This window comes from Spermophilus citellus, assembly GCF_964194105.1.
Source record: "Spermophilus citellus genome assembly, chromosome: 11".
NCBI classification, from domain to species: Eukaryota; Metazoa; Chordata; class Mammalia; order Rodentia; family Sciuridae; genus Spermophilus; species Spermophilus citellus.
In genome coordinates this window covers 81,987,418-82,208,257 of record NC_138192.1, presented here as the reverse complement: position 1 = coordinate 82,208,257, position 220,840 = coordinate 81,987,418, and the positions used below count along the sequence as shown (strand labels likewise).

General features: G+C 37.2%; 1 protein-coding gene across 9 annotated transcripts; it reads left to right on the top strand.

Annotated features, from left to right (window-relative positions):
- The first annotated feature begins 93,331 nt into the window (after positions 1–93,331).
- SESTD1 (SEC14 and spectrin domain containing 1) lies at positions 93,332–220,408 on the top strand. Of its 9 annotated transcripts, none has more exons than XM_081261928.1 (20): positions 111,643–111,659; positions 113,389–113,645; positions 115,002–115,180; positions 133,420–133,499; positions 136,187–136,295; positions 144,937–145,027; positions 146,418–146,531; positions 169,985–170,098; positions 171,341–171,438; positions 176,137–176,192; positions 187,388–187,599; positions 195,658–195,780; positions 203,540–203,734; positions 204,258–204,372; positions 205,759–205,918; positions 210,244–210,325; positions 211,023–211,145; positions 211,886–212,077; positions 214,112–214,233; positions 217,908–220,408. In XM_081261928.1, exons 4-20 carry the CDS (start codon positions 133,445–133,447, stop codon positions 218,035–218,037), a joined length of 2,091 nt encoding a protein of 696 aa, XP_081118054.1. In that variant the 5' UTR covers positions 111,643–111,659; positions 113,389–113,645; positions 115,002–115,180; positions 133,420–133,444; the 3' UTR covers positions 218,038–220,408. The 9 variants fall into 9 exon arrangements, with proteins under 9 accessions (XP_081118052.1, XP_081118055.1, XP_081118059.1 ...); XM_081261927.1 differs by lacking the exon at positions 111,643–111,659 and adding an exon at positions 111,777–112,093; XM_081261929.1 differs by lacking the exons at positions 111,643–111,659; positions 113,389–113,645 and adding an exon at positions 93,724–93,745.
- Positions 220,409–220,840: the final 432 nt, after the last annotated feature.

The window sequence follows — 220,840 nt, the reverse complement described above, 5'->3', positions numbered from 1 at the left end:
TAATTATTGTGTTGTGGTCTATTTGATTCTTGAACTTGAGGAGAGTTTGTTTTATGAATGTCGCAGCACCATTGTTTGGTGCATAAATATTGATAATTGTTATGTCTTGTTGGTGAATGGTTCCTTTTAACAGTATATAATGACCTTCTTGGGGCTGGGGATGTGGCTCAAGCGGTGGCGCGCTCGCCTGGCATGCGTGCGGCCCGGGTTCGATCCTCAGCACCACATACCAACAAAGATGTTGTGTCCGCCGAGAACTAAAAAATAAATATTAAAAATTCTCTCTCTCTCTCTCTCTCTCCTCTCTCACTCTCTCTTTAAAAAAAAAAAAAAATAATGACCTTCTTTATCCCTTTTGATTAACTTAGTCTTGAAGTCGATTTTATTCGATATGAGGATGGCCACTCCTGCTTGCTTACGAGAACTGTGTGCGTGGTATATTTTTTCCCATCCTTTCACCTTCAGCCTGTGTATGTCTCTTCCAATCAGATGTGTCTCCTGGAGGCAGCATATTGTTGGATTTGTTTTTTTAATCCATGATACCAGCCTATGTCGCTTTATTGGAGAGTTTAGGCCGTTAACATTCAGAGTTACTATTGATATATGGTTTGAACTTCCATCCATGTTTGAATGTTTATCCTTTTTTTTTTTTTAAAATATTTAGTTTGTTTCTCCGTGATTATCTTTCCCCTTGCCCTCTGTCTTTACTGAGGCACTTCCCACTGATGGTTTTGGTTATTGTTTTTCATCTCTTCCTCGTGTAGTGTTTTGCTCAAAATGCTTTGCAATGCAGGTTTTCTGGCTGCAAATTCTTTTAGCTTTTGTTTATCATGAAAGATTTTTATTTCGTTGTCGTATCTGAAGCTTAATTTTGCTGGATACAGAATTCTTGGTTGGCATCCATTGTCTTTCAGTGTTTGAAATACGTTGTTCCAGGATCTTCTCGCTTTCAGCGTCTGTGATGAAAAATCCGTTGTCAACCTTATTGGTTTACCCCTAAATGTAATCTGTCTCTTTTCTCTTGTAGCTTTTAATATTTTCTCCTTGTTCTGTATATTGGATAGCTTCATAACAATGTGTCTTGGCGTTGGTCTACTGTGATTTTGTGTGCTCGGTGTCCTGTATGCATCTACAATTTGTATATCTGTTTCCTTTTTTATTTCTGGAAAGTTTTCTGTAATTATCTCATTCAGCAGGTTATTCATTCCCTTGGCATGAATCTCTGTGCCTTCCTCTATCCCGATGACTTGTAAGTTTGGTTTTTTTAAGTTATCCAAAATCTCTTGGATGTTTTTCTCGTGATTTTTAACCAGCCTATCTGAGTTGGCTAGACTCTTTTCAAGTTGATATATTTTGTCTTCATTATCTGACGTTCTGGCTTCTACTTGCTCCACTCTGTTAGTGATACTCTCGATTGAGTTTTTAATTTGGTTTATCGTTTCCTTCATTTCTAGAATTACTGTTTGATTATTTTTTATAATCTCTATCTCCTTATAAAGATGTTTAACTTCTTCTTTTAGCTGTTTATGTAACTCATTCTCAATGTGTTCTTTCGCTGCTTGAATTTGCTGTCTCGTATCCTCTTTGAGGTTCCATTCCATGTGTCTAAGGTGTTCCTTGAGGTCTTTATATGACCATTTTTCTGATGACTCTAGGTCCTCCTGAATATTTAGGCTGTCCTGCATTGCTTGTACTCCTCTTCTTCCTTGCTTCTTGAAGCTGCTCATGTTGCTTCTTGTTCTGGTTGACTGCTGGGTTACTGTTATTTTCCTATAAATTTATTTGATGCTAGGGAGGAAAGGTATTAGAAGGGAAGGGAAGAAGTCACTAAGGAGAATGAGAGTAGGCAGGTAGAATTCAAGGAAGGGGGGGATAAGAAAAATGAAAAGACAAAAGAAGAAAGAAATAGGAACTAAAAAAGAACAAAAATTTAAAAAAATATTAATAATAATTAAAAAAAATAATAAAATTGAGATTAGAAGAGAAAGAAGGAGAAAAAAAAGAGAAAAGAAAGAAAAAACAAGATTGAAAAATGAAGATGAAAGAAAAACCCCAATCAATCAAAAAAAAAAAAACAATAAAAAAGACTAATAAATGCCGTCTTAGAGTTTGATTAACTTCTCTTCCACTAGGTGGCGCTGTGCCCCCCAGGTCAAGTCTTTCCAGTCAGTACGCGGTAACCAATCACTGTGCAGCAGCTCCTCCCAGACTGGGCGAGTCTCCAATCCTGAGTGCCTAGGGCCTCCTCTTGTGTCCAAACACTTCCACTTTTCCTCTAGCCAGGCCCCTCTCACCACAATACTGGCTACAGGCCAGGTCTGCTGCTCCCGGGAGCCCTGTTTTCATGAACGACTGGGCTCACTCCTCCAGATTGCCATTCCCTCAGACCCTAAGCTTGTAGAGCTTGGTGCTGAGAATCCTCAGCGAATTTTGCTTGCCCTCCTGTAGCCACACCCCCGTAGCTGGTGCAAGAGACCTCAACAGCCAGCCCTGGAGGGAGCGGCAGTCCCGCAGCACCTCTGACTCCCTTGGGCTGGCTGTAGCACTCTCGGGAGAGCTGGGAGGGGCTCTTAAGGTTTCCCTGATGCGTGGAGAAGGAGAACCAGGAGACCACACACCTGTTGCAGCAGGCTTCAATGAATTTATCTCCTCCGCCGCAGTCCTGCCACGCCAGCCCTCTGCCACAGTGGTGTCCTCAGCAAACGGCTGCAGTTCGCCTCCCCCTGCCGGGCGACCAACGCCTCGGGCGGGTCCCCACTGTCTCCCAAGCCCCGCCTGGACCCTGCGGCCACTACCCACGAAGGCCCGGCAGGCATCCACCTCCGGGGAATGAGAAGCGCTGACCAGCCGCCTCAGCCGGATAGCTTAATGCTGAGTCGCAGCTGTCTGTCTTAGCTTTTCAGACGCGGTGGTGCGGGGCACGGAACAGGAGGGGCTTACTCACTTCCCGCCGCCATCTTTCTCCTCTCGCTATTTCGGGATGATGGCGGGGTGCTGGCTCACTCTCTCCGGTGTGTCTCTGCCTCGAGCTCCCGCGCCTCTCTCCACCGCGGTTTCTACAGCCGGCGCTGCCCTATTCGCTCTTTCCGCCCCCCGGCGTTCCCGGCCGCACCGCGGCCCGGTCCGTGTCTTTATGGCTCGTGGCGCCCGGGGCCGGGGAGGCGACGGCCTGACTCCGGCAAGTATCACAGTCCCCAGGCCCCGAGTCCCGGCGGCCACACACCGACACTTCTAATAGACCTACCAGATCCCTGCAGGACCCCTCTTCATGGAATTCTGCTAGAAGTTCCTCAGTGTGAAGTCTGCCGCTGTTCCAAAGGGTCTTTTTGATCCCGTTAGTGCAGAGACATCAGAGTCGCTGCTTCCTCCTCGGCGGCCATGTTCCCTCCCCCTAAGTAAATATTCTAAAAACAACAAAATCAAAGAAACAAAGGTAGTGATAATTTGATAATTTGTTAAACTTTTAATAGTCATTTCACTCACCTGGGCTATATATTAAAGCTCTGAAGACAAGCCATGTTGACAGATTCCTTTGGTTTATGTCTATGCAGGCAAAAATTTAAATATTTAAAGATAAAATTCTTTTGTTGATTCTATCCACATAATTTAATTGAGTATGTATATCTAACATCTCACTTAATGTCATCGGGTCCTTTACTATGTTTCTATGATAAAATTTTAAGGTAAGATTTGCACAGCTGTTGGCTCTGTGAGCAAAGCACTTGGGCACCCCACAGTTAAGAGTGAGTATCCTGTGAATTTTTCAGCTCTCTTGAAATCTTGTGGAATTTTAGACACATAAATTCTAAACTTAAGAAATTGTCAAAGTAATCCTTAATAGGCCAGGAATTCATCTTTAAAAAAAAATTCCAAATCCCTCAGACAGGAAAATCTGCAAATCCTTTAGGTTTCTTTGGAGAGTCTGAAGACAGGGGATGTGTTTCAGTCTATGAATTACATGGCAGAATTAAATTAGCTTGGCAAAGTTATGCCATGATGCTGCACTTCTGGAATGTTTTAGTCAGTTTTGTTTTTGTTTTTGTTTTTTTGCCATTTTGACCAAAAGACCCGTCAAGAACAATTTTAGAAGAGAAAAAGTTTATTTGATGCTCATGATTTCAGAGGTCTCAGTCCATATAAGCCAGCTCCATTACTCTGGGCCCAAGGAGAAGCCCATGATGGAAGGGTATAGAAGGTGAGGCCCATGGAGGAAGGGCATGGACGAAGAGAGCTGCTCAGGATGGGGCAATCAAGAAATGGAGATAAAGAGCTCCAATCACCAAGGACACAATCTACCCACTTCCTCCAGCCAGTCTTACTGCCTATGGTTACCACTCAGTTAATTCATTCAAGTGGATTAATGCACTAACTAGAATAAGGCTCTTATAACCCAATCATTTCACCTGTAAATTTTCTTGCATTGTCTCACCCAGGAGTCTTATGGAGACACCTCATATCTGAACCATAACACAGAGGGAGCATGTCTGCAGGGGCTGCACTATGACACTGGGAACACAAAAATCAATGATTCCTTCTACTACTGTCCCCTTCAACCTCCTGAGCCACAGAAGCCTCTGAAACCATCTATCTCCTGGATAGAATGACCAGACCAAAAGGATTTGAGCAAACATTTTGAAATCAGAAAAATCAAAGTTTTGAAACCCAAACTTTTCATTGTTTTACCCCAACTCTTTGGCATTTTCGAAGTAGCCCAACCCAGTTGTTCTCAAAAAGAAACTTTTCTTTCATCCAGATGGATTTTACCTTAGTGTGTGTATGTGTGTGTGTGTGTGTGTGTGTGTGTGTGTGTGTGTGTATATGACCACTACACACACACACACACACACACACATACACATACACACATACATGAGTATGTATTTTTCATTCAATTTAATTGACTCCTTATTTGATTAAGGCAACTGAACCAACTGGTTGATTTGGTTGCTTGCTTGCCTAATCCCTGCAATAAGTAAATCAGACTTTTATTTAATTTTAATTTAATCATCCATTTAATAAGCTTTACCAGAGTCTAAGTTTGGGCTTAAATTTCCTGTAATGGCTATATTGAAAAGATTACTGCATTCCACTGACTTTCCAGGTCATGTTTGCAAATAAATTATTAGTTTTGAGTATTTTGAGATTTGAATTTCCCCATTTTCAGAAACGCAGAATAAAGTTTTTAAAATTCTGTACCTTTGTATATAAATTTTACTTGGCATAAAATAACTACTATTAAAAATTGACAGCACTGAAAACAGACTTGTCCACATTGTATTCACTCAAAATTTGGAGTAGATGGACTGTTGAAGGAAAGGCACATTTTTAATGCAAACTCTCTCAGATCCTTCAAATGTTTACTCTCAATAATATTTTTTTTTCCTATTTTTCACCCTGACCAGTCAAATTTTAAGTTATTCTCTTAGGGGGGAACTAACCCAGGTTCTGAAAAATAGTCAACATACAAATGAGAAATCTATATGCTATATTCTGCCTAGTTATCTATCTGGAAAACTCACGTTTATCCTTCAAATCTCAGCTTGATTGCTGCCTTTGTTTTGAAACCTCTACCAATACCTGGTACATTTCATGGGAAGCAAAGGACAGATATGAATTTTAGTTAAGGAGTGGAAATAAAGGGTTGATAGAAGAATCCTGGATGCCTTCCATAAATCTGAGGAAGAGCTGAACAACTCAGCCTTAGGGAAGACTGAAACTAGGACAGCTCCAGGTACATCTGCAGCAGGAGTTTATAGATCTTCTCTCCAGAGTTCTATCCCACTCTCTCCAGAGTCCAATCCCAAGATGGTTTATGACCACTAGCTTTTCAACCATGTTCAAATTTCAAGTTCCAGCAAAAATAATAGAGCTAAATAAGATGGCACACAGACCAAGCCCATCCACTATGGGAACTAGGAACCAAAGTCAACCCAATTTATGTCTCCCATCATGTTTGACTTGGATATGGTTTTTCCTACATCCTAAATCCATTTTTAATTTTTTTTTTTTTTAGTTTTCGGTGGACATAACACCTTTATTTTATTTTTATGTGATACTGAGGATTGAACCCAGCGCCCTGCGCCTGCCAGGCGAGCAAGCTACCGCTTGAGCCACATCCCCAGCCCCCTAATCCATTTTTCATCAACTCTGTGAGACCAATGATACAATTAAATCAAGATAAGGGGGTTCAATCCCCAGTACCACATAAATAAATAAATAAATATTTAAAGATTAAATTCTTAGCTCTAAAAAAAACTACAGAGTGAGAACCTTTCTCATTGAAGTCTTGTATAATACACAGTGAATGATATATAATAAGTACTGAAAATTTGTATGAGTATAATTTATTGATATTGGTAAAAATTCTAAAGTTATATAAAATAATACCTTTATTCTTAATAAGTACACTCTGACATATGTGAAGGTAAAGGACCATGACATAAGCATTTTACTCTTGAATGGTTCCAGGAAAAAATAATCTCCATACACACAGAGAGAGAGTTCTGCCAACTATATAGTATCTTAACAACATCTCACAATTTTTATCATCATTATTATATAATAGTTATTACCAACATGTCAAATGTTACTTAACATAACATCAGAGAGGAAATTCTCTTTGAAGAATTGGTGTTTAAATTAAGACTCAAATAAAGCAATAAAAGAAATAGTGTGACAGCTTGGCATACAAGAGAGAGGAGACACATTTCAAGCAAAAAGACTAGCAAATGCAAAACCTTGAGAGGGGATAGAGCTCTGTGTAACTAGGTGTGGAGAAAAGGTGAGTGCAGCTGGTAACCATAGAGAGGAGAAGAGTGATATAGGATCAAGTCTGAGAGCTAGGAGGAACCTGGCCATGTAGGCCTTAGTGACCATAGCAAGACAATTAGAATTTATTATCATTTTAATAGGAAGCAAGCAAAGAGTTTTTGCTATTAAATTTAATAATCAAATTTATGTTTTAAAAAGACAACACTAGCTGCTGTATAGGGTGAGGGAGTATCGAAGTGAGATACGATAGATGTTTTGAACAGAATGATAGTGGAATTAATGAGAAGTGATTATGTTTGGAACATACTGGAAGATTGATCTGGCAGTACCTGATAAAGGATGGATTGTGGGGTTTCAGGGAATGCAAGGAATCAAAGATGTTTGTAGCCTGAGATGTTGGCACGGTTGATATAGCATTTTCTAAGAGCAGAAAATCTAGTAGATGAGAAAACTTCGAAGTTGTCTGATGCCACAGTGTGGCAGTCAGAGACACAAATCTGGTGATAGAGATTTATGACTAAGCAATACATTATGAGATCACCTAGTGAGAGATTATAAAAAGAGAAGAGAACTGTAGACAGGATTTGGTCATTCACCTTAAGAAACCAAGAAGAGAAGAGGCTGGACCAGCAAAAGATACTCAGAAATAGTTAAAAGAGGGTTGGAAATGTGGCTCAGTGATAGAGCACTTGCCTAGCATTTACAAGGACCCAGGTTCAATCCCAGCACTGCAAAAAAAATGAAAGAAATAGAAGACATTTTTGAAAACTGTGTGTTTCCAGAAAGATGTGTCTATCTAGGATAAAAGCTGCTGAAAGCCAGACATAGTGATGAAGGCCTGCAATCACAGTAACTCAGGATCCCAAGTTTGAGACCAACATGGGCAACATAGTGAGAAACTGTCTCAAAATAAAATTTTAAAAGGGTTGGGGATGTAGCTCAATTATAGAGTGCTTGCCTAGCACCTAGAAAGGTCCTGGGTTCAATCCCCAGTACCACAGTGAGGGAAAAAAGAAGAAGGTGGGTAAAGGGAGGCTGCTGAGAGGTCAAATACAAGGAGAAAAGAATAAGGCATATATATATATATATATATATATGCCTTATTCTTTTTCAATTCTTATTCAATTCATATATATATATATATATATATATGAATTGAACCTTGTGCTATACCCCTAGTTTTTAAAAAACTAACCACTGGACTTGGCAATATGGAAATAATTTGTGATTTTGATATGAACTACTCAGTAGTAATAGTAAGGAATCAAGTCCAAGAAGACAGAATTTCAGGATGATGAGAAACTAGAAATAGTAAATGTAGAAATCTTTTGCTTGTAGTTCCTATATTCCTACACACGCAGATATGGGCATATGTACATTTTAAATTATGTTCAAAGAAAGAGTGAGAATGTGTTAACCAAGATCTCTCCCATGATACCCTGTGCAACCTCTTCAATATGTGTGAAACTAGAGAAGAATCTAATTCAGATACAGATTTATTGGGTTTAGGAATACAGTTGAATCACTTGCTTTTCTGAATGTCCTTTATTCAAGGTGCTAGAATATTTTTAAAGGAATGTATTTCATTATTATTTAATATTTTATTCTGTAATATTTAATGCATTCCAAATTTATATACTATATTATGAACACTTATGAACATTGTACCTCACTTAAAAACTATATGAGTTTTAGTATTACTACATCTAATCTGGGGTCCTCTCTTCCATCCTCCTCCTCACTTAATCTGTGCCTAAAAGTAACCAATATCCTAAATTCCATGATTTTTTTTTAAAAAGAATGCATAATATTACATATCCCTAAACAATATATTGTTTCATCACTGGTCAATCTTTGTAGCATATGTGTGTGTTAAAAAAGCATTTCTCCAGCTGGGCGCGGTGGCACACTCCTGCAATCCCAACAGCTTGGGAGGCTGAGGCAAGAGGATGACAAGTTCAAAGCCAGCCTCAGCAACAGTGAGGCACTAAGCAACTCAGTAAGACCTGTCTACATAAAATGCAAATTATGGCTAGGGGTGTGTCTCAGTGGTCAAGTGTCCCCGAGTTCAATCCCCAGTATGAAAAAAAAAGCATTTTTCCTTTGTAAAAATAAAATCTCAGGTGACTCTAAACAATTTACCCATGGCCATGAAACCAGAGCCAGCTGTAGTTACTCCTTCTGGTTTAGATCATAAGTCTTACAAATGCTCATAAGAGCTAACCTGGAATACAGTCACTCTTTCCAGCTCAGTCCAAATACAAACCTGAATAACAATAAATCAGGCAGCTAGAACTTTTAAAGCCACAAACTGGATTTGAACAAAAATCCCACTGTTGAATAACATGAACAACATGGTATACCCTTAGTAATCTCACTGCTATCTTTCCACAAAAAAATAACAAGATTTCTCTCTCATTTCAATAGTAAAAATTATTTTTAATAATCCATACAATTCATTGATAAACTTTTATTGAAATAATATAAGAGTGATATTTTTCTCCAATTTACAATCAATAGCAACATTTCACCTATGTTTTTGTACCAGGAGTTTAGGCAACCGGAGTGTTAAACTAATAAAAGCACTATTTCTGTATTATATTGCAATAGAATTGTAAAATCTCACTACTACAGGTGCAAATGTATTAGCTCTGATATTATCGATATTCTTTGACCACTGTGTCCTTTTTGAAGATTTAGGCCTTCATTCAGTGGATCAGCAGACACTTTCACCTTGAAGTAAATCCTTTATTTTGGGTATCAAATATGGTACTGGATTTCTGTATTATTCCTGAAACTAAGCGTCTGCCTTGTACCTCAAGTATAATATGAATAGCCCTGTCCTGCCTAGGGACTCATCTCCTCCTCCTGATAATAGCACCCACTTTCCTATGGATAACCCATTCCATAGGACTCAGGTTGAACATATGGCCACTGTTGGGCCATGGAAGAGCTTCTCACCCCAAGCCAGAGTGAATGGGTCTAAAAGGCCATGTAAACCAAGTCTGGCCAATCTGACATGGAGGACTCTTCCACAGGGGCTATTGTTTTAGTCAGAGTTTTCTAGTAGAACAGAATCAACAGGAAGTAAAATTATAAAAAGGGGACTTATTAGGTTGGCTTAGTGACCAGAAGCTGAATAATTCACAATGGTAGTCTGCAGGCTGGAGAGCTGGAAGAACTAGTAAATGCACAGTCCAAGAGGCTGAAATCCCAGAACAGGAGGGATCTACAGTGCTACCCTAATCCAAAACTGAAGGCTTCTGAGGAATTACTGGAAAAGCCCACTTTGGAAGAGTGAAAAAGCAGGAGTCCAATATCTTCAGAGGATCACAGCAGTAATCAAGAACATGTTCAAGAAGAATCATGCTTGCATCTGCTGCTGCTTCCTTCTTCTTCCAAATTTTATTCCATCTAAGCCATCATCCTATTGGACAGTGCTGCCCATACTGAGGGAGGGTCTCTATTTCAGTTGGCTATCACATGTGCCAATCATTCCTAGACATACCCTCTGGACACACCCATAAGCCCTTGTCAGTCCCTGGCATCTCTTAATCCAATCAAGTTGAAGATTCAAATTAACCATTACAGCTATACAAAAACATATCTTCTTTCTTTCATGGTAGTGATAGTGTTTAAACTCATGATATTTATGTCTTGAAGTAGAAAACTTCCTGGATATAACTCCTATAGTTCCAATCTTGTCTGCCCTTTGAGAGCTATTATAGAAAATATTTCTAAGAATTAAAAATCCAGAACTTTCATAATGTCATTGGAAACTCCCTCCCATTTTATACAGGTCTAAAACTCACTTTTAGCCAGGTGAGCTAAAAGGACATTTTCCTTTGGCTACTTTGAGTAGAATTTCTAGATTTTCAACTGGAAAATCCATGGCTGGCACATAAATCTGTACATGAAAATCAAGGATGGCAAGTTACAGACCTTAAAATGAGGATCAGGCTAAGTCCAGGTGGAATGTTATGTGGTCATGAAATAGTGGATCAAACTGTGTGTGTTGTATTTAGGGATACAAATCATGGCTTAACCAGGCCACAGTTTTATTAACTTCATAAAAACATACTCAGGAATTTCTGCATGTGACCAAGATGGAAGAAGAGAGACTACAATTGCCCTCCTGCCACAAACAAATGAAAAATAGGGAAAATTATAAAACAATGGTTTTCAGGCATTGAACAGCAGGCATGACAGAACAGTGATTCCTGGAAGAGAAAAATCAAAGTGCTAAGCCCCAAGAGTGCCAAAGCCTACTGCCTAGAGAAAGTTTCCAGGGTTCAAGGTAGAGAGGCAGAACGGTCCTTAGTTGGGAAGGCAGACTGGAAATTTTGCTCAGGCCAAAGAAACTAGAGTTTGTGCGAAGAATCAGAAAGATGAGAGTCTCAAAAAGGAGAGCTGTAAAGATCCTCAGAGATCCTCCCCACCCTCACCTTCATCTGAGTCCTGGCAGTGCACATGTAGAATGGAAAAGAACCCCCAGAAAGGGGCAGGCCCAGCAATCACAGGAGCTCACACAAGAGAGGAATAGTTGCTGTTCCTTCAGTCAGAGTGGAATTATAAAGCACGGGGCATTGAGTGGAATATTTATAAGCGTATGGACTGCCTAGTGGGCAGAATTAGCCCTAGGCTGAAGGTTAACCTGGTCCTGACTGATAAAACCTTTAAACAAGTATCAGGGACGAGGGTAGAACCCAGTTGTAGTGGGCAGAAGTTTAGCCACACACTACGAACAGAAAAATATAAACCCAAAAGAAGTCTCAAAAAGAAAAAAAAACTGTTAAAAGTAATTTATGTCCTAGAACAAAACTTGAAAATAGTTTTTTAAGAACATGAATAGCCAGTAGCCAACAAAGGAAAATTCTCAATGTCTCACATGTAATAAAAAATTAACAGGCATTCAAACAAACAGGCACATGAGATCCTTAATAACTAGAAAAGTCAATCAAAATAGAAACAGATGACAGAACTAGTAAACATAAACATTAAAGTAATTATTATAACTCATTCCATATGCTCAAAAATGTCGAGGAAAACATAAGCGTGATAAGGAAAGACATGAAAATGATCCAAATTGCTTGTCCAGATATGAGTGATTCAATGTCAGAGATTAAAAGACCCTCAAAGAAACTGCAAACCAAGGGGACCTGACAAATGATGCCTTTGGAATCAGTTTCCACTGTAGTATCCAGGTGATCCACTCCAGCTCCATTTCATTTGTAAAATGGAGTTAATAGTACCATTCATATTGGGAAGTTACAAGGATTAAATGAACTGACACAATTCAGAATAGTTTTGGAGGCCAGGGATGTAGCTCAGTGGTTCAAGGCTCCTGAATTCAATCCCTGGCAAAGGAAGGAAGGAAGGAAGGAAGGAAGGAAGGAAGGAGGGAAGGAGGGAAGGAGGGAAGGAGGGAAGGAGGGAAGGAGGGAAGGAGGGAAAGAAGGAAGGAATCCTCATAACAGTACTTGGTACATAAAAATAACTCACTAATGTTAGCTAATAATAATAGCAATATCTCTTATTTACACATGTCATCCACTTGCTCTGTGGGGTTCTATGTTCTGACTCACTCTTGATTTCCAGGCTGCTAATTGCCTCCTAGAATAGCCAATCACCCATCACCTTCTTGTCAGAGCTTACAATTTGATTAAAGTTCCTTTCATCATCTTGAGCTCACTGTGATAGTAATGCCCATCCCTCCCAAAGGCTGGTGTCGTTTCCACTTCTTTTACTGTTTGGTTTAGTCCTACTGTTTATCAAACGCACTGTTCTCTTTCTGACAACAGGAAAACTTGAAAGTCATCTAGTTCAAACACTAAAACTCCATCTGTAAATGTATTATAAAGAACTTATTTTATTTTTCTAGATTAGAGGTTTATTTCAAACAAAGACATAATATACACAAGCCCTGCCCATAAAGTTTTTATTACCAAGCTAATGAGTTTGACTAAATCATACATTATAAACTTTTACATTTTAGTTCATAATCTATAATATGCATAGCATATTATATACTATAATAGTATGTAAAATAAGCATAATATATAACATAATATTGCATAGTATTTTGCCTTGCAGAATATTAATAACAGATAATTTTTTTAGTATTTTGGGTTGTCAAGAAAGGGTGTTTTTTGTTGTTGTTCATTTTGTTTTGTTTTGTTTTGGTACCAGGGACTGAACTTGGGGCATTCAACCACTGAGACACACCCCAGCCCTATTTTGTATTTTATTTAGAGACAGACAGGGTGCCACTGAGTTGCTTAGTGCCTAGCTGTTGCTGAGGCTGGCTTTGAATGTGAAGAAAGGTTTTTATGTGCTATCTAATTTCCTTATTACCACAGTTCTGTAGGGTGTTTACTATTGATATCCTTATTTTATAGCTAAAAAATGGAACCTCAGAAAGGATGACATAAAAATCACATTTTCAGGAAGCTATGAATCTGGGTTCCAATTCATGTCCCTCTGACTCAAAAAAAAAAAAAAAAACCTAAATTCTTGACAGTCTGCAGTATTGAGCTTAAATGAGGTGAATTCCTTGAATAGAACTAGGACTTTTTAATTGCACTTTGAATAGTATGTTACTAATGTGCAAAACATAAAGAACTTTAACGTTAATGTTGAAGTGCTCTGGAAATCTCCAGATAGATATAAATTGAAAGAGAACAATCATACTACACTATACCTTGAATGATCCACAAAGTCAAAATAAGTATGAAGTTCAACTGTAGTTAGAAATCAATTTTCTTTCTGGCTTTTCATAACTTCTCCTTCCCCACTCTTTAAACTATCCTAATCTGCCTTCCTACTGTGACTTATTTTCAGTAATGTATAGTACAAATAACAGCATCCTCACACCTGGTGGGCTATGTGGTGATGCATGCTGGGAATGTGGGACTGTGAGGTCCTTAGGTGGTACAATGCAAGCCATCATCACTTTAAAATAAAGACATGAGCTGTGTTGATGGTAGGAACTGGCCAAGAGCAATAGCATCAAAGCCACAGGAACACACTCACATGCAAAACAAACTCAGTCAGTAGCCAACTAGCAGAGAATTTGATGTGAAATAACATGCTTCGCTCAAGCAACTTCTTCCATTTTAAAATTGTGTTTCTTTAATCATAAAATACAAATTTATTAATGTTTCCCATTAATGTGCTCATTATCTAGTCAGGCACTATGCTTAGTATAGGGAATGCCAGAAACAAGATCTCAAGCTTCACAGTCTGGTAGAAAAATCAAATATGTAAATACTTTGATGCCCACCAGCCAAATACCACCAGGTATATACCTGTATTCAAATAAATCTGGGTTTATTATTTGCTACATCAAGGGAGACCTCAGGCCCCAAGGAACTAAGGGGAGTCTCAGAGGTAGTAAGAAAAGATTTGTTAAGCTGAGTTTGAACTTGTATTAGACATTTTGAGGAAGGCTCAAGGAAGCAGGGTTTTCTGGGATCAGGTGCTTTCAGAACATGGGAACCATTCTATGATCAGATATCTTAATAATTTTTATGTAGGAAAAAGAAAAAAACAAGATGAAGTTAAATCTTTAATTTGCAACATAGCAGCCAGTTCCACTAACTGGGAAAAGGAATTGTGTAGCCACTTTGGGGGTTAGCATAGTGTTTTAGTCTGTACTCAGACGTGAATGTGAAAAGTCTTATTTAGATTCATGAAGCTGATTATCTACAGGGTAACTTCATGTGATCTTAGTATTCTGTGAAAATGTTTTGTTATGCTAGCCTTCTTTTTCTTCCTCAAGTTGGAGTTACTACAGGTTGCATTGGTGTAAACCTGTAATCCCACCTACTTTGGAGGCTAAGGCAGGAGAGTTGCAAGTTTGAGGTCAGCCTGAACAACTTAGTGAGACCCTGTGTCAAAATAAAAACTAAAAAGGACTGGGGAAGTAGCTCAATGGTAGAGCATCACTGAGTTCAATCCCCAACTTCACCCCCCACACACACATACACACATGCATGAGACTAATTTATACACTACCTTGATAATTTCTAGATTGCTGTGTACAAGGTTGAGAGCCTGGTAAATTCTACTTATGAATAGTTGTCTTGAAGTATACATAGGAATTTTTTAGGCAAAGGAGAAGTCAAAGTTCATTTCCAAGCCAAAACCAAGAATTTGTGTACACACCAGAAGATAGGGAACTTTAAATAAATAGTAAAGTACTACTGGAATGAAGAAGGGCAGGGGAGATAGTAAGATTGAGGCTGAGTCAGCAGGCCATGGTCAAGTCATGAAGGAATTTGGACTTCATTCAGCTGGTAATATGAATCTATCAAAAATGATCAGAAAAATTACAATCAAATCTATGTTTTAGAAGCAGACTTTGGAGGTAATATGGAGAACAAGCTAGTTTGAGGATATAACAAGAATAGAAATGAGTTAGAAAATTACTTTGGACAAGAGATGATGAGTGTTTAAACTGAATCATTAGCATTGGGAATTGAGTACAGTAGGATAAAAGGTATTTCTGGTATATAATTGACCAGACTTGGAGATTATATTCTTCAGTAAAATGTAAGCTGCATAAGGGCAGGGGTCAGGGGACTTTGTTCACCACTCTATGCCTGGGGTTTTGTTTTGTTTTGATTGTTTTCCAGTACTGGGAATTGAACTCAAGGGAATTCTACCACTTGAGCTACATCCTCGGCCCATCTTATTTTTTATATTCAGACAGGGTTTCACTGAATTGTCCAGGCTGGCCTCAAACTTGGTATCCTCATGCCTCAGCCTCCTAAGTCACTAGGATTACAGATGTATGCTACTGTGCCCATTATTATTATACGTCTTACAAGTACAGTCTGATGTGAGGCAGTTGATCAATGCATATTTGTTGAATTCATGAGTAAATTGTGAGGAGTGGGTTTGGAGAGAAAGATGTCAATGAAGGAGAAGCAGTAAATGTTTCCAGATTGAGGTGCTGGGTTAATGGTGATTTAATAAACAAAGATAAGGGAGTGTAGTTATGGAGGAAGACAATAGTTTAATCTTTAATGAATCCACAAAACAAAATAGATATCGTTAGAATTACATATTTAGAATTTTTCAAGAAATATTTTTAAAAGGACAATAACCTGAAGTGGTATGATTAACCTAGTAAGAACCCAGGGTCCTAAAACTATTACCTTATGTTAGAAGAAGTTACTAAATTATTTTCATGGTGCTGGGGTGTGGCTCAGTAGTAGACCACTCGCCTAGCACATGTGAGGCACTGGTTACGATCCCCAGCACCGCATAAAAATAAATAAACCAAATAAAGGGATTATGTCCATCTACAACTAAAAACATTTTTAATACCTTTATTTTATTTGTTTATTTTTATGCAGTGCTGAGGGATCAAACCCAGTGCTTCACATGTGCTAGGCAAGCACTCTACCACTGAGCCACAACTCCAGTCCCAAGTAAAAATATTTTTTTTTTAAAGAAAGACTGAGAGAGAGTGAGAAAGAGGGAGAGAGAGAGAGAACTTTAATATTTATTTTTCAGTATTTGGCGGACACAGCATCTTTGTCTGTATGTGGTGCTGAGGATCGAACCCGGGCTGCACGCATGCCAGGTGAGCGCGCTACCACTTGAGCCACATCCCCAGCCCAAAAAATATTTTTTTAAAAAAATCTTTTCATATTGAACACTATCCCACAAGAGATAGAAGTTCTTGACTAGTCACATATTTGGTGACCAGTAAAACAGACCTCAAACTAAAGTTCTGGAAGATATAATTGGCATCAGAACTGAAAACATCTTTATCATAAATTTCAAGCTTTATTGAGATATAATTGATACATAGTAAACTGTACAGCCTCTCAACAGTTTAATTGCAACCTCAAGAAACATCCAGAACCAGACCCACTCAGCTAAGCTGCTCACAAATTCCTGAGCCACAGAAATGTGTATTTAAAAATGTTTATTGTTTTAAGATACTAAATTGTGATTTGGCCAGGTATGGTGACTCACCTGTAATCACAACTACTCAGAAGGCTAAGGCAGGGGATCCCAAATTCAAAATCACCTTGGGCAATTAGCAAGGCCTTGTCTCAAAAAATAAAAAGGCAGAGATGTAGCTCAGTGGCAGGGTGCTTGCCTAACATGCACAAGGCCCTGGATTCAATCTCTTGTACCCCCCCCACCCACCCACATACAAGGTTAATAGAAAAAAAGGTTAATAGAAAAAAGTATTATTCCAGGTTTGTGGTTATTACAAATAAAGTTGTTATGAACATCAGAATACAAGTATTTGTATGGATATATGCTTTAATTCATTTCTATTTACTGTATATTTTATCTCTAACTTTATCTTGCCTTGTGTTGTTTTCTATTAAAGTGTCAAGTTGACTCAACAAGGTTATAAGCTTCAGGTACTTACTTAACATTCCACATAACGCTCAGCCCCAAGCTAATTGCCTAGTAGATGATCAATATTTTGAATTGAGATAAATTGAGAATGATAACAAATACTCAAATGTCTTTCAATAGTCATCTAAAAGGAAAAGGGAGACTGTGATCCAGTGTTCTGGATAAAACACTTATTGACCTTCCCTATCCCTGGCCTATGAAAAATCAGTAAATTTGCTTTGGGTTCATGAGAGCAATGTCCCTTGGAGTCCATAAAGAGGTTTTTACCCCCAGATGATGTGATTTCTATTTAAACACTGTATATATATGGGGAAAATTAATCCAACAAATCCTGGTAAAAATCTTAAGTGATACATTTCTCAAAATAGAAACAAAATATACTTGACCACATTGCCAGACTCTGACTCCCTGTTGGTTGCTTTTCAGTATATTGAAGCCCTGTTAGGGGAACTGGCTATGCATTAATGTGAGGGAGACTCTCAGCTCTCAGCTATGGTTGGAAAAAGCAGGAATGCTGCGCATTTCAATGGGTTGCCACTGGTTCAGCTCCTTTATCTCTCATGGAGGGCACCGAGCCTTTCAGAGATGTAGAACTACCTCAAAGAACCATTCTGAGCAAAGGGGATGCTACCAAACTTACCACAATGGACTGAATTTATGTTAAATATAATTATATCTAGGAGTGGAGATAGAATTCACTCCATAGTAGTTCTTCAGAGCTGAAAATAACATGGACTTCAAAATATTGTTAATGAGGGTGCTATGGATGGAACTCTTTAGAAGACATTTTCTAGCATGCTTGAGGCCCTGGGTTTACTCCCCAGTACTGGGGAAAAAAGAAAGTATTATGTTAAATTTTGTTAATGATATTTTCTATTTTATATCCTGCCAATAAATTTGAGAGGGGAGATTTAGAGTTGTTAAAGCAGGAACACAAAGAGGAAAAATAGTGCTGATAATTGGCTTTTGATGTGCAAAATACCTTGAAGCTATTGGCATGCACCCCTCACTACAAGCCTAGGGAGAGGCCTTAATTCAACCACTTTCCATATAGAAAGGAGCAGTATAATGGAGGAGGAAGCAGAAAGCAGGTAGATATGGGACCTTGACTCCCCATATTGGAAATCCAGAAGATGCTCCATGTCCTGGTGAAGGAGTGGAGAGGCAATGAGTGCTCCACTGAATCAATAGAGAGCTTCCTGCTTGGGACTTCCCATATAGAGCAAATGTCAGAGACTATAGATGCCATTGGGAGGGAAGTACCAAGACTAACAAATGTGAAATCTGTGGAATCCCAACAATTGCCTGATTCAGCAGGAGAGCTGCCCAAAAGGATCACTCTAAAATGATGCAGGAGATACTGTACAGTTCCAAATGCCATTCCACACAATTTCCTATGGCTATATAAGATTCGATGCTTTTCCCATCCTCACTCCACCCCTGAAAGATAGGCAGAAAAGGGTGCAAATATCTGCATTTACCTGATCAATTGTTAAATGGAAAATAAATAACCTAAAGACATGATTTAAATTCTTAAATAAGACTGTCATTATAGAACATGACTAAAATTTCATTGTCTTTTTTATTTCTATTATCTAGTAAGGTAGAATTTGTGATAAAAAACAAATCAATCATTGAAAAATATAGAGGCTGTTGTTTATTTCTGCAGGGAAGTTTTGATGTCAACACATTTGTGAACCTGTTATAGCAGTTTATAGGGGACCAGGTGTCTAAAAGGAAAAAAAAAAATCTTTTCTCACAGTTCTGCAGGTTGGATGTCCAAGAAAAAGGTGAAGGCAGTATTATTTCTTCTGAGGCCTCTCTTTCTCTTTGGCTTATAGATGACTCTCTTTTCTTGTGTCTTCACATGGTTTTTCTCTGTGCATGTCCCTGTGTGCTAATTGCCTGTTCTTATAAGAACAACACTCATATTGGAATAGGGGCACCTCAATGACCTCATTTCACCTTACCTGTTTAAAAGCACTAGATCAAATACATTCATATGATAAGGTCCTGGGGTTAGGGCTTCAACACATGAATTTGGTGGAGGGCAGGAGAATGCAATAATAATAATTTCAGTTTATAGTAATCAGAAATCAGTCTTAGTTATCATTCTTAATTTTTTTCTAATCCATATAGCATGATGTTATGTCAAGAGTACAATTTCTGAGAAGAATTTACACCTCATCCTTTCTATATGGAAAATTATACTCTGCTAAAGAAGTTCCCATTTATTCACAGAAACAAATTTATTCTCCTAGGATTGATTATTATCCCTGGATGGCAAAATTTCCTTGTCCCCCTCCCCTTTGGGATACTGGGGATGGAACCAGGGTGGCTTTACAACTGACCTATATCCCCAGACCATTTTATTAATATTATATGAGGGGGTGGTTACGGGGGACTGAAACCCAAGGTGCTTGACCACTGAGCCACAACCCTATCCCTTTTCATTTTGTTAATTTTGAGACAGGATTTTGCTAAATTGCTGAGGCTGGTTTTGAACTTGCAATCTGGCCTCAGTTTCCAAAGTCACTGGGATTATAAGCATGCACCACCCTGCCTGGCTTAACCTTTTCATTTTTAAATTTTGAGACAAGAGCTTGCTAAATTGCTGAGGGTCTTGCTAAATTGTTGAGGCTGGCCTGGAATTTGCAATCTTCCTGCCTCAGCCTCCTGAGTCATTGAAATTATAGGCCTGCACCACCATATCAGCTCTGGCAAGCCTTTTTAAAAACAAATTTGCAAACATCTTCTCAGTCTGCACTTAGTGTAAGTGGATTCTCTTTCCTGAACTATTCAGGAAAGAAAACTGGCTTGGTGGCTCAGTGATATAGCACTTGCCTAGCATGCATGAGGAAGCCCTTGGTTCAATCCCTAGAACTGTTAAAAAAAAAAAAAAAAAAAAAAAAAAAAAAAAAAAAAAGGATGTTTTCACTGGGAACTATAGGAGACAGATGTTACTTTGTGCTACCCCAATCTCCATTTTCCCAGTGTAACCTTCTCTAACCAAAGTGTAACCAGGGACCAAAGCTGGCCTTTTAGACACACTCTTGCTCTCCCAGGACTTAGAACTTTAAGTGGAAAGAGAATGGTTGGACAGCATCCTGAGAAGACTGATGTGTATGTAGTGGTATCCAGATTCCTGGAGGAGACACATTTCTGATATTTTCCAAGTTGTTTATCCTCCCAGTAGATTCACCTTCTGCTTTTAGCCAAAGTCCATTTCTTTGCTTGGAACTCAAGACTTGCAACTAATATCACTGTTGGGAAGTAAGAAGGATAGTAACCTAACATTATCAAGGAAGTAGGTACAGCCTAGGTTCAAGTATAAATTATATATTGGTAATTAGTATTACTTAAATAGTATTTTTTTATAATTCCTTAGACATGCAATCACTGCTAAGACATGAACTAAAACTTACTAAGAGACTGAGCCCTGTGAACCATATGTGAATTAGCTAATAGCACCTATCTGGACAATACTTTCCTTTCTCTAAATATAGGGGAGCCAAACAAAATCCAGTTACCAGAATTTTGATCATCCCTAATGTTGTGGTTCTCAAAGGCCAACATCTGGGCCTAAGGATTATCTTCAGACTTGAAATGTTAGAGCTTTACCATGGCAGTCTAAAAATCCACAAAAATAAGAAAAGAAGTCTTTGAGAAAGCTGCTACATAGAAGATGATTGGAGATAAAATCAGTGATTACTATCAACCTATAGCCCAAGAGCAAGACATACTAGTTATGGTAGTTACCTTTACATTACTGTAATGTATTAGCTTTTGTCAACATGAAAAAATATATCTGACATAAGTACCTTAAAGGAAATTTTTGCTCATGGCTTCATAGGCTTTAGCCCATGGTTGATCTTGCTGTTTTGGGATTGTGACAGCACAGTACATCTTGGCAGTAGAAAATGGCAGAGGAGGCTTCATACCTTCCTGACAGCCAGGAAATGAAGAGAGAGAAGAGACCATTGTCCTACAATTACCTTCAAGGGCATGCCACCAATTACCTAAAATCTCCCATTTTGTCCCACCTCTTAATGGTTTCCACCACTTCCCATTAGTCCCAAACTGGGGACCAGACTTGCCTTACACATGGGCCTTTGAAGAACATTCCAGATCCAAACTATGGACTGATACCTTTCAAGAAAGATAGAAATCAAATAGATGAGAAAAATCCAAGTTTATACTTTTCCTCTCTCTTCTAAAGGATACTATAGACAAGATCAGCAGTCTAGAATCAATACGTGCAATATTCCCACATTTGTACCCTAACTTGGAGTATTATCTGAGCATCTTATGATGTACAGAGCAGCCTCCCACAGCAAAGAATTATCCCATCCAAATTATCAATAGAGCCAAAGTTGAGATACCCTATTCTACAGTATCAGAGACACCCATATTAGAATAATGAGGTTAGAAACCTTCTCAGGCAAAGTCACAACTTCTTACATTTGAAAAGAATCTTTTGTTGTTCATATATTCTTGTCCACAATAAAATGGACAAGCACATGTAGACTTCATGCATTGGAACATGTGTATTTAAATATAATTTGTAAGGCTATATTTCTTTAAGTATTTATTTGGTATTTTATTTGCCATAGACAATGCATTGGCATCATGGATTTCAAAATAATCTCTGACTTCTATGAGCTACTATCTAATGTAGAGATAGACATACCAACCAACACATTACTATGGATTAATGGCAGTGCTAGAGATTGGAAAACAAAGACAAAATAATACCAAAGGAGGTCTGAAATTTTCAGGAAAGACTTAAAAAGACAGAAGCAGTGAATTGAGACTGTAATAGATAAGCAGATATATTTCAGATGGGGGCTAGAGAAGAACAGTCTTGGTAGCAGGGACACCATGAAAAAGAAGCATCGCTGGTAGGCAAATCTATAGGTTTGAGAAAATTAATTGAGCTTTCCCTTAATGGTATTCAGAGCAATTAGGAGTCAAATTAGAACTAGAATCATTAAAGGCTTCTGAACATTTGGTCGGAAAAAGTACTACAGTTGATCATTTAAATCTCCAAAGGAAAAAAAATCAGGAAAGTTTTTAAAAATCAGAATCTAAATCTCTTCATAATTCAAAAATTTAAAATATAAAATATACAAAACCAATTTTAACCATAACTAAGAAAAGTCTTAAAGAAGATAAAACTTTTCAAGAATCAAGATGAAGGGCTAGGTTTGTGGCTCAATGATGGAGCGTTCACCTAGAATGTGTAAGGCTCTGGGTTCGAGCCTCAGCACTACATAAAAATAAATAAATAAAATAAAGGTATTGCATCTATCTACAACTAAAAAAATTTTTTAAAAAACCTGAGGTCAACATTCAACATAGGGATAAAGAATAAATTGACTTTATCACCAACATGAAGAAAGCATTAGATGTAAAAACACAGGTTAAACTTTGGAAAATAAGTTTTATCTTTACTGACTTTTGAAATCCTTTTCATGTTTGAACAATCATTGTTTGAAATTTCATTTACAACCCAAGAGATTTTTACAATAAACAACCTACAGTCTCTCATGCTATTGCATGCCTTCAATTTTCCTACATTTTTCCCTATAGAAACACCAAAAAATCCCCTGTGGGTTTCAGAATATCTTAAATACCTGAGTTATACAATATTCAATTTGAACTGGTATCACTTGTAAGCTTTTATGATTCAAAAACCATATGGTATGACATTTTAAAATAGCCCCCAAAGAATATCATAGCATTTCTATAATTATTTGACACAATCATGTATTTTAACATCCAAGTTTTGTACCTGATTACAAAAGACACATTTCCCTTGGCAAAACACCTGTTTCAAAGTGGAGCAAAGCTTCATAAAGCTTCTTACTTCACAGAACACTCTGAAAGCACAGAAAACCACTAAGTCAATGCATGTGAACAAAGTGTTATGAATTAGCACTAAACCAATGCAGATTTTCCCTGCACCAGGTTGGCCTGGTTGTGCATAACCATGGAGAGTCCAGGCTTTCCCCCTGGACATCAAGTAAATCTGTTCTCAAAAACTCAGTTAAGTAATTAATTCAAATTAGACAAGTGGGATTTTGTTTGTTTGTTTGTTTTTGGGGGGGGAGTTGTTTGGGGTTGTGTGTGTGTGTGTGTGTGTGTGTATGTGTGTGTGTGTGTTTTAGTTGTAGATGGACACAACACCTTACTTTATTTATTTTTATGCCGTTCTGAGGACAGAACCCAGTGCCTCACATGTGCTAGGCAAGCATTCTACCATTGAGCTACACCCCTAACCCCTAGACAAGTGGTTTTATGCTAGTATTACTAGTATGTGAGTGACCCAAATATAAAGTGTATGATATGATGATTCCAGTGTGAAAAGCAGATTGATTCCATCTGTGCCTAGCAGTTTTCTCAAAAATGTTTCTCAAAATGTGATTCTCATATCACTTACCTCAACCTAATCTGGGATGTTTAACTAAAGAGGTGGTTTCCTTGTGTCCTCTCACACTGGATACGAATCTTTGGTCTGACTCTTAGGCATGCTGAAATTAACAACTATGCTGTTAAGAGTCCAGCAGACTTTTGTATAATAAAATCACTCATTCTGTATTGAATTTACTTGGTATATACATTAGTGCTGAAAATATGAATTTTAATGGCTTTAATGGTAATGAGTGATTTTAGTTTATGTCTGAGTAATGGGATACCAATACTTGGAGAGCGGGAAATTAACTTCCGATTCCTTGCGTAAGTAATGAAATATTTCATCATGACATTTTTCAAAGTCAGTAAGCCATCATGGCAAGTATTAAAACAGGAACTGTTTCCTCAGTTTCCACATTAGAAAGGTTTGGTGGGATTATGTCTTCTTTGAGCCTGACTTTACAGATGGGAGAAAAAAAAAAAAGGCATTTCTTAAATTTTAAAGTCCCCTAGTCCAGAGAAGTAAAGTTGATTTAACTTAAGAGCCAAAACAACCTGAGATAACAATTAGCATTTAAAAGAGTGAAGTATGATATTATAACCATGCAATATGTTTCAATCATATTACATATTATATAAAAAGTCACTCTTAAAATCATGCACACTTCCCTATGTCCTTCTACCCCTATCAAAGTGTTACCGATATTTTGGGAGGAGGGGTTGGGTAAGGGAAGGGATTTGTATATTCATCACTGAGCATATGAAGTATACCAGCCCTCCATCACTGTTCCAGGCTAGCTGCCGCTCAGAGTTCCTGAAGTGGGTTAGCAGAGGAGCCAATCCATTGGATAGGCAGACACCTCTGACTTCATGGAAAAATAGAAGTTGGACCAGATTCCTGTTACTACCACTTTGTGCTTATGAACAAGATGAGTGAGCAGAGAAAATGATGATAAGAAATTATCAGGTGAGCAGAAACAACAAAGAAGCGATCACAAAGCCTCCAAAAGATTGAGGTTGATTTTCCAGTCTAGTTGATGTGAGACCTACCTGAATACCATTAGGTTTCTTTAGTGTAAGACCTCTAAGTACCTACAAGAGCCCACCTCCCCTTTGATTTCAGTGTATTTTAGAGGGCCTCTGTTCTTGAAGCCTGGGAAGGAACAACAGAGTTTCTGAACAAAAGAGTTTCAGAATTCAACAGAATTCTGTGAACTTCCACACCAGATATTGAAGGTGACAATCTGTGGCCTTCCTCACTTGGTTTCATCAAAAGCCTGGCTCTGCTGAAACAGCTTCCATGTCTTTTATGAGCATTTTTTTTTTTTTTTTTGCATAGCATATGGATAAGAATTACACAGAGAAGATGGTATTTGGATTCAATTCATACAGTCTTGACTTAAGCAAACATGATCTTTAATCAGTTGAATTCTTTCCGAGGGATAAAGACAAATATTTATTAAATACTGCATGTGCAAAGATTTTTACCGTTATTAGCCCTTTAATCTTCACAACTTTACAAGATTCAGGCTCAGAGAGGTCAATTAACTTGTTCAATCATCACAGTTACAAAATGGTAATTCTTACACCATAACTCAGGCATCTACTTCCTAGTTCAGAACTCTTTCTACTAGACCAGTATCTGTTATAATATAGTACACATATCAATTAGAGTTCCCAAGACTATTTTAAATAGATTATGAAAAAAAATCTTGAATGTTTAAACATCGTACATTGGAAAAATAATTTTTCATGTTGGAAAAATAAAATCAGATTTGATTTATGAAAACACATGTGTAGAGTAAATAATAGTACATAAAGCAAATAGATATGGTAAAAATCTTGAACAGAAATTATTTTAGTTTGAGAAAACTTTGTCATACAAAGTTCACATGAAATTATTAACATCCTTGAAAATTTGTTCAAAAGTGACACAGTTGTCATATTAGGTTCAAAAGTTGGAGGTAAAGCAAATGTTTTTTTTAGGTAAAAATACATCTTTAGCATTCTATTTCAAGTTATGTTGAAATTATTAGTGTGTAGAAGACATTTTTCCTTTAATCTTATTATTGATAATTTAGATATTAAAATATAAAAATGTGATATATGTTTAACTATAGCCAATGTATGGGCATTATAATTGCTGCCTAACAATATAGATAAACAATGTAAACTATTCTAATGCTTTAACAAAGGTGGAAACGATTTAGGCATACACTCAGCAACTTTGTACATTTAGAGAAAATTTTCCAGGTAGTCAATAAAACAAGACAGGATGATGTTTTAACAAAGGCCAAAGGACTTCAACCTCTGGAGAAATATGATAATGCTTTTGTAATGTACTACCTGAGTGTCATACCCACATAATGAAATGAATCTGGGATACTAAAATGACCAAGAAATCAAAACTATACATGACTAGACACTGTGGACATAAATACAGGAACAAATAGAAAAATCCTCTCATGTTAAGTCTGCGGTTCTTTCAGGGAGATGTAAATGTGCCATGAGGACGATTTCTGGCACTGAATTGTCTTGTTTGTGTACCAGCCAAGGTCTAGCAGTAGTAGGACTCAATTAGGAAGGAGTCTGAAGTTTCCTCCTTCCTGCTCTGCTCTCTGCTAACAAGATTTGGCTCTTGCACCATTCCAAGCCTCAAAATGTGAATTAAAACCCCACCTAACTAGATAGAAAAATTATCATAAAGGTACATTACAAAGTACTATATACCTGCTAAGTGATCTTGTGTTTAGAAAAATAGTTAATAAATAAATGAAGTTTTCTTTTTTTGCTGGCCTTGAACTTGCAATCCTCCTGCCTCAGCCTCAAGTGTAAATAGGATCACAGGCATGCATCACTATGCCTGACTCTGAATTTCTTCATTATGATGAAATATGCTTCTCTTCTATTTGAGATTGCAGCTACAATGCAAAGTTTGGAATGTTTCTCTCTATCTATCTATCTATCTATCTATCTCTTGTTTTTCTTTCTTTCTTTTTTTTTTTTTTTTTTTTTTGTGGTGGTGCTGGGGATTGAACCCAGGGCCTTGTGCATGTGAGGCAAGCACTCTAACTGAGCTATAACTCCAGCCACTGGTATTTTTCTCTTTAAGAAGCACAGTTATTCTGGAATATAGAATAGTATTTAAAGTTTGAAGGTTCAAAGCATGTTTGTAATGGGATGTGGGAGAAATTCTGTATTAAAGAAAGTCTCCCCTGCCACAAACAAACATCACAGATTACGCAGTGCATTGGATGAGGTTATCCAACTTAAACAAACAAACAAAACAGTGTTCTTCTTAGAATTCTAATGAGGAATGTGTTTATTTTTCATGATGTGGACTCCATTAGCTTGGTGAAATATCTGGAGTGAGGAATCCATGCCCTTGGATCTGACTCACACCATCCGGCTGCTGGCTTACAAGTGTGGTTTCCTTTGCTGCCAAGTTGGGTCCTAACTGAGGTTTTGAAAACCTATGACATTGTTCCACTTTCCAAGACCTCAAGGAGTTTGTGGAGTCAAGTCACTCCAGGAGCAGCTTTAAACCACAGGCTTAAGGAAGGAGATGTTTGTACAATTCTACATACCTATAAAAGGCCTCTTTTTTTTTTCTTTTTCCTGTTTAATTAATTTAGAAACGTTTCTGTCTTCACTGATAAGTTCACTTACTCCTACCAAGACACATATTTCCCTTGAAAATCACTTGATACATTTCACTATGGTTAGAGGTCAAATCCAATGGCCATTTCTAAAAGCCATTTCTCTTCCGGATGACCTATTGAGGGTATTTCAAGGGCTGTGATTCTAAATTGCCTTTTATTTCTCTGTAATATTTTTCTGCCCAAATATCTGAGGGGAAAAAAAGGTTGCTTATTGTACCCTCTAGTGGAAATTGTGACATTCTTTTTAAAATCATATTTATTTCATTCTTTGGCCTTTTATTGTAAATTTAGTACACAGTATAAAAGAATTTATATTGCTTTGTCATAGTGTCTATAAATGCATTAAAATAGGGCTGGGATTATGGCTCAGTGGTAGAGCGCTCACCTGGCATGTGTGAGGCCCTGGGTTCAATCCTCAACACCATATAAAGATAAATAAAGGTATTGTGTCCATCTACAACTAAAACTTATTTAAAATTTTTTTTAATGCATTAAAATAGTTTCTTGGGAAATTGTCTTGTTTTCCTCATACTTTATTAACTCATATTTTATTCTGTCTTTTAAAATGTTCTAATTCTTCTGCCTTCCATTTTAAAATATTGTCAATAATCAATTTTCACATGGTGGGAGTGTGGATAGCATTCTACACCTCCCAAATCATCGTTTATATTTCTTCCATTCACATTTAGCTACGAACCCATCTCATTTTCTAAGAATTCACAACATTTGAAATGAAATATAGAAGCTCCAAGTCTGGCATCCCACTTTTCCTCCCTGTTTTTCTCTGCCTTCCCTACTCTCCATTTTTCCCCACCCCAAATGGGCCAGGGCAGATCTTTAAGCCAAGAGAAAGCTCATACATTGGAAGGGCTAGGGCTAAGGCTATCTCTCTGTCTCCTTTCTTCGAAGGTAGAAATTTAGACATTTTTATTCTAAAGTTCTTGCTTCCAAATTCTAATGAGGTATAGTTTGAAGATAGAGGGAGAGAATAAAAACAGTTAAGAAAAACAAAAGAGATAATCAAGCAGAACAGGTGGTTCTCAACAAAAGTTTGAAATTAGGACTTGTCTTCAATTGAGTGTAATCAAGAGATAACCATTCATTAAAAAGACTTTGATAAATAGATAAAAACATCTTGTTCCTGAATACAAAGACTCAGTATTTTAAGATGTCCATTTCCACAAATTAATCTGTAAATTCAATAGCATTATAATAGAATTTTAATAAACTTTCACAAATGTTTCTAAAGTTTATCTGAAAGAATCTGTAAGAATAGCCATGAACAACAAAAATTTTAATAAGGGTCATAAAGGGAAGGACTAGATTTAATATGTTTAAAAGTGATATGAAGCCACAATAAATAGAATAGTATATTACCACTTCAGAGAGGTGTTCCAATGGAACAGGAAAAAAAAAATAGGAACATGTGATATTTTAGTAAAAACTAATATTGACATTTTAAACTGGTGAGGAAAAGGAAATTGGAACAACTAATTAACAATTCAAAGAAAAAAAATACAACATCCTACTTCTCTCTTCATATCAAAATCTATTCCAGATAGATTCATAAATTAAATTTAAAACATAACAAAATAATAAAAACAAATGAGTATTTCAATGAATGTTGAAATGGGAAAATCATTTATGAGCATAATATAAAATCCAGAGGCCATAAAGAAAAATATCTATAGATGTAACACTATACAGATTTAAGTTTTGAAATTACTTATAAAAGTCTTCCATAGTTATGGTCAGAAGGCAAAAACTGCCAATTTATGGATAACCAACTACATGCCTATAATCCCAGGTACTCAGGAGGCTGAGGTAGAAGGATCATAAATTCAAGGCTAGCCTCAGCAATTTAGCAAAACCCCATCTCAAAATAAAACATGAGGGCTGTGGATGTAGCTCAGTGGCAGTGTACTCCTAGGTTCAATCCCCAATACTACAAAAATTAATAAATAAATTTATATACATACACGTACACTCACACACATATTCAAGTAAAAGAGAAATTGTATTATTTTATAAATTTATTTTGTAAAAATTATATCATGCTAAAAAGGGTAAATCAAGATGATGAAAATGTATCACCTGTGTGATTTTCTTCTTGTGGACATAGAGAGCCAGTTCTCACTCTTTTATGTAGGAGGTGGGTTTCCCAGGAAGAGAGAGAGATTTTCCACTGTGAATGATGCTAAGAAGGCATTTTTGAACTCAGGGATGCTTTATCACTAAGCAACATCCCCCAGACCTTTTTATTTTTTATTTTGAAACAGGTTCTCTCTAAGTTGCTTAGAGTCTTGCCAAGTTGCTAAGACTGACCTCAAACTTGTGATCCTCCTGCCTCAGTCTCCCTAGTGTCTGGGAGTATAGGTGTGCACCACCCCCACCTGGCTAGGGGTTGTGCTGTTTAGCACATGGTGGGTACCAAAACCATTAGAAATACCTGAGGTATATTTTGCAAGAGATTTCATCTTAATAAAGAAGAATGGGGAAAGGTCTCACCATCATGGTTTGGATTAGAGTAATTGTAACCTAAATATTATCTAGAGTCTTTCTAGCCCTTAAAATCACAACTGACTCAACATCTACCCCACAAGTCCATGTTCTGTTGACTCTAAAATCTTCCCAAGTGCTCTGTGAATTCTGAGGGATTAGTCAACCGCCTAGGGAGGGATTCACATTCCTGGCCTCCTCTGCCTCTCAGCACCCCAGGGGCTTTCCTACTTCCGGTCTTTCTTCACACTGCCTCAGTACAGTCTAGACACTCAGCCCCTCCCACAGTTCCCACAAGAAAAGCTCACTTCTGACAAGTATGCTGTGAATATAATAGCTGTCTTAGCTTTTCTTCTCTGTGACCAAAATACTTGACAAGAACAACTTACAGGGGAAAGTTTATTTGGATTCAGGATTTTAGTCCCTGGTCAGCTGGCTCTGTAGCTCTAGGCCTGAGGTGAGGCCGAACGTCATGACAGAAGAGGGTGGGTGAGGGACGCTACTGCTCTGCCTCATGGCAGCCAGGAAGCAGGCAGAGAATCCAGGTACCAGGGACAAAATATTAGCCCCAAAGCCATGCCCCCAGTGACCTATGTCCTCCAGCCAAACGCTGATTACAGTTATCACCGGAGTAGTCCTGCCATATTATTAACTCATCACATGAATTAATCAACTGATGAGGTTACAGATCTCTAGTTTAATCATTTCACTTCTGATCATTCCTGTATTGTCTCACACAGGAGCTTTTGAAATATACCTCATATCCAAACCATAAGAATGGTCTTCACTAAATCACTGGAGACTTGGGGGCTGGGGCACCATCCACTGCATAACAAATGCCATCATGTCTTCCATGAGAGTGCTGGACCTTCTTGGGCACCCCAGCAGCATAAACTCTTCTCTCCTCCCCTCCATGCAATGCCCAGTCTCATAGCCTCTTTACCTCCTCTCTCTCCCCTTCTTTATTTCTCCCTGATTATTTATTCTTTATCCTCTGCCCTTTTGTGGAAGAAAAAAAGGAAGAACTCCTCTCCTTGTTCATACAGAACCATTCTGTTTTATTCTCTGAAGTTCAGGCATCAACCAACACCTTGGTCAGTGCTAAGAGCCACAGCCAAGTAATATGATGCATGGCACTTTTGGTTGTAAGGTGATGCCAGCTAGCCATTGAGATGATATGATTATGTTAAGATTTGCATTCATATGGATATTGGACTCCTGCTGTTCACCTCGGCCTGCTACGGGACTCCTGGAGAGTTCCCATTGGTTGGGGAAGTACAGTAGGAGGGAATTCCAGGGCAGGAACTTCTTCTGGGGTTCCGGTAGAACACCACCGCGTGGGTGGACCGGCTTCTTCCCGGATGTGTACAGGGTATTGGCGGCATTTTCAAAAATAAAGTTTTGTTCCTGCTTGAGTGGCTCGTGATGCTGTGCCCAGCCAGACTGCGGCAGGTCAGCACCTTTAAGGTTTCACCTTTTAACTCCTTCATCTTTTAAGTTTCTTTTCCAAACAAAACCTAGTCATCATCCATGACAAATTTTCGGGCTGTCTAATATAAATACAAATAGAAAAATGATAGAAATATAGAACCCATCCCCCTGCACGCGCGTGCGCGCGCGCGCACACACACACACACACACACACACACACACACACACAAGAGCTAGGAGTTGATTGACTTAGCTGTCAACAGTAACTTAAGGGAGTTGATCATATATGCTTTCATTTTCTTCATTGTGTATTTTCAGTGATTTTTGAATTTTTATGATAAGAATATCTCACTTTCCACTGGGACATCAAAAGTGAGACAGACACAATCTCTGCCCTTAGGGCACCCACAGTCCTATGCTGGCAGCCCAGATACCAAGCCCAGTGTGATGTGTATGGTCAGTATGTCCATCTGAAGAACTGAGATATCTAATTGCATTGTCTGTACTTGAGGGGCTCATTTTATAATTGTTGTAAAACATTTTCTAAGTGGCAACAGACCCATTTTCTGTCTCCTAGAACCATTTGTTGCCATCAGTTTCTGGTCGTAATGTGTCTCCCTATTGGGTGCTTTCTAATAAAATCAGCATTTGGTTTTCCCTGCCATTCATACCGTATTTTATCTTTTGTCGGGTTTTATTTGAAATATCCAAATATTTCCATTGCAGCTATAATGGCAGAGAGCCAGACATGATGTTAAGCATAATTTTTTGCTTGTCCTGATAAGAAAACCAGGGAATTCTAATTCTACCAGGTTTTTCCTCCCTTAAGTTTGAAATTTAAATTATTTTAATATATTTATGAAATGAGACAAGTTGATAGCATGAGCAGTACTCAGTAATTGGAAAGTCAGTTACCTTTTATCTCTTGGTTAAAAAGAGGAAGTAGGTCAGTTTCTTGTTAAAATTATTAGCAAATACTATTTATAGCATGGTAGAAATCCCTGGTGAAAGACATCCTAATTTTGACTTTCAAGAAGGAGGCAATATCTAGCTCTTTCTTATATTTAAATATATTAAGAATGCATTTGACCAATTTTTTAGGATGGGAGAGCATGTCCTTACCCACCTTACCCCCCACCACCTTAGCCCACCCAATAAAAACCCCACCTAAATTAAACTAAGTTGCTAAGACATTTTTCACTACTCGTAGTGTGTATCTGCTAGAAGGGTTTGTCACAGATACATATTTCAGCCACATATCATGGGTCTATGTGATAGAGAGAGAAATATAAACTTGAGAATAAAATATTTATGGCCTGGAGTTACTCATGCCCCTTTATTTATAGACCCCTCTGTGTTTTTCTATCTCAAATATAAAACTAAAACTCTGGTGACTCTCTCTGCATTTGAGTCTTCTGGTGAAGTGATCTAAATTACCCAACCACTAAATTGAGGGCTTCTGAAATAAATCATGATATATTTATAAATATCATCATTTCAAAGGCAAAGAAGTGATGTTTACGCATTCAGCTTGTTACTAAACTGAGAAGAAGGTTGTCTCAGAGGCAGCAAGATTACCCAATAGCCTTAATGTTTGCACGCATCAGAATGAATGACAATTTGGATGTAAAATACAAGAGCAAATATTTCTTAGGAAGAACTGTGGTTTGCTGCTGCCTGAGTCCCCTCTAATGCTAGATGAAAACATTCCCAAAAATCTACTTCTCTGCTTTTCTCCTAAATGACTTGGAAGGGTGGTGACATCATCCTTTGATGTTTAGAAGGGAGGAAACCATATTTCAACTAGAAAGGTTGGGAAATATTCAAACTCCTCAAACTGGAAATTTCCACTTCTGACAAAACACCGAAAGCCACTGGGTCAAACGTGCTTTCTTGCACTGCTCCACTTTCAGTTTCCTCTCCCTTCTACAGCTGCTTCAATTCTCACCCCTGCTTTGAATGTTAACCAGAGTTCCAGGATAATTGGTTCCCTAAATAATGTTTCATGTCACACTTGTGCACAAGGCCAGGGAGATCCTAGACTCCACCCTGTGATGAACAGTTGCTTCAAGGAAAGTCAGAAATCCAAGGTGCAGGAGGAGCCTTTGGATCTGTCATGCTCCTAGACTCTATAAGCTCAGTTCTGAGACTTTAGGAATGAAAGCAAGAAGATTAGAGCTTGATGGATCAGGGGAAGGAGGAAAAGAGGGAAAGGCAAGGTGGAGGAAATGAGATTGATCAAATTATATTATGTGCATGTATGCTATGGCATAATGAATCACACTCTTATGCATAATTATAATGCACCAATAAGAAAAGATTAGAGCTTGAGTCCCTATCTTGTATCAGTTACAAAATTTAGAATAATCTCTAAAGGCACTAAGAACTCGGCTCTGAATTATAATTTTGTCATTAGTTCTTTGCTTGCTACTTCCACATTTAATGACTCTTCAAGTTCTGCATTTCTGTAAATCCATGGATGATTTGGTAATTTGAATCATGACTCTATACTTGAAACATAGTACTTGAGATGAATGGCTATGAATAGGCCAGTCCATTCCCCCTCTCAAGGATTCTTGTTCTCAGTTACTACTGACCAATGGGGCTCCCAGTGCCCTGAATCCCAGGCCAACATATATCTGCAATATTTGAGTCCTTTATATATTCTATTCCTAGAATTCTTATTTCCTTCAGCCAATTAAACCTACAGCTATAATTTGCTTATTAAATGTTTTGATTTCTTATTTTAATTATAGATGGACACAATGACTTTATTTTGTTTATTTTCATGCAGTGTTGAGGGTCAAACCCAGTGCCCTACATGTGCTAGCCAAGTGTTGTACCACTGAACCACAACCCCAGCCCAAACATTTTAATTTCAATAAGCAGAAAAAGAAAGCATTTTTGTCTGTGATTTCCCTCTTTTCTCCTGTCTTTTCAAGCCATTGTTAGGTCACATTAAAAGTTCAATTTTGTTCTCTCATTTTTACCAAGGTAGTGAGATTCACCTTCTCATATCGTGTCAGGTTTTATACCACCGTATTTTGCATGTCTTTTAAAATGTTCACATAGTTTGTTCAAGAATGTAATGAACATTTCAGGACTCATTTAAAAAAATGAGAAGAGATTTACAGATACTTTAGCCCCACAGGCTCCTTCCTTATGGTATCTAGTTCTCTCCCCCACTCTATATCCACCCCTTTCACCATCTCCCAGAGCTCTCAGAGAGCTTACCTTGTGCACACATTTTTTTTATGCTATTGTGGGCTATAAAAAAATGTTAGAACAGGTGTAGCTCTTGTCTTTCTTGATGGCGTGATTTTACTCTAATGTGTAAAATAAACTGTTAGGAGTTGAATTGTGTCATCCTCGTGCCACCCCCAAATTCATATGTTGAAGTCCTCATCACCAGTTCCTCAGAATGTGACCTTATTAGGAGATAGAATCTCTACCAAGATAATCAAGTGAAAAATGAAGTCATTGGGATGTACCTTCATCCAGTATGGCCAGTGTCCTCATGAAAGGAGAAATTTGAACACAGAGACACACATAAAGGGAATATGTAAAGAAACAAAGAGGAAAAAAAACAGTCATCTATGAGCCAAGGAGAGAGGCTTGGACTTTTTCTTCCCTGTAGAGCCCCCCAGAATCAGCCCTGCCAATATTTTGACATAATATTAACTAAAATCATAGTATATAGTAGCTGTCGGCATAATAAAAAAATGTAAATAAAAATTAGTGTAATGGTTAATTTAAATTGTCAACTTGATTAGATTAAGAGATGGTGATGGTTATGGGTGTGTCAATGAGGATGTGTCTAGGAATGATTGGCATGTGGGATGGCCAACTGAAATGGAGACCCTTCCTGGACAGCATCGGCCAAGAAGATGATGGCTTGGATGGAATAAAAACTGGAAGAACAAGGAAGCAGTAGCAGATGCAAGTTCAATTCTTCTTGAATGGGTTCTTGATTGCTGCTGTGATTGCCTGAGGATATCAGACTCTCACTTCTCCACTTTTCCAAAGTAAACTCTGCCAGTGATTCTCCAAAAGCCTTCAGTCTCAGATTAGGGTAGCACTCTTCAGCCTCTTGGACCACACAGGTACTGGTTCTTCCAGCTCTCCAGCCTGCTGATGGCCATTGTGAACCATGTAGGCCAACCTATTACATCCCCTTTTTATAATTATACTTCCTGTTGATTTTGTCCTCTAGAGAACCCTAATACAATTAGAAAAGAGTATGTTAATACTGATTATCTCTAATGAGTAGAGAAAGAGTTGTTTTAATTTTATTCTTTATGTTTCTCTTTCCAATTATTTCAGATTTTTGATATCCAAAAATTAAGGAAGAGCAAATTACAATAATTTCCAAAATGAATCTCCCCTAATTTCTAGCATTAGAAACAGAAATGAATCTGTTTTGTTTTGGTTTTCTTCTGTGATAGTCATAGCTACCTCTTTCCAGAGGTGAGCTGGCCTTCCATCCCTGGACTTGTCTGGACTAGAATCCTTAGTTTGCAAAAGAAAACATCAGTTCTACCACCTGCTTAATAGACTCTGATCCATATGTCCTTCATTGGCATCAAAGATTATCTATACTCCAGTTTCTCTCCAGAGAACATAATCTTCAACTCTGCTCTGGGCCAAACATGCAGTGTTCCTCTAGTAAATGACCAGGTGTGTTTGTGGTTTGCTGGTCCTTGATTTTCTTTTGGTCCTGATTTCCTTCCTGTCCTCCCTACCCTACTCCCCTCTACTGAGCCTTGAACTCAGGGCCTCACACATGCTAACTTGCTAGGCAAGTGCTCTATTACTGAGCTACATCCTCAACTCTAACTCACTCTCTCTCTCTCTCTCTCTCTCTCTCTCTCTCTCTCTCTCTCCCCACCCCTTCCTTTCTTACCTGCTTGCTTGCTTGCTTTATTTCTATATGTTCTTTCAAGTCTTCTAGGCCAGGGAGGGGAAGGGGAAATGAAAGCATGAAGAAAGTGAGAAAGAAGGGATGAAAGAAGAGAAAGTCTGTGGTATGAATTTATGGCTGATTTCACTAATACAGGATGGAGGAGAGTTTTCTTGCTCCATTTTTTTTAAAACAATCTACAGTAATTCAAAATGAACTGATATACAGAAAATAACAAATGGAAAATTTTCCCTCACTACTTGGTTTCAAGAAGAATTAAAAGAGTCCAAGTCCCAGGTATGCATACAGCTCCAACAAGTTCCTCTGTGACAGAAGCCACCTCCTAAAATGGACTATTTTCTTAGGGAATAGGCCAGCTGCATTAAGTCCAAATAGACAAGTCAGAGAGGCAGGAAAGAGTGACTTTTTTTTCTGTGTTGTTTTGCAGTTTTATAAGTTCACATTCTCCATTGCATCTTTGCACATACTTCATTTATAGACTCTTAATTTCAGAAAAGTGAAGACAAAGATAAAAATCAGAACAAAGAATGGGCTCTGCCAACCACCAACAGGGAGATATGTGACTGGGACCACTTGGTTGGTGGGCACTGAGAAATTTATACACAGCTGTTCAGAACCTGCCCAATTTGTACCTTTCCCATTTCCTTGTCCTCATTGGATTTCCATTATCTGCTGTTTTTTCCATTCATTATTAAATTTTGGTATCCCAACTTTGCCCAAATGTTTGGTCTCCGCCCCCCACCCCCACACACATATACCCAAACAGCAATGTGCCTTGTCCTAACATTGCCTCCAGAACAATTTTCTCTACAAGATGCTGAGTCACTGAGAGGAGCTACAGACATTCTGTGGGCAGCAACAAATAACTGAGAAAACAGAATCCTTTTCCAGGACTTGAAAGGTTACTTTCAAGAGTGAGTAAATTCAGGAGGATCAGGAAAGTGGGCAAGAAGTTCATGCAGGGTAAAAGGCACAAAGTCCATTTCACAGAGTTTGAGGAAGTTCTTATTTCATAAATGAGAATGGTGTGCATGGAAAATTCCTTTATTTAGCAGGCATTGTAGAGAGTTCTCTTGAGTTCTTGTCCTGGCTCCACCTTCAGGTTTTCCACCAGTTAAATGGAAAGATGACTCTCACTCCTCCTGGAATAGAATGGTACTGAGAGGACAAGTGTATGAAGTTCTCAGCTTTTGGATTCCTTGAATTAGTTATTGATCTTTAGATATCTGCTGCTTCAAACCCAAATTCTGGATATATTTGAACTTTCCATTATGTATTTCCTAAAGATGGTTCAACTAAAAGTCAACTTTTAAAGTAAAAGAATAAGACATAGCAGAATACAGAAAAAGCTTGATGCTGCCTTTAAAAATGGGTCCTGGCTGGGTGTGGTGGTGCAAGCCTGTAATCCCAGTGGCTCAGAAGGCTGAGGCAGGAAGATTACGAGTTCAAAACCTCAGCAAAAGTGAGGCAATAAGCAACTCAGTAAGACCCTGTCTCTAAATAAAATACAAAATAGGGCTGGGGATGTGGCTTAAGCAGTAGCGCGCTCACCTGGCATGTGTGCGGCCTGGGTTCAATCCTCAGCACCACATACAAACAAAGATGTTGTGTCTGCCAAATACTAAAAAAAAAAAAAAAAGAAAGAAAAATATTAAAAAAAATATCTCTCTCTCCCTCTCTCTCACTCTCTCTTTAAAAAAAAAAAAATTAAAAATAAATAAATAAATAAATAGAATACAAAATAGGGCTGGGGATGTAAATCAGTGGTCCAGTGTCCCTGAGTTCAATCCCCAGTACGGCCCCCCACCAAAAAAGGGTCTTGGTGGCCACATGTTGCGAATCAATAATATTGCAAAATAAAAAAGATTGAAAAGGGGTATTGGTCCTACCCAAACCCAGAGAGGCTTTCCATCAAATAGTGTCAATGTAGCATTACAGCAGTACCTTCCTCAAGTCCTTCCTGTGTCCCAATGATCATTCAAGTTATCATTCAAATAATATTTCCTCATTATAAAAATATCATCCTTTTCATCCTTACAAGAACCATATAAGGTAGACGCAACAAACCCATATTTCAAATAAGAAAACCAAGACTCAGAGAAATTAGATAATTTATGTAAAATTATAGTACCATAATAAGCAGATTACTGGTCTATCTGAACACAAAGCTACTCTACTGGGCTGAGGGTGCAGCTGGGTGGTAGAGTACTTGCCTAGCATATACAAGGCTCTGAGTCCAATCCCCAGCATTGCAAACAAAGAAAAAGACCCTCTACTTATGCTGTTCAGCAATATGCTACACTGACTTTCATACAACTTCCTGTTCCCAGATACCCTATGGCATCTACTGTTAGAACATACATGAGATCACGCATGTTAAACCTGGGAACGGTGCCTGGCTTATGCTAGTTGCTTATTGATTATCAAAACTTGACCATACCATTCTTTATACCAAGAACTACTGACATTTACTTTTTTAAATGTGTTATGGTTCCTCCAGTTAGATTCAAAATCCCATAGTTCATACTTCTTTCATATTCTCTTTGTGTCCGTTAGAATGCTATTGATTACAGTTCTGGAAAACAGTCTTAAAGCCAGTTAAACAGGAAGGAAATCAATTGCCTCACCTAGGAAGATGGTCAAGGCAGGCATGTGGGGTCCTGGACTCATCAATGAATAATGTCATTAGGGACCTCGATTCATTGCTCTCTGCTCCCCCCATCTAGAAACTTGCTTTACCCTAAGCCTAACTACCCTCCCTGGAGAAGGAGGGTTGTGAGAACCTATAGTAACCATTGGATCACACTTCATTCCTGTCTGGGAGAGAGGAAGGCTGCCTCCCTGTGGCACCAAGGACTAGAAAATTTATTTCCCACACAGCTGGTCAGTCTCTCCTTGCCTCTCATTGGTCCACACTGACTTAGTTTACCTACCCAAACCATTCACTGGTAAAGGGAGCTAGATTTTTAGAAGTAATTAGATTAATCACCTGAAGGGAAACAGAACTTATCCACTACCCACCTCAAACCTTTATACCTTAAAGCTAAATTTCTAATTTCTCTTGAATGGATGAACAAATGAGAAATGCTTTTTTATGACTATAGGTAGAAAGTCTAGTGGGTAATCTGAAAATAGACAATAAGTCAGCACAGAAATAAACCAAGTCTACCTGATTTCAGAGCCCATAAGGCCACACATTCTGGTTATACAGAAAGGAGAGATAGAGAACCCCACTCATACACAACTTCTTTTGACTTTGACCAATCCTGTGAGACACTAATTCACTGAGATCCTGGTAGACTTCTCAAGTACAGAAGACATGAATGTACAGAAGGAAAATGAGGTCCTTAACACATCCTCTACAGCAGGTTCCTCAGGGATGATTTGAGAGGTGCCTATTCACTGCATTAAATAATACTGAATTACAGAGGAGTTAATCTCTACTCAGTGCCTTTTGATCCTCCTGATACTTTAGAAGTAAAAGCCAGCATACTGCTTTGAGTCTTTAAGACTCTCTAATACATTTTAATCACCATTTAACGAAGTCTTTTGCTTGGAGATGTAAACGGCATCTACCTGGACTTTTAAACGTCGTTTTGTTTTCCTTTCAATTATTTTTACAGTTATGCTATTTTTGAGGTAAGCCATATTTGATTTTCCATTTGAGGCAGTGATACAAAAATCCCCTCTGCAAATAATCTAAGGAAAACAAAGCCAATTAAAATCATAAATTTGGAGATGAGATTATACTGGATATGTTAAAAATGATGATTGTGCTATGTAGCAATATGTGCTTATGGTGAAAGCCTAAAAGCACTTATGAGAGGACTAAGATTTGAAGAGCATTTACCTGGGATAGACAATGACTGCAAATGTCCAACTCAAGAATGAAGAAAATGCTAGTGCAGAGGGCAATTATTCCAGAAGCCACAAGAGGGCACCATGTTAGTAACTATAAAAACCACATGAAGCCCCATGAGGTCTTGGGCCCTGTTCCTCAGAGTGTGGTCCTCAGACAGCAGTATCAGCATCTCCTGGGAGCTGATAAGAATTGCAGAGTCTCTGGCCCCACACCAGTCCCACTGAACTAGAACCTGCATTCTAACAAAGCCCCCTAATTAATTCTTATATACATTAAAATTTAAGAAGCAATAACAGGCCCAAAACTTTGGGGCTCTCTTTGGCAACTATTCCTGGGAAGAGTTGGGAATAGGGTTGACATATTTATAATTTTTAAGAAGTAGATTTGCCCATGAATTCTATGGTCATGCTGCATAGGTTCTTCCTTTAATAGGATGACTTGGGCAAATAACTGAATTTCCATCACTTAGAATATTGCTTTGGATAAACAGATTTTTAATAAATCGTTGGATAAGTGAATCAACTATTCAGGCACACACACACACACACACACACACACACACACACAAATCACATTTCCTGACTCAGTGTTTCTGTTTCTGCCATCCTTTATTTTGTTGGCTTGATAAAAGGTAAGGAGTGTGTGGCCATACCACCCTGAATGCACCCAGTCTTGTCTGATAAAGGGGAAGGGTTTAACTGTGCCTTTTGAGTATCAACTACTTTAAATTTTTTTGGAATAAAATAAAACATAAATATATTCTCACACATAGACATATGAGAATATTCCTGTAATATTCGGTGAACTTTCTAAGGACTGTTCCCCATATTTTGGTGTCAGCTCCTGCTAATATAAGACCCTTGGTTTGCAAAGTCTGTAAAGTAGATATAAATAGTCTGATCAAGAAAGATTTTATATCCTAAGAATTTCACTGGCTTCAGAACACCTAGGACTCATGGAAATCGAAGTAAAAGAACAAAACACACTTGTGTTTCTTGGCCTAAAAATCAATCGTTATTCTAGCCAAATATTAAAAATGACTTGCATACTTCAAGGTGTGGAAGTTAACACCCAAAAGAACATACTAGTATTTTCCCTTTTAACAGGTATAAGAGCACGAGATTGAAAAAGCCCTGGAATGCTCTAAAAAGTCTAAAATACAAGGTCTCCCGTCTTTCTAAGCTTTGTGTATAGCCCCATAATCACCACTTCAAATTGATTTACGGTTGAGTAGTTTCTCCATTAGTTCAGGTGCCAGAATATATGGAGGGGAAAGAGAAGTCTAATTGATGGGGTTATTCAGGCTAAGGTGAGTCTCCCAGTGTCCACCTTGAAACATTACAAGGTAACTGGTCAGTGACTGTAGAAGTAGACACTGGAGGGCAAAAGGAGGATCTTATTACTCAGCCACAAAACCAGTGCAAGCTTTCCCCATTACTCAGGTTTAGGTAGTGCAAAGCCCCTTCCTCCTTTCTAAAGTTATCCTTTTTGTGACTTCCTCATCTTAATTTCATTTTTCCCTCCACTCACTCGATCACTTTCCTCTTCATTTATTCAATATTTTGAGCATCTTCTGGATACTAGAGATAGAAGGACAAACAATGGGAAGTGACTTCTAGAATGTAGGAAAGAAAAAAGACAAATAGTGGCCAAAGATTATTTCAGGTAGTTATAGACAAAGAAAAAGCAAATCAATATGTTTGTGGATGTGGAAAGTGAAGACCCTTAGAGCAAGGTGCCAGGCAAAGGCTCTCTGAGAACTTGACATTTGCTCCAAGACCTGAGGATGTCACATTTGCTCCAAGCCTGGAAGGAAGAAACTTCTAATCAGAGAACAGCCAAGAAAAAAGCCCCAAGGCAAGACTGAGTTTGGCATGTCTGAGGAGCAGAATGAATCTGTGCGCCTGTATCAAATTGATCAAGGTAGAAAGCTATATGTATAAAAATATGTTGGCAAAGATTCCGTGCATGTAAATATTTCTGGTGCAAGATGTAGGTAGGTTGAGACAATGTAAGAGCACAATGTAAAGAGCTCAGAGGACCCAAGCTCTGCTCTGATGCCACCTATACGTACTACTTGGGGTTAATTAATGGCTTTGGGGAAAGAAAGTTGTAATGCATGTTGGAGCTGGATTGACTTGAGAGTTGTATTGATGCTTGGAAATGTACTTGTTTGAATGATCTTTGCTATGAACAGAAATGGTGTCTGATCTTACCCCTTTAAGATGCATGTTTGCACATTCATTGAGTTATTTTGTGCTGCTCGATCATGGTGGCTCTTGAATTTCTACAATGTAGAAATCGAACCCACTCATGGAAAGTCATAGATATTAAAAATTTTAGAGCCATCAGTAACCGTTATAATTACCTTCTGTTGAAAATCTAATTTTTTCAGAGCATCATCACTCTTCATAATTATTTCCATAATTTCCCCATAGAATATAATCTATTTCATCTGAAGTGCTAAAACCAAGCACTAGTAGTTGATCACTGTCTGTAATTTGCATTGCTCTTTATCCAAGAAAATATTAGTTCTTATTAGCCAGATTGAGATCTATTATGAATGTCAATGTAACTTAATTAAATCATACTATTAATCACAGTGCTATCTTCCAGACTCAAAACTTTCCCCAATGATGTTTACTTACCCAGACCTTCACTGATGAAGTGCAAAAATAAATCACATAAAGACATTTTTGATGAGTAGGGAGATTTAACCAAAGCCTCTCTTAATGAAAAAATAATGTAATAGAAAATATGGAAAGAACTGTATCTTCTAAATCATTCCCAGAAAGGGACCTCAATACAATATTTGTTTTACTGACTCAATACCTGAACATTAAATATATTTATTAAATTCCCAAGTATTATTGCACTGCAAACTATAAGTGTTAGTCAACACATTCATACCCTCTACTAGTTTTTGCAAATTCTATTCATTATTATTTGAAATGCACAAGGCAATTTTATCCATTAGAAAAATTTAGCCACAATCATGTTTCTAATCTAGTACTGACATATGTACCGTTAGTAGCATAGAAAACTGCAACTGTCTTCTGCTTTCATGGGGATGATTGCAACTTCTTTGGGGAAATTTTTCCATTTCTGTGGAAAAATGGAAAATTTTTCATGGATTACTGGTTAGGCAAGATGGGGCCCAAAACCAAGGTGGTGTTTGGATGGCAGATGGGAGAGGTGATTGTCTAAGGACTGAGCTGCTAGACCACCCACCATGAAAGGCCATCCTCCCAGATGGAATATAGAGATTGTTATAACTTATTTGGAACTTCCTGGTTGGAGTTGTAATTATTCCAGAAACAGCTGAATTGTCATCCTAGAACTAAGGAAGGAAAGAGAAAGACAATTTGTATCTGTACAAAGGGCCCCAGCCAAAAGAAAAAAAGGTGCCAAGAAAACAAGAGAATAAGCAGTTCTTGGCGATCCTCTGAACACTTGGGAAGCATGTGGTACTTCCAGCTGTCCTGGGATGAGGGCCTGAATTATGGTAGAAAAAGAAAGAGTTGCTACAGAAGGCTGGGGAAATTTGTGGATACTTGGATTTCACCCTAATTTATGTCTGTTGAGATTCTTTTAGAGTCAAGTAACAAAAAGCAACATACACTGGATTAAACAATATATGGGAATTGGGGGCTCAAAAGACTCAAAGTCAAGAGATTTTGTGGGAGTTGAGGTGAGATTCCAACAGGGTGGCAGACACTTGAGGAACAATTCTTTGAGTTTGCTTCCTCTCAGCTCTGAGGGAAGGTTGGCTTTACAAGATGTCTGAGGCATCACCTGAGGCCACCTGCTCCTCATTTGCATCCAAAGGAGAAAAGAGCAGGCCTCTTCCAGTCACTTAATAAGAACAATCCCAAGGGCTGGCTATTAGCCTGAGGTGTTAGACCACTGAAGGTGCAAAGGGTCCTGGACTACTGGACTGGTTAGACATGTCAGTGCAAGGGCCTGGACATGAAAATGGGGCCGAGCATGCTGAGGAAGGAAGATTGTTTGGAAGACAACTTTGATGTCCTATAAAAACCTATCTGCTTCTCTGAACTTTGACTTCAGGAAGAGTCTTAGGAACTAGTTTAATATCCACTAAAATTTCAGTTAGCTACTCAAGAAAAAACACTTTTAATTCTCTTTCCATAGCTGTTACCTAATACAATTATTTAAAATATACAAGGTCATTTTCTCAGAGTGAGACAATATCCATTAATCTACAGTATTTTTTTTTTTTTTTTAGTGAAAGTTACCATACCTAACAGTGGGCATTAGTGCCTTGATCACTATTTGAATGCTTTGCCATTTCAATCAGGAATTCTCCTCGTGACAGCAGAAGCTGGATACTGGAGGCACTTGGAGGTCTTAAGACAACAGAGGGGTTGGTTTCTCCACCCCCACAACCAGAAGCCCAAATACACTGCCAGTTGTGCAACCTGGAATGAGAGCCCAGCTGTGAAGCTCAAAAGGATTTTCCAGGACTCCCTCTGGGCATCCTTGCTCCAGTATGCAGGCTCTCCTCATAAATACCAAAAGTCTGAGTAGGGAATTCCTGCCAGCAGCGCACAGTCAGAGTGATACTTGAAGCAGCAAACAATATTTTCCAGATGTACAGACTCAGTTTGCTGAGAGATCTGTTTGGGGAGAACAGGTTAGAGGTCAATTCCTGCTGGCTGAAGAGAGTGTGTGGCTGGCTGGTGCCCTTGACATGAATGGAAGAATTCTGTTGTATTTGTTTTAACCCAGTGAAGAAAGAACTGAACAAAGAAGGTGAAGGTTTTAGGAACCTGGAGACCCTGAGGCATAGCCACAGGCTGGGTTAGGGTAACTGTCTTCCTGAGCGATTGGCCTTTTGCTAGCTTTCACCCTGCCAGCATGGAGGGTGGGGGTTGGGAACTCGCTGATGAATATTTGTATGGCACTTTTAAGTCTGCAGTACTACGTGAGTCATTTTCCCTTTTTGATCTTCTCTTGACTTACAGTGAAATTTGGCAAATGCTTCCCTTCTAAGAGCTTTCCTGAACTACACCTGGTAGAACTTTATTTATTGTCTATTTAGCAAGGTCTTTAAAGATGAAAAACACGAATATTTGCATTTTAAAGAATGTTAACTCCCTTGATTATGAGAATGGAAAACAGAACAAAGTTGGGTGGCAATGCATTATTTATGTGGGTTTGTTTCTAATTGATTGATCTGAATAATTTCCACCATGTTGGCTTAGATTGACAGATAGTGTATGCTGTTCTGTGGCTGCTGCTGCAGACTGGATTGGCCCTTTGTAAAGAAGGGCAGTTTTTCATCTGAGCACATTGACCTTGGACAGGATCAGAACAGATTGTCTGTGCTGTAAATTCGCCTCAATTATTCTGAAGATTCTGTACTTCAAAAATATCTGCCTTGCAGGTGCTGAAATCCCTGGCCCTATACCTTACAGCTTTGAAGAATTCATTTCCAGGAGCCGCCTCCTAAAATGTAAATTTTACTAGGAAAAGTCATATATTTAGCCAACTCACATCTGGTTTATATAGAATGTCTCCTTGAATTTAATTCTTTGTCCTGCGTGTTCCAATTCCATCCTCTCTAAATTTCTTATATTTGGATTATTCATCATTCCTATAAACTTAATTACAAAAGTATAACACACACACACACACACCTATTTATGTAACCAATGCCTTAAATATGTGCCACAGAACACCATGATGTATTAGCATTATTATGAATATAAATTATAATCTCACTGATAATAGTCATGCATTTCAGCCTTCCTGAGCCCAGTGTTATATCCTATTCTTACTATTCCATTTTGCCATTTTCTAACAAAAAGAAATGCTACCCTGTTGCTAGGTAACCTTGGCAATATTGTACGTAGCCCTCTATTTTCTGTATTTTTCTGGCTTCCTTCTTGTGCTCTAATTATAATTGTTTTGCTTCTGAATTCTCTCTCTCCATTTGTGGCTTCCATTGTCATCGGATAACTGTCACCATTGAATTTAGTGATGAGAAGCCACAATTTGCTCATCCTCGACAGAACAGAAAATTGATGTGCTCTTGTGATGCATCTGCATGCCTTCAGAGGAGTAGTTTCTCCCTCAGAGGTTACACTTCCCACATTTCCAACACTTGGCAACCTCCCTTTCTGATTTGCCTTTCTAACCACCATTATAACCTCTTCCCTTTGAGAAGTTGGTTTGTGTCTGGATTATGGTCATGCTTTTGTGATGATAAAATTCTGACAGAAAGTAAAGTTAGGAACTCTGATCAGCCTATGAGCTAGTAAACATCAACAAAAAGGAAGTAACTATAACTACATTTAGCTGTGGACCTATTGTGTGCCACACGCTGCTCGGTGATTTGCTTACATCATTCACTTAATCTTCATCTACTCATAAGGTATCATCATTCCTGTTTGTAGATATGGAAGCTAATTGGAGATTCAGGAGAGCCCTAGCCATATAGTAGGTAGCAAAACCAAGATTTCTCCATTTAAGATATCATTGATTATAAGAAGCCACATCAATTTAATAATAGCTTTACATATCTACATTTTAGGAGGTGGCTCTTGGAAATGAATTCTCAATGTAAATGTTAATTGTAGGATGAAGCTTGAATTCAGAAATACTAAAATAAGGGAAAATATGAACCTTCAAATTAAAAAAAAAATGTATATATATAACCCAGTATCATTTTCTTACATTTATTTATTTATTTATTTAGGGTGCCAGGAATTGAACTCAGGGGCACTTGACCGCTGAGTAGGTTAGGGTTAGGGTTAGGTTTAGCCAAGTAACATCCCCAGCCCTATTTTGTATTTTATTGAGAGACAGGGTCTCACTGAGTTGCTTAGGGCCTCACTTTTGCTGAGGCTGACTTTGAACTTGTGATCCTCCTGCCTCAGCCTCCCAAGCAGCTGGGATTATAGGCTTGTGGCACTACACCCAGCTCTCTTGCATTTAAATTGGAACTGTACTCTGTTATTCCAAGGAAATAATGTAGCTGGGTATTCTATTGTTTTATCCCTACACATACAAATTCCATCTTCCTACTATCGTTTAATGGGGCTCTTTCCAGTATATTTCTAGCTAGTGAATATTTTCCAAATTGTGAAGAGGTGCCTTTGAAATAAAAACAAAAATTAATAAAAAAAGAGAAACCTGGAATCAAAGCCTATCACTGTCACTTGCTCAAGATATACTGTCTTGAGCAAGATAATTCTCTGATCTCATTTCTCAGGTAATATTTTGTTTACCCTATCACATTTTTTAGGGAGACACAAATTTATAAAAGTGTTGAAGTCCCCACTAGCCTGAACTTCTTCAGTGACAAAGTCTGTCATTTGTTTATCCTGATATTTCTCAAAAATATCTGATATCATCCTGATATTTCTCTATAGTACCAAGTACCTTTCTGCTACTTGGTATTATCATGAAAACAAAAGATAAAGTGGGAAAGAAAACAAACATTAGTTGTTAGTTTACACTTTGGTTTTATATTGTTTTTCATTTGAGACTTTGAATCTCAGATTTAATGGAGCCAATCAGAGTTATTTGGGTGGCACACCTTTGTACAATAAAAATGTGTAGTTTCTGTTTGGATTTGTATATTTCCCATTATTTGTTATCTATTTCTTGTACTGTCCTATTTCAACTATATCAAGTTCATAAACTTCAAATATTAATAAGGTGTGAACTTATTTCAAAAGTTACTAGTTATCTCTTTCCATAACAGAACTTATTTTTTACCTAATCAGTGTTCTTCATATTTTGTAGGGTTTTTAAAATATATATATTTAGTTGTCAATGGACCTTTATTTTATTCATTTATTTTTATGTGGTGCTGAGAATCGAACCCAGTGCCCCATACTAGGCAAGTGCTCTACCACTGAACCACAAACCCAGCCTTATAGGGGTTTTAAGACTGAATTTTCCTTTTCAGAAATTGTGTTTAAATCTTACTCTCCAGACTTTGGGGACATTATAGTAATACTGTTAGACTCAGGTAGACAAATATGCTGTTTGTATCAGTCCCCCATCGTGAACTGGAGGATATCATAGTCAATGAATTAAGCCAATTCCAAAAAAACCAAAGGCCAAATTTTCTCTCTGATTTGTGGATGCTAATCAAAAATAGGGAGTTTGTGCAGGGGAATAATATAAATAGATTGGACTGGACAGGGAGTGACAGAGGGAGGAGAGTGGGGAGGGGAATAGGAAGGACAGTAGAATTAGTTGGTCATAATTTTTCTAGTCTTGTATTGTGTACACCACCAGGGTAACTCTTCATTATATACGAACACAAGAGAGGGAATCTAATAGAATAGGTTGTACTTTTTGTATGCATATTCTGCCAAAAATACATTCTACTGTCATGTATAACTAAAAACAAAAAAATCCCCCATCCCACACCAGGGCAAAAAGCACTCATTGATCTTTCCTCTTTAGCTTGCACTTAAAATCTTCCTCGGTGCCACATACAGACAACCCCTACTTTTGAAATCTCAGGATAAAACCTTTTTGCCAGTCTGAATGAGAGATTAATCTATCCCTTTCATGTTCTTGAATTATTGTAAGTGCTGTATTATTAATTAAATTTTTCCAGGGTTCCTTTTCTACAGAATTGGATGTCCTCCTACTTTTAAGATATTTTCCTCTTGAATTACAAAATGATATTCATTCACAGCAGCAAGAAGCATTGCTTCGTGGAGGAAAAAGCCCTCCCAACAAGATTCCTAGTCTTGAGGTTTATTTTACACCCATCTAACTGAAATAGGCAAAGATTCAATCTAGGAGCTTTCTGAGGGAATTAGAACCACAAGATGAACATGTGATGTTCGATTTCTGTATCTCTTGTGTGCACCTGCCCTATGCATTCCTGGAACATTTTCAAACCAACAAAATCAGAAATGAAGTATTTGTTATCTTTGATGTCCAGAATATATGCTTTTTCTTCTATGTTGGTTAAAATAGACTCGGCCAGTCAGAAGTGATCAGCTTCTAGAGGCAAAATGCAAACTTTGGATTCTTACAAGAGCACAGTGTTGTTCCTTGGATATTGTTTATAATGTGTTCATTTGCCTCAGGTTGGAATGTGGAAACTTCTTCAGAGTTGGCTCAGCAACAATGTAGAACACATCAATTTTCATGCATTAATAAATTCTTAGGGGGAAAAGGAGAAATATTGCCAACATTTAATTAGGAATAATATCCCTCTATGCAATTTTTCTTTAGTTCAATTTCACCAAAGCTCTAAACAGTTTTATTAGTTTTGGTAAAGTCAAGAAGACCTTGCTGGGGTTGTTGGGAGAAGAAAATAAAGGGCTTGGGATAATACCTTGACAGGTTTTTTTTTTTTTTTTTTCCCCAATACTGGGGATTGAACTCATGGTTTCACACATGCTAGGTAAGTGATCTACTACCACTGAGCTACATACCCAGCTCCACTTTTTTTTTCTTTTTGAGACAGAGTCTCACTAAGTTGCCAAGGTTGGCCTTGAACTCATAATCCTCCTTCCTCAACCTTCCCAGAGCTTTTGGTTACTGGTATGTGCCACCATGCCCACCTAGTGCTCAATTTCTCTCTCTCTCTCTCTCTCTCTCTCTCTCTCTCTCTCTCTCTCTTTGGTACTGGGGATTGAATCAAAGGGTGCTTAACCACAGAGCAACATTCCCAGCCCCTTTTTTTTAATATTTTATTTAGAGACCAGGTCTCACTGAGTTGCTTAGGGCCTCACTAAATTGCTGAGGCTTGCTTTGAACTGGAGATCCTCCTGCCTCAGCCTCCCAAACCACTGGGATTGCAGGTGTGCATCACCGCACCCAGCCTAGAGTTTAATTCTTAATAGGTATCTGTTAATAGGTATCTGTTAATTTGTTTGATGGCAATGATTGAAAACTGGTATCTTCAGACAGATCTTGATGAGAATTGTTATCAGGATAGTGCATTGGACACCCATCACTATGTGGTGATCTTTCTTCTAACCATGCCTAGTGAGAAATATAAATATGAACAAAAAATGGAATTTAAAGATACAGCTTCATATTCCTGTTGGAAATATGACCATACCTGTAGATGATAGGCAGAGATATGGAATGGATGAGGTTTCCCAAGGAAAGAGGGTTGAACCTAAAAAAAGCCTAAGGATGAGGCCCAGAGTAAGAACACTTTTAAGCTTTTAAGGGGTAGATTAGCTCAGTGAAGGAATCTGAGAGAAGAAGAAATGGAGAGGCAATGTAATAGAGAATGCAACAGAAAACAGAACTTTGAGTTCCAAGGAAAGAGAGGCCTACTTATCAAAGCTTTGTTGTTTTTTTTGTTTGTTTGTTTGCTCTTGATTTAAAAAAATGCAATTTGAGAATATAGGGAAAGGAAACATCATGAAAATGAAAGGAAGTTTAGCAACAGGATTGTGAGAAATTGAGGGACTGTTTACCAAATCATTTGTTTTTATAAGAAGCTAAAGGTAAATTCATTTAATAAATATAAATGGTTGGAATATGAAAGGTTGAGATGGCTGCTCTGCCAAACAGAAAAGAAAGGCAAATTAAAATAAGCAAAAAAGAAAAAAAATATTTGGAATAGTTATAAGAACCTGAGTGAGGGATTGGGGATGTAGTTCAGGGGTAGAGCTAGCTCTTGCCTAGCATGCACAAGTTCCCAGATTCCATGCTCAGTACCACAAAATAAAGAGATACATAAAAGGCAAGAGCAGAAAATACAAATTGTAGGGATGCTGACTTATATCATTATACAAGTTCCTCTGACCCAGGGGGGTAAAATAGAACGGAAAGATTAGAATAAATCCATCCTTATTTATAATACAATGACTTCAAAAGATGTATCAGAAGCCAATGATAGGGCTGGGGTTGTGGCTCAGTGGTAGAGTGCTTGCCTAGCATGTGTGAGGCACTGGTTTGATTCTCAGCACCGCATACAAATAAGTGAATAAAACAAAGGTCCATCGACATCTAAAAATTTTAAAAAAAGAGAAACCAATGATAGCCAGAATCATATCTGATATCCCACTCAAAAGTATCAAAGTAGTGTAGAATATATTTTAAAGTTTGAACTGAGAATCAAATGACCTGGTCATAAGCACTGGTTCCACCACCAACTTGCTATGTAGCTATATTAAGTGACCAGTTCATCTGTTTTTCACTTTTCTAGAAAGTTTTTCATTCACCTCTTTTAAGGGGTTTCTGAGATGGGGAATCCCAAGAGAGAACAACGCTCCTAGAGTTGGTGGGAGAGGTTAGTCTCCAGCATTTTCTTCAGACATGTTGAGTTTAACACACCTGTTCATACCCAAGGGAAAATAACTGGTGTACAGTGAACACTACAAATCTAGAACTTGAGGGAGATAAGGCCTGGAGATACATTTTTGGAATTCAGCAACAGACAGATGGTTTTAAGGCCATGGGGCAAATAAGATCATCTAGGGACAGAGAATAGTGTAAATAGAGAAGACTACATTCTAACACATTGCAATATTTAGAGAACAAGCAGATGAGGCAGAATTAGAGACAAAACTGCAAAGCTTCAGTAGAAGGCAGGTAGAGGCAGTTAGAAATCAGAAGAGCTGGGTTCTTGCTGAGAGAAATGGGGGACACAGACATAATCTCTGCATTAGGCAATGTGGGGAATACTAATAAAAAAAACGACCATTTTGGTGGAATAAAATGTCAGACACCCAACAGCAAAAAGATCTAGAGCCAGCAAGGAAAGATACCTCTTTACAGTAAATTTTCCATGACTCTGAAGCAAATGGAGTTGAGGCAGGCAAATATGTGGTCAAACGAGTTTTTATTTTAGTAAGAATACAAGTATACAAATTTTTTTCCATAAAGGAACTATTATTATGCCCATTGTTTTACAAAGACTATATGGTTTAATGGGCTAAGCCTTGAATATAAAAAAACTAATTTAAAAAAAATCTATTTCTGAAACTCACTCTGTAGAAGTGACTTCATCTTAAAAATGAAAAATGAGTCCTGTTAAATACTTGATGTATTGGTGAACCTCTCCAAAACCTATCTGCAATGTAATTTCAAATAGAAGATAAGCAAAAAAAATTATATTCCAATTAGAGAAACTATACTTAAGAGGCTATTTTATGTTCTAAGATTAAAAAAAATGTTTCAAGAGGAAAAAATATGCCATTTCTAAGTGTTTTTTTCCTAATGTTCTGCACTGTTTAAAGAGATTTGACTCAACATGAAGAAAATTCCAATTAACTTAAAAATAGCTTAAGGTGGTTTAAAAATCTAAAAGTAACTAAATATGATAAAATATTCAAGTTCAAGTAATGCAGGATTCCCTGACAACTTGTGGAAAAGTCACTTTGTTTGCCTGTGGTACTGTGCCCCATCTATAAAATGGTTTGTCAGTAAGGTCTTTAACAAGGGTAAGACTTACTGTCAGATAAAATTCTTGGTGGGAAATGATGGAATCTGGAATTTAAGATCTAATTTTCCTATAGAAAGTTAATATTGCACTTGAGACCTGGTCAGTTTTGTGTTGGCATAATCTAGTTATCGCTAAGCCAGAAACAAACATAATTTTTTAAAAGGGTCAGACTCAAAAGAGAAAATACAAAATATCTCATTGGAAATGTTTCCAATATGAATATGGAAATTTATGAAGCTCAAGATTTTTTCCATCAGAATAATAAAACCCTTGAGATATGTGGCAGAGTTTGGCTGCAAAAACCACCACATCATACCTACTGGCTCCTCTATCGTGTAGGAACAAGTGAAACTCAGGCCAAAGTCAGACTAGCTCTTTTATGCTCACACTTGGTGGGCACAGGAGTTCCCACATTATGGTTCATGTTAAAACCATAAAGAAGGAGCACAAAGTTTACCACCAGTGAGAAAGCACCTAGTTCCAGCAAGTTCCACATGTGGTATCAAGAGACTGCTCCAAACCTTGGTTTCAAAGGCAACGCAAGCAGATCATCTCTGGCCAGAAGTTTAGTTCCTGGTTTGTCCTTTGAGCCTTACTCAACAAAGTTTGAATTCAACAATGGCTGCCACAGAGTGCAGTGAGTAGAAAAGGCTGGTAGTCAAGAAGGCAGAATTAGGGGCTGGGATTGTGGCTCAGCAGTAGAGCGCTCCCCTAGCACGGGCAGGACCAGGGTTCGATCCTCAACACCACATACAAATAAAGGCATGTGTTGTGTCCATCTCCACCTAAAAAATAAACATTTAAAAATAAAAAAAATAAAAATGGAGGACTATTTTTAAAAAAAAAAAAGAAGGCAGAATTAGCAAGCAGAAAGGATTATTTTGGGGTATTTAGGGATTTTTCAAATGTAAAACGTCAACATTACAAATACACTCTGCTTCATGTGAACATTTGTATGTCAACATACAAATATACAATGGCTTCTGTGAGGTGTGGAGAAAAGTCTTCCCAGGGTGAAAGCAAAAGGCCTTCCAAGGCATCGCTGAGCATTTTGAAATAAGAACCAGATGACACACACTTTTAGACTTTAATTTGTGCTTTTCAGTGTGCATGGTGGAGAGCAGGTGGGTGGAATTTGTATAGATATTCTTGTATCACTTTACAGTTCTTCACTTTTCGTGATAGATATATTGTGGGAAAGCTGTGTGCAAACCAAATTATATTTTAAATGTGCTCATTGAGCTTGCTGAATAAAGGGAGACAAGCGTTTATTGTCTGGTAAAGTTAGCAATCACCCCTCTCGGTCTCCTTTGTATGAATCTAGCCATTTCTCATTGGGTTTGATTAAAGCCAAGTCCACATGCCTTATTAAACTTCACATTTATATAACAATTTTGCTTTTTATATGATGTAAAATCACTAATTACTTCTTTCAATTCTCCTTTGAGGATGAGAGGGAAGCATTATTAATCCAATTTTATTTCTATATATGATTAACTAAACCCACTTTGACTCAAATGAAAGCTAGTTATTATCTCCCTATTTGTCTGATACACAGTATTGGAATATAAAAAGAGGCAAATTCAAAACTGTTGGAAGTTTAACTATGAAACTGGACTTCTCACTACTAGTAATACTGGAATGTTCCTTCTTTACTGTAAAAGTGGATGGAAGTATTGTGTTGAAATGATTTATAGTAAGTATGACTCTAGCATAGTACTGATTGATAGTCTATGGTCATTGGGTCAAATATAGGCTACCATTTGTTTTTGTATGGCCCATGAATGCAGTTTTCACATTTTCAAATGGTTAAAAATGTTCAAAGGAGAAATATCATTTTGCTATACATAAAAATGTACACAGAATTTAAATTTTGATGTCTATTAATAATGTTTTATTAGAAGATAGCCACCTTCATTCATGTGGTCTGTGGTTACTTTCACATTACAAAGGCCAACTTGAAAAGTTTTGACAGAAACTAGCTGGGCATGGTAGCCGATGCTTGTAATCCCAGGTGACTCTGGAGGCTGAGACAGGAGGACTACAAGTTTGAAATCATCCTCAACAACTTAGTGAGACACTGTCTCAAAATAAAAAAAATAGGAAGGGCTGGGGATGTGGCTCAGTGATATAGTACTTCCCTAGTTCACAAGAGAATTTACATTCAATCTTTGGTACTGAAAAAATAAAATAAAATAAATTAACTATTGGTATCACAAAATCTAAAACATATACTGATACCTTATATATACAGTGATGTGCATCCCAGCAATATAATAGCCTAGCAATGAAAAACATGTTCATGTTTGATTTAAATGAAATAGCAAAATATCATAAAGTCATCTAAGATTGAAATGATGTATAAATTATGTGAACATATAAGACCTAATATTCCAAATGAAAAGTTAGTCATTCAATAGCAAATACATAGCTGATTTTTAAATTAAAGTTTCAGTGTCCTTTTAGTAAAAGAAAATAAAAAATAGGTGTGGAAATTAATCTACACATCATTTTCATTTGCCAGCATTTTGGTCAAGGACCCAAAAATTTTTTGGCTAAACTTCAAAAAATCAAGGGACAGAAAAAGATGAATAAAGAAATAACTGGATGCATATTATGAGATAAATGATAATATAATTAGTAACACAATTGTATGAGTTATAATAGAAGAAGCATGTGTGTTGAAGTTGTTTGACTATTCCTAAATTCCATACATCTGCACAATTTTCAGTGGTTGGTCCTATTTTGGAACTGCTGCCGTTTTTCTGATAATGACTATAGACTACAGAAATAATTATGCATTGTACTAGCAAATAGGGTAGTAGGCATTTTACAGGGCTACCTGGGGTATCAGCATGATTCATTAGACTGTTGTAACATAATAGTTCTGACTGACAATAGGCTGAGGCCAGCTCCCAGCTTCTGAGGTGGTATATTATTGTGGTTTATAAATATGTCCCCCAAAAGCTCATGTGTGAGATAATGCAAGAGGGTTTAGAGGTGGAATGCTTGTGTTGTGAGTATATTAATCCCCTGATAGGGATTCACTGGGTGGTGACTGTAGGCAGGCAGGGTAAAGCAGCAGGAGGTGGGTCTCTGGGGGCTTGCCTCGGGGTATAATTTTGTCCTTGTTCAGCAGAGCTTTCTCTCTTCTTCCTGGTTCCATGTTCTCAGCTACTTTTCTACACCACACCCTTCTGCCATAATATTCTGCTTTGTCTTGGGTCCTGATGAATGGAGCCAGCCATCTATGGACTGAGACCTCTAAAACCATGTGCCAAAAAACAAACTTTTTCCTCCTACAATTAATTATTGTTGTCAGATCCTTTAGTCATAACAGCAAAAAGGCTGACTAAAACATACAAGCTTGTGAGATGGTAGAGCCTAGGACTATACCATACTTTATTGTTAATAAAGCTATTCAAGCCGGGCTCAGGGACACACGCCTGTAATCCCAGCAGTTTGGAAGGATGAGACAGGAGGATGGAGAGTTCAAAGCCAGACTCGGCAATGGTGAGGCACTTAGAAACTCAGTGAGACCCTGTCTCTAAATAAAATACAAAATAGGGCTGGGGATGTGGCTCAGTTGTCCTGTGCCTCCTGAGTTAAATTCCTGGTTCTACCCCACCCCCAAAATAAATAAAGCTATCCAATCAGGAGAGGAAATAAAATCTTTTTGTTCATCATTTATACCTACTTGAAAATGAATGCTAATGTTTTTCAATCACACTGTGATTTAGTTCTAAATTTCTTTGCATGTTAGGGTCTTTTGACACACGCAGATTATCTCCAATAATTTACAATGTGGTATTATATGGCAATAAAGAGAACAGGATGCTCCTGGATAAAATAAGAACTGCATCACAGATGGGCCTTAAGGACTCTGTAAAGAGACTCAGGAACTGGAAGGCCCTCAGTAACTCCTAGCATAGGGCAGGATTCCTGCTCCCCTGCAGGACTGACTCCACCTCCCACATGGGTGGCAGCTAATCTCCATCATTGTTTCTCTGACTTTCACTATGACCTGCTAAACTCTCAACAGATATGGTCTTCAGGATTCAGAAACAAGAAATCACAATTCCTAAAAATTCTCAGAAATTCTCCAAATCATAAGTTATCTATACCTTTCAAAGTAATTCACGTGTTGTTAAGTAGTAAGTTATAATAACAAGTAGTGAATAATTCTTCTCTGATATTATACTAAAAATTTCAGGGGTTTTCTATAAAACTGATATAATAATAAGTTTTGGTTGTTCATCATTATGACCCTAATGTATTATTATATATTATCTCAATAACATCCAAAAATAATTGCCATCTGATAATTTTTAAAAGAAACTCTAAAAGAAAGTAAGAATAAGACAAAAATCATATCCAATAGAAACAACTTTAAAATTCAACCTGGTGCAGTGGCATACACTGATAATCCCAGCAAACTGGGAGGCTGAGGCCAGAGGATTCCAAATTCAAGGCCTGTCATAGCAACTTAGTAAATCCAAAGCAGCTTAGTGAGACCCTGCCTCAAAGTAAAAAATAAAAAAGGACTAGGTATGTAGCAAAGCACCCCCGAGTTCAATCCCAGGACTAATAAATAAAAAAACAAACTTACAAATAAATAAAATAAAAATTAAACAAAAATGCCATAAATAATTAATACTTTAATTAACAGTCTTAAATTGAAACTTTAAAATATACCTAAAAGTAATCATCCTATTTGATATAGAAAAATTTCTTTCATTTTGCATTGATATTTGTCAAATTGTTCAGTGTTTCCAAAGCATCCTCAAGTTGAGCATTTTGGATCATGTGACTCATATGACCCAACTTCATATAAGTAGCTTCATGTAAGTTCATTTCTTTGTTTTATAATGAAAATATTTTTTCTATTTGCTCTGATTTAGGTTTTGCTGTTAAAATCAATATTCCTTTGATAATTCAGATTTTGGATTTTTTCTGATTTTGTGTAGCAAACTTTGTATCTTTTTCTCTCTGCATTATTCTATTACAGGACTTCTAAAGATCCATATCCTATAGTGAATACTCAAACACTGAAAATAACATTTAACATTATTGGATAATATTCAAGTAATTTAACATTCAGAGCTACCAGCAAGGCTTATAGTACTTCAACAAATTGCCATTTTAAGGCCTTATTTTGCTTCCAAAACTTATTTCTTAAATCACCACTCATAAGATTTGTATAAAGAGTATTATACATATAAACATTAAATTTTTCATTTGCAAACATACCATGAACAAGAGCTGAGGCCACCAAAACACACTTGTAACACGGCCACAGCTAAAAGCAAGAGTGACTAGATTGTGACCATCACTCTTCCACATGCTTCTATCCAGTTTCCAGAAATGATGACATTAACATTTGACTCCATGTGTCACTATTTCCTGCTCTTGCTTTAAAATTGACATTACTGGTTTCCATAAATACAACCATGTCTCTAAGCTGATAAAATTTCATTTTCACAGGAGAATTATAATACTTTTCCTTGTTTTCTCAGTTTCTCAGATGATTTTTCTGGGGTTTCAGCATTCTGAAAGACATCAATTTCCTGAGCAAGGCTGGGAATAAATTTCCACATGGAAATACTATGATTTATTCCCTTTTTTTCTACTGATACACTTTTACCAGGCCATATAATAATGAAAGTTCTACTTGCCTTCAGAATATGTTCTTTAATTCGTCCAGCTCACCTCTATTTCAACCTCCTTACACTGTACTATTCTCTCCTGGCCATTCTGGACCAGGTGCTTATCTCTACTCCAACCAGATGTCACTTGGAGGACATGGGTACCAAAGACCTATAGGCTGTTCCCTCCATTCTAGGGTAGGAGTAGAACAGCTTTCCCTAAGGAGAGTTTATGGGCAAGAGAGGCATCGGGGTTAATTGGTGTAATATTATCCCATGACTTGCTACAGCTTTCTTTTGGAGAAAATAAGACAAGTAAGCAGAAGTAACAAAATATACTTGCCTCATGAAGATGGATGCTGTTGTGACCCTGTAGGTCTCCTGAACACTTACATATACATAGACCACTAAAACAGGCAGACGACAAGGCACATAGAATTTGGATATTTCAGAAGGGAAACTCAGAAGACAGGAACTAGGGAACATGAGGACAGGGACAAGGAGCTCCTCCAGGTGTAACGGTTAGTTTATTTCCTGTCCATCTTTTTTCTTTGCTTTTTTACCTAGTTGTAAAACAATGTTACAACAGAGACTTTGGGCCGTTCCCTGAAGTCTCTTCTGCCTTCTGGTAATAGAGTTCTTGCCTTTTGGCCACACAGTGGCCATATGGATGGAGGTGATCTTTTGCAACTTTCCTTGCAGCTAAGAGTGGCCACTTGACTAAGTTCAGTCCAGTGGGATCTAAAGGCTTTAGACCAAAGGGTCACATGTCAACTTATGGGCCTCATCCTTCAGAGACAGTACATGTGCCCTGTGTCTTCTTTCCTTTATCCCTGTCTTCATCAGGATGCCTGAAATACAGAAAGGCTTCCATCTTCAGTGTGCGGTTGAGCCCATCCACGATGGACCAGCAAGATTAACATGTGTATTCTATCTCCATCCCAGCCCTGGGGTACCACGTGGAGTTTTATTTACAGAGAAACAAGTTTCTATCTAGATTAACCCACAGTTATTAGAACTTCCTTCACATATATTTACGTATTTGAACTTAATCTTAGGTAATATAAGTACATAAATTTTGCTGTATTCCGCCTTTTTAACTCTATATAATAACTTTTTATTACCAAATAATCTCTGTAACCATAATTTTAATGGTTGTTTACAACTTCATTTCATAAATATGCCACTATTTATGTAAGAAATTCCCTTTTATATAATATTTAAATACTTATTTAGTTAGTTCTTAAAGGTCCCCAGTTTTCATATACTTAACTCTACTAGGAAAACTAGTTCAGGATAACCATTTTTGTGTCTATCCAGTTACAATGATACTATTCAATAACCTTTTGATCCCTTTTCAGTTTGGGCTATTGCCTTCAACTGGTTTTAAATTGTTATACAGTTAATTTCTGATTGTTTATATTGTATTCCATTAATCTTTCTGTTCTTATGCCAGTACTCAATATATTTTTCCTACCTATAAAATTACCTAATTACAAATATGTTAAAATGCCTATAATTCTATTTTTTTAACTTGGATTTTAGAACTGAATCTGTTTTTCAAAAACAATGGCAATAATAATGATACCTTGCTTTCTTTCTAAACAGAATTTATTTCATAGCTCCATCAAATGTATTGTTCCATCTGAGTCCTGAATGGCATTACTATGACATTATTCAGATTAGCTGCATTCAACTACTCATTCTCCAAAAATTCAAAACCAGAGGATTTTTTAAAAAGGTTACAATAAGGCTCACTGAAATTTTTCTGAAATGCTCCTAAGAAGACAGCTGTCAACTCCTTTGGCCATAGCCCCCAGCGTTATGCCTCAGATTATTGATGGAGTTCTGCAGTCGGGTCAGAGCCCGTTAGCCTCTTGCTAACTTTGGTTGCAGCTGTCTGCAGTCCTGCTGAGCACTGAGGTCCAGCAGCACAGACCATAGGAAAACCACCTCTGAGCCTGCTTTTAAAATAAATTCCTCCAAAGTAGAATAAGTGATTGAAGCTTTATAATTTTTCAGCTGGGGGCCTCAACTCTGATCTTAAGTTGATGAAGCATTAGTACATCTGCTTAGAAAAGAGTTGGGAAGCTGTTGTTTGAATAATAAAACACAAGCAAGACATTTTACAAATTTCCATTTTTTCACTGCCGACCACAGGATGATAGCCCATTCTCAGAGTTCAACTGACTTCTCAGAATAACCGATATTTTGTGCAAAGGGATATGGAAAGAAGGTATTCTTCTATACTTAAGTACTTTAACTACCAGTAAGATGTGGTTCAAATGTGAAAGGACAAAAACTCAAGCAATTTCTAAGATAATGTATTTTTTAGAAAAGTTTAAGTGCGAAGTAGATCAGCTATAAATTTTCTATAACTCTATATCTATACAGATGTGTTTTAAGATGTAATAAAAAGAAAGTCATCACCACTTTGGCCACTAGCAAGAAAGTGAAATGCAAGTCTACTAAGGTGGCAAAAGGACACTTCAGAAATTCCATAGAAATTAACCTTGAAGTTCCCAGGTATAATGACACATGCCTGTAATCCCAGTGATTCAGGAGGCTGAGGCAGGAGGATTGCAAGTTCAAAGCCAGCCTCAGTAACTTAGCAAAACTCTAAGCAATATAGTAAGCAACTTTCTCAAAATAAAAAATAAAAAGGGCTCAGGATGTGCCTCAGTGGAAAAGCACCGTTGGGTTCAATCCACAGTACCAAAACCAAACAAATAAATATTAACCTTTACATTGAGGCAATGTTAAAAAACTGAATTTGAGACAATGATTGGATTGGAAAGGAATCATTGGGAGTATTTATCCAACCATGAAAATCCTAGCTTAAGTCAAGCTGCTTATAGAAGAAATTTCATGAAACAAAAGCCTAAAGCAAACAGTAGAAAGGTTGCCAGAACCTATTGCCACAAAAAAAAAAAAAAAAAAAAAAAAATGTGAATACATATGCCTTATGTGTGTCCCAGGGCTGTGTGGGGGGACTAAATGGTAGAGTGCTCACCTGAAACCTGGAGGCCCTGCTAAAATGCTCCTATTGGTTAGGGAAATGCTAGGCCAAGCATACTTTCATACTGCAGGACTTATCTGAGCTTTTAGTAAGCTAAAATAAATTATGCATTTCCAAGAAGAAGAAGTCTCAGAGGACACAATTTCTCAAAGTTACTTACTTTGAGAAATTTCTAATAGGACAATCTATTTCCATATCTCCTAGAACACTGGCTTAGAGAACATCTCTCAAAGGAAACATAAAGTTGTTCAGAATTTTTATAATAAAATCAGCTGCACAAAGAGAGCAAATGAATACTCTTCTCTAGTTTTCTATAGGCAAGAAGTTTAGACCTCTGTGATGGCACTTCCCTTAGGTATTAAACTGGTTGTAGGGAATCATGAAATAGCTTTTAACTTAAGAATAGTAAAAAAAAAAAAATTAAGTCTTGAAACAGAAAAAGGGAACTCATAGTTCCCATATAAAATTGCTAATTTGTTCCATTTGTAAAATAGTAGAATTTTAAACCTGGAAAAGATCTTAAAGAACATGAACTGGAGCCAATTTTCTGATTTTACAGATGGGGAAATTCCAGATCAGTTAAATGGTTTGTCAGGGTTATTCCATTTGTTAGCAGTCTAACATGGGACAAGACCCAGTTCTGATAACTCCTATCAAGCTTTTATAATTCCCATAAAACAGGCCAGTTTTTGTTTGTTTGTTTTCTGGTACTGAGAATTGAATCCAGTGGTGCTTTATCACTGAGCTACATTCTCAGTCCTTTCCCCCCCCCCCCCCTGTGGTGCTGGGACTGAACCCAGGGCCTTGTGCACAAGAGGCAAGCACTCTATCAACTGAGCTATATCCCCAGCCTCCGTTCTATTTTTTATTTTGATACAGGGTCTCCTTAAGTTGCTGAGGGTCTTGCTAAATTGCTGGGGCTGGCCTTGAATGCAGGATCCTCCTTCCTCAGCCTTTCAAATCCTAGGATTATAGGCATGTACCATCCTGCCTATCTCTATTATTATTTTTTTTTAATTAAGCACATACAGAGAAAGTTGAAGGTTTTTCCTTTACTTAGTCTGCTTCATTCACAATCCTCTCCAGAGTTAACAGTTTTATGTTGTTTTTTAAAATTTTGTTTCCAATGTTTGTATTTCTGTAGTTTTATTTAAAACTGTATCATTCATCTACAAGTTTACCAAATAAATATTCAGTAAGCAGTGACTATGATGCCAATCATTAACAGTCTGAGTCTCTGTTCTCAAATTGCTCAGTCTTGTGGGAGAGATAGCATAGTCTCTGATAAGTGACACATTTCGAATAAGGAACCCAAGGGCCACATTTCTTGAATTGTGAGAAGTAATGGGAAATTTTCTAGAAGGGACAAAACCTTAACTTAGTCTCTTAAAGGGCAAAAAGGGAATAAGGTAGATAAATAATGGATTGAGTTCATGAGAGCAGCAAGCAAAATCATAGACTCAGGGAAAGTTTGTAGTGTTATGCGGACATTGATAGCAAAGCAGGGAAGTAGGTTTGGAGATTTAAGAGACATCAAATCAGAAAAGACCGTGCACTCCATGCTAAAGATTCTGAATCTCATGGGTTAAAAATATGACAACAATATGGAGACAGGATTAGAATGAAATCAGATAGGAGACTATGATAGTGCTGTAAGGGAAAAGGGATGAGATGGGAAATGCAAAGAGGGGCTATGGACCCCAGAGCTCACAAGGAGCCAGAATCGAGACAGGAAGCTCTCCTCAGAAGGGAAATAACTGTGACCTAGAATTAGGAGATGAAAGTGAGGGTGGAGAATGGATTGGTTTGAAATATATTTTGGAGTCGGTATCATAGGAATTGCTATTAGACTAGATGATGTTGTAGACAGGGCAAGGAAGGAATTGAGATTGACTTCCAGATTTAAGCCTTTCAGGCTTCAATAGCTGGGCATATGATGTGTCTTGTTATGAATTACAGAGCTAGGAGAGAAATAAAATAAATAGAAAGCATAAACATGGCATTCAAGAGAATATTAAATTGACAATTATGTATACAAGTGTTGAGTGCAGAGGGGAGGTTTGGGATGAAGATATTAATTTTATTTTCTCAGCATATAACAGATCCTGTGTTTAAAGTCATGGGGTGGATTGAATGGGATTCCTTCTGGGAAGCATGCACAGGAAAAAAAAAAGAAGAAGAAGAAGGCTCAAGACACAGGATGTGGAGAGCAGGAAAAGAAGAAGAAGCCAACCAAGGAGACCCAAGCATAGTCCAAGAAATGGGAATTAATTGAAATAAGAGCTGATATGTCTATTCTATTTATTAACTAGGAACTTGGGTTGAGGAATGAATAGGAGACAAAGAAAAATGAGCAATCCCCAGCATCACACACACACACACACACACACACACACACACACACACAAAATGACAGGGAAATTGGGAAAGTTAGAGGTGGGTAGACTTGCAGATAAATTTGACATGGAGGGGCAGGAAATTGAGGACTTCTTTTCCCTGAAAAGTCCCTCTTCTCTCCATAAAATAGGAGCAGGATTGTCTTCTGAGACAAATAGGAAGATAGTATACTGCAAAATGTTTGACAAGATTAAGAATATGTATAAATATGAGGAATGTGTGAGGGAACCGTCAACAGCAGATTCAGAGAGTGAAAAACATCTAAACTGGACTCCAAGATGCTAAGGACACTCTAGTCTGTAAGTGCTTTAAGGCAGACTTGATGTAAATAAAAAACTAATTTTGATAGAGAACTGATCAGCTTCTGGGATAATCTACTGTCATAACACAGTACATAAACTGGTGGATTATGAAAAAAAGATTTATTTCTCACAACTCTGGAGGTTGCAGTTCTTAGATTAGAGTGCCAGTGTGGTTGGATCCTGGTGATGATCCTCTTCTAAGATGTATACTATACTTCATTTAGCAGTATACATTGTATCTCATTGTATCTTCATTTGACAGAAAGAAAAAGAGGTGTACTCTGACCTGTTCTTATGAAGACACTGATCTCATTAATGAGGACTCCACTGTGATGACCTAATTACCTACCAAGAGGCCCCGCACCTCCAAATACTGTCACACTGGGGCTTAGATTTCTTTTTTCTTTTTTTTTTAATATTTATTTTTTAGTTGTAGTTGGACACAATACCTTTATTTTATTTACTTATTTATTTATTATTTTTTTTATGTAGTGCTGAGGATCAAACCCAGGGCCTCGCATGTGCTAGGTGAGCACTACCGCTGAGCCACAACCCCAGCCCCCGGGGCTTAGATATCAACATGTGAGTTTGTAGGATGCATTCAGCCTATAACATCTTCTGCTTCATTGGTTATGAATACCTCAGTTAAACCTCAAATGATGGTTTGATCAAACAACCATAACTCAAAACACCACCATTCTCCTGGTGCTGACACCTGGATTGCAGCCCAGGTGGAAAATAGGAAGTCAATCACCCTAATCCTGTGAACCTAACTATCAAAGTCACCCAAGGATCCTAGTCTAATGATAATACAATTCACTGCTTTGTGACTTTACTGGATTAAATAATTGTTGTTTTTACCTTTTTTATTGAGTACCATAAATCTAAATTTTCTTTTCTGATATTTTCCGTTTGTTCTCTTTTTAGCTAAAATTGCAAAACAAAAAAAAAATTATCAAATGTGACAATGTTATTAAGCATGCCTGGCTTTATTTCTAGGGGGAAAAATGTAATTCAGAGTGAGAAACTCAACTTTGGAGGGGAAAGCTGAGGCCAAATAAAAGGAATTTTCAAATAAGACATTTAATTATATTCCTGTCAAAATCAGAATCTATGTCTTATTATTTATTTAAAGGAATTATATATGCATACATAAGTATATATAATTATATTCCCTACTTTGAGAATATTAAAAGTTAAGATTGGTTGTAAGCAGCATAAAAGATCACGGCAAATGAGTGATCTCATCCTAGCAGACAGTGTATAGTACAGTGATTAGAAGCACACAGACTTTGTGGCCAGATTGCCTGGGTTCAAATTCTGTTCTATCATTAGGGCACAAGAACTGTGAACAAGTTATTTAAGCTCTTTATCATTCTGCTTTCTAATTAGAAGAATGGGAATCATTTTAATAGCATTTAATAGCATTGGGCTACTATGAGAATTAAATGAGGCAATTCATAAAAATGACTCTTTGAAGAGCTCGATAAATGCTAGCATGGATCTTTGATTCCCCTGTACCCCAATATCTAGATTCAGCAATACAGAAATACTTTTGTGAAAAGAGATGTACTTTGAAACAGACTAAATTAGAGAAAATACATGTGTTTATCAAAGAAAATACACTGTTAGCTATGCACAAAATGCAAGTATCCTGTTTCATTCACCCATTCAATATTCAACAAATAGTTGTTGAACAACTACCCTAAACCAAACACTATTCCTGGTATTTGGCACAGAAGATACATCAGAGATCACACAAACAGCCAAGTGCAGTGGTGCATGCCTGTAATCCCAGTGGCTCGGGAGGATGAGACAGGAGGATCCCGAGTTCAAAGCCAGCCTCAGCAACTCAGCGAGGCGCTTAAGCAACTCAGTGAGACTCTGTCTCTAAATAAATACAAAATATAGCTGGGGATGTGGCTCAGTGGCAGAGTGCCCCTGAGTTCAATCCTGGGTACCAAACAAACAATAATATTTGAGAATTAAAGGAGGTTGTAATTTTAAGTAGGGTGATCAGGGTTGGTCTTATGGAGAAGCTAACATTTTTAAAAATGCTTGAAAGAGGTGAGGGAGTGTAACTTGGGGATTGTAGAGCTGCCCCATGTCCCACAGATTGGATGGATTAAACAACAGAAAGATATTTCCTCACAACTATGGAGGTCAGATGTACAGAGTTGGAGTTTCCAGAGGCCTCTCTCTTTTGCTTATAGATGGCCATCTTCCTTCTATGTCTTCATATGATCATTCCTCTGTGAATGTCTGTGTCCAAATTTCCTCCTCCTAATAGGATGCAATCTTATTGGATTGGGGCCTATCCTAATGAGTTCATTTTAACTCAATCACTTCTTTCAAGGCTCTGTCTCCCAATAGTCACATTCCTGGGTACTGGGGTTAGGTCTTCAACATAGGAATTTGAAGGGAATATAATTCCTGCCTGTTATACAACCTGGTTCCAGTGTATGTGAAATGGTCCCAAGGTGCTGTAAGACTAAAGAAAAAGGCAGACAGATATAGGATTGCTCAGAGTGCAATTTATCAAGGGACTTACTAGTCTTGGTGGCAGCAAATCCAAGTGGATCCCCCACAGTTTGAGTCAGAAGGAAGGGAGTATATATTGGTCAAGATAAAAGCAACTTCATCCTAGCCAGGATGTACCTGGTTTATCTTAAGCTAATATCAAAGAGGCAGACACAGGGTTCAGTTATAAAGCTCTACATACCACTCTAATGGTTTTGTATGTTTGTAGTAGAATGGGGAACTATTCAGAAAAAAAGAGACCAGGTTATTATGGGGCAATCATACTGGTTATGTCTCAAGATGGCAGCATTATGTCAAGCAGAACCATGCAACCTACATGGGGATATTCTATGCAAAGGAAAGAGCTAGAACAAAGGCTTTAAAATGGGAATTACTAAAGGTATTTGAGGAAGAGCAGGGACAGGCTTGAGTGGAGTGGGTGAGAATGGGAGGGAAGGCAGATTCTGTAGGGCCTTATAGGCCACTGTAAGAACTTGGTGTGTTATTAAATGAAATGGGAGAATCATGCTCAGGTTTTGGGGAAGTTAGTAGTCACACATTTGTTTTATGTTTCAAAAGAGTCTCTGACTTCTATGTTGGGAATGGACTGTCAGGAGCAAGGGGAATAGGGAGACCAGTAAAGAGCCTCCCCCAAAATCTAGCAAAGGAATCATGAGGTTCAGACCAGAACCACAGCAGTGGGGATGGAGAACAAGGGAAAATGTCAATATGCAGTCTGGTGTTTGTATATTCATTAATCAAGAATTTATTGAGTGCCTATTATTTGCTGAGTTATGATTTCTAAGAAGGGGAAATGGTTAGGAATATGTATCGAAAAAAGTTGTAGCAAAAATGAGAGATAGAAAAAAAGAAATAAGATAATGGTTTTTTTTTCTTTTAAAGAGAAAAAATTAAGACAAGGATGTGTATAAAAGTCATGAAATGTAAACTCATTCAGTGGCTAGGAAAAAAGGATACTTTAACTAGAAGTCTGTTTGAATGTTAAGAAATTTGTAACCAATGCAAGGAAAAAATGCCATCCTAATTCTTTTCAGGAAATTCTGGCACCACCCATTTCCTCTTACCTCTCAGCTAGTCTACTTTGTCTACTTTTTCCATTTAAAATAAAACTTCACATTTTTATTTATTTATTTATTTATTTTTGCCTGCTTCAGACATCTAAGACATCTGCTCACAGAATGTGGAGTGCTTCAAAAGCATTGGAGAGAAAAGACCTGACATTAAAAAAAAAAAAGAAGAAAAGGGTGGGGGGAGGAAGATAGAAGGGGGATGAGGGAGAAGGGAGAAGGAAACAGGGAATGTTTGTTGAGGGAAGTAGCAGGCGAAATTCATCCAGCCCCCAGACAAGGTCCACAAAACAGACACAAAACAACAACAAAAAAAACCTGACCTGCATTATAATCATAAGGGACTAAAAGGAAAGTGGCTCATTTGTTATAATTAGGGTTAATAACCACCACGTTTCAAAGTACTTGCATTAGTTTGCTTGGGCGGCCTAACAAAGTACCGCAGACAGAGGTTTGAACAATTTAATTTCTCTCAGTTCTGGAGGCTGGGAAATCAGAGGTCAGGTATTGCACAGTTGGTTTCTCCTGAGGTCTCTCTCCTTGGCTTGCCAATGGCCACCTGCTTGCTGTGTCCCCAGAGTCTTCCCACTCAGATTGGACTGGGGCCCTCCAATGATCTCAAATGACCTCATTTTAACTTAATCGCCTCTTTAAAGACATATCTTGAATACACAGTCACATTCTGATTCTGAAGTAGTGAGGGTTAGGACTTCAATATATGAATCATAGGAGGGTGGGGGATGGAGAGAGTTCAGCCCATAACAGTATATAATCAATTTCCTTTTTTTTTCTTTTTTCCCTAGCACTGGGGATTGAACCCAGGGGTGATTTACCACTGAGCTATATTCCCAGCCCTTTCTTGTTTTTTTTTTTCTTAAAATTTGAAACGCAATCTCAGCTGGTAAACTTGCCATCATCCTGCCTCAGCCTGCTAACTAGCTAGAATTACAGGTGTGTGCCGCTGCACACAGTTTTTTATTTTTAAAAAAGTCTGCATATGTTCCTTGAGCCCATGTTGGAGTTTAATTTACAATTTTGAAAAGAATACAAATTCACTAATGAGCATAAAAGAAAAATGACCTTTAGTAAAATTGCAACAAAGATGCAATAACCGTTATTTGAACAATGCCTTTTAAATAACAGGGAACAAAGGCATGATTGACACAGTGACCCTTTGGGCCATTTGTCACAACCATAGGCTTTTTCAGGTGAAGTACTTTGGTGGATTAGCACCTGCTATTCTATAAATAGAACAAAGATGCAGTTTGTATTTTAATTCAACCATATTGTGTACAAATCTATGTATAAATCATGGAAAGCTGATGCATAATCCCTATTATGGTGCAATGTGTTCAGATGTATTTCATTCTTCCTCCCTCCCTCCCTTCCTTCCTTCCTTGCTAAGAGCCACAGCCAAGTAATATGATGCATGGCACTTTTGGTTGTAAGGTGATGCCAGCTAGCCATTGAGATGATATGATTATGTTAAGATTTGCATTCATATGGATATTGGACTCCTGCTGTTCACCTAGGCCTACTACGGGACTCCTGGAGAGTTCCCATTGGTTGGGGAAGTACAGTAGGAGGGAATTCCAGGGCAGGAACTTCTTCTGGGGTTCCGGTAGAACACCACCGCGTGGGTGGACCGGCTTCTTCCCGGATGTGTACAGGGTATTGGCGGCATTTTCAAAAATAAAGTTTTGTTCCTGCTTGAGTGGCTCGTGATTCTGTGCCCAGCCAGACTGTGGCAATTGGTGGCCCGTGCGGGGGATGCCTGAAGCTTGGAGGTGAGTAAAATTGCTCGCCCCTGAGGGAAGGCGAAAGAATGGGTGACCATTTCAAAAAACAATGTGTTCTTATTTTGTTTTTATTTCAAGCTCCCTAGCCCTAGAATTTTCTCAGGCAAACTGGGAAAAATGGTTGGCTCAAGGTTTGAAGTTATTCGGCCCTGAGAAAGAGAAAATTGATACAACCATTCTCTGTTCCGTTTTTGTTTCATTCTGTTTTGGCTTTGGGTTGCATTACCTTTATAGTAGATTAGAATCTAGTAAAAAACAAACCGAAAGACTGTTAAGTAAATTGTTAGAGGTCCAGACTATGGTAGAAAACATGTTAGGTCAAGCAAAAGAGAAGGTCTCTCGAGCTAGTCAGACAGAGGAAGATTTGAAGAAAGCAAGCTTAGAGGAAAAACAGCCATCAGGTGGGGAGGCTGCTACTAACTCCGTTCTATCACCAGAGGGCATCATTCAACCAACAGCTCCATCTACAGCTGAGCGGCCCTCAACTCCCATAGTTGATGGACGGAATCCTGAGGCAGAACCCCAAAGATTAACATGCCCTGTACTTGAGCAGGCAGGAGGGCAACGAATTCACCGTGCTTTAGATTTCAAAACAGTGAAGCAATTAAAGGAGGCTGTAACAACCTATGGCCTGCAAGCCCCCTTCACTGTGAGCATGGTCGAATCCATTACCAACTTAGACATGACGCCAGCAGATTGGGCTAACATGTGTCGATCTGTGCTAAATGGAGGACAATATTTGTTATGGAAGGTTGCCAATGAGGAATTTTGCATGGAGACAGCTAGGCGAAATGCACCAGCCGGTTACCCTCAAAGGAATGTTATTAGGAAAGGGACCTTATGAGGGTCAAAGACAACAAATTGAATATGATCCTGGTGTATATGCACAAATTGCTGTAGATGCAGTTAGGGCATGGAAAACTTTACAGGGGCATGGAGATTTACAAGGTCAATTATCTAAGGTAATACAAGGAACTAATGAACCTTATGCTGAATTTGTAGATAGGCTTATTCAGACAGCTTCTAGAATATTTGGAGATACAGAACAGGCAATGCCATTTATAAAACAACTGGCTTATGACCAAGCAAATCATTGCTGCAGAGAGGTCATTAGACCATGGAGACATGAAGATTTAAACACATATATTAAATTATGTAGAGACATTAATGAACAAGGACAAGTCTTAGCAGCAGTACAACAGGCTTTAGATGCCAGGCCAAAAACATGCTATAATTGTAATCAAACAGGACATTTTAAAAGGAGTTGCCGCATAGGAGGAGGGTTTAATAAAGCTAGGTATCAAAGGAATAGAATACTGGGTATTTGCCCACGATGCCATAGAGGGAGACATTGGGCTAATGAATGCCGTTCTCAAACCACCATAGAGGGTATTCCGTTATCAAAAAATGCACAAGGACCAAGTGTTTACCCACGATATCATGGAAAAAGGCATCAGGCTCCATTGCCAAAAAACGTACTGGAGGGCCCAATGCCCCGGGGCCCAAAACCACAAATATACGGGGCAATGGAGGAACCCAGCAGCACCATCAAGGTAGTGCCCAGGACGCATTATCCATTAAATCCCTCATCAGACAAACTAGAGGGAGCGCAGGGTTGGACATCTGCGCCTCTGCCAGAGCAGTACTAACTCCAGAGATGGGAGTTCAAATCATTCCCACAGGAGTAAAAGGACCTCTTCCCCAGGGAACAGTAGGCTTATTATTGGGACGCAGTTCTTCTACACTAAAAGGACTTATGATAAGTCCTGGGGTAATTGATCCCGATTATGAGGGTGAAATAAAAATTATAGCTAGTTCTCCAAGAGGTATATCAGTAATTTCACCAGGAGATAGAATAGCACAGTTATTAGTAATACCCAGCCTGCATGATAAATTTTCCAGTTGTAATGTAGAAAGAGGTTCCAAGGGATTAGGCTCCACAGGTGTAGATTGGGCTATGCTATCTTTAAATTTAGATTCTCGCCCCATGCTAAAATTAAATATTCAAGGGCATGACTTTAATGGGCTACTGGACACAGGTGCTGACCTTAGCATCATATCTCGTCAAGAATGGCCAAAACATTGGCCATTACAACAAGCCACTCAAACACTTAGAGGCCTAGAAGTGGCAACTAATCCCCATAGAAGTGCAATGATATTAGATTGGAAGGATCCTGAAGGATGTGAAGGAACTATACAGCCCTATGTATTGGACCATCTTCCTATAAATTTATGGGGACGAGATGTCCTAGATCAATTAGGATTGACATTAACAAGTAACATCAATCCTAACGCGCCCACTACTAGGGCTAGACAAGGCTTTAGGAAAGAAAAAAGATTAAGAGAACAAGAACAAGGTATGACAGCACCAATTCAAATAGATCAAGAAATAAATAGACATGGATTGGGTTTTCAGAAAGGGCCACTGAGACAATCAAAATTACTTGGAAATCAGAAAGACCAGTGTGGGTTCCTCAGTGGCCCCTGACTAAAGAAAAGATACAAGTAGCCCATGACCTGGTCAAACAACAATTAGCAGAGGGACATATACAACTTTCTATATCTCCCCATAATACTCCCATTTTTTTGTCATTAAAAAGAAATCTGGTAAATGGAGATTATTGCAAGATTTAAGAGCCATTAATAATGAGATGGTTACTATGGAGCCTGCTCAATCAGGGATTCCCCAATTGTCTGCTTTACCAAAAACCTGGTATGTTTTAGCTATAGATATTAAAGATTGTTTCTTTTCAATTCCAATTCATCCCGAGGATAGTCCACATTTTGCATTTACTATCCCTGCACTAAATCATGAAGGTCCTGATCAGAGATATGAATGGAAAGTACTCCCTCAAGGGATGGCTAATAGTCCAACTATGTGTAAAATTTATGTTAATAAAGCAATCCAGCCACTTAGAAATCAAAATCCTGAACTACAAATATTTCACTATATGGATGATGTGTTATTGGCACATAAAGATAAAAACACATTGCTAGAATGTTATGCCACACTTACAAATTTATTAAAAAATTATAATCTAGAGATAGCAATAGATAAAGTACAATTAAATCTTCCAATTAATTATTTAGGAGTTCTATTATCCTCAACCATGTTCCGTCCACCAAAAATTCAAATACGAGTAGATCAACTCAAATCACTTAATGACTTTCAAAAGTTATTAGGAGACATAAATTGGATAAGGCCTTATCTAGGCATACCAACAGGAGAGTTGGGACCTTTATTTGATATTCTAAAAGGTCCATCAGATCCAAATTCACCCCGCATGTTAACGCCTGAAGCAAGAAAAGCATTAAAAATCATTGAGACATATATGGAAAATATGCATTTGGATAGAATTGATATAAGTTTGCCTTTATTATTTATTGTACTACCAACAAAAAATATTCCTACAGGAGTATTTTGGCAAGAAGGTCCATTATTGTGGATACATTTATCTTATTCTCCTAACACTATTCTTACTAGATATCCTGAGGCTGTAGGACGATTAATACTCAAAGGAATAAAAGCAGCAAAGGGAGTATTTGGAATTTCTCCCAATAAAATTATTACTCCATATACTATGGATCAAATTGATGAGTTAGCTAATGAGTTAAATACTTGGGCAATAATCATGTGTAAATCTAGTGTTTCATGTGATAATCACTTACCATCTAATCCTTTGTTGTCTTTTTGGTCTAAGCATCCTGTAGTTTTTCCAAAAATGACAAGAAAAACCCCTATCATGAATGCTCCAAATATATTCACTGATGGGTCAAACAATGGTACAGCAGCAGTAGTTACTCCTGATCAAACTTTTACATTTCTAGTACCCAAACAGTCAGCTCAAAAGGTAGAGCTTAATGCAGTATTACAAGCTTTTATGATGTTTAAAGATTCTGTATTTAATTTATTTTCTGATAGTCAGTATGTAGTTAATGCTATAGTATCCCTTGAAGATGCTGGTAAGATTTCCCCTTCCTCTACTGTTTTCTCTTTGTTTTCCGCTATACAAAGTCTAATCTGGGACAGAAAAGATCCATTCTTTATAGGACATATCAGGGCACATACAGGATTGCCTGGAGTCCTTAGTTTGGGCAATGAACTAGCAGATAAATCTACACATGACATACATATTTTCTCCACAATAGAAGAAGCTATAAATTTTCATAAAAGGTTCCATGTCAATGCTAATACTTTACAAAAGCGTTTTAAAATAACTAAAGAACAAGCCAGACATATAATAAAACAATGTCAAAATTGTGTGACATTTTTACCACAAGTTAATCTTGGAGTCAATCCTAGAGGACTGATACCTAACCATATTTGGCAGATGGACGTCACACACTTGCCAGAATTTGGAAAATTAAAATATTTGCATGTTACAGTTGATACTTCTTCCAGATTTTTGATGGGCTCCCTTCATGCCGGAGAAAAAACTAAAGATGTTATAGCTCATTGCTTACAAAATCTTCCCACTGTGGGCGTTCCAAAACAGTTAAAAACGGATAATGGTCCTGGTTATACTTCTATCTCTTTTAAACTATTTTGCTCATCATTTGGCATTACTCACATAACAGGAATTCCATACAATCCACAAGGACAAGGCATAGTTGAAAGAGCTCATCAAACTATTAAAATGTACTTATTAAAACAAAAGGAGGGAATTGGAAAGGGGTATACATCCCCCAAAGATAAACATAAAATAACCCTTTTTACTCTAAACTTTTTAAATTTGGATTCATCAGGGCTTAGTGCTGCGGAAAGACATTTGTATCCAAAAAATGTACATAAGCCTAAGGTACTTTGGAAGGATATTCTAACAGGACAATGGAAAGGTCCAGACCCAGTGATAGTCTGGAGTCGGGGCTCTGTCTGTGTTTTTCCACAGGAGGAACAGCAGCCGATTTGGATTCCAGAGAGGTTAACCAAAACAATTTCTACAGACCAAAAGGAAGATGATTTGACTCAAATCCATAACAGCTGATATCCAGAACTCCAGCTTGGCTATTCTTACATCTGCAACAGTGATTAACCAGGATGCTTTTTTCAATATCTATTTTATTGTTGCTTTTTCCCCACATCATAAAGTTCCATTTTATTTTTGAGCTCATACAGACCTAGATTAATGTTTTTCTGATCAGTTTTATTTTTTGACTATGGAGTTTTTAAACATTGCAATGGAGATTTACAAGGCCTTTACTATTGTCTTATGTGTTGTACGTTACGTGTGCACATTTCTGTTTTGTGTTGTATGTCTGTATGTGCGTATGTCCATATATCATATATGAGAAGCGCCCATAAATATATGGGCCCAAAATTTTTTTTTATTATTCACGTGATTTTAATGGTTTAATTTAATTTGGGTAAACAGCTGTTGAAGATTGTTTTAATATGTGTACAAATAAGCAGGTTAACAGATCTGTTTGCTTACTTTCACCCTTGCTGCAGTCTGGCTGGGCACAGAATCACGAGCCACTCAAGCAGGAACAATACTTTATTTTTGAAAATGCCGCCAATACCCCGTACACGTCCGGGAAGAAGCCAGTCCACCCACGCGGTGGTGTTCTACCGGAACCCCAGAAGAAGTTCCTGTACCAGAATTCCCTCCTACTGTACTTCCCCAACCAATGGGAACTCTCCAGGAGTCCCTAGCAGGCCTAGGTGAACAGCAGGAGTCCAATATCCATATGAATGCAAATCTTAACATAATCATATCATCTCAATGGCTAGCTGGCATCACCTTACAACCAAAAGTGCCATGCATCATATTACTTGGCTGTGGCTCTTAGCCCTTCCTTCCTTCCTTCCTTCCTTCCTTCCTTCCTTCCTTCCTTCCTTCCTTCCTTCCTTCCTTCTTTCCTTTTTTTCCTTTTTGGTGCTGGAGATTAAACCCAGAGTCTCCTTCACACACATATAGCCAGTTCCACTTATCTTTTATTTTTTTCTTTTTTAAGATAAAATATTTTAGAAATAAAATGAAATAATTTTTTTTCTACAGTTTAGGTTTTAAAAAATCCTCCATGGCTTAAGAATAATTATGTGTTCATATTAAACTTTAACTTTGGAGAGATGTTAATTCTCTACTAAAACCCAAAGCAAAAAGCTCTCTGAAGACACTGTGAGAGACCATTTCATACTTATCAAATTTCATTCTTTGTAGAGGAGGGGGAAATTCAGTTTGGGAAAACTTCTTAGGAATAGGAATCAAAGCAACTATTCCATCTTCTAGAAATGAAAATGTGTGTTTGAGTATCTAATATATTTTCTAAAACCTTTTCTTTCTCCAAATAATCCTTATTCCTTTTCCTCTACCCTTCTTATTGAAGAAAATATGGATCACTGAAGATTAAGCAAAGTCTAGTGCTTTGACTTTATAGCTTCGGGAATTTCAGTCTCTTAGTTTCCCAGTGCTCCTATTTACGCATTTGCTTGGAAGGGTGTGTTTAGAATATGACTGCTATAGTGTATTAAGTTTACAGTGAGCAATGAGGTCAGTCAACAGGATGACCCCATTTTTTTCCAGCCACAAATTCTAAATAAGTAATCTGTTTAAATTATTTCACAGAATTTAAAAATAGCATGTCATTACCATCAACCTCCCAGTAGAATAATTTAAATTTAAATCCTTTATTTGCTTACTGAAGAAACAGTTCTATGATCAATTTGACCTTTTTATAAGCATAATTGCCAAATAATTAACACTGATAAATGAGTATAATTTGAAATATTTTAAACTAATCTTTAAAAGATATCATACATTTTGTGTTAACTAGCAAGTATGTATTTTCTATAAAATATTAGACGTACTTATTTTTTTCACCCACTAACACATAATTATCAAGTGTTTACTATGTACCAAGAATAGTCATCAAGGAATTTTTACTCCTAAATGAAATAAAGCAAATATGTGTCATGGTGTTTTAGAAGTGAGTTCAATCCCTAATATTTAAAAAAATATCAGTTGCCAGTGGCTCACTCCTGTGATCCCAGTGACTTGGAGGCTGAGTCAGTAGGATGGCAAATTTGAGGCCAGCCTGGGAAACTTAGCAAAACCCTGTCTCAAAATAAAAACAAAAATGGGCTGGAGATATATCTCAATGATAAAATGCCACTGAGTTCGCTCCCCAGTACTGAAAAAAAAAAAAAAAAGAAGGCATTTTACATTCTATAGAGAAAAATAAAAGGCGAGAAAGGGAGTCGTAGGTAGATGTGTAATGGTAAGAGGGTGAACTTTTTTTTATTAGCTCATTATGCAGAACAATGAATTTCACTGTGATATATTCATTCATCCATGCCCTCTCCTCCTCCTCCCTTTCTTCAACTTTCATGTTGTCTCTTTTTCCCCCTAGATTCCACATATAGGAGAAAACGTGATATTTCTCTTTTGAGTCTAGCTTATTTGTTTAACATGATGATCTCTTTCATTCTACTCTTATCTGAGCCAAATGATTTAATTCTTCCTTATGGCCAAATAATATCCCACTGTGTATATACAATTTATTTATCCATTTATCCATTCATAGGCTTCTAGGATAATTCCCTAAGTTGGCTATTGTGAATTGAGCTGCAGTAAATATAGTGTGCAGGTATCTCTATAGGATGCTGACTTTAATTCCTTTGGGTATGTACCCAGGAGTGGTATAGCTGGATCATATGGTAGTTTCTTTCTTTCTTTCTTTCTTTCTTTCTTTCTTTCTTTCTTTCTTTCTTTCTTTCTTTCTTTCTTTCTTTCTTTCTTTCCCTCCCTCCCTCCCTCCCTCCCTCCTTCCCTCCCTTCCTTCCTTCCTTCCTTCCTTTCTCTACTAGGGTCTGAACACAGGGCTTCACACATACCAGGAAGTTACTCTACTACTAAGTTGCATCTCAGCCCCATGGTAGTTCTATTTTTAGTTTTTCTGAGGAACCTCCACATTAATTGCAATAGGGATTGTACTAATTCACATTCCCATCCATCAGGTACAAGGGTTCCTCTCCCACAATCCTGGCCAGCATTAATTGTTTCTTTGTATTTTTGATGACAGCTACTGTGATTTGGTTGAGATGAAATCTCCTCATGGTTTTGATTTGCTTCAAGGGAGTACAATTTTAAAAGGGACAGTCCGTGTTTAGACAGTCAGCTAAACAGAGACTTGAAGGAGGTGAGGGAGTAAAACATGGGCATCTGCAGATTTAGGTGACCTACCATCTTGGTTTGTCTGGGCTACTGTAGGGGTTTCACAGGGTGAAAGACTTTTATTGCCAAAACCAGAGTTTTTAATGCCAAACGTTACAGCTCTGACAAACCAGGACAGATGGTCACCGTAGGAGTGTTCCAGATAGAGGAAACAGAAAGAACAAAGGCCGTGGATTGGGAGCATGCCTTAGCAGTTTTGGGAACTATTAAGGATGCCAGTGAAGCTAGAGAGCAGATGAGGTCAGACATATGAAGAGGGTGTCACATCATGCAGACCCTGTAGTGGTTGCAATGGAACTCCACCCAGATCTTGTCAAGGCTGACACAGCCATTCCTAGCTGCTGCCACAAAGTGTCTTTCAATAGTGCTTGCACTTGGCTTCAGGAACTGTCACCTCCAAGGCAGCATCCATTGATAGGAATGGCCCAGGACTAAAAACTGCTAATGTGGAAATACAGCAGCCTTTCCTCCTTCCTTGATTTGCTGCACCTCTAACATACAGCTTCCCTTACAACTGGCTGAGGCCTCATTTGTAACCATCTGCAATTCAGCTTTTTCCTCTGCCTCACTTCTCCACAGGTGTATTTCCTGAGTGCCCTCTCCAACCCAAGTTGCAACCCTCCATCTTGGTAGCTATGTCTAGGGAACTGAGCTAAGACAGGACTCACCAGAGATTTTGAAAGGCACATGAAGTCTGGAGAATTTTGAAGCAACTAAATCCTCAAAAAGTTTCTCTCAGAAAAATACAGGAATCTTATAATTGCCTATTTCAGATTATTCTTCTGAGCTCCATTGCAACTATGGCACTGGATGGGAGAACTAGGCTCTAACCCAGCTGGAAATTTTAGGTCTGCTGAATAGTTGGCATTTCCCCCTGTGTCTGAAAGTGTGGGCAGGTAGATCAACTCTCCAGCTGACACAAGAAAGTTGCTGTGTTCCTAGATGGGTTACATCATACAGCAAATTCCTTTGTGTTACTGGAACTCCAGTTTTAAATAAAGTAGGTACATTAAAAAACCAACAAGCAAAGAGAAGTTCTTGCCTTCAAGGATTTCATTCTATTCTTCTCTGAGCCATTTTATTGAAAATATTCAATATTAAAGGGCTTACTTCAGCATACCTCAGAATCTTCATTTCCTGTGGAACCAGCATTTGTGGGCAATGGTAAGTGGGGTGAGGAAACATCTAATGGGAAAATAACTGTCTCCTTCTTTCTAGTCACACACCAACTTCAATGTCCAGCTGCCCAGAAATACACATTAACTACATTTAATATGTCCAACATTTTCATGCCTCAGGCATCACTGAAAAGTTTCCAGACAGATGGTAGACACTACATTCATATTACTTAGGAAAACAATGAATAGGAAAATATTAAGTAGGTGGCAGCTCCACCCACTCTTATGTGCAAGAAGACACCCTTCATTCCTTACTTCAAAATGTTGCTTTGAACAAACTCTTTCAACTTGGAGGCTGAGGCATGAGGATTCCAAGTTTGCAGTCAGTCTGAGAAACTTAGCAAGACTGTTTCAAATTTTTTTTAAAAAAGCAACAAAGAGATGAGGGATGTTGCTCAGAGGTAGAGTGCCCTGGGTTCAATCTTAGTACCACAAAATAAACAAACTCTTTTAGCATCAAAGTTATCCTAACATGAGATTTTGTTGTTGTTTTTTCCTGTATATAAATTTTTAATTTTTTTAAATATCAGGGATTGAACTCACTTAATCATTGAGCCACATCCTCAGCCTTTTTATTTTTTATTCTGAGACAGAGTCTTGCTAAGTTGCTTAGGGCCTTGATAAATTGCCAATGCTGGTTCTGAACTTGCAATCCTTTTGCCTCAGCCTTCAGAGTCACTGAGATTATAGGCATGCACCACCGTACCTGACTGAAATTTTATGTGGTTAAAAATGACTAGACATTAGGTCAGTTGTTTTATTGTCTGTTAGAAATGGAAAGTAGAAGTCATTCTTATAACATGATGAGGTTCTAAAAGAGATGTAGGTTTTGCATGTTTCTTTTATTCAAAAAATGGACAGTGGTGTGGACCCAACACCTGAGCTTACTAAACAGTTTCACAGTCTCCAATACATACATTAATCTGCAGAGCCTTGGAGTCTTTGTTTATTAGATGGGATTTATACCTATGCTTTCTGTCTCAGAGAACTGATTACATACATGCTTTAATAGACATGAGCAGGTCTTGAGAATTAGATAGAAGAACAGTTACTATTATTTTTCATTTATTTTTAAATAGAAATAAATCACATATTATCTCTCCACAATAAGAGCATGGTTTTGAAATTAGCTAATACAATAAGTATGTGAAGTGCTTTTGCTCTTTATAAAACATTTTATATTCAAATAAATTCAAAAGCGAATACGCACACACCCATAAATATCAGCTAATAGAGTCCTGTAATATGCAGAGTGCAGCACATTTTGGATGCTCAATTTTCATTGAATGAATGAGTGAAGCTAAAGGCAACAGAAGTCTAACTTCTAGTGAAATCAAATCTAAGTTTTTTTTAAAAAACATATTAAAGCCAAAAATGCCCACCAATATTGAATAGATTTTAATTTCTGTACTTATAGTTAAATTTCATAGATCTGTAGCTTTACAAATAGAAATTTGGACTCATCCAGTGATTTCAACTACATGTATCAGATAGCATTTAAATTGGAAATGTAGCTAGGCACGATGGCACAGACCTGTAATCCCAGCAGTTTGGGAGGCTGAGACAGGAGGATTTTGAGTTCAAAGCCAGCCTCAGCAACGCAACGGCAAGGTGCTAAGCAACTCGATGAGACCCTGTCTCTAAATAAAATACAAAATATGATTGGGGATGTGGCTCAGTGGTTGAGTGACCCTGAGCTCAACCCCCAATACCCACCACCCCAATTAGAAATGTAATTCTTTGAAAAAGAATCACAAGAACTACTAAATATTAAAGTTTCACATTAATTACTTTGGCAATACAAATAAATGCCCAATTGAAGAATTTGTCATTTTCCTTCTCTTTCTGAGGTCAAATTGTCCTCTTACCTGTCCAAAACCAGACAGATTTCTACCATGGCCTTCAAAATGTAACAGTTTCCTCTTATACGTAGCCACCATCAGACATGTACCACTGTATATAGATTATAAAGATTCTACTTCAATCAATATTTTTCCATTTCATTGTATGTTCTTTAGGAAATAAAACATTAAATTATATTTGTTTGACATAATCATGGCTGTCAATTAACATAACAGATGATATTACAGACCTTTATATTCATTTTTTAATGCTCATAAAAATCCTATTAGATAAATATGATTACTATTCTTGTTATACAGATTGCAACACAAGACACAAAAAAATTAAAGATCTTATCTGAAGTCACTGTAAATGTACATATGTTACAGAAAAAAATATTTTCAGATTAAAAGCATCAATATTTAAAGACAATGAAGCATTTGGGACAGATTACATCTCTGGGTGTAAGTCACTGACAAAAAGGGTCAAAGGCTTTGATAATATCTCTATTTGAAGGAAGAAGTTTGAGGTAGATACCAGGACAGATTATTTGGACTAAGAATCAGGAAACAGGATAAAACAGTGTCACAGACATTGAAAGAAATAAGTTTTGTTTTTGTTTTTTTTTAAAGAGAGAGTGAGAGAGGAGAGAGAGAATTTTTAATATTTATTTTTTAGTTCTTGGCAGACACAACATCTTTGTTGGTATGTGGTGCTGAGGATTGAACCCGGGCCGCATGCATGCCAGGCGAGCGCGCTACCGCTTGAGCCACATCCCCAGCCCCGAAAGAAATAAGTTTTGAGAAGGAAGTCAAATGTTTCAAAACCTGAGATAAATACATCTATCAATATCTATCAATATCTGTGAAAGAGTATGTATGACAGACAAAAGAAATCAATTTTGTTTTTGTTTTTGCTTATATTTTTTTTAGTTGTTGTAAGGACCTTTATTTTGTTTATTTATGTGGTGCTGAGAGTTGAACCCAGTGCCTCACGTGGCACTTCCACTGAACTACAACCCTAGCCCATGTTTTTGCTTATATTTTTGAGATGAGGTCTCACAATATTGCCCAGGCTGATCTCAAATTTATGGGCTTAAATGATTCTCTTACCTCAGCCTCCCAAGTGCTGGGATTATGGGTGCATACCAGTGTGCCTGGATTTCAGTATTTTTTATATATAACAAACTAATACAAATCAGGGAAAACAGCTTTCCATTAAAAAAAAAAAAAACTATCAATGAACTAAAAAAGGAACAATTTAAGAAACAAGAAAACCCAAATCCAAATTGCCAATAAATATATTAACTTGTAATTCAGGATATGCCTATATATTTATTAAAGGTTTTTAAATGCAATTCTTGGTGCTAATGGGAATATCAATCAGGACAGAAAATTTGGAAAGCAGTTCATTAGTATGCATCAAAAAACTTTATAATTGTTCCTAAATTTAACACTGTAATTTCACTTTCAACAATATCTAACAAGAAAATAGCTGGTACTATTTAATATTATATTACAAGGATGTTCATTATAGCATTATATCTGATAGCAAAGCTTAAGCCAATTTCAACATTCATCAATAGGAAAATATGGAGTTTATTCACAGGATAAAACACTATAATTAAAATATGTGAAATAGTGCTCATGGTACAAATATGTTACAATCAGGATATAATATTCTATTTCGGATATGAAACAGTTTTCTAAACCTGGGCCTATATGCATTGTTCACATTTTTTAAATACTTTAAAATATCTGGGGCAGAAGGATTGTAAGTTTGGGGCAGCCTCAGGAACTTAACAACACCCTGTCTTAAAATAAACAATTAAAGAGGGGGTGGGGGTGGGGTGGGGGTGGCTGGGGCTGGGGCTCAGTGGTAGACCACTTGCCTGGCATGTGTGAGGCCCTGGGTTTGATTCTAATAAATAAATAAATAAATAAATAAATAAATAAATAAATAAATAAATAAAATAAAGATCTATCAACTACTTAAAAAATTTTTAAAAAAACTGGGCTAGAGGTATATCTTAGGGGTGGAGAACCCCTCGATTCAATCCCTAGCACCAGAAAAAATAAAATAAGTAAAAATCTGCATTATGAGATCCCTGATGTTTTTTCTTTTCTTTATATTTTTTAAGATGTTTCAAATCATCTGCAATGAAAAGATATGTGTTTTATAATGAGTAAATTGATAAATATTATATAAAAAAAAAACAAACAAAACCCAAAAAAAAGTGGACTAAAAGGAATGCATGCCTGGTCATCAGTTGGAGGAGACATCTTTTGAATATCCTCAGCCCATGCTCCTCTGAGAGCATCACCCAAGATTTCTCCTCTGCCTTATATCCCCTCTGTCTCCTAATGGGACTGCCATTCACTCAGTTCAGCATCTCTCAGACCTGGATACCCTTTTCTTAGTTCAGATCCTGACCCTCTCTCACTGAAAACCGAGAGTTCCCTAAATGCTCTCCTGCCTCCAGTGTTATAGCCTCTCAGTTCAGCCTCCATCTTCCTGCAGAAGTATTATTTCTAAGTGACAAATGTATTTAGAAGAAGGAGCGAAAGGAGAACAATTTAGCACCATGTTTAGTGCCTATCAGGGAAAGTGTAAACTCCTTTGAATGCGTCACAAGCCTCCCACCATATTTCATTGTCCTTTATTCTAGTTTTAATGCCTTTCTTGGTTCATCCATTTCAGGCTTATTGAATGGTCTGTGGTACTTTTTGTGTATCTGGATGATTTATGTCTTTGTGGCTTTGCCCATGTGTTTCCTCTGCCTCAATAATGCCATAGCCAGTCTCCCATCCACCTGGTCAATGTATAATCTCTTTCCAGAAATCTCTACCATAAGGGTTTTGCCCAAGTAATGACTCCTTCGTTTCTGGTTTTACTTTTTCATTCAGTTCTTTATTTCACTTAATTGTGTACATGTCTCCTTTGATAAATAGGAGGCAAACCATTTGACTTCAGCAAACATATCTTCTCTTACTACAGGGCCTGCTTTAGAGAAGAGTAAAATCCTAATAAATGTTTGTTGATTAAAGGAAAAAAGAAATGAGTGGTTAACAGTATGAAATACTGTAAAAAGGGAAAGAGGAAACAAATTCATTGCATTTGACAATTAAGTAGTCATTGTTAACTTTGAAAGAAATATTTCAAGTGATTTAGTCGAGAAACAGCAAGTAGGGAATGAATAGTGAATAAATAATCATTTCAAGTTCCCTCCCCACAGAGAAATTAGTTATTGAATGGAAGGAGGAAAGCAGATAAAGCTTGAAAGAATTCTTTGAATTTTGGTTTTTATAAATGAAAGAAAATGAAATGTTTGTACAGACATAAAAGAAAACTATCCACTGGACAATTCTGATGTCACATGGTAAGATTAGTTGTATAGGAAGGTGTCAGTCTCATCTTAAAACATACACATTGTAAGAATTCCATGACTTGGGGTTGGGGTTGTGGCTCAGCAGTAGAGCACTCTCCTCATATGTGCAAGGGCCTGGGTTGGATCTTCAGCACCACATAAAAATAAATAAATAAAATAAAGATATTGTGTCCAACTTCAACTAAAAAATAAATATTGAAAAAAAATAAAAAGAGTTCCATGGCTTATGTATTACATGCATTATTGATTGCCGCAGTCTGGCTGGGCACAAATCACGAGCCACTGAAGCAGGAACAAACTTTATTTCTGAACTCCACCAGCACATTCCACACACGCTCCCCTCCCCGGAAACTCTCCCTGGAATGCCATGCGGCTCCTCCAGGAACCATAAATCCCTCCTCCAGCACTTCCCCAACCAGTGAGAACTCTTCAGGAATCCCCGGGAGAGCTCAACCGGAGCTGTCATTTAAAAAAAAAAAAAAAAAAAAAAAAAAAAAAAAAACTGAGAATGTAACTCGGTGCTGAGGTCCTGGGTTCAATCTCCAGCACCACAAACCAAAAAGAGAACCTTGACTAATCACTTGCCCCATTACTGGCATTTCTGAGCCAAGCCAAGCACTGCCTTCTCCTGGACAAATTTCTCTTCTTGGTTTCCAGGACGACACACCCTCTGGGTTTTGTCCAACCTCATTGGCTGTTCCTTCTCAGTCTCCCTTGCTGATCCCTCCTCATCTTCCCACTAAGTGTTGGCATTTCCCAGAACCATGTCTTTAGACCTCTCTCAACACTTGCTCTTGTTAATCTCACTGAGTCCCATGGTTTTAATATTTATATATACACCAAGTCCCAGTGTACATTTCCAGTCCAAATATCTTCCTTAACTCACATGCCTTGCTAACATAATGCTTGTTGTCTGATGGGTATCTCTAAATTCACATTTCTGAAACAAAGTTATTGCAGTCCCTCTCTCCCCAGACTGCTCCCCTCACCGTCTTCTTCCTAGTAAATAGGATGTTATCATTCTAATTACTTAGGCACAAAACCTCAGTTATCCCTGGATTTCCTTTTTAGTGACATCCCACATCCAATCTGTCAAGAAATCCTGGTGCTCTCTCTTTAACATATAACTGGAAGCTAACCACTTCCTGCCACCCTCCTTGCCTAATCACCATCCTGTCTGTCCTTAGTGGTAGCTCTCATCTCTGGGCTGGTTTCTGTGCTTCTATCCTTCCCCCAAGGCATCTATTTCAGCTGTCAACAACAACCAGAGAGAGTGAGTCTTTAAAAATACAGACCCTACCTACCACTCCTGTACCCGCAACTGTTCAGTTTTTAACTTGGAAAGAGCTGAAGCCTCAGTCTTAACAATTCCCTAAGAGACTCCACAGCCTCTTTCCCCTCACCCCATTCCAGTTACCTCCTGCCCCTGCAGGTATGAGCTCACCTTCTGGTCTTTCATTGGTAGTTTCCTCTGCTAGAAACCTCTTCCCCCAGAGGAACTACCCCATCACTCCTTCCCTCCATTTCTCTGGTCCTCCTTTTATGGTTACCTTCTTGGTGAAACCTTTCAGATCACACAAAGTCCAACCTACTTCCTGTGCTCTATTTGTTCAGCCTTCTATATTGTTCTCCATAGCACCTCTCTGACAACTGCACATTTGATCTTTTTATGCATTTTTCTGTCTTCCCTTCACGGAGTTGTAAGTTCCATGAGGTAGGAATTTTTGTTTTATTTACTGTGGTATTCTCGATTCCCAGGACATACTTTACCAAGAGCAGGCACTAAATAAATACTTGTTGAATGAAAAAAAAAAAAAAAGAATACCCATTATTTGAATGAATGTGAGGAAAGAGACAATTTCTCAGACTATGATGGTGGGGGGAGGAATATAATTTGTGTAGTAATTTGAGAGATTGTAAGTCCTCCAGAGAGCAGCTCTGGCTCACAGCAAATGCAATTTTCCCCTAAACCTTCTGGACCTCAATCATTTACATTTTGTGCTTGGCCTAGGCAGGCTGTTGCTTTTCTCATTCCTGCCCCATACTTTTCTCATTCTGATCCTTCTCTTGAAGATACTCTATTTTTGCAGGCATAGCAAGAATACTCGAAATTCTCCTCCAAACAGCACTTACTTCAGTACCTCTCAGCCACTCATTCTTTTGCTTTTTCTCCCTTGTTTAGCCTAGATAATTCTGGCTCTTTCTTCTATACTCAGATCAAGTATCAAATCTTCTGTAAACCCTCCACTAGGCACTCAGCAGTAACTTACCTCTGGGTCCAGGGTAACATTTTGGGTGGAGTTTGATTACAACTCTAGTATGTATCACGTTGTATTCAGTGTTTGTTTAGGTTCCTGTCTCCTAATTAGACCAAGAGCAAACTCCTGACATCTTCATCTTTGTTTCCAGGTCTCTGAGGCAGTCTTGGTACTCTCTTTTTGGTTGCATGAACAAAGAAATCTTTGAATACCTTTTCCTAGTCTTCTCACTCCCATCTTTTCCCCAAATAGTATTTTTTTAAAGTTGGTCATGTGACATTAGTACAGCCCATCTTCCTGGATATACCCAAGCTGATGCCTGAAAAGGGACTCTCCAAACACTTATTTTTTTAAAAAAGTATTTATTTTTAGTTATAACAATATCTTGATTTATATTTTTATGTGGTGCTCTGAATCGAACCCAGTGCCTCATGCATGGTAGGTGAGCACTCTACCTCTGAGCCACAACCCAGCCCCTCCAAACACTTTTAAAGTAGGATCTTCTTCCTCTGCAGCCTCTAGGCACAATTTTCTTTGGATAAAACACCCAGGATCGTTTACTGCAGCACGAACACCTCTTACTTCAAATTTGCTGCTGTACTTTACGTGAAGATGTTTAGATGATTTTTTTCATCATTAGGAAAGATAGTATATATTATTGGTTTATTTGCAAAATTTTTAATGTAAAAAGTTAAGATTCAGAATAAAATGGTCAAGTAGGGCCTACTCAGTGGCTCTCTTTATTCAAATTCCCAAAGAGAAAGACACTTTTCACTCTTTTCTTTTCCTAAATCTAACATAATATCAACAAGGCATGAACCTAGCTCATGTCACATGTTTTGAGTACACTGATCCACAGTGCTGGAATCAAGTAACTCCACACCCTAAGAAGTGGCTCTAACCCAGGATGACACAATCTGTATTTGTCATATTGCCAATTTAAAAAAGAAAGAAATTGTTTAAAGGCCCTTTGTTACATAATAATGTTTTATTCAGAAGGAGAGGAAAAGTTGGATTGATACAAAAGGCAATTCTTTCCATTTTCCACTTTATCCCACAAACAAATCAATTCTTTGCTTCTGTGTTACTAGTGCCTCCTACGACTTTATTCCTCTGGATTTCTCACGAGCTGCCATTCAGCTGCTGGTCTCAGAGTTTCACACACCTCTCCAGTGCAGCTGGAAGGAGTGACGCTGGGGAGGAAGCCTGGCTGATGGGTGGGGATTATTTTTAAATGTGATTTGTCCCTATTTTGTTCAAGAACATAGATTTTTTAAAAAAAAATGTAGACAAACAAGAGATCCCTTCTCACCACCAGAGAATTGAAGTTAGAAGGGTCATGTTAGTCCCTGGACTCAGGTTTTAAGAGCTCAAGGCAGAAAGTGTTGCTTGATTGCTGGAGTAAATATTCTTGACCTTTGTATGCAGGCTGATGACTGGAACACATTAGAAAAACAAAAGGGAACCTTATGACTTGGACCCAGCTTGTTTTTAACATTCTTTTCTGTCTTACTAATATCTAGGATCTAGCCCCATATTGAAATACCATGTAACAGAAACTGAAGAACTCTTTGTAACTAATACCTTTTCAACAAGACCTGAATATTTCACTATGCAGATTGAATTTGATGATCAAGTATTTTACCTTTTTCAGCATTGAATAAAATATGTTTAGATTTAAATTTTTTAGACCTGGAATTCATGTAATAAGTAAAAATGGTCTGATCAAGCAAAATTGTATTTTTCTACCACTGTTATGAATGTAATGAAGAATTTTTCTAGGCTAGTTTTAAAGGAGCATCAACAAGCCAGAAAAAATATTTGGGTATAGATTTTTAATATAAAAGAATAAGATAGGAGTGATTCACATTATAATTTTAGTTTTTGAGTGGGCAATAAATTATTTCACAAAAATCACCCTTCTAGTGTGAAACTTAGAGAAGCACACATCTTGCAGTAAACCCTCTATTAGCTGTTTTATGTGCCTGGTGTACACTTTTCTCTCCTTCTTGTGGCAATGCCCTTATGTCCTTAGGAGTAAATTTCTTTGCACAACTGGAGGTACCCATTAAGCTGCCCATCCCTCTATACTCCAACCAGTCTTGTTCTACTGGCCACAATTTGTGGACTTTCCTGTGATCCAAAATATCAGCTACTCAATATTATTTCTGCATGAACTATCTATAAATTGGAGGATTTACAGCCTTTGCTATCTGGTGCTCTGCTCCTTATAATCTGAAACAGACTGATTTGCTGTTAGATTGAAAACAAATCTGAGAGGAACAGATTTGACAGAAGAAGCAATAAGAAACATGCTGATTTTGCTTGGGTCCTTGGTTCTGGAAGAAATGTAATCCTTCCTTCAGTGCTCTGAGCTACCTCACTATTGTTCCAGAAATACATCATTCCTCCACCCCAGTCCGGTTTGGATTGGCTTTGGCACTTACAAAAGAAGAGCTCTATATCAGGAACATTCATTTGAACACATTGTATTGACATTTGATAGCACCGGCAGAAGTTTTATTGGTGACAACGATAGAAAATTGGCATAACCAGTTTACTGTATTCTATTATGTAATGAATTATGTATTGCCAGAAGCATTTATAAAACAATTGGCCTAAATGTTTTGCTTTTCACTTGGCCTCCTTTGTTAATATCAAGTAAAAAGCTTATGCTAATTAAAAGTGACAGTGAATTGATCATTGAAATTAGGAAATTTACTCTAGTCTAAAATTTTACTTCATTTTCTATTACTTTCAATAATTTAAAAGCACATTGATGTGAAAGAGATATGCTTGTATTATGCCTAAGTTATATACTATATCTATTTATATACATTCAGTTGATACTACAAATATTCACATACTTTTTGTTCATATCAACCAGTAGCCAAGAGGCCTGGATTCTAGTCTTGCATATTTTGTTTATTAACTCTAGAGTTGAGTTTGTTACTTAACTAATTTATCTGAATCCCTGGAAAAAGAGGGTTTTGGAGTAGATGGGGTGTCTTCCAGCTTTAAAGTTCTTTGATTTTACAACTGGATAAAGAAGTTAGGTTTGTTAGAAAAAGACTTTGATTCTTTATTTTTTTCTTTCTTTCCTTCTTTCTTTCTTTCAATCCTCAGCTGAAAATTTCTTTCACTGAGGCAGATATAAAGACCAGAGGATTGAACCCAAGGTCTTGTGTATGCTAGGCAAGAGCTCTACCATTAAGCTATATACCCAGCCCTTTTTTATTTTTATTTTTTGAGATAACCTTTCAATAAATTGTGCAGAGTGGTCTCAAATTTGTGATCCTCCTATCTCAGCCTAACAAGTAGCTGGGATTACAGGTGTGCACCACTACACCTGGCAGCTTTGTTGATTTTCAAACACAGCTTTTTGCTTTTTACCTGTTTATCCAAAATATTTTTTTAAAAATATTCTTTATAGTAGACAGACACAATACCTTTGTTTTATTTTTATGTGGTGCTGAGGATCAAACCCAGTGCCTCACATATGCTAGGCAAGCGCTCTACCAACTGAGCTACAGCTCCAGCCCTACCCAACAGATTTGTGAATGTGGTGGGAGAAAATAAAACTATCCCACAGGAGTGAATGTAAACTATGTTGACCTTTGGTAAAGTATTGCTGTCTAAAGACTTTTGTTTCAGTGATGAACTGTATATGGCCAAAGCAAAAGAACAAAGACCCCCACATTAAAATATATATATATTTTTATATAATTTATATAATTTCAGAATCATGAAAGTACATTTAAAAACAAAGCCAGGTCATTATACCTACCTCAGTGAAATACATTTTCAGCTGGAAATTAAGATGTCAAATGTAAAAACTGATAAATTGGGTACTCAGTAATTTTTAATAAAAGTATTCAATATTTTTAAAAGTTTAATAATGTATTAACTATGGATTATTAAAATTAATGGTGTATCTTTGTATTTTAAAATAATACTTTGACAATTTGCTTTCCTTTTTTGTAGTGCTGAGGATCACATCCAGGCCCTTGCACATGGTAGGTAGGTAAGCCCTCTATCACTGAGCTACAACCAACCCTTTTTATTTTTATGTTTAGAACAGGGGCCGAGGCTGCACTTGAACTTGTGATCCTTCAGTCTCAGCCTCCCAAGGAGCTGGTATTACAAGTATACACTCCCACACTCATCTTCTCAGATTATTTCTTGAATGGATATGACTTGTATGCATAAAGGTCAGTACCCACCCCGAAGCAACTGAGAGTGATTCAGGGATTAGGCACACAACGCAAAAGAGTATAGCCTGGAGCCACTCTTGCAGGAAGAGCTGTAGGGCCATTAGTTTCTCCAAGAAGCTGACTTTGGTGTTGTGTAGATGCTCAGCAGCTACCTAAACCTGCTAAGCTTCAGGAACATAGCATTGGTAAGACCTGTCTGTCTTACCTTGGTGAAGTCCCAAGAGAACAATGTATAGAACACGCTCACAAAAAGTGTTTTCAATATTAATGTATTACAAAAATAAAATCAGATGAATGTGAGAAGTTATAAATTTAAATGGCATGTAAATGTGGTTTAAAAAAAGTTCAAGGGAAATTGTAGGCAAGAAATTAGGAATTTAGAAACTTATTGCTTGAAGTGCCTTTTGTCCCCAGCCTAGAATATTTAAAAATTTTATTGTGATCTCACAGTGATTTCTAGTTGGCAGGGACTTCTAGTGTGTAACTTCCAAAGGGATACTTAAGAGAAATAAATGTAAAGATCTGCCCTCAATTATTAAAAACAAATGCAAATTGGAGGAGATACAATTTTTTCTTTTCTTTCTTTTCTTTTCTTTCTTTTTTTTTTTTTTTTTTTTTTTTTTTTGGTACCCTGGAGTGAACTCAGGAGACTTGACTACTGAGACACATCTCCAGCCTCATTTTGTATTTTATTTAGAGACAGGGTCTCACTGAATTGCTTAGTGTCTCCCCATTGCTGAGGCTGGCTTTGAACTCAGGATTCTCCTGCCTCAGCCTCCCAAGCTTCTAGGATTACAGGCATGCACCACTGCACCTGGCTGAGATAGAGTTTCATAGTTTATATATATATATATATATATATATATATATATATATATATATATATATATATATATTTTAAAGACTTAAAAAGATTTGGGTTTGTTTTTGTTTATGTTTGTTTTATTTTGTTTATGTTTGGTGATAACTTGGTATTTATGAACAACAGAATGGGGTGGTAGAAAAATATTAATGTGATATCAAGTTGAAATTTTGAAATATTATCATTAGGAGTAGAAAATTGTATTCCTCTACTCCTCTTCTCATACTTGGGGTATAGGATTCATTTTTAGGTGACATGGCAAAATGTTAAAAATACATGCTGATCATAGAGGCAAAGAAATGCCTAAAGTGAGGCTTAATGAATTTAAGTGATTGAGCTGAATTTGTTTCAGAAGTTATCAGAAGATGTAGCACCCAAACTTCATTTTCTTTGAATTTACAGTCAATGTTTTTGTTATTGTGGTAGTGGTGGTTGTTTTAGCAGTTGGCCCTCATCTGATAACTGGGTGATGAGATATGGAACCAGAGGGAATGGAAAAAGGAAGGGCAGGGATGTTTTGTGAATTACTAAAATGGATTGTTTGGCAAGCTCTTGCTTTTTTAGGATAAGAAAAGAATGTGAGTCGTAGTGGACAATGTTTAAAATGATAAGCAGAGAATACCACATAGTAGAGAAATGAAGACCAGAACACAGGGAAAGTTACAGAACACAACTGTTATGGATTTCATTGCATTTCTTGTTGAATAGTTGCTTAATATCTACTTGTTGAAATGGATAAAGCTTCAACACTTCAACAAACAGAGAACCTTCTTTGTGATGGGCACTGAGCTATGTTCTGAGGAGCCAAAAATGAACTTGACAAAAATCCCTATCTTTTGGGGAACACACAGTGTAGGAAGAAAAGACCACCAAAGAAAGCATGGGTGTGGGGTGGGAAAGAAAGTGCTAAGGATTATCACTGAGAATAGGTAAAAGGCTTCATAAGAGCAGAGAGGAAAGAATATTTAATTGAGTGTGTGGGCAGAAGATGTGGGCATGGTGAAAGTGTGGGATGTCAGGGAAGATTCCAAAGAGTGATGCACTGTTTTCATTATCTTTAAGAATAGTTAAAAGAGGAATGGGTTTCAGATGGGAGAAACGATGAAGAAAAAGTCTATTCACCTGTGAAAAGTGGATATGGTGGGAGGTAGAGCTTGAGCTGAAGGGTTCAAGGAAATCAGATTATAAATGTCTTGTCTGCCATAGTCATGGGCTTGACCCTGAGTTAGCCTCCGAGATGGAAAGCTTCAGAGGACTTTAGAGAAGTATCAAGCTTGGCTCAGTGTCTTGGGACTATTCTTCGGTAGTTACATGGAAGTGAAGCAGAAGTGAAATTAGAAAGGCTTGGTGCAAACAATGGCAAAGAGGTTAAAGTAGTAGAAACAGATTGTCAGTCACACAATTATGAGGAAGAGTTCATCTGTGAGATTTATTTATTTATTTATTTTGGTACTGGTGATTGAAAACCAGAGGCATTCTACCACTGAGCTACAGTCCCAACCCTTTTTTAATTTTAGATTTTGAGACAAGGATTCCCCAAGTTGCATAGGCTGGACTCAACTTGTGATTCTCCTGCTTCTGCCTGCCTAGTTGCTGGGATTACAGGCATGTGCCACTGCTCCCAGCTGATGCGTGGAATTTTCAAACAGAGAATTTTAAAGGAGAGAAATGTGGTGCTAGTTGTTGGAATGGCAAGACTTTATTAGAACTAGGTGATACTCAAGTGTGAGTTCTGTGAAGGCCTGGGATTGGGACCACATGGCCACTGTGGTTTTGTAGGGATTAGCTGATGACTCGAACTGAAATCAGGAAATGACATAAAAATGATTTGTGCAATAAAATGAAAAGAGTACTTTGAAGTCAGTACATTTGGAGAAAAATAAGTAGGGTTGGTAAAGACAGGGAAGTAATCATCATCAGAAAGCCCCATTTGTGGATTAATTTTGGAGTGTCCAATAGAAAGATTCTCATGGCAAAACAACCATATTGAATAGAGCCCTGCCTCACCGCAACCCTTTTCTTCCAGCTGCCAGAATCCTTCAGCCATACCACACAGCCCCTTTCTGGCGTCTCCCATTAGAGGGTACTAGCTAGCAAGTTAGACTTTTGATAGACTTTGGTCATCTATTGGACTCTACATACTTCAAGATGAGGCCACAGGCAATAAATGACTTGCCAAGCTGTCAAGCACTGGCCCTTCCTAAGCCCACACTTCTGACCCCAGGTCCACGGCTCTTTCCACTAACCCACACTGCCCCGGGCTGGGGAGCTGGAGCTCGGGAGGGTGGGGACTGCAGGGTGCGTCAGAGACCCCTCCTCGCCCAGGCCCCAGCCCCCAGCCCCGAGCCCCCTTGGGACTCCGGGTCTCGCCCTCTTCCCTTGCCGGGCGGGGTAGCTGCGCCGCGGCCACCCGGGCGCACGCCAGGTCGCGCGGACGCGGGTCGGCCCGCGGGTGCCGGGAGGTGGCCAGGCCACCCGCGCCGCCGCCCCCCGCATGACGCACGGAGGGGCCGGGACGCTATTTGCCGCGAGTGACTGGAGCTGCTGCTGCTGCCGCTGCCGCTGCCGCCGCCGCCTGGGCCCGCTCCGCCCCCAGCCCGCCTTCCTCCCGCCTCGCCCTCCGCCTCCGCCCGCGCCTCGCTAGCGTCCCGGTGTCCTCCCCAACGCCCCGGAGCCGCCGGCCGCCAGCGCCAGCGCCAGCCAGGTGAGTGTGGCCGCCGCGAGGCCAGGCGGCAGGAGCGCGCAGGCCCCGCGGCCGGCGGCGAGCGCGGGCGGGTGGCGGTGGCGGGTGGCGGCGGTGGCGGCCAAGCTTTCTTTCACCGCGCGGCCCGCGCCCCCGGCTTCCCCGCCCCCGCGGCCCCCACCTCCCCTGCTGTCCCCGCCGCCGCCGCAGACAAAGCGCCTGAGGTGGGAGCCCCGCGGGCCGCCCCTACCTCCGCGCCGCCTGCCGGGTGCGGTCGCGGCCAGCGGAACCGGGGCCGCGCGCTCCTCCCCCCCGGAGCGCCCTTGTTCATTTCTGGGTGAAAGGGACCCGCATCGTGCAACAGGTTCGGGCGTTAACCCGTATTTTCCGGCGGGTCTCGCCCTCCCGGGGTGCAGGGGGCACAGGGGTCGCCCGGCTGCGGGACGAGCCCCGGTATCCAGCGCCTACGCTGGCTGGCTCCTTTGTGTGACCGGTGACCAGCCCTGACCGGTGGGTGGGGGACACGGCCGGAGGACCCTGGACGCCTCCCGCGCGGCGTGGGGCTTGGCTTCCCAGGGCCTGCGGGAGGTTAACGTCCCTCCAGCCTGTGGTGGGCTCACAAAGGGGAGGGAGAGGGCGAGTTGGTCGGAATGCGTGGTTCTGTCTTTATTTTTTATAATTTAGGCAGACGCATATTGAGAAAAGAGCCGCATTCTGACCAGCTCTTTGGGGGTACTGGCCAGATTTCACCCTGGGATGCCCAGCTTGGACTTGCTGCTGCCGTGACAGCCCCTGTGGTTCCCTTGGTGCTTTGGCATCTTTCTGTCATACACAGACATCATCACCCAGAGAAGTTGGGAGTGCTGTTGAGGGAGCAACTGGATAGCAGTTGTTTGATAAGTCATCCCTTTCTTCACGTGTTTTTCCTGTATCAAGCGTACCTACCATGCATCCCAGCATAGTTTGGCAATTCCTCAAATTAAAATTGCCACTTAAAGTGTGCTCCATGTTGGAAATCTTAACCCATACGGTTTTCTATGGTTTGATAAATGTTGTTGGTGTTATTATTAGTGGTACTGGGAATTGAACCGGAGTGCTGTACCACTGGGCTACATCCCAGCCCTTTTAATTTTATAGTTTGATACAGGGTCTCCTCAACTTGTGATCCTCCTGCCTCAGCCTCCAGAGTCGCTGGTATTACTGGTGCAGGTTAAAGCACCTCACCTGGCAATAAATCTTATGTTCTTAGTGTTGAGACTCCCCCCCAACCCCCAATACATAATAAAGAACAATTTATCTTTATTTACATACCTTGGGGCAGGCCAATACCTAGCTCCTTTCATTGGTATGCTATTTTGGTGCAACAATACTAAATAGAAGGAAAATCTCTTCCTTTTGCTTTGAGCAATAAAATACTTCTTTGTTCTAGAACCAGGAAGCTTTTATGCATAATACTTTTTGAAGACAGAAGTTGGTGACTGTCTTTACCCCATGACTAAATACATGAAAAAAATCCCCAAAGGAGCTAGAAAGCATTACACAACTCTATTGATTGTTTTTATATCCCAAATTCTAGGAAGTTATTTTGCTGAATATTTATTCAAACCTTCTGGGCTAAATTTAACCTTAAAAAATTGGGCCTATTCTAATAAGTTAGCCCTAACATTAAGGGGAAAAAAAGAGAATGTATTACATTTAAAACAAGCATTCTAACACCTGTGAGTAATGATTGGAGGAGTAATTGATGGAAGAGATAGGGGATCTAATAATGGACTGGAATTCTGGCAGCAGAATGAAGAGCATAGAAAATGGTAAATAGATGTTGAAAAGTTTCATCTACTGGGAGTTGAGCTGATTGATGGGCATTTAATGACATTTTGAACAGATAATTTTACTAAGGATATATCAGGAAACTAAATAGACCCTAATGAAAAAAACAGAGTGTCACAATTTTTATCTTTTAGATGTATTCTGTTAGGACTCCTTGAACTATTTCTACTCCCTAAACACAACTCAGTATTAATAAGGGCATTTTGGGGGGAATAAGTGAAATGATTTCATATTAATCTGATTTGTAGAAAGTTTTATTGGCATAATAGTTGTAATTTATTAAAAATACCATTCATTTGCTTGATATGTAACTTCAAATTAGAAGCAACAGGAGCAACCTCTTGAGAATAGCAGGATACTTAAACTAATAAAAAGTAGCAGAAACTTGAATTTCTACAGTAGTTTTTTGAAATATATTTTATATGTCATAGAATTCATTTTTAAATTTTTTTTTAAAGTTGTTGGCGGACTTTTATTTTATTCATTTATTTTACATGTGGTGTTGGGGCAAGCGCTCTACCACTGAGCCACAACCCTAGCCCCATAGAATTCATTGTATATTTCAGTACTTTTATTGTGTTCACAAGATCATATAAACATCACACTAATTCAAGAACATTTGGGGCTGGGGTTGTGGCTCAGTGGTTGAGCGCTTGCCTTGCATGCATGAGCACTGGGTTCGATCCTCAGTACCACATAAAATAAATAAATAAAACAAAGGTATTAAAAAAAAGGAAACCTTTATCACCCTAAAAGGAAACCCTTATCCTGGACCTGTCACTGCCATTTCTCAGCCCTCTCTCGAACCTGGCAAACATTTATGTACTTTTTGTCTTTGTGGATTTGCCAATTCTGGAATTTCATATAAATGGAATCACGCAATGTGTGGCCCATTGTGTCTTTCACTTGACATGTTTTCAGGTTTCACCCATATTATTGATTTTAATGGAGAATTATATTCCATTTTGTGACGGTGCCACATTTTGTTTATCTGTTCATCAGTTAACGGACATTTATATTATTCCCACTTTTGGGCTATTGGGAAGAATGCTTCTGTGAACCCTTATTTATAAATGTTTTTGTGTAGACATATGTTTTCATGTCTATGTATCTCACTGAGGAACTGCTGAGTTTTAGATGTTGATTCTATTTAACTTTTTGAGACTGCTAAACTGTTTTCCATAGCTGCTGTACATCTTACATTCTCACCACCAGTGTAGGAGGGTTCTGTTTTCTCCACTTCTTGCCAATACTTGTTAGTGTTAGACTTTTTGATGGCTGCCATCCCAGTGGCTGTTAAGTGGTGTCTCATTGTGGTTTTTCTTTTGTATTGCATCTTTTCATGTTTTGTTGTACATTTTCTTTGGGGGAAATGTTTGTAATGGTTTCTAAGTTTATGTTTTACACATGTATTTTCTCATTTAATCTTATCAGTAACCCTACAAGGTATTATCTGATCTGCTGCTAAGAAAAGAAAGTGCAAAGAAATTCAGTAGTTAGCTGAATTTTAAGCTTATAACTAGTAAGAGGGTCTGACTATAAACTTCTCACTCTACTTCCTGCATTCTTTTCACTTGATAAGGCATACAGAAGTTACATTGTGCTTGTGAAATCGTTGGCTAATCAGTGACAGAATGGGGGAAAAATAAATAAAAAAATTAAATCAAATGAAAAAGAAGTAGGTGCTATGGCCACACTGCCCCATATTCACCAGATTTTTGTTATGCCTTTTTTCAAATATTTGTTTTCTTCTGTCCTAATAAGGTCGATGTGAATGCCATAGGGTGGAAACAGATCCAAAGTGACTAACTTGGTAAGAGCTTTCTAGTGATGTAGCTGAGAATAGAACCCATTCCTTTTCACTGAAACTCCATTCCTCTGCAACTTCTATGGTCTTTATTTTCCCATTAATTGATTTCCTCTAATGGTAAAGTAGGCATTACCTTTTGTATAAACATTAAGATTTTGGGGGGCTAAACTGAAATTAACTTTTATTTTTGAAGAGGGCAATTTGCCAGTTTGACTCTGAAGTACAGGCTGATAGGTACTTATTTCAGTTTTTATATATAACTCAACATCAGACATGTATGCAAAATTCTTAGCTCCTTAGAAACTAGGTAGGGCCATGTGTTATTCATCTTGGCATACCATTGTCCAGCATTGAATTGAATTACTACAAATTCATTTTTTTAATTAAAAAAATGGAAAAATTATCTGCTACTTAAAATTTTTTTTTTAGAAGAAAAGCATAAATTTCAGAAAATCTAGAATTCTAGAGATGGAATGATCTAAAAGATTGAAGTGATAAAAAGTAGAATTTGAGTTAAAACTCAATGTTATATCTTATGGAAGGAAGTAATTGTTATGAGAGATTCTAATTACCTAATAACTGTCACACTTTTGTTTTCCAGATACCTAGCTCAGTACCCTTGCACAGAAGTTGTACCCTAAGTGTTTAAGGAATAAATAAGCAGATAGTGAGTAAAATAATTAGTTTTTGCTATCATAAGTTAAGGAGATAAAGGAAAAGTATATTTAGAATTTGCTTTTAATTTATATAATTTTAATTGTGAAACAATACATGTTAAATACAAAAATTCAAGTAATGTATGGGTACATAAAAACTGGAAATCTCCCTTTGCTTCCTGTTTCTTTTCTTTCTTCACCACTAAGACCACCTTGTCTTAAATAACAACTATTTCTACAGTTAGTGATTTATATTTCCAAACCTGTATTTTTGACTTTGTGCATGTGCATGATTATGTACAAGTACGCATTTCATATCAAGGTCATATGTACATACAAATGCACATTTCATATCCTGCAATTTGTGTATTCAGAATGGTTTTTCTTTTACACATGGGATTATACCATATGTAGCCCTTCATTTTTGACTACAGTGTGTTGATACTTTTGCACCTGTATTTACACAGGATAAACACATTTATGTTTGCTATTAAGTTGGTTATCCTTGCCTGGTTTTAGTGTCAAGAATAAGCCAGCCCTTATGGATGAATGGGGTACTCCCCCCTTTTTTTAATCAGTTCATTTTTTTTTCATTTCGACTTTTTAGTTATACATGACAGTAGAATGTATGATGACATATCATATATATATGGAGTATAACTTTCCATTTTTATGATTGTACATAATATGGAGTTATGCTGGTTGTGTATTCATATAGGAATATAGGAAAGGTATGTCCAATTAATTCTATTCTTTCCCATTCCCATTCTCCCTCCCTTCCCCCCATTTCCCCTTGTTTAATCAATCCGGAAACCTCTCACCACCCATTGTGAGTCAAGCATCTGCATATTACTTGAAAACCTCCAGTTCCATCCATTCACTGTCAAATGCCATAATTTAATTCTTCTTTATGCCTGAGTATTAGTCTTTTATGTATATGTACCACATTTTCTTTGTCCATTCATCTGTTGAAGGTTGGTTCCGTAGCTTAGCATTTGTGAATTGAACTGCTATGAACATTGATGTGGCCATATAACTATAGTATGCTCATTTTAAGTCCTTTGGGTATTTGCAACAGAGTAGGATAACTGGGTCAATTGGTGGTTCCATTCTAAGTTTGCCAGGGAATCTCTATACTGCTTTCCAGAGTGATTGCACCAATTTGCAGTCCCACCCAGCATTTATGAGTGTACCTTTTCCCCTCCATCCTCACCAACATTTCTTGTTCTTGTATTTTTTTTTTTTTTTTTTGTTGCGGTTGGCAGGGCAGGGGGGGGGGAGCGGGGGGGGGGGTTCCAGGGATTGAACTCAGGGGCACTCAGTAGAGACAGGGTGTCACTGAGTTGCTTAGCGCCTCTGCTGTTGCTGGCTTTGAATTTGAGATTATCCTTCTTCAGCCTCCTGAGCATCTGGGATTACAGGTGTGTGCTACACCCGGTTGTTACTTGTATTTGTATTCTTTTTTTAAAAATATTTTAAATTGATTTTTTAAAAATAAATGACAGCAGAATGCATTACAATTCTTATTACACATATACAGCACAGTTTTTCATATCTCTGGTTGTATATAAAGTATGTTCACACCAATTCGTGTCTTCATACATGGTAAATGATGTTCATCACATTCCACCATCCTTGCTAACCTCCTGCCTGTATTTGTATTCTTGATGATTGCCATTCTGACTGGAGTGAGATGAAATCTCAGTGTAGTTTTAATTTACATTTCTCTGATTGCTAGTGATATTGAACATTTTTTCATGTATTTGTTGACCATTTGTATTTCTTCTTCTGTGAAGTATCTGTTCAGTTCCTTTTCCCATTTACACTTTCTGCTTTTTTCTGTGTTATGGAATAGTTGAAATGTCTGCCCTGTCAATGTTTATTAGAAATCACCTGACAACTGTGGGGGAGGGAAACTATCTAAGATGACCTTTCTAATGTTTCCAGTTTTTATTGTTCTATTAGGTTTCGGCAGGCACTTGTTTTTCTGTTTCATTTTGAGTCAGTTGACGGAGGTAAATGATTAAATAACTCAGTGTAGTAACAGTATATGGGCTTTTCACTTAGACCAGGATAAAGTCCAATGCATCTTTTTACTAGTTGTATAGCCTTAAGCAGGTTACTTTATCCTCTGCAAAGTTCTGTTTTCTCACCTGCAAAGCATTAGTTCCTACCTCACAAGAGTCTTCAAAGTATTAGATGAGATATGAGGTAATGTATGAAAACGCTCAGTATTTACATCTTCTAAAAATGAAAAAGATCTAGCATAAACTATATCATGCTATATGAATGCAAGTTACTGTGGTTTTACATTTACATTTTGGCCTAATAGGAACAAATTTAAGGAAATTGAATGGTGGAGCTAGGAATGTGCTAGCAAATAGGCAGGACCTATAAAAATTCCCACTATATTAGATTTAATTTTTTGGTAGACAGTGATTTCCAAATACTGGCTGTCTTTTAATTTTGTTTTGTTTTTGTGGTGCTGGGGATTGAACCTAGGGCCTCATGCTCTACCACTGGACCACCTCCCTAGATCTCTTGCGCTCTTTGGGATTATTTTACATTATAATTTGTTAGCCTTGTGACTTTGGACAGGTTAATTTCTCCGTAAAATGGGATAACAACACCTACTTTATATGGTAGTTATGAGGAAAAGAGATTAGTATAGTGTTTGGTATTTAATAGGTTTTCAAATAGTCAAACATTGGTTTCATGTGGTGAGTTCCCAAACGGGTCAAACATGAGCCGCTGTGGTCTGCTGTTATAAGGCTGCTAGAACATTAGGTTAAATCCTGGGTCTGTACTGTACTTATGAGCCACGGAGCTTGGATGAATCACCTAACTGCTCAAATCCCTCTTTCCTTCTTTGTAACAAAAGGGTAAGAGAACTAACTCTTTGCAGGCTTGGCCAAGTTCTTTCATTCATTACTACTGTCCCTTCCTGGGGATGAAAGGGCCTGTTCCTGTGTACTGGGAATACCAAATGAGGAGTGTACTGTAAACTGAAATACTAAGTGCATATTCAGCCAAGCCAGTGTTAGGTGAAACTGCTTATTTATTAATGGTTTCCATGAATATTAAATACAGGATTGTTAATGTGCCTTAATGCCTATGGTTAAGAGTGGTAATTTTTAAGTTTTTATACTTATGTTGCTCATATCCCTTTACCTCAATAATTTATTACTTAGTCCTCATTGCATTTCCAGTATGACAAGGTAAAGAAGAGGGGGTAGGTGATAGTCATACAAGGAAATATAAGCTTGCCTGATAGTGGGGTGTGTGTGTGTGTGTGTGTGTGTAGAGCTGGGAAGTACCTTTCTCTGGCAGTTTGATGTTTGAAGTAGAGAAAATCTGCATTATAATTCATTGTCTTCTAGAGTTCTTGCAGAGTTATGTAGAAAATGGACCAATGAACATGCCTTTGTCAGCTGGTTTGTAAAAGAGTTATTGATTATATTCTTGAAAGATAGTAATATTGTCTTTCCTTTAATAGGGCTTGCTAAAGCTTTTGCTTATGAGTTTCAGTTTATTGGATCAGATTCAGTGATATTGATTTGGTACTTCTGCAAGCTTTGTGTTTGGTATATGCAAAACTAAAAATGCAGTTAGGATATTACAAATGAGATTTTTATTTGGTAATCACAAAGAAGGTTTAGAAGTCTATCCATCAAGGCTTCATTTTAGCCTACTTATTTAGTAGGAATGTGGGAATCACCATGTTTAGGTTATGGAGCTTTTATTGGAGTAGGTTGGAATTGCACTATGCAAATTCTTGCTGACACCAGATGCTTGTTTTGTAGAATGCAAAACACCTTGGAACTATATGTAAGAATTAGAAGAGATGATTCTTGTCTTCAAAGTGTTTGTAATCTAATTAGGGAGGCAATGAAGGAGGAAACCAAGTAAAAGCACAGAGGACTGTGAAAGCTTGTGCCTGTTCTTTGTAAAATCAATTTTGTTGAATTGAGCTTTGGTAATGTGCCAAAGGGCTCTCCTGAGGGATGCTATCAGAAACAGCGCAGCCTTTGGCTATGTGTCTTTATGTCTTGGTCATTCTATAGAGCTCTCTCTGTTTTATAAAAATTGCTGTATGGTCTAAGCACCAAGAATAATAACTCTCCTTGTGAGTTTTCTTCTGTTTATCACTTGGTCTGTGGACTGGGCTTTCCTTTTGTGAAGGCTTCTAGCTGCCAAAGCTAGATTTGCCCCCCACTCCTGAATGAGTAGATAGGTTTCGTGCTGTGCATGTGTTAGCCTTTTCCTTAGCACTCTTTTTGATTTTTCACTTTATTCTTATAATTTATTAATTTATCTTACATTCATGTATTGCTATATCTTCAATCCTTTTCAGAACAAAATGGAATATATGTAAATAAATATGCATGAAATCTATCAAGACAATTTGGTCAAAGGTTTTATTCATGGGCCAGCTGTGTCTGTAATAGTGGCTTCCTGGAACACTGCACTGAGGAGAGTTAGAGGCAGCATCTGGATTTAGTGGAAAAAGGGTACTGTGATCACTGAGCAGTGCTTATTGTCGGGGGTAGGAGTCACAATTGCATGAGTGCTAGTGTTTGCTATCCCTGGTATAGATAAACATACAAGATGCTAACTAGCACAATAGGTGGGTGGATTTGAGGAAAAAGCTGATTTGTTGGGATTGGCAGGCAGATTGGTTCAGCTAGAATAAAATGTCTGTATTGCGTTAAAGAGAAGTTGGTGCAGAGAGTGAGGAAGAGTGGTCAGCTTTAAAGGATAGATGCAGGAAATTGGATTTTTTTTTAAAAAAATCTTTGTTTTTCTAACTAATTTCTTACAGTGTTTCTACTGTCTTTGTCTTATTTCAGGTCCTCACTGTCCTTTCCATTTTAAAAGGTGGTTGTTTTTGTATAGGTAACAGATTCATATGTTTCAAAGTTTAAAGGTACAAGGTGACACATTAGAATGGCTTTCCTTTTTTTTTTTTTTTTTTTTTTTTTTGTGGTATTACTGGGGATTGAACCTAAGGGTGTGCTACCCTTGAGCTACATCCCCAGCCCTTTTTGTTTTATTTTGAGACAGGATCTTCTAAAGTTGGCCAGGCTGGTCTTCAATATGTGATTGTTCTGCCTCCACCTCCTGAGTAGCTGGTTCTATAGACTTGGGCCACCATGCCCCACTAGAACTAAAGAGCTTCCTTTTATTCCTGTTCCTTAGCTATTTGGTTTTCTCCTCCATGAAGTTGACTTGTATCATCAGGTTTAATATGTGTTCTTCAGAAATACCCCATGTAGAAATGTGCTTCCCCATCTTTTTTACACAAATGATATTTTTTCTTTCTTTTTGCAGTACTGGGGATTGCACCAGGAGCACTGTTTTATCGCTGAGCAACATCTCCAGCCCTATTTATTTATTTATTTATTTATTTATTTATTTATGTTTGAGACAGGTTCTCCCTAAATTGACCAGGTTGGCTTTGAACTTGTGATCCTTGCTTCACCTTTCTAAGTAGCTGGTTTTGTAGGTGTGTGCTACTTACTGCGTTCTGCTGGATATACCATTTATGTTAAGAAATCACTACCTTATTGATGTATATTTAGGTGTTTCAGTAAATTGCAAAGGGGAAAAGACTTTGGAATTTGACTACTTGGGTTCAATTTCTGGCTCCACACTAGCATTTTGACTTCATATTATTTTAACTTGGCCTCTTTTTTCCCATCTGTAAAATGGGGATATTATTAGCCCCACTTCATAGGGCCCGTGGGAGGATTAAATGAAGAAATATGTCTGGCATGAAACTAAGTGTTGGATAGCGTTTGCTATTATTACAATTTTACTGTTCAGTTTTTTTTCTGTTATAATAATATAGCAAGTGATAATTTGGTGTATGTTATTTCACACATAGTGGTGAGGCAGACTTAGATAATTCCTAGCAGTAGGATCTTGGATCAAAGGTACTTGCTTTTATAATTTTGATAGGTATTACCACATTTACCTTCGTAGATGCACTATTTTGCCAGGAATGTATGAGAAGATCTGTGTTTCTGTGTCCCTTGTGTCATCAAATTGTTTGACCTTTGATCTATAGGTCCATTTCTTTTGTTGTGAATTAATTTGAGCACCTTCTCACTGAGTCATTTAAAAGTTTAGATTTTTTTTTAATGGGGTACTGGGGATTGAGCCAGGGTTGTTTTACCACTGAGCTCCATACCTAACCCTTTTTATTTTGAGATGGGTCTCACTAAGTTGCTTAGGGCCTTGAAAACTTGCTGAGACTGGCTTTGAACTTGGAATCCACCTGCTTTAGTCTCTGGAGTGGCTGGGATTACAGGCATGCACCACCTTGCCTTGAGAGTTTTGATTTTGGTGCTGCATGTTGTGAATTTATTTGTGCTTCATCAATGGGAATTGATAAAATGTTTTGGGGAAATTATTATAGAAACTAGGTGTGAAATAGTTTGAACCTGGAAAAAACTAGAAGAAATAACTGTAATTGCAGGATGGATAATCAGAGAGCTGGGAGTATTAACTTGCTAATTTTTCTTTTAGTATGATAATGTGGTATCTTGGAAATGTTTTTAAGTTTTAAAAGGAATTACTGCTAAAATTTGCACATGACAATGAATGAGACTCAGAGGCAGGAGTCGGAAGGAAAGTTTGTAGTCACATTAAGTGAAACAAAATTAGTTGACATCTTTTATGATATGCATTTTTATTGTTTTGCATAATAGGCAGAAAGTAAAGCTTTTTGCACATATGATTATAATTAATATTAATATCCAATTTTAGAAGCTTTTCTTTCCCATTTTCTTCCTCAGCATGCCTAATCATTGCCAGTCAGTTTTTTTCTGATATCGTGAACTATTTATTGGTGGTTATTATTAAGTTGCCTTCTCCCCCAAACCACTCTCCCTACCCTTCTATCTCTTCCTCCATTAAAAAAAAAAACCACTGAATCATATTTCATATTTTTTTATCAGCTTGCTATAGTTTGTATTTCAAATGCCCCCAAATATCTTTGTGTTAGAGGCTTGGTGCTCTTGGCAGTTGGTGGAGACTTTAAGAGATGGGACCTAGTGAGAGATTTTGGGGTCATGGGAGGTGTGACCTCGAAGGGGATTGTGGGACCTGGGTTCTTTCTTCTTTCTCCCTTTTGCTTTCTTGCCATAAGGTGAGCTTCTGCCTTGTCACAGGCAGGCCTAAAAGCAACAGGGCTAACTGATTATGGATTGGAACCTCCAAATCATGAGCAAAATATGAACCTTTTCTCTTGATAAGCTGATCTCAGGTCATTTGTTATAGTGGTAGGAAGCCGACTCGCCACACAGCTGAATGGGATGGTGGTGGTGGTCCTTTGCTCTCTTCCTTAAATCTGAGTTCCAAGTTGGGGTGTTTATGAGGTCAGTGTAGCCACTGTATATTATTTGCCTCTGATTTACTCCTCACAGGGTGGAGGCTATAAGAACTCTGGGATATAAACACAGATTATTTGTGATTAGAGTGGTAGAGAGGGAGATTAAAAAAAAAAAAAGTGACCGTGCTGAAAAGAGGGAAGGATATCAACCTGGACAAGGAAATAAACACTTTAAAATGGAATCTGTATCCTTGGAATTTGAGATTCTTGGTTACTGAATAATTAAAGTTAAAAGAGGGTCGAGGGCAGAGCAGAGCCCAGGGAACCTGCTAACCTTTTCAACTGAGTTTTTCCAGTGCAGTGTCAGTACTAGAGCCATTTTCCAAGTTAATTTGGCAAAATAAAAAATAATGCCTCCACTCCTTCCATTGGGCCAAGTCAAACCCAGTGGTTAAAGTTTCTCCTAGTTGCCTTGTGTGCATTTAAGTTGTTACAAGACAGTTCACTTCTTGTTGAGGGCTTTTTCTATTCTGATAGGGGAGACTGGAGACTGTGGACTCCTGTGGCGGGAGGTAGGAGGGATACCACCCTAGAGCACTAGAGGACAGGAGGAAGGGGAGCCATGGTTCTTTAGGGTTTGGATTAGCTTCAGTCAGATACAGAAGCTCTATTCCAGATATTTCCTCCCTGTATGACAGGGAGCAGACCACACACAGATCATGAATTGTTATGGGAATGAAAGCTGCTGTTACTACTTTGTAGTTTAGAATTTGTATCTCCTGTACTTACAGAATACCTGGGAACTCCAGAATCAGAAAAAAGGTGAGTGGAAGCTTTAGGTCATCTGCATTAAGCAGATAACGACACTTGAATTAAGTCCTGAATATAAAATTTCTGTTAAGATGTCATTTGACCTGACTGCTTGTATATCTTGTGAGAATATTTAAGCCTATCACTAATTTATACCTTAGTGTGAATCATTTAAGTAAAGTAGATAAATGCTTTTCTTTTTAATAGTTTGCTAAGATCAGATATTATGGAAATAAGAATGTTGATAGAAATTATTTTTATAATTTATATCTGGTCTTGTCTGTGCAGGCTGCTGTAACAGAATACCATATTTCTGGGTGGCTTATAAACAACAAACATTTATTTCTTACATTTCTGAAGGTTGGGAAGTCCAGGATCAAGGCTCTGATAAATTCTGCGTCTGGTAGCACAGGTTCTTGGTTCATAGATGGTCATCTTCTTGCAGTGTCCTCACATGGAGGAGTGACAGAGCTGTCGGAGATCTCTTTCATAATGGTGTTAATCCCATTCATGAGGTCTCTGTGCCCATAACCCAGTCACCTTTCAAAGGCTTCATTCTCTAATTCCCTCACATTGGAGGTTAAGATTTCAACATGATTTTGGGAAGCACCTTTAGTCTGTAGCACATCTCTTATGAAGCTCATGTGGGGCACTGCAGTAGTTGCTTTGGATGACACTTAAGCATTGGGTACAGACTGGTGAAGAGAACCATTAGTGTTGGAGCCAGAATGGTTTTGGCTTAGCACAGAACCTGGCCAGCCTTAATCATTAATCCTTCCACATATGGTAACTTATATTTCTCTATCCAACCCTATACCATCATAATTATTCTAGTACTTTATTTTAGAACACATTATTCAAATATTAGATAGTGCAGAAAAGGACTACTAAGCTACATCACCAGCCCTTCCTATTTTTATTTTGAGACAGGATCTTAGTAACTTGCTGAGACTGGCCTAATATTTGCAGTACTCCTGCCTTAGCATCCTAAGTTGCTGGGTTTACAGATGTGTGCCACTTTGCCCAGCCACATACATGTTTTTCATGAACTTGAATCTTCATTTTTCTGGAATAAATGTTCAAAATGAAATTTCTTTTTTTAAATTAATTTTTAAAATTTATATATGACAGCGGAATGCATTGCAAATCATATTACACATATAGAGCACAAAGTTTTCATATCTCTGGTTGTACACAAAGTATATTCACACCAATTTGTGGCTTCATACATGTACTTTGGATAATGATGTCCATCACATTCCACCATCATTTCTAACCCTGTGCCCCCTCCCTTTCTCTTCCACTCCTCTCTCCTATCTAGAGTTTGTCTATTTCTCTCATGAATTTGGGGAAGCACAAAGCTCTCCCTCCCTACCCCACTATGAGTCGGCCTCCTTATATCAGAGAAAAAATTTAGCATTTGGTTTTTTGGGATTGGCTAACTTCACTTATCTTCTCTAACTCCATCCATTTACCTGCAAATGCCATGATTTTATTCTCTTTTTTTTGCTGAGTAATATACCATTGTGTAAATATGCTACCTTTTTAAAAATTCATTAATCTACTGAAGGGCATCTAGGTTGGCTTCACAGTTTAGCTATTGGGAATTGTGCTGCTATAAACATTGATGAGGTTGTGTCCCTGTAGTATGCTGTATTTAAGCCCTTTGGGTATATACCGAGGAGAGGGATAGCTGGGTCAAATGGTGGTTCCATTCCCAATTTTCCAAGAAATCTCCATACTGCTTTCCATATTGGCTGCACCAATTTGCAGTCCCACCAGCAGTATATGAGTGTACCTTTTTTCTCCCACATCCTCGTCAATACTAATTGTTGTTTGTCTTCATAATAGCTGCCATTCTGACTGGAATGAGATGAAATCTTAGAGTAGTTTTGATTTGCATTTCTCAAATTGCTAGTGATGATGAACATTTTTTCATATATTTGTTGATTGATTGTATATCATCTTCTGAGATGGATCTGTTCAGTTCCTTGGCCCATTTACTGATTGGGTTATTTGCTTTTTTGGTGTTTAGCTTTTTGAGTTCTTTATATACTTTATACCCTAGAGATTAGTGCTCTATCAGATGTGTGAGGGGTAAAAATTTGCTCGTAAGATGTAGGCACTTTATTTACCTCATAGATTGTTTCTTATTGCTGTGAAGAAACTTTTTAGTTTGAATCCATCCCACTTATTGATTCTTGATTTTAATTCTTGCGCCAAAGGAGTCTTATTAAGGAAGTTGGGGCCTAATACCACATGATGGAGATTAGGGCCTACTTTTTCTTCTATTAGACACAGGGTCTCTGGTTTAATTCCTAGGTTCTTGATCCATTTTGAGTTGAGTTTTGTGCATGGTGAGAGAGGGGTTTAATTTCATTTTGTTGCATATGGAATTCCAGTCTTCCCAGCACCATTTGTTGAAGAGGCTATCTTTTCTCCAATGCATGTTTTTGGTGCCTTTGTCTAATATAAGATAATTGTGATTTTATGGGTTAGTCTCTGTGTCCTCTGTTCTGTACCATTGGTCTACCAGTCTATTTTGGTGCCAATGCCATGCTGTTTTTGTTACTATTGCTCTGAAGTATAGTTTAAGGTCTGGTATAGTGATGCCACCTGCTTTACTCTTCCTGCTAAGCGTTGCTTTAGCTAATCTGGGTCTTTTGTTTTTTCAGTTGAATTTTATGACTGCTTTTTCTATTTCTATGAGGAGTGTCATTGGGAATTTGAGCAGAATTGCGTTAAATCTATATAGTGCTTTTGGTGGTATGGTCATTTTGGTAATATTAATTCTACCTATCCAAGAGCAAGGTAGATCTTTCCATCTTCTTGATTTCTTTCTTTAGGGTTCTGTAGTTTTCATTTTATAGATCTTTCACCTCTTTCATTAGGTTGATTCCAAAGTATTTTTTTTTTGAGGCTATTGTAAATGGGGTAGTTTTCCTTGTTTCCCTTTCTGAAGATTTGTCACTGATACACAGAAATGCATTTGATTTATGGGTGTTGATTTTATATCCTGTTACATTGCTGAATTCATTTTTACTAATTCTAGAAGTTTTCTGGTAGAACTTTTTGGGTCTTGTAGGTATAGAATCATATCATCAGCAAACAGTGCTATTTGAGTTCTTCTTTTCCTATGTGTATCTATCTCTTTAATTTTTTTTTGTCTGTCTAATTGCTCTGGCCAGTGTTTCAAGAACTATGTTAAATAGAAGTGGTAAAAGAGGGCATCCCTCTCTTGTTCCAGATTTTAGAGGGAATGCCTTTAATTTCTCTCCATTATAGAATGATGTTGGCCTGGGGCTTTATGATGTTAAGATATGTTCCTGTTTTCCCTAATTTTTCTAGTGTTTGGAACTTGAAGGGGTGCTATATTTTGTCAAATGCTTTTTTTTTGCATCTATTGAGATGATCATATGATTCTTATCTTTAAGTCTATTGATGTGATGAATTACATTTATTGATTTCCATATGTTGAACCAACCTTGCATCTCTGGGATGAATCCCACTTGATTGTGGTGCATTATCTTTTTGATATGTTTTTGTAATTGATTTGGCAGAATTTTATCGAATTTTTGCATCTGTGTTCATTAGACAATTGGTCTGAAGTTTTCTTTTTTTGATGTGTCTTTGCCTGGTTTTGAAATCAGGGTGATATTGGCCTCATAGAATGAGTTTGGAAGTGCTGCTTCTTCAAAAGTGCAATTTCTGGGTTGTGTAGTAGTTACATGTTTAGGTTTTTAAGGAAATTGTCAGAGTGTCTTTCAGAGTGGCTGTAAGATTTTAAACTCTCTTTAGAAATGTTTGAATGTTATGGACTGAGTCATGTCCTCCCAAATACATATGTTGAAACCCTAGCGGCTGTATCTCAGAATGTGACTGCTTGGAGATAGGCCTTATAAGAGGTGATTAAAGTTTGTAGGGTAGCCCTTAATCTATTTGACTGATGTCCTCATAAAAAGCTAAGAGCTTGCTGTTGCTGAGTCTGGCTTTGAACTTGGGATCCTCCTGATCAGCCTCCAGAGCCGCTGGGATTACAGGTGTGTGCCACTGCACCTGGCACCAGATTTTTTTAAAAAAACAACTCTCCATTGCCATTATACTAATACCTAAGTTTCTTTACCTGTCATTGAGACCTTTTCAACCTACAGACAATCTTAGCTGTCTCCCCTCTTCCAGCTTCTCCTGTTTGTCTCTATCACACTATCATACTGAATTCTCTCCTCCATTCTATGAGAATCTGCACTTATACTGTCTATGTCATGGCCTTGATTGATTTATTCTGCCTGAAATTCCTGGTCTTCCATCTCAGGTACACCGTATCCTCTTGTACCTTGCAAGCTGTTAGATGTTTGCATTATCAATTGTTTGGGAGGATTTGAAGCTGGAATTATTATAGAAATCTCACAGTAATATGTTCTGCATTATTAATAATTTCATACTTTTTCTAAAGAAAGGTAATCATTGTAATTTTGATTGTTAAAATATCTGTATAATCTGCATGTGATTATGGGGGATCAGTTGTTGAGTATTGGACTTAAGTATTGGAATACTAGGTAATTTAAAGGTTTACATTCAGTTGAATGACAGTTCTCTAAGAATAAAGTAATATTAGTGCTGATACCTTAATATTTGAGTGTATGCTAAAACCTGGGTGTGGTGGCATACAAACTGTAATCCCAGCAGTTTGGGAGGCTAAGGCAGGAGGATTGCTAGTTCAGAGCCAGTCTCAGCAACTTAGTGAGACCCTGTCTCAAAAAAAAAAAAAAAAAAGTGTATGTTAATAAGTACAAAGACCAGGCCAATGTTTTGAATCCTAGCTGCATGTTAAAGCCAACTGGGAAGCTTTGGAATAATTTTTATGCCCAATAATTTCAGGCCCAAGCCCAGGGATTCTGATTCAGTCTCTTTGGAATGCAATCTTGGCGTTGGCATCTTTGAAAAGCTCCTCAAGTGACTGTGGTGTGATGCTGGGTTAAAATATAAGTGAACACCAGTGGTTTCAGTCACTTTTAAAGTTCTATCCTTGAGCGCTTCCATCTGTGCACCTCTGAACTTTGTCTTTTAAAGTTTCTACCTTGGCAAAATTTTAAAAACCCTGTTATGCATCCTGCAAATGACTCACCCATTTGATTACAGTATAAAGCATTATATGAAATATGATCTGGTTTGCAAAGAGAGGACAACATTTGTGAAAAGAGGTTATTTTTAGGTGACCTAAAATGATAAAATCCAAGATTTATTCTCTCGAAGACATGTTTTAATTCTCTATTAAATTTTAAAAAGGTGGGGACGGTGCACAGAATGCAGCAACCCCTGCAGTTCATTTAAACTACAGAATTATTTATTCAAGTCTTAATCTGATTTTGAGTATGTATTCCCCCCCCCCCCCGGGAAACTCTAAGTTACATAGCTGGTAAGGAATTCCATCTAGTTTTAAACACAGAACTTGCAGCAGGAGTAAAGAAATCAGAAATCAGACATTGGTGCCAGGTCAGTACCCTCTGGAAGGTCTTATGATAAAGCTGGTGCAGGCGTGTGCTCAACTTGAAAGACTGACAGGACTTTTGGTTGCTAATTATAAAAGCAGTTAGGGCTAAGAAAAGAAGGGCAAGGCAGGGGGAGGAAAAAAGAAAGGAGGAAAGAGGTCACTGAATAGAGAACATAGAGAAGAAAATAGGATCAGAGATACAAATTCAATTAACTGGTGAAAAAAAGCCTTTCCTCTGAGGAAGAAGAAATTAGGTGCTCTAGTTTCTTGTTTATTTTGGGGATACATACTCAGTCCAGTTCATAGTATGACCTCTATAATAAGCAAAACACGGAAAGGATTATAAAATGACATTGACTTTTCTTTCTATAATTAGTACTTTACTAAGTTGTTTCTTAGAGAGGCATGACTGAGCCATTACTGCAAAGGAATTATGGTAAGAAAGTTATGGATTATTGTCAAATCACCTGTCAGATTTTCTCTGTTTTTCTAAATATAAATCCTGCTGCTAGTGTAGTGTTTTGCTTGAAGAATTTGTTGATTCTAAGGATTTTGTGAAGGCATTTAATTGATCATAATAGGATGTCTCAGTGAAGATCAGAAGGCATTCATCTTTGTTATGCCACTTTGTTACTGTGGGTTTATTAGTATAACATGAAATATCGATTCAAAATTTGGGTGTCATGGTTCAGTCTGTCCTTGTGACTTGAGACACTGGCTCAAGGACTCTTGTTTCTTGTTAAGTGGGGCAAAGGAGTCTCTGTACTCTGACGTGGAGAGGAGATTTTGAACCTAACCTTTACATTATTGAAAGTAGACCTGTTGCTTGTTTAGCATACATGTCTAATTACCAGTGCTTATGTTGGAAGATAATTACTTTTCTTATTCCTAAAGAAAATAAATTAAATCCTTATAAAAATTGCCCTTAAAAAATCTCCACACCAATTCAACTGTTTGTCTTACATTCATTGAGTTCCTTCTGTGTTCTAGACACTGTACTTGGGATTTATGGGAAAGGGGCAGGCATACAATGGTAAATAAAACTAGCAATCTCTGACCTCCATAGGATGTACTTTGAGTAGATGATAAATTTTATGCATAGAAATATAGGCTATTATAGAAATATTTAGGAAGCAAGGACTAAATCATGATATTCTCTTAAAAAATCTAAGACAAAGTGTTCATCAGAAAAACCAGGAGAGAGGTATCAGAGACTTCCATGCCTGAGCTGATTTCCAGTTATGAATTTGCATATTGTATGTATAATATCTTTTTCACAGAAGGACTCACATGGATTGTTATGCAGGTAAATGGATGGACTTAGAGAATACCATGCTAAGTGAAATAAGCCAGTCCCCCAAAACCAAAGGCCGAATGTTTTCTCTGGTAAGTGGATGCTAATCCATAATGGGGGTGGTAGGGAGCATGGGAGGAATGGAGGAACTTTGGATAGGGCAAAGAGGTGGAAGGGGAAAAGGGGGTAGGAAAGATGGTGGAATGAGATGGACATCATTACCCTAGGTACACGTATGAAGACACGAATGGTGTGATTCTACTTTGTGTACAACCATAGAAATGAAAAATTGTACTCCATTTGTGTTGCAAGCCATCTGTGGGCAGTGCATGTGAGCTATGCACATTTGAGCACATGGAGGACTGACATTGCTGCTCTGATTGAGCTGGGTGACCCATGTGTGCCTTTTCTCTCACTCTGCCTATGATCCCACACAGCACCTGAGATGGGTGTGACTCTCCAAGATGTCAGCAAACTGTTGACCAAGACATCACCAAGCAAGACTCCACCCTTTGAAACCCGACCCCTTGTTCTCTTGTAATATTATCCCTTTGCCTTATTTGGATGGAATGTTCTATGGAACAGCTTTCCCCAATAAAAACCAGGGTTGGGGCATGCTCGCTCTCTTGCCTGCCTCTCTTGCCTCCCTTTTTGGGAGCTGAGGCTGAGGAGCCATCACTGCACCCCCCAAAAGGTATTTTCTGTGTTTGTGTGGTTTTTAGTTGCCACCCCAATTCACACGGAGTGAACCTGATTCATTCGAGTGTCATGACATATTTGTGTATTATGAACTAAAATGCCTTCTGCTGTCATGTATAACAAATCAGAACAAATAAATAAATTTTAAAAAATACAAGGATATTTATTTTATGATTGAAAATAATTTGATTTTCCCCTATGTTGTGATGTAATGGGAAGGAAGACAAGTATAACATTTATAATGTTTTTCTTTAAACTTTTTTCTGATTATATAATCAGCTTAGTTTTAGATCAAGAAACTTAAGATTTACACTGATTGGATTTTTCTTAGAACTGAGTTGAAATCTGATATTACTGCTTTTAAAGCACTTTGACTAAAAAGATGATTCTTTATAAATATAAAGTAAAACTGCTTTCGGTTTTATATTATTATTTTACTCATAAAATTAATTTTGGTTTCAGTTCAAGGCCTATGAACAACTATGTGTTCCTAAGCATAAAACTAGAGAAAATAAAAATTAAACCACATTAGGTTATTTGTTTTCTAAAGACGAGTGCCAAAAAACTAAGGCTAGGACTTGTTCTAACTTGCATTAAATAATAAGCAAAAGATTGTGCCATCTCCTCTGTGAAAATGTGTAGAAATTAGAATTAATTTCTTTTCATTTTCTTAGCTTTTATTTTTAACATAAAGATTGAGGCTTGCTTACTGTTTTCTGCCCTTTACAGTATGCTCAGATAGTGTATGTGTCTGTGTAAGTGTGATTGTTCATATTAAGGAGCACTCTTTGAGGAACTATTTTATTCTAAGCAGTTTGACCAGTGACTGTGATGTGATTCTGTGTCAGTGAACTCACATTAGAGAAGGAGATAGACTGGTTACTCATCCTCACACTGAAGTTGTATCACGCTAGGACACACAAAGAAGGCAAGCTAAGAGAAGGCTTCAGGTTGTGATTTCTTAGACAGGGGCTGTAGAAGAGAATATTTCAGCAGAATTGGCAGCATGGTCCGGGGCACAAATGGCAAAAACAGCATAGCAAATTCAAAGGCCTGCACTTGGCCTCTTGTGATGAACACATGGTAGATGGAGAGAGAGAGAGGCAGGCCCCCATCTAGAGGAGACGGACTTGAAAGAGTTGACTGTGGAGATTTTCACCATTCAAGACTTCCAAGAGGGGCTGGGGATGTGGCTCAAGCGGTAGCGCGCTCACCTGGCATGCGTGCGGCCTGGGTTCGATCCTCAGCACCAAAGAAAGATGTTGTGTCGCGGATAACTAAAAAATAAATATTAAAAACAAATTCTCTCTCTCTCTCTCTCTCTCTCTCTCTCTCTCTCTCTCTCTCTCAGAAAAACAAAAACAAACAAACAAAAAAACTTCCAGGAGGTGAATTTTGCACATATGTGAAGGGAGAACTGAAAAGGGAGAGTCTGGAGGCAGGTAAAGTCTTTCAGGAAATTGAGGCAGTAGTGCTGTTGAGGAGAAGAGGGTGAAGACAACATGTTTTGAGGCCATTTTTATGGAGAAGGTATGGAAAAAGAATAGGTTTTTGTCATGTGTCTGTGGAGTGTGCAAGTGTGCTGGGAAAAAAAACATGAAAAAGCTTGTTACATGACTGTAATTTTACTTAAATTGGTTTTATCTTGCAATAATTTTAGATTTACAGAAAGGTTACAAAAAGTATTCAAAGAATTCCCATATAGCGTTCCATTCACATATTCTAATGTTAACTTTTTCCTACATTTAACTTATCATAAAGCCATTTGAAAGTAATTTATAGATATTGTGTCCTTTACCCCTAGATACTTCTGTGTATTTACCAAAAAGTAAGGACATTATCTCTCTTTTCTCTTTTCTCTGTTCTTTCTTTTGCTGTGCTTGGATTGATCCCAGAGCATCACATATGCTGGGCAAGCTCTTTATTGAACCACCAGGCCCCCGCCAGCCTAGAACCTTTTCTTATATGATCACAGTATAATTGTCAACATCAGAAAATTAATATCGATATAATATTGTAAATATAATACTGTAAAGGCACCTGTTCACATTTTGCTAAATTCCCTAATTTCCTTTTGAGTAAGAGAAACTTTATTTTTTTCCCTGGTGCAGGATCCTGTTCAGGATTATGAGTTCCTTTCAGTTGTCAGGGCTCTCATTGTCCTCTATTGTAGGTCCCTCCCTCAGCCTTCCTTTTTGCTTCATAATAGGACATTTTTAAACAACACAGGCCAGTTGTTTTTTAGAAGCATTCCACAATTTGGGTGATGTTTCCTCATGATAAGACTCAGACTCGCATCTTTGGCTGCATTTCTCCAGCAGTGACCAGTGTGCCCATCAGGAGTCCCTGCTGGGGTTTTGTTTCATTACTGCAAGGTCCACTCCTGGCACTCAGCACTCGGTTATGGTGGCACCCGCCAGGTTTCCCCACTGTAATATTACTATTTTTTCCCTTCATAATTAATAATCACCCTGTGGGGTGATACTTTTGAGACTATCTGATTTCCTGTTCTCATAAAATTTGTACTCACTAGTTTGTTTTTAAAAAAATTGGTTCTTTTTGTTTATATGTGTACTCACTAGTTTTAATGCACAGTTACCAGTACTACCTGAACCGTTCTGCCTTCTGTAAATCCTTGAGTGCTTCCTTATATTCTGGCAACAAGTGTTCCAGAGTTGTTTGCGTTATCCTTACCCAGCCTTGACATCTGCCATGTTTTTCAAGGAATACTCATTCTTTTTATTTGGAATGGCATTTAGAAATCAAGATCCAGGCACCGGGAAGAAGTAAATAATTTTTTACATATTCCGTCATTTGGGTGGGAGGCTGGCAAACATGGTATGGTGGTGTGGGCCAACCAGTGTTCCAGTTCAAAGACCAGTTTCAAAGTGTGAAGGCAGTGGCCTGGAGAAAACTCTCTCTCTGGATTGGTCTTTATTCTATTCAGGACGTCAGTTGATTGAAAGAGGCCCACTTACATTACAGAGGGCATTTTTCTTTACCCTACAAATTAAAATGTTAGCATCACCCCAAAATACCCTTGCAGAGATCTAGATAATGCTTAAGTGTCTGGACTAGTGGCCTAGTCAAGTTGGCATGCAAATTTAATCATCAGGACCCTTTGTGTTAAAAACTATGAGTATGTATTAATTTTTTCTATTCCTGCCATTATTATGGAGCTCCTTCTAGCTTTCCTTCCCCTTTACCATATTTGAAGCTTCCTTTGACAGCCAGGCACCTAGCTCTTGTTATTCAGTCTACTTATTTGCTCAATCCTAGAATACACCAAAGGCAATTCAGAATTGCTTAACACTAGGGAAACCAAACCCATATATTGGAATTTAGTGTTTATTTACAGTTCTCTTGTTTCTAGCATGAGCATATGTAGTAAAAATACCATGCTTGAGGCTGGGGTGTAGCTTGGAGGAACAGTGCCTGCCTTGCGTGTGAGGCATGGGTTCATCCACAGTACCATGACAGACAAAAAACTGCTTAAAAGTTATTGGGTTTAGTTCTCTCCTTCCCCATTTAGTGTAGTTGTGGTAGTCAATTGAAGTAGGATTAGAGATGTTTGTTTCTGTTGGATATCCGCTTTAGAAACCCCAACTCCCATCCTCATTGGCCTCTCTTTTTTTTTTTTTCCCTTCTGAGTATGTGAAACAATATGGTTCTCAACTCAGAACTATTCTGAAATCTAGACTCAAAGAAGTGTTAGTCATCCTTCCCGTGTCTTTACTGCCTTTCCATCCCCACTGTCTTTTCTACCTATTCTCCCTGGCTCTCCAGGAGGCATTTACTCTGATTAGTTTCTTATTTATCTAATTCCTTTGTTTCTCTTTGCAAAGAATGAACAGATAATTGTAAGTCATCTTTCTTCTGTACTACACAAAACGCAGCATACTGCATATACGGAATAGTCCTGTATTCACCTTTTCCCACTGAGCAATGTGTTGTAGATATCCATAGTGTTTCCTGGTGAAGAGATCTTTATTTTCGAGCTGCATGTACTCCACTGTGTGGATTTACTCCTTTATTCAACGACTCTCCTGTCTATGGACAGTTAGGTTATTTCCAGTTGTGTCTTCCAGTTTCAAATCATGCTGTGACATAGTCTTGTGTAATGTGTATTTTTACACTCTTCCCCCTTGTTGCTTCTTATTTTGATATTTGTGCTTTCTCCTTTTGTCTTTTCTAGATTAATCTGGTCCATTTGAAAAAAAAGTCCATGATTTTTATTTAAATATAATGAGTTATTAAATTTCTGCCTCACTAATTTCCTTTATCTGTATTATTTTTATTCTTCTGTTTTTCCTTGGTTTACTTTGTTCTTTTTGATTTAGAGACTTATATATACTATTGATATAGATATTAAAGTCTCCAGATACTCCTTTTTTAAATTTATTAAATGTGTAATTTTCACATCATTTTTTTAGAACATATATAATTTTGAGTTTTTAGTTTTCTGTTTTACTTGATTTGTTTAATAGTAGATTTAAAATTTTGAGGTAAAATGCTCTTTTTGTTCTTGATTTTACTAGTAAGGTTTAGTTTTACTAGAATACCCCAGCCCCATTATTTATGTTTTCAATGTTATATTTATTGTTATATTTTTCTTTATTTCTTGGCATTGCAATGTGCTTTCTTTGCCCTTCATTTCTAACATTTCGTAGTATATTTTAGGCTTTGCTGTTATTATTGTTTGTTATTATAGCAGCTACCTATGTTTATGCCTTTCTGATATGTCCTTGGCTTCCTGTTTTCTTACTTAACATTATATTATCTGTCATGTTTGTTTTTGATGGGGTCATGATTCTTACCTGTTGCTATTTTATGATCAATGAGTTTATTTTTTTTCTCTTTTTCTACTTTTTCAGTTGCATTCTGTTTTGTCTTAAGCCCTTAACTGTAACTTCTTTTTGCTCTGAAGTTTACAGTTAAATATATTGAATCCTTACCATTAGTCGGATGAAGTTTCTGTTAGGTGCATCCTAATATTTTAGTGGGATTGTTATTGGCAGACAGGCCAGAGAACCTGCCTGATTTCAGGGCTGGCTGAACCAGGCTACGTTCCCTCATAAGAAGTAAGCAAACAATGTAAAGAGGAAAAATTAATTTTATGCAGTTTGATTAAACTGAGGAGCAGCAGCTAGTTTGCTTCTCTTTGGGTCCTACAGGAGGGGTTACAATTTATAGAAAGAAAAGCCAGGTGTTATACATATGTAGATTTCACTAGGCTGTACTTAGCCAGAGAATGTCATTCTTAACTTCTTGGCCTCTGCACAAGGAAGTTTTTACTCTCAGCATGAGGAAGTACAGATGCAGGAAAGCAGTTATCAGGAAGTTGCTTTCAATTTCAAAGGGGGCTCCTCTTAAGGATTTCTTAAGAGGAGTTCCTGGGGACACTCTTCCTTGAATTCTTGGTTGTTTTTCCAGAGTTTTAATACTTATAGTATAGATAGGTTGGAAATAAGATCCTTTTCTTGTTTACAATGTGGCCTTGCTTGTTGTTTTTGAGAAATTTGATACCAGCCCAAATTTTCTGCCCTTACAAATTATTTGATTCTTTTGTTTGGAATTCCTGGGAGATTCCCCCCCCCCCCCATCATCATATCATCATCATCATCATCATTATTGTTTGTACTGGGGATCGAACCCACTGCTTAAACACTGAGCCATGTTCCCAGCCTTATTAAAAAAAAAAAAATTAAATTTTGAGACAGGCTCTTGCTAAGCTGCTTAGGGCCTTGCTAAGTGGCTGAGGCTGACTTTGAACTCCTGATCTCCTGTCTCAGCCATCTGGGATTACAGCTGTAAGCCATTATGCCTGACTTCCCCATTTATTTTTAAAGTCTAATAGTTTTACTAGGCTGTGTCTTAGAGATAATTATAATCAGGTCAATTTTCCTTACTATCTTCTTTTAAATGTAGGGTCAGGTATTTGTTTCTAAAAAAAAGTTTTCTTGGATTATACTTAAATGTTTGTTCTGTTCCAGTGTTTCATTTTTCTTCTTCAGGGATTCTACTTATGCATAATTGTACCTCTTTTTCTATTTTCCATTTCAACAGCTTTCTCTTTATTTTTATTTCATGATCTCATTTTTCTTATTTATGTTGTTCTTACAGAATCTCAAATTTCCTTTTTAGTCTCTTTTCCTATCACCCAGTAATTTCCAAACAATACACCTCCCATTTCTTTTTCCTTCTTTTGCCTTTGTATTTGTCCCAGTTCTCCAGAATAGAACCAATAAGATGGAGAGCTGTCTACTTACCCACCTTTTTGTCTCTTTATATCTAGGATGAAATTTAACAGTTTTCCCCAGTACTAGGGATTGAACTCAGGGTGTTGCACGTGCTTGGCAAGTGCTCTATCACTGAGCTACATCTCTAGCCCTAGAATGAGAATTATAATAAGAAATTGGCTTACATGATTATGGAGATTTAGCTCTTTTGTATGCTACCTACAAGCTGGAGATTCAGGAAAACCTATGCTTTAAGATCCATTCCAAGTCCAGAGATTTGAGAAGCAGAAGTCTTAGCAGTATATGTTCTAGTACAAAGGCAGAAGGGGACCAGTGTCTCTGCTCAAGCCTGTCCAGTGGAGAGAATTCCTTCCTCTCCACTTTGGTTCTAGTTGGGCTCTCAACAGATCAGATGAGGCTCATGCACGGAGGGGAGGGCAGTCTAATTAACTAGTCTGCCAATTCAGTGCCAATTTATTCTGAACATGCTATCTTGTCCACATATCTTGGACAGAAATAATGTTTAACCAGCTATCTGGGCATCCTATGGCCTAATCAGGTTGACATATAAAATTTACTTGTATACCTTTGAAGCATTGCGCTTCCAAGACAGTCTCCTTAAGTCCTGTGTGAACTTAAAATCCCTTCTTGGTAGTTTTCTCTCATCTGTCAGTACTCCTCTTCAGGATGTTCTCATTGGGGTGGCTTTCTCTTTCTGTGAGTGACTTTAGGTTAGCTATAGAATTTGTACTCCCCTCTCCTTCCTTCTGTGCATTTTTTCCTTTCTCTAGATCTGCCTTTGCTCTCTTTAAGGTGTTAAGGGAAGAACTTTAGAAATATCTTCCCTAGAAGGATGTTTATATTTTCTACTTTAAAGTTAGTAGTTTGTTTTACAGTTGTGTTGAAGGTATGGGATTTGTGTGGTTTGTGGTTTTATTTGTTCTTCTTGTTAGTCTGTTTAATTTTTGAGAGATACCTTGGAGATTTGGATTTATATGGTCACAATATCTAGATGAAGTTATGAAACTTCATTTCAATGACAAAACCCCCATACCGTGAATAGAGTGGGCATCTTGGACCATAACTCTTCCAGTGCATACTTCCAGTTGGCTGAGTTAGCATTTGAGATGAAGCCTCTGTGCTTTTCTGGTGTAAGTGGGGCCCCTGGGACTACAGTGTTCTCCTTCAGGAAGGGCAGGCTTTATTTCCAACACATTCCTATATCTTCAGGCAGAATCATTGCAACATCTGTTTTTCTGCCACTGTAGTCACAGACCTCCAAATGGAAATCCTCCCGACCCAATACACAATTACACACAAGGGTAGCCTTGTTAAAAAGACAATATGGCACCCCCAATGCCGCCAATGTATAAAATGTGTAATTGAGTTAAAAAATATGATGTTTAGGCCAAAAATAGTGTTGAGACATTTCCCTATGTACACTATCATGCAGAAATACACATAGTAGCATGCCTGATGTCTCTTGTATCACAGAGGCTGTCTGTCAACGTATGAGGTGACCCCACACTTCTCAATTACGAGGGCCTAGGGACTGTGGGTAGGTTGCTGCCTCAGTGGTTGATCTATGCCATAATGAATTCCTGTGAGGAGAGGGATGCTAAGGGGAGGGGCTTCAGCAAGAGTGATTATCTTAGTTCGGTTCCTTTGATTTTTTTTTTTTTTTTTGAGCAGTAAAGGCAATGCAAGTGAGCTAAAAGGAAGACTTAATAGTAAAGCATGTTTCCTTACTGTGAGTGGCACCCTGTTTTGCGAAGGTACTTAAACTGGGGGGAGAAGTAAAGCAACTTGCTTTAGGTTATACAGCTAATAAGGGACAGAGTTAGGATTTACCTCAGGTCAGCCTGGCTCTAGTCAATCATGATACCAGGCTGCCCTGCTCCTTTTCAGGGAACAGAATGTACTGCTAGGGGCATACTAGGTGGTGGAGAAGTCACTACACACAGAAGTACTGCTCTAGTGCCTCTTTTGTATTAGAAGCAGTGACTACTTTTAGAAAGCCCTTTTGCCAGGCCTGGTGGTGCATGCCTATAATCCCCGTGGTTAAGGAGGATTCAAGTTCAAAGTCAGCCCCAGCAACTTAGCAAGGCCCTAAGTAACCTGGAGAGACCTGTCTCTAAATAAAATATAAAAAAGGCTGGGGATGTGGCTCAGTGGTTAATGACCCCTATGTTCAATCCCTTGTACTAAAAAAAAAAAAAAAAAAAAAAAAAAAAAAAAAAAAAAAAGTCATTTAAGAAAATGGAAAAAGATGAAAGCTAAATATGATGTTTTTTTTCCAAGTGTTGAAGTGCTGATTATGAAAACTCTCTTTGGTTATAAGATTAGTGAAGTCAAAGAAGCCATTTCCAAAAGCCTAAGGTTAGAGTCAGCTCCCCATAAAGAAGGCTTTATAAAGGGCCTCTCTTCTTTCCTGATCCCAGGGGCCAGGAACCAAGGTTTTCAGTAAATGTCCCTGAACTATGTAATCTAATATTCTGTTCAAATTTAATATTCTGTAAATACATGATCTGTCATAGCAATTTGAGAAGTTTAAAGTTAGCTTGTTTTTTCCAGAATTTTTATTTTGCTCCCTAATTTTTCTGTTAAATAGCATCTAAATGAGAAAGGCATAGAATCACAAGGAGGGAGGTTATTCAACAAATATTGATTGTACATTGGTCATGTGCCAGGCACTGTCTGAGGCAAACAAATACACACATTCAAGTGACAGAGCCAACACCTATTCTGGATTTCAGAAATAACTTTTTTGGCCTTCTGAGCTACATAGGGTAAAACAGATTGTCACCGAGTTTGGAACAGTCTCTCCAGTATTAAGGTGTGTCATGCAAAAAATCTTTGAAATCTATTTCTTTTCTGGATCAAGCTATATGATATTTAAAATATTTACTGATTCTTCACCTAAGAACCGTGCTTATGCGTCTGGTCAACCACTAGTGATTGCTTGTATGGATGAACATTTTTGCTTTTCTTGGTAATTTAATCACTTAACAAAAATGTATGATGGTGATAGAGATAGGGAGGCTGCTGAGAAAATGACTTCAGTCACAAAGTGAGAAAGGCACAAAGAGGCAGGGACTGAAAGTCTCCAGTGCCTATAGTTGGCAGTGGCCGGGTTTTGCGTTTGTCTGCCCCTGCCTGTTTCTTTTTATCCTGTAGCTACTACATTTATCAGTGTCAGCCAGGGTCCAAAGACTCAGATTTTTCTTTTACAAGACCTTTAGAATATGATGGTGACTATGAGAATATTTTAGGAGTATATGAAATCAAGAAAATATTGCTAAATGCAAAATTTTCTAAAAGAATTATGACTTCCTCTTATACAGTCTCCATATATTTAAAGATTTAGTCTTTTTAAGTTTTATCATGGACATTTTCAAGCGTATAGAAATATAGGGAATGGTAAAAAGGAGCCAATGCTTCCTCATAATGCACTTTCAATAATAATTGACAAATGGTGGGTCCCGTTCCAAGTATATCTTCCTTTCCCAAATCCCATGCTGTGGTCTTAAGTGTTCACCAGAATTCACATGTGGAGACTTAATTGCTTTCATGGTGGAATAAGAAAGTGCAGCTTTGGGGGTGATTGAGTTTTGGGGGTCTGCCCTCATCATTGGGATTAGCGCCCTCCATTAAAGGCTGGCAGTTGAAGGGTGTGCTCTCCAAGAGCAGAATGTGGTACATACATGAGGATGTATTTCTCCCTTGTGCCCTCTTGTCACCTCTGCTGACAAGGATACCTAGAGAGCACCATCTATGAGAAACCAATCTTTATCAGACACTGAATTGCCTGGTGCCTTGATCTTAGACTCTCCAGCACCAGAACTGTGAGAAATAAATTTCTATTACTTATAAATCAACCAGTCTGAGGTATTTTGTTGTAGCAGCATGAGCAAACTAGGACATCCATTAAAGTGTATGTCACTAAAAGATAAAGAACTCTTTTTAAAAAACATAACCTTAATATCATCTAGAATGTACAATGTTGAAAGAAATTTGTCTTCACAGCTGAATTTCTTACATAGCAGTATGTTCTAATTATAGTGGAAGTCGGGGATAAATTGCTAAGCATATGCAATTCATTTTGCAGATTTTCTGGAGCATATTGCTTACATATTTTTAGTTTTTATTTTTTTAATACTTAAAATGCACATCGTTTCATCCAGATTTTTCTGATTTTCAAAATGGGCAATTCTGTTGTTTATTTAAAATTTTTATGACAGCTTTATTGAGGTAATATTTATATACCATAAATTCACCCATTTTAATTAGATAATCAGTGAAATGATGAAAAGGTTAGAGTAGATGGTCTATGGTTCCAACTCCGTTATTTACAAATCTGTTAACTTCCATATGACCTTGGGCAAATTATTTCCCGGTGCCCCCATTTTCTCATCAGACAAAATGGCATAGTAATAGAATTATTTATAAATATTGGTAGAACTATGAGGATGGAATGATATTCTTGTAACAAAAAAGTATTAGAAGAATTGGGTGAGGTGTCTCACATGTGTAATCCCAGCAACTCAAGAGTCTCAGACAGGAGGTTTGCAAGTTCAAGGCCAGCCTAAATTTAGTGAGGCCCTAAGCAACTTAGGGGAGACCTGTCTCAAAAGAAAAAAATATATATATTGAAAAAAAGGCTGGGGATGTAGCCAGTAGTAAAGCACTCCTGGATTCAATCTCCAGTACCACTATTCCCCCCCTCCCCACCAAAAAAAGGGATTAGGAGATGTTATTTATAATAAGGGTGGGGCTGTTTTAGTCTTACTGGACTGAGAAGGCCTTAATGGGAATGTTTTGACTGTGGCCTCAATGGAGAGTCAGTGGCAGTAAACTAGTAAATTAGTAAACCAGTAATTGGTGGAGAAGGGAAAATTTAGCTACTAATAATAGATGGCACTTATTGAGTGTTTACTGTCCTAGAATGTATCAGACACTGTATAAACACATTAGCTTACTTAACCCTCAGTGTTATGAGCTAAGTTTAGTAATTATGCCCACAAAAGACATTAAAGGAATTGCCATAACCACTTAGCTAGTCAGTGGCTGGAGGTGAGTCACCCTGGCTCCCAAGTTGTGACCTTACCACTGCACAAACTGCCTTTCAGAGAGAACAGCTCCTGGGAACCAAATCCCCCGGCAGAGAGGCCTTCCGTGGGGAAGGTAGCCAGTATTGCCAACAGTTCTTTAGAGGGACAAAGGAAGTGATCATTTTATAAATACTTCATTTTCCATATGTGTCTTACTTGTTTCAGGTAAATAATGGCATTTCAGTTATTGAAGAAGTTAAAGTGTTGACAGTATGTTCAATAATATTTGGGTAGGTTTACCACAAAAAATACATTACAATATGTACATTGACTTTTAAAATGAGATTTTTTTGTCTGACAGAAAGGAATTCAGGTATCTTACTGGCTTCTTTCTGCCTAGGTAATACTATAATATCTTCCATTTGGGGGGCAGTATTTTTAGTTACAACTTTTTTTAGACTATTTTTATTTCTTTTTCCAATGTGGTATTTGGTACACACCAAATATTTACCTTATACAAACAAAAAATTTAGTGCCAAAATTTCAATTCATGTCATAGGTATATTATTTTAACAAAAACACTCTTTTGTTTATTTCTGGTATACAATGTATAAGCAATTGGACACCAAAATTTGTGTGCCAGTTATTTGGAATTAGAGACCTTGTAGTACATCTGCAACTCTGTTGAAATGCACCTTAATTATCTGAGATATTGGATTTAGTCTGATTTCAGCTCAGTAGAAGGCAGGTATGGCCTTGCTGAGGAGAGAGGAGAACAGTTCTCTCCAGAAGGAAGATCAATAGAGAAGAGTTTGGTGATGTCCCAGATGAATTCTGAATTGACGAGGACAGGAGATACTGTTGCAGAAGAAGGGGGGTTAGGACATAGAAATGAAATGATGGGATTTCAAGTTATTGGGACTGGACCTGCTTTGTTCTCTGGTATTGGAGGGAGACCCACCCACCCAGGTGGACTCTGTAGAAACATGCATGCCATGCATAGAAAGTGGTCCAGGCTTCTGAAACTCAGAGCAAGGCTCAGATGCAGAAGCCATCCAGGTGGAGAGCTCTTTTGAGAGCTCTGGCAGCAGGTAAGGAAGTTTAGCCATAGGGTTCTCCATAGCTGGGTATGCCAAGGGTATCTTTACCCACATGGTACTCCACCAGCGTGATTTGCCATTCTATAACAATATTCCTTTTTCTGTTGCTGCTCCAATTTTGTTAAATAAGCAGCCAAACTCGGGAGGATTTTTCAGTAAGTTAACATAGACAAGAAGAGCCAAAGATTAAAAAAATCATTTAGTTAAGGAATTTCTGACTCTGGACATTAAAAAATGGAGGATTGCAGCTACTCAGGGTTTAGTAATTGCTAGGCTCCCTCAGGTAGACTTCCCTCTGCTTCTGGATTCTTAGGTTCAGTGGCCATGGCTCTGGAGAAGAGACACGCGGAGGATGGTGGTTTGGGGGTAGTTTGCTTATTTGTAATTTTGGAAAAGGGTTTCTAAGTGGTGGAATGTCACTAGAAAAAGACTTTTTTAATTTTTGAAGTTTAAGTATAATATAGAACTTTTAATGTACTACTGGACTCCTAAATGTAGACTTCTTGTCTCAAGGTAGAATTTTTTTTATTTTCCCAAAAAACTATAAAAATCTGCCCCCTTTCCTTTCTCCCTGTTTTCTTCCTTTGTCCTCCATCACAGGATAAACTAGGTCTGGATCCGTGAGGTAAAAATGCTATTATAGGTGATAATTTTAGCTTTGAAAGTTAGGAAAGGTGTTATATTTTTGGGTAGATATGTATTGTGAAAGTTAGCCATTTTATCATTTCCATTTAAATTCTGTCTACAGGATTGCTGTTCGTTCATTTAGGTTTGTCAGTATTGTTATAAAATCAGATAAATCATCATACCCTGGCACCTGCAATAACAGAAAAGTTACATAAATTTTCCATTGTTATACTGCTTTACTGATACATTATCCTAAAGTGGAGTGATGCTTATTTGTTTCTGCATAACTTTATGTATGGTTCTGTTGAATGATGAACCCTTAAGATAGTGAGTACTGTGTGTACTTGTGGGTGTGTTTGTTTTGATCTCTAAGATTGCCTTTTCTCTGTAACAACAGTTGAGGTATTTTCTAATCTAACTTTAAGGATAGCTGTACTTTCATATTTCTCCTGGCAATACAGGGCGAGGGAGGCTGCATTCTGCTTTTGCTTGTTGCATTAGGTGTCTCCATGATACAGACTTATTAGAGATGATTTAGTTAGCCTTAGGCAATCCTAATGGGTTTTCACTGGTGGTTAAGAAATGCTCTTCGAAGAATCTAACTGAATTTTCTAGACAAACTGGTTGATTTATACTTCATGGGAGAGGAGTTCTAGTGCACCGATTCATATCATGAATTGCAGTCTCTTTTAAAGTATAATTTGCTCAGTCTTGATTAAAAGCCTTGTAATTGGCTTTTCCTGCTGCTCAGCACATCCTCTGCTGCCCTCTAATGGCTGCCCATCAGTAGCACCATTGATGTCCATCTGTCCACCATCCACAGTCTGCCTCTCTCCAGCATTCAGCGAGTTCTTTGACTGCTGGGCCTGGGGGAGGCTATTTTGTAGAGAGATAGCTTCAGGGAGTGACTTTCAGGAAAACCAGGCACAAGGTGTTGGCATTCGGGTAGTTATGATAATGATAAGATCCCTAGAATAAATGTTTTGCCTTATTGTTCTTCATGTGCTTGCTCATTTATCTATCCATTAATTCATCAGATGTTTTTGAATGCCAGGTATGTTTAGTACCTAGCCTTGCCTCAGTCTGTTAGGTTCTTAATATAGATTTGTTGAATGAGTGAATAAATGTAAAGGTAAATAAGACTTTGCTCTTGGAGAGACTTGGTTGTCCTTATTTTCCTTTTTTAATGAAGATATTGGGAAAGATGATTATACTAGAAAATTGTTGCAAATGTTAGTGGAAACCTAATCTCCCTTTATTTATAGTTCTCAGAACATGTCATCTAACTTTATAAGGGCTCTGGTTTTGTTAGGATTTATTTTGCATCTAGGAATGATACTGAAATTAATTAATTAAATTAATTAAGATATTAAGAACCAAATTAAGGTGTTTCTAGATTTTTATTAAATAAACATGCAGCCATGGCTGCATTTTCCTTTATATTCACAGTCTCCAGGACACTTCACCTGCTATAATACACTCTTTGCCTTTTTTGTATTTAATAAATTGTGATTTCAACTTGTTTTAAATGACCATATATGAAATATGCAAAATGCAGTGTATTATATGTTCTTTCATTCTTTTTTGGTACTGGGGATAAAATTCCGGAATTCTTAACTACAGCGGTGTATCCCCATCCCTTTTTATTTTGAGACAGAGTCTCACTGAGTTGCCTGGATTGGCCTTAAGCTTGCAATCCTCCTGCCTCAGCCCCCTGAGTAGCCAGAATCATAGGCATGTACCACATCTTGTGTTTTCTTTGTTAAGCAATGTTGTGATTTCCTTCATTCTTCCATTGCTTAGTCTGCTTTTCTTGGCAATTTTTTTTAAAAGCTGCTCTTTCCTAGCCACTTTTCTTTATTTTATACCAGAAAAATGCCTCTTACTGGCTTTCTTCCAGTTTGAGAGCATAATCCACTCAGATATAGTTAGGGTGAATAAGGCTTTTCTTGTGAAAAATAATAATCTGTATCTTTCCCATAGGAGAAGAACATGAACTGGTATTTATATGTTATTTAGCATGGTATTGTAGAGATGGTGGTAACTGGTTGTATTTTGCAGGATTTTTCCTTTATTTTTGTGTTGTGTCAATTTTAGCTATTTTACAAGTTATTAACATAACCAGAGAAAAGCAAATTCTTCTTTTTAATGATTGTGATGAAGACTTGAAAATTTAAAACAAATAACTTGAAAAACTAAATTTAATTTGAATAGTATAGTAGTCATTATTTTTCATTACCATCTCTTTAGTGACAACATTGAAAGAGATTGATAGAAAGAAGACTCTAGAAAGGAGGAGGATACAAAGAGTAGCTGTATCTGTCTCTTTCTCTTGAGTGCTTCACATTTTTTTTCCATTTATTCTTTTGATTTTGATCAATACATCTCCAAACCTTTATTTCTCATTACTTCTTCATCACTTTCAATATGTTCTAAAAGAAACAATAAAGCTTTTGTATTAATAACAATAGCAGAGTATTTTACCATGTTGAGGTGGTTCTTTAAAGGAGAATTCACAATTACCTGTCTCTTAGGAGACAGTGATGGAAAAATGGGGTAGCTTGAGGATGTCAGTTTCTAAAGTGAATCCAGACTGAGAGGCTGAAGTCATCTCTCTTTTCCAATATGAGTATAGGAAGAATTCAGTGCTGGGAATTAAACTTTGGCATTTCTTGGCATATAATCAATAACCTGACTTGCAAACTCTTAATATCAAGATTTTTACTCCAAGATCACCTGCAGCTATTGTTTCTTATACCTTGTGGGGTATTAGGGATTCTTGGGTGCTATTTAATCGGGTTTTATGGTGGCAAGGGTTAAAACCTCCATGTATTGATATATCTTTTCATTGAAAATGAATGGCATTAGATTTTCCAAAAGAAGCATGAAGTGAGCTGAGACATGGTGTTCTAAGCTCCAGATTGTAGTTTTGCTTTCTATTCCAGATTTCTCCATTGACTTGAAGAGTAAAAAAGAGAAACCTACTCTAGCTAACTAATGCAGAAAAAGATTTGCTGCAACGGTGTTGTACAATTTATAGACCTGATTAGAAGGATAGAGAAATAGGCTCAAAAAATAGCAGGGATTTAAAGGTGGTTGAGAATTTGTGCTCATAGCCAGATAGACATATCCAGTTAGGAAGCCAGTTTGTTGCTGGCTATGTACGGTACTTCCCTAGGCTTAAATTCACTGTGGGAATTTAAGCTGCCTCTTGACAGCTGGATTGGCAGTTTTCTTGTTTCTAGCTTTCAGGGAGTCCATGAGGTCAAAACTGTTTTTCATGATAATTCTTAGGTTATTATTTGTCTTTTTTACTGTGTTGACTTTTGCACTGATGGTATAAAAGCACTGGTGAGCAAAAGTGTTGGCACCTTAGCATGAGTGGAGGCAGTGACATGGCTGTGTGTGTGTGTGTGTGTGTGTGTGTGTGTGTGTGTATATATTTTTTTACTGACAAATTTCTGACAGCAAATATATGGGGTTTTGACTCATATCAGCCAATTTTCCAACTATCTGGGTACCCACTGGGTGTCTTATAATTCAGTTCAGTTCTGGCAGTAAGCACCAGTGCTGTTGTAAAGGCTTAATCTCATAAGATTGCCCTCACTTCAGATGCTAGTCCCAAATATCGGGTTCCCAGGTTGCCACACTTCTGTCTGACTTGGCTGTAGATCAGGGGTTTTCATGATACCCTTTCTCTCCAGGTTTGCTAATTCACTAAAGTGCTCATAGACCTTAGGAAAACTGTGTATTTATCATTGTAAAGGATTCCATACGTGAACAGCCAAATAGTAGAGATCTGTTGGGCAAGGTATTGGAGGAAGGCATAGATCTCCTCTGCCCGCTCCTGTGTGCTACCCTCCATCACCTCCCTGTGTGCACCCACCTGGAAGCTCTCTGAACCCCTGGCTTAGGTGTTTTTATGGAGATTTCATCATGTAGGTATGGTTGATTAAATCACTGATGATTGACTCAGTCTCCAGCTCCTCTCTCCTTGGGGTTAGTAGGTTTGAAAGTTCTAAGCTTTCAATCAAAGTTTGTATTTTAGCAACCAGCCTCATCCTAAGGTTGTAGAGGACCCAGCCTGTCACTTTATTAGTACGAACTCAGGTGTGAGAAGAAGGGCTCATTAGAAATGACAAAAGTCACTTATCACTCAGGAAATTCCAAGGGTTTTAGGGGTCTTGTGCTAGGAGCCAGGGATATTTTTTATTATGCCACATATGCTCTAGGTATATTTATTCTGCACATAGTCTAGAGCCTCATCTTGCTTAATTGGCCAGATGTCAGTGGATATTTTCAGAGCTGTTTTATTGGGAAGCTGACAGTGTGATATGAAAACTATTTTACTGGAACCAGATTGCCTGGGTGTGAATCCCAACATTCTCATTTATTAACCATGTGAAATTGGGGCAACATTTAACTTGTCTGAGCCCCTGTTGACTCTTTTGTGAAATGGCAATAATAATAATATTTATCTCAGAAATATTGTGAACATTAAATAAGTTAATACAAAGTAATCATTTAGATCAGTGCATAGCCTATAGTACACATTTGGAAAATGTTAAGTATCACAATCATTATTTATCATTAGCAGACTTCAAATCAGGTCCCCAACAGGCTGGTCACAGGGGAAGGGAACCAAGAGATGAATTCAAACTTTCTGGATTCTTGTATAGCTCAATAACTCATGGAGTTATAACACTGATCCAGAAATATGAAGTGCTTACTGGGTTTGGATGAAGATGTGAATTGTGAGCTTTTCTTCCTATTTTCTACTGCTTGTCTATTAACTGGGCCAATGTGGAACAGAAATGAATGAACAAAAATTGCAAACAAATATTTAAGGAAGAAAACTTTAAAAGAACCTATCATTTAGTTTGACAGCTTGTTCTCTGTGTAGACAAGTGCAAATAGTGTTTTTTTTTTATTATTAAATATACAAAAGTTGTAGAATAATATACTGGCTTAATTAGTTTTAATTGGCCAGTATCTGACCGTTGTTTAGATGAGATCCTTTTTTTGTTTTTCTTTTACTATGCAGGATTGAAAAAAAACAAAACAAACCTATACTTTTTTTTTTTTTGTAGGGCAGGGCTGGGACTTGAGCATTTAGCTCCATCTGGTAGGTAGCACAGTGCCTGGAATGGGATGGGGTTCCTAGCAGGTGTTTGCTGAATAAATAACATTCTTTTATATAAAGAGTCATTTTCCACTCCACTGGAAAATTGTTTTCAAGAGAGTATACTTTTACTAAATGCAATAAAATTTCATGGAGCACTCCAAGGAACTGCCCTGTGTTGTGATGGCTGGTGGGAGTGAGATGCCGTGGGAGGGAGGGATGGAAAATGTGCTGCAGAGAGCTCTCAGGCATGAGGCTACGTGGAGAAGGGCGATGTAATTGAGCCTCTGATTTTCTTGTTTTTCTTTTCCTTTCCTTCTTCCTTTCCTTCTTCCTTTCCTTCTTCCTTTCCTTCTTCCTTTCCTTCTTCCTTTCCTTCTTCCTTTCCTTCTTCCTTTCCTCCTTCCTTCCTTCCTTCCTTCCTTCCTTCCTTCCTTCCTTCCTTCCTTCCTTCCTTCCTTCCTTCCTTCCTTCCTTCCTCTCTCTCTCTCTCTTTCTTTCTTTCTTTCTTTCTTTCTTTCTTTCTTTCTTTCTTTCTTTCTTTCTTTCTTTCTCTTTCTTTCTTTCTCTTTCTTTCTTTCTCTTTCTTTCTTTCTTTCTTTCTTTCTTTCTTTCTTTCTTTCTTTCTTTCTCTTTCTTTCTTTCTTTCTTTCTTTCTCTTTCTTTCTTTCTTTCTTTCCCTCCCTTCCTCCCTTCCTCCCTTCCTCCCTTCCTCCCTTCCTCCCTTCCTCCCTTCCTCCCTTCCTCCCTTCCTTCCTTCTCTCCTCCAATTCTGTTTTAGGAGTGTGTGGGGCTGTCCAGATCTCTGAATGCCTGCCATGCCAAAGGTCCCATTTAAGGAGCACTCACTGGCCGCGGCCCTTGCCATGTGGGTACTCCTTTTTTGTCCTTAGCATAACTTCTGCCTATGACTAAGTAGACTCCAGAAAACCAGAGGTAGAACAATCCATTGTGATTTGGCACAAAACAGTGATTTTATTAGTTATTTTCCCCCCTCTGTAGAATTTTAAACTGGAAACCATAGAAATATGGAGGCAGTAGTGGGGACAAAAACTAAAGTAGTATATTAGGAAGTATCTTGAGATGGATGTGAAATTAAAATGCATTGTCTGTGTTATAGGGTAGACAAAATTCAAGAAATCAGAAATGCTATTTAATATTGGAAGAGAAGGAATCAGATATTTGAATTAAACTGTATAATTAATAAAGAATGCAATAGAAGATTGACTGCCTGCCTGCCTGATTGATTCATTCATTCAACACATTATTCAACAAATTATTCAACAAATAATTTACTGAGTTACCTCTGTGTACTGGGGACTATGTTAGCCCAGGAGTACTGCTCTGAAAAATCAGTCAGTTGGTTATTCTCACCCAGCTGTGATTTTACCCACCGGAGGACATGTGGCCAAGTCTAGAGATATCTTGACTGTTACAGCTGGGCAGTGTTCTTGGTATTTACTGGGTAGACACCCGGGGCGCTGCTAACTGATCAATCTACAGTGCTTGGGAGCTTATCTGCTTCAAAATATTGGTCGTTCTCAGAAGTCCTGGGATAAACGATCATAAATACATATTTCATAGAATGGTTGTTATTTTGTGGTTGACATTTGACTTTTTGTGTTTTCAGAAGTGAGGACGTTTCCCGGAGTGAAATGGAGGCCTCAGTAATATTACCCATTCTGAAGAAAAAACTAGCCTTCCTTTCAGGTATGTTTTCTTAAAATTGGAAATGTTTGATATGTAAGTTTACATAAACTTCCATTCTTTGATAAGTTTGACAGAAGTCATTTTGTTTTTCTGTGAAAGATTTTAAAATGACTTATGTCAAACTTATCTGCTTCAAATTATTGGTAGTTCTCAGAAGTCCTGGGATAAACCATCATAAATACATATTTCTTAATGAGAGTAAAGAGCTATGTGAGTGGACTGTCAGGGCTGGTTCCTGGCAGGGCAATTTTTATTCTCTTCTGTAATTTGATTAAAATGACCTCTACAAGGTAGATGCCAAATTTCTTACTTCTTAAATAAAAATCTAATAATTAATAACTGAATAGGTGGCATATAAATAATTGTTTCTGAAATCTAGAGTAGTTAGTCCTTGTGAAATCCTGTTCCTTGGCTTTTGTTTCCATGTGTGAGAATGTTGTATTACACTAGAGCCGTTATAGAATTATCAGTTGCGCTGCTTTCTCTCTCTCTCTCTCTCTCTCTCTCTCTCTCTCTCTCTCTCTCTCTCTCTCTATTTTTGGTACTATGGATTGAACTTGACCATTGAGCAACACATCCCCAGCCCTATTTTGTATTTTATTTAGAGACAAGGTTTCACTGAGTTGCTAAGCACTTCACTATTGCTAAGGCTGCCTTTGAACTTGAGGTCCTCCTGCCTCAGCTTCCTGAGCCGCTGGGATTACAGGCATGGGCCACCATGCATGGCTCTGCTTTTACTTTTAACTGTTTGGAATTGGGTTGTACTGGCTTAACTTTATTTTAGTTTATTAACACTAATCCATATCAGCTAAAACAAGTAAAGGAGAAGCTGTGAGATATTTTGCTAGCCTGAGAGCAGCGGTGTGGTGTGTTGAGTGTTGATTTTCTGGAATTTGGATCATTGAGTAAATCATTCCTACTTCAGAACAGGTACTGTGGCCAGGTACAATAATCCCAGCCTGGGGAGGCAGAGGCAAAGGGCTTCAGTAGAGAGACAAGAGACAGAATGCTCCTGGGTTCCGTCTCCAGTGACCCCCAACCTCCATCTCCCCAACCTGCCACACAAATAGAATGGGCACTATGGACCCTATTTGGGGTCATTTGGATGATATTATCTACTTTTCCCTTCTTAATCTCACTAGGTCCTGTTATAATATCTTGATAATACTAATGTCTTTTTTTCAAAATATCTTATAAATTGGCATGTTTTTTACCTAGTATGAATGATGAAAGATGAAATAAGAAATTGAAGTCTATTAGTATTATTGTCTCCTTATTTTTTTTTTAAAGAGAGAGAGAGAGAACAGCATCTTTATTTTATTTTTATGTGGTGCTGAGGATCCAACCCAGCGCCCCGCGCATGCCAGGCGAGCGCGCTACCACTTGAGCCACATCCCCAGCCCTGAAATCTGTATTTTAAATAAAAACAAGCAATTGGTTCACTATTAATAATTCATACTGTCAACCTAATGAAGGACAGAAGACCACTTACAGTAGCATGTCATGTCTCTGATGCAAACTTTTTTTTTTTTTTTTTAACACCTTTCAGTTCTTGGTGATAGATTTCTAAAGCTGATATAGAATTATACTCCTCAGGATTCGCTGGTTTTTAAGCTTTTAACTCCACTATAATTGTCATGGGTGGGGAGATAGGTTCCAGTATGAAAGTCAAGCCTGTGGGGAACTTTCAGAAAAGCTGTGTGTGAATAAAAAGGTTTAAAAGTTACATTTTAATGCATAGGGCACACTAAAGGGATCTTGGACATGCAAGGAGTGTGTGTACCTCATGCCTTGGCCCCCAGGCCTCAGGAGCCCAGGTCCCAACCTCCTTCTCTTCTGGATGGGGCTTTCTCTTCATGGTCTTATCAACAACATAGGCCTCTATGACCTTGGTGAACCAACTCAGATCATTCCTTATCACAGAACGCTCTCTTGACTGAATTTATAAATTCAACTCCTTTTAAAAAAGTCTTAGCATTTTTGTGAAACTTTTCACATATATCACAGCTTTTGTCATTTTCTAAATCCCTTTTTATAATGTTTTAATGTATTTTGTATAACATACCCTAGCAAATAAATGGTCATATTTCATCCAGTTATTTCTTAAAAGTTTCTTAAAACTTTTCTTCCTAGGTGGAAATTTATTTTATTTTACTTGTAAATGCTTATTGTGCTAGGCACACAGTAGGTGTTGGATGATTGATTACATTAAGAAACAGACTAAATGGAAGAAAATTAAGATGATAACTACTATGTTTGGATGAAGAGTTCATGAGTGAATTTTTTCTCTTATTTTTTTTCTAAATTTCTATAATCTTGCTAGATTAGTATAAACTACAAATAGTTATTAGATATTTTTAAAATTATATCTTAACCTTGTAATTGTTTTGATAACATTGGATTTAGATATGTATTAGATGCCTTAATACCTGTCATGTCTTAAATTTATTCTTTTTTGGTACTAGAGATTGAACTCAGGAGTGCTTTTTCACTGAGCTCATCCCCAGCCCTTTTTATTTTTTGAGACACCATGTCACTAAGTTACTTAAGCCTCATTTAAGTTGCTGAGACTGGCCTCAAACTTGGAATCCTCCTACCTCAGCCTCTCAAGTCCCTGGGATTATAGGGGTGTGCCACTGCACCTGGCTTATTATATGTTACATTTGTATCTTTTTTTTTCTTTATAGGAGGAAAGGACCGCCGAAGTGGCCTCATTCTGACAATTCCATTATGCCTTGAACAAACAAATATGGATGAGCTGAGTGTCACTTTGGACTACCTGCTCAGCATTCCAAGGTGACTGTAAAGGTGTCTTTTCTTATATCTCAATATGTTTTTATTCATTTACAATTGGTTCCTGCTATTGTTGAAGTATAATTTGCTATCTTACTTGCTTTAATTAGCAATGAAATTACATTTAAATAGTAGAATCAGTAAGTTATGACCACACAGCAATTAAATACTTACTTTATGCTTTTCATGCACTTACTATATACAGATTTCTAAAATGTATGTACTATCAGTATTTAAACAATTAAGAGTCATTATGCACCTTGGAACATTAGCAGAATTGAAGAAGTTAATTTAGTGGATGTCATCTTTTATTTAGGTCACTGTTTTACTATATGGATATAAATGCAACTATAGGATTATAATATATTGAGTGAAGACTACTAGGAATTTTCAAAATATTTTTGTTTTTAGAAAATAATGTTCAAAAAAGTTCATGTATGAATCCATGGGTCTTTGAACTTTTAAATGTCAATTCTTTAGTGAAGACAAAACTTACACCTTCCTATTTGCTTGAGTATACCCATCACTTCAACAGCAAAAACAAAAACAAACCTTCCCAACTTCCTCTCTGACAGTTGATATTTGGGGGACTAAAGTGTTGACCACATGATAGAATCATTTGGGGATTTTTTTTTTTTTTAAAATTTGATGCCTCAGGTCCACTTCCAGAGATTCTGACCCAATTGCTATTGGAAGGTACGCTCAGTAGAATTTTTCTTTAATCCTTTAAGCTTCCCATATAATTCTAATATGCAGCTAGATTTGCAAGACTCAGCAGTAAAGCATGACAGTGAGCACAGGTTTGTGTGAGTAAAATCTAGAGGCAGAAAAAGAAACCAATCTATATATATGCCCTTAAGCTCTAGATGGTGAATTTAAAATGTTTTAGTCACAGTAGACAATTCTCTTTTTTCTTTTCCTGTATTTGCATTTTATTGACATAATAACTTATTTTATTTAAAACCACCTTTAAGAGTACAGGTTAAAACTATATTTGGAAAAAAATTTCGATAGTTTAGTGATTGTATTGCTGATTATTTTTTTCTGTATTGGAGAAGACTTAAATTAAAAATTTAATTTTTTTTTTCACTTTCTGGAGAGGAAATTATCAGGCCCCAAAGTTGTGTATTCATATTGAATAACCTTATAGTCCTTTGAACTGCTGATGTTTGATTTATATTGTTCACCATTAGGTAACAATTTTTTTTTTTAGCTAACTGAGATTTGCTGGAGTTACAGTCACAGATTATGGTAAAAGTACTCATAGATGGGTTTGTAGAAGGTTAACTGTTTCAGGGAATTTGGAGAATGTCAGAACCACCTTCCTTATTTTATGGTTGAGGGGATTGAAACTTAGAGGTCAGGGTTACTTGTCCAGGATCACACAGCCAGTTAGTAGTAGAGCTGGGTCTAGAATCTATGATTCCTGACACTAATCCAAAACCTCTTTGTACTTCAGATGTTTATTATACAGTATAAATGCCTCTTACATGAAGTGTGGTTTGGAAATTCAGATGAAAATCAAAAACTATTTATAGTTTAGATTACTTTTGAAAAATGCCTGAGGAAGGATTAGAGACCTGCGTACTTGTTTGGACAAACTTGCTGGGTTCTCCTCCAGCATTGAGGCTGAGATTCAGAAGACAACAGGTGACTTGTGATGATAGGTTGATAGGATATGGTGTTGGGGTGCTGTTCAGCCCATAATAGCCAGGAGGCACATGCTGAGGCACATGCTCAGGCACCTGCTCCCTCTTCCTCCAGGTGGTCATTCAGTTGTCATCAACCAATGAGGTCAGAGTCCTCATGCCAAAAGCCCCACCTTTGAATATTGCTGCATTGGTAATCAAGCCTTAACCCTTCAGTCTTTTTTTTTTTGGTCTTTTTGGCTACCAGGAATTGAACTCAGGGGTACTCAACCACTGAGCCACACCCCCAGTTCTGTTTTGTACTTTATTTACAGACAGCGTTTCACTGAGTTGCTCAGCACCTCACTTTTGCTGAGGCTGGCTTTGAACTCATGATCCTCCTGTCTCAGCCTTCCAAGCCACTGGGATTACAAGTGAACCCTTGAGCCTTTGGTGGGGGGGTACTTCATATCCAAACCCTAACACTGAGCAATTCATGTGTGTTGGGATAACCAAACACATAGAAGTTTGAGTTGAGTATTTGTTTGAGTTTGTCTTACCAAATTTTTTTAGAACTAAATTCAGAATAGGCCCCAGAATGGATGATGATTGGAGGCCAGATACAGAAAGATTGTCCCACAATTAAGGAAGTGTAATGGGTAGTATTTCCTCATTTAATTCTTATAACTCCCTGTGAGACAAACACTATCATCTTCATTCCCATACCACATTCAAGGGAACTGAAGCCCAGAGGGACAAGCAGTTTAGGTGGCTCCACCACAAGCATGTGGCCCACTGGGCCAGTGATGGAGTCTGAACCCAGCAGTCCAGCTCCATGGCTGTGCTTCTCAACACCACGCTAGGATCCCACTGCATATCTGTGGCTAACTTCTGGTATGTTTTCATGTAAAACCTGGATCTGTGACAACTCTAATTGACATATGAAAATAACTCTGAATACAGCATTATGAAAGATATATTGAACATCTTTTTAATTCACTTTAATTTTTTATTTCAACAGTATAGTATATTCAGTAATATTTAAAATCATAGTGTCTTTTAGCTCAAAGGGCATTTCTTGACCTTCTAATTAAGAGAATTGTGGAACATCAGGGTTAGAAAATGCTTAGTAATCATGTAGTACTAACCATGTAAATCCTCTCTATAGAAATGTTCCCAAGTTCTTGCCTAGGGTATTTTTGATAGAAATTCATCATCTGTTAAAGCTACCTATTTTTCTCAAGTTTTAATTTTTTAAAAATTCAAGTTTTGATTTTAAATCCTTTTTTTAAACTAATTATAGAAAAAATTGTTATAAAAGAAACATCAGATGAATCTCATGGCTGATTTTTCTATTTCTATGAGGAATGTCATTGGGATTTTGATTGGAATTCCATTAAATATGAATAGTGCTTTTGGTAGTAAGGTCATTTGACAATATTAATTCTGCCTATCCAAGAACAAGGGAGATCTTTCCATCTTCTAAGGTCTTCTTTAATTTCTTTCTTTAGCATTCTGTAATTGTCATTGTAGAGGTCTTTTACCTCTTTCATTAAGTTGATTCCCAAGTATTTTATTTTATTTTTTTTGAGCCTATTGTAAGTGGGAATAATTTTCCTAGTTTATCTTTCAGAGGATTTGTCACTGATGTACAGAAATGCCTTTGATTTATGGGTACTTATGGTTCAGAGTAGAGGACATAGAGACAAACCCACAGAAATACAGTTATCTCATATTAGACAAAGGCGCCAAAAACCTTATTGGAGAAAAGATAGCCTCTTCAACAAATGGTGCTGGGAAAACTGGAAATCCATATGCAACAAAATGAAATTAAGCCCCTATCTCTCACCATGCACAAAACTCAACTCAAAGTGGATCAAGGACCTAGGAATTAAACAGAGCCCGTGTGCCTAATAGAAGAAAAAGTAGGCCCAAATCTTCATCATGTCAGATTAGGCCCCACATTTCTTAATAAGAAGCCCATAGTGCAAGAAGTAAAATCAAGAATCAATAAATGGGATGGATTCAAACTGCAAAGCTTCTTCTCAGCAAAAGAAACAATCAGTGAAGTGAATAGAGAGCCTACAGAATGGGAGCAAATTTTTATCCCTCACACATCAGATAGAACATTAATCTCTAGGATATATAAAGAGCTCCAAAATCTTAACACCAAAAAAAATCAAATAACCAAATCAATAAATGGCATGAGGAACTGAACAGACACTTCTCAGAAGATGATATACAATCAGTCAACAAATGTATGAAAAAAAGTTCAACATCTCTAGCAATTAGAGAAATGCAAATTAAAACTACTCTAAGAATCATCTCATGCCAGTCAGAATGGTAGCTATTAAGAATACAAATGACATTAAATGTTGTCGAGGATGTGGGGAGAAAGGCACACTCATACATTGCTGGTGGAACTGCAAATTGATGCAGCCAATCAGGAAAGTAGTATGGTGATTCCTTGGAAAACTTGGAATGGAACCACCGTTTGACCCAGCTATCCCACTCCTCGGTTTATTCCCAAAGGACTTAAAAACAGCATTCTATAGTGACATAGCCACATCAATGCTTATAGCAGCACAATTCACAATAGCTAAACTGTGGAACCAACCTAGTGCCCTTCAATGGATGAATGGATAAAGAAACTGTGGTATATATACACAATGGAATATTACTCAGCATTAAAAGAGAATAAAATCATGGCATTTACAGGTAAATGGATGGAGTTAGAGAATATCATGCTCAGTGAAGTAAGCTAATCCCCAAAATACAAATGCCCAATATTTTCTCTTTTATGAGGATACTAATACATAGTGGGGACGGGGTGGGGACATGCGAGGAATGGAAGAACTTTAGATAGGGCAAAGGGGAGGGAGTGGAAAGGAGGGGGTAAAGGGATAAAGGGGTAAGAAAGACAGTAGAATGAGATGGATATCATTACCCTAGGTACATTTATGAAAGACATAAATGGTGTGTATAACCAGAGACATGAAAAATTATGCTCTATATGTGTTCTATGAATTGAATTACATTCTGCTGTTGTATATCACAAATTAGAATAAATAAATTAAAAAAGAAACATCAGAATAAAGAGGTTTAATGATGTGCAGAAAATCACAGAGACATTAAGGACATAAATCTTGTCACTCAGTAAATACATGAGAGCCTACCGGGAGCTTTTCCTTGTTCTAGGTGCTGAGGTAGTGGGTGAACAAAGCAGACCCCATAGTCAGCACATCCTGTAGGTCAGACAGACATCATACACACAGGCACAGAGTGTTTGACACTCCTGAGTTATGAAAGCAAAACATAATCAGGAGACTGATGGAGTACAGGGGGTATGTGGTGATAGTTTACAAAGATAACATTTTACTAGAGCTGATTGAAGTGAGGGGCTCTACATGTATCTGATGAAAGACCATTTAAGACTGAGGGAGAAGGCTGGGGGTGGTGGCACACACCTGTAATTCCAGTGACTCAGGAGACTGAGGCAGGAGGATCCCAAGTTTGAGGGCAGCCTCAGCAATTTGTTGAGGACTTCAGCAACTTAGCAAGACCCTGTCTCAAAAAATAAAAAAAGAACTTTACCACTGGGGGTGTAGCCCAGTGGTAAAGTGCTCCTGGGTTTAATCCCTAGCACCAAAAACACAACAAAACAGAGGGAGCAGTGTATGCAAAGGCTCTGAGGCAGGAGGAAGTCTAGTATGTTGTGGAAACAGCCCGGAGGCGAATGTGGCTGGAGTCGTATGAGAGAGAAGCAGAATGCTGGCCTGTGGTCAGAAGGAGAGGCTGGAGTCAGTCTTGGAGGATCATGTGGGCCACAGTCAGAGCTTCAGCTCTGAATGAGAAGGAAGTGGTGGGACTCAGAAGTTGTGTAACACACATCATCTGAAAAAATTCAAAGGCTCTCTAAAGTTAAAGCACCATGTTAGAAGCTGCTCAAGTATTACTAAGACATTATTCTTTTCTCTGGAAGCGTGTTACCTAATGAAGATGAGTTGAAAGCAAGTAATTATAATAAAAGCATAAGTGAAGTTAGTGCTGTTATGTGGGCAGAAGTGGAATTCTGTGAATGTAGGAGAAGGTGCTCTCGTTTGTAGCTGAAGAAATTAGTGGAGTGCAGTGAGATACTGAGCCCAGGGAGTCTCTCAACCATCCCTTTCTTCGTCAGAAGTGAGTGAGCTTATTAAGGAGCCTCACTTCTTTTACAGAGCTGTTTTAAACTTGGTCGTGTCACCTTTGAGAGGCTCCACTGGAGTAGGAATGAGGAGGCAGGGTCCTGGGTGTTTTTTCTTTACTACTGTAAAAGTTATAAACACCCTAGTAGTAGTAATGTAGTAATTTATTAAGGTTCTGCAACATGCCTTTTTTAAAGGCATAACATGCTTCTAAATTAAATATGTTGTTAAACGTTTAAACCATCATTCCCCTTGAAGGAATGAAGTCAGCAACAAACAATTTCCTTTCAAAAATTTGAAAGACGACTTCATCTTGCAATTTTGAAATAATATCTTTGGATTTTGTGTATTTGCATTATCTGTTAACTTAGTAAAATGTGAGAAAATTATGATTAAAGGTATTTATAATATGTTAAAAGATAAATTCATGTGTTTTATTCAAGATCACTACAGATGGTATTTGCAAGCTTCATTACTTAGTCTTAATGTACAGATTAATTTGTAATTTGCTTTCAGGCTTAAAATGTTTTGTAAAACATTTAACAAAATGGTTGTGTAACTTGCTTCTCAGAGATGTAGAGGCTGATGACAAGAAACTGTCAAATTCTGGGACTGGCACACTTTTGGTGGAAAGGCCCTGTGCTGGCCAGCTCTGTGGTAGTGCGTTGGGGGAGGCCCTGAGTTGTTGCTACTTCTCCAGAGACAACTCAGCAGCCAGCCGCCCTGTCTAGGATGATCATTCTGGGGCTTGTATCTCAGCCCAGGCATGGTGGTCTTTCTAGATACCTAGTTGTTGGGGAACACCAGGAATTTCCTCCTTGCCTGAGCCTGAACATAGTAATTTGGTGTGGGGTTCGCTTCCCTCCTCAAGTCATTATATGCTGTTGCTAATCCACTAATCAGTGTGTTGTGTCACCTTTTTTGTCTCCAAGAACACCTGGTAGATCCTTTATTTTGTAATGCCAGTTCGAAAATTGAGTACTTAAATTTTCTTTAAGTTGAGATTTAATTCATATATGAAAATCACCCTTTTCATAAAATATACAATTCAGTGGATTTTAGTATAATAATCACAGGATTGTGCAACCATCACACTAATTCCAGCTTATTTTCCTCTGTCCGGAGAATTTTTTACACATTTGCAATCACTCTCCTCTTTGGCTTCTGTCAGTCACTAATCTACCTTCTATCTCTGTGGATTTGCCTGTTATACACATTTCATTTAAGTGGAATCTCACAACATGTGGCCTTTTTCATCTGGCTTCTTTTACTTGGCATGTTTTCAAGATATATCTATGCTGTAGATAGATTGTCATATCAGTCCTTCTTTCTTATGAATGAATACAATTTTATTGTATTCCTCTCGTTTATCAGTTAGTAGACATTTGGATTGTTTATCAGTTAGTAGACATTTGGATTGTTTTGACTATCATAAATTATGCTACTCTGAGCATTTATGTGCAAATTTTTATGTGAAGGCTTCATTTTGTCTCCTCGAGCACTCCTCTCTACTTTGGAAACTCGGCTTTTCTCTCTACCTACAGAAGAGCCTATTCTCCCTCCCAGTTTTTAGCTGCATTTTTAAGGTCTTACTGTTTCTCAGTACAGCTGGACTTGTTTCTCCAAGGACCCTCTTGGGACTCACGTAAATGCTTAGAGGGAACGGGGAGGACCAGTGAACTCTCTCAGACTGTTGGATTTAAATTCTAGGAAAAGGTCTGCTGTTTACCTTTTCTGCAGTATAGGGGATTGAGAGAACTTTTGGTGGGGACAGCTTTCACTCTCCAGTTCTTCTCTGCTAAGCAAGGTTGCAGGTTCTTTCTCCGTATTGGAGTAAGGGCAATTGATGCTTGCATAAAGTTGATAAGTAAAGTAGTAGTAGTAGTGGTTATGTAATTTTGTCTTTTGGATGGAGTTTTTCCATACAGAAGTTGTGCTATATGAGGGTAGACTACATATTTGAATAATTGGATATAATATATAGCAGTAACATGCCGGGAGCGGTGGCATGTCTATGATTCCAGCAACTTGGGAGGTTAAGGCAGAGAAGGATTGTATGTTTGAGGCCAGCCTTAGCAAATTAGTGAGGCTCTAAGCAACCCAGTAAAACCCTGTCTCAAAATAAAAAGGGCTGGGAATGTGTCTCAGTGGTAGAATGCCCTGGGTTCAATCCCTGGTACAAAAAAAGGAAGAGAGAGAGAGGAGGCACATGTTCAACCTATTTATCCGCACTTAAGTATTTTATTTGTCAGGTAGCTGAATGAGAAAGTGAGAGCAGAGATGGACCAGATTTGGTGTATTCAAGCTTTGAATTATTTTGTATAGCAAATTCTATTTCATCATATTAAATTTCCCCAAAAGAGTACCAACAAGCCAGGTTCCAAGGTTTAATGACATTCTTATTTTCTTCCTGTTTTAAACTATTACTTTGCAAATCTTGCATTTCATTAGGAAGGAGAGACAAGAAGTGCATAAGCACTTGACAATCAGTAGTTGCCTACTTTGCCAGGATCCCATTGTACAAATGAAAAAATTGAGAGCTAGTGAGACTGCTTGAATGTTGCTTTGATTTCATCACTTTTTAAGACATTAACTTTCCAGGATTTTAGAGTAATTTTCTTTCAACATTAACTTGTAAATTAACTTTCCTGGAATTAAAAACAAATTGCTTCTGAAAATTGTGAAGAATTTTATTTATTGATAATGAAGGCCAAATCAAGTAAGGTAAATTCAATCCCCTATATTATTAAAATTTTTACCTTCTTTATTTAGAATTATGAAGAATAAAATCCAGAGCTCATTTTAATATGTTATAATTTTGTTTCATTTCAGTGAAAAATGTAAGGCTAGAGGATTTACTGTGATAGTGGATGGAAGAAAATCACAGTGGAATGTGGTGAAAACAGTTGTCTTAATGCTACAGGTGAGTCATTTTTTTGTTTGTTTACCAGAAAAATCTTTCTATTTTATACGCAACAAATCATGATGAAAATGACAAATTTATTCCATTTATTGGACCATGCTCAGACTTCTTGGCAGTGACCAAACTCTGAAAATGTATATGTCACTATTGGATTGTTGGAATTCAATTTTTATATGTTTGAATTTATGAGTAAAGTAAATCTCAGCCCCATAGTACACATTTGTAAATACGTGAAGATAATATGTTACGTTCAAGTCATTTAAACAAGGCAGTCATGGCTCTCGGGTGTGCAGGTGAGCACCATGAGATTCCCAGGGAGCTTGCAGGTAGGCTGCTGATCTCATCATGCCCCTGCGCTCCCGGCTTGTGCCACAGTTGGAAGCCTGCCTGGGTAAGTTTAGCCTGAAGAGGTCTCTCAGTGACACTGGTATGTATTTCCATTCTGGCCCCCCTTTTCCTCCAAAGCCTTGAGGATTCATGATGATCTTAGTAGTCACTCATAGCCCAGAAGACATTTACTTAACAGATGTGTCCTCAGGGACTTCAACAGGTCAAAATTAACATTCAATAACACTTTAAGTTATGAATTGCTTGAGAATTGACCGTAGTCTTGTGTTTTATATTAACTGTGTTCCTCACAGAATATTTCTGCTAACTCTGGCATGTAGTAGGTATCTTACTATAGTAGATTGAAAATATGGTAATATGAAATGGAAAAATAAAACATCTGAGCGATTGAAGAAGGTAAATTGTTCTCAGGGACCTGGCTTTCCTTAAAAGGGCTCTGGAGATGGTAAACTTTGAGTTAAATAACAGATATTACCTAATTTAAATGAGAGCAAATGGAAAATGATTTCTGGAAGGGATTGTGACTTAGTGATAGTTCAAAAATGAAGCAAATTCAATGAAGGGAGTTGATAACCAGGCCAGTTTGGGGAAAACATAATTTGCCAGTAACCTGGGATAGTGAACATTGAGTTAGGTGAATACCAGTGATATTGAAAGAAAAATCAAGAATTCTAAGTGAAATTCTTCAGGATGGTAGTATTAGAAATGCTTTTTTCGTATAACAGAAAAACCAATTTAAATAATTTCTCAGCTAAAAATTAAGTCTTGCAGTTTAAGCATATTCCTAGTAGAGAGATTGAAGAAGACACACACACACAAATTTACTATCTGTTTAATATTGTTTGAAATCTTTTCTGGCTAACTTGTCTTTCCTGTTTGCATTGCCATTTATGTTTTAAAGTTTGGAGTATTACTTCTACTTTATTATTTTAATTATTTTTCAAAGTCTCTTAGCATATTCATGATTATCTAGTAATTTGAAAGTTTAGTAATTTACTCATTTTACATGTGTAATTTACATTTATTTTTCTTTATTTTACAGAATGTTGTTCCAGCTGAGGTGTCCCTTGTTTGTGTTGTGAAGCCAGATGAATTTTGGGATAAGAAAGTGACACATTTTTGTTTTTGGAAAGAAAAGGATAGACTTGGCTTTGAGGTAAATATACTTAAAAAAAAAAAGTGTATTATATCTCTTAGTTTTAGTTTGTTCCGGTTGGTTACTAAGCAATGCTTAAATAGTACCTAAGTAATACTACAATTAGTGTATAGTTGTTAAATGAATTATGATTCATTGTCAAAGACTTTTGCAAAAGCCTTTTTATTTTTATTTATATTAACTTCTTTGAAAAAGTAGAACCTTTTTATTTAAAAAATTTTCATTGCATTACCCAGACTAAACAACTATGAGAAAATTCTAGGCATTTGGAGTTGAAATTAAAGTGTACTTTCTATGATGTATCTAATTATTTTTTAATATCTTGCTTAGTTTGTTGGGTTTTTTCTTTTTCTTTTTGGATACTGGCAATTGAACCCAGGGCAATTTAGCCCCTTTTATGTTTTATTTTGAGACACGGTCTCCCCTAAGTTTCTTAGTTGCTGAGGCTGTCCTTGAACTTGTGATCCTCCTGCCTCAGCCTCTTGTGTAGTAGGGATTCCAAGTGTGCACCTCTGTGCCCAACTCTTAATTTGTTTTGATAGATGAACACAGTATCCATCTTGTCTTATTGACGCTATTCTCTTTCTCTCTCATTTTTCTTTTATGAAAATACATCTTACTAAAAATAAGAAAGAAGCCCTAAAATGGAATATAAATTTAGACAATTTTGTCATGTTTTTCTTTTACAGCCTGTTGAATTTCCAGTTTTTTAGTAAAGAGTTGATAGATACCAAAGTCTATCTCTGAAAAAACAATGTCTAACCCAAATTCTGTAGAATATAGACACTGAGAATGCTTATAAGAATTTGATAGTAAAGTTTCATTTTGGACTTTGCTGTAATATAATAGTCATTTTTATTTTCATGGAAATCAATATCAGCATATTTTTGGTAGAGAGGAAAGGTAGCCAATTGTATATTAGAAAGATTTAAGAAAGCCTAGTTTATTCTTAAATGAGATAGCTAGAAGAGTCTTGAAAATGTTGATTTTTTTTCCCTTTCACTTAAAAAAATTCAGCTATAGTTAATATGCAATGCAGTATATTCATTTGAGGGTATAAGTCTGAGCATTCTGAACAAACAGAAAATATAATAGTTTCAAAACTACTGCCACAATCAAGAAATCAGGAAATGTCTCAGCATTCCCAGAAGTCCCTGTGTTCTGTAGTCAGCTTCTCCATCTACAGCCCCCATCAGCCATTGATATGCTTTATGTCCCAACAGTCCTGCATTTTCCAGAAGGTCATATAAGAGGAATAATACAGCAGGTAGCATTTTAAATATGGCTTCTTTCACATAGCATTTAAGATTCACTCCTATTGTTTCATGTGTTTCTCTTATTGCTGACCAGTGTTGCATGACATAGATGTGTCAGCTTGTTGATTGGTTCCCAGCTGAGAGACACTTGGGGCTATTTTCAGTTTTTCTTGATTACAAGTAAAGTCATTATGAACATTCATTTGTAGGGTTTTTTTTTTTGTTGTTGTTGTTGTTATTTTTTGGTGAACGTAGATTTTTATTTTTAGGGATAAAATACCCAGAAGTAGGATTATGGGGTCATATATTAAGTATCTGTTTATAAGAAATTGCCAATAGCAGGGTAAGTTGCTATATGATTTTTCACTGCCACCAGCAAAGTGTGAAAGTTCCAGTTGTATCCTTGTCAGTGTTGGGTATTATCAGAGGGTTGTTTTTTCCCCCTTTGTTTTAAATTATAGCTATTTAAATGCACGTGTAGATATTTTTCTTTTGTGGCCTTAATTACATTTTTCTAATGACTAATGGTGTTAGGATCTTTTCAAGTGCTTATTTGCCATCCATGTTCCTTCTTTGGTGATAAAGAAAAGCTGTCTTTACTCATAACACTTCTGACAACAGATGTGTGGCTATTTGTTCATTTATTTATTTTCCACACCAGCCAATTCTCTCTCTCTGGGCATCAACTGGTGTCCTGTTGTTTATTTTCAGTTTTGATACAACCTCAGCTAGCCTCCCCTCCAGCCACCCATCATCTCATTTGCATATAAAAGAACAATCATTCTAGAGATGCCAAGGGTCTTAGAAGCTCTTAGAAGTGTGAGAAATGGAGATACACTGTTTTAAGGTTCTTTCTCTACACTGTATAATATACAGTAACATACTAAAGACTGATTAATTACAGATGTATATTGTAAACTCTAGTACAACCATTAAAAAATTTAAGAGATAAGCTAGTAACGGAGATAAGATGTAATCAGATAACAAATGTCAGGAACTGAGGTTTAAGACCAAATATAATAAAAGATTCTCCTATCACTTGGGAAATTGCAAAGGTTCCAGGAGCTCTGTGCCAAGAACTGAACCAGGATGAAAAGCATATAAATATTTTTTATATCACAATATCATATGATGTCTTTCAAATGTTTTGCCCCCTGCTCCCCAATAAAGCGCTTTGTTTTCTTGTTTCTGAATTTTGAGAGATCTTGATGTAATTTGGGTTGAAATAATTTATCAGTTACATGCTGTACAAATATTACATCCCAGTCTATTGTTAGTCTGTTTATTCTGTAAATAGTCTATTTACCCAGTTTTTGTTTTATGAATCATATCTGATTTTGGTGTCACCGCTGAGAAATCTTTGCCTAACTCAAGGTCACAAAGATTTTTCTCTCATGTTTTTCTCCTAGCTGTTGTTTAGTTTAGAATTTAAATTTAGATCTGTGAGCCATTTTCAGTCAGTGTTTATGTGAGCTGTGACCAGAGAATCTGTGTTATGATTTCAGTCATTTTAAATTTGTTCAGGTTTGTTTTTTCACCCACTGTATGGTCTGTCCTGGTGAGTTTCTGTGTGTTTTCAAGAGTATGTATTCTGATGCTGTTGGGTGGAGTGTGCTGTCAAGGTGACCCATGGTATCATTCAGGTCTTCTGTATCCTTGGTAATTTTCTACCCATCTGTTCTTTCAATTATTGAAATAGGAATGTTGCAGTCTCCAATTATAATTGTGGATTTATTTCTCCTTTCATGTCTGTTACATTTTATTTTGCATATTTCGAAACTTTATTGTTCAGCACATAAAGATTCAGGATCATTTTGTCTTACCTGTTTCTTTATATTTAAAGTTAATTTCTTGTAGATGCCATATAGTTTGGCTTTGCTTTTATATTCAGTTTGACAATCTCTTTCTTTTCATTGGTGTGTATGATTATTTACATATGATTATTTATATAGTTTTTGATATGGATAGTCTGTGTTGCTAAATTTTATATAATTTTCTTAAATGTGATTTTTTTTTGTTTTTATATCCTTTGAATTGAATGCTTTTTTATGGTTATATCTTATTTCCTTAATAATAACTCTTAATTTTTTTAATGGTTCACAATGTCCATCTTTATATATACTAAAATGTAATAAATATATCTTAGGGTTTACAATCTGTCTCTTTAATTAACCATTGTTAACTTACCACATAGTGGAAACACCTTCAGTGTATCTTCCCTCCAGAGTCATCCTACATTTTACTTTTACTGTGGTATAAACACAATACATTGTGACTCTTGATATAGACAGTATTTAATCGTTTTGCAGCATTGAATTCTTTAAGAATGTTTCCTATTAATCTTTATGCTATTTCTGGTATGCTTTATTTCTTTTTGGAGATTTACCTCTTTGTCTGTTGTCACATTCCTTCTGCCTGTAGTGTTTGTAACATATCTTGCAATGTAAGTTGGTTGGGGTTGAATTTTTTTAGCTTTTGTTTGCCCAAAGAAAAAGGTTTATTTGTATTTCAGTTTTGTTGTTGTTGAGATAGGGTCTCATTAAATTGCTCCGCATCCTCCTGCTTCAAGCTCAGAACCCCCTGCCTCGGCCTCTTGGGTAGTGTATTTCGGTTTTGAAAGCTATTTTCAGTGGGGGTAGTAGCATTTTGTCTCATAGGGTCCCCAGCCCCTTCCAGCACTTTAGATATACTTAAAAGTGCTTTCTCACTGTCTTTGCCTTCTTGTGTTCATTGTTTCTGACAAGAAGCCTGCCATTGTGTGTAGCTTTGATCCTCTGTGTTCATGTGTCTTTTTCTCCCTTTGGCTACCCTCAGGATTTTGATTTGATTTTAATTTTTAGCAGTTTTATTTCATTATGTCTAAATGTGTTTTATTTGGTATTCATTCTATTTGGTATTCTCTGTACTTCTTGAATCTCTGGCTTTGATGTCTGCCATTTTGGAAAATTATCAGTTACTTTCTTTTCAAAATATTTTCTTTATCCCATGCTCTTTTTTTGTTTCTTCTGAAATTTCGGAAGACTACTGAAAATTTCCTCAGCATTTTATATTGTCTTTCTATATTATTCCCATGTTTTTCTCTTTGTATTGAATTTGGGTATTTCTGTGGATTCATATTCAAGTTCACTATTGCCTTGATTGTGTTGAGTTTGTTGATGTCAAGTTTCTTCATCTCTGTTACCATGTGTTTGGTTTGTAGCATTTCTGTTTGACTCTTCTTTTACAGCCAGCCCTCCATATACAAGAGTTTGCATTCATAGATTCAACCACACACTGATTGAAGATATTTTTAAAAATTGCTTCTGTACTGATCATAGATTTTTCTATGTCATTAGTTCCCTAAATAATACAGTATTAACAGCTATTTACATAGCATTTACATTTTATCATTTATCATGAGTAATGGAGAGTTGATTTGAAGTACACAAGTGATATAAATAGGTTATATGGAAATGGACTGCCATTGTTTTAAAAGACTAGAGCATCTGTGAATTTCATTATCTGTAGGGAGGTTTCCAGAAACCAATCTTGCATAGATACCAAAGGACTGATCTAGTTTCTATCTCTTTGTTGTTGAAATTTCTCATCTGTTCTTGAATGTTATCTTACACTTTATATCACAGTTATCTTAAATTCTCTACTTGATACTTCTAATATCTGGGTATTTTTACTCTGGTTATGTAATTTACTTTGGTTCTTGACAGTGGGCTTTTTTTTTCCTTATTTTTCATTGAATATTAGACATATTGTCTAAGACAGTGAAGACTCAGGTAATTAGTATTTATATCTGCACATGTGCCCATCTTGTCTTTTGCCAAGCAGTACAGGGAAAATGTTGAGTTATTCTAGCAAAGATTTGAGTTGGCTTTGGGCTTTGTTGTTGCTGTTTTTTCCTCAGTGTACCACAGACTTCAGATTTCTCTAGGATTACTTTGGAGCAATATTCTTTCCAGCTTTCTATTTTCTAAGTAGGAGCCAGATCCCCCCGCCCCGCCACCCAAAACTCCCTGCTTGACTATTATAACTTAGGAAAGAATGTGTGCCAGTAGTTTGAGGGAAGATGGCCTGCGCTGCTGGATTATAGTAGAAAAGGATATTCCCCTGATATTTGAGTGGGAAACTACATCCCAAGGAAAAAAGACAAAGGTATGTAGTGAGGGGAGAAAGCAAAAGCTGAACCCAGAGGCCTGAATTTTGTTTTAAGAGTCAGCTCCATGGAGAGTGAGTATTCCACACAGGCAGTGAGGTCTGCAGTTTGTGGCTAGGCACATGCAGGAAGTACTCTAGAGAAGATGCAGAGTAGTTAAGAAACTAAAGCTGTGAGCCCGGAGTAAGGGATCCTTTCTCATCCTGTCTAAGCCTAGGCATCTGCTCAGAAATGCTGTGTCTAGTTTGATCTTATGGTGTATGAATTAAGAGTGGCTAAATCTTGGAGGATAAATAAAACAGTTTCTATCTATCTGCCTTGGTCTGATATCATAGATTGCATTTTAAAACAGAAGTGTTAAAGCTTCTTGTATCTTAATGTTTTCACTTAGACATTGAAGAGATTCAGCTAGGATATCTTTCCAAGTAAATAAGTACTAAGCACTAATTAAAAGCCTGATGTCCTAAAGAGATGACAGTGATTTTAAAAGCTGGTTAATTTGCCATCAAACATGCCAATTCAGCACTAGCCATTAAATGATACATAGGGGGTGGATCTGGCTCCTACTTAGAAAATAGAAAGCTGGAAAAAACATTGCTCCAAAGTAATTCTAAAGAAATTTGAAGTCTGTGGTACACTGAGAAAAAACCAGCAACAACAAAGCCCAAATTTAATACAGATGTTTGTTTTATTAAAAATTATTTTGCTTGGTGTTGATTTGAATAATTTAGGCTATTGTAGTTCAGCCTATGTTTGTATGTATGGTTTATATACTTTGGAAAGTGTAACTTTGTTTTGAGTGTTGGTATGTTTTACCCTTTAGAATTAAGGATAACAAAGATTTATTACCAGTTGTAATGGTCATAAACACCTAGCCATCATTATATTGAAACCTTTTTTGCCCATCATTGTATTTTTTTCTTCCAGGTGACCTCTCTTTCATCCCTTCTCTAGTGTTTTCCATTGACCATAGGTAGTCATCTCTCATTGCTAACTTTAATATTTCTTCACATATCCTTCTTATCTCTGAAATAGTTACTTACCTGTTCAATTTCCTATAGTAACTCCTATAATATGTGAGTTCTTTCTGTCCTTCTGCAGCATTGTACATGATGACTTTGGCAGATTTTACTGGTTAGATGACAGCATGTATAGTCTATCTAATTATAAGATAAAATTGAGGTAGAATTGATAATAATCTCATTCTTATAAGCAAAACGATCTCTACCTTCCTTTTTTTTTCTGTCATGACAGTAAAAGTGCTATTTATTAGTCATCAATAAATTGTTTTTTTCTCTTATCTCTTCTTATTTCTGCATCTGATCCTTTTAATTTTTTTTAGGCATAATAAATGGTAGGATCCAGGACCAAAGGATACTTGCTTTTTCTTCTGTCAAGAATACCCGTGGCTTCACAAATTTGATTTCTTGCTAGTTTTTGCAGAGACTTATTTTCCTGTAGTGAGAAAAATATTCTCCAAGAGACGATTCCAAGCAGAGGTACACATCAAAATAGTATGTGTATGAAGCATGTACACAAATGAATTTCTGCTAAGTCCACAAAAACCTACAAAGACACATTTTCTTTTTGGAACTTGCACACACATTTTTAACACAAGTAAAAGAAAAAACATCTGAGTCCCTGCATAGTGAACATTTCAGTGTTAGTTTTTTGGGAATGGTTTATTAGGAAAAGATGAATTGCTGAGGGCCATTGCCAAGTAGGAATGACACAATTCTGTTCAGGATAATGTCTCTTTAGCATCATTGCCAGAATTTCCATCTCCATCCCAATTCCGGTGAAGACTGAGATAAAACCAAACTACAGCTTCTATGATAGCCATCACAGTAAACTGTATAAACTGATGCATCAATGAATATAACTCAACAAGTAATGCTCAATCAAGGACTTGATTTACTTTGGGAGGAAATGGACATATTGATAGACTCCTCCGATTTGAACTGCCTGCAGAACTTGCCTGGACTATATATCAGTTGCATGCATTGTGAAATATCGTCTGGTGCAGCGAATTGTGGTACTGCTGGCATATCTTTGCTGATGGTGTCACCAGTGATGCAATTTCCTTGCCAGCGCACCCCATGTTAATTGTGGTAATGCTGGCATATCTTTGCTGATGGTGTCACCAGTGACGCAATTTTTCCAAAGGAGCCGTCAATTGGCTTGGTGTCGTGGCATTTCTGTATCCTCCTCCCTTCTACTAGTGATGGTCTAAAATTTGGGGACCAACAGAGGTGAGGCAAAGAACCTTACCCCCCCCCACTGGCACCAAGGCTAAATTTGGGGGCCAACAGAGGTGAGGCAAGAACCTCACCCCCCCACTGGTGCATAGGCCTATCCACAAGCATGGCTGAATGCTGGACCGGTAGTCAGTGACGGGTTGATCTGATTGCAGTGGATTCAACCTAAGACAGGAAGCTGACGCCTAAATGTCAGTTCTCCCATGACGGGTAAGAACCATATGTTGAATTGGACAACCTACCAGGCACGGTCCTTAAGCCACATTGCTTGTTGTTTAATTAATCAGAAGGGGAGAGATGCTGAGGGCCATTGCCAAGTAGGAATGACGCATTGATATTTCCTTGCCAGCGTACCCCATGTTAAATGGACTTGCCTTGGAAATTTGCTGTGACCTTGCATGTGTGTTTGAGAAAGGTGACCCTGCTCAATGACCAGGGTGGATCCAGGATTAGGGTGTATCCTGCAGTTTGAGGAAGTATCCCGCTCCTTGGGTTAAGGGCGTTCCCAGTTTAAGACCTTGGGTTTTAGGGAAGTTCGATGTTGAGGATTATTGCTGCTGGAAATAGGGCGTTCCTGCTACCTGAGCTCCCTTTGAGTTCTCGTGAGATTCAGAGAGTATTTTGGGAAGAAAGCCTCGTGGAGTAGGTGAATTGGGTGGCAGCAGAACTGGGATTGCCCCAGAATGTGTGTGGAGGCCGGTGTGAGTTCGGGAATAAAGAATTGCTGTTTGAATCTACAAAGCTGTGTGGTGGCTCGTGATTCTGTGCCCAGCCAAGACTGCGGCAATGAATGATTTATTAGGAAAGGATAACTATTCTAGTTGCAGATGGAAAAATGAGAGTAAAGGAAAACAAGTTTTGAGTCTTATTCTATAAGTTACATTCCAGACTAAAGAAAACCTTTTAAAATGTTTTGATTAAAGACCGTATGGTAAATTTCCTTCCCTTCAAACTTCTGGAACCATGCTATGTACTAGCTAATAAAACATTGTAGTTTATTTATTTGTCTTCTCTTGACCTCTCTAATATATATATAAATTATAGGAAAAGGCAATATTTGTGTAGGACTTTACTATTAAAAAATTCTGTGGTTTTTATTTCCTCTGAAAGGAATTTGCACAAGTTTGAACAGTGTGTGCAGGTTAGTGATCTTTTTTCTTCCTTTCTGTAGTTCTGCTGTTTTATTCTGGTTCTATTTTATTCTGGTTTTATTTTGTGCTAGTTACTAGGTTTCAAATTTCTTTGGGTAAAGGGATCTGAAATTTAGATTTCTGCTTAGTAAAATGATAGCTGCTTAGAATGTAATGAGTAAATTTTTCCTTTATAAATTTCATGGTACCTAACATACTAGAATATTTGTGGAAATGGCTATTTGAAAATAACATTTAGAGTTCAGCCAGATGAAAATATGAATAGGATTCTTTCCATATTCCTAAATTGATAAAGCATAGATTAAATATAATTTTCTTAAAGGTAAAATGAATTTCAGGCACACATAAAAAGAGCATAAGTAAAATATATTATTTAATTAATTAATGAGTTTCCCAATAATTTATAAGGTATAGTTCAACAAGCATTTGAGGAATTTAAGATTTTTTTTTATTGTTGGTTGTTCAAATTTTTTTTATTAAGATTTTTAATAGGTGGATAAAGTTACCAAGTTAGAAACAAAATGAATATCCTATGAATCTATAAATTGTAAACTTTGAGGATATCTCTTATTCCATTGGACAGAAGTTTATCACTTGCACCAAATTATTGGCATTTCTTCTGAACTAGATCTGTAAGTTGACCCCTACCCCTACTGAGGTTGATACCTATGAATCAGTCTGTAGAAAGCCAGTAAAAGGTATAAGCCCAGCACTTCATAAAAGAACATCCAGTGCTTTAGTATCTTTTGCCTGTTTCCAGAATTAAGGGCATTTTTCTTACACATGAATTATACCTTTTATTATAAGAGGACATCAATAACATTCACTGCAGAATAGTAGAATCTGCTTTCTGAAATTTGATATGTTAGTTGTCTCTGTTTAAATTTTGTATTCTAAGCTGAGAGAGGTTTTTTTTTTTTTAAATGTTTTCCAAGGATATTTTCCAACCAGAAGATTTAAAGTAGAAATTGTTTTAACAAAAATACCTTTTTAAAAATGAGTAGCTTTTTCATTTAAAATATATTAGTTTGAAGACTTTTTAATAATTGCCTTGACAGAAATCCCTCTATGTATAAATTGCATTCATTTCATAGAAATTGTTATATTGCATAGTATGATGTCTTTAGCACTATAAAGATTATGGTAAAAATTGTATAAAGTGTAGTTCAGTCACATTTGTTTTTTTTCATTTATGGAGAATAAAAACTTTTTGCATATTTACAGAGTTATCTACCAGTGCAGGGTGGCAAACATTTTCTCATATATTGTGGTTTAAAAAGATATATAACAATTATAAAACATAATCTAGATTTTTTTTAAAGAATAGAAGTTAGGATTTCAAATATTAGATTATGAAAATATCCCCTTTCCCCACATACTTGATGACATAATAACATTTTTTCATTGTAATTTACATATAGTCCTTAAAATTTTTTAGAGTTATAGTTATACATAGCAGTTGGATATGTATAGTCTTAATCCAACATGACAATTGATAATTTTATAATCACTATGAATGATCATTCTGTGTCTTACACAACTTTTTTTTTTTTTTTTTTTTGTACCTGGGATTAAACCCAGGAGCGCTTAACCACTGAGCAACATCCCTAACCCTTTTTTAAATATTTTATTTAGAGACAGGGCCTTGCTAAATTGCTTAGGGCCTCACTAAGTTACTGAGACTGGCTTTGAATTCAGATCCTGCTGCCTGAGCATCCTGAGCTATTGGGATTACAGGCATGTACCACTGTGCCCCGTTTACACAATTTTTTAAATTAACTAAAGATCATTAATGTCATTGTTAAGTGGAAAAAAAGAAATTGTTCTGTTTTTATCTTGGTATAAAATGTCACTTAAATAGGTATGAAGTTCACTTTAATATTCAGTGTTTTACAATTAATATAGTAAATCCTTTTTTAAAAAAGTTTAGGACAAGTTCATTGTTTACTACTTCTTTATTATGTTTTGTGAAAAATACTGTGGCATGATAAGGAGTGTGTTCATGAGATTTTCATAACCATTTGGGAAATACTGCTTTAGTGAGTTACCATAGACCTGTCTAAAGAAATACTGGATAGTTTTGGAAAATTTCCTCTTTAAAATACTTCCTCTTTTGTTAGGTTGATTCCCAAGTATTTTATTTTTTTTTTTGAGGATATTGTGAATGGAGTGTTTTTCCTCATTTCCGTTTCAGAAGTTTTGTCGCTGATATACAGAAATGCCTTTGATTTATGTGTGTTGATTTTTATATCCAGTATTTCTTTGAGGCTGGAGCTTAACCAAAACTCTCATTGTGTTTCTTTGGTTCTTTTACTTTTTGGGTGTACAGTGCTGGGGATAAACCTTGGGCTTCAGCTATGCAACAAATGCACTTGACCTCTGAGCTGTATTTCCAACCTCCTCCCCTCCCCTTCTCTCTCTGCCCTTCCCCTTACTTCCCCCTTTCTCTTTTGCTTTTGATTCCCTTTTTGCCAGGTAATAAAACATCACCCATAAGATAGAAATGACCCTCCAATAAATTCTTACACCAGTTTTTTTGTAGTAATGTTTTTTTCATTGACTATAACAGAAAGGAATATAGGAAGTCTTACCACTATTTTGTAATTTAAGAAGCTGTAATGAAACAACTTAGAGAAAATCAGGTAGGTGTTGGATTTCTGATCTTTTACAACATCCACCCCAAAGAGCGTTTTCTTCATGTTGATTATTTGCTTTATAATTTGTTTTTGTGCTTTTCTTTTTTTTTTTTTCATCATAGCATGATCCTTTATTTATTTTTATTTTTTAAGATGATAAATATAATTAATCATTTCCCCTGAAATTATATATTACTGCCTTCTTTCTTCTATACATGCTGGGGGTTCCAGTACAGTTTGATTAAAAGTAAACAAGATTTTCTAACTTCCAGAAATCTTCTCTACCTAGTTTTCTTTGAGCATTCTGGTTTTACTTCAGGCCTACAAACTGCTCTCTCCCCCCACAATGTTTTTTTTTTTTTTTTTCTTCAATAGTGAGTTTGCTCTTTTTGTGAAATTGCATCTCTCTGTGATGGTGGAGTAGAGTTGAATAAATGGTCTATTCAATCAGATGTGGTTTATGGGCTGCCTCATGGCTAGTGGTATCATTTCCCGAGGCTAGAGGACAGTTACTCCCCCTTGTAAACAGAGTACATTGCTGTGGTGCCCTGGAGGAGAGATTCTCTTCCTCCTGATTCTTTTGCAAAGGTGGTTCTTAGGAGTACAGCATCTGCATGGAGTAAGATACTACTTTCCTGCTGTTGCCAAATCTTCACTGTTTTTCCCCCTAAAAGAATATTTCTAATAAAATAGAAACTGTTTTGCCAGCGTCTTCTGCCCCTTTTCCTCACTCTCACCCTGTTAAATAAAGATGAGGTTATTGTTGTGGAAACTGGGGTGTTTCATCACAGTGGAAGTTGTCCAGATTGTTCATCTGCAATGGCTAGAGTTTGAGTCTGTTGTTCAGATTGTCTCCGTTAGTTACAGACGTTCTTTAACTTGAGGTGCTTTTGGTGTTGATTTCAATTCTGTATATTAACATGGCAGGTCTACTGTTCTCACTTAGAATAACCATCTGTGAATTTTATAAGAATATGGATTCTATAAAATATTTAATGATATGGAAAAGATGCACTTTAGCTCTCCATAATTGTGATCTTCACTTAATCAGATGTGCTTTGCATAGGTAAAATATCATAATAGCCATAATTTTATTCAACTATCTCCTTTGAAATATTTTCATTAAAGGATATTATAGTCTTAAATATGTATTATGCCATAAAAGAAAGTGGATCTGTACTGTTTACATTTAAACTGATTTTAGGAAAAGAGATTTTAAGAATAATATTCAGACGGAAATAAACTTTTAATGGCCTATTTTCCCTGTGATCCATTAAACTTGAAACCTACTTATCAAGGGTACAAATGTATTTTGGAACTATAAAGTGTAGGGAAAAAAATATACATATGATGAGGTTAACCAGGGTAGGTGGAAAGGTGCCTCTCCCTGGGTAAGACAGGCAATATGTTAGAGAATGACTCAAATGTTTATAATGACAGCACATTAGAATTATGCCCTCTTGAAATGTGGTATAGATACAGAATGAAATATTATTCAGCATTAAAAGATAATAAAATCATGGCATTTGCAGGTAAATGGATGGAGCTGGAGAATATAATGCTAAGTGAAATGAGCCAATCCCCCAAAGCCAAATGCCAAATGATTTATCTGATTTAAGGATGCTGATCCACAATATGCTGTGGTGGCAGGGGATGGGAAGATTAAATGATCTCTAGATAGGTCAAAGGGGAAAAGGGGAGGGAGGGAGGGAGAAGGCATAGGGGTAGGAAAGACAGTGGAATGTGATGGTCATCATTACCCTAAGTACATGTACGAAGACACGAAGGATGTGACTCTACTTTGTGTACAACAAGAGATATGAAAAATTGTGCTCTATATGTGTAATATGAATTGTAATGCATTCTGTTGTCAAATGACAAATTAAAATTTAATAAAAAGAATTATGCCCTCTTGGAGCTGAAAGACACATAGATCATTTCTTGCAGTTGCCTTCTGTAACAGACTGGGAAATAAACCTACAGTGGTAGATTCCCTTAGGGTCTCTTCTGTAAAAGTAGTGAGTTTGTGGCAGAGCTCAGGTACCAACCTGGAATGATTGGCTTGTAGGTCAATATATTTCCAACTGTAAAATAATGATGATTTACCCAAGAAAGGGATTTGACAATCATTTGTGCTCTTCCAGTAAAGCCATGTGTTGTTATGACCAGAGGAGCAACAACTGTAGTGTATTTTCAACAAAGGCTTTAGAAACAAACCAGAAAACCTGCATCTACTTCTCTTTGTGAATGCATTGGACAGCTATCTCTGGATTATTACAGAGAAGTGAATGAAGAACTCATATCTTTGGTAGAAACGTATCTTATTCATCTTTATGTTTCCAGCACTAAGACACAAAGCTTCTAAAAAATAATGCTTCTGTTGAATCAATTTAGCTTCCACTAAATAATGATCATTGAACAAATGAATTGCACATCATTTAAAGTTATGAGACAGGACAGTAGGAATTTTCAAAAGAGAGACTTTTGTCAGTATTTAAATAGAATATTGTGCCAATTAAGGCAAGCAGAAGAGCATAAAAACCATCTATTATATTTTCACATTTTCTGTTCATTTGTCTTCAAGAGAGAGTGGGAAGGAGGATTATCTTTTCAGATGTGAAATGAAAATTTAGCAAGTAGTTTTTTTCCTTACACATATTTAGCAAGTAGTTTTTTTCCTTAGACATATTTGTTGGTTTCATTATTTGTGTATTTCTAGTTAGTAGAAAGGAAAGGAGGAAAAAAGCTTTTGAAGCTTTTGGAGAAAGGAAAAGCTCCTTCCTGGGATTTGATTGTGTTCAATCTCTGTGGTATGAAAGTCTGTGTGTGGATCCCAGTCTCTTGTCAGATTGAATAGTTCCTGTGGGCTAACTCTACCTGGACTCCAGTGCAAAAGAGGATAAAATAAAGCCCTTTGTGACAAGTTTTCCACTAAGTGAAATTCATTTTCAGTGTCATTTGTATTCTAAGATGTTTATTTTAAATTGGTTCCCTTTAATACATAAATAAGTAGTGAATTGGAGTTATTGCAAACTCCTCATACTAGAGAGAATATTAAATTTCCGTGCAAAATAGGTGTGATATAGTTTGCCGTTATTTAACCAACCAAAATGTAATTTGGTGTTCTTTTTTGTCTTATTTTTTAATGGAAAAAAAGCACACGAGCCCCTCAGCTTTCCTGTCTGTGTCCTCCAGTTTTTCCTTGCTCTTTCTCCAACCTCCTCACCTGCTACCTCAGAAGAGTTGCCATTTCTTCGGCTTAAGGTTGAGATCTCATCCTGTCTTGTTCTGTCAGCTGTTCTCCTTTCATCTTGATTCTTTTATTTTTTAAATTTTGTTTAATTGTTAATGGGCCTTTACTTTATTTATTTATATGTGGTGCTGTGAATCGAACCTAGTGCCTCACACATGCAAGGCAAGTGCTCTACCACTGAGCCACAACCCCAGCCCATTGATTCTTTCTTCTTTTTTTCTAATGTAGTATTTGGTATATTTTTTTAAATGTATGTTTTTTTATATATAATATACAAAATGAAGCTTAATAATGAAGCAGCCCTCCTCAATACCTACCACCCAGCCCAAGAACCCAAATACTTATACCTTGAAACAAATCAGTGAGCCCTCCTGGCCCCATTCACCTACCTTAGCACATGATACAACCTCGAACTCAGGTCTGTTCATCTTTGTATTCTTTTGTGTAGGTTAAAAGACATACCTTTAAAAAACAAAACCTTAGAAGAATGTGGGGTTTCTAATCTTAGTATTTGGTTATATATGTAATTGTGTGAATATTAATTGATGAATATTGTTTATTCCAGGATAATATAGTTAGTAAGATTTATGCATATTTTTGCCAATGTAGCAGGTTAATTTTCACTGCTGGATAATATTCCATTGTGAATGAAAACAATTTACTCCCTCTCCGTTAGTGGAAATTGGTGTTGTTTTCATCCTTGCCATTATTTATGATGTTCCTATGAACATTATTGTATATGTCTCCTAATAAATATGTTCAAGATTTTCTTTTTCCTGAATATCCAGGTTCGATTCTCAGCACCACATATAGGTTATAGAAATGTCCAGCTTTATATGATAATGCCAAATTGTTTCCTAAACAGGCATTCTAATTTATATTTCCACTTGAGTGTATAGGAATTCTTCTTGCTCCATAGTCTTGCTAACACTTATTATTGGAAGCCTTAAAGTTTAACAGATCCCTTGTGGGTTTTTTTTTTATTATTATTATTATATTGTCCTCGGGTATCAGCATTGTTCTAGAATGATAAGACCAGTTGGGAATGTCCCTGGCATTGCTGGGGTCTGGAAACATTTAAGATTAAAATTACCTGTTCTTAACAGCTGAAGGCTGTCTTGTTGGGAAATTCCAGCGAAATTGAGGTGCTCCAGAATGTAGTAGAGTGATTTCCATCGCGCGAGGTTCGGCTGCAGGGGGCTCGGACGCAGGGGGCTCGGACGCGGGCGATTTCTCCGCACGGAGGGTCACATTGCCTGATCGGCAGATAGCCCCGCGGCTGGAGTCTGCGGCTCGCGCTGGGAAGCGGCGAGGTGCCAGAGCGGGGGTGCAGTGATGTGGATTCTGGGGGCTCCTGCCAGCGGCGTAATGGCCGTGCTTAGTGCTGAGTTCTGGCTTTGAGACGGAGGAGAGAAGCGGTCCAGTTCGGTTCTCGACACTGGTCGGACCACGGAGGAGGTCAGCGGCTGCCATCTTGGAGAGCTGATGGAATCATCCCTGTTTTCTACTGATCTCAGCTCATTCAGCTACGGAACAGGTGATTTCAGGCTGGCATTTGCCTGCGTCTCGCAGACAGATCGCTCAGGCTCAGGGCTAGAGAACCTGTGGAGAATACTCCTTGGGGCTTGCTCCTAGCAAAGCGTGCACCGAGCTCTGAGCGGCTGGGTTCTGGTTCCCGCAGCTGCTTTGGCCCAGGGCTGGGGAATCCGCGGAGACTGCGTATTGAAGCCAGCTCCTAGTGGAGCGTGCATCGAGCTCGAAGCAGCTGGGTTCTGACCCCCGGAACAGTTTTGGCCCAGGGCTGGGGAACACGCGGGGTCTGTGTCTTTGAGCCTGCTCCCAGCATGAATTATCTGAAATCACAAACTAAACAATTACCTAACCCTAACTTTTAACTGCAAGATTATGCAATGTTTCAATCTCATTTAGAAACCAGATGTTACAATGAAACATCTTTTAGACACACATTTAGCCTAGATTATCCCCAAGAAATAATCTATAATAACCTTTAAAACAGACCAGTTAAGAAAATATCTCTCCAGGTTTTGAACTTCCATTTAATTATGACTCTTATCAGTGGCACCTTAGATTTCCCCATGAGTGGACCAGATGTTCTCACATAAGGGCAACTATAGGTGTAAAATCAAGGGTCTCAGTGTGACTGACTTTACTGCATTTAGGTGGAGTAATCCTTAAGTGCAGGGAAATTATGAGGAAATTTCCCCAAAGCGAAAATGGCTCTGGCAGCTGCTGGGAATTCCTCAGTTTCCCTTTCACTTGCAAGATTAGCTCCTTTGGATAGATCCAATCCTGGGCAATCTGGCATATCTCCTAACTTTCCAGTAGAGTCAGTTTTTATCTGCCTTAGGTCTTGAAGGGGGTATGTACTTTGATCGGCCCAAATTTTTCTCTTGATTCTTTTTCCTCAGTGAGTTCAAGATTTTCTCTCTTCATGGCAGATATCATAGCTAAGTCTACTTTACGCTGTTGGCATAATTTAGGATTTTCCCTTAGAGCAAAGAAAATCTGAACATACAGCATCTCACACCATTTCCTTTTTTGTAAATTTTATCAAACTGTAAAATTGCATTAAAATTGATATTTTCCTCTGGTGGCCAGGTTTGTATTGAGGCCAGGCCAAGAAAATGAGGCGCTTTTTTCTTGAGCATCTGAGGTTTAAATGTATCCCAATTTTTCAATACACAGGCTAGTGGTCCACCTGGCGTATTGGGGAGAGAGAAGCTCCCGTCTGAGTGAGAAGAAAACAGGATTCAGGTGCCCATGCTGCGCCAGAGAAAACTGTTCTCATTAGGGATGTCTCCCTAAGTTTGAGCTTCCTAAACGGTCCAGAAAACCCGTCTCTCACCTTGCTTTGCCAAGGGGTTTCTGGTCCCCTTTAGCAAAGTGCTAGGGTCTCAGTTTGCCCTGTGCCAGAGACCTTGGGAGGATTCAGACTTAAGGGCCTTACTGCTTTCCTCCCGACCACTAAAAACCCATTGCAAAAGAGAATCGTGTGCTCTTTTGTTGTTGTCTTTGCTCTGTAGACTAAAGGAGCCGCCTAAGTGTTAAGGGATATCTACTGGTTGTAAGGTAGCAGATTACCGGAGGAGTTGATTCTAAAAATGCCTCTCTAGTAGCTTAAAGAACGCAGCTCATTTTAAACATTGGGGCGGTAAAACAGACTAGTAAAAGTTACCTATGTATCTTAGGGAACCTGGGCAGATTTTACTAATTATCTCATGCCTTTCTCAGTCCTGCAACCTGAATTGCTAACATTTCTGACCTGCGAAGGAAGGGAAGCATCCAGGAGGAATGGATGCGGGGTTGGGAGTGTTGCGCGTAGCCCATACGGAGGCAAATGTGATTGGGGCTTTCCCTCAGTGCCATTCATCTACCGATCACCCTAGATACCCCTGAGGGCTGTCGGAAGGGGGCTCAAGAGAAAGGAACCTTAAGAATCCTCTGAGAGTAGCCCAGACCCGAATTCCGCAGTTGTTCCAAACTCCTTCCTCCACCTCCACGCATCCGAGGCAGATCGGGATTAGGGACACTGTGTACTCACGCCAATTGCTCTCCGGGCCCAGACAGAAAAGTTGGAAGCGGCTTTGACAGAACCCAACATGCCTGCTCTGTATTGAACAGGTGATTGAGAGCTGCCTAGGCCGGGAAACCTCTCACCCGAGTCTTGAAGAGTGGCGGCTGCACTAATTGCATTTAAGTAGCCGTCGGGTGCCCACCTTACCTCCAGAAAGAAAGAGAAAAAGATGCACCTCAAACAGACATGGGGTGCATACACTTAGCTCAGTGTAGAATCTGGGTGGGACCTCCAATATGTTACCACTGTTGACCGGTGACGAGTCCTTGCTTCCCCGATGTTGAAGAATAACACCAAAGAAGCACGCCGAGGCAAGGTCAGAGGAGAAATTAGAAGTTTATTAAAGGACAGCAGAAAAGACTTCTCCCGGAGGAAGAAGGGGACCCAAGAGGTGGAATCCGTGGAAGTGCGGTTGTTTCCCCTTCTTATAGTTTTGGGGATGGAATGTAGGTTGAAAGGCCCGAGGGGTGGGACACTTCTTTGTGATGGGCTATCTTTAAGTTTGCTGGGGGCTGTTCATTAACACTTCTTTGAGGTGGACTTTGGCCTAGGGCCTTTTCGGGACTTCATTAACATTCCATGAGTTGTCCTGTGTTTTCCCTGAGTCATTCCCAGCATGGCCTCCATTTTAGATTTCACTCTGTCTTAGACCCGATTTACCTAACTACACTGACTACCTAACTTTAAATCTGGCTTCAATAAGATAACAAATAACCCAATCAACAAATGGGCCAAGGACCTGAACAGACACTTCTCAGAGGAGGACATACAATCAATCAATAAGTACATGAAAAAATGCTCACCATCGCTAGCAGTCAGAGAAATGCAAATCAAAACCACCCTAAGATACCATCTCACTCCAGTAAGATTGGCAGCCATTATGAAGTCCAACAACAACAAGTGCTGGAGAGGATGCGGGGAAAAGGGTACACTTGTTCATCGCGGTGGGACTGCAAATTGGTGCAGCCAATTTGGAATGCAGTATGGAGATTTCTTGGAAAGCTGGGAATGGAACCACCATTTGACCCAGCTATTCCCCTTCTCGGTCTATTCCCTAAAGACCTAATAAGAGCATGCTACAGGGACAGTGCTACATTGATGTTCATAGCAGCACAATTCACGATAGCAAGATTGTGGAACCAACCTAGATGCCCTTCAATAGATGAATGGATAAAAAAAATGTGGCATTTATACACAATGGAGTATTACTCTGCATTAAAAAATGACAAAATCATAGAATTTGGAGGGAAATGGATGGCATTAGAGCAGATTATGCTAAGTGAAGCTAGCCAATCCTTAAAAAACAAATGTCAAATGACTTCTTTGATATAAGGAGAGTAACCAAGGACAGGGTAGGGATGAAGAGCTTGAGAAGAAGATCAACATTAAACAGGGATGAGAGGTGGGAGGGAAAGGGGGAGAGAAGGGAAATTGCATGGAAATGGAAGGTGATCCTCAGGGTTATACAAAATTACATATAAGAGGAAATGAGGGGTAAGAGAAGAATAATACAAGTGGAAGAAATGATTTACAGTAGAGGGGGTAGAGAGAGAAGAGGGGAGGGGAGGGGAGGGGGGATAGTAGAGAATAGGATAGACAGCAGAATACATCAGACACTAGAATGGCAATATGTAAATCAATGGAAGTGTAACTGATGTGATACAGCAATCTGTATACAGGGTAAAAATGGGAGTTCATAACCCACTTGAACCAAACTGTGAAATATGATATATTAAGAACTATGTAATATTTTGAATGACCAACAATTTAAAAAAATAAATTAATTAATTAAAAAAATTACCTGTTCTTTTTTCTTTAAAACTCCCTTGTAAACTGTGCCTGAAATTCTCTTACTGGGAAGTTTTTTTTCTTTTTTAAACAGAGTTTTATGTATTTCTTTTAGTTTCTTTTAATTTTTTATCATGAGGAATTTTGAACACAAAAATGTAAACAGGTAAACAATATTATAGTTAACTCTGAGTATCTCCATATTCAGGTCCAACAACCATCAAGCCATGGTTAGTCCTGCCCCATTTTTAACCTTTATCCCCTTTCTCCAACCCATATTACAGTGAAAAAATTGTAATATATCAATTTATCTGTAAATATTTTAGTGTCTCTAAAACATAAAGACTCTTTACAAAATATAACCTAGTACCATTATCTAACCTTAAAAGAAATTTCTTAATATCAAGAGGCAGCAGGTTTTGAGTTTCTAATTACCTGATAGATGTTATTTGTCACATGTAAGTTAATTATTTGTAATACATTTTAAGTTTTATTTTAAAATTTTTATATAAATTATACATACATAGAGATTGATTGAATTTTTTTTTGTATTATGATCTGAACAATGTCCACACAATGTGGTTGGTTGAGATGCCTAAGTGGGTATGGTTTTAGAATAGTTTAATGATTTCTGATTAGATTATTGAATTCTAGCCTGATTTTGTTGTCATGATATAATGTGTAAATTTCTTTGAAATTTACCAAGGCTTTCTTTATGGACTAATATGCAGACAGGTTTTTTAAATACTTCATGTTTGCTTGAAATGAATGTATATTTCTCCTAATATTGGTTGTGAAATTCTGCATTTGTCATTGGATAAGCCTTTTTAATCTTTGGTTTCTCTCTCTTTTTAATTCATCCTTTTCTGGAACAGTCTGATCTGTCCTGTAGTTTCCCATCCTGTGCATATTGTCATGAGCATCCCTATGGTGTAGTCTGACCTGTTCTTCTGCCTTCTTCAACCTCTGCATTTCCATACATTGAAAGTTGGATTTAGGTAGTGGTTACACTCAGATCTGACTTATTTTTCCAAGGTCATTCACAGGGTGATGATGGGCTCTTGGGCCACAAGATTGGTAGAAGTTGATTTTTTTTTTTTTTTTTTTTTTTTGGTGTATGATGTTAACGGTAGTGATGTTCAGTGTCTTGATCTCTTAGTTCATTAAAAATTGCAAAATTGTGATCTAGTTCTACTATTCCTTCTTTGTTTCCTGACTTGAATACTTGTATTATTTGTTCATCCAGTGGTAAATGTTTATTTCTGTTTATTTGCTGGTTTTTAGTAAGTTTGTTCCATAGTATCATTTCTTTTGTATCAGTATAAGGTCAATGATTTAAACACATTTAATATTTTAATCCATGGCATTGTTATCCTTACTGATGTGTAGATTGTCACATATTTATCTGTGAAGGTCTTTTCAAACTCTTTTGGCACCATTGTAGTGGTCTTTGATTTTTTTTTTTTTTATAATCTGGATGAGAATATGTTCCAGGCTCATGAAGTATATTTCTTCATCTCCAAGGAACCCCAATTCCTTTTAATGAGAAATGGTGTTTGGATACCACATGTTTCTATTGGATTGGACAAGAAAATATCTCATTATCATTTCAGTATATCCAGCTAATTTTAAGATAAAATTTTTTTGCTGATTGCATCATTACATTAAGGAATTAGTTTTTATTACTAAGACATTGTTAATAGTGATTAAATATTTTTAAAAATATTTCAACTAGTGGCTAGTAGCTTTTGTTCTTTAAAATGTTAGTATTATCAAAGGTTTTTGATCCTAAACCTCAAGAAATAAAACCATGATGTTATTGATAACATCAGTAAGTGGGATTTTAACAAATTAAAAAGCATCTGCACAACAAAGGATGTGTTTAAGAGGATGAAGAAAGAACCTGGGGAATGGAAGAAAATCTTTGCCAGCTACTCCTCTGACAGGAGTTAATATCCAGAATATACAAAGACCGTAAAAACTGTAACACAACACCTCTCCCCAACACACACCAGTAACCCAATCAGTAAACAGGCAAAAGAACTAAGTAGACTTTTCTCAAAAGAAGAAACACAAATGGCCAACAAATATATGAAAAAACATTCAACATATCTATCAACAGGGGAATACAAATTGAAACTAAATGAATTTAGTTTAAATGAAATACAAGATTTCATCTCATTTAGTCAGAATGGCAATGATTAAGAATACAAATAATAATAGAGCTGATGAGATGTGGGGGGAAAATATATACTTACACATTGTTGGCAGGAGTGCAGATTAGTACAACTACTTTGGAAAAAAGTGTGGAGATTCCTCAAAAAGCTAGGAATGGAACCACTATATGACCCAGCTGTACTTTTACCAGGAACTAAAGTCAGCATATTAGAGGATACAGCTACTACAATGCTTATAGCAGCACAATTCATAATAGCCAAATTATGGAATCTGCCCAGATGCCTGTTAATAAATGAATGAATTTAGAAAATGTGCTATATATAAATGGAATTTCACTCAACCATATGAATGGAACTGGAGAATATCATGCTATGTGAAATAATCCAGACTCAGAAAATCAAGGGTTGAGGTGGGTGTAGCTCACACCTATGATCCCAGTGGCTTGGGAGGCTGAAGCAGGAGGATCACAAGTTCAAAGCCAGCCTTAGCAATTTAGTGAGGCCCTGTCTCAAAATAAAAAATAAAAAAGGGCTGGGGATGTTGCTCAGTGGGTAAGTGGGTAAGTGCCCTGGGTTTAATCCCTAGCATCAAAAAAGAAAGAAAATCAAGGGTCGAATGTTTTCTGTCATGTGGAAGCTAGTGGAAAATGGGGAAAGAAGGTGAGGGGTGGAGAGCAGGGGATCATATCATAAACATATTGGGAAGATTAGAGTGGAGGAAGGAGATCAAGAGGGAGGGAGGAGGGATTGGAAAGGAAGGAAATGCATAATGAATTTAACAAAATCAGTTTGTGCGTATATAAATATACCACAGGGAATTTCACCTTTGTATGTAGAAAGCACCAATCAAAAATAAGTGAGTGCAAGGAAGATGAATAGAGGAGAGGAAGGAGAATAGAGGGAGAGAAGAGGGAAGGGAGTGGGAACTGAAAGGGAGTAAGTCAAATTCCATGTTTGTATGATTTTGTCAGGTAAACCCAATGACTGTGTATAACTGTGATGCTCTAATAAAAAACTAGTTTTTTGATAGATTTTTAGCAGACATCTATAATATATTGGATTGATTTTAAATGCTGTTGCATTAACTAAATATATGTCATCACATTGAAACAAAATTGCATATAACCTAATTTTACTTATTTTCATAGACTTTAATAGTGGTTTACTAAATGTTTCTTTTTTGTTGTTGTAGGTTATTTTAGTATCTGCCAATAAATTGACCCGTTATATAGAACCATGCCAGTTAACAGAAGATTTTGGTGGGAGTCTCACCTATGATCACATGGACTGGCTAAATAAGAGGCTGGTTGGTATATTATGATGAGATAAAATGTTAACTGCATGTAAATAAGACATTTTTGAAAACTTCATTGCTTTAATCAACCAAAATGTAGATTATTTTCTTTTTTGCAAAAATGGAAAGATACATTGCATTCCATAGTGTTTGTGGACAAATATTCTGGAATAAAGCTCACTTGATTAGAAAAAATCCTTATGGCAGTTGCTGTGTATGTGATTTTCAGCAGTGCATTTCCTCTCTTCATGCCTCAGTTTCACATTTTCAATGTGGTAGATAATAATAGAATTGCTTCGTGAGACTGTGGGTAAGAAAAAATGAATATACCTACACTAAAGCATTTAGAACAGCACCCAGTATGATATAATAACACTATTAGCTATTAGGGTTGCCATTAGTAGCATCAATAAAAGTTATAAATGTTTTAAGTAGAATAACAGTAATACAATATTTTCAGAAGTAATCTAGTCAAAGTACCATTTTCAGAGGATATTGAAACATCAATTTGAGTTGCCAGCTTGAGGAGCAGTTTGACACAATAAACTTTTCATTTCTGAAAAGTGTCTTGTTTATCCTAACTTCTGAAATCTGCTTTTGTGTTTCATATGACTTTGTTTTATTGAGCTATTGAGACAATAGTCTTCAAATTACATTATGTGCTAATTTTACTGGAGAATAATGACCTTTTTGTTATCTTTGGATAATCGTTTCTACTGTATTTGAATAGTGATATCAGACAATATTCATCCACTTTATTACATAGGTTTGAAGATTTGTCCAAAATCTCTTTATTTGAAGAAATCATGTTAGAATTATAATGAATTTATTTTCATGTAAGATGCTTATCTGTAAAACTCTAAACCACTGTGAACTGTTGATAGAACAAGAGGAAGAAATATCCAACTAGAATAAAAGCACTTGAACTGGTTTAAGTAACATTCATATAGTTACGAAATTTGGTGTTACAGATTTTCTCCAAGAAACACAAGGATAAAAATAAACTTGTCTGAATGAGGGATCAGAATAATTTCTTAATGTTCCTTTTTAAAAACCCCTTTTGCATTGAAACTGTTCACTGTTTAGGATGCGGCTTTGTGTTCTGTGCTTTCTTGTGCTCTGGTGATTGAACTGAATTGACTTCCTAGGAAGGAAAGGGAATCCTGGTTAATATTATGGCTCTTAACTGAAAATCCTATTGCATAATAATTTTTAAGACTATTCTTAGTATATTAATAAAATTTCATATTGTAGGTTTTTGAGAAGTTTACAAAGGAATCTACATCATTGTTGGATGAACTTGCTTTGATTAATAATGGAAGTGATAAAGCAAACCAGCAAGAGAAAGAAAGGTAAGTGGTTGGTGGTATGTAATTATATTCTTGTCAAGTTATGATTTGTCAGTTAAAATATACCTGTATTGTTAGTGCAAGTTAAAAGAACTATGATAAACAAATTTCCACTCAGTCAAAATTGACGTACATACATATTTATGAGAGTTTTCTTTATACGTAAAACATACTCATTTGAATCAAAGTTTCTTTACAAAAGCCATTTCTTTTTTTGTGAATAGCAATATACTTCTTTTTCTAACACTGCAGAAAATATTAAGTTGCAAGAATGTATTTTTGAAATAATTTTCTACCTTTTTTAGTTCTAGTCTTTCCCTGTAAAGAATATGAAAACAGTTGCAGCTTGAAATAAAATTGTAATTTTATTTAAATACATTTGTGCTTAAATGCCTAACTTTTAAGAACTTCCTCCAGCCTTATAAAATATGTGATAATCATGAATTTAACTTAGGGAACTTGGTATTTTATGATACTTGTTGAAGTAATAATTAAGGGCTGTTGTTTACAAATAAGTACCTAGATTTATCATTTTAACAGGTTTAACAGATTTAGCATTGAACTTTACAACCTTGCCAGTATTCATTTTTCTTTGATAGGTGAGTTCCTCTCTTCCTAGATAAAAAGCACTTAAGGAAGCAAATATCTGCTTCCAGTCTCTTGATTATTACTGGTCACTGGGATAATAATTTTTCATTAGGAAATTCTTTTTTCTTTTATTCTTTTTAAAAATTTATTGTTTTTAGATATACATCACAATGGAGTGTATTTTGACATATTATGCTTATATGCTTACATGGAGTATAACTGCTCTAATTAGGATCCCATTCTTGTGGTTGTACAGGATGTGGGGTTTCACTCATCGTATATTCATATATTCACATATCTGATTCATTCTGCTGTCTTTACTATTCCCATCTCCTTTCTGTTCCCTTCATTTCCCTTTGTCTAATCCAGTGAACTTCTATTCCCTTCCCTCTTCCAATGAACTTCTACCACTGTCCCTCACTTACTGTGTGTTAGCATCTGGATATCAGAGAGAGATTTGGCCTTTTTTTTGTTTTGTTTTGTTTTGAGATTGGCTTATTTCACTGAGCATGATAGTCTCCAGCTCCATCCATTTGCCAGCAAAAGTCATAAAGTCTTTTTTTATGGATGAGTAATATTCCTGTGTGTGTGTGTGCACGCACACATGCGTGTGTGCTATTGAAGGACACCTAGGAAGGTTCCATAGCTTATTGTGAATTGAGTTACTATAAACATTGATGTGGCTGCATTACTTAGTATGCTGATTTTAAGTCCTTTGGGTATAAACCTAGGAGTGGGATAACTGGGTCAAATGGTGGTTCTATTCCAGGTTTTTCTAAGGAATCTTCCTACTGCTTTCCAGATTGGTCGCACCAATTTGCAGTCCCACCAGCAATGTATAAGTGTACCTTTTCCCCCCACATCCTTACCAGTATTTCCTATTATTTGTTTTCTTGATAATTGCCATTATGACTGGAGTGAGGAAAAATCTCAGTGTAGTTTTAATTTGCATTTCTCGTAATTGCTAGAGACATTGAACATTTTTTTCATATATTTGTTGACCATTCATTTTCTTCTTCTGTGAAATGCCTGTTCAGTTCCTTTGCCCATTTATTGATGGGTTATTTGGTTTTTTGGTGTTAAGTTTTTTGAGTTCTTTATATATCCTGGAGATTAATGCTTTTTCTGAGGTGTAGGAGGCAAAGATATTTTTACCATTCTGTAGTCTCCCTCTTCACATTATTGATCATTTCCTTTACTGAAAAGAAGCTTTTTCGTTTCATACTATCCCATGTATTGATTTTTGGTTGTACTTCTTGCGCTTTAGGAGTCTTGTTGAGAAAGTCCCTTTGTAAGCTGATGTGGTAGAAATTTGGGCCTACATTCTTCTAGCAGGGTCAGGATCTCTGGTTTAATGTCTAGGTCTTTGATCTACTTTGAGTTTTGTGGAGAGAGAGAGAGGTGTTAAATTTCATTCTATTACATATGGGTTTCTAGTTTTCCTAGCACCATTTGTTGAAGAGGCTATCTTTTCTCCAATGTATGTCTATGGTGCCTTTGTCTAGTATGAGATAACTATATTTATGTGGGTTTGTCTCTGTCTTCAATTCTGTACCATTGGCCTTCATGTCTGTTTTGGTGCCAAAACCATGCCATTTTTGTACTATACTTCTGTAGTATAATTTAAGGTCTGGCATTATGATGCCTACTGTTTCACTTTTCTCACTAAGGATTGCTTTGACTATTCTGGGTCTCTTATTTTTTCAAATAAATTTCATGACTCCTTTTTCTATTTCTATGAAGAACATCATTGGAATTTTAATAGGAATTCCATCGAGTCTGTATAGTGCTTTGGGTAGTATGGCCAGTTTGATAGTATTAATTCTGCCTATCCAAGAACATGGGAGATCTTTCCATCTTCTAAGATCTTCATTTTCTTTCTTTAGTGTTCTGCTGTGGTTTTCATTGTTGTACAGGTATTTTGCCTCTTTTGTTAGATTTGTTCCCAAGCATTTTTTTTTTGAGGCTATTGTGAATGGGATAGTTTTCTTAATTTCTCTTTCAGCTGATTCATCATTGGTGTATAGGAATGCACTTAATTTATGGGTGTTAATTTTATATCCTGCTACTTTGCTGAATTCATTTATGAGTTCTAGAAGTTTCTAGAGGATTTTTTTAGTCTTCTAAATATAGGATCATATCATCAGCAAATAGGGATAATTTGAGCTCTTCTTAGTTGTGTCCCTTTAAATTCTTTCGTCTGTTCAGTTGCTCTGGCTGGAGTTGCAATAGAAGTGGTGAAAGTGGGCATCCCTTTTCTGTTCCAGTTTTTAGAGGGAATACTTTCAAATTTTCTCCATTTAGAATGATGTTGGCCTGGGGTTTAGCATATGTAGCTTTTATAACATTGAGGTATGTTCCTGCTATCCCTAATTTTTCTAGAGTTTTGAATATGAACGAATGCTCTATTTTCTCAAATGCTTTTTCTGCATCTATTAAGGTAATCATATGATTTTTATCTTTAATTCTATTGATATGATGAATTACATTTATTTTATTAGGAAATTTGAAGGAATCAGCAGAGATCCTTGGATAGCTCCTTTGCTTGTAACCTTGAATATACAGTGGAACATTAATAAAAGTCTATCATGTTATTCTGTGAATCCAGATGTAGTCAATTACCTGAAATAATAAGGGCAGAGAGAAATAAGAGAATCTTAGTAGCAATACCAAATCTCAATTAAAACAGTCAAAATGTGAATACAAATAGCTTAAATATAAACCTATTTAAAGTTATCATAGGAAGTTATTACCCTGAGATGTCATATAAAAACATAAATATTTAAGTATATGATGGTGTATGTAACTATTACACAGTCACATATAGTTTATGAATTGAAAATGTCACACAAGGTGCTTGATTAAACATTAACCAAGTATTCTTGCTTTTTAATTAGTTGGCCAGAAGAAGTTTAATATGTTTTAGTTATTTTCCCCAGAAAAGACATTTGAAGAGGATGTGTATAAAAAATGAGTCCATGGTCAGGGAGGTTAGTGCTTTCAGTTAATTTTCCCTCCCTGAGAATGACTTTAAACATTTCAGACTAAGCTCTGAGGAAGCACTGAAGCAGAGAACCTTGTTCATTGCTTCCTTAAAACTTTCCATATGGTGATGGGAAGCCTTTTACTTTACCTCATCTTGTTCAGTGTTTTGAGAAACGCTTTGGAAATGCTGGTTTACATGTCTACATGAAGTATTAAATAAAATCTTGTATTTGCCAACCCCTCCTCAGTGCACTCAAGTATTATTGCTGTTTCTTTTATACCCAGATAATAAAGTCCTTCTCTTACAAATTTTCATCAACCTCCTCTATGTTAATCTTCAGGAAGCATCTAGGCTCCACAAGAGGGGAGGGCCTAGATCATTTGGCGGAATACAGGGTTTTAGCTCAAGACTGAACAGTTAGAGCATACAGCAGCATGATCCCTTTCTTTCCTCAAGCATCTCTTTCTCATATGTGTTTAAGAAAATAAAGGCAGAAGTCCAGCTGTATAAGAAACATAATTGGAATAGCAAAGAGAATATAATTGGCAGGACACACACACACACACACACACACACACACACACGCAGTTATCAAAAATATTTGAAGCTATGAAAACTTGTGATAGATAAGTAAACTTTTTTTTGTTTTTCCCAGTACTGGGGATTGAACCCAGCGCCTTGAGCATGCTAGGCAAGTGCTCTACCACTGAGCTACATTTTAGCCCTTAGATAAGAAAGCTTTTGATTGGAGGATAGCTGCATACATTTTTTATGTTACAATTCTGGGTTTCTATATAATTAGAAGCTTCATTTTGAAACTAAAGTTCAGTGGATTAACATGATAATGTATTCCTTTGGTATATTTTAAATAATGCTGTATTGCACAATTAACTATATTTTCCAATTCGTATAATTTTATGATCTTAAAATTTTATGGTTTATCACATTGGTATTTCTCTGGCTGCTAGAATTTTTTTTTTTTCGAATATATTTCCCTGCGTTTAAGAGATAAACATGGTGGAAATGGAATACTTGTGTACCCATTTTGATATTACATGTAAAGGGATCTCTTAAGTTGTATGAAAATACTATAGCTTTAAAAAAGTTGCATTTTTGGTGTTTTCCAGATCTGTGGATTTAAACTTTCTTCCATCAGTTGATCCTGAAACAGTTCTTCAGACAGGTAAGATGAAAACATATGTATTACTGATACTAATTCAATAAACCAATTGTTCATTAAGTAAACATTGTCAGCATCTATGTGGTACATATTGTAGGAATTTGATGGGAAAGTCTTTTTTATTCTAATTTGTTATACATGGCAGCGGAATGCATTTCAATTCATAGTACATAAATGGAGCACAATTTTTCATTTCTCTGGTTGTACACAAAGCATAGTCACAGCATTCATGTCTTTATACATGTACCTAGGGTATTGATGTCAATCTCATTCCACCATTTTTCCTTCCCCCATATCACCTCCCTTCCCTCCCTCCCCTTTACCCTATCTAAAGTTCCTTCATTCCTCCCATGCTCCCCCCACCCCCATTATGGATCAGCATTCACTTATCAGAGAAAACATTCCGCCTTGGGATTTGGGGGATTGGCTTACTTAACTTGGCATGATATCCTCCAATTCTACCCATTTACCTGCAAATGCCGTGATTTTATTCTCTTTTAATGCTGAGTAATATTCCATTGGGTATATATACCACAGTTTCTTTATCCATTTATCTATTGAAGGGCATCTAGGTTGGTTCCACAATTTAGCTATTGTGAATTCAAAATAGCTAAATTGTGCTGCTATAATCATTGATGTGGCTGCATCACTGTAGTATGCTGTTTTTAAGTTCTTTGGGTGTAAACAGAGGAGTGGGATAGCTGGATCAAATGGTGGTTCCATTTCAGGCTTTCTTAGGAATCTCCATACTGCTTTCCAGATTGGTTGCATTAATTTGCAGTCCCACCAGCAATGTAAGAGTTTGCTTTTTTTCCCCACATTCTTGCCAACACTTATTGTTATTTGTGTTCTTGATATTTGCCATTCTGACTAGAGTGAGATGAAATCTCAGTGTAGTTTTAATTTGCATTTTTCTAATTGCTAGAGACGTTGAACATTTTTTTTCATATATTTGTTCATTGATTGTATATCTTCTGAGAAGTATCTGTTCAATTCTTTAGCCTATTTATTGGGTTATTTGAATTTTTGGTGTTAACTTTTTTGATTTCTTTTTATAAATCCTAGAGATTAGTGCTCTATCTCATGTGCATATGATAAAAATTTGCTCCCATTCTGTAGTCTGTTCACCTCACTGATTGTTTCTTTTGCTGAGAAGAAGCTTTTCAGTGTGAATCAATCCCATTTGTTGATTCTTGATTTTATTTCTTGCACTTTAGGAGTCTTGTTAAGGAAGTAGGGGCCTAATCCAACATGATGAAGATTTGGGCCTACCTTTTTCTTCTACTCTAATTCTTAGGTCCTTGATCCACTTTGAGTTGAGTTTTGTGCATGGTGAGAGATACGGGCTTAATTTTATTTTATTGCATATGGATTTCCAGTTTTCCCAGCATCATTTGTTGAAGAGGCTATCTTTTCTCCAATGTATGTTTTTGGCACCTTTGTCTAGTATGAGATAACTGTATTTATGTGGGTTTGCTCTGTGTTCTCTATTCTGTACCATTGGTCTACAAGTCTGTTTTGGTGCGAATACCATGCCATTTTTGTTGGTTGCTTTATAGTATAATTAAAATCTGGTATTGTGATGCCACCTACTGAACTCTTTTTGCTAAGGAAGAAGATTTATGTCATATCATAAAGATTTCTTTGATCGTTTTGGGTCTCTTATTTTTCTAAATGAATTTCATAATTACTTTTTCTATGAGGAATGTCATTGGTATTTTGATTGGAATTGCATTAAATCTGTATAGTGCAGTATGGTCATTGTGACAATATTAATTCTGCCTATCCAAGAACATGGGAGATCTTTTTGTCTTTTCAGGTCTTTTTAAATTTCTTTCTTTAGCATTCTGTAAGTTTTCATTGTAGAGGTCTAAAACTCTTTCATTAATTTGATTCCCAAGTATTTTATGTTTTTTTTTTTTTTTTTTTTTTTGAGGCTACTGTGAATGGGGTCATTTTCCTAATTTCTCTTTCAGAGGATTTGTTACTGATGTACAGAAATGCCTTTGATTTATGGGAGTTTTTGCTGGGACATATTTTTAAACTGCTTTTTGGTGTAACCTAATAATACTATGTTAACATACTGTATAATATTTAAAAAATTGATAATGATAATTTTTCTTCCTCTCAAAATGTTGAGATTTATTTCCTATTTTGCAATACGGAGGTGAAACTTTCTGTTTCATTACATGGCTGTGAGAATTATTGAATATTCACCTTGTACCAGGTACTGTGTTTTCATCTTTCATTCTCCTGACAACCTTCTAAGATAGTTTTATTCTCTCTACTTTGTACTTGATGAAGCCAAGCCTTAGAGATACAAACAAACAAACAGAAAACTTGTACAAGATCAAATAAGCTTGAATTCTCTCCATAGCTCAAAGTTGGGGTATATATGTGTATTGAGAATTGTAATGCAAAAAAAAGAGTACATGTATAATGGCATAATTTGGCATAAACATACTTTATATGCAGAGTTATGAAAAACTGTGCTGTATATGAGTAATAATGAGTGTAATGCATTCCACTATTGTCATGTATTTAAGAAAAAAACAGGTCTAAATGCAGAGGCAATAACCCCTTAGCTGTCTGCAGTGACCTTGCACAGTGAGTGCTCTGTGGAGCTTGCCATGTGTGTTCTACCCATAGATCCATAGTTGTTATGTCACACATTCCAGGAGAAAAAGTTGGAATTCTTCCCATTGGAAATACCACAATTTTATTTCTATCCACTTTTTCCAATAATAGCTCATAATTCTAGTCTGACTGTGGGACAGGCACTCTTCTAAGCACTTTATTTATGTTAACTCATTAATTCTTTACTACAACCCTGTGAAGTCTATACTGTTATCATCCCAATATTAAGAGGAGGAAATGGAAGCACAAGAAGGGTAAGTAATTTTTGCAGGTTATTCACCCAGTAAATGCTAGAGTTGGGATCTTAACCCAGGCAGTGTGCTTTCAGAATATGTTCTTTGAAATAATGATGTCGTGCTGTTTCTCTAATGGAAGTGGTATCTAAAAGGCCAACATTAAGGGTAACAGTTGCCAAAGTAGAAAAAAATAATTGTGTTCTGATATTATGCTTTTGATTTTATATACGGAGATTTGTGCAGAGTTAGATGTGTTTTAAACAGGTGTTTTTCCAGTTTTAAGATGTGATGAGGAGTAATAAATTTTGAATATCTTTGTTGTAACTCTGTTGTCCTAATGTTCAATGTGTCATAGATCTTACTTCCTTAGAGAACAAAGAAATACTTGTACCCTCTGAATTATGCTTTTTTTTGATATTTTTTATTGATTATTTAAAGCATTACATAGCTCATGATATATCATCTTTCATACATTTGACTCAAATTGTGTTTTGAACTCCCATTTTTACCCCAAATACAGATTGCAGAATCACATCTGTTACATATTCACATTTTTACATAATGCCATATTAGTGACTGTTGTATTCTGCTACCTTTCCTATCCCCTACTATCCCCCCTCCCCTCCCCTCCCCTCCCATCTTCCCTTTCTACCTCCCCTGCTGTTGTTCAATTCTCTCCCTTTTTTCCCTCCCCCTTGCCCCTCATGACCTCTTATAATTTTATGTATCATTGAAGGTCTCCTACCATTTCCATATGCTTTCCCTTCTCTCTTCGTTTCTCTCCCCCCATTCGTCTTTGTTTACTGTAGTCTTTTCCTCATGCTCTTCCTTCCAGTTCTGTTCTTAGTTGCTCTCTTTATACCAAAGCAGACATTTGGCATTTGTTTTTTAGGGCTTGGCTAGCTTCGCTTAGCATAATCTGCTCTAATGCCATCCATTTCCCTGCAAATTCTATGATTTTGTCATTTCTTAGTGCTGCAAAATACTCCATTGTGTATAGATGCCACATTTTTTTAATCCATTCATCTATTGAGGGGCATCTAGGTTGGTTCCACAGTCTAGCTATTGTGAATTGTGCCGCTATAATCATTGATGCAGCCTTATCCCTATAGTGCGCTCTTTTAAGGTCCTCAGGGAATAGTCCGAGAAGTGCAATAGCTGGGTCAAATGGTGGATCCATTCCCAGCTTTCCCAGGAATCTCCATACTGCTTTCCAAATTGGCCTCACCATTTTGAAGCCCCACCAGCAGTGTACAAGTGTACCCTTTTCCCCATATCCCCGCCAACACTTATTGTTGTTTGACTTCATAATGGCTGCCAATCTTACTGGAGTGAGATGGTATCTTAGGGTGGTTTTGATTTGCATTTCTCTGACTGCTAGAGATGGTGAGCATTTTTTCATGTACTTGTTGATTGATTGTATGTCCTCCTCTGAGAAGTGTCTGTTCAGGTCCTTGGCCCATTTGTTGATTGGGTTATTTGTTATCTTATTGTTTAATTTTTTAAGTTCTTTGTACATTATGGATATTAGGGCTCTATCTGAGGTGTGGGGGGTAAAAATTTGTTCCCAGGATGTAGGCTCTCTATTTACCTCTTTTATTGTTTCTTTTGCTGAGAAAAAACATTTTAGTTTAAGTAAGTCCCATTTGTTTATTCTTGTTATTAACTCTTGGGCTATGGGTGTCCTATTAAGGAATTTGGAGCCTGACCCCACAATATGTAGATCGTAGCCAACTTTTTCTTCTATCAGAAGCAGTGTCTCTGATTTGATATCTAGCTCCCTGATCCATTTTGAGTTAATTTTTGTGGATGGCGAGAGAAAGGGATTCAATTTCATTTTGTTGCATATGGATTTCCAATTTTCCCAGCACCATTTGTTGAAGATGCTATCCTTCCTCCATTGCATGCTTTTAGCCCCTTTATCAAATATAAGATAGTTGTAACTTTGTGGATTAGTCTCTGTGTCATCTATTCTGTACCATTGGTCCACCTGCCTGTTTTGGTACCAGTACCATGCTGTTTTTGTTACTATTGCTTTGTAGTACAGTTTGACCTCTGGTATCGCTATACCTCCAGATTCACACTTCCTGCTTAGAATTGCTTTTGCTATTCTGGGTCTTTTGTTTTTCCATATGAATTTCATGATTGCTTTGTCTATTTCTACAAGAAATGCCGTTGGGATTTTGATTGGCATCGCATTAAACCTGTAGAGAACTTTGGGTAATATCACCATTTTGATGATGTTAGTTCTGCCTATCCATGAACAGGGTATATTTTTCCATCTTCTGAGATCTTCTTCTACCTCTCTCTTTAGGGTTCAGTTTTCAGTATAAATCTTTCACCTCTTTTGTTAGGTTGATTCCCAAGTATCTTATTTTCTTTGAGGATATTGTGAATGGAGTGGTTTTCCTTATTTCCATTTCAGAGGTTTTGTTGCTGATATACAGCAATGCCTTTGATTTATGCGTGTTGATTTTATAACCTGCCACTTTGCTGAATTCATTTATTAACTCTAGCAGCTTCTTTGTATACTCTTTTGGGTCTGTTAAGTACATTATCATGTCATCCACAAATAGCGATAATTTAATTTCTTCTTTTCCTATTTTTATGCCTTTAATTTCTTTTGTCTGTCTAATTGCTCTGGCTAGTACTTCGAGAACTAAATTGAATAGAAGTGGTGATAGAGGGCATCCCTGTCTTGTTCCAGATTTTAGAGGAAATGCCTTCAGTTTTTCTCCGTTTAGGATGATGCTAGCCTGAGGTTTAGCATATATAGCTTTTACAACGTTGAGGTAACTTTCTGTTATCCCTAGTTTTTCTAGTGTTTTGAACATAAAGGGATGCTGTACTTTGTCAAATGCTTTTTCTGCATCCATCGAGATGATCATATGGTTCTTGTCTTTAAGTCTATTGATGTGGTGAATAGCATTTATTGATTTCCGTATATTGAACCAGCCTTGCATCCCAGAAATGAATCCTACTTGATTATGGTGCACAAGTTTTCTGATATGTTTTTGTATTCGATTCGCCAGAATTTTATTGAGAATTTTTGCATCCAAGTTCATTAGAGATATTGGTCTGTAGTTTTCTTTCTTTGAAGTATCTTTGTCTGGTTTTGGGATCAAAGTGATGTTGGCCTCATAGAATGAATTTGGAAGAGCTCCTTCTTTTTCTATTTCTTGAAATAGCTTGAAAAGTATTGGTATTAATTCTTCTTTGAAGGTTTTGTAGAACTCCGCTGTATACCCATCTGGTCCAGGGCTTTTCTTGGTTGGTAGTCTTTTGATGGCTTCTTCTATTTCTTCCTTTGTTATTGGTCTGTTTAAATTGTGTGTGTCTTCCTGTCTCAATCTGGGCAGATCATATGCCTTAAGAAATTTATCGATATCTTCACTATCTTCTATTTTATTGGAATATAGGGTTTCAAAATACTTTCTAATTATCTTCTGTATTTCTGTAGTGTCTGTTGTGATATTGCCTTTTTCATCCCATATGTTAGTAATTTGAGTTCTTGCTCTTCTTCTTTTCGTTAGCATGGCTAAGGGCTTGTCTATCTTATTTATTTTTTCAAAGAACCAACTTTTAGTTTTATCAATTTTTTCAATGGTTTCTTTTGTTTCAATTTCGTTGATTTCTGCTCTAATTTTAATTATTTCTTGTCTTCTACTACATTTGCTGTTGTTTTGCTCTTCCTTTTCTAGGTTTTTGAGGTGTTGTGTGAGTTCATTTATTTGTTGGTTTTTTCTTTTTTTGAGGTAAGAACTCCAAGAAATGAATTTCCCTCTTAAAACTGCTTTCATTGTGTCCCATAGATTCCGGTATGTTGTGTCTGAATTGTCGTTTATCTCTAAGAATTTTTTGATTTCCTCCTTTATGTCTTCTGTAACCCATTGATCATTCAGTACCATATTGTTTATTTTCCATGTGATACTGTATTTTTCCTTCCTTCCTTTTATCATTGATTTCCAATTTCATTCCATTATGATCAGATATGGTGCATGGTATTATCTCCACACCTTTATATTTACTAAGAGTTGCCCTATGGCATAATATGTGATCTATCTTTGAGTAAGATCCATGTGCTGCTGAGAAGAATGTGTATCCACTTGATGATGGTTGATATATTCTATATATGTCGGTTAAGTCTAGGTTATTGATTGTGTCATTGAGTTCTATAGTTTCTTTATTCAGCTTTTGTCTGGAGGATCTGTCTAATGGTGAGAGAGGTGTGTTGAAGTCACCCATAATTATTGTGTTGTGGTCAATTTGACTCTTGAACTTGAGGAGAGTTTGTTTTATGAACGTTGCTGCACCATTATTTGGTGCATAGAAATTGATAATTGTTATGTCTTGTTGGTGGATAGTTCCTTTTAACAGGATATAGTGTCCTTCTTTATCCTTTTTGATTAACTTAGGTTTGAAGTTGATTTTATTTGATATGAGTATGGCCACTCCTGCTTGCTTCCGAGGGCCATGTGAGTGGTATGATTTTTCCCAACTTTTCACCTTCAGCCTGTGTATGTCTTTTTCTATCATATGGGTCTCCTGAAGGCAGCATATTGTTGGGTTTGTTTTTTTGATCCAGGTTACTAGCCTGTGTCTCTTGATTGGTGAGTTTAGTCCATTAACATTTAAGGTTACAATTGAAATATGATTTGTACTTCCAGTCATGTTTATTTATTTATTTATTTTAGTTTGGCTAGTTTTTACTTTTTGGTTTTTTTCCTCCCCCTTTACTGAGATACCTCCCACTGTTGGTTTTGGGCACTATTTTTCCATTCCTCTTCTTGTAGAATTTTGCCCCAAAATGCTTTGCAGTGCTGGTTTTCTGGCTGCGAATTCTTTTAGCTTTTGTTTATCGTGAAAGATTTTAATTTCATTGTCAAATCTGAAGCTTAATTTTGCTTAATACAGTATTCTTGGTTGGAATCCATTATTTTTCAGCGTTTGAAATACATTGTTCCAGGATCTTCTCGCTTTCAAAGTCTGTGATGAGAAATCGGTCATTAACCTAATTGGTTTACCCCTGAATGTAATCTGCCTCTTTTCTCTCGTAGCTTTTAATATTCTCTCCTTGTTCTGTACGTTGGCTGTCTTTATAATTATATGTCTTGGAGTTGGTCTATTATGGTTTTGAATGTTTGGGGTCCTGTAGGCTTCCAGGATTTAGCAATCCATTCCATCTTTCATCTCTGGGAAGTTTTCTAGAATTATTTCATTTAATATGCTGTCCATTCCTTTGGTTTGAATCTCTATGCCTTCTTCTATCCCTATGACTCTCAGATTTGTTTTTTTTATGACATCCCATATCTCTTGAATAGATTGCTCGTGGGATTTAAGCATCTTTTCTGTGTTGACTATATTCTTTTCAAGTTGATAAACCTTGTCTTCATTATCTGATGTTCTGACTTCTACTTGATCAAGTCTATTTGTAATATTCTCGTTTGAGTTTTTAATTTGGTTTATAGTTTCCTGCAATTCTAGGATTATTGTTTGATTTTTTTAAAGATCTCTATCTCCTGGTAAAGCTCATTCTTTGCCATTTGAATTTGTTTGTTTAATTCATTTTCAAAATATACTTTTATTTCTTGGACTTGCTGTCTCATGTCTTCTCTAATATTCCTTTCCATTCGAGTTAGGTATGCCTTGAGTTCTTTCCCTATCCCTGTTTCTGATGTTTCTATGTCCTCCTGTAGAATTGAGTTGTCTTGCAATGTTTGTAATCCTTTTTCCCTTGTTTTCTCATGTTGTCCACGTTACTTTCCAGCTCTTTTTGATTGTCGTGTTTCTACTCTCTTCTATAGATTTGTTTTGTTTCTGTATTACTCTGATGTCTCTCCTTTGTGTTCTTAAACTATGCCTGCTAACGTGGATTCTGCTGGGAAGGAATTCCGACGTCCGAGCTCCAGTGACGACACTACTCTGCTATGACGGGCCCCAGTTTCCTTGCCGGGGTGTCCTAATGGGGGGGGTGTGACTGGACTGTCTCTGTTTGGTTTCAGCTCCCGGTCGCGGCAGGCGGGCGGTCTCCAGCCGCCCAGTATCACAGGCCGCGGGCAGGTGATCAGTCGCCAGCGGGCGGGCGTTCTCCTACCGCCCAGTTACGCGGGCAGTGGGTGAACTGTTGCCGGCGGGCCTGCAGTTTACAGCCGCCCAGTCGCGAGGGCCTTGCCTCTAGTCCCCTGGTTTCTCCTGCTAGTCTTGGTTTCTCCTGCTAGACCAGATTTCCCCTGAGTGATGGTTCTTGGCAGTTCAAACTGTACTCTGGGCCTGCCGTTTGTTGGGTGTGGAGGGTGGCTATTGGGAGCCCCGGCACTCTATTGTTTTGTTTCCCTTGTGGGGGATAGAACTGTATCGCTTCCTTCCCAGTCTGAAATCCCGAACTCAGCCCGGGGGTCAGTGCGGGCTTGGCTGGCAGGATTCCACAGTGTCGCAGCCACTTATCTCCCTGCTTGCTAGTTAATCCCTTCTCTGCAGCGCCACGCCTTCTATAGCCGCGGGGCAGGCCTCGCGAATCAGACAGCCTGGATCTCCAGGGTCACACAGTTGGCTTTTGGGATCCCCGGCACTCTATGGTTTTGATTTTTTCTGTTTGCCCCTCCCCCAGCGCTGGCTAGACAGGTTTTGTTTTGGCTGCTGATGGGAGGGGGGGTTGAAGGTCAGGTGCCTCTAGTTTCCCCTTAGTCTTTATGCAGGCTCACTCTGATACTCCCTCCCCCGGAAAGTCTAGGAGAGATTTTATGCGAAATCCCCCTATGTATGGGGGCTGAGCTGAGTGACACACACCTGCTTTGTTGTTGCAATCTGTCGGAGAGTGGCGGTGGATACTTCAGCTCTCCAAGATGGTGGCCGCTGATTGCCTTAGTGGAGTGTTCCTTGTGGGGGATGGGACTGTACCGCTTCCTTCCCCGTCTGCAATCCTGAACTCAGCCCGGGGGTCAGTGCGGGCTTGGCTGGCGAGATTCCACCGTGTTGTCACAGCCACTTATCTCCCTGCTTACTAGTTAGTCCCTTCTCTCCTGAATTATGCTTAAATGTTAAAATAGACTACCAGTTCTACTCTATGTTTAAAATTTAATTCCATGTATATGTTTGATATTTTGAAAACTGCTTATTTTAAGACATTGAATTAAGAAACTATTTTTTTATATCAGGGATTGAACCCAGGGGTACTTAACCACTGAAACAGATACCTAGTCCTTTTAATATTTTATTTAGAGACAAGGTCTTGCTGAGTTTCTTAGGGCCTCACTAAATTGCTGAGGCTGGCTTTGAACTTATGATCTCCTGCCTCAGTCTTCTGAGCCGCTGGGATTATAGGTGTGCACCACTGCACCTGGTGAATTAAGAAACTTCTAAAATTTGTATTTTAAAATTAATTTTATATGCCACTAAGTCTTTTTTATGTACTATTAACTCTTAAGATAGAGATTATAAAGTATAATGTGGAGAGGTTTAGGAAATTTTGTTTACTTATTTATTTATTTAGAGATTGGAAATAGCTCTCTTTCTGTATATTGAAAGTCATTTAAAAAGTCATATTTTACTGAATTAAAAGTAAAAGAATTTAAATATCATGTATTGTTTGGTACCAAAATAACAGAATCATTTTATCCTGGAAAAATAATCTTTACTTTTAAAATTGCGCATATATTTACAGCTTTTGTTGTAAATAAGTGGATTTAGTTGTAAATGAGTTGATTTCCTACATGAGCTTGCTATAATTGAATCACATTCAATGCAGTTCTCACACGAGTATGTTTTATGATTCACAGTTAATGTGTTTGGAGATTTTACAGAGATTATTTGTAATGAAAATTTTATTTATGCTAATCATACATCTGTTTCATTGTCAACTTTTAAGTGTTGCGATGAGATATTAATAGGGATCAATACTGAAATCCTATATAGCTTGGGTTAATATCATCATACAGAAATCCCAGAGTATAATTCTGCCCTGTCAGAAAACATGATTGATTGGCATAGTGTTCTAAGTAATAAATCCACCAAAAACAAGAATGTGACAGATAAAACAGACAGAAATTATATATCACCATATATATGCTATACTATATTTTCTGTTACATAGCATATATCTGTAGCATATGTATTTGTGATATATGATAGGGCACTTTAATATTAATTTTGTGTGTGTATATATATATGTATTTATATGCACATATGCAATTTTTCTATTTATTGTGATTATAATTTTCTTCTTGTATTTTACTGCTTATGACCTAGAAGATAGATAGGTGGATAGTTTTTAAAAACAAATTGTATTTCCTTATGGGTATTAATTACAAGTATCTTGTATTTGTAAAGGGCATGAATTATTATCCGAATTACAGCAGCGTCGATTTAATGGCTCTGATGGTGGGGTCTCGTGGTCTCCTATGGATGATGAACTGCTTGCGCAGCCACAGGTTATGAAATTATTAGATTCACTCCGAGAGCAGTACACCCGCTACCAGGAAGTATGTAGACAGCGTAGTAAGCGCACCCAATTAGAAGAGATTCAGCAGAAGGTGATGCAGGTAGGTATCTGATTGAATTATATCTAACTCTTTCATTCTAAATGTTTTTTTCCTGATAATTTCTATTTTGTGACTTTTACTAAGAATTATTTATACTATATAGAGAAATATATAGACATTTCAAACTGGAATTCTAAAAATATTTTATCTTTTTATATATAGTATTTAAATTAAAGTCATATTATTTCTTCAGTGATGATATTGAGCATTCAGCTTACTCTAACACAATGAGTTTTAAAAATAGGTAGTTGGAAACATGATGAGTGCTTTCAGAATTCTTGCAATAAATAACATCTGATTATTGATATTTGATTTATTCTCTTTTTGTGGGGGGGGGGATGTACCAGAGATTGAACCCAGGGATGCTTAACCATCAAGCCACATTCCCAACCTATTTTTTATTTTTTTATTTTGAGACAGGGTCTTGCTAAGTTGCTTAGGGCCTTGCTAAGCTACTGAGGCTGGCTTTGCAATTGCAATCCTGCCCTCACTGTGCCCAGCTGATTTCTTCTTCTTCTTCTTTTTTAAATGAGTATTTGTATACTCATGTTCTCTTAAAAAAAAAAAAAAACATTTTTTTTTCTTTTTCTGTAGTTGTAGATGGATGGACAGAATGCCTTTATTTTGTTTATTTTTATGTGGTACTGAGGATCAAACCCAGTGCCTTACACATGCTATTGTTTTATACAGAAAATATTAAATGTATTTATTTCCTAAGAAATTTTAGTTCCCTTTAAAATTGAGTTGTATAAGAAATGTAGGCAGGAATACTCAAACTCAATACTAAGGAAAGACATTTATGTTATTTTGATTACATTGGATTTTTGTCTGTTTTGTAATTAAGAAAATAAAATCTTTAAATATTTAACTTAAAAATGCAAATTAGAAATGTCCCAGTTTTTTATCTAAATTAATTAGGTAAATATTTATTAAGTGCTTATTAAATAGAGGGGATCGTGCTAGACATTATATAGGACATGAAGGTAGACTTGGTTTTTGCTGTTAATGTTTAAGGGGCAAAAATGTGAAATGTCACAGGACATGGCTGAAGTGCCGTGCCATGGGCATTTATAGAAGGGATTATTTCTCTGGCTCTGGGCAATCTGGGAAGAGTTAGTGGGGAAAAAAAACCTTAAGCTTGTCTCCAAGAATATATAAGATTTTATTCTGCAGTGATGGCTTTGAACAACTGGCATTTTGGGCTGTAGCTCAGTGGTAGAGCACCTGCTTAGCATGTGTGAGGCACTGGGTTCGATTCTCAGCACCACATAAATAAATAAAGGTCCATTGACAACTAAAAAAAAAAAAAAAAAAGACTTGCATTCTGTGGAGGATGAAGAATAGCATGAGTAAACAGCTGCATGAAATCCTAAGCCTTGCTAGGAAAAAGGGAAGCAATTGGCACAGAGGGGATTGATGGCCTTTTCACCATACAGCATGGTCAGAAAGGTAGTCTCCATCCCATACCTAAGACTTGCTCTATCTGTCTACTTTCTTTACCCACTTCTTGTCTTCCTTTTTTCACTAATTGAAATACGGATAATAACAGCTCTTTTAAAAGTCTAGTGTTTGGGGAAGAACCCAGTATTCAACTAATAGTAGCTGTTTTTATTTCTATTGAACTAGTTTCTACTCTCGATATTTACTGCAGTTGTTAGTGGACTTTTTCTGTAAAGGGATTAAGATTTAGGCTTTGTGACCAGACAGTCTTTGCTGTAGTTACAGCCGCTTAGCTCTGCCATCATCCTGCAAGAATAGACATAGTATTGTGTAAATGAAGGTACAGGGCCTTTCCCCAATAAAACTTTATGTACAAAAACAGGTGGTGGGGCAGAATTGGCCTGCAAGCTACAGTTTGCCGACCTCTGAACTAGAGTATCAGGATGTCATAGGAAAAAACAGTTGAAAGGAAGGAAGGATCATGAAAATGTTGAATTCCAGGCAAAAATTAAGGCTTGAGGCCATGGATAACCACATATAAACTTGATTTCTGGGGATACTTTAATTTATGCAACTTTTTCTGTGTTCTCATTTGAAAATTAAAGAATGGTTCCTATTAATTCAAGTAAACTTTGGCTAATTAGTTTGAGATTATCTTTGAAAACTACAAAGAAGAAATAGCATAATGGTATAAAACTCAGATTTTGAACCCATGTTACCTGGGTCTACCCTCTTCTACTTTTAAACACCTTCACCTTGGGAAGAATGTTCCATGCCCTAGTTTTCTCTTTAGTCAACAGAGAATAACAATAATATCATCATTGACTATAATAGCTATTTAATAAGACTGTTGTGGGATTTAAAAAAGATAGTCTTTGTAAAGTGTTTACCGCTGGATATTTATTCTAGACATTGCTATAGGCAGAGAACACAGGTGATAGGACTCATCCAACATTTGTGCTTTGGTAAAGTGGAACAAATGGCCATGACAGAAAGTCAAGGACACAGGAGTTAATGTGTTAGCAAGCACATTTTTGAAATGATGGGCCAGCTTAATTGGATAAAGCAATTGGAGAAGGGAAATAATGATGGTGATATTTATGATAATAGTAATAATGGTAACAAGATTATTATTTAAAAAAATTAAACTTCTGTTAAAGAATGAATTTCTTTTTATTTTTTTAATTTACTTTTTAAATACATGACAACAGTGGAATGCATTACATTTATTATTACTCGTATACAGCACAATTTTTTGTGACTCTGTATATAAAGTATTTCATGCTAAATTATGCCATTATACATGTACTCTCTTTATTTTTGCATTACAATTCTTAATATACATATATACCACAATTTTTCATATCTCTGTATATAAGGTACGTTGACACCAAATTCAAATCTTCATACATGTATTTTGTATAATGATGACCATCACATCCCACCATCCTTGCTATTTCCCCTTCTCCCTCCCTTTCCCTCCCACCCCTCTTCCCTATCTAGAAATAATCTTCCTTCTATGCTCTCCCTCCCTACCCCACTTTGAGTCACCCCCCCTTATATCAGAGAAAACATTCAGCATTTGTTTTTTTGGGATTGGCTAACTTCACTTAGCATAATCTTCTCAACGCCATCCATTTACCTGCAAATGCCATGATTTTGTTCTTTTTTAGTGCTGAGTCATATTCCATTGTGTATAAGTGCCACATTTTTTTTTATCCATTCATCCACTGAAGGACATCTAGGTTGGCTCCATAGTCTAGCTATTGTGAATTGTGCCACTATAAACATTGATGTGGCTGTGTCACTGTAGTATGCTGTTTTTAGGTCCTTTGGGTATAGTCCCAGAAGAGGAATTGCTGGGTCAAATGGTGGTTCCATTCCCAGATTTCCAAGGAATCTCCATACTGCTTTCCAAACTGGCTGCACCAGTCAATCAATTGGAACATTAGTGGTCACTATGCAGTGTTTTCCTATATTCTTGTTTTCATAGATGTCAACTTAAGGAAAGATTTTTTTTCCCCCTCGCCAAAATGGTTACGTAATTTTTTTTTTTTAAGAGAGAGAGAGAGAGAGAATTTTAATATTTATTACTTAGTTTTCGGTGGACACAACATCTTTGTATGTGGTGCTGAGGATCGAACTCTGGCCGCACGCATGCCAGGCGAGCGCACTACCACTTGAGCCACATACCCAGTCCCAAAATTTAACTGTATAATTGATGATATGCTGATCACATGGTATGAGCTATACCATCTCCTGACTTGCAAATTTGGGGAAAATGTAAAAATTTTTTGTTTATATAAAGGTCACCATTAAATTGAATATCTTTGTTTATGTTAAATTCGTAAAAATTGAATTATTTCAGATTTCTTTGTTCAGTAGCTTATCGCTAAAAACATTATTCAAGAGGAATCCATAACTCTGATAAACTAGGTGTTAGGTAGTAATGTGATAGTTATCAGCACTTATTCCCCACAGTTCAAAGTGGCATCATCAGACTTCATGTAGTATGCAAGAGTTTTTCATACTGCTGCTGCTATGGCAGTTAAAAATTATATTTCACATGCTTTTGTCTGGAAGACAATGCCACTTCACTGAAATGTGCTATTGTTATTCCCATTATTTATTATGGCAGTAATTACTACCAGCACTGCAAATGTTATTTCTAGAATCATTCATGTGCTTTTCTTCTGTGTAGAGAGGAACTGTAGATGCAAAATTAGATACACTCTGAGCTGCATAAGTGTGTAGCTAGAGGCTGTATTCTCAGACCCCATGCCCTTTTTGTGGGACAAATCCTTAACATTTGCTTGACACATCCTTTTGGCTGGTTTGACCTTACATACTTCCAGATATTCTCTCATGCACTCTTTAGAAATCAGCCTGGCCATGAAAGAATAGTGGATAGTCACATTTTTGGCCTGTGCAAATATTTGTCATGGTAGATTTTAAGAACACATCTCCAAGGTTATACTCTGCATATAAATGTAACCACTCCAGGGGTCACATTGTTATGGATTGGATACAGAACTGTTTTTTACAGTAAATTAATATTCAGATTGAGCAAGAAGTTGTGTTTGAAATTAAGTTTTATATAATAGTTGTTTGGCAAGCTACCATCATTAATGCATTTAAATAAACTTGTTTACTGGGGCATCCACCTCAATTTGCATTATTTTTATTAGAAATAGTCACCCATTTACTGGGTCTACATTACTGATGATGAATACTAAGGGAAATTATATGGGTACTTGACTATGTAACAGGGTTTTTGTGCCAAGATGTCTTTGTTAAGTATACTTAAGATTTACTTTTAAGTTTGTGTTTCTTCGAACTTTCATTCTGTCTTAAGTCCTTTTTGTGCTGCTATAACAATACCTGAAACTAAATCATTATAAAGGACAGATTTATTTCTCACACTTCTGAAGGCTGGAAAGTCCAAGGTTGAGAGTTGCTTCTGGCAGGGTCTTTTTGATGCATCATCCTACTGTAGGAGGTATAAAGGCAGCAGAGCGTGAGTGTGGGATGAAAAAGAAAAAGAACACATGTGCAGGAGTCAGCCAGCCACACTTGCCTCTGTAACACACCTACTCTCGGGATAATGACATGAATCCATTCATAAGGACAGAACCTTCATGACCTAACCACCCCTTCAAGTTCCTGCCTCTCAACGCCATTTCATTGGGGACTAAGTTTCCAACACATTCAATCCCTAACGTCATTTTTTTCCCTAATATATTTTTTCCCAAGTTATATTAACTTGCTTTTTTAATTTCTAGAGTATTCTAAAATCAAAGTTTACATGTTTGGTGTTAATAATTTATTACTAATGAGTTAAAAAATCTTAAATGCCTTCATTACTTTTAGAATTTAGATATTTCTAGTGAAATAATTATTTAAAATACCTAAATTCACTTCATCTCATTTTATCTCAGTGTGTCCATATCCATGCTCAAACATGTAGTGATAAATGAGAAATAACTTATGATCAAAAGGAAAATGGATTGATTCTAATGTATGAAATATGATATGTCAAGAGCTTTGTAATGTTGTGAACAACCAATAAAAAAAAAGAATAGGATTACTGATTAAAAAAAAAAGGAAAATGGAAAATTGTTTAAAAAAAAAGCTTCCTTAAAGCTTACTCTTTTTTTATTTCCATATTTTAAAGTGTTGGATACCGTAGTTAGTTCAGGGACTTCCTTGAGAACCCAGGGATCTGATTGGAAAATGCAGATGTGAGAAAAACAAGAAGCTAGGCTACAGAAAACCTGGGAAAAGCAGAGGCTGGCAGCTATTAGTGTCTACTGCGCTGAGTGCTGAGTATCTTACATACAATGACTGGTATAACCGTGTAAGGTGGGCAACACTAACATCATTTATAAGGTGAGGAACAAAAGTTTTTGGACTAGTGGGAGCAAAGCCAGAATTCAGCATTTAGATTCATGTGTAGTGCCTCTCTAATACCAAACTGTTCACCTGTCTCTTTTGTGAAAGAGTGATATGACAGGCTAATAGAGAGACACAGGATGTTAGTACCATGCCCTTCTGAAGACAGCACATACGAAAGGTTGAAAAAGAAAAAATGGAGATGTTGAAGGACAAGCCAACATTTGCATTCTAAAGAGCATCTGAGGATAGCTTGCCTATGAATTTGGCACTCTGAAAATATAGTTTAACCAAGAGAAATTTCCACTACTTAGGGCTATTCTAGTGAGTCAACAGTTCTATCCTTTGACTCTTGTTTTTGAGGTTTTTTTTTTATTATTTTGTTGTCATTGAATGCAAGAAGTTCTATATCAGAAACCTGTCATAGGAAAATGATACAGAATTAGAGAAAATACCATATGTAATTGCTATCTATTTTTTTTTAATCACATTGCTTAGAATTGATGTAGAGTGGAAACACTTTAAATGTCCAACAATAAGAATGTAGTAGATATAATGGTTATTTAAGGTACCATATTTCTTAGTGTCTAATATTGGTTGGTTGAGTGGCTGGCTGGCTGGTTGATTAGATGGGAGAGAGGCAGGCAGACAAGCAAATAGGTTGATATTCTTAAAAAAGAGACTCTTGAAATCACTGAAAATTGTAATAACTGTAGCCACTTGGAAACTCATTAGAGTATGATAGTTTAATGATAAGTGAAAAATACAGGATAGAACTTACACTCTGAGAACTGACTGTAGCAACCCAGTCTGGAGTAGTTTATGAAAACTGTGTGGAAAAATTAATGGAAGAAAATACACATGATTGTTTTTTATGATGTCCTTTTATGTAATTATAAAAAATAAAGATGTGTGTACTGTTAGGTTTAAAAACGAGACAATGTAAAGCTGGTGATAGATAGAGTGCACTGTGGGGCTACTGGCTGTGTTGACATAGTTCTAAGGCAAGCCTGTCCATGCAGACCCTCATAGTAAACTGTCTTCACTCCTTGGGAGCTATCATAAGTTTAGATTTAAGGCATAAATCTAAACATTACATATAATTTTGAATTTCTTATTCTAATGTAGCAACAGGTAAATTTCGGCAGTAGTGTTTTCTTTGGTTAAAATTCCTTCATGGGATGATTGTGTGTGAAGACTTAACAAAACTTTCACTCTGTCTGCTGAGTATTTGTTCTTTGCCTAACTGTCTAGCTCTGCTCTCCCGAGAACCTGATAAAAATTGAAATGTCACCTATGTTATCAGGTGGTATTGCTTATAGTAAAAATTACCCCAGTTCTGGAACTGGGAGAACTATACTATTTGATGGAAGGCAGAACTGGGGACATCCATGAATTCAGTTGACACTCATAATGTGTGTGGCCCTGAGGGATATGAACTTTTCATGCTGGAGTGACTCCTGTGTCTCTCCCATGTGGACAGAAAAGGGACTTGGGAGAAGAGGAACTCCTAAAGTGCCACCCAGGATCAACTATAGCTATACGCCTTCCCCTCTATCCTGGGTGGACTGGAGCTGGTGGGATTTCTTATGGGTCTGAATGTTTAGTTGATCCTAAGAAAGCACCTAAAAGGTATTATAATTCTGTAGTTAGTTTTAAATTTTCTTTTCAAAATGAGAAAGTAGTATTTTACCTTTTGTTAGTTCATCCAATTTTTTTTTTTCAGTGCTTAGGGAAGAACATTAGACCAGATCACACAGGTTTTAGTCCTATTTTTTTTTTTTTTTTTCTTAGTAATGGGTTATGTTACCTTGGGGAAGTCATTTAGTCTCCCTGAAACTCAATTTTCTTAAGTGTTAGATAACCTTGACCAATGTCAGTTCTGATTTCCCTTTCAACTCTAAATTCTGTAGTTTTCTGATTGTCTTATCATAAGTTAATTTTTAATCCTCTTTTATAGAACCATTCCAGATTTCTTTTTAGCTAGACACATGATCAGATAACTGAAAGCCTAAGGCTACAGTGTACATCTTTCAAAGTGTAAATTTTGGAAATGTCATATTATAACTGTGTAATTCCGAAAGAAATGTTTATTACTTATGTAGTAGAACTTAAAGAATTTCAGTTTAAAATACTTAAGGAATTTGGGGGAGAGAAAACCAGTTAGACTGAAAATTTGAAAAGCCTTTGATTATTCTAAAATTTCATCTCAACTTTCATTTACAGGTTGTAAACTGGCTGGAAGGACCTGGATCGGAACAACTGAGAGCCCAGTGGGGGATTGGTGACTCTATTAGGGCTTCCCAGGCCCTACAGCAGAAGCATGAAGAGATTGAGAGCCAGCACAGTGTGAGAGGCTTTTTCCTCTGCAATTTACAGTGCAGTTATTCTTGTGCATAATTAGCATAGGTGGTACTAAGTGCTAAGCTGCTGTTAACTTTGTATAGGGGCCTAGAATACAGTTTATTGAATCCTTAGAGGTTATAAGTTTTCATTTTGACCACTTAGTGTATGTTAATTCGAAGGTTGGTTTAGGTTTTACCTGCAATGTAGTTTCATTATATTGTTACTTCTCTAACACAGTGTAGATGAAATTTTAAAAGCTACAGTGATGGAAAAAAAAAAGAGTACAAAAATAGAGCCTTCATCACTAGTCCCTCCAATAGAAAAGTCTGTTCTTAAAATCCTAGAGGAAGGCCCTTCCCTACTTCTTTGAGAGCATGCTGTACAACTAAATGCTGGGAATACCACCAGGACTGCGGCCTTACACACAGCTGATGGAGAGGGAGTACAGAGGAGGCAGAGTATCTTCCATTCTCTGTGCATTTAGGGGTCACATTTGTAATTGTGAAGGGGATAATTAGACAGATCACAGGTATAGATTGGGAAATAAATCAATCCTTATTCAGATTATAGATAAAATTGTTCAAGAGAATTTAAAATGCAACAACTTGCTATGTGGAAGAAACAGATGTTTATTAAGCTCATGCTTGGTTATAGTTAGTTCTCTATGTGGAGAAAGTAGTCATATAGTTTGTAGATTAGGTAGTTCATCCCCCCTCCCTGAAGCCATATTACTTTTTATGGTAATTTTAAATAGACTGAATACAAAATTGGAAATATAAAATTTGATCCATTAAATTCTATCTCCTTGGTCTATCCATCTTCAAAAATCGATCAGTAATAGTGTTAAACTCTGGAACAGGTGAGTTTGAAGGGTCATTGGAACATTATATTTTCACAGTGTATTTCTTTACCCAGCAATTCCTCTACTTGAAGTGGTAATAAAAGTTGAACAGTTAAGAAATATATATTTTAACTAAGTATGGTTAAAGAATAAATAATACTCTTTGCAAATAAATTTGAATAAATCTCATCTTTATAAGAGCTATATTTTAATGATATCTAATAATCATTTTATTTTTAAGGAGATACATTCTGTTTACTTTCCTCATATTGCTTTTTTTTAGTAATCTTTCTCCAATTAGGTTTTTTTTTCCCCCTCTCCCAGTCAGGCTTAACTGTCAGTGGCACTGGCCGATAATCTACATAACGTAGCCTAAAGGAGTTGTAGTCTAGCTGAGACAATAATATGTAGAAAGAGCTATCACAAGATTTGGAAATCATATAAAGATGGTACATAGGTAGTCTAAAATTTCTAATTAGTACTTGTAAGGGACTTGAAAAAATGAAATCCTGGGGCTGGGGTGGTGACTCAGTGGTAGAACACTTGCCTAGCCCATGAGAGGCACTGAGTTTGATCCTCAGCACCACATAAAATAAATAAATAAAATAAAGGTATTGTGTCCATTTATAACTAAAAAAAAAAAAAATCCCATATAGTTTATCCATTTCACAGGTTCCAATATGGTTCTTTGTTTTATAGTAAAAAATTAGAATAATTTATATTTAATTTATAAACCCTGTTCCTGAAGTTATGATCTTTTAATTATCTTATACTTTAAAAAATATTTTTTATTGTATGGACATAATACTTTTATTTATTTATTCTTATGTGGTGCTGAGGATTGAACTCAGTGCCTCACATATACTAGGCAAGTGCTCTGCCACTGAGCTACAGCCCCAGCCCTCTCTTAGGCTTTTAAAATACCATTATACTATTGATATTTTTTACATGGATTATGATTTATTTGATTACATGTTACTGTAGTATAGATGGTTTATTTGATTTGTTTCCCTGTAAATTTTTGAAAGCAGTATTTGCATAGAATATAAGGTTTTATGTAAGAGAATTTAGTCACCAAGTGTTCCGAAAGTCCTCTTAGTAAGGAAACATGATACTTGAGGAGCCCAAAGATAGGGTTTATATATATATTTATTATTTTTAAAAGCTACCAAGAGAGTTATAGTTAGAAATTGGATTCTACATATATCATGTATAAATTCACAAAAAGTATTGGAATTACATTTTATATTGTATGTTGTGTGGGTGAAATTACCATTGACATACATAGAGACCCCTGTGTTTAAATGTTTGTTTATATATACTTTTATATGAATTTTTTAAATCAGCTTAAAAAATAAATTACGTATGGGTATCTCTTTTCATGTGCTTAAGTTTACTTATAATGTGGAAAAGATATACATAACTTTTATATTGGAAAGGACCTTATAAATTAAAATATCCCTTTCTTATTTTATAGATGAAGAAACAGACTATTTTTTTAAATCAATAAGTTGCTAGACTAGGTTAAAAACATAGACATCCTGATATCTAGATAGGATCCCTTCACTCTCTCTCTTAGGGAAAGCTACTAAATTGTATGAATATGCTTAAGATACAATGTATGTATGTATGTATGTATATTCTCTTGCTATTTGAGGACACACATACACATTTTTTAGAATATTTATTTTTTTCGTTGTAGTTGGACACAGTACATTTATTTTATTTGTTTATTTTTATGTGATGCTAAGGGTCGATCCCAGGGCTTCACATTTGCTGGGCGAGAACTCTACCACTGAGCCACAACCCCAGGCCCATGCACATATTTTGACATCTGTATTCATAGATCTGGACCCCAGAGGAAAAAATATACTCTTGATTTATTGTGGATTTTGTTTCCTTAAATCATGTGTGATATTTGGGATATTGGAAAATTGGAGGGTCGGGACATATTGAATGGGAATATAGTTGAAACAGGATTGACCACAAGTGGGTAATTATTGAAGCTAGATTGCACATGGGGCTTCATTATGCTATTCTTTCCACTTTTGAATAGATTAAAAAATTTTTCCATTCTTTAAAAGGTTTAAGAAAAGATAATTGCATTGTGTTAGCCAGTAGGTGGCACTGCATTCATTGTCACCTTAGAATTGTAATGCATTCTACTGTCATATGTAAGTTTAAAAAATTTGAAAAAAAAAAAGACTAGGTTGGTTGGTGCTAGATGAATATGTTAGTATATGATGTTTAAGATATTCTAATACTTCTTTTCTCTATTAGTAAAACAACAGCTTCAAGTATTTACTGGAATTGTTCAGGTCTTAGGAAATTTCTAGTATTGATAGTTAACAAGGGTAGAATTTGGAAAACTTTAATAGACCATTTTGTATTGAAGTACCATGTCAAGTATTATGTTTTCCATTCCACATGAAAGAGTAATGCAGAAATAAAGCTATCAACTCAAATTTATTAGGATATTCAGCACTAATAGAGAAAAATGAAAATCCTCCTGATTTGTAGTTATTTGTGAAGGACCGTGAATTAGAAGTTTGCTTGGTTTTTCAATACAACCCAAGAAAAAATATCAAAGTGAATAGAAGTGATTGTAGAGTCTGTTTATAAATCTCAAAATATTTGACTACAATGGTAAATGTACTTTTACCTTTGGGTAGGGTAGGAGTGTGTTGGGAAGAGCACATGCCGGTGCTGTGGTACACGTCTGTAATCTCAGAGGCTGAGACAGAAGGATCACAAGTTCAAAGCCAGCCTCAGCAATAGCTAGGTGCTAAGCAACTCGGTGAGAACCTGTCTCTAAATAAAATACAAAATAGGGCTGGGGATACGTTACAGTGCCTCTGAGTTCAGTCCCTGGCACACACACAAAAAAAATGCATAGCAGGAGAGTGTAGAAGCATGCATTTCTGAAGCTGCCTCTGCATTCTGTCACTGTCCCACCTTCCACAGTACTGACTTCTGCCTCCAAAGGGCCCCGTGCTGGTGTGTGGAGCCTAATAGATGGTAATGGAGCAGGTTTACTTGACACATCAAGACCTCTTTGTCCTCAGTATATATTCTAAGTGTATAACATAGCCTGGGTTGGCAGTATTTCTTTCCTCCCAGACTGGGATTCCTGTTCTTGGTTTAAAGTGCAAAGTGCAAATGATCATTTCACCAACTATGTATTGACACTGGCTCAACCACAATCATAGTGTCAGTCCTGGCTGTTCATGTTCTAACATTCAAATGCTTTCCCTACTTATCATCTTTTTTTTTTTTTTAAAGAGAGAGAGAGAGGAAGAATTTTTTAATATTTATTGTTTAGTTTTCGGTGGACACAACATCTTTATTTTATTTTTAATTGGTGCTGAGGATCGAACCCAGCGCCCGCGCATGCCAGGCAAGTGCGCTACCGCTTGAGCCACATCCCCAGCCCCCTACTTATCATCTTAATCCAAACCCCAAATCTTGGTGTTGAATTTTTATTTTGCTATAAATTAATAAATTTCAACACAGTAAATGTGTATGAACAGAGTACAAGAATGGCCATAGTAAATTGAATGCAGCTGTTTACCTAAGGTTATATACATTCTATTTTTAGGAAGAAACATTTTGACTAATTTTAAACATATACATATATGTAAGCCAGACCCCCCCCCCTCAGTCCCACAGAGGTATAGAGTTTGCCATTTATTTATGACATATTCAATCAGTAACATCAGTAACTCCAATTCTAGGCATTAATTTATTGAGACATACTAGTCTTTATATTGTATTTACATCCCTGGTCACGTTGCTAGAACTTACATGTATTTTAAGATTTCAAACCAGGACAAAAATCAGCTCCACAGTGGTGGTTCTTAAACGTTAATGGTCAAAAATTATCAGAGGTGCTTGTTAAAAATGCATTTTCCAGGGCCCCACCCCCAGAGACTCAGAGGCTGAGGGAAGAACTTGGGTATTTTGATGAACACCCAGGTGATCTAGTGTAAGTAGTTCTCACTGAAAAGTGCCATCCTGGAATTCTGATCCTTTAGTTTACTACTTTTCTCAGAATCATTGCCACTACTTCAGAGATTTGGATATCTTTATTTAAAGCATTTAGTTAAGTTTTAATTACTAAAGATATGAGATATGAGACCATGACAATGATAATTTTCTCAGGTAATATTCTATACTTTTTAAATTGTCAGTCTGCTTAATCATTGTGATAACTGTAGTTTTACAAGTATTTTATGTATATTATTTGATGAAATTCTTACAGCAACTAATAAAGTAAGTATAGCAGGTGTTACTATCACCATTGAATGGAGCAGGTTTCTTAAATTCTGTACCACTAACACTTAAGGCCAGATAAAAAATTGTTGTAGGGGCCGGCCCGTGCATTGCAGGACATGTATCCATAACACTAGTCTTATCTGTTAGATGGGGCAGCATCCCTCCTCCTTACTTGTGGTAACCAAACATTCCATGTGAGGCAGAATAATACACTGTTTCCTCTATGATTCAATGCCAACAAATCTACAGTGTTTTCTGTGCTTAATGCATTCATTCAGCACATTAATCAAGCACATATGATATGCCACAGGTTGTTTTAGGCTCTTAGGTTATCGCCCAGGATTACCATATGGAATTATAATCATGTTGGGGAGGTAGGGAGTAGAGAGGCACTATAGGTATGGCATTTAAGAAAGCCTCCTCTGAGGAAATGACATTTAATCAGAAACCTCAAGTTGGTATGGAGTAATCCAAGCAAAGGGCCCTCTAGATAGAGGGTATAGCATGGAAGCACCCCAAAGCAGGATATGACTAAGAACAATGAGAAGGTGGATATCGCTGGAGTACCGGGAGCAAGACAGAGGGTCACAGAAAATGAGAGGAAGTTAGGGGCCAAAATAAATAATGTCTTTTTAACCCATGAACAGGAGCTTAAAGTTTATTTTAAATGTTACATGAGATCAGTGGAGAGGTTTTTGAGACAAAACTTGATTTATGTTTTGAAAAGATCACTGGCTATCGGGTGGAGGATAGAGAGGGGGGACAAGCAGCACAAATGGAAGACTGGAGCTCTTGGAATGGAGGTGGCAGAAGTGGTAGGAAGTGTTGGGCTCCCAAGGTTGAACCAGCAAGTCTTGCTGGTGGAAGACTCAAGCTCTGGGAATTTTTTGGTAACTTGACAAGATTAGTTTTAGAAGAGTGGGAAATACTAAATCCTGACTTAGAATGAATTTTAAAAGAATGGGGAATGAAACAAAGAATGTTATCTTTTAAGGAAAGTTTTTTTTTTTTTGTTTTTTGAGGTTTAAAGTACAGAATTTTAAAATGTATAGATCCTAAAGCGTGTATTTTATTCAGGATAGGTGTTACAGTTTGCTTATGTGCTGATGGAAATAATCCAGTTGAAACAGAAGAATTGATCAGAGAGAAAGAGATGATAGTTGCAAGAGCAGAGTTGTGCACAGGCAGCAGAAGAGAGGGTATCATGCTCTGGAGGAGTGTTGGCCTCAGGAGCAGGGCCTCTGTAGAGTGGGAAGGCAGAGCACAGGGCTATAGGAGGGAAGGTTGTAGATTTGTTGGTGGGAAGATGAGATTGTTCTCTTTTAATTGCATCCAGAGAATTAAGAAGTTCTTCTAGAGTAAAGAGGTAAAAGGGAGTTGGAGACTTAAGGAGTGAAAAAAAAAAAAAATCACGAGAATGGGAAAGTGAATTGCTTAGAGAAACCTGTAAGGATTACTGAACTTCTGTTTGAGATTATTTAGCTATAACTTAAAAAAAAATATGCACAGACTGTCGTGTATCGCTTAATTGGAGCATACTTTAAGAAATGCATCATTAGGTGATTTTGATGCTGAGTGAGCATCATAGAGTGCACTTACAGGAACTAGGACAACTATGATGTCGCGAGGCTGTGTAGTCTTACAGAACCACCATCACATGTGTGGTCCATCGTTGACGGTTGATATGCAGGGCATGTCTGTGGTGGTTTTTACCTAGCTGTGTTCAGCCACTCTGGTACAGGCACACAGTAGGCAGATAAGCCAGGTTTGAGGTTTCAGTAGGTGAATTTGATGGAAGGAAGGAGGGCAGGTGTGGTGGGCCAGGGTTGTATGCCGGGAGGTGGTTGTAGCTTCTGACCAAGGGTGAGAGGCTGCCAGGTGCTGCAGTGTCAGACATGAAAGGAGAATAGATCAGTGGACCTCTGGGGGTGTGGCTAAAAAAAGGGCATTGGAGTCAGTATCTGATGAGAGAATGGAATTCACAAAAGTGAGAGTTTAGAGTTGCCTCGTAAGCAGTACATGATGACAGGCTTTTAGGGCCAGTGGAGTAGGTAGCTGAGGTGGGGTGAGGATGCAGTAGTGGAAGTGAGGGAAACAGTCGAGCAGCTGAGTCCAGAGTGTTGGTGCATGGGAACATGGAGGCCATCACCAAGAAGGCTGGCGCAGAGAGGAATGCAGAGAGGAACCCCCAGGGGGATGAGGGGATACCACAGGAAAGGCTGGAAGGCCGTAATCCAGCATCCTGCATTTCACAGGTTTTCCAGACAAGAGGGGGGAAAAATAGTTTGAAATAGTAATGAGTCTGGGCTTGTGTATGTTGGTGTGGAAATAAAGATAGCAACCAGTTTAGGGGGCTGCAGAGGTAACTGTGCACTATGAGGGTGAACAGGTTTTAGAGCATATGAAGGAAGGGAACATTTAGAAGCCAGACTGAGGATACAGGAGACTACCATTGGCAGGCAGTGAGCTCCAGGGATCATGATGGAAGGATGTGGGGAAGGATGGGGATTTTACATTCTCTCTTAAACAGTGTTGCTTTTAAAAGTGTTCAGGTGTATGTTACTTAGTTTGTCTGGAGAAATGATAAAATGTGTCCTCCAGCAGCTAATTTGATCCTTAACATACTTTATGATACCTCTATTACAGGAATGGTTTGCAGTATATGTGGAACTTAATCAGCAAATTGCCGCACTCTTGAATGCTGGGGATGAGGAAGATCTTGTGGAACTAAAGTCACTACAGCAACAACTTAGTGATGTTTGTTATCGGCAGGCCAGTCAGCTGGAATTCAGGCAAAATCTCTTACAAGCAGCTCTTGAATTCCATGGTGTTGCACAAGATGTAAGTGTCTACTCTGATCGCTTCTCTTTTCCTCAGATAATCTGAACAATCCACACATAATTTTTGCAGGTTTGCATGTCTGCTCTAATTATTTTCCTTGAACAATAATGTAATTTATTGGTGGGGGTAACGTGATAAAATTTTCTGATTTAACAAATGATTCTAAGTCATTCTGCATGCAATTAAACCTTTGATTGTCTAACTAAAGTATTCCAAACCAGTAGATATATTTCATTTTTGACTGTTCTTCAAAATGTATGCTTTTTAACATAGATGGAAATGGAAGTGTCCATAATTTTTTGCACTCTGCTGACCTGGATGTTCTCCTTTGTCTTTCTGGTGCATGCATCTGTGTGTTCCATCTTCTAGATAACATGTACTCTGATTATTTGTTCTTGTCTCTTAACAGCATAATGTTTTCAAGTGTAATTGTGATAACCTCATTAGATAAACCTCATTCATCATTAAACACTTTAGATGCTGATTACATCAGGGTTGTCTCTTTGGTGTCCCTCTGCTTTAGTTGTCTCAGCAGTTGGATGGCTTATTAGGGATGTTGTGCGTAGATGTAGCACCAGCTGATGGAGCATCGATTCAGCAAACTTTAAAACTGCTTGAAGAGAAGCTGAAAAGTGTTGGTAAGCAGATTTTAAAAATGCTGAAACATAAGAGTTCTTTTTAAAAAAAAAAATCTTTATCATGGTTACACAATTAAGTCAGCTTATACTGAACTAATTATTATTTGCAGGGAACACAGGAAAAAGTAGTATTAAAGGGGTTTTATTCCCTTGAGTGAGTCTAATTTTTGCTGAAAATTTTTACTTTTCATTGTGATTAGGCACTCCTCCCTTCATTGGGCCTTTGGCCTTTTTGTTTACTACAGGTGCTATATCTTGCATATCCTAGGAACAGTGAAGTTATTTGTAGTGCATGCATAAACTGTAATTAGTTGTGAAGTGTTCTGTGGTAAACTCTGTATGCCCTGAACTGTGTTTTATGCAATGATTTTTGTTGTTGCTATATCCTAACCTTGTGAAAAAAGAGTTGGTTTGGTTCTGTGCATTTGTTTCTCTGCCTGGGAATATGGTCAGGGTTACCTAGTTTCTAAGGAGGGAGTGGTCCCATTTCATTAAGCTAGCTCTTAATGAAAGCTCCGTTACTTTTGTCATCGGGACCTTTTAAATGTTTCCATAGTAAGAAATGCAGTGAACTTTCCTAGGCCAAGATGTGAAAATGGGAAGGGACTGTCCATTGAGGGAAGGAGCAGAGGAAGCAGGTGTAGAAAGTGGTGACATGTGATCAAATCAGATTAATTAATTGTGGAAAACAGCTTCAGGGAATTGGTTTCAGAAAAACATTTTTTGTATTGACACTTTATTTGCTTGTAGCCTAATTGTTAGTTTAACAGATGACATGCATAGTATATGTTCAATACACCAAATGAAATTTATTTTAAAATATCAGTAGTTTCCTTAAGTCATACTTTTCCTTAAAAAAAAGAAGAGAATTTCTCTACACATGTCTGACTTGGAGTATTGTAAATATATCCTAATGTTGCTCCTGTGGTGCGTAAGTTGGACTTGACTTTACAGAGTTCGGCATCCCTTTACACTGATAATACACCATATGAGTGTCTTAAAATCTCACAAATTTTACACTGTTTTTAAGCAAAATATTTACATTGTTGTCCTAAAAATAGGAACACAAGAAACAGGAAAAAATAGTAAAATTTATTTGTAAAAATAGAAATTAACATACTTTCTTCCTGCTTTCAGTTTTTAAAAGAAATTATTATCTATGGAGATTTGTGTTTTAAACATTCCCTTTAGGGAGAATTTGGTATGAGAGCTCTCCGTTTAAAAGGATTTTATTCCTTGAGATGTTCAGAGGACTCCATCCCAATGTGGTTTAATATATAAAGATTTTATGCTTGGATTCCAAGTGCAGTATCTGCTGAGAGGATTTATTTGAGGGAGGGAAAAACACCTTAGTTAAGAGATTAAATCTAATAACTTTTATTTTAGATGTGGGATTGCAAGGTTTGCGTGAAAAAGGTCAAGGTCTGCTGGATCAGATCTCCAATCAGGCGTCCTGGGCCTATGGAAAGGATGTAACCATTGAAAATAAAGAAAACGTGGACCACATACAAGGAGTGATGGAAGACATGCAGCTTAGGAAACAAAGGCAAAGTTTGACTGTTAATGTTAATTTTACCAAGACAACATACTAACTAAAATGAAAAATTGTATAATTTATATTTTACATACAAACTAAAGGTTTTTACCTGTTATATAGTAGGCATGTAATAGGCTTTTGATGAATATAATAGTTATTATATATAATTGTACTAACAAATTAATGACAATTTGTTCAATTACCAGGTATCTTTTCCTCTTTTACTTAATAGTGAAATTTTGAGTTATACTAAAGTGCTTAACATTCTGTACCCTCGGACTCTGCTTTGCTTTGCTATAAGAAAATCTTTTTGGAGAAACTTACATTTCCATTTTAGTTTAGAGTTGCTGTTAAATTTGCCATCTGTATTGATCTAATTCTTCATGTCTGTTTCTTATAAAATGTCACACTTGTTTGTGCTCATGTTTGCTGTAAAGGGATTAGACACAGTGGACTAATGTTGATGCTCACTTTGATATAGGACTAGGAATTCAAGGGATTCTTTGAAAACATAATTTGCAACAGCCATTGCAAAGTGAAAGATCAGAATCACATAGGCAAGCGTACATAACCTAGCATGGTTGTATCAAAACTTATACACTTAGAAATGTTGAGGTCACCAACAGAACCTCACAGAAACTCTCCCCTACAAAAGTAGACAGTCACGAGGCTGGAATTCCTTCTGCACCTGTCCTGTATCTGCGGATTCCTCCCCACAAAGGGAGAGCCATCCTCTGAGAAAGGATCCTGCCTTTTAGGTTCTGATTTGCTGTCTTCATTAACTCCCTTTCTCTATTCTGAGTCCTGCCCCTCACTTAAATGCTCAACTGTCTCCTGTTAGAATATAATGAAGTATGTTCCTGGTATGACTGAATGAAGAGGTCCATCTTCCTTTCTTCCCTTTGTCTTCTGGCATTAAGCTCTTCCTCACAGCTAAGTTGTTTGCAGGTCTAAACTGCATTCCTTACTAACTCCACCTTACTTTTCATCCTCTTGAGCCTGACTTCTGACCTCCACTTCACTCCTTTTGTTCTCATTGGTGTTACCAACAAGACCATATGTGATAAACATTGATCTTGTTCAAAATCCAGAGAATTTGGGCTGGGGATGTGGCTCAAGCGGTAGCGCGCTCGCCTGGCATGCGTGCGGCCCGGGTTCGATCCTCAGCACCACATACCAACAAAGATGTTGTGTCCGCCGAGAACTAAAAAATAAATATTAAAAAAATTCTCTCTCTCTCTCTCTCTCTCTCCTCTCTCCTCTCTCACTCTCTCTTTAAAAAAAAAAAAAAAAATCCAGAGAATTTTTTAGTCCGGTCTGCTTGATTATGAATGGCACTGGACACAGCTGACTTATAGGTTCTCTTCAAGACTCCCTGACAGCTGTGTCTTCCTTAAACCATGGTCCTCCTCCTGGCGCTGTTTCTTGTTAATTTCTTCTCAGATTTCTTGTTCTGTAACTAAACACTGCTTCTAGGGCTTGTTCTGAGGCCAAATTCTCTTCTTGATTTGCTCTCTCTGCAAATCTCACTACTTTAATGATTTTTAAAAATATGATGTGGTTGAATAGTTGTAGCTCTTTCCAAGCCCTCTCCTGTGCTCCAGACTCAGTTCCGGTCGCCTGCTCCATGTCTGCAGTGGGATACTCTGTGTGCTCCTCCAAGCCTGTTATCTTCAGATTAGAACAATTTTCTATTTTTTTTAGTTTTATTGATTTTATTTTTTAAATACAGAGCAGCAGAATGCATTACAATTCTTATTACATATAGAGTACAGTTTTTCATATCTTTGTATATAGAGTATGTTTATGCCAATTCATGCCTTTATACATGTACTTTGGGGTTTTTTTTGCATTACAATTCTTATTACACAAATATACCACAATTTTTCATATCTATGTTTGTATATAAAGTATGTTGACACCCAATTCGAGAAACATTTTCCTCCAAAACTTGCTCCTTGCTTTTAATTTCTTATTCAGGGTAAAATTACTGTCAGCTACAAAACTTGGAATTTATCCTAAAATCCTTCATCTTCCTCATTACTTATACCTAGTCAAATATTCAAGTGCTGTTGTTGCTGAATCCCACGATTTTTTGTTCAAGATTTTAGATCTCAAGTGCCGCTGGTCTTGCTCTTCTTCAGTCTGGTATGCAGGAGTAATCTGCATGGAGTACAAGAATGGTGTTAAACCTCCTTCTGGGACTTTGTCTTTTTACAGATGAAGTACAGTCTTACTGGAATGGCCAGAGACCTTTTCTTATCCACTTCTGCAGAGTCTCATGCTTTTCTAACTTTCCCACTAAATTGTATGGTTGTTTTCAGTTTCCTTGAGAACATCACGTTGTTTCATCCATCACTGGGAGTATTGCTTTTCTCATTTTCTATCTAGCAGATTCCTACTTATCTTCCGAGACTCAGATAGACTTATCTTAGGAAGTCTTAGGATTTCTAAGGCAGGTGAGTCACTTACTCCAATTAAACCTTTTTTGTGACTCCATTATATCATTTGCCACATTGTATAAAGTTCATCTCCCAAATTGGAACTATCTTTTTAAAAATTAAAAAAAAAATTTTTTTTTAGTTATACGTAACAGTAGAAAGTCTTTCAACATATCATATATACATGGAGATAACTTCCCATTTTTGTGGTCATACATGATGTGGAGTTACAGTAGGTTGTGTATTCACATATGAACATATGAAAGTTATGTCTGATTCATTCTACTGTCTTTCCCATCCCCCCTCCCCTTATTCTCACTGTGCCCTGTCCAATTTAGACCTTCACACACACACGCCCCCCATTATGAGTATCATCTGCATATCAGAGAGAACATTCAGCCTCTGATTTTGGGGACTGGCTTCTTTCACTTAGCATGATAGTCTCCAATTTCATCCATAAATGGCAAGTGCCATAATGTCATTCTTCTTTATGGCTGAATAATATTCCATATGGATATATATATCACATTTTCTTTCTCCAGTCATCTGTCAGAGGGCACCTAGGTTGGTTCCATAGTTTAGCTATTGTGAATTGAGATGCTATAAACATTGATTTTGCCATGTCACTATAGTATGCTGATTTTAAGTCCTTTGAGTACATGCTGAGGACTGGGATAACTGGGTCAAATGATGGTTCCAGTCCAAGTTTTCTGAGGAATCTCCATGCTTCTTCCAAGTTGGAACTATTTTAATAGCAGAGAAAATGTTTCATTTTTCCTATAACCTGGTACAACTCTTGAATATATATATTTTGATATCTTTATCATTAAGGTGTCTTACATTAAGTTCATTTGGCTTATCTTCTTGATGATAAGTTTCAGATTTTAAAAATATTTATCATCACTTCTCTTTAATACCTTATAGAATTACTTTACACAAGTTGCTTCTTAATATTATGCTATGACTTTTATTGATACTATCTCCCTAATAGCCTGTGATACCTCTGGAAGGACCATTCTCTGTTGTTATTAAGCTTTCTTTAAGGACATCAACTGTAGGAAAGCCCAGTGCCTGTGGGGTAACTTCTTGTTGATATTTGGGGACTGCAATAGGAGTCCCCCTTATCTTCTGCAGCACGTGAATTGCATGGGAGTGAAGGAAATTGGTCAGAGTTGAGATAGATCAAGATACTTTTATCGTTTCAGCCATATATTATCCAAGCACACTGCAGAGAGATTAGAAAATGCTCTTAATTGTGTTCCTTCCACCCAAACATCAATGGAGTTCTTTCCCCCCTTTAAGAATGTAAATGGAGAGTTTAAAAAGGAATTCAGTTTTAAATATTATTCCATCTAGTATAATTCAGTGAAAAGTATTAATTTAAAAAATTTTCCTTGGAACATTATCCCTAAAGCTAGTAGTTGAGAAACTTCACATTTTTAAAAAGATTTTTTTAAAGATGGACATAATATCTTTATTTTATTTATTTTTATGTGGTGCTGAGGATCGAACCCAGGGCCTCACATGTGTGAGGCAAGTGCTTTACAGCTGAGCTATAACCCCAGCCCTGAGAAACTTCATATTTTTATCAGTGAAGCTTGTTTGATGATAATTGTCAGTGGCAGTTTGTTTGGGTTGTAGTTACTATTGCATTTATACTTTGCTTCAATATTTTACAGAATCTATGCTATCCTCAAAAGGGTTTGTCTTTCAGGTATTTTGAGGTTTTGATGTAACATAGGATAGATATCCTTAAACTTCTTACAAAGCAACAAATGCAGTTTCCATAGTGTAGGACTAAATATTTTAGTATATTATAAAACACATGTGCCAAATGATGATGTTATTGTGGAAACCAAAACAATAGACTAAATGTATGTTTGGATTTATTAGATGTGAAGACATGGTAGATGTGCGAAGGTTAAAGATGCTTCAGATGGTGCAGCTGTTTAAATGTGAAGAAGATGCTGCTCAGGTAAGGACCAGACGGCCACATTATATGGCTATCATTTCTTAGAAGAACAATTTCATCTAACTGTGAACAAAAGTGTATTTCTTATGTTCCTAAGAAAGTAAATTCTTAATCAAATCTAGCTTATCCTGTTGAAGAATAAAATTTGGTTCTTCTAGCTAGCTTACTGATTTCATTTGGCTTATCCTCTTGATGAAATCCTCTATTGTGTTAGAGATTGGAATTATTTATTAACATTATTATTGACTAGTAGTTTGTTAGTTACATTCCAGAATAAAGGCAATTGTAGCACATTGCTTTCTAACCCATAGGTGAACTTCCAATGCTAGACAGTTTGATATTTTTGTGAAGTTAATATTTAGAACATTCTTTCATCTTGATGTAGAAGAATTTATGATTTCTAACAGTGATATGCATCTGTAATGAGATCCTAGTAAGTCTGTTCTACAGAAATGCGTGATATTCTATTATGTGATGTGTATTTTAAGAGTGCTTCTATAGTAGGCTTTGCCTTCAGTGTTTAAGAACATTTGAGAGTAGGAGAAGAATCTGAGGGGCATTGGATCAAATGAGCCATTGACAACTAGTTATAATTAATGGACTAGCCAACCATAGTATAGCAATTTTTATATATGTGATGTTTTGATGTAAGAAGTAAAGAATTATGAATGCAGCTTCACTGTTTTGTATTTTTATTTAGGCGGTTGAATGGCTAAGTGAACTTCTGGATGCTCTACTTAAGACCCACATCAGATTGGGTGATGATGCTCAGGAAACGAAAGTTTTACTGGAAAAGCATAGAAAATTTGTTGATGTTGCACAGGTGCAGAACTGGTTATCTTCCTTTTCTACAAGCTCAGTGTTTGAATAGCTTTCTGCATGATTATAATGTAACTTAACCCTCCAAGTCCAAGAAGGTTAGTTTTGTTATTCCAGAAATATCACAGAATTAAGAAAATGTCAGCTGGTGCATCAAAACTAGCCTGCATAAACTTGAGAGGGTTTAAATTGCCGCAAACACAGGTTCTGTATGCTCCCTCTGATATATGTTACATGTTATGGTATTTTTAAGACAATCCAATTATTCATTCATAGAAGCTAATATGAAATGTATATTAATAGCACTAAATTAGAAATCCCACTTTTTGTATTTGACTTATGTTAGCACAATAATACAAAGTTGGTTTTGTGCTGAAAAGTATCATAATGTATTTTCCCTATTGATTTCATTCACATTGTAATAGGTAGAGCTTCCTATGTGGACTATCATGAGACTAGTTTCAGTCACTTGTTTTGGTAATTAATGAGCTGTGGAATTTTGCCAGTGAAATTTAGCAGAGATGGGGAAAAGCTTAAAAAAAAAAGAAGAAACTTATAAACTAAAAATATTACTTCCCCTTTCTTACTTATGCATGTAGATCATTTATAGTAATAAGTGACACTAGATTCATTCAGCATTAATTTCCATTGGTCTTACTTAATTGCAACCAGTCTCCCAAAACCTTTCCCCTCCTCTTCAGAATTCTTTTATTATAATTCTATGTTTCCTTTTTTTTTTTTTAGAGTACTTATGATTATGGTAGACAGTTGCTGCAGGCCACAGTTGTGTTGTGCCAGTCTTTACGATGCACTTCTCGGTCTTCTGGGGACACACTTCCTCGATTGAACAGGGTGTGGAAACAGTTTACGATAGCGTCTGAAGAGAGAGTACATAGGTTGGAAATGGCCATTGCATTTCACTCAAATGCTGAAAAGGTTTGCCCCTTTTGAAATGTAATCTCAGTATTATTTATTGTATATGTTTAAAATGTATGTATTAATAATGTAATGTTCAGATTAATCTATTGGTTAAAAATTGTATGAGTTTCATTATTAACATTGGTTTATATAAAATACATGGTCTTATATGTCCAAATTAAATTTCCTTAATCCACTCGAGTGTTGGAGGACTATGGTTGGAGAATCCCAGAACCTCACTTTGCTCTGCTCCTCTCCTCACTTTGCTCTGCTCCTCTCCTCACTTTACTCTGCTCCTCTCCTCTCCGAGCTGATGTCCACAGGTGCTCTGTTCACTAGAGTGTCATTACATCAGTCTCTTTCTTTATGCCAAGAAAGGAAACTTGGCTTTGACAACAAGTACTAATTGTCACTTTTTTTTTTTTAAACTGGTGATTCAGCCCAGGGCACTTTGCCACTAAGCTACATCCCCAGCCTTTTGCCTTTTTTAAAAAATTTTATTTTGAAACAGGATCTTGCCAAGTTGCCGAGGCTGGTGTCCAACTGCAGTCCTCTTGCCTCTTTTCTCAACCTTCTGAGTTGCTGGGATTATAGGCCTGCACCACCACATCTGGCTAATTGTCAAAAATTTTTAAAAAGTCACTTTGTGATTTTATAACTTAAGGTATAGACTGTTCAACTAAAATAATGAGAATAGGAATTAAAAGAAGAAAAAAACCTTTTTCCATATGTTATCTCTATACTTCATTCCCTAATTTATTATTCATTGAATTCCAGAAACCAACAGTAAAATTTATAGTTTCATTTGGACACATTTACTTGGGATGGGCAGATTTTTAATAGAACTTTTTTCTTACATATTGTACCCAGCCTTACATTTCCATTCTGAAGAGGAGCTTTGCTTTATAGTTAACTTTGTTCTGATTTCTTAACATTGAAAGTTTATCTATAGGGATGTTAAATATATTTTAAGATACCCTGCATATGTTTAAAAAATGTGTTAATTCTAATAATGTAATTATCTGATTAATCTATTTGTTAAATTTTGTATGAATTCCATTATTGACATTTGTCTGCATATACTAGATGTCCAAGTTAAATTTCCTTAATCCACACTAGGAAAACCTAAGTTGTGATGCCTAAGTGGCAGCCTGGTCTGTAGAACAGAACAGTTGTTGCAAGAGTTAAGCCATCTTTGTTTTCTTCTCTCTCCCCCAAAAGTTTGTATTTTTTTTTCTTGTAATTAAATTTAAATGGTGTAACTCAGAGGAGAAAAAAAAGAATAGCATGTCTTCAAGGGTGTTAAAGCTTCCTAAATTTGAGTGATAAGCAGTAAATTCAGCAGATGAGTTACTAAAGTGGCTGCCTATCTCTTCTCATCAATTACATGTTTGTACTCTAAGTATATGTTGTTTCAAATTCTTATTTAGCGGCACACACCTGTAATCCCAGTGGCTCAGGAGGCTGAGACAGAAGGATCATGGGTTCAAAGCCAGCCTCAGCAAAAGTGAGACCCTAAGCAACTCAGTGAGACCCTGTCTCTAAATAAAATACAAAATAGGGCTGGAGATGTGACTCAGTGGCTGAGTGCCCCCGAGTTCAATCCCTGGTACCCACCCCTCCAAAAAATTTATATTTAATTTCTGAAATCTATGAGCTTCCTAAGGATAGATTGTTTCATTCATTCACATACTAAGATGCTAAATAAACATACAGTAAAAGTTTTTAAGAAATGGTTGCCTATTGAGTGAGAAAATACTTCTTAAGCACAGGTCAAACTTATTTTCCAAATAGTAGTCTACTTATTTTTTCTTGGAAATCACCATAGACCATTTTGTACTCTAATTATATATTATTAGTAGGGATTATGTATTTCATTTTTTATTAGAATTTCTTGAGCCACTTTTACTAGTAATAATTCAGCTTTGAACAGTGATGTACATGAAGATGCTATGAATAAAACAAAAAACACCTTTTCGACTTACTTCATTTGCATGAACTTGATTTCCTTTTTTTGTCTCTTGATTGAGGTTGCCCTTTTGTTTGTTGCAGATTTTACAAGACTGTCCGGAAGAGCCTGAAGCTATTAATGATGAGGAGCAATTTGATGAAATTGAAGCAGTTGGGAAATCACTTTTGGATAGATTAACTGTTCCTGTAGTTTATCCTGATGGGTATGGTGCATGCTTTCATATAATTTTATCTTTTCTTTTTTGTTGTTGTTGCAGGTGAACACAATATCTTTATTTTATTTATTTATTTTTACGTGGTGCTGAGGATTGAACCCACTGCCTCACACTTGATAGGCAAGTGCTCTATCACTGAGCTATAACCCCAGCCTGGAAAAATCTATTCTTTAAAAAGTAAAGAAAATTAAGTTTGGTTCACATCTTCAATTGGTTTAAACTGAAAAAAAATCCAAGCTTAGCTGTTAGCAGAACTCACAGTTGGTGCTTGCTGACATCATATGTGTTTCTTCTTGACAGCTTGTTGTAGAAAGACCATCGCTGACTAGACTGAGGCCCATGGTTTTAGCTTGGCTGTGAGGACAGGAGCAGTGTGACTTTGGGCTTCATTTAGGAAAGGGAAGGCATGGGAAAAGGACTGATGTTTAGTGAGCTTGAGTTAAACTCTTCACATTCACAGACAGTGCCAAGGCCTGTATCGTTATTCCTGATTTAGAAATGAAGAGACTGTGAAAGATTAATTAGGCTTCTGTGTGTTAGAGTTAGGATATGCTCTCAGGTGTGTGGGACTCCAAACCCATTCTCTTTTCACTGTTCTATATGGCATTCTAATTTTTTCGTGTGTAAAATGATGGCATCCTGATTCTGACATGCTGTTTCATTTCAAATGGTCCAGAATAATTAAGAATAATTAATAATATGATGCAAAATAAATGGGCCAGTAAAAGACTCAGAAGGAACTTCCTCCCTGGTGATCTAGATTTTCTCAATCAAAGTAATTTAGAGGTAGTCCAGAGGATATTTAATTCAAATGATACAGAAACCAAACCATCAAATGAAAGTTCAAGTGTCCTTACTTTGTGTTAGAGTGTGTTGGAGGCAAGTGCAGACTCTGGTACCAGGGATCCTGGGCTCCACCTCTTAACAGCAGTGACAACTTGGGCAAGGTACTCCACTTCTTAGTGCCTCAGTTCCCTCATCTGAAAACAGGATGGGACAATTGTGCTTCTTCACATTATAGGAGCAGTGGTGTTCTCTGCTATTAAATGTGTGGAATGTATTCAAAACAGACATGAGACATATAAGCTATTGCTGTGTCATGAACTTCTGATAATAATTGGAGATTGATATTTAAAAGATACTATTTCATTACCTTGAAAGAAGATTATACATGATGTATACTTAATCTCTAGTCATACTAAACTTGCACTATCTGAAGTCATATTACACATCTGTAATAAAAGAGAACAAAATTCAGCTAGTAACAGTATTGTAGGGGTGATTCTGGCTCTTCTGTGCCAGGGACCCTCACCCCTCTCCTGTGTTCCCAGTTGTCACAGTCAGTTATCACACTTCTTGGATCAGTTAGGAGCATCTGCCCTTGGTGATTTTACTTGAACTTCTCTTCCTGTGATCCATGGGTAGCCCAGATGTCATTTCTTCTTAAGATAAAAGAAAAGAACTGTATATTCAAATTTCACAAGCACTCACTTTTAATACTTGTGGTTGTTATTTTATTCCATTTTATATTCATATATATCCAAGCATATGTGTATACATTTATATATGCATTTATATATTGGTATGTGGTATTTTGTTACACTAAATATGTCAAATGATCTCAGTTGTGTTTTCCATAATTACTGATACAATAATAATAATCTGTTTTTGTTATGCAAAGTTTATATGACAGATTTTTCAGATTTATCTTTTAAATAAATTGTTCTGATAAAATAAAAGCAATTAATGGTCTTTCTGGATTTCCCCCACTGCCCCCCAAATCCTGATTTATTTTTTTCCCCATTGTGTGACCTTGGTTAAATCATTCTAGGCCTTTTTTTTTTGAATAGTCTTTTTTTTATTGGTTGTTCAAAACATTACATAGTTCTTGATATATCATATTTCACACTTTGATTCAAGTGGGTTATGAACTCCCATTTTTACCCCGTATACAGATTGCAGAGTCACATCAGTTACACTTCCACTGATTTACATATTGACATACTAGTGTCTGTTGTATTCTGCTGCCTTTCCTATCCTCTACTATCCCCCCTCCCCTCCCCTCCCCTCTTCTCTCTCTACTCCCTCTACTGTAATTCATTTCTCCCCCTTGTATTATTTTTCCCTTTCCCCTCATTTCCTCTTGTATATAATTTTGTATAACCCTGAGGGTCTCCTTCCATTTCCAAGCAATTTCCCTTCTCTCTCCCTGTCCCTCCCACCTCTCATCCCTGTTTAATGTTAGTCATCTTCTCATGCTCTTCTTCCCTACTCTGTTCTTAGTTACTCTCCTTATATCAAAGAGGACATTTGGCATTTGTTTTTTAGGGATTGGCTGGCTTCACTTAGCATAATCTGCTCTAATGCCATCCATTTCCCTCCAAATTCTATAATTTTGTCATTTTTTAATGCAGAGTAATACTCCATTGTGTATAAATGCCACATTTTTTTTTATCCATTCGTCTATTGAAGGGCATCTAGGTTGCTTCCACAGTCTTGCTATTGTGAATTGTACTGCTATGAACATCAATGTAGCAGTGTCCCTGTAGCATGCTGTTTTTAGGTCTTTAGGGAATAGACCCAGAAGGGGAATGGCTGGATCAAATGGTGGTCCCATTCCCAGCTTTCCAAGAAATCTCCATACTGCTTTCCAAATTGGTTGCACCAATTTGCAGTCCCACCAACAATGTACAAGTGTACCCTTTTCCCCACATCCTCGCCAGCACTTGTTGTTGTTTGACTTCTTAATGGCTGTCTAGGCCTTTTTTAAATTTTGTTCATTTGATGATGCTGGGAATGAGACCCAGGGCCTCACATATCCTGTGCATACATTCTATCACTGAACTTGACTCCCAGCCCTAAGCCTTAATTTTTTGATCTAAAAAACAGAGATTAACCAGGAATTTCCAAAAACCCTTCAAGCTCTGACTCTGAATGTAGTATCTTTGCAAATAATAGAAAATTAAATTACTTTTGTCTATTAATGTACCAAACCATGTCTTTATATTTTTTTGTGTGAGTGTATGTGTGCTAGAGATTGAATTTAGGGCTGGTGCATGCTAGACAAGTGCTTTACCATTGAGCTACATTTCCAGCCCTTTTAAAATTTTGTGACAGGGTCTTGCTAAGTTGCCCAGGCTGGCCTTGAACTTGCAATTCACCTGCCTTAGCTCCTTTAAGTAGCAGAGATTACCACTACTCGAAGGAGCTGTTTGACCTTACCTGGCTCCAAACCATATTTTAATATCAAAAATAATTCTTTACTTGCCTGCTTTATTCAATAATTGCTGTATGTAGCTCTTAGCATGCAAGTACAGATTTTACGTTGGTGTTTGCTTATGGACCCAGAACTGAAAGGCAGAATATTGCCAGTGTTGCTTCATTTGTTTTATTGACTATCATAAGTATAAATGATATAACATTTATTTATATTTAACATTTAACGCATCATGTCTTAACATATTTTTTTGCTGTTTAAAAAGTATTTTTCCTACAGCATTACCTTCAAGAGATGAACATTTTGGACTGTGAATGAAATAATTTCTACTCAGAGGTCATATTATATAGACTCTTCTTAATGGCATTTTCCCCCCCTGTTTCATGTGCTGCACTTTAAATGAATTTGTATTAATCCGGAATTTTTCTGTGTGTTTTGATTTTAGAACCGAACAATATTTTGGGAGTCCAAGTGACATGGCTTCTGCTGCAGAGCACATCAGAGACAGGATGAAATTAGTTAGTCTCAAAAGGCAGCAGCTGAGACATCCTGAAATGGTGACCACAGAGAGCTAATAGCTACCAGCGTCCCACAGACCTACAGTTCACATTCCCGCATGTCGTCGGCATTCTGCAGCATTAGCCACAGTACATTAAGACACATCTCACAGCAGGATAAGCCTCATTTCTTCCCACAACACGTTTCTCTCTACATGCTAACACCTCGCAACTACCAAGGCATAATTATTTAATATGCTTTGAGATCATAGACTCCAGGTATCTTAAAAGAAGGAAACTGTAATCATTGCACTGAAATCTTGCTTTCAAGCTTTACATGACCTGTCAGTTTGTAGATGAACAACTGATAATAAGCTTTGAATGGTGCTAATAAGAGTTTAGGAATTATCCTTATAAAAAATGGTTGCCCTTCCTCCCCAGGTGTGTAGTAAATTTAGACTGTAGTTAAACTATCATCAGTAGATTTTGGCATCCTCAAAATTTTACTTTGTAATTCTTTAAGATTGATTATTTTTATTGTGTCAATATGAAGAACATCGTTCAGATCTTTGATATATCATATTCATTAAAAACATTTTTCCTATTTGTATTGATAATGTATTAAAAGTTGTTTGTGCTTAATAAAAGGCTTCTTTAAACATCTTATTTAATTTGGTAGTTATATCCTATTTTCAAACATGAGTGCCTTATCAAAAAGGGCATTCTTAGGACTGTGAGGATGGTTTAATAATTGTTTTTTCAAGGTTGTTGCATGTATTTTAGCCAGAAAATTCATATGTATGCATGTGTATATAATAAATAAGCATGTTTTATCATGAAAAATAATTGTGAAGAATAATTTAGATCTTTAAGAACTTATTAATAATGGGATACTATTTCAGTGTTTTCTTCAACTTCAAAAATTTTATCCAAATTATTAACTATCCTGAAGAAATTTTGTCTTTGGGAGAGGAGGGCTGAGGAAGAAGGCATACATAATTACTTCAGTGTAATCCTTTATATCAAAGTAATCTTTCTGGAACTAAAATAGTAATTGTTAATAAAATTTAATTTCTCATGACAGACTAGAGGCAAAATCATTTCTGAAGTAGTCTAATAACAAAAGCTGTATGACTCCTTTAGAAATAAAATTTATCACAAAATGCTAGTGTTTTTACATTTGTATTAAGTTTAAATTGTAAAATGCATATAATTTAATTTTTGTGTTAATTTTTATGCCAGAAGATTTTTTAAAGATGAAAAATAATTTTTTAGACTTGTGATCAGTACATTATGCAAAGAATTATGTGTTGGTTCCTTTTCATGATCCACAAACAAGTTCATGTATCTCTGATGCAAAAAACCTCCCTCTGAACCTGCTGGTTTCTCCAGCCTTCTTCACTGCCAGACTTCTTGAAGAAGTCCATATCCCTTGCCCTACATCGTCATTTCTCCTTGCAGAGCATCTTGCAGTCTGGTTTCACACAGCACTCTAATGAAACTCTTCCTTTTGAAAATCAGGAATGGTTTTCCACCTACTGAGCTGAGTGTTGTTTTTTTCTCAGCCGGCATCTCTAACCCTTCCATTTATAAAATTGAGCAACCTTTCCTAGGCAGCATCTCCTCCCTCGAAGATGCTATCCTCTGCCATAACTGTGAGTACAGTCACGTAATTCATCTTTAAAATGTGTACCAACCATGTGTGCTCTTAGATTCTGTCCTCAGAATGCTTGTGGCTCTTCTTTAGGTATCTCCTCCTTCGGGTTTCTGTTTTATCACAGCATCATGCATCACATATCTAGTCTAAAACACTAGACTTGTTCTTTCAACTGCCTTCTTAATATTTCAGCCCAGAGGAAGGATTTCTCCTACTGCTCACCCTGTCCTCCTGGCATAATTTTGTTAGTTAATGGTGCAGCCCTTTATCCTAGTCAAACATGCCAGATAATCTGGGGCAAAATTCAATTGTTCCCTCTTGTCTTATGCTACCCCTGCTTCTGAGAACATTAAGGAAGTTCTTTCTGTACTTGATAATCCTCTCAGCTTTTTAGGGCTTTATTCCTATGAGTATGAACTTTTGTGATTCTTCTTTTGGTCTTCCTGATGGTGCTAGCCACAATCTACACTTCTATGTAATATTCTGCTACGTTATAAGCTCTTTTGAGGGAAAGATCTTGTCCTACTAGTTCAGTTCCCAGGGTTTGAGTCACATGGAATAGGTGTTTACTCCTACATGGGTTCCGTTTTAATCACTGAAAATAATCCCTTTCATATTTCAACCTGAAGTTTGTTTTCAGCATACTCATTTCCTAACGTTAAGACTGAGGAGTACATCACCTTATAAGGAAGTCATTTGGTATTTTATATATTTAGTTGTATAGCTACTTCAGATATTTAGAAGGTTCATCATCTTCTACTAAATTTCAGAGTTGTTAGAATTTTTTTATTAAGACTTATTTTTTTTTTAGCTTCAACATCTTTATTTTTTTTATTGGTTGTTCAAAACATTACATAGTTCTTGATATATCATATTTCACACTTTGATTCAAGTGGGTTATGAACTCCCATTTTTACCCCGTATACAGATTGCAGAGTCACATCAGTTACACTTCCACTGATTTACATATTGACATACTCATGTCTGTTGTATTCTGCTGCCTTTCCTATCCTCTACCTTCCCTCCTCCCCTCCCCTCCCCTCCCCTCTTCTCTCTCTACCCCCTCTACTGTAATTCATTTCTCCCCCTTGTATTATTTTTCCCTTTCCCCTTACTTCCTCTTGTATGTAATTTTGTATAACCCTAAGGGTCTCCTTCCATTTCCAAGCAATTTCCCTTCTCTCTCCCTGTCCCTCCCACCTCTCATCCCTGTTTAATGTTAGT

What these genes read in the sequence shown, in the direction of transcription:
- SESTD1 (XM_081261926.1), top strand. Translation starts at nt 133,445, where the DNA reads ATGGAGGCCTCAGTAATATTACCCATTCTGAAGAAAAAACTAGCCTTC. An exon ending in TACCTGCTCAGCATTCCAAG is followed by an intron (nt 136,296 to 144,936) that starts GTGACTGTAAAG and finishes GTTTCATTTCAG; the next exon opens with TGAAAAATGTAAGGCTAGAG. An exon ending in TCCATGGTGTTGCACAAGAT is followed by an intron (nt 203,735 to 204,257) that starts GTAAGTGTCTAC and finishes CCTCTGCTTTAG; the next exon opens with TTGTCTCAGCAGTTGGATGG.